We start from the raw sequence: 236,287 nt of genomic DNA, 5'->3' as shown, positions 1-236,287 counted from the left end.
ATTTTGTATGCCAGGGAGGACACAGGAGTATTGACAGCGCTGCTGAAAAAAACAACAAACCAAATCACACAAGTTGATAGAAATAGTTTCACATAAAACAATGTTTTTTTTCCCCATAATTACTTTACCTTACTTCCCAAAGCATTTAATCTTTCCCCTTTTACCCGACTGCATGGCTTCTTTTTTCCTCATTCTGATTACTTTCACCAGTATTAGTCGGCACTTAAAGCCGCCTGTCTAATTACGGCATTGTGCCCAGGGAATCTTCTTTTCAGTAAGTGCTCCAATACTCCCAAGTTTAAGTAGTGTATGTAGGTCAGAGCAGCAGTGAGCCCTGGGGTGGAGTGTGCTGTATCGTTTCAGGGAGTATGAGAACCTTCTGTGATCATCCTGTGATTCCCTAGATCTTCTTGCCTCTTCATCTCTGCTTCTCTGATCATGGTCAATGGAAGTGTGCTCAAACGTGCTGCTGTGTTAAAAACCCTGTTCAGCTACAAGCATTGTGTAAAACAAAATGTAGATCAATTCACTCCTCCAGGACGTACTCCCACTAATATGTGTTTGTTCATATTTTAGGAGCTGTAATGAGCTCGATTTTTTTTGTACAGTATATATATGCTATAAAATGGTATGAAATCTACCAGCACACAATTTTGTACGGGTGTTGTGGGTTTTTACTTCCCCCCCCCCCCTCCCTCTTGTGGGACCAGGTGTGAAGAGTGGTAAATTGAAAGGTCCCAGGCAATCATCCAGGAGCCCTACTCAGCTCAGTCAGCTGGGGAATTCGGTGTGGGCTAGGATGAAGGACCAGCCAGCCTAACTAATATAGCTCAGCCTGCCGAGCCCATACTGTAGCTATAATACCCCCTGCTGCTCCCATACATAGCAAAATGTGATTGACTGTGCTCGCTGCAGAGCCAGCCAGGCTGCTGCCTGCCTGCCCTGAGTTGTATGTGTTTGTCAAAAGCATTTTGTTTGATCATGTTTGGGAGATGCACATAGGTGACTGATGCTGTGTTGAATGGGATTTTGGTGAATAATTAGAAAATTTGGTGATTTGGGTAAAGTTTATACATTGTAATGTGGTAACAAATCAAGTTAGTAGTTGAAAAATGTCCATGGTGTACGAAGTCCAGGCTGAGCAACCATACCTGGTACTTTGATTTAATAAAAGAATGAATGGTAAATGTTCTGCACTTATATAGCACTTTTCTGCCTATTGGTGCCCAAACTGCTTTACAGGGCTTCTCATTCACCCATTCACACTCACCATCACATACAGACACACCGATGGGGGAGCTGCTATGCAGCTGGCCAACACTCACTGGGAGCAACTAAGTTGCGGAGCCAGGGATCTGGTTGGACTGGTTAACAACTAAGAATAAGATGCTGTTTCTTTCTCCCTGACATGAAACTTTTACAAAACGGCCTTTAGAGTATATAACTCTGAAAAGACCAGTTTGGAGTTGGAACTGTCTAATTGGAAAAAAACAATGTCAGCGCCCAAAACGGATTGTGGCATTGTCCAGGTCTATTTTGCTTCTCACCTCATACTACGTTTCTGTGATAAAACCATAAATTCTTCTACTAGTCTACTTGTGACTGAAGCAAAGGGAAAAAAAAAAGCTAAGCCTCTATTCAGGGCCTGCAGCCTTTAAAGGATGCAGTCACTACTGGGCAGGCTGAACCAAATGAGAAACCACCCAGTTTGATTCACCAACTGTTCCCAGATGGATGTGGGCACCTAGGGTTTAGCTAAGTGACCTAACATCGCAAAGCCTCACGCATTTTACAAAAGCCTACGTTTTTAGAAACTTTGCCTTTTTAAACATTTGTTTGAGCAACAAAAACAGCATTTCTCAGCCCCATTTGAAGATACCTCCTAATGGGACCACTTTTTGGGATGCTGTGATGCAAGGAGACTTCAAATACAACCCTTCAAGAATGTGATCCCTGAATGAATGTAAATCATTTTCTGGTGTTCACCAAAGGTAATAGCAGTGTTATCTTAGAGTTATCCCAGAGTTATCTTAACAGTAAAACCAGAAGCCTACTAAAGGTTTTAAATATGGCTCTGCTGGCTCCATACTCAACATGATGATGATGCGCAGGCTAAAGCTAAACTTGGTCACCAAGTTCTATACTTCAAGTGGGCTTTATAACTTGAAACAAGTGAAAGATTTTTTTTTTCTAGGACTTGATGGGTTTAGTAAAAGCTTGACTATCTCGGCTTACAGTTGCTGTAGGAGTGTTTGATCCAATAAATAAGAGCCGTCTAAATAATAACCTGAATTAAAAGAATCCATGACACAGTGGATGTCATATTTGTGAATACTATGTTTTCACTTCCTGACTATGTCTCAACAAGTGAAGATATTCAAAGTCCACAGGTCTGTTTGCCTGGTTACAGTTACTATGCTATCACCGGCCAATCAGCGATGATGGAAAGGGTTTGAAATAAAGGTCACTTCCCAGTTTAATACATTATGAGGTGGTGGTCTCAGTTTGCAGAAGGAAACATCTCAGTAATTGACATAAGACCCTCATCTTACAGGATCAGCATCCCCACTGTGTCCAGCACCCTTCTCGTAGCAACACGGTCACTGAGCTTTCACCTTTGTTGTCAGCAGAGCCTGATTGCTTTCTTGCTGTTGTCTAGACCAGCTAATCTTGGCTCAGCCATCCCCCACCACTCCCCTCCAGGCTGAGAGAAAATTATTTTGATGATTGATTTTGTCAAGCAAAAGTTTGCTACCATTTTGAATTGTAGCAGGACAAGCGGCTGGAAAAATAATGAAATGTATTATCATTTTTATTTTATGTAACAAAAAATTATAACAGAAGCCACTGTTTCATTAATACCGAAAAAGTGAATCCACTGATTTTCAACTTGCATCATATAATTTGGGGAGTTCATGTTAATAAATGATATAAAACTTCTTGCTAAAATACTCAGAGCTCAAAGGTCAAGCTCAATGTGGCCCCATGTCCTTTCCATCATATGAATGCAATGTCACAGAAATTCCTTGAGGGAATTTCTTCAATTTTTCAACAAGCGTCCACCTGGACCGTGGAAATTGGGGGGGATTGCATCAGGAAGGGCATCCGGTGCAAAGACTGTGCCAAATCAACACCCTCAGAGGAAAAGACGAAAGGACAAAAAATAAAAATAAAAAATCCACTTGGACTAAGGACCAATTGATTACATAGTACTAACGTAATAGTGTCAAAAGTCAAGGTTACTGTGACCTCACATTTGTGCCATTTAAATACAGTATTGAAGGAAACTCTTGAGGAAACATTTCAAATTTGGACTTGAGTATGAGCTGCTAAGGCTTTGGTAGTAGTCAGAGGTCAAAAATCCAAGTCACTGTGAACTCATGTCATTCCTGTATCTTAGAAATGTCTGAAAATAATTGTATTGCTTGTGGCGCAAACATCCACTTGGACTTAAGAAAGAACTGATTAAACTGTGAGTCTGCATTCATGTTGCTTGCCCTGATAGTATGAAGGTCTAGGTAACAAGTGTGTCCTTGGTGTCCACAGTAGTACTATTCAGTGCTTTAGGTAATTATTAGATAAACATTTAGATAAACTGACATAGAGCTGGTTTACTTACATCGTATCTGACTGTTGACAGTCAATGTTGCAGTTTTTCCAGATAAAAACATAACTTTGGAGACTACAGATTTATCATAGTTGATAGAAAAAGTGGCTTAATTTGGGAACAAAGCCAACGTTATAACAATTATGTATTTTTCTTTAAATGTCTAAATTAAAAGCATTGTCATTTTATTTTCATCTAAAATGTAATCAGATAAATGTGTCAGTATATCGCATTACAACCTAACTTTATAGAATAAAACTTTCACAAGTTTACAATTTGAACAAACATGCACATTTCGTTAAACAGCTTTCTTTGTTCATATTTTGTATGTCATAACTAAAACAGCTGTGTCTTGTTGCAATAATAAAACTGGGTTGTGTGTTGAAGGATAAGAGGAGGTTGGTTTCATGGGGCCCTGACCTGTATCATCACCCATCATGTGACTGACATTTTCCACACAATGTTTATGCCCAACAGAGGATGTCGTCTGTCATTGGCTCTTCGATTATAACATAATTGTTGTCAATCAAAACTGTTGGATGCCAGATTGACACACTAACTTCTAATCCTTCTTTCTTTCCTTCTTGCTTTTTTATCAGAAACCTGTCCTGTTGGGATGGATCCCAGTCCATTTCAGCAAATGCCTGATATGCACATGCCTGATATTTCGACCCGTCCCTGATATTCAGCAGCACTTCATTAACCCAGGAGATTTTCAGACCTGATACTAACATTCAGCCTCTCTGACTGATTAGACAGAGCCATGGCTGGACACCGTGTCATTCCCAGTTATGTAGTGTCAAAATTAAGATTGACTGATGTGGGGTTTTGAGGTCAGATAAGAGTCTTCACATTTCATTATTTTTAAGCTATCAGCAAGTCTTCAAGGTTCCCAAAGACATGTTTTAGTCTTGTTAGGGCAGAAAATAACTTTACAAACCAGATGGATTTGTGAGATGGTCACACTGTGAGGAACATTTCACTCAACATTTTTCAACTGCTCAAACTGATGACGAGTGATCATTTCATTGTAGGTTCCGGTGTCTATATTGCTATTTTTTTTAAATACAGTCTATTCAGAAAATAACCATAATTGCTCAAAAGTCAGGTAATGACTTTTGCCTCTTTGGTAAAAATAGGCTATTGTACAATTCTGACTAGTTGTTAAAATTTTCTACTGAATATTATAAATGTATGACATCCATTAGATAAAAACTCACCGAGCAGTAGGATTTATCCTCTGGTATAAATGACTGTAGTCTAAATTCCCCTGACAGAACTTGTTGAGATTTAGGTAACAAAAATGTTTAGCTCCTTCTTTAAAATGTTCTTTAGCTTAATAAAACAACAACATTGTTTTTAGATGGTATTTATTGCTCTTATGAAAGTATTTAAAACTTTATTTTGGCTGCACAAATAATGCATAAAGAATTTCAAACGACCGCAGAAAAGGCATTTACATCTGCGTGAAGATACCATGTCTTCTCCGTGTCGAAATGCTTTTTTTGTACAGTCAAAATGCAATTCCTGATCTTCCTTGCCTGGTTTCCAATTTTCATGCATGTTTCTGCTTGCACCACATTTGTAGGAAGCCTCTGACACATTTCAGTACTGTCTTCATTGTGCTGATATTTCAGAGCTTAAGAGGAGCTTTACTGCCGATGAGATGAGTTGTCCTGTCACAATTCAAGGTTTTCCCACCTGCCACAGCTTTCCCTGCAGTCTCGGGCTCTTTCACTTCATCACTCAAATGTCTCCTTCAGTCTCCATCATTCCTCTTACCTACAAATCCACACCAATCCTCTACTTATAATCCACAACTGTGCTTCTATTTACAGAGTTTTCTTGTTTTCCCCTCTCAGCCCAGACATTTCCTTTTCCTCTCCCTTAAAAAATCCTAACAATTCCCCTCCTAACAATTTACTCCTCTGTTGTCCTCTGTGACACAATATCTCACCAACCTCTGTAATTCAGGGTGACTTACAACCCAGCGTATTAGCTGTTCCAGAAAGCCATCTGCAGCCACTTTATTTTCAGGTGAGAGTCCGTGTCTTTGTGAGGGATGTGACGGAAGACTGAGACACACTGTCATCGTCCTTGTTCGACGAAATGCAGACAATGTCCGGAAGTCTGGGGCTAATTAATCAAAGACAAACTCAGACACATGAAGCGGGAGTCTGGAGGTGGAGAGAGGCAGCCAGCGATGAAGTACATGTCTGATGGATACAAATATTAAAGGTGTGAAGGAATATGAATGAGAGCCTAGTTTGTGTGTGGGTCTGTGGGAGTGTCAGCACATAGCTCTGGCCATGCTGTATATCACGGTTAACATTTGTCAGCCGTAAATATCCTATTAATCTCTGAGGCGAGGACACGTGTTGTGTTTATTGCCACAGCCAAGTAATAAATGTTGTTTATGTACATCATCCTGTTTCAGCACTTATAAAGCTTGGTACCAGCAGCAATACAAGCTCATTTTGAGCCACAATAGCATGTTTTAGTATCTGTTAATACACTTTCATGAAAAAAGAATGTACAGTTTTCTAGTAAACAACCTAAAACTGAGAGAAGATCAACAGCTTTCGGCTGGTCCCTTCAGCGGTCACCACAGCCAAACGTGTGGATTTGGCAGTTTTTTATTACTTCTGCCGCAACCCTCCCGTTTTGGGAAGGGAGTCGAACCTGCTGCCTTCTGAATCCCAACCCAATGCCACTGAGTCACCAGGCCCCGACTTTAAACTGACAAAAGTAAAAAATTAATAAAATAAATACATAATAAAATAGATCAAAATGTGACATTCCTTTTGAATTTCTAATTCAACTGAATATTTTCAATAATACAACAAAGACCGTATCAAACAGCAGAGTGACTACTTTCCTCAAAGTTAAACTAAATGGCTGAATACAGCATTTAAAGACATTCATGATCATTTGTGACACAATTGCTCAATTAACTCTAAGATACACAGCCAGCTACCTATTCAGAAAGAATTAGTATTTTGTCCCCATACATTGACATGAAAAAATGTAAAAGAATAATTCAAAGAAAAGTAGGAAACATCTTGAACTAGTAAAGAACAATTATTATCCTACCATTTAGTGTCCATTTTTATCGTATCACCAACAAAGATATGTTTCAAAGTCTTGAGTTCACTCAGTAGTGAGCTGTCAATTGTCATTTTAGACACTTACTAATTGTCACGTTGCATCATCACTTACAGCCATTCGAGTCCCACGATGTTAACTTTCTCTAAAACACGGAGCATTGCCGGGATTGTTACGAGAATGTAGAATGTAGTTTTGCATTGTGGGATACTCTGATTTACACACAACATTCGGACATTACTACATCCCCCTCCCCGGCCGTGCAGTGCCGGTCCCAAGCCCAGTAGAAATTGGTGAGGGTTGCGTCAGGAAGGGCATCCGGCATAAAAACTGTCAAACTGCCGAATCAACCTGCGCACAAATGATCCGAAAGCCAAAAGGACAAAAAAAAAAAAAAATTAAATTAATTTGGACACTACTACAAAATAGTGAACACGTTCTATAGTGAGTAGTTGGATTTCATACACAGCCTTAGGCTTTCTGACCCACCCGCCCACCCATACTTCCTCCCTCCACAGACTTGGTCACTTTTAAATGACAGTATGTCACTGAATGCCACTTTTGAACCTGTCAACAATACTGCTAGGAAGTAGGTTACCTACTAAATTATAGCTATGGGATTGATAATAACTCAAAATATAATAGCAAGATAAAACTTAAATCAGCCAGTCAGAAAGCTGGAGATAAAAATGGTGACAAATCATAAATGAGATCAACTGTACCAGCTCAAACTACAAGAACATATGTTCTCCTTACTATTTGTAGATTTGTTTTTTGTTTTTTTGGGCCTCTACTGGCTCCAGTCGCCTCCGTTTCTTTGGATTCCTGCAGAAATCTCTCAGAGACAAAAAACGTATACAAAAAAAACCAAAACTGCATTTCCAGATATCCTTTCAGGGAAGTAAAGAAGCTTTATTTTTACTTACTTTAGATAAGTGACCTTTTAAATTTAACAGGATAGACATCATTTAATACGACGAGTCAGACTAATACTCTTTGATTAGAATAGGTGAAGTCTGTGCTCACATATTGTGACATTGATCAGATGCCATATCATCTGTTCCTTGAATGTCCTCTAAGGTGGCATTGCTCAAAGTTCATTTGTAGTGGTGCTGCCAACACACATATATGATTTCTTTGGAGTTTGATTATCCCCAAAGTAAGACGGTAATGACTTAAATGATTCATGCTTAAAGAATTTAAATGAACAGCTTTCAACAGTTAAAGGCAGTTCAACATCTGGATTTGGGAAACCTGCTCATGAGTGTCCTTGGTGGCCCAGCAAACGCTGACAACACTGCACAATCATGTTATTGACTGTAAACATGCGGAAACGATCGGCTCGGTAGCACCTATGCTGAATTGCTGCTATAGGAGCTGGAGCATTAAAGTGACAGTTCCTTATACTTCGGGGCCTCTGTGACTTAATGTGCTGGCTCCTGCTTTTTACTGCTGGGGTTAGAACAGCAGCGTGTTGACTGCTACACAGTTCCTGCTGCCTTATGCTGCATGAAGAGGTGGTGATGTCTGCCAAATCATTGGGTAACATTTTAACATGAACACCAGCGTGTATTGTACAGCTATTCTCTCCTGTGGAAAATAGCGACATAAAGCAGCAACATGCAAAAGAAAAATATGACGACTGTCGGCATATCAGTAACAAATATGGCTGGAAATGTTCATCAACATGTTCTTCTACTTTGTCTTTGAATCAAAAGCTGAATGGACGCAACATTTCGCAGATCAGTCTTAATAATTACCTGTGACTGATTGCGTGGAGACAGATATGCGAACTTAATTCCTAATTCCTAATTCCAAACGCTTACACGAGGAAGCCAATATGATGTGTTTCAAACAGTAATACCATTATTTGCAAATCTACAGGACTTAACACGTTCATTATTTTCATCAAGTTGGCAGAAATACGGAAGTCTCAGTTTAATTGGATTAGCCAAGCACCACCCAGCAGTAAGACTGATACATGAAGAGCTGTCCCCCTGTTAGTCAGGGGCACATCGCAGGCTGGTGCCATGGCCCCCACAGCTGCCACACCAAGCTACTGCTACAGCTGTGAAGTACAGAGCATATTAAAAAAATCATGTAAACTACCTCTTTCAACTATAACATTAAAATCACCTTGCTTTTAATTGCATTTTTCATTTACTTCATCTGGAGGACTTGGAGTGTCAATCAAATTAATGTTCAAAACCTGCACATATAATTAGAAAGTAACAAGAGCAGATTACAAATTGTTGATTAAACATACACTATATTGCCAAAAGTATTCCCTCACCTGCCTTTAGACCCATATGAACTTTAGTGACGTCCCATTCTTAATCCATAGAGTTGAATATGACGTCGGCCCACCCTTTGCAGCTTTAACAGCTTCAACTCTTCTGGGAAGGCTTTCCACGAGGTCCTCGTGGTCTTCGCTCTAATTCATCCCGAAGGTGTTCTATCGGGTTAAAGTCAGGACTCTGTGCAGGCCAGTCAATTTCTTCCACACCAAACTCGCTCATCCATGTCTTTATGGACCTTTGTGCACCTGAATTCATTTTTATGGAAGGGTGAGCGAATACTTTTGGCAGTATAGTCTATCTTACACTTTCTAACAGCCGATACCTAACCTACTGACTTCTACCACCTTATTTCTTTTGTGAAGTACTTTTACTATTAAGACATCCATTTTAAAGTCGCACTAAACAGTACCTGCCCACTTGAGATGATTGTTTTATTTGTAATTTTTTTCTTTGGCATGAACCCTGACATGGAAGAATAATTGCGGGCAGCTGTCATGTCTAGGGACAATCCAATTACTGACCCTGCACAAGCTTCAGATATTATCTTTTATTATAAGCAACTACTGCCACTCTGAGTCTAGTCATTTTTACAGCTGCTAGATTTCTCCAATTTACCACACATCTTGCCAAGAATAACATTGCTGGTAGGTAGCAGGTAACCTTTGAGTTATAACTATGGTCGTGATAATGACCGATTCAATTCTTACTAGCTGGACCTTGAGGTTTGTAGATGAATGCTTTAACGTAGATACAGATTCAGCTGATACTCGGATACACTGGTGAGGTTTGTTTTTCCATCTAATGACGGGGATAGAAAGCCTGAATGTTTTGCACTTTTCTCTGCAAAAGAAAAAACACGAGGAATAAAAAGAAACATAGTGTCAGAGCCTAGTGAATGAAACTGATCTTACCTGTTTGGGCCCTCTACTGGCTCCAGTCGCCTCCATTTCACTGGATTCCTGCAGAAATCTGGAATAAGTGTTAGTAAAAACTTATACAGAAAAAAACAAAACTGCATTGGTGCAACTATCAGCACCTTAGCCTTGTAAGACCTTAAGAGTTCTCAGCATGCGTTTTTCCAGTGTAAAAACGAACATGATCTCATCTGATCAGATAATTGGGCCACTGTTTTACATCCCTTGTATCATATTGACACTATACGTACCCTGTGGCATTACTATCGAACGTGGAGCTCAGGAGAAGGAGCGCCACTATTTGACACCATAGGAACAACAGGTACATTTTGGCATCAGTATTAGATGCTTCAGGAGCATCACTATTTGCCACCGGGACAACGACACACACGTAATTCCTTACTATAGGAGCCACATGCAGCTCAATGTATTACAATCATCATTAAGTGCACGATGTCTTACATTGGAGTCGAATCCCAGTCTCTGGTAGAACGGTCCTGGATCTTGTTGTACCATCTACCACCCTGTCCACCTTTCTTTGAGATTTTTTCACTCTATATACTATGGCATTTCTTTGAGCGTCAAATATTGAAGTATCTGGGTTTTTATTGAACTACAATTAAAGCTCAGAGCGTCAATCACTGACATAAATAACTGCAACATTTTTTGATGACAACGGCTTGTAAACACTATTCACAGGCTTTATTTTTTACAGTTTAAAAAACCAAGCTAGATGGAAACTTTATAAATGTCTTTAACATGTATTGCTTTGGTGCAACACTGTCCTTTTAACAAGGAATCTGGGAGAATTTGCTGATAATACCTATGGTGATAAATGACTTCAGCAGCTAAAGCCACATTCCAAACTTTCTAAATGAAAAATTTGGGGAAAAAAAATCAAAACAATGTAATTTGACTCACTAATGAACTTTACATTTCTAAGTTCAATTCAATTCAATTCAATTCAATTCAATTCAACTTTATTTATATAGCGCCAATTCACAACAAAGTCATCTCAGGGCACTTTACAGAATAAAGTCAAGATTATAAAGATATATAAAGAGAACCCAACAATTCCCCCTGGAGCAAGCCATAGGCAACAGTGGAGAGGAAAAACTCCCTAAGTGGAATGATTGGGTAAAGAAATTGATATGAAAGATTTAAAGTTGACTAAATGACGTTTAGCTTTATTGTACTTAACAAAATAACAAATTTAGAAGTTAAATTCACTCAAGTTTTCAACATTCATTACGTAATTTTTATGTTTCTTTTTTTTTCATCGGTTTCCTCAAAAATTCAAATTCAACTTGTCTGAGCTTACAGTAAACATCTGCTCCAATAAAATATATGGCTGTTACCAATCCAAAGGCCTCACTCAGTACATTTAAACTGATTTAAGTAACCAGGTTACAGTCAGCTTTTTCGGGAAAGCTGATTTCCTAAATGTCATGAGTTACATGTCAGAGAATGCCAATTTCTCTGCCATGCATACACGTAACCAGGTTTCTAATCGGCTTTCTCCAACTGCTTATGTGTGTAACAAAAGACTGCAGACAGGAACATGCAACCAAGTGAAAGGCAAAACGAAAGTAGAGATCGTTAATGGGGTGATTCAGATGTGTGTGTCTCACCATTTTTTCCTTTCTCCCTCCTGCACTGTCACTCTGCTATGACACAAACACACACACAGACACAAAAAAGTCAAAAAGCAGCATCGTCTGTCTCTATACAATTAAAGCTGTGCGTCAGTCTTCTAAGATAATTCAGAGGCGGAGGAGAAATCAATTTATTCTTTTGCTGCATTTTTTAACGAGGATTTCCCATTAACAGGCTACCTAAGTGCGTGTAAACATTATTCCCTAATTATCCTAAGAAAACTGAGAACCGTGGTTACTTACGTACACGTAAACTGTGAACTATTTCAATGGCAAGGAAATAGCTCTGAAAATGGCTGATGTTATCCACAGTAGTAGGAAAATTTAGTCTGAAAAATATGTTAAATGTGAATTGTTTACATACCTTTTATTATTTATTCCGTTTGATGCTGTAAGCACTAAAATACGGGTGGTTCTTTTAGTAAGACTGCACTGGTGGCAAAAAAATCTGACCTGAGTAGATTTACCCAGACGTCTCTGCCCAGTGTAAGTGTGTGTATGTAATCTTAATGTAGTCATCTATTAGCCCTTCATCTAAATGATTAACCAAAGCTATGCTGCTCCAATAGCCTATGACGCAATCAATGATTACATTGCCATCACGATCATTTGATTTTTAATACCATGACTTCTATTTTCAGTAAGCAGCCCACCAGGTGTTCTCATAAGAACTCCATCTGCTGAGACTGCAGATCACGATTTACATCCCGTCCATATCCTCTTCAGTTAAAGCTCAGCTGATACTGCAGATGTACTATATTGCTGGTAAAAAAGTCTCGGAGGCATAATCCCTGTCGGTTCCATCTGGCTTTGGCCTCGCTACCCTGTAAAGGCCTGGCCATGATTTTCCCTCCCAGTCCTATGACTGTCATTGCTTTCCTGTTACATTCCTATCTGCTGTGTAATTGGAGAACGTGCCCCACCACCTGAGACTCTCCTTAACCTCCCAAAAAACAAAGAGAAGAGTGAAGACAGGGGGGTGAGATTGTTTCGCCACAAAATCAGCTCATTGAACAGTGAGCCACAGTGCTGGATGGCACTTTCATGTTGCTGCTTGGAATCACCGAACAGTATTTGATACAGTATTTTGAATTAAATAAAAAAATGTTTTACAAAAAATGTAATGCAAACGCAAATTTGTTTGCAAATTATGGCAATATTTAAAAACTGAAGTGAAATACACTCAGTTGACTATATTTTCTTATTTTATTGCTAATTATTCGTCAGTACTACACCAGAAGACCTGAGCCCAACCAGGTCTACTATAGTAGATATATTGTTGTTCATACCTAATACATTCGCTACGATTTTTGTGCTTATATTTAAACCCTCAGCACTTGATAATGGTTGAGAAAAGATTACTCTTGAAAAACAAGACATGACATGTTCCCCAAATAAGCATTTAACTACGACCACAACCTTTCTTAACTAAATTGCTTGTGCTCGCTAACTCTGAAATTTAAATTGGGTCTTGTCGAATCTTTATCCGAAAAAAGTAATGATCAGATCATTTTCAGAAGTAAAAATGATCAAAAGGTCGGGTTAGGTCTTATGATGTCGGTATTTAAAAAAGGAATCTACAAAATTGCTGGTATTCATCTTGCATTCATCATGTACATCAGGTTGGTAGGATTATGCTTCCAAAAGAAATGACAGTAACAGTGTTTTTCTATGGCAGTAGCATATGATAGCAGCCTATTACAGCTGAGCACAAGGATGATTAAAATGTTTTAATCTTTAGCTGTTTAGCTTAGACATTTGCTCACCTTTTAAACTGTATATTATCAAGTAAACCAGCTTTTGTGATGAGTTCTGATGGATGGAATGAGAGAATGTTTGGCTGCAAGTTGTCAAAAGCCAACAAAGGCAAGGATGACCACAGCCTGACACGGTAGGACCAAGGATCAGGGACAAGGAAATACTGCACAGTGGATGTGTTAGCTGGAGCTTGTTTCTAACATACTTTAGTGTGGAATCCCACAGTCGTTTTAGGGTTTTCTCTTGGAACATCTTATTTAGGCTAATTGCTAACATGCATCGGAGTAGGCATCAAATTCGTAGACTTGTATTGTGTTTTTTAAAACGACCTCCATGACCTCCTACAATTTTTACAACTTTTTAAACAAATAAATGTAAACCTATTTGTGTAAAAGTTAGTACCCCCCTTATTTTCAAATGGCAAAAAGAGTAAAATTAAGAATTTCTTGCATCAAAATAATATTTAAGGCACAACTAGCTTTTACAAATGTTTTTTCAATGTGTTATTAATTTATCAGTGGGTGCAAACATATCATGTGAGACTGGATACATGTACTTGTGTATAGTATACTGATAAATCCTAAGTGACCTACTGTAGTTAAAGATGCTAAACTATGATGGGCCCTTTAATGTTTGGGGCAGGGGTTTAGTCAACAGTCAAATGTTTGTTTCCCATTATTCCAGTGAATATGTAGCTGTCATTATGGCTGCTGGGTCTTAGTCACGCTCTGACAGCCTGCAGCAGCAGTCAACATAGCATGTTAAAGAATGATTAATGATATGTGGTGAACTGAAAATGAAATGAATGAGTCTGAGCTGGAGCAAAAGGAGTAATGACTTCCGTTGACTGGCTCAAAGGAAGACAGCAGCGAGTGTCTCCATTAGCTGGGGAGGTAACGAGTCAGTGATGCACTTTGGACATTATTATCAGCTGTAAATCACATTTAAAGCAGAGTGAGCTTCTACCTGAGGGGGCATTAGTTTATTGGCAAGAGAAGCTTTGACATTCAGCAATGACAGTCTGAAAGACTGACACATGCCCAGGTAAGTATTCTGTTAGAAGCCCTGTCATACAGTAACTTATAATGTAACATAAACATATACACAACGACGACCCAGACACTCACAAACCCTCTTTGGAAATGCACCTTCTCACCCTCGGAAACTGAGTGTCCATTTCACCAAACGGGACACATTAAAGCCATTGACTCATTACAGACGCTCATTATCGGCCAGAGTGAGCAGACGTAATCAGTGGTGGGAAACGTGGAGGAGATGAGATAACGAAGGATTGAAGGGCCTGGAGGGAAGCGACGATAAGAGGATGATCTCAGACGTCCAACCAACATGTCGCATGGCAGTGGGGCTGTCGGTGGACTGGACGTCATGAGCAGTGTCCTTTTTGCGAGCTACCATGCGTGTTTGTGTAAGTTGAGGGAGCAGTTTGTTCATGAACCAGATAATTGAGGAAGCACTTTGTTGGAACATGCAGATTAAAGTGTGAATAAAAAGGAAAAGCCAAAAATCAAATTGGTTCTGACGGCCTGCAGGTGGGAAGCATCCCACTGCAGAAGCAGATGTCATCACATGCTATAAACTGGTGGCACCAAATGCCACTTTTTACACCAGATACTAAATTAACAATATGTGATAAAAAAAATATGCCAGCAGCTACAGTTGTGAGACTTCTAAAGGCACCATATTTATGAATTTATTGATTTCTGTATTACTAGTATTCACTAGCTTTAACGTAACCCATTACTCTCATCACTGGTGCAGTGACTTGGTTTTATGAGTTGCTCATGAATCACCATCAGAGTTGAAAACTACACCATGAAGTCAAAAGACTCCATAAAAATTATAGAAAAGCAAGAATATTTCCAAGTCACTAAATGTCACTTAGAGTCTGGTTAAATCCACCTGCATCATGTTTCAAAGAAAAGGGACATGGGGCAGGTGTCAATCTGTACTGAGTTACTTGGTGAGTAGAAGGAGAAAGACAAAGCTAAGGTTTGTAGAGAGAGTGATGAATATGGACGTTTGCAAATTTTCAATCCACGTCCACTTAGTTCTCAAAGGTATTTTAACCAGTTTTAATGAAGTAATTTACCATAATGTTTCTGTTCCGCTTACAAAAACTACTAACTGTACCTCTCTCTCTTTCTCCTGATTTCCATGGCTGTATGACCCAATGAGTCCCAGAGGTCCAGTATGTTTTCTGAGGTTTTTACATTTTAACTACATTTTGGTGTTTCAAAGATATTGTAGAACTCCAGGATAATTACTTACCTCACATATTATTATCACCTTTGTTGCCTTAAAGTAAGTGGAGTGAATGATCTTGTCCTTTCTAGAAGGACAGTACTTCCTTAACATCATGTATCAAAGGATGTGAATCACCAACATTAGCAGCTGTTTCACATTGGACTCAAACTCCAGTCTACTGTGTAAAAGTATTTTGGGACCTTGTCCACCATCCCTCTCTTTTATAGCCACAGTTTTTGTAATATGTTAAAAATGTATTTTGAATGTGAAAGTTACAGTTACACATGATGATGATGATGAAGTGGCTGTAACAACAACAACAACAACAACAACAACAACCGTTGTTTCATACTGGACTCAAATTCCAGTCTACTATGTGAAAGTCTGTGTTTTAGTTAGTCTGCAGTATTTCTGCAGTAAGTCTGTCCCCATGTGAGTCATTCCGTTTCGTGGTAATTACTTCAGTATGTCACACTGTAAATATTCCATGGTAATGAAACCAACAAACTGCAAACGGTGGTAAATATCCTGCTCTTAGATAAATCGTTTATGCCACAGAATATTTTTGATGCATGAAATGCAGCATTAAAGTACAATGTCGGTATGACTGGAGCATTTTTCACGTTAATGTGATGGCACATGTTTTATTCTTTGAAATATACGCCTATTCGGGTAAATGTTGGTACAGTCTATTTGTTACTTTCAGTCCATTAAAAGTGTTCCCAGGTCAGATTCATTGGGGGTAAGCAGCAAAATGTACAATTTGTCAGGACTGTGAGATGTCGTTAAGAATTAAACTTGGCCTAAACTCAGCTTCCAGTGTTTTCTTATTCATATGCTAAAAAAACCGAAGCCAAATGCAGGAATTATTTTCTTATCAGGTAAACTTCACCTCCTGAGTTTTATTCAGTGACAATTACTAATGGTAGTGAATAGCAAAGTAATGAGGCTGGTTTTAAGTCTCGCTCCCAGGATCTGAATTGAACACTTAAGCAATTTGGGCCCAATGTGGTACTGACACTTTCAGATGGATCATGTGACACACAGCCGGCCAAAAAGCATATGTTTTCCCATATAGAATCATAGAAGAAGGTAAAGCTAGTTAGCTAAATTATTATTATTAAGATTCTCCTTTTTTTTCTTTCTCTCTTTAGTGATGAGTTTAGTAGAGGCAACCGTAGACACCCATAGCATTTCTGAACATTTTGAGCCAAATTTTTTTTATGATAAACCAAACATCCTGCACATTCAACGTATGAAGATTATGAAAAAAATGCATTTTGAATCTTAAAACGCTGCAATTATGAGAGCAGCCACAACAGCAATAGAAAGGCCACGCTCTCTTCCTACAGTCCTCTTGCTAAATGTTGGTAATAACCATTAAACTAAACATCATAAACATTAACTAAACAAAGATTCTGATAAAGCAGAATGAATGGGATGCAGGCCTGTTTAAAAGAATGGACAACAAAAATGTAGACGTTTAGAATCTTTGCATCGTGGACCAATGTAGCTGCCGTACATTTTGAGTGTACGTGAGTCCTGAGTGTGGTTGAGTTTGGGCAACACTTAGAGAAACATTGTGGTTTTTATTAAAAGATTAATAAACACATTGTGTTGGAAGTGAGCCAGACCACAACCTGTCTCCAAGCTTACCAACGACTGTCAGTGACTAAACAAAAAAAAAATCTCTTGTTGTCAAGGAACATTTCTCTGACATTTACAATGTATTTGCAACATGCCATTTAACTTAAATGTTAAAATATTATCATAACATTCTCTGAAAATATAACCAAGTTGCAGAAAAATATACCCTTAACTTGACTCTCATCAAGTCTTATAGTTGTCTAATTCTAACCAGACCTGAATCAGAGTTGACTTTCTGCAACGTTCCCTCATTCGAGGAATCAATGATTTTGGAAGCGCTGGCACTGGTTGTAAAAGAAATAAAGATTAAATGAAATCTGGTATAGTATCTGTCCTCAGACAACATCCACGGACCAAAGAAAATGTAGTGACTTGTTAACCCTGAACTCAGCCTCTAAAGAAATTCTTAAAAGGCAGTCACCGGCTTTAGGCTCCTTAAAGAAATGGAGGTGGGAGAAGGAGTTGCCGGGGCAGCCAGCGAAACTTCATTCTCCACAAGTAAAAACCCATTTCTCACTGATAAGTGAACTGCCACAAATATAAAAAACACTACAGCTACAATGAGCAATTCTAAAACAAGACAGCATCTGTGATTGTATCTTGTTCATACAAACTACATGGCAGTGCTGCCATTCTTGAGGCATTTGTGGAACTTTATTGACTTGTGTATGTGAACCGTGTCTATATAAGGTGTGTGTGAGTGTGTGTATGGGGTGTACTGTGTGTATCTGGCCACTGTCGGTGGCAAGGGACTAATTATGTAAATGAGTGCATTCGAGGAGTAAGAGGAATGAGTCGGCTGCCAGCATCTGTCACAGCGTGTCTGTTAGCTCCACAGCTCACACTCAGTCAGCGCAGACACAAATCAACAAAGAAGGACAGAGCGGGGATGAGACAAGAAAATGGCACAGTGAAGGAGAGAGGATGCAAGGAAGCAAAGGAAGTGACTCACCTGTTCAGTGTCTCTGCTTACATACGTATCCGGATGCATATTTCGCAGCCACTTTTAATCAAAAACGGACGATGCAATGGATTCTTTTTCAAATTCAGAGTGGAAATGTGTTTGGCATATCACACCCTGCCGTGCAGATAGGTGAGGACTGCATGGAAAATTTAATCAGCTAAATGAACCTAAAGATATTTTACAGCTACATAAACAGAGTGTCTTTATTAAAATGAGCCTGTTAGATAATTGAAGAAAAATGTGTTCAGAATGCTGTGATACCCCTGACTATTACCCATTATTACTTTCACAGTTATCCTCATTATGTAAATCTTAAACCCCTCAATTATGACATGTGGAAGACTCAGCCAGTCAAGCTGTAATGAAATTGGTGCTTGGAAAACTGTAATTAATCGCCAATAAAAATGTGATGGTTCTCACTGGATAATCATTTCCATTATTCTCTTTCTTCTTTTTTAATACAATATAAGAATAAATTCAAGAAGTGCCTAGAGGTTTGGCTGGAAGCTTGGCTGGTTTAGGACCAGCTAGAAGGCTTTTGTGACCTTGACAAAGTGGCCCGTTATATTAAACTCTATTTGCTGTGGCTGGCAGCAGCAGACTTTGGCTCGGTCCCATTTCAGGTAATCAAGCCTTCAAAGGAGACACCTCCTACAAAGCCGGGTTATAGTGGGTCCTAGACAGTACTGAAGGCGGTGCGAGAGGCGTGGCCTGGAGTGGCACTGGCCACCCCTAAAATCTGATTGGCCACCCCAGGTGCCACCCCCTGCAAAGATGACAATGTGCTTGGTATTTTCCGTCAAACTGACCCAATCTGAAATAAATCATCATTCTAAATAGATACAAATGCTATGGCTATATACATGTTAGGTGGTTTCATATATTTTGTCAGTTTATTATCAGTTGCAATCAGACACATTATCTGGCAGAGTAAGGATTTTTACCTTTCCCCAACTTTTTACTAGTATTTGTTCTAAATGAATGAATGAAATGTAAATGACATTTCGGACACTGAAGAAACACAATTTGACACAATCACCCTAGCAGCCTATTAATATAGAGTTTATTATTTCCTAAAAACATTTTAAAACAAGTTTAAAACCTTTTAAACCATTTTTTCAAGTGCCACCGTATCTTAAGTCTGTGCTAATTTCTAGATCTACACCTGCACACGAGTTATTTGCATATCTGTGAAGCCACCATTAATGCTGAACCACATGAACAGGTTTTGGGGCAACATATGCTGCCGGCCATAAGACAACTTCCTCAAGGATGGTCTTGCTTATGTCAGCAACACAATGTCAAACCATATTCTGCAGGTATTAAAAGAGCATGGCTCAACAGGAAATGACAAATTACGGCAAAGGAAGCTCTGAACTGCTGTGCAGCTTAAATCCTATATGAAACTGTTGACTCCTCAATGTTGTTAAAAAAAGAGTTGACACAAAACAATTGGAAACATGTCCTTGTCCGAGCATTTTTCCAAATGGGTTATTGGCATCAAATTTAAAATGAGCAAATGTTTAAAAACATTTCCTAATTTCAACATTGGATTTTTTACTATTTACAATTTAAAAGAAAATAGTAAATCATAGCATTTTATTTGACTATAAATTTCCTGTAGGTTTTGTATTTGTCCTGCCACCTTAGTCCTGAGAATGATAGTCTGAGGGCCAGAATGCTGTGGAACAAGATTTCATCAAGAACGTCTCTGTACATTGCTGCATTCATCTTTCCTCCGATTCTGACTACTCTCCCAGTTCATGCTGCTGAAAAACTTCCTCACAGCATGATGCTGCCACCACCATGCTTTACTGTAGGGATGTTATTGGCCAGGTGATGAGTGGTGCCTGGTTTCCTCCACACATGAATCTGGTTTTCAGAAGATCAGAGAAGTTGGTTTCTCATGGTCTGAGAGTCCTTCAGGTTGTCACATGCCTTTTACTAAGGAGTGGTTTCCTTCCGGCCACTCTACCATACAGACCTGTTGTGGAAGGTTCTCCTCTCCAAAGAGAAACGCTGGAGCTCTATCAGAGTGACCATGTGCTTCTTGGTCCCCTCCCTGACTAAGGCCCTTGTCTCTTGGACACTCAGTTTGGTCAGCCAGTCTGCTATAGGAAGAGTCCTTGTGGTTCCAATCCTTTTCCATTTACAGATGATGGAGACCTCTGTGCTCATTGGGACCTTCAATGCTGCACAAAATTGTCTGTACCCTTCTCCAGATCTGTGCCTCGATACAATCCTGTTTTGAAGGTCTACAGACAATTCCTTGGACTTCATGGCTTTATTTGTGCTCTGACATGCACTGTTAACTGTGGGACCTTATATAGACAGTGATGATCAGTAGAAACAAAATGCACCAGAGCTCAATTCTGAGTGTCATGGTAAAGGCCATATATCTTATTTACATGTGATTTTTATATATATTCATTGTGGGGTATTGTTTGTATAATCTTGAGAAAAATAATGAATTTGATCCATTTTGGAATAAGGCTGTAACATGACAAAATGGGGAAAAAGTTGTGAAAGTGCAGCGAATACTTACTGGATGCATCGTAGGATGACAGGGCCAGGATTCTCTGGGCTCAAATTGGGGTTAAGATGGTCATTGGTCATTGGATTGACCCCCTTAAAGCCAATAAAAATATTTGGGATGTGTTGTAGAAGACACAGTATCACAGTGGTCAAACTCTCCCATTATCAATACATAATCTGGGTGAAAAATTAATGCAACTCTGGACAGAAATAAATGTTGTGACATTAAATAAGCTTATTGATGCCACTGCAAATGCTTGCTGTAATTAAAGCTAAAGGTGCTCCAATGAATATAAAGATTGTTTGACTTGTTTTGGCAGGGATTCGTATTAAAGTATCACATGCACCAGTGCCCACTACAGTTATGCTATTCTTTAACTTAACAAGCAAAATCATGTGATCGCTCCATAAAGAACTGAACTTTAGGCTACGATTAATGGAAATGAGAGAGAGAAATGAAAAATGAAAGCTGCAGAAGGTGCACTCCAAGGTCTCCAACTTCGGGAAAAATGGGTTTTTTACTTTCTAAGACATAGTAAAGCACAGGTCTTTAATTAGCCACGTTCTCTGTCTATAAATGTCGATACTACAGGATCCAGACTCTGGGTGTGGAATTTGGTGTTGATCAGGGTGTGAGCACCACAGCACTCTCGTCAAAATCTATTCGAATCTAATTTCCCTATAAAAACTTTATCAGAGTCAGAGCACTTGACCTCATACAGGAGCCACACCCTCACCTTCACCCTCACCTTGAAAGTCTAAATTTACTAATCCTGCTGCAAGGATATCCAGTATCTCAGCGTCTACCATTAGTCTTCACATATTTAGAAATGTGACCAGCACAAAAGACACCTAAGCTCTCTAACAGGGACCCTGCAAAGTCCATTCATCTGTAGATTTTAGCCTTGGGGATGAGAAAGTGTCATGCAACAGCAATGGCCTTCAGTGAGATACTCCAGTCAGAATGATTCCTCCCTCCCCCCACACAGTAACAGTATAGATCATCCTGAAGGTGACACAGCCTGAGGATGCAGGACCAAACTGTGGTGTGTGTGAGTGTGTGTGTGTGTGTGTGTGTGTGTGTGTGTGTGTGTGTGTGTGTTGGGGAGGCAGAGGTTAGAAGAAAGTAGAAAAGAACACTGACTTTTAATCTCATGGGTATACCTTTCCTTCTAACACACACACACACACACACACACACACACACACACACACACACACACTAATGCACACGATTTCTTATCCACAGCATGCAGCCAGAGGAAATTACTGATGGACATCACAGTATGCTTAATATACTCGCACCAGCGTGTACACACACCCATACTATAAAAGATAAAAACCCGCCGATATTAGGGAGTCGGGACAGTCTGAATATGCTCACACCTCCAACAGTTTCACCATTTTCTGTGTCACTGATCCTGATTGAAAGCTGTCTTGCCCACAATGACCTGACACCAGCAGAGCAATTCCCATGGCAGCCATTACGAGCTGGTGCTATCCGTCTGCTTGGGGAATGATAAAGTTTTGCTGTCAGCAGTTATTTTTTCCCCCTTTTATGAGACGATCTAGAGGTCCCAGATATTATGGGCCAAAAAAAACTAAATAATTTGTTTCTTTTTTATTCTTTTCTTTTTGGAACTGCTCTGGGTTTACATTTTAAAGTCAAGAGATCATTTTACAACTATGGGAATATGCTTTTTTTTTTTAACTTCTATGCAGTTACCATCTGCCCTCTCTGTGCCCTAAATGATTAGGAACAGAAATGATTAAATTTTTTCTGAAAAAAAATGACAGGATGATGAACAGATGCTTAAAACACAGTACTAGGTCCAAGAAAAACAACCCTGATGATGTGACAGTGATGTCATCAGGGTCGTCTCAGCTTTGCCATGCAGAGAAACTGTCCTAACTAAAAATTGGGGACATGGAGTTTGAGTAATAGCATTTTTTTTTTTTTACCAGGCCAAAGAATCTTAAAACATTGCCTTTGGTTGCATTTTGGCAAATGTAGTACAATGTGTTCCTCATTCTTTACTACTTTTATAGACACTTCATTTGGTGCAATGGTAATAATATTCACTGGAACAAAGTATTTTTTAATGCCGGTAGGATGGCACCTGTTTACAGTGCAATGCTTTTGAGTCATGACGCAAGTGAACTGCACCAATCTGCTTCTTTTTTTTTTTTTTTTTTTTTTTGAAGTGTTGAAGTAGAAATATTCCTGAAATGCAGTAAATACCAAAAGCAAAAGTTGGTCAAAGAAGAAGAAACCAAGTGTTTAAGGCTGATTTTCACTGCGCACACACCACTCATCTCTTGAGTGACATGAGGGTGAGAAGCGTGTGTGTGTGTGTGTGTGTGTGTGTGTGTATATATAATGGTGTATGAGGAGGCTTTGGGGGGGGGGGAATGGGGGGTTGACAATATGAGGGAGTCGGCTGCACTGGAGGAGCAGATGTGAGCGGAGCACTGTAGGGGCCAGTCGCGCCGCGATAATTAGCCGCGGATATATTAACGGGAGTAACCGGATTATGAGGATTTGAGGAGGAGAAGTCACAGGAATCCGGTGTCATACAAGGCGAGGGATTAAGTTACGCGTCTTCACTCCTCCGGTCGCCGTTATGGGGATAGACCGGCGGCGGAGAGCATCGCTGGCTCTCACCTTGAACTTTGTCGCCCTGTTCCTGGCCGTGTCGGCTCTAACCACCAGCTACTGGTGCGAGGGGACGCGGAAGGTGGTGAAGCCGTTCTGCACCGGTCCGGCCACCGCTAAACGTTCCTTCTGCATCGGGTTCAACGGCTCCGGCGTCAATGACACGCGGCTGGTGCAGTATATCTGGGAGACCGGGGATGATAAATACGTTCTGCGGAAGTTCCACACCGGAATCTGGTTTTCCTGCGAGGTGAACATCAACATGTCCGGTAAGTTTGAAAAGAAACGGAAGGTTCAGGGGCTGCTGCTGCCGCCGCTGGGGGCGGAGCGCAGCGGCGCGCGGAGACAGGTGCGGCACGGACATGTACGTAGCACGGCTAGAATATTTAGTTCATGAATTATTAAGAACGTCACATTAAATAATAATAATAATGTGAAGATGAAGACCTGTTTGTCAGTTCTGAAAATGTTTTTTTCTCTTCATCCAAAGGATTGAGTCAAACCTTTATAAAAATGAAGATAAGGATTGAAGTGAAAAAAAGTTTGTTTTGCTTATTTAACCAAAAATCCAAAAATGAGTAGATGTTTAGCAAAGAATTACTTTTCCTTAAAAACGCCTCAACTGATGAATCACGCACACACACACACACACAAAAAGATTGAAGATGTGTTCGACCCTCTTTATGGCTTTTTTCCTTCTCACATCCACAGTGTTTATCACTGTGTGTCAAAGCTGTTCATCTGATTTATGACCAGATCCAGATAAGTCAGCTGAGGGCTCCAAGGTCCCCGAAGTGTGAATATAGGAATGTAACCGTGTGTCTCTGCAGTGTCGCACTGTACAAGCTGCTGTTGTGTCTACAGTAGGATGTTGAGCCAGTGCTCTGCTCCAAAGTGCATCTGAGGCAGGAGAGTTTTACAAGCTAAAGGGGACGTGCAAGAGGTTTTTATTGCACAAACACACAGAGGAAATCTCTTCACAGATTCGATCAAATTGTTTTTTTGTTTGTTTTTTTATATTACACCTTCATTTTGTCTGACAAAGCCAAATAGGCTGCCTGGGAAATCTGGGGAATCTGGAGAAATTATTAAATACAGATGAAGTGCCTGTCTCACTTATCGGCATGTTGCAGGAGTGGCTGCAGCCTACTGTCAGCCACTGTCACTAACATGTCCAATTCATCGTCTTTTACAGGTGAGAAATGCAGAAGTTTTCTCTATGTTGCACCTTCGAATGAAAGAGGTAAGCGAATATGTTTCTATACACGAATGAGAAAAGTGTAGAATTCTTAGGCAGTTGCTTAAAAAACAAAGGAAGGAAAGACAAACCTAAATATTTTTGGCAGGTTTGTTTTCTTGAGGCCCAAAATGATCTGCTGTGTTGTCTGATTGCTTTAACTAAGCTGCTTAGCACTGTAGAGACCATTTTGACTAAAGAGGCCATTTTGGAAAAGGAATTGAATGTCATTTGTCAATGTGATAAAATAATAAGACGTTTTACCTTGTCAGTCTGTAACGGCTCTGTTTGGCTCTGTTTGGCTCTACTGTCATCCTGAAGCATTTACGCTTTTATTAATATTCAAGCCTACACTGAATTTAAATCATTAAAGCAATGGAAATACAGAATATTTACCACAATGCAGTGAATCAATAGCAAGCTTCTTATGTCTCCATTAGGGATAAATGTTTTCTAAGGCAATGGAGCCGGCAAGTTAAATCTAAATCATCTTCAGCAAGTTTTGGCTCTGGATCGAGTGACACAATTGAGCCGATTAACTCATTGCTCACAGTCAGTAAATAAGCAAAGTGGGGTCTCACTCACTGTATGTGGCCAGTTAGCGCAACCTCATCCTCCTGCTTGTCACTGTGTAATCATTTCACCGCATCGTGCTCGTGACAGCTGAATGTTTGCAAAGGAATGATTTAATAAAACAGTTTAGGAAAAGCTAATTTTTCTTCCTTGCCAAGAGTCACATAATTTGAGTCAGTGCATTGAGTAAGATGTCAGAAGTTGAGTAGCTGGGCTTGTAAGGAAGTGGGGAATAGAGAGAGAACAGCAAGCCCGGCTCTGTCCAAAGAAATCAAAGTGTTGTCTTTAGGGACGTCCAACTCTTGGCAAAGAAGAAAATAAGAGTATTTTCCAAACGTCAAACTATGTCTGCAAGATTTATTCTTTAAAGTTGGCTCATCACAACCTGTGCAGCTAACTCAATTTCCCTAAATGCATGGCACCAATTTCCATCGTTTTTTTCTGTCTGCAATTTTATGACTCATGCACAAGATTTACACCCCCATCTTTAGAATGAACACATTGATATTCTGTATTGCCTCGTCTGTAAGTCTGTAAGTCTGTCTCATTTGGTTTTGTCAGCAAAGTGTGTGAAAAGACCAAATCCAACAATGAACGGATCCTGCTAGCAAGTCAGGTTGAGTCAATTTTATTCAGACTGCTCAAAATTCAGTCATTTCTTTCTGTGCAACAGGCCAAATCTTTTGTCTTCAGCCCAGTTAAGATATAGAAAGTTGCTAAAAATATTTGTATATGTGTACATTTAAGTACTGTAGTGTATGTCTAACTCCTCTGTGCCATGAAGCTCAGTTGATTTTCAGACACGATTAAAAGCCGTTTTCTTTCCGCACTCGGAAAACTTGGGCTGAGGGGCTAAGAGCCACAGACAGACTTGGATTTACCGTGTTTTTTTTTTTTAAAACAAATACCATCTTCATTGTTTTAATCCTGCCTACAAACCTTTGTTTGGCCTGGATTTGTTTTTCCAGGAACGATTGTTTTCCATAGAACAGTTGTCACTGAGCGCAAACCCACAGTGTATGAACAAGTCCGAGGTGGGCTGCAAAACATGACACTGGCCCTGAAATAAAAAGAGTTTCAGACATTAAAATTAATGCCTGGATGCCACAGTATCAAGCAGCCCCAATTACTTTGTGTCCATTTGACACCTTCAGTTGCTTTTTGCTGCGGTTGCATTTAATTTTTTCCACTTTTGAAACCACAAATGTCCTCTATGAACATTTTTCCTTTCTTCTCTAATCTCTTGCTATAACTTTAAAGTGTGGAATTCAATTTGGAGCAGGTAAAAAAGACTTTAGCTGAAGGATGTAACTCCTCATCAGTCACTGAGGTATTTTGGGTAGCAGGCATAATGCTTTAATCCACCTTGTGATTAATTAACAACACAATAACCGTCTGCCCTCGGGTGATGTATGCAATTACAGCACCGCTTACATTTACAGGCTTTTAAATCCATTGATATTTCATTCTACCACGCACACTGCCATGAGCTCTGCTTCTCCTGGTGGATCATACATCCTGTCTCTGACTGGGAAGGTTAATGATATGGGTAACAGAGTCGCCTGTTCACCTTTCCCCACTTATTCCCCCCCACTCCCTTATTCTTTCCTTGTCCCTCTCCCTTTGCCCTTGCTTACCCATATTCTTGATTTACTTCCCCACCCCCCATCTCTCCGCTCTCTCACTTGCTGTCCCCACACCCCCTCCATCATCCTTCACTCAGCCGTGTTCACCCCCACTCCCACACAAATATGTTTTTTTTTTTTTATTTGTGGTTAGGACTGCAGCCTCACAGCCCGAAGGCCCCCGGTTCGAATCCCTGGCCGGCTGCAGCCTTTCTGTGTGGAGTTTGCATGTGCTTCCTGTATCTCACCCAAACATATGGGATAGGCTCCAAACCCCCTATGACTCTGAATAGTAAAGTTGTTAAGGTAATGAATGAATGGTTTTTTTGTGTTCTGTCCACAGGAGTGCTGTGGCTGTGCATTGTTGCCGAGTGCCTGTACATCCTCCTGCTGGCCACCGGAGGGATCCTCATGTCCATAGAGGTGTGTCACTTTGGCAATGTCATCGACGGCCTCAAGCTCAACGCCTTCGCTGCCATATTCACTGTGCTCTCAGGTGAGTGGCAGCATCGGGATATCACATGGAGCACAGCTAAGTGAATCCACACAATGTGTTGGGAGTGATGCACTGCACGCTGCACCAAGATGAACTGTAATATTAGCTTGTTTTTCACCTGGAACGTGGATGTCTGCAAGTTACACTTATCTCCACCAAAATTTGAATCTAGTTAACCCAGCTTGTTACCGTCTGTACCTTCTATCCTAAGATGTTCAGTCGTATTAATGTTATTTTACCTCCTGTTGACTCATTGGCAGATCCATACTCACTACTGTTTGTCCCACCTTATACAGTAGCCATGTGTAGTCCTCAACATACATATCCTGTGACATGAACTCTGACAGGGACTAACATCTGGCATCAGGGGCTGCGTCTAAAAACACTTAGAACACTTAGAACAGAGTGTTATACTTGTGTATATATACAGTACTATATACTAATACTACTGATTTGGTTAAAAAGTCTTTCCTCTTCGACAGAGCAATAAAAGATATATGAACATGAATCTTAGTCAAATCAACATTAGGAAATAACAGACAAGGCAACGTGGTGCCTGAAAAATACCATTGCAGCAACACTAAATACAGTATATTTATTAGCACACTGCCACATTGGAGATCTGTGAGGTTTAGACATGATTACATTTAGTGAAAGATTGTGGTTAGTTTAAAGAACGTAAAGCATTGTTTCCAAAGACCTTATGTCTTTTTCTAATGCTAACCATGCGCTGTGAAGTTTGTCTGAAAGCATTTTATTGTATCAATCTATCTGCAGCATCAGTGTATTTTATCAGTTTTTATTCACATAAATTACCATATCATTGTTGTATTATAATACCATGTATTCAATTACAGTTTCTGGCATAATATGTAGGAGGCAGGGTTGCATTGAGGAGGTTAAGGTGGAGAGATCTATGGCATTAAATGGGATGGCCATCAGTGTGACTGTCAGGGAAACTTGATACATGGCAGAATAAAATGAAAATGACTGGATGTTAGTAGCAACATGGCTATGAATGAAGGACATTGCGAAGCATATTGGAAACCGTTGCAAATATCTATTGACACGATAGAGGATTTCAGATGTAACTAAGGCATAAATACAAAGCCCAATGAAATGTTCTCCCCGTGATGTGTGGGTTTCCTCCCACAGTCCAAAGACATGCATGTTCGGTTAAGTGGTGACTCTAAATTGCCTTTAGGTGTAAATGTGAGTGTGAATGGTTGTCTGTCTGTCTTGGCCCGGAGACAGGCTGGTGACCTGTCCAGCGTGGACCCCACCTCTCGCCCTATGATAGCTGGGACAGACTCCAGCCCCTCATGACTAAAAAAGCGGATAAGTGCTTTCAGATAATGGATGGATGGGTGGTTTTCAGAACTGCAGTGACATAATCAGCAATTGTTAGTGCCTCCCCCACACAGGCCTGTCAAATTATCTGTGCCAACATGTCAATCACCACCAAACATTCATACCTATCGAAGAAAACTAATGAAGGAGAAATTCTAAATAAGTGATATTTACGTTGAGGACATGGACTTTCTTGCTAAAACAACTTTAATATCAGTTTGAATTTACAGCAATTGATTCCTTAGTCCTGCTTCCATGCTGGCATTTGGCCAGTCACATATTCAGGCCAGTGGCTGCCTCTCAGCCCCAGAGAAGATTTCCAGCCTGTTTGCAGTCTGCCCCCTCTCCCAGTGGAGGAATTAAAAATGACCTTCCCTCTAATCCACTCTGTGAAAATGATCCCAACCACCACACTCTGGGCAGTCAGCAGTGAAAGATACTCTGCTCAACAGCAGTGATTCTCAGCACTCTACTTACTTTACAGGTCAGATTCCAGGAATGTTTCAAAAGCCATAGGCTGAAGAGCTGTACCCCGTGGGTTCACACTTAGTACCTGCTTTTTGAGATTTTAATATATATACACTCTAAGTATTTTTATTAGAAACACCCAGGTAGTACCAGAAAGGCTGCTTTTTGATTTTGAAATATCTTAATATTACTCTGAATAATAATAACAACAAGGGTTTTGCTGGGGAGTAGCAGGGAATCTGTGCATTTGTAAATGTTAAGCCTTGAACTTAAGCCTGGGCAGAGAAATCATGTGGAGTCAATAACATCTGATCGGGTGCAACAACAAAAGTCAGTTTTTAGGAAATTATTCTCAGTCATTTTTTTCCCCCAAGAGTTAGAAGATGTGGAGATTAATACAACTTTCATGTCTGTGCATTTATTATAAAGATAGCGCCCAGATGGGCGGAAGTAAATTTGGGTTTTAGAGTGGGCAATTGAAATTCAAGGGATTCTGAGTTTGTACGTCAGTATTTGAGTGCAAGCAAGCATGGAGCAAGAGCAGAGTCAAAATGGGCACAAGGGAGGACAGAATCGTGAATGTAATGGCTGATTTAAGTGACCAGAAAAACAAATGGGGGAAAACAGAACAGACACAGACACTGCACATGTGGTGGAGGCTCGGCTTGTCATAGATTGTTCTAAGGATTTGGGCACTGATTTACTTCTATACATATCCGATTAGCTTAGCTTAACTATCTATAATTTTCCTGCCTTAGTAATTTTTGTGTTCATCTCGTTTCAATTAAGCATATTTGAGAAATCCATTTTAAAAGAAATCTCATGCGTTTCGATTATGGGAGATGATACAAAGACAAAATGTGCATATTTTAAATATAGAGGGGGTGAATTAAATTTATTTGTGGTCCAAAGTCATAATGGACCACAGCTTACAAATGATCTGCTTAGTTTAGGTAAGAAGAGTAAAACCAAAACTCAAAGATTGAAATGAGAAAATATTATCTTCTCTAATGCATCCAGCACTGTTTCCATAGATGAATCCTCTGTGTGCAATACTGACTTAATTGACAGAGCTCTGGAGAATCTCTTTTCAAAAAATATAACTTAGGGTATTTAGACCTTGCTCATTCTGAGGCCGCATACTGATCAGTTTGGTGTGAAAGTTCTCAGAGTTCTCCTAGTCTGACGCATGCTTTGATTTCAAAGTACAGAGTCAGCTAAGTCCACTCTGATCTTTTTGGCACGTGGAACAATGAACAGGCTGTGCCCTTACTGCTTAAACATCCTACACACTTAGTATTACACGTTTGATGCCTCATTAGTGCCATGTGGTATCTGTCCCTGTTGCAAATTGGCAATGACAATTCTACTTCATCAACAGAAAAAGCTGAAACTATATGGTTGTATGGAAGACGCTGAGCAGAGACAAGTAAGGAACCAAGTCGATCCAACAAACACCCTGCTGCAGCAGGAAGTACTCAAACATACTGTGCTAGTATGCAGCATGTGTAGTCATCCGCATGTAATTAGTCCCAAACGCGCTATTAGCCATGTTTGGTAAAAACTACAGTAAAACATTTAACAACATCAGTTTTATAAGTTATTGCCTTCTTTATAGAACTTTTCTTAGTTCAGAACCTAATTCAATAGTTTGTTCACCACTTGTACATTACTTAATACTTGGTAACATTTCAGAAGTTTGTGAGTTGGCCACAGTTGGGCGGGTAGCAGCCATCAAACTCTTCTTTCGATGTGTCAGCAACATTTCAGCTGATTGAACGTGTTGAATTGAATCCTTGCCTTTTGTCTTTGCAGTGTGCTCTAGGGCCTCTTGTTGGTCTTACTTGCCGTTAGGTCTTTGATTTTGCCTTTGTGTGTATTAAAAAATTAACAGCCAACACAAAGCAGCATTAGCATTTTTTTTACAGTTGTGTGAACAGAAGTAAAAAAAAAAGTGCATAGAAAAGTCATGGTAAAATTGTGAAAATGATACCAGTGCAAAAGTGTGCATCTCCGTTTGATAAAAAAATAATAATAATCAAAACTTTACTTTAAGTGTCATGAATATTATGTTGATGAAAAACAAATCTTTGTTTTACTATCTTTTGCACCAAACTATATAATGTTTATTTCACTATCTTTGACACTGTCTTGTGAGATGGTATCAAACACCGTTTTATATTTTAACTTCTCCATGTTGCTAAGTTAAATATAATAAATAAAGAAGTTATTCTAGCTGTTGGTACTGTCCAGAGTTGCCATCATGTTTTACAGTGTGCACGTGTGGAACGTGTCCATGTACTGGATGTAAGCGCCTTAAGAAATATTACTTAAGCTCCACTGCTTGATTAGTGCCAGGAAATGTGTCTGTACATTTTACCTCTGCAAATGCAGCCCATATGATCCTGGAGTTGACCCAATCTTGATCAGTCCAGTTTCGGCGTCCTTATCGTTTCAATTTAGATGACAGGAGTTCAACCCAGTTCAACCCAGCTGTCCTGCCACTTGAAGCCTCTCAGACTCAGGCTTCAGTGAGTTATGTGATCGTGGCCTTGCCCCGGCATTTTTCCCGTTCAAACTTTCAGCTGAAAAGATGAACCGAACCTCTCAACCTTGCATGTCTTATGTTTTATTTATATGTGACTCACTGTCTAGAGAAGTGAGCTGTTTGCATAAACGAGGAGGTGACCCCTTCACAGTTCCTACGGAGTCAATTTTTTTTACTTGGTGGAATAAAAAGACATCTATCGCAGCATGTTTGCTTTTTAACAGTCTCACACACTTATTACAAAGGGTTTACTGTGCTATAAAATATTTAAATTGAGGAAGGCATTTAAACGTTGTGTTGTTTTTACTGTGGTGAATAAAGTGGCTGTGGTAATGACGTCCAGGAGAACAATAGAGGAGCCAAAATTAACCCTCATTGCGGCTGTCAGTCATCGGAGGCGTGATGAAAGTTTATGTGGAAGCTGTGTGAGACTCTGAGAGAAAAAGAAGAAAGACAAAGATCACTCTTTGTTGTTGTTTTTGGTGTGGATGATTAATTTTACCAGCTCTGTAAAAACAGAACTTCCCTTGGATTTTAACAAATTGTCCTGCAAGTGCGAAAAAACACAAGTGCTCTTTTTATAGCCAAATAAACTGTGTAACGTCTTTGTGACAATTTGTGTAGAGGGTTGATAACATTGGACATTTTGTGCTGTATTTGCATATTTAACATCTCAGCAATTTTGAGAAAAATGTGTTGAAATCTCCAGCCTGTACACGAATCTGGTTACTCGCGCATATGTAACACAGAATCTTCTGTGTTACATACGTATGTATTTATTATTGTTGTGTTATGAACTGAAGAAACCAGGCCACGCACTCTGATGTCAAATCTGATGACCAGTGAAAATACTGGATTCCCATTTTCAGTTACTAGAAGGTTTAACCAGGCATCTATAACCACCAGTAATACGTTGCAGATAAAGACAACAGCTGAGCCTCAGCTAAAGCACTTGGAGCTGAGGTTATTTGTGTAATGACAACAATAATAGAAAGAAGGATAAATAAGGAAAATACAGAGATGTGAATTTATTGATACGACAAGGAGGCAATGAATTCTGATATGTGAAGTCCAGCTGGAAGGATTGATTTGTGTTGGGAACTTATTAGATGATAAAGCACTGCACAGTGGTTCGTATTGTCCACAAACAAGCTGTAGAACTATGGAAGTGTTTTCCCAAAGGCATCAGTGTTATCTGTGGTCACGGCAATCTTCAGATAAACAGCAGGGAATAGGATGCTTACCTGATACAGTAATCTCCCAGGAATGAGCACGTGACTGCAGCACCCGATGAGATGATGTTAGCCATGTATGTTTGAGAATAATAGGAAGACACCTGATGGATATGATGTGTAATGAGCTTCCTCTGATTGGCTACAAAGTTGCTCTGCTCTACATGAGGGTCTGTTGCTTATTTTGTTGTTAGTAGTTAATGCTACAGAGAAGCAGGTGTAATTTGAAACCATGGTTTTAGGCTTCTTTAATAGAACCATGGCTGGAGCTACATCGTATTTTCTCTTCTTGCAGCATTTTCAAAGAAGCAGCACAGATGGATGATGTGAATTGATAATGTGTTTCCTCTTGCGTTTGTTGTTTATATTGTTGCACTACATTCTCCAGGCAGTTTTCTGAAATCCTTAAAACCTGTAACACGGACTGCAATCAAGATTTTCTTAGACCCATCTGGCACATTGTGACATACAATGACCCTGTTAGATCGCTGTTATGCAACAGTGCATAGGCATCTTTAAGATGCAACAGTATCTACACGCAGGCCTAAGTACAGGGTTTTTTCTCCGACTTATTTAAATATTCAGAAAGGTAAAATTCTCCAGTAAACCTCCAGAGTTGGCTTGTTTCCCGTCTCTCAAATTGGAAACCACAGGACTCAACCACCTATTTTATTCTCATGACTAATAATAGCCATGAAAAAATGAACCAAAAATGAAATGACATCACAATTAAAGACATAATATTTAGTGTTTGTGTATATGTGGCTTTTGCACAATATACACACTCAAATTGGGGAAAAAGGATGAAGGTACATTTTGGTATAAACTATTCCACTGAAGATATGAGTGACAACTTCTTATATTTGTATTCATTCCTTTATTCAGCACTCATGTTTGAGCTTGATGCCCCCTCCTGGCCTTTGAAGGTCACTTGCAGACAGCCTTTCAATGCTCCGGAGGCCACGTTCTCTCTGTACTACAGCTCAACGGTGTTACTGGCTTCGTGTCTATGATGCATTGTGTCCCTGTAAATGCTCTAGGCACTAAAAATAAATGACCTGGGCTGACATCTACTGACTTCACGTGGAAGTATCTGACCTTGTGTGAGCAGAACAAGCTTAATTTCCATACAACACCACGCAATGTGAAACTCCTCTCTCATCCCAACACAAAGCTGCTTCTGATCTGCATAACATTAGGATAATACTGCAATGGAATATCTTTAAGAATAAACATGAGCTGTGACATGGATGAGATGGGAATTTCGGTGTTTGGTGCTGAATGTGGTGCGCTCATGCTGAGCCCAGGGATTTGGGGGAGCTTATGTGGTAATCGGATTGAATATGGCTACACGTGTTGGTTTTTACCCCTGCTGTGTTTTATGGTTCATGACATGCTCCAGGTGAAGAAAAAAAATTGCACAGCTCTTTTTAAAATGGCAAAACACAAGGAAAAAGCTGGAATTAGAGACAGACACAGAAGTGTCCTTGAGAAGAGGACAGTGAGTAGGGCTGATTGGTGGAGTGTGGGATAAAAATGTGCACAGATAGTCTCAGCCTTTTAAATGATCTAATCTTCACAGCCATTTCTCCATCCAGTTCTGAAGACAAGCCTGCCGAGCTGTAGTTTAGTCCCTTATCAAAACTCGAAGTTGTAATCTGCATACAAGGAGCCTGCAGGGTTTGTGGAATCTTTGAGCATCTCCAAAAATACAAAAGTAATATTGTGTGTTTATTCACCTGCTTGTTGTCACAGCATTCAGCGGCCCCTTCTCTCTTGTTATCAGCACCATAGCTATAGGCCAGTGGGCACCTGCTCCAGGCAGCTCAGTACGTCGTTATCAGTTAATATTTCGCAGTGCAGTGTCATCAGGTTTTCTCACAAATAACATTTCCTTGGCTTTGACGCCCATCCATCCAGCCCAACTCAGTCCTCTGAATAAAATCATCATGCAACAACATGTCACCGTTTCACCACATGTTATAGTGATAATACCAGCGCTGGTAGGTAGTAATTGACCTGCTGAACCTTAGCTGAAGACTGATCTCACCATTCAACAGCATATAAACACTCTTTAAATTACTGGCATCTTACATCTTACTTAAGATAATATAAGATATAAAAAAATTCAAGATGTTTGATATGAGGGTCTGTCCTGTTACTGTTAAACATTTTAACAGCCATAGCCAATAATATCGGAGGTATCGTTAAATTGATTTTTTATTTCCGGCTCCTACCAATGTTTGTCCTGTAAAACTAAAGAAATACAGTTTTTGAATAGAAAAATAAAGCATAATTCTATTTTGCATGTTTGTTGTAACCCACAAATAACTTCTGTCATCAAAATGTACATATTTGTGCCGTTTCGACTTATCCTGTGAGTTCAGGGTCGCTACAGCGGATTATTTGTCTGCATCTTGATTTGTCATAGCTTTTATGTCGGATGCCCTCCCTGACGCAACCCTCTCCAATTTCTACCGGGTTAGAACCGGTGCTGCTCGGCCGGGGATGGGAATGAGCTGTTTGGGAGTCAGCGTCTTGCCCAGGGACACTTTGACATATGGTCAGGAATAGCGGGCGCGAACATCCGCCCCCATGGTCGGTAGGCAGCCACTCCCCCTACTGAGCCACTGCTGCGCCATCAGATTTTATTCGTATATGATGCAACAGTTAGATTTTCAGCTCCAGCTGTCACAAAACCACTATAGCCACAACTAACAGATCAGAACATTACAGTACTCTCACCCTCTACTATACATTTGTGCATCGTACACTTACGAGTTCTGTGAGTCTTACAGGAGCAAATCATTCATCTCCATTGTTGTGTCCTGCATGGTTGATTCAGCCCAACTGTGTGGTTATTTTCCTGTGCATAACTCTCCCAGTGATTTGGGAGACTGTGGTGCAGGAAGGTAGAGCGGTTGTTCACCAATCTCACAGTTGTTTGTTCAATCCCCAGCTCCTCTGGTCACATGTCGAAGTGTCCTTGAGCAAGACACTGAACCCCAACTTAGTTGCTCCCAGTGAGTGTTGGCCAGCTGCATAGCAGCTCCCCCATTAGAGTGTTTGAGTGATTGTGAGTGTGAATGGGTGAATAAGAAGCAGTGTAAAGCGCTTTGAGTGCCGATAGGTAGAAAAGTGCTATATAAGTGCAGAACATTTACAATTTATCTGCAGCCTTAGATCCAAACTGTAGCGAACAGAACCTTTATTCTAAAGGATTTCTTTATGTGGTTGGATGGATTTTCTGTGTGTAACAGAAACATGGATGACTGGATGAGTTCTGTGCTTCATGTCACCTGCTTGCATGTATTTTAACTGTCCAAGGACGTCTGGTAATGGAGGAAGAATAGCGACTGTTTACAGTGGAAAGCTATGCTTGTAAACGGGTCATGGCAAACAGCACAGCTTCAAGATGAACCTCTTCCAACTGGATTCTCTCTCCCCTCGTGTTGTCCACTGCCCAAGTACAATAGAAACTTTATTGGTGACTTTGCAGACTTTTCAGCCGGAATAATGCCTACATTTGACAGACTTTTAATACTTGGGGATTTTAACTTGTGTGTGCTGACCTGAAAAGCCAAAGATTTTTAAAATCTCACTGACGATTTTAATCTGTGTCTGATCCCACAAAAAAAAACGTGGGCGCACTCTTGATCTTATGGTTACACGTGGTTTTACAGTTGTTAACCTTGAAGTCTGATGTTAATGCTTCCAACTGTCACAACCTTTGTGTTTTATTTAAAACCAGAAATGCTTAATGTCCCTCAATCGACCTGTGTGGAGAACTCTGTGGAAGTGTGTGCGAACTTAATGAGCTTTTTTTTATTGCGCTCTGCTGTTTTTGATCAGTTTGAGTTTGTCAGTCTTTCGTTTTTGTTAGAAATAATTGGTCATATAAGGCCTGCTGGATCCCAACGATCCCACTCCATGTCGTCTTTGTACAGACGTCTTCCCCACTTTGGCTCCATATGTGCACAATATTATTAATGGCAGCTTAGCAGATGGGACTGTACCTGCAAGTTTTAAGCGTGCATCAAGAGGCCTGGCTTGGACTCTACAATCTCTAAACTACCTTTCCTTTCTAAGGTTTTGGAGAAAGTTGTTTAGTGTTGAAATCAGTTGAAATCGTTCCTAGATGAGCAGAATATTCTTGAGGTTTTTCAGTCTGCGTTAAAAACCCGGCACAGTACTGAATCAGCACCGTTGAGGGGTTTTAATGATGTTCACAGTCCCTCTGTTCGATCTAACAGCTGCCTTCGATACAGTGGAGCGTCAGATGCTCCTGCCTCGCTTGGAGAGCTGGGTGGGTATTCAGGGTGGTGCTTTAGAGTGGCCTCTTACATGTGGGGTTCCTTAAAGGTCCATTCTTGGCCATCTTCTCTTCTCTCTGTATCTACTTCCTCTTGGTTCAATTCTCCAAAAACTTGGCATCTCATTCCACTTTTACGCAGACGAAAGTCAATTCAATACGACTCATACAGTGAAGAAATCGACGTATAAATGCCTCCAAAGTCCAGGTTGACCTGGATTTTTTTTAAATCAGTATTTGAAACCTACAGCAACAATCTGGGCGTTAGACTGGACGGTGATCTCAAACGTGATACACAGATTAGTTCAGTGGTCAAGTCCAGCTTTTTTCATTTGAGAAAACTGGCCAAAGCGAAACCTTTTCTTTCTCAGCATCACTTTGGGATTTTAATCCATGCTTTTATCACAACTCGCTTAGACTACTGGAACCCTTTATGTTGGGTTCAGCCGTACATCACTTGCTTGGCTACAGCTAGTACAAACGTACCGCTTTTAACTGGTACGAAAAAAACACTACTACTACTCTTGGCATCACTTCATGTTTTCATATTGATTTAAAATCCGTTTGATTTGTTTTTAAGTGTCTTCATGGTCTCGCCCCACAGTATCTGACTAACCTCTTCCTGCCACACACTCCATCACGCTCTCTTAGATCAGCAAATCCTTCACTTTTACTTGTCCCTAAGATGAAGAGGAAGCGTCGAGGTGACCGTGCTTTTTCAGTTGCTGGCCCAAAATTGTGGAATGAGTTGCCCTTGCACATCAAGCAGGCCAACTCACTTCCTATTTTTATATCATCCCTTAAAACACTTTACTTCTCCTTGGCATTTAACTCGGTTTGAGATGTTGGCTTTTACTATGTTATACTGTTTGTTTGTATTTGTTTTTGTGCCTTATATCTATGTATCTTTTATGTGTTTCATTCGTCTTCATGTCTGTGTACATCACTTTGGCCAATTGTCTTGTTTTTAAGGTGCTTTGTAAATTAAGTTGCATTGGATTGTAGAGTCACTGCCTCTTTCTAATATTAAAGCTGCTCAGGTGTTGTGTTTCACTTTATGTTCCGATACATATGCTGATGGAATTATGTGCTCATACCCAACAGACCAGCAGCTGTTTTTCACCACTACATAACACAATCTTAAAACAAACTCACGTTCTGAAATTGTTGTATTAGTTAGTCACAGGAAGCAGGTTTTCTGAGGTTTTGTGGGTCTTCATCCTGTGTAAAACTGCCACCAAGTGGCGAGTGAACTGAAGTGCAAAGATGACCGAGTGTCTTCAGGCTGCTTCTTGCAGTGTGATGAGTGCTTCTCTCTCTCCGTCTGGTAGGTCTCCTGGGTATGGTGGCCCACATGATGTTCACCACAGCCTTCCAGCTCACTGTCAGTCTGGGCCCCGAGGACTGGAAACCTCAATCGTGGGACTACAGCTGGTCTTACATGTGAGTCCACATATCCACAAACATGCAGCAACACTGTAGGACAGCTGAATGTCAGAACCTTTTTTTCCAGTAGTGTAAGAAGGACTCAGATGTTCTTCTTAACATACATTATTAGCATGTAATATAATGACACAGATAATATCAATGATACAACGCCAGTAAATTAACTGACACATACACTACATGGTCAGATGTATGTGGATACATTACCACATGTGATTGGTGAACTTAATTCTGCAACCATGAACAGTAATACATTTTCCATACAAGCCTCCACTTGTCAGGGAAGACTTTTATTAGTTTACTGTTGAAGATCATCAATTATTTCTTTAGGGCTGTTTTTCTTGTGATCACTGATCATAACAAGCTATGTTTTCCTGTCACTTTATAATTATTACTTTATTGTGACAAAAATGGTTTTGACAGCTTTTAATGTCGGCTGGGAGAATAGTTATGTCAATGACAATGAAAGAAAAGACAACCTGATTTTAGGAAAGGCCATGATTATGAAATGACTTTAATGACAACTTACTTTAAAAGAACAAATCATCTTTTCTTTTTATTTTAACTTGGGTTGAGCCACCAAGGAGGCTCAAACTGTTTGTGTCTGTTTCCTATAGTCTGGCGTGGACTTCCTTTACAGCCTGCATGGCATCCTCAGTCACCACCATTAACCGTTACACCAAAACCATCCTAGAGTTCAAGCACAAGCGTAGGAACATTGAGAAGAACTTGAAGATCAAGCAGAAGCTGTTGGAGCTGGACTCTCCGGAGCAGGTGTGGGACATGTACATCAGCTCGGTGCCGAGCACTGCCGAGGAGCTGTTGGACCTGTCGTCCAATGGCCGCAAACTCTCCAACACCTCCATCTTCCTTGACCTCAACGACCTGCCCGAACCGCAGGGAGAGGAGTACTGCTAGTGTATCAACATGTAGCATTTTTCACCATCAGCAGGTCATCCCCATGTTCAGTCTGAAACATTGGTGTAGCGGATGTGAACCAAACGAGACCACAGCTGGAAGATGATTCATTCGTCTCTAACAAGTTGAGCACAGTATGGTTTTACTAACAAGCAGCTGCTTATTTAAACACGAAACCGTCTTTGCAAGCTCAAATCCAGCAGCCGACCGTGGCATTTCTGTGTCGAGTTTATGTTCTTCTGTGCTTGTGTCGGTTTCCTCCGTGTAGTGCGGTTTCCTCCCACAGTCTAAACGCATGCATGTTAGGTTAATTGGTGACCCTAAATTGCCCGTGGGTGTGAATGTGAGTGTGAATGTATCTCTGAGATAGACTGGAGACCTGTCCAGGATGGAATCTGCCACACCCAACGACAGCTGGCATAGGATCCAGCACCCAATGACCCTAAACAGGATAAGCAGTTACGGATAATGGATGGATGGGTAACGTGGTAACTCTTTAAAGCATGTTGCCTATTTAAACATTCAGCAGACATTCGGCAACAGTAGCATTAATTTAGAGAGATGTTCCAGGCCACCAGTCAAAGTCCAGTACTCAGTCTCCTTTTTTAGCTCCGTTTGATTCATACTAACGTACGTCTGGTTCATTTCAGTAGTGGTCTCAGTTATTTATTGTAACTACACTAATGTCACAGAATTGATCTGGTGATGATATGTTGATGCTCAAACGCTACATTGAATATCTTTAGGAGCTGATACTGAACCACTGAGCCCAACATATTGACAGTTGTGTAGTTTTCCAAGCATCACAGCTGTAAAGGGTCACTGTGAGCTACAAGCAAAAGATGGGAGCCCCCAACCCAGAGCCGACTCTGTGGAAAGGACAGTGGCCCAATCAGTGATTAGCGACTTTCCTCAGCCAACATTCTTCCAACCACGACTAGCACACTCAAATGACTTACCAGGCCTCCGGGCTTGCTGCCTGTGGGATTTTATTTATTGAGGAAAATGTACACAAATGCTAAAGCAGTGTGTCCTCACAGCTGTAGATACACATTACTGGACATCCCAGTGATAAAGAGCTCACACTGATTCCAATATGGTACAATGATGAGAAGCTTCCTCCCACATGAGAACCAAACAGCATTAGGTAGCTTAAAACATGTCTGGCCAGGTGTTATTCCTTAGAGAATTCAGGTGTGGAGGAAATGTGTAGCTGAAGTGAGAAAAAGGAATCGTAGTAACACCGTGTCGACCTGAGGAACACAGCTTCCCCCCACAGAGGACTTAAAGGTCTTTTAATTGTATAGGATGCTGGTTACGGGGAGGGAAGACACCATTAGGCTGAGCTGAGTGCCTTTACTCCCAGCAGCATGCTCTGTGCACACACTCGTAACGAGGGCGATGCTGACGCTCCAACTAATAACCGCTTTAGAGGAAACACGTAGCTGTCTGTGCAAACTGCCAAAAGTCATCAGCTGGAGAGGAGCAACCCTCTTTTAAATAATAGGACACGTTTCTTATGTATTCACAGAACCAGGATTCAGAGGGAGATTGCTGGTATTTAAAGTACTTTTTAAGTGCATTTGAAAAGGTATATTTGTGTACTTTTTATTTATTTGTTTGAATTCAAAGTGAAAGGTAATGTAGATTTATTCCATTTAAATTCACCCCGGGATGCACTGAAAACTGAAGCATGGACTGTTGTGTCTTTGTGTGTGTGTGTGTGTGTGTGTGTGTGTTTGTGTGCCAGACTTATTTACAGTGGCACCTTTTTGTGTAGTGATGTTCAGTTCGATTTTGTGTGGGTTGCAGCCTAAAATGTTAATATGAATACATTTCTATGACAATATAGTGTTTAAATGAGGACTAAGTGTGGAGGAGAAATAATAAACAAGCAGCTGCTTTTTACTGGTTTCTGCTGGACTTTTTCCCTACTGTTGAATTTATTGTCCACAAGATGGAGATGTTGTCTTTCACTGACTGTTTTTACCCAGGAACTACACGCAGGCAGCAGAAAAAGTCTCACATGTTCTCAGTTTTAATAGCAATTTACCATTTTTAAAATAGAATCACCCATAAAAATGAACAGTATAACCAATAATTAAATTAAGTTACTCACATTACATTACATCGACGTAATCTTACCAACAAAGATGTTGCCGTAGTCCCAACATTACTGAACATGAACAGATTTACACTTGCAAAGCAGTTGCATTAATGCTGTCTGCATGTATGTGCAGCATGAAACCAAACCTCCCTCATCGAGGCTCAAAACGAGAGGAAAAAGAGGGAAATGTGAGAAAAGTCACCACCAAAAAAATCTGTAAGTCCTCTGATTAAAAATAGCTTCTTTTTTTTTTTTTTTAAACGATTTCCAACTAGTGCAAATACATGCAAATTGAAAACAAAAGACCCTGTATGAAGGCTGACAGCTTCATACATCACATCCAGAGAAAACGGCCACTGACCGGTCAAGCCTCTCTCTGATTTTGGTTGTCCTTCAGCAGTCGTATAAGTAGAGTAGAGCGGTGTTTTGCAGTCGGAACTCTAACCTAAGACAGGACACATGAATGTGCCAACAGACCAAGAGGAAGTGATCCACATCAGTTCCCCTACATCCATTTATCCACATTCATTATTCAAGAATACGAAACCACTCAGTCAAATCTGAGCTCATATAAAGATTCTCTCGCTCCCCCCTCTGCTGCTCGCCACATAAAAGATTCATCCCCCCTCTTTTTCTGAGACCAGTGCTTATAGACTGACACTCACTTTATATTCACTAACTGCCCCTTAAATTCTTAACCAGTGAAGCTCGACACCAAACAGGTAAATGAAAAGAACAATGTGGAAATTGAGGAATGTGATGACGTTGTGGGTTTTGTTGGGCCACTACAGCCTAAAAACTAAGGGACTACACTGCAGTTCAGAGACACTAAAAGCTACACTGTGTGTGTTTCACCAGTCTACTTCATACAGCTGTAACTGACAGTGACGGTGTTATGACCATCTGGAGTTGGAATAATTGTCCGACACAAGGAGAAAACCGAAAGAAGCATCTCAGCACATTCCCTAATCGCCTCTTTTCTGGAACATCTGTGATATATAAAGTCGTACTTTAGCACTGAGTGATTGGTAGAGATGAAGATGTTGACACTGGATTTACGCGATCGGGTCTCGGAGATGTTGCTCTGCTGGTCAGAAGTAGAAATTGGCTCTGTTCTGTGGGACTGTGCATCTGTTACAGTCAGATGGTAGATTTGCACAGGCTTCAGTGTCATTTTCTACCAAAAGCCCCAAATTCGACACAATCAAAGGGTCACTGCCATCCAAAGTCTTGTCCTGCCATCTGATAGAAGCGCTGGTTGTGTGGCTTGTAGAAATCCCTCAGTCTCTGCATCACCTCCGGGTCGATGAAGGCGTGCGTCCTCCCTTTGGTCTTCCCCAGGCAGTGAGGTTTACTGCTGCCCTCTGGCTTCTTCAGGCAAGGGAAGCCCTTGGTTTTGTTGAAGTAGAAGTGCTTGTCCGTGACAATCCTCTGAAGGCCCAGGAAGTCCTGGACTTTGCCCACCTCTCCAGCAGGGTCAGAGATGAGCCTCTCCCCGCTGACCAGATGTATCTGATTCCTAGGGAACCAGGCCAGCCAGCGCTCCAGGTGCTGGGCATACAGGCCAATCCACAGAGGGCTCCACAGCGAGTCGATCTGACCTAAAGGCAAATGAGAGATGACACAAGGCTCTTTATTCAGAATCGTCATTGCTGGAGAGGAAGGAAGGAGGGAGCCCTAAAAAAAATCCCACCCAAAGTGGGCTTTGGGCTTTTGGAATACATTTTTGTTTAAATGTCTTAATTAAGGTCCATACATTACACAAGGGCAATAAGTATAAAAGTTATGTGATCATGGTTCAGTTTGTTTATCACTTCTGTTTTTCGCTCAGCTTATTTTGGCAATAATCCTAAATCCTTAAGAATCTGTAAGAATCCTGTTGGTTCTTTTTAAGGGAACCAACATTGGGTAAGTCTACAAAAATATGTCGTCCCTACAGCATCCTGTTGTCCCAGATGTCTCAGATTATTATTAATCCATTGCTTCCGAACTCCGACACTGCCAACTTGGCCTTTGCTAAAACATCTCATCTACCAGCAGAAGGCGTTATGTTTGTACGTTTTAGTTTTTCTTTTGCTTAACATATTAACCGAGCTTAAATTAAATCAAAATAACATTTTATCGGCAGCAAACCGTACAGTATGTCGGAAAATCACATCAACATATGGCTTTTTTTAAAGTTACACTGTCCAACTTTTTTCCAAACATAATTGCGGTAGATGAATATGCTCCAAAACATATCTTAATGTGGAGAAGTGCTGTCAAAAGCTTTGTGACAGAGACTGCTGCTAGAATTCTGAGCTTAACTCCCTCAGTTACTGCTAATTTGATTCCCAAAAGTTAAAACCCTACTTTTTGTTGAAACAAAAAAAAAACAGGATCAATGTTAGATCAGCCAGGAAGGTTGCAGCCTTGCACTCCGACACCAGAATTAAATTGTACCTGTGGTTCGGTTCTTGAAGGCCAGGCTCTCAAACTGAGGGATGTCTGGGGTCTTGGAGATAATCTGTGTGTAGTCAGAAATGGCTCGGGTTACGGGGTCACGGACGACTACAATCAGCTTCACATCCTGAGACATAGAATGGACTCGTGGTGGTGTTTCCACGGTAACAAAGTAACGAGGCGTCTTCTCCATAACAATCTGGCCGTCCAAAGCTTTGGGCATCATGCTTCTGCAAGCACAGGAAAAATATGCTCAGTTATAGTATGAAATTGCTGGTATTTCATTATTTATTTTACAGAGGATTTTAACCACATCATTAAATATAAAACTATGAAATAGAAGTTAAATATATTAGACGTAAAATATTAAAACTGACATAAACTCAAATGCATTATAAACCCCCAAACTCATTTGTGTTAAAATTAGCAACCACAGTGCCTATAACAATGCAGTCACATCCCTTTGGAAGTTTTTGTCGTTGGACTGCTGTTTCCAACTGTCAACCATTTTCTGACGAGCACAGATTCTTCTTCTTATTATTGTATTCACCAAACAAGCCTTTGGTTCTACTTCTAATGAGGAAAATTGAAATAGTTTAAGACATAATGATACATACAGGTTTGGTAAAGAACACGTTCCCTCATACCTGTATAAGACACGTCAACGCACATCGTCCTCTGAGCAGAGACACTGTCTCTACAGTAGATCTCCTGTGATTCTCACAAGCAAGTGACAGCTGCGCTACATAAACGCTGGAGTCTTTTCCTGAATGTGTCTCACTCTGCTCACCTCCACCTCCGCAGCAAAAGCCCAGCAGATGGGACTCATTTAGAGATAAATGACTCCAGAGGCCCCACAGAACTGGCTGGGGATCTGCCAACACACCTGCCACACACCTGACTGACTGAGTGAACTAACACTGCCTCAGCAGCATGGCCATACGGAGCTCCACATTAGCACGTCGGCTTGTTTAAAGGACCAGTGTGTTTGTGTGTTGGAGCATTTATAATATTGCTCACCATTATTTAATGGATGTTAAGTGGTTTTGGATTTTTAGATATTTCCCATTCCATTCACTTACATTATGAAAATTGCTTGAATTCATCAACAACTTTTGTTGGTCTTATATCTTTTTATTTATGCATTTTACCTGCACATTTATAAATAGTTTATGTAACCATTAAACGATGAAGTAAAAATACTTTCCGATTTGGTGGTTACTGTGATGGATTACATCGTTTAGGCAAGCTTCAACGTTTTCTTGTTATTTTTGACACATTTTAGTTTGAACAGCTGAAAAACACATCGATTTGTTTAAAAAAAGGAAAAGGCCTTCGAAAACATGTTACAGGGATTTAACATGTACATGATTAGTAGCAAATAGGCAAAAGCAATTTTCTCAGGATTTAACTCACGCACTTTTAAGTGAGTTTACACTGTCTACTAACGTGCTAAATTAGGCATAAGACTTTATCTTTATGCGACGTACAGAAAGGGTTTGGGTCGGGGAAAAAGAAAATAAAGCAGCCTTCTGGTTGCAGCCTCTTAAATCTTCTGCTAACTTCCACCTGCTCATCATTAATTTAGTGTGATCATTGTGTGGTTCTGAGTGGGTTTTTCAGAGCAACTGCTGTGGCTTTAAACAATGTTGACCAGAGTAATGAGACTGAAAGAAAACTGTAAAATTATGAGCCGGTAAACCAAAACAACAAGCTGAAAGACACAAAAATGCTGAGAGGTGCTGCAGTCTAGTGAGAATTTACTGTGGGTTTGTTACTACAAACACCTTCCACTCTCTCTTTCCTGTACAGTCTCTTGAATTATTGTCAAAATAAAATCATTTATTTATGCAGCTTTAAGTTGATACCACTAGGTTTTATTTTCTGTTCAAAAACTCATAAGCGAGCTCTAAAATGCTCTTGTTTTTATATACTGTCCTATTTTAGGGATGTATCACAGAACGCAGACTCAATAAAACATTATAAATGAGACAGTGAGAGACCAGAGGGGACACAGTGCTGATACAGTGAGGACAGGATGCTCTGACTGTCCTCTAGCATCAGCTTAGGTTTCAGATGTGGCTGCAATACGACCTCATGTCAATAAATTCACCGCCCCAAACTGGCCCCACTTTTATAAATTTGATAAACAAACACACACACACACACACACACACACACACACACACACACACATTTCATTTGATGTGATTGGTGTGAGGCAGCGCTTACCACCACTTAGCCTGAAGACTTCCCTTTTAACTCCAGCACACATAGCAGGAGGAGCCACACAGTCTGCTAGAAAAACATGCTCATGCAGGAAGCTCACACTGACAACACACACACACACACACACATAGAGCAAAACAAACATTATTCACTTATTAGTTGAGCATTTGGTACCATGCTTCCTGCCTCCCAGTGGACCAATCTGTCACATACACACAATATACTCACAAACACACAAAAAAGACACAAAAAAAATTGCAAACTCATTAGGGGCGTGTGTGGTGGATTTTTACCAGACCCTTTAAAGTGCGTGTGTGTGTTTGAGTGTCTGTCACAGAACATTTTCTTGAGTGTTTTAAATTGAGGGGGGGGGGGGGGGGGGGACTGATGAAGGAAGGATGGCAGTGGATACAAACGCGCCTCCATTAGCAATCTGTCTGTGAACAGCCTCAGAGCCCAGAGCCCCCTACCATTACCTAAGCACAAAGTGCTAATTATTGCCTTTAAGAGCCCCATCAAAAGAAAGCATGTATTAGAAATATGCCTCTGCTCTGAGGTTTGAGCAGACGTACGTACTAAATGACAAACAAAATAGCTGTATCTTTTCTAACAAGTAAATATGCCCTTATCCTACTTCTGGCATAGATGACGTTGTGATCCCAAGGCTGAGGCTATAACCTAAATTCAGTTCCAACCCTGAGTAAATGTAGACTGCAGTTTTAATTATGCATTGTGTTCTCAGAATCATAGATAATGCCAGAGGCAGAACCAAAGAGTACTAATGTTTAAATGAGCGAAGTATGTCAATACATTTTCGTCAATGTTTTCTAATGGGATTTTTCTGTCAGTGTAATAAATCTTTTTTTCTATTTTTTGCTCAGATGAATTTGCGAAGATTGTTCTGTCATGATTATGTCACTTGAGATAATGTTTATCCTGGTTTTACGTGGAGAAATTCAAATAAAATAAAGCAACACATTTTCTCTCATTTCTGATGTGACAATGGTTCTGTGTATAAGTGAGTCCTTCCAGGATTCCATGGGCCTGATCATTGCAACCTGAAATGCCTCTTTGTGCCACGGTGATGCACGTTTCTATGTTTTTCTGTTTTAAATTGCAAGGTTGCACAGGGTTTGGGGAAATTGGTCAAATTTAATGCTGCATTTGCAGCATCCCATAAGATATAAGATTCAATTTCAATTCAATTCAATTCAACTTTATTTATATAGCGCCAATTTACAACAAAGTCATCTCAAGGCACTTTACAGAATAAAGTCCAGACTACACAAGTATGTAGAAGCAACCCAACAAATCCCCCTTGAGCAAGCCCTAGGCAATGGTGGAGAGGAAAAACTCCCTTTAATGGGAGAAACCTCCAGCAGAACCAGGCTCAGGGTGGGTGGCCATCTGCCTTGACCGGTTGGGGTGAGTGGAAAGTGGAGAAAGAAAAGAAAAGAGCAACGAAAAGCAACAACAAAAAGCAACAACAAAACAACAAGAAAAGCAACAACAAAACAACAAAAAAGCAACAACAAAACAACAAAAAAGCAACAACAAAGCATCGTACAGGTTGTAGGATATAGAATTAATGGTATACAGTGGTGACAAGTAAATGTATAGAGAAAAGCTAGTTCAGGTTGAGTGAGCAGTTTAACTATAAGCTTTATCAAAAAGGAAGGTTTTAAGCCTAGTCTTAAAAGTAGAGAGGGTGTCTGCTCCCCGAATTTGGATTGGAAGCTGGTTCCACAGGAGAGGAGCTTGATAGCTAAAGGCTCTGCCTCCCATTCTACTTTTGCAAACTCTGGGAACCACAAGTAGGCCTGTATTTTGGGATCGAAGTGGTCTAATCGGGCGATACAGAACTATGAGATCTTTTAAATATGATGGAGCTTGACCATTAAGAGCTTTGTATGTAAGGAGGAGGGTTTTGAACTCTATTCTAGATTTTATGGGAAGCCAATGAAGAGAAGCTAGTGAAGGTGAAATATGATCTCTCTTTCCTAATCCAGTCAGCACTCTTGCTGCATATTAAAGCTAATATGCTTCCAACCTTATGTTAATGTTGGGAGGTTCAGAAAACCTTCCATCTTAGAGTTGTTGACTGGAGGATGAGCCTGATAAAGATTTGTGTGTGTGTGTGTGTGTGTGTGTGTGTAAATTGTATGTTTTCTTTTGCTTTTGTTAGCTTGTTTCATAGACTTTGTGAATCTAGATTTAAATAATAAAACGGGGGGAAAAAAGGAGTAATTGACTTTGATAGCTCTTCTTTTACTCTATGCTTGTAGGTGGGCACAGGAAAAGCAGTGGCTCTACTGGCATCTGATTGGCCAGTGTTTCATCTCTTCCATACAGTGGCCCTGAGAACTCATAGCACTGCAAAGAGACAAAACACAAGCAAGTAATAAAAAATAACATGTGACACATCCAATTGGAGAAACACACTGCAAGGAGCAAAGACGACAGCAATGTCTCCAGGAGCATCTACAAAAAACCTGCCAACCACTTCAATAATGTGCATATACATTTCATCAGATGAATAACGTTAGCAGGAAAATAATTACCAACACGCTAATACTAGGCTAACAGAAGTTAGCAATATTCTGAATAAATCTGAAAACTATTTCCCAACCCACTGAGGGAGAGTAAATTGCACTAGATATTATGGCAACAGGTGTGTCCCAGTTGTGTCCGTCACTTTTTAGTGTCCCCCGAAACCATTGTAGACAACTGTCATAGTGATGTCTCCAGGGTGCACTAAAAACTGACGGACATTTAGATTTTTAGACGTATGTTTAGTTCCTCCCTGAGACATTTCTGTTGCGTTGTAGCTTTTTGCTGCACGTCTCTTAATCTTGCATCTGTGCCGTCAAATTGATGACGTTGTTTTTGTTTTGTTTTTTAATTTGCTTGTGTTTTGTCTGTTTGCATGTTTTTTTTTCTCGGTGTGCAGTGATGTGAGATCTCAGTGCCACTGGACGTTCAGCCTGTTCAGTTCTGTCAGGTATCGTTTTATTACAGACATATGTCGTTAGAATTGGATGTTCTCCTCATCACTGCACTAGTGCCTCCTACTGGTTGGCTTGGGTTCAATGTCGGGGCAGCAGAATAAGAATAAGTGTGTGTGTGTGTGTGTGTGTGTGTGTGTATGGGGGGGAGGGGGGATAAGAAGCCATCACTGGACGGTGAATGTAACCGGCTGGTGACACCATGTGTTGCAGAGGAAATCTCTCTCAAAAAAAATGTCTGAATTAATTGACAGTTTAAAATCCTTCTTTAGCAACTTCCTTACACTGCTCATTTACTACTGAGCGTGAGATCAAACATCCAGCGTGATGAACACACGGATTATCCGGCAGCTTATAATAAGCTTCTGCTTGTCTCTGAGGAACCTTGCTTTTGTCATCAATTTCCCAATATTTCAGCAGGCCTCCCCTGTGAATTAGCACATGCCGGCCAAGGCCACTGGCCATTGATCCTGTGGGGGGCTTAGGGCAACTATATGTAGGTGGGTGTGGATGTTTACAACCGAGAACAGTAGGGATTGTCTGCATCCGGATGAGTGCTGTACGACGGGGTGTATAAAAGCCGAAGGTGTTGATGTAAATGTGAGGGGATGGACTAAGAATGGTAATGCAGCACCAGGCCTCAGCTGGGACCAAGAGTGGCAGGTGGAGACTGGGGGAGCCAGGACCCTCTGGAGCCCCATCAGTAGCATGCTGTGTCATGCGATGCATGTGTATGCGTGTGTGTGTGTGTGTGTGTGTGTGTGTGTGTGTGTGTGCAAATGTGAAGCAATTGAAAGGCTTCTTCCATGTACAGCAGGAAATATGTAGCAAAGGACTGAGGGGATTTAAGGGTGTGTTAAGTCAAAGCTGCGAAATCTTGTCTGTTAATCTTTGATGTTTCATCCAAGGAGAGAACAACAGCCAATCACAGGCCAGAGGATTGACTGTGTTCATCGTACACACCTGAAAGCTTATTTATGAGCTCAATGTGAGATTTGAGTGTGTCCACATGCATAAATGTACGTGTTATCATGTGGATTATTGGGAGGGGCTCATCCATTTCCTGTGTATTGGAGACCATTAAGGGGTCAGTCCATTGTGGCTGTGCCCTGTCCACTTCCAGGAGACATCCATCATAGAGGGGCCCCAGAACCCCCCCCCCCCACCTTCCCTTCTCAGGCCCCAAGGGAAGACCTTAATTAGGGGCAGATCGCCCCACCCGTCTAGGCCTTATGGTGATCTCCTCCAGTACAGTAGCGACAGACCAGACCACACCTGAACCCACTACGAACAAAGCGCAGAGGGTCTTCAAAACCTTAATCGCTTCACACTTCAGCATGGTGTCTCACAAGGCAGAAACCTGCCAAAATATTCAAACATTTGAAAGCAGGTTCCTTCTTACAGATCAATAAATCTGCTTTATCGGAAAATCCGCCTTTCGTGTTTGTTGCCACTGCCCACTAAATCCTGCTGAACATCCAAATGTTTTGGCAGCCATTCTTCTGCAATTTGCATGGTAATTATATTCCATTGTACAATCACAAAAACACAAGTAGCACCATGTGCTGTGTCATAGCAGGACAAAGCAGTCAATGTATGGGTATGAATTTAAAAGCCTCCCTTAACGAGTTCAATGTGAATTGCAAATGAATCAGCGTCATCAGAGCTGCTGATTCTAAAAGCGCAGAGACATTTTAGCCCCCCCCTTCAGAATTCATTCAAAGTCAGGGCAAACTCAATATACCAGATTTGTTTAAATTGAAAACTCATTAAAATGAAATGTAGCTTAAGGAAAGAGTCCTCAAATAAATAGAAAGAGCTGGGCCCTAACAAAAACTCGCGCAACAAACTCAAAACAACAATATCCCACAGAAAACCTGCATGAAACACATCAGCCACGATTCCCTGAATTAACAAATGCTAAACTTTGCAGCACACTGGACATGGATGTTGAAGTTCCTACTCAGTGGATTGTGGAAATACATGGCCAGTCTTTTGTCGCCTCTGTCTAAATGTTTCTAAGTGATATCAATGACATATTTGCAGATCTTTATTTAGATTTTACACGGCACCTCGACTGTTTTGGGAAACAGCTTCGTAGAGTTTTGGAGGTTTTGTCTCCTTTAAATCCACCTACACATGCTTTCTAAAGCATTGCATGGGTATCCATCTGCATTTGTTATTTTATATGTAGCTATGCCTACTGTATATCTGCAGCATGCTGAGAGGTCGTGATAGAGAGCACATTTTTGTGGAGTAGACTTCTGGCATATTTGCTGATTCACATTAGCATTGGTTTACAGTGGTTAAAATAAATGTGACTTCTTGGAAATGACCGGAAACAACGAATACCGACAATGAAAAGCAAAGCTCTGCTGGTAATTCAGAGTCAATAATATATTGATAAAACTCACTGCACCTCAAGAACAGAACACATTCAACCCCTCTGTCTGGACGGTCTCCAGACTGTGACAAATCCTGAAGGAGTCAGGTTTTACACACACACACACACACACACACACGCACAGGCCCAGATCAGCTCTGATGACAGTCGCCCAGGTTGAAGCTAAGGTCAGGAGAGATGTGTGAGGTGGTGCTAACATCAGCTTCACCCTTTAACCTCCTGCTTACCTGATCCTTATCGCTTTAGTCTCTATTTGTTCTCCCCCTTTTTTTTCACCATCCACCTTTCATCCTGCCATCTTTCGCAACAAACTATCACGAGTGAGATGAGAATTTCCACATGAACAATTTTAATGGATTCCTCCAGAGCAACAGGGGAGTGTGTGTAACACGACCCTGGTGTGTCTACGCATGTGTGTGAGTGTGTGTGTGTGTTTGGGGGGTGTATGACAGTGTAGGATAAAGCTTCCTGCTAATTGTAACAGAAGCCGAGCTGACCAACGCTAACTGCTCTACCACTGGAGTCAAACCAAGGTCAGAGTGAGGAGATAGAGCTATCGATCTCAGACAGCAGAGTAAGGAGGAAACTTCCAGCCCATCTCAGGGCTCATCGCAGCCTTCTTCCAGATCCAATCTCCTCTCCAAACACCATTAGCGGATCTCATAGTTCAGGGCTCTAATCTCACTTGTACGGGTGAAGCTAAATGTTATTTTACTCTCCGAGAGAAGAGGAGCAATTCTGAGGAAGATACGTTATATCTTATTCTCTTTATTGGCCATGATTTGGTTTGAGAGAAAGAATGTTTGCTTAGAAGCCCTGCAGCTGGACTTTCATTTGTTAGGGGATTGTTTAAAGTCATCATTTGGCTTTTAACAACCTGGGTCATATTTTCTTACTTTATATATATATAATTAAATCTTGGAAACAAATTCACAGTAAGTCAGTCTGAGCTTTACAGTATGAAGAAGACAAAACTACCGTCTGTAATGTCAGCATGCTGTTGATTAGCGGTTTAGTATTTTAAATGTTATAAATCAGTATTTATGATAAAATGCTGAAATCAATATCGAAATTGTCTATCACTAGTTTTTTCGCAGTGTTGAGGAAGTAACACCTGGAGATCTGATTACGACGTGCATTTGCTTTGTCATTATTTCAGTGAGCTTTTGCAATTTCACATTAGTTTTCATCCAGAGTTTCATTAACGTTTCACCCAGAATCCTATGTACAGTCTTCGCCCGCATATCCCGAAGATTTGGTTGGGGTTAAGGTGGGCAGTCAATATGTGAAAATTATATCTCATGCTTCCTTAACAGGTCATTCGCATTTTGAGCCCGATGAATCCAGCAATTGTCATCTTGAAATTTGCCCGTGTCATCAAAGAAGAATAAATTCATTGATAGAAAAACTGGATATTCAGTAGTCAGCTACCGTTCAGTTAGATTTGAAGAACTTACTGCCAGCCGACACACATTAGTGTAGAATCAACAAGTAGTAAAAGTAAAAGTGCAAAATTATCAGCTCACACAAAAACTTGATTTTCATGACTATATATATATTATCGGATTATTCACTTCAGCACTCATGTTGCAGCTGGTGACGATAAAGCTCGTTTCAACTATCTTAGATGGTGTTTGGATCATCATATGTTTTAAATCTAATCATTAGAATTTGACTTCACACGCTAATAAGTGGTTAGTGAATGTCACACCTGGTAACAAAATTTTGAATGGTTCCACTTTCTTTAGTAATTTGAATCTGTTTCTAAAAATTAAATAAAGCTGTCAGATAAATGAGGTGGAGTGTGACATCTGCCACTAAAAGTCAATTTGTTTGTTACTTTGATCTGGCTTTAAACAGCAGCTTTGGGTTAAACAGCTGACATCTTGTAAGTGTTAAGCAGTGTTCTTATTTTTAGTGCAGTTTTATAAATTGCGTTCAGCATCTGCTGCTACACACTGGTTGGTTTATTGCCTCAATTATGACCGTGGTTATGAGCAAATCGCAACTTTTTTAATCTAGACTTTTGTGTTCCTGCCACAGATCCGTTCGAACGGAGGAGCAAAAGAAACAATCCTGTGATATTTTCTTAAGCATTTTTTGGTCACTTTTTTCAACTTGTAAAAAGAAAACTGAACCGAGGGAGAAACAACAGAATGACAAACTGCTTCACTGATTTAACTCAGTGTTAATGGGGACCAAAACGACTAGCAGTCGTTCTGACTAGCAGAAAGGGACTTTGTGTTCACAGAGTGAATTCATTTGAAACAATTATCTCCACCCCTGATGGGGCCTCGGACCCCTTTGTGTTTACACTTTAGTTACTGTGGAGCCCTCAGTATTTTACTTTGAGTCTTCACATATGAGCAAAAACTGCTGACTAATTGATATTCGGAGGGCTCACTTTCCACCAGTGCTACTCTGCTCTCTACTGTCTAAAATGGAGACGCTCAACACGTGACCAATGAGTGGGTCGCAGTGATCGTGGCCCGGACCAGCCTTATCTACCCGTTCTACTTCTAACTTTTACGCTTTTGCTCTTTAGTTCCTCAGGTCTCTCGTTCCTTTAGCTTCTTCACCGTAACCGCTCGTTGGGGGTCTCCCATCACTGTCAACAGAGATTGTGCAGTTTTCAATGTGGTGGTTTAGTATCTGTTTATGGGGTTGTCTTGTTAACAAGTTGTCTGACTGCTCATGTCACTGAGTTCCACCTCTTAGCAATTACTCTGTTAGACATTATCATAACTAATAGAAATGATTGCCGAAAAGAAAGTTCTGAATACCAAATTAATCTCAGGGCCAAATGAAACACTGACTGAGAAGTGTTGCGACTTCTCGGTAGTTTTCTGTAGAGCCGCTGAAACCCATTCACAGTCTTTGTGTGGGTGTGTGCTGTTTGTTATCAAGTGGCGTGAACACATCATTAACTCCCAGCGTAAAGTGACCCTGAGTCAGAGGTCAGTTGGCTGAACTGACAAGTGATGTCAAGTGGCTCGACACACAGCGAGCCCCATCTGGCCTCGAGGGGAAGACGGGATAATATGGTGTCACACTCGCACCACCTATGACACACACACACACACACACGCACACACACACACAGCAGAAAATCTGTACATGCTGGCAGAGACAGTCTGCGTCGGCTTTTCCAATACTTCCAGATTTTCTTATACCCCAAAGCTGAGACATGATGATGTGCTGTCACATCAACAAGAAACACCAACCAGGAAGCAGAAATTCATCATTTTGCTTGACCTCTGTCAAAGGATAAATTGTTGCTGACATGCCAAACATCCTCTGAGAACTGAGCCAATGCCACTGGTGAGCCACAGTAATAAAGTGTAAGCTGGTTAACAGCAGTCCAGATTTGGATGCATGTTTAATCTGTCATTTTGTCATGTGCTGTGTGCACTAGGTGCATCTACTTATCCTGTGCACATAAAACAAAAGTCCAAAAGAAATATATAAATCTGGAAACCTGCTCAAAATTATTCCCTTTCCTTTATCTTCCCACACTGGAGGAACTTGACTCGTCCGGTTCCCTTGTGTCTCGTTCATGTGCGCGTCTCTTCTGAGTATTTCCAAGTTTCATGGAACAGGCTGAAAACAGAGCCACATGACAACAGTAACATCTGGCTCAGGCTCCAGAGATGATTACTCTGCTGCTCTGTGAGAACTCATCCTGCAAGGCCTTGCTTGCTCTTCCTACTGTACGCACACACACACACACACATAGAGGAAGCACTGCAGGCACACACTCACAGATTGGCATAGCCAGATGGCAGAGTCTATTTGATTGTCACCTAAATCTCAGCGGAATAGCTGTGGATATGTTTGGGTATGCAAACAACACAAATAGGTTCGTTTCTTGGAGCTGGAAGTTGTTAATTGGCTCTTCGACTTCGATTATACCTATACACACACACACACACACACAGACACACAACTCTGAAAGTTCATTTAAACTACGGAGTCAATCATTACGTTTGTGACATGGCCACTGAGTAATTTGCTCAGTTGAATAAAGCAGTAAGTTGAATAAGAAAAGCTGCTTGTAGGAGAAAAGTGAAGTTTCCGGCTATATTTTCTGAGGACGTTCTTTTTTTTTTTTTTTTTTAAAGACAGATAAGAAAACTAAAGAGCAATAGATTTTGAGCCCTCGCTATTAGAGTCAATCGTTTTGCGCAACTGCACTCCCAGCATAATGCGTGCGTACCTGTACCAGTCCAGTCCCCGTGCGTAATGCCGGTCGAAGAAGTGCGGTTCAGACCCGAGGGCGCGGATGTCCGGGTGGAGCCGTAAGAACTCCAGAAGAGCCCTGGTGCCTCCCTTTTTAACCCCGATGATCAGAGCCTGGGGTAACCTCCGAGTGGCTGTCCATTCTTTCCCCGAGTTGTTCGCCTCCAGGCCGGGGTGCCCGCTGAACGCGCCTCCGCCAACAGCCGTGACGCCCTCCAGGGCAACGCTGGTCTCGTTTCTCACGTATGGCCATCCTGACCCGGACGCGAGGAAATCGCGCGTGGGAGTCTTGATTTCCGAGTTTTCTGTCAGTTGCGACTCGCAGCATCCGGTGAGGAGATAGACAAGGGAGAAGCAGAGGATGCTCAGAGAGGACACGAAAGTGAGCCGGTGGAAGAGCCGCCGCAGGTCCGTGTTTGGATAGTAGTGGTGGTGGTGGTGATGATGATGATGAAAAGCTGCCATCCCTTAGAGATCCATGTGAGATACGGGGCCATCATACCGCGAGTTCACCATCAGCTCCAGCGCCGTTAACACGCTGATAACTCTTGGAGAGTCTCTTTCAGTGCGCTCCGCTGCTCTACTCCTCGCGAAGCGCATGAGGAGCCCCCACCCCCCACACCAGCCTATGGCCACACTACAAAATCTGTGGAACTAGTTTTTGCGTGACTTCCAGAGTGCGTGTCCACTTACTCGCTCACCCCGGCAACGTGGGGAGAGGAATAAAACTGTAATATCCAGAGTGATAATTTCCAGGCTGCGGGGATCTCTCTCTCTCTCTCTCACCACTCCACCACGGGATTCCACATCTCTCTCTCTTTCTTCCTGGGATGCCTTTGATTGGGGGTCATAGCCTCAGGCCCGTTTAATTCCAATGTTATTTATTGGTGGGGGCCAGGATGGAACAGATCCAGTGCACAGATGATGTTCAGGCCTATACCTCATGTGCGCCATTATCTAATCATCTAATATGATTGATGGATTTAGAGTCTGTTCCATCCTCTGCTCCTATGTGCCATAGAAAAATGCATAGAGCTGCTTATGCAACAAAAAATGGCACAAACACTTTTCTAACCAGTAAAATGCTCTGATCACTGGACCTGTGCAGGAATGGATTAACCAGGAGGTTAAAAAAAAGTGTTGGTGGTTCCGGTGGACCTGGGTTTATCACAGTCAGCTGACTCCAAGACTTATCACATAATTGGTTTAGCGGTCAGACAGTATTAGACTGTACAGTGTAGCTGCCAAACGATGGCTGTTCCTGAACCCAAAGGACAGTCTGAGTAACCCCACATTCAGCCATCACTCAGAAACGTCTTCCTATTTTCTTTTTACACTTTAAGATACTTGATTCTTTTTTTAGAAACAAAATACATAAACTGGACATAAATATTAAACAAATATTAGTGAAGAGGCCGATCTGCTTAGTCACAGTTTTTGATTCACAAAAAAGAGTTTGCACATCATGGTGGATGGTTAGTGGATGGTTTATCATTTGCATTAGCAGAGGAGAGTGTTGTGTTGCAGTCTCTGGATAGAGAGCTCTGCAATGTTGGCTTTTATTATTGCAGAGTGTGGAGCTAAGGTTCGGATAATAGCTCATAGGAGACTCATTAGTTCCCCCTTCCAAACACACATGCACGGGCATGTGCACACACATTCACTTACACCCACATACAACGCACATACTTTGTGTTCCATTTGGCTTGACCCTGTCATTATCCCACAGCAGATGTGACCCACGCCATAAAACCGCATCGTCCCACAATGAGAAACCATCCACAACCTATTTTCAACAACAGGACAACAACTTTCTGTTTCTGTCCAACGTCATCCACAGTCACCAGGCTTGTCAGATTTATACCTGGAAATGTAACTTGGCAAAGATGTGTTCATGTGACCCCTTCTCATCACAGTTTTCATCTCAAGCAGAATGAAATGGCAGATAATCTAATGTGGCCTGATAAATATAAAGTCTCGTTAACACTCACTGTTGCCATCAGACTCAACAGTGCACCACCTCAGAAAACTAAGACATTTTAAATCTTGTGAATGTCACAAAAGCCAGGGTGGACTCTGGACCCTGGTCGAGTCGGCCCTAAGACACTGATGAGCTGACATCAGATTTAGCAGCGATGACAGTTGCATGGCCTTACATTGTCCAGGCCAAAGCAGTGGCATCAGAACACACCACAAAACCTACAGCCAACGTTTATCTGGCATCTTACGTTCTGCGCCTAGTAACTCTCCATTCCAGCAGGCGGCAGTAATCCGTATTTATCATGCAAAAAGGGAAAACCAGGCTATGAAAATCCCAACTAATCAATGTATTGAATGGGACAGAGTTGGCCTCTCCTGCATCATGTCGATCAGTCGGTCTGGCATCTATTCAGTGCAGACGGTCATGTCCCTGCTCTTAACTTTGTCACTTGTCTGCGTTCATCACTGCCATTTCTCTTCTTGTGCACTGATTGGCTGTTCAGCTTAGTAAACCAAAGCGGTCTGTCTCACCAATGGTGTCGACTAGAGATTGAACATGTCGATTCATCTGATAATCTGCCGACCAGGGTCAGATTAGTGCCAACGGTGTGGAACACAGAGCAAAAACTGGGGCCATAGATGGTCACAGATTGGCAAGAATCTTTTTTCAGACTTTCTTGTTTGTTTGTTTTTGTTTGCTCATAATTATAATCTAAATCTGAATATGACTTAAACGCTGCAACTGTGGCAAAACATTACAAATGACTTTCCAGGAAATAAGGGAAATATTGCTTTTGTGAATGGTGGCGTTATCAACAGCAATCACATTTTTTGATCAAGCCATCTCCTACTAATTACGTTCACTAAGCTACAAATTAAATTGTATTTTTGTAGGAAACACATTTACTGGATGGATTATGTTCAGATGGAAAATATGTATTTTTTTAATAAATGGAGCTACATTTATCTGCAAAAAGGTGGATGCAGTGATGTGTGGTTTGTTATGGTTTTCAAACATTTTCTTCAGTCAGACATTTTTGTTGAAAACATATCGGTCTTCTAATTTTTAGTTAACAGATAATAAATCTGTTATTCTGTGAGATATTTATTGCAATGACTCCATTAATAATCAAGTAAATACAAAGTGATAATGCTAATCCTCACAGTAATAAGTCCAAAATAGGCCACATATGTACTGCAAGGACATAATGGTGCTTAGTTCACATCAAATTGAGACTGTGAATATTCATTAGTCACTTTTAATTGTTCCTCTTTTTAAAAACGTTTGTGACATGTATTTTACCAAGTTTTCTACATTCTCCTGTTTACTAAAAAAAGACATGAAGTTTGAGAAAGTATTTTGCTTTATTTAGAAATAGCTTCAACTGAAAAATGTTATCTCTAGTAACATTTATGTTTAAACGCTATATATACATTGTTGAACCGACCGTAAATGGGAAAATCATTACACGCCCCAATTACTCTAGAACATTTAAATTCACCCTAAAATGTCTTCTTATTGCTCGCAGTGACAAACATTTACGAAGAGGGACACAACCACATTATCCAATGGCATTATAAAGTGATCAGCAGCTCTAAGTTGATGCCTCTTTCGTCTTCTCATTTCCGTTTATTTTATTCTCCAACCTCGCTCCATGGATCACGAAGCAAGGTCATCAGGTGAGGTAGTGTGTCTTTTGTCTGCAGTCTCCCCGCAGATTGTTCTGTGATGAAGTGGTCGTCTATAAAAGCTTGACCCTGGGGTCAGGGCCTCAGCCTGTGGCAGTGATTCATTATCCAATGCAGAGCTAGAGCTAGCTGAATACTATGCACCTAGCTCACAGTGTCTGGCATGACAAGGTTTTCAACCTGTTAATTTTTTAAACACCAGCGCAAATATACTGTGAATGTGACTTCGCTTGCTGGTGAGTCTGATGTTTTGCATAGCCGTGACGTTACGTGTCTGGTCGATTTCATCAGTCTCTGGCAGCTTCTGTGCCTTTATGCAGGACCACCATATTTGTCTTCGGTATGAATTCCTTACAGTTCATCGGCACCCCGCCACCCCCACCTCCTGAGTGACAGTCTAATTAGGGCTAAAATAATGGTGTATGTAATCAAGGCTAAATTAGAGCCATAAGTCACTCAGACGAGCTCCTTCTACCTGCAAGCCAATCACAGTAACAAACTAATAAACCACAGTCCCTGACCAATGACCTTCTAATCCATTTTAAACATAAGGACCTTTAACTTCTCCCAGTGCCACAGGCCATTCGGACCTGTTTTTAATAATGGGCCTAAAGGGTCAGTTCACCCAAATAAGAAAAAAAGCACATTGTCCCACTTATCCATAGTAGTATTGAGCCATAAAGACTGAAAATGTTTTTTGTTTTTTTTGAAACAGCCTTTTTCAATACTATTTGTTTTTTTTACATCAACCTAGTTTAATATGACCAACTTTAAATACTTGTGCTTCCTGTGAAAGTCTAAGAGCAGAATTTGGAAAAAAAACAAAAAAAGATTAATTACATAGCAGTAAAGCAGGACTTATGTGAACACAGCATCAGGCATCAGAGCAATGTCATCAGTAAGATGAGTACAGGACACATGCGGGCGAAAAACAAACCGGAATGATTAAGAGCTAATGAGGACGTCAACAGTAGGAGTGACATAAACTGACGAAGGTCACACTGGTACTTTGGGGAAAATGTAAAACAAAAAAGTCTAAATCTCACAAGAGGAGTGCAAAGTTTGCTCTTTGCATGTCTGAAAAATACTCTCTATTATCTAATGATATCATCCTCATCCTATGAGTTTGTACAAGCAACCTTTTGCTTGGGTACTAAAGTTTCTATACTAATGTAACACATCTGATATATGACTTGCAAATTATTATTTTGTTTTTTAAATTGTAAATAGCTTTTGGAATCCAGCTTTCCCGTTTGCATGACAGTTAAGAAATCAGCTTTCCTGAGAAAGGTGACAGTAACCTGGTTGCTTAAGTCCATTAAAACACATGGTCCCTCTCCTCTTGAGCACGGAGGACACTGAGTCAGTAATTTTCAACATTTGTCATTTCTAAAGACATTTGTCTTGTCACCTCAGTCTATTTTAAAAGAGCTCAAGCTCAGAGAAAGTGCTGGTGTTTCTGGTTTATATACGGCTGCTTCTTAGCATTGTAGAATTTTAACCTGCATTTGGTAAATACAGAAAAAACCTGTGTTCACTGAACAGAGGTGTTAATTATTATTATGTATTATATGTGTGAAGAGGTATCCCCAAACTCCTTTGTTCGTATTGTTATTCTCATGGCACTGCTTTTTTCAGAGTAGTGAACCTCAGTGCATTCTCTTTTTATTTCATACCACATACCAACTTTTTCTTATCATTTTATATTTTAATTCCACTACATTACAAAGGTAGCATTTGTTCCTTTGTCTACTAACTCCTACTAATTGCAGTAGTGTAACAATGCAGTTAACAGTTACCATTTTGATTTGAGACGAGTTACAAAACCACTGTCTAGCTGGAGCCAATAATTGATTATTGCAATAAATGATTATTGCAAGGAGACTTAATGATGGCTTCATTCAAATAACTACAATTATCCAAAATTTTAAATAGGAATTGGAGGAAAATCCTAAAACTGAACACAGATTTGTTTATCAGAGCCTTTTTTTTTTTTATTCCCTCTCCTGATCTGATGATCCCTTAAATGTATCAACTCTTTGGAACAGCCAGACCCCTGTGTTGGACCACTTGACTATGCTATCTAATTATGAATAAAATAGTGTAGTTAAAACTAAAGATCTGCTTCAACTATTAGCCATCAAAAAAATTCCTATGCAGTATATGAGACACAGTACTTTTAGAACATTTTGAATGCTGGGCATTTGCCTAATATTGTTCTGTGGTACTTTTACTTAAGTAAAGGTTTCTTCTTTCATGCTGTGAATTTGCAGAGCAGTGAAACAGAAATAATTTCATGTGACTGTGTGTTGTTTGTGTGTTGAATAGAGAATCGTTTTTTAAACTTTATATTTATTGTAAGATTCCCAAGATTGAACTCCAGTGTTACAAAGAGGATTATGAGTCCAGGTTCTCTGTTGTGACAGCAAACATGCCACTGACCATGTTACAAGTCACGGTACCATCAGAGTGATGTAGAAATGTCACCCATAGGCTGTTCATATACTTATAGTTTAAGTAAGCACTGAATGGGCCACCACAACTATAGTGCTTTGATATCCTGATTGTGTCCCAAGGCTAGAGGCCTGTAGGGTCAATGAGTCCTGCCAGAGCCACACCCTGATCAGAGGCCTGCACCTCCTGCTCCCCCAGCACCTTCTCCACCTGTCATTGATTCACACGCAGGCCAAGAAACCACACAGAGCCCTGATGAAGAGTGTGTGTGTGTGTGCATTTGACCCATCGGGTGAACAGGGATGAGAGGTAGGTGCCAGATCAGATCAGGGCACTCCAAGAAGGGATAAGCTCTACTTATGCAGCTTTAGGGAGGGCCTTTTCTGTGTGTGTGTGTGTGTGTGTGTGTGTGTGTGTGTGTGTGTGTGCATGTGCACGCGTTTTTGGGCAAGTTAATTCCTTTGTGTGAGTGCTCAACCCATGTCGTGTGTGTAAGGTTTAGGTTTTAATGAGCAAGGTGCTTCTTTGACCTCACCATGTCGTAGCTGCAATGAGGTTATTGTGTAGCTGCGAAATACAGGTCACAGTCTACTGATCTACTGAGCTGTTTCAATTAAGTGAGTCTGTAGGTTCAGGACAGCTTTTATTTGTAATCTTTTCAAACCTACAGTGAAATATTAGATTCATTTTTCTGAATGTTAGAAGTAAATGCTGCAAGCAGACATGTCAATCAAATTTAACCATTCTATTAATTATTATACATCAACTAGTCAGCGTTGCCCATCTTTGTCAACTCAGCTACGAACCCAGTCTGATCTAATTTATTATTTATTTTCAGTTGCATCAAGGTGGGCTGCAATAGGCCAGTCAGAGTAAAGTAGAAATTATTCCATGAATCAAATAAGAAAAAATCTGTACTTATTGTACTAATTAATACTCGTTTTAATTTTTGATAGTCAAACACACTCAGATGAAGCCTTTCTAAAGAACTTTACCAGCACCACCATTTTGCTGTCAGTTATTTATATAGATTTGCATAATGACATAGTGGCAATGACCACTATTAATTGAATAACCAGCCGAAGAAAAATCAGTAATAACAGGCAACATATTGGTTTAATTCTGTGGTCACAAAGGTTTGAGATAACTCATAGCTGTCAATCTGTTCCATACGCTGCTAATTGCAAGTTAACGTTAAAGAAAATATGCATATAAATAATGTTACCATTAACATTACCAGCAAACATCTGTGTGCTGGTTTCAAGCCTGGTCCAATTGGAAATCGATTGCAGATAGAAGTCAACATGTGGTCGACATGGTACAGCATTTTATAATTTGTGAAAGGTGTGGCACAGTGGGGGTTTCCAATCAACATCAGAGACACAGCTACTAATAATGCATCTTGGCAGTTTAAAGGATAACTTTGGTTAATTTTCTAAATGATTAATATTACACCATCACCATACGGACATCAATACCAACACTGAATCTTTTCCGTAATATGTTTGGTCACTTTTCAGCCCGCAGCCTGAGTTTGCTTGATAATCTGTTACATAAGACCTCCAGTGTTGTCCAAAAACTATTAGATGACATCAAAACATGTGGTCAATGGTGACTGGGATGAATCCAATCAATTTAGAAAATGACCAAAGTTATCCAAAGCTATCCACAATATGAGGGTAACCTAATCGGTACACTATTGAATGCTACACTGTGGAGACCTGTGGACTGGTTAAAACATCAGGAGTAATGTGACCACTATATCAGATTTGTGGTGATGAGGAAACTGAGCCACAAGGCAGTTGAGGAGTCAACCAACATGTCAATTCTCATCTTTAGGTAGTGATACAAGTGACCGAAGTGACCTTAGCAGGCTCAGACCTTAGAAAGGTCACATAGTTACTACATACTTTATATCTCAGGTTAGAGCCGCTGCTTCTTTGTATCAAGTGGAGCTGCTGGAAGTGGTTAGGGATCTGATCAGGATGCCTCCAAGACGTGTTTCATTGGAAGTCCAATGAGTAGGAGACACCGGGATACACCATGATCATACCAGAATCATATATGGCCTGGTAATACTTTGGGATTCCCCAAGAAATGCTGAAAAACACTGATAGGGAATGTGAGGTCTGGAGTAGCCTTAATCGACTGCTGCAACCTTCATCAAACTCAAAGGACGAGGGGAAAAAATCGATGGATAAATACATGACTAGACCATAAATGGAATCAAGAATAGGTTCCTACAAGTGTGCTCTGTTGAAAGGACACAGAGTTCTTGGACAAAGAAGTTGAGTTAGAGGTTTTCCCAAATGTTTAGAACAGGTAAACACCTATTTGGATTTTGGACCTTGTTTGTTTGAAGCATGCTCAGGCCTTCAGACTGACCTCTTTACCTCAATGGCTCTCAAGTTTTTCAGTACGCCTTACTTAGAAGGTTGTGGTTTGTCATGTCTTTCCCGTAGCTCAAGAACAGTCACGGGGCCTGCTGCGCCGACCCTAATCTCCCCTAATGCACTGCTGCTGGTGCCAACGCTACTATCAGCGTGGCTACATCTCTCCAGTGCAGCAGAGTCTGGCTAATCAGCCAAGCCACACCCTCTAACCCCTTTAAGTTTCCGGATTATCACAGCTGAAGGCAGGCGAGGCTTTTCTCATGGAATGAAGAACAACATTTACAGTTTATTCAAAAGATGGAATGAGCCTGCAGGTGCTGTATCGACAAAGGTGTTTCTACATGGAACCCAATGGAATAATAATGAACTGTAACAGCAAAAAGCCTCTCTCTGGGTCTCGATGCATTTTTGGTATTGACCAGTCTGCAGTCAGCTGAAGCGTGAACACCTCACATTCCGTATTGATTTGGCTTTTACAAGGAGGACCAGCGGCACGGTGTGTTTTTCTGCTTGGTTTTTCTACCATTTAAAAAGTATAATTACATTCAGCCAAGACCAATTGTGTGCACATGCACGAATGTTGAACCAACCCAGACACACACGGCTTAAAGTGCCCAGCATCGCCACTCTTACCACCAGACACTAAATGCTAGAGACAACAGGTTAATGTCCTGGCACTGGGAGGCAGAGAGTGCAGAAGAAGATAAAGCGTGTGAGAGCATTGCACGGAGAGAGAGTGTGAGAGAGCAAGATCAAGTAAAAACAGATTAGGACTACCTGCTGGAAAGCCTGTCCTCATTTCTGCAGGCTGCCAGACACATCTGCTAGCATTGTTTAACATCCCCATTGTAATGCGAGGCGGATTATTGCTCCCATTGGCCTCCGAGAGGAAGGGAGACTTTGTAACGACATGGATGTTATCCCAGATAAATCTGTTATTCAGGGTTTGTACAGGGATATCTCTACAAGGGGATTAAGAACAGAGAGAGTATAGCAATATGGGAGTAATCCAATCCAGTTGCTTCACCTTTTATTAAAGCTGGTGTCATGGAAAGATTGACTTCTCATGAATGCACCTCCATTCAAGTGGGTTTTTCATTCTCTGGCTCATTCTCCATACTTACTGGATATATCAACAGGGCATTATTTTCTCATTCCATGCTTCACAATAAAGGACAGATATGGATTTGCTGGGATAATTATGCTTTCCGCTTGTCTCCAGGTTTTCATTTGAACACACCCAAAAAAAAAAAACTATTAACATTCGTGGACAATTTTGAAACTATGGTACCTTTGTTCGCAGTCATTAGGATCTATTTATTTGCTAAAAGTGACACATTAACTGTCCATCGGACATTGTTTATCCAGCAAGGATGCAAATGCAAAAGATGCTGAATATGTGTAAAATCATCGAAATGTGGCCAGTAGTAGGATTTTTCATTGTTCCCAAAGATTTGGCTCAAATCCGGATTATTTTCTCCAACTACTTCTCATGAAGATTCTTAAATCAGCTTCCTAAGCTCTTTGCTCTGAAGATTTGATGTTCTTACAGCTCCAGGTGTTATTCAGTACCAATAGTGCAGATTCAGTCTCATCAAGGTCCACATTTCAAGCCAAATTTTACACAAGCCCATGTCAATATATTGTCTCTGTCTTTCCACTCCCTGTCTCCCCTTACCCCAATCACTGCTGAATGTGGTCTCAACAGTACCAAGTAGCCAGAGACCAGTGCTACTGTTCATTTAGTTGGGCCCCAGGGATTTCATCTCATTGAGCCCTGATGCAAAGCACATGAGGAGAAACAAAGCACGTGGGGGGAAAACCCAGTAGCATGTCTCTGATGGTGCAGTTTGTCCATAATGTTAAAAACATCATCGCAGTCTTTTCACTGTTAAGACTGTTAGACAGTATGTTCAACGCAAGAAAGACAAGATTCCTAAAAAACAAAAGATCTTACTACTTACCAGTAATGAATGTGACACAATGACATGGTATTTAGAGGCTTCAAAGTTTGTCAGGAGGCCAAGTTGGAGTAGTGGTCTGGAACTTCACATAAGGAGCCCAGGGTTTGAGTCCAGTGTGGCATAAAGTTTATTATTTATTATTGTTCACTGATCCATATGAGAGGGTACAGTAGGTACAAACTAAGCCTTTGGGCATTAAAGTTAGAGGAATTGTTCTCTCTAAATTTGCTGTGCTTGAGTTCTTTTTTTTTTATTTATTGTGTTTTACATCTTAGTTATGCCAGATAGTGGCACAGCCTGCAAACAAACTGAAGACATATTTGCTTCTTGAAGTGAACGTTATCTGTTTGCTACTAGCAAACTTATGAGGATCGCTCAAAGAGCTCCTATGTACTTTCCCTTTTAAGGACCATTTACTGAAAGCTTTATCGGAGATAACTAATGGGGTTGCTCTAAGCTTAGTGAAGGTAATAATGGTTTCCTAAAAAAAAAAGAAAATTCAAAATTTACAACTGAGTCTTTTTGGCAAACACAGCTGGAGCAGTTTATCATTTGACAGACGTTGAAAGTCCGCGGCACTGCACATGTACACAACGATAGTTTTACCTAAATCTAAATCTGCCCTGTAATGCCTAAATCTTTCACTCATTACGTGGCTTTTATGAGTGTTATATTTATATCAGCTTTGCAAAAGACAAAGTTAACCTCGTTTGAGAAGGGTTAACATTAACTATAGAAATAGTGACTGATTTTATTTTAGATTTTCTCTAAAAAGGAAGTGATACAGCTCAATTTAAGCCTCAACTGACTGGAATCTGACTGGACGGTCTTGGTGGGCACATGTAAGCAGTAGCAACATGTCCACAAATAGAAGTTGGACAGTATTACACTTATAACTGTTTTAATGAGACAAAACAAAGTGCTAATTAACTGGATGTTGTTTCTACTGTTACGGTATTTCTCAGTTGGCAAGGTTTGTTTTAACTGAATGTGTTCAAAGACATTCAGTGTGACGAGAACCTTTGGCTAATGGACAGGAGCAAATGGGCTAAATGTAATATTTAGAGAATTTCAAGTGTCTTGAAATTTGATGTGTTTTTGATTTTTGGATATGAGGTTTCAGTTTGTTTTTCTTTTTCTGTATTTTCACAGTAGTTTTCAGTGTTCGACTTTTCTGTGTTTGAACAATGTGGAAAAAGAGAGAAATCTGATGCAGTTCAGTAAAAAGTAATTTTGTTTTTTATATAAATAAACAATATAATATAGAGGTGCCATGTTGTTGAGTGTCTCAATTTGTCTAATCAAGTTGTTCACTGTAGGCAGGTGCAAAGTGCAGCAGGGTTTATTCTCTCTAATAAAACCACCATGGGATGTTGGGATATTGATGGATGTATTTTTAATTTTGTTGTCCTCTGTGTAATGACGAAGTAAAAGATTTGCCTATTAGTTTTACCACAAGTTGTGTTAGATATTGTTGCATGTTCTTAATTTTTCTTCAGTGCAAAAAATTTCATGCAGTGAGCTTCTGCCTGTGGTAACTGTGAATGAAATGAGTGAAACTGTGATGAGCAGAGCAGCCATCGTGGTTATGAAGGTTGGGATAAGTCTTCAGACTTTCTAAAGTGGTAATCCAACTGTTCAGGTTTAAATTTATGACTGCGAACTTAAAAAAGTTCCTATGAAATGCAGCATATATTCTGGAGGGTCTTCTGGTTTAAACGATCCAAGGTCAAATGGGTAATGCTGGAGTTCAAAATTCTAGAACAGGTTAGCCCAACATCTATCAGATCTGACAGGTTATCTTTACACTGCTTCTGATTAGGTTTGAAATTGTGCATCTGTTGCCAGGACAACAAGCTCAATACGGCTTTGGCAGAACCAACAGATCTGGGATCATGTTAAATTGTCAGCAACAGTATCCAGTCAACAAGTCAATTTCCGAATGAAGAATAGGGAGCAGAGTAAATCAATTTTGCAGATAATTCATGGTTTAAATTTAGTTAAGAGGGCCTGGGTTATGTTTTTATTATGGCTTATATCTTGCACTTTAACAAATGTCCTACAATAGTAAAAATGTGATTAATAATTATAAGCCACTGACTGAACAGTTAAATGTACTAAACAGAGCGAATAAAAGACAGTTTTATGAGCACCAGCTCCCTTATTCTGCTTTTTTTTATAGCACTACTACACCTGACACCTGTCCCTTGAACTACTGTATTTCATCTGTTGCTAAATAGCCATAATTCCACACTCTACTACTCCAAATCATACACTGGAAATAATCCCATTTTGTAAAGACTGCAAGAGGTTACGCATGAAGGACAGCTTTAAACATGTTTCCTTGTAGCATCTGAGACTGTTTGTCCCCCCGGGGACGGCAGTCGTAAGAGTGTTTTCCCACTGAGACAGAAGCCCATCTGAAAGAGCTGTGGCATATGCTGGTCCAGTCTTACGGACACACACTGCTCACTTGTAAGTACACAATAAACAGACAAACACAGACACAAAGCCTAATCTGTTATGGGACTATTTGCACTTTGTATCGTGTTCATGAAGAGCAATGGCAGTAGGTTAGTGAGGCCATTGCGATAATGTTAACTGCTTATATGACTGTGTGACGACTACAAATAAAGAAAGTGATTTAAAAACAAAAGATCAAATCACACTAAACTCACCCTGAGCTAGAGTCAAGAGACGTGGAGGAAATCGTATCTTGCCAAGTCTAAGTACCGGGATTGTGAGCCTTAATCAATAGCTTCTTCATCACATTCACTGCTATTCCAAAGTGTATACACTAGTATTGGAGTCAGACTTGAAGCTGCATTGATTGATTGATTGATTGATTGATTGATTGATTGATTGATTGATGGGCACTTGGAGTGAGTGAATTTGTTAATTACAGTTGTGTATTTTTGCAGCAGGCCGCATCCTATTTACTGTAGCATTCATTTAAACTTGTGTTCATAATTACCTGAATATAATTACTACTATGAATTTGTTCAATATTGGATGTTTAGCTGCATCTGAACTTTTTCACTGAGAACAGCTGCAATTGCTGAGACCGTGCACTGAAGAAAGGTGCACAGTGCAAAGTCAACTAATAAAATGTGATCTGTAATCTGTGGCTTCCTCACTACAAGTGGCCCATTTCGCATTAGACATATTTGCCATTGGAGACAAATATAAAAATGTGAATTATAGCAGCCTTAAGGACTTTACTTGGACTCAACCCAAAAGATGTAAAAACTGCTCTGGGAAACATCCGCAGCCTGAAAGTTAAAATGTCCTATGGGAACAAATAACAGTTAAACCTTTATACATAACACACGTGTCTTCTAGCAACATTTTGAGTTGTCATAGCAGGAAGAAAGAACAGTGGGGAAATACGCTGGATAAGCCACATCAGTGAGTCAGCATGCACAATAGCAGGACCTGGGAACTGGCAAACCTGAATCAAATCCACTCATTACTAACTGGCTGCATTCTAAGCACATTGCAGTCACTTCCTTAGGATTTTATAGGAAACTGTAGATAAAACAAAACAATACGTGAACCCGGCCGGGATTGTGTTTCCAAAGGAGCTTCAGTCTGAGACGTGTTTGTAGAGCTGAAATCCCAGTCTGCCAGTATTTGCCTTTTTGTCTGCTAAGTACCAGAGTAAATAACATGAGATTTGAAATAAAACATTATCAGGATATGGAACAGAACATAAAATATCCATAAAATGTCATTTAGATTTTTTTTTCAGGCATATGAACCATCCATGCCATGTCTATATATTTTTTTTTTTAATGATACATTTCTGAATTTAAAAAAACGTGTGAATGCTGTTGATTTCTCACTGTTTTTCTGGTGTTTGTGGCCCATCTAAGCCGCTCAAAGCCTGCCTTCCCATTATGTATATATTCTAATACCCCCACAGAGAAGCAGAGAAGATCACAGCCAGCAGTACCACCATTGATCCCCAAGTCCCTTGAGTCCTACACGGCCTCTTATATATCAGCCATCAGGGCTGATAACAATCCTAAATTCATCAAACGGTACAACCAGGTTTTATATATGTTTATGCTGCCGTAAAACATACTGCAAATATGTTTTTGAACTAAGATTAGAATCTGACTGTTAAGTCATGTTTGACCAGGTTGTAAAAAATATCAATGTTATCAAAGCATTTATTGTCATGTGCACAGTGAGGAAAACACGTTTCCTTTGCTGTCCACAATGATGCCAAATACAAAAAGTATAAACTACATAACAGCTAAAATGTTGCTATCGCTATTAGGTTTATCCCGCTACCGTTCATCTACACCCACCTACTGTGTGGGCTCCACTTACATCCACATAGTCTTTATATCACCATGATGTCTGCCAGTCCGCTCCCAACGAATAATCGGGTCGAATCGTGATCGGACATGGCTCCTCTGAAGTCAAGCTGGGACAGATAGAGCAGGTTCCCCCATGTGGACCATGCGATGCTTGCTGGATGGTGTGTGTGTGTGTGTGTGTGTGGGCCTCAAGTCCGCACAATTAACTGAAGAGAGCATCTTGCTTTCATGCGAGGTTAAAGCAGGTCCAACTCCAACTGGAAGATGAGCGGCTAACAGCTGACAGTGTGAGGACTCCTTGTGAGGCAGCCACATACGAGTCCCCACAAATAGCTGTTGTGAGATAGAACTGCCCTTTGCCACACTCATCACCACCACATGGCACTAAGAACTCTGCCGGTTGCCCACAGGCCGACTGCAACTCCCGACACCAGGAACTAGAAGCGCAGGCAATCCTGCCTAATAGGACCCTTCTGCAGGCCTTTTCTCAGCACGTCAGAGTACCAGCCACCTGAAACAACGAAGAGATATGTAGAACCTTCTGGTGAGGACATTTGGACTGTAGAGTAACACACATCGCATAGTAGCCGGGATTTATTACATTTTATTTTATTTTTGTTTATGTAAATGTCTCTCTGACATCTGTTTTCAAAAGCGTGTCATCTACCCAAAGATATCATTAAAGTAACCTAATCTAGTCGTGTGACACATTTTTTACTAACCCTCTCTCTAACTCACTCACAGCTTTATTTGTGCCTAAACCTGTGCCTAAATTGTTATTCCCAAAATTTTCAGGAGTTTAGAGCAAAAAAAACAAAAAAAAACAAGAAATGAGGCATGTGAAACATTTTCAGCATACTGTTGCTTGCCAAGGCAAGTCAGGTGACTGTGGTGCAGGAAGGTAGAGCGGTTCACCAATCCAGCAGTTGTTGGTTCAATCCCCAGCTCCTCTAGTCACATGTTAGTGTCCATGAGCAAGACACTGAACCCCAACTTAGTTAGTGTTAGCTAAATGCTGCTAGTATAGCCATAATTGTGGTGAAGAGACAGTTAAATAACAGAACTTCCACTGGTAATACATTGCTTCTTTTGATTACTTTGACATTTAACATGAGTTAATTTGTTAGCTAACTAAGTTAGCAGACTGTAACACAAACCTTTCTGTAGTCTTCTTTTCCTTTGAGCTGTTTCCCTTTCAGGAGTCTTCACAGCGAATCATGTGCCTCCATCTAACTCTGTCCTCTGCATCCTCTTCTCTCACACCAACTCACTTCATGTCCTCCCTCACTACATCCATAAATCTCCTCTTTGCTCTTCCTCTAGACCTCCTGCCTGGCAGCTCCAACCTCAGCACCTTCTACCGATATATTCACAGTTTCTCCTCTGAACATGTCCAAACCACCTCAATCTAACCTCTCTGACTTTATGAGCTGTCATAAGTTTATGCCACGCCAGGTTAATGTCAGGACCTCAACAGTCTGGTCACTGGGGAAAGCATCAAATTAGCTTCTGCTATTTACCGTGTGTACACAGCATCCGTTGCTTAGTTGTAACAAGATTTAGTTTTTTGTCCCTGTCAATACACCATCCCTAGTCTGGCTCTCTTCTTGTCACCATCAGGTCCTTCACCCTAGTGATCAGGTCAAAAGTGGTGACTGGTGCCTTTAGTTTTCTTGCTCTGTCACAGCCCCCAACAGGTACGCAACAATGGGAGGACATCAGGGCCAGACTGGATCACACTCAGACGCCAGTGTCAGGTTGTACCTGCCAAAAAATGATTCCTGTAGAGTGAATTATTCCCCTGCCAGATAGCGCCTGCACTGGGCTGACTATAGATTAACCACGGTGTGTGTGTCACCAACTAAGAAATATTTTCCCCCTAGTTTGAACAAAATTCTCTGAGTGTGGAAGGTCTTTAAATATCTTCTAATGTCACAAAGAAACCTGCTATAAAACAGTTTGGGACCATATGTTCACAACAGGAGCCACTTTCTTCAGTCGATTATACAGTTGGACCCCAGTTACTCGTTACAAAGATTACCCAACAGCCCAAATGGCCTCCATTCACAAATACAAAATAACCCATCCTGCCTGCAGCACATCTCCAGACGTCCAATCAAAGAGCAGAAACACAACGGTTACCAGCCGCTCTTTTCATAACCAGTGATCCGAAGCCTGTTAGTGACCATATAAAAGACACACACACACACACACACACACACACACACACATACACACACTGGACCCTTTACATAAAGAAACATGCTGTCAGCGCTGTGCAAGAGAACAAAAGTCTTCTTAACAAACAATTAGGATTCCCGACTCTGTTCTTGTCTATGTCCATGCATACTCTCCCATCCATGTCCCTCTCTGTAGCCCATGAACTGAACCTCCCTTTAGGCCTGTTTACACTCCCTGCTCCTGGAAGGACCACAGAAAAGGGGCATGAAATAGAAATGACAGCAAAGTGTGTAAATTCTGCATGACAGGCAATCTGCCAGTCTATCTCACCTTGTCTTTGGATGAGGTCCTCTGGTGAGGACTTGTTTTACAGATGCAATTTTGTCATAATGTCTCCCTTGGTGACTCTGAGTTTACGTTCCACTCTACAAGGCATGAGCAGGCCTACTGGTATTGATGGAATCTCTCCATGTGAATTCTGTTTTTGGAAACAGTCTGGTTTTAATATGACATTTTTAAACACAAACCAAACATTCATTTCTTTTCACATTTGTGGGAGATGAAAGAAACCTTAATAACTACTGTGTGCGTAGCATGTTTCTATCTGTTCACACGACCATTTTGGTGCAGACTGAAACAAATCGATAAACTATTGGATGGATTGACACAACATTTGCCACTAATAGTGTATTACTATAAGTGTCTATTACATTTTTAATAGGTTTGCTGATCTTGAGCCCAGGATTTTTACACCAGCACTTTTATAGATAGATAGATATTCATAGAAATTCACAAATTCCACCAGTATCCCACATTAACAAATGCTAACATCACAAGCTAAGCTAAGTAGATGAACATGTAATCATTACACCTGGTAACCATCAGCGTGTTGGTATTTTTAAACTAACATTGCATAATGTACAGACTAACATGGCTCTTCTATTTATTATTCATTCTGTTTATTACTATTGAAAATTGAGAAAGTATTATTTGGTGACAACTCAGATTAATACTGATGTAGTCATTTAAAAGTTGGTCCTTCAGTCCAGAACCAATAACTTTGCTGTAGGTTTGCGCTTTTCTTGTTCATGTTAAATATTGTTATCAGTGAGATCCTCAAGCAGGTAATTGGGATATGTAAAGATTCATTATCATTATTTAAAGGATTCATTTTTAAATATATGTTTTTGTCTTAAAATAATGGTTTAATGTTTAAAATGAGCATTAACACCTAAAAAAAAAACTATTGGAAAGGGTTGACAGTGTATCTGTCAGTCAGAGCAGCTGTTATGTGACAGACCGCAGAAACATCTTTCTATGAGGTGAAGAAGATGACGAACGCTGAGATTCTAGGGCAGAGAATTTTCCAGCTACAGTGTTACAGTTTGCTGATCGGCAATCTGCATGAAATCCCTGAGGCAATGACAGGATGAAGAGAATTTCCACATGTTGGTTTATAGTAACTCAGAAGGTGATGAAATATGTTGATAATCACAAAGATCTTCTTTATCCCTCGGTTAATAGACAGGGTATAGATAGACAGATGTGGCTGAACACATATTTACATTTAAATTTGAGTGAGCATGTGTGTGATCAAGTGCGTTTTCTCTTGTATCTCGGCTCATGTAAGGTTAGTCTAGGCTATCCAGGAGCCACTCAGACAGGATCCTCCAGAACTTGATAGCTATGCTGAAGCACACACACACGCTTTTCCTTCATTGTCAGAGAAGGAGTTGAGAGGCACCGCTCGTCGTGGTGATGTTTTTCCTCCCTTTCACACAAAAATCCAATCCCGTCCCTTGAAAAGCTTTTGCCTGGCTTTGTGAGCCTGCTTGGGTCAGGGTATGGCGGCCCGAGAAGGCCAAGAAGGTGAGGAGCTGAGCCGGGGTCAAGGCATCCAACAATGGCAGGCTTTGGAAATCCCTGCTCGCCCAGTGCCCCTTCTGTTTCATTAGCCACCCCTCCTCCCTTTCATCACCCTGTCTAATTTCAGTGAGAAGCTGCGAGAGGGTGTGAGCATGTGTGAGCGGTGGGGGAGCTGAACATATGTTTTTGTTCACAATGATTTGCTTGTGTGTGTCCTGTAACTCCCATCCAGGCGGGATTCCAATGATGCAACTCCTGCTTTTCCTTCTTTAAAACAGCAGTAGCCCTAATGACCCCACTCTGATTGCAGAGTGTCAATATTGTTGCATTTAGATTCCCATAGCTCTGATTTAATATGCACAGAGTGGGATGGATCATCAGAACTCAATACGCTGGAGCTTAGCAAGTTGGCTGGGGAGCAAAAACACTGATATCATGTTGCAGACTGATCCTGTCTGTATTATTCTGCAGTTTCATTGAAGTGTGTGCACGTGGAGTGTATCAAACTGGATTTCTTCCTCGTGGAATCTGCTATTGAAGTCATTCATTTGAAATTTCTATCTTGCTTCAATAAATTCATTGTATAGGAACTAAAGAGATTAACTCTATTAAAGCTTCTTTTGTTTTTTTTATTTTGTTATGGCTTTTTTAATCCATTTCAGCAAAACATTTAAGTTTAGTTCTAAAATCCATGAAATGATGCAGATTTTAACTAATAAATGTCAGTTTAGCAGATATGAGGAGTCAACTACAAGATGTCTTCTGTCGTTTTCAACCTAAGTGTTTGAAAGAAAGTTAATTGAGGCATGAAATATATCCACTCTCAATTTTTCCACTCTACATATTTCTACAGCATGTTTTTGTACCACAGAGAAGTTATTAGCAGGCAGTCTGAGAGAGCAGTGGGACACATGGGCAGGGCCAAATGCCACTCCAGGCCCCCAGATTAATCTGCTCGGCCCCCCTCACTCTGCCAAAAACATGGACATTTTCCACCCGTGTTTGTAATTCATCAACATATTGTCACATTTTACCATATTTGTTCCCTTCAGTCATCATCATGTCAGTCATCAACACTGAACAATGTGAATCAATGAGTCACCAATGATGTGATTCTGACTGAACCAATTCTAATTGCTTAGAGCCACAGTATGCAAGTTAGGCAGCACTAGCATGAAATTGAAATCAATCCACTTTGCTCCTTCCAGACCTCCATCTCTCTGCTCTGCTACACTCTGCTATGCTCAACAATGCTCTGCCTGGGACTTTAGGCATCACTCAGCAACTTTTAGAAGTTAATATCTCTGCATTACTGGCAGCAACTCTGGCATCCTATTGCAAATTTCTGCAGAGACAACCTGACTAACCCATACTTATGTGGTTATGATTAGTCTATATAAACACAGTATTTTAGGTAAGAATGTTTTTCTTAAATATAGAAATGAGTCTGTATTGTGTTATTGCGTTCTCAAATAATTGACTAAAATTACAATATTCCCTTAATGTTAAGTAGTGTTATTATAATGCTTTAGCTACTAAAATTGGATGTTGTAAGAGAAAAGGAAACACATTTGCCAGTATGTGTTTGCAGATATGTTGTGCATTGCACAAATTAGCTTATGATGGCGATTTAAAGTTTCTTTAAAGATATAATGAGCCACCACCCTGACTGTGTCACTGTTGTATTGGCTTGGGCTGTGTCATCATTAACCCTAGTGTGTTATGTACAAGGGACAAAAAGTCAGGTTATAACAAAGTCTTCAGCATACAATTCTGATTATTATCTGTCTCTGGGACAGAAAGGAATGTTTTATGAAAGCCAAGCACAAACTTTGTGTCCCCTTTTTTTGAGAAGAAAAAGCTCCATGAAACTGAGCTTCAGACTGAGCCTTAAATGAAAGATATTATACAAAATTTTCATATTCATAGTAATATATCAAAATTACAGGGCCCATCTCCAACAGATAATACAGTAACACATAACCAAAGCTTGATCATTTATACCGTCAGCTGTAAAACCCAAACCATCAGGCCATTGCCTGACATTGAACACTGAGTTAGCACCCAGTACACTGACTGATAATGGGCAGACATTCAATACAGAAACTCAAACTTTATTAACATCTCCAGTTAGACTCAGTTTGATCAATAAGGGCTTGGAGACACAGACATGCTGACGTTCAAACAAAGAGCTGCTAGCAAGAGTCAAAAACTCCAGAAAGAAACCCTAAACTGAGCACTTATCCAATAAATGCCAACTAAATCTGTTTCCATGTATGTTTCACTCTGGCCTTTGTTGCATTAGTACATAGAGGACTTTGCCTGGCCAGCTGTAATGCTTATTCCCTGGAGTTTGCACCGATTTCAATCTCTCTTTGACATCCTTTGCTAGCATGATTATATATGTGGTCCCTCTTGATTTGGGGGTCATGTGAAACGTTATAATGCTTTTCTGTCCAAAAGCAACAAAATTGAGGGATTAAAAAGAAACAGTCTCTAATCTGTCACTGGCAGTGCCGTCCTCTTCTGGTGCAGACTGTAGTGTGTCTGTGAGAAAGAGTTTCTGAAGTGAAAGGATGTGAGGAGCACTGCACATTGGGATTTAGGCAGAGATTAAGGCAAACTTTCCCTTTAAGATTAAATATGTGTAATCTTTTAACCAAACAAAACTGAGGGATTAGGACTTCTATGACTAAAAAATCCCTTCTCAAGATGACGTGGGATGCTAATATTATACCTTGAAAGAATAGTTTAATCCTGTTGACAGGTTGAGTCCACGTCTGTGTGCAGTGCAGTTTCAAAAGGCTTTTCGCTATGTAATATCTCACAATAATTTAGTGGCAGCAATGCATATTTGTAAATCTACATTTGAGCTTTTAAATCAATATGTTCTACTATTGTCAAACTATTTAATAAAAAGATAAATTGTATTTGGTGCAACTATAATACAATCACTTTGACATAAATACATTAGCATTTTGATTTTAGTATGAACCATTATATTATATTTTATTATATTATATTAAACTGTTTTGTTAAAAGCATCTCATCTCATCCCACAATATAATGTTCCCTTCATTCAGTCACTGCCTTTCTATGTAGCAGTATTCGGTGTAGAGGTGGAATCTCAGAATTCACAAAAGATGCTTATTTTGGACTTAATGTGGAAGACAACCAATGATAACATTGTCACAACCTTCTTTAGCCGTATCAACAGGAATGTTGAAGCCTACTTAAAAATCATGATGCAACAGCTGTTGCGGTTTTTCAGGACATTAACATTAATACATTGTTTTTCATAATTTTATTTGCTTAATGGATAATGATCCACATCCAGCAGTCATAGAGCAACGTTTCAAAGTCTTTTATAAACCAGCACTGCTTTCTTTGCAGTTTTGGTCTCTACCAACCAGTAGGAACTCTGAAATCCAATCCAAGATTGCAACCTCAATTCTACAAATATTAGGAATGATTTTCCCATCTCATCAATCCATATGTTATTAACATATGAGATATTGAAACTCAGATATTTTAACATTTCATGGAAAATATTAGCTCATTTTGAATTTGATGGCAGCAACACATCTCACAAAAGTTGGAACAGGGGCAACAAAAGGCTGGAAAAGTAATTATCACATAGAAATGGTAAACGGTTAATGGTCTGCACGTATATAGCACTTTTCTACCTATTGGCACTCAAACCACTTTACACTGCTTCTTATTTACTCATTCACACACACACTCATACAACGATGGGGGAGTTGTTGGGGTTCAGTGTCTTGCTCAAGGACACTTCGGCATGTGACCGGAGGAGCCGGGGATTGAACCAACAACTGTGAGATTGGTGGACGACCGCTCTACCTTCCTGCGCCACAGTCGCAAAACCAATGCAGGAACAGGTCAGTAACATGACTGGGTATAAAAGGAGCATTTCAGAGAGGCAGAGCCACGTCTCGAATGAGATGACGGGTAAACGTTCACCAATCTGGGTCGAACTGTGTCTTAAGATTGTGGAACTAAAAGAGGAGAGTGACCATCCAGCTTGTTATCAGTGAACAGTTCAAAAGCCTCACACACCTGGAAAGAAACCATCAATGCTGAAAAGTACTTAGAGGTTTAAGAGAAACATATGCTCCCATCCAGACAATGTTTCTTTCAGGGATGTTTACAGACAGTTGTTAAGAATAGGATATCCTACACAGTAATAAACATTATCCAGTTCCAATGTTTTTGAGAGAATAATTAATATAAAATGGGAGATTAACATTTGCAACTCATTGCATTCTGTTTTCATTTACGTTTTACACATCGTCCAATGTAGTATGGGAGTAGTATGGGAAATGGCGTAGTATTATAATTGAAGCAGCTTCCAGCACCTTCACCTGCTGCTGTTTTTTGTTGCATTTAATTTGAATAGCGTATTACAGATAATAGTTTATTATTTTTGATTAAACCAGTGAAAATATGAGTTTTACACCATTAGTATGCTAAATAAACTGTCCTCCTACTACTTGCAGTGTGACTGGTGTCTGTGCTCTGCTCGTCCTTACGGCTGATAGATGCTCACCTACTGTATACTGAAGTTTTTTGTATACTGTTTCTTTAAACATCGATATTTATCTAAAGTAAGACAGCCGATCAGCACATTGGATGTCCCCCATTCACATCTGTTTTCACACCGAGTCGCTGATTTAGTTTTTGTTTGCTGATTTATATTTATGTAGTGGCCCAGGACAAGTCAAAAACCTCATGACTGCTACTAATGGCTGAGGAAGATTTATTTAGCTGCTAAATATTACAGTATGTTGACCAACTAGTGGCTAGTTGTGTCTGCCCACCATTTGGTGCTGAGCAGGTAGATTATTGTACAGTGGTTTTGTTCAAGTTTTTTTTTTTTTACTGAAAACAGCTGCCTGCTCAAATAGTATCATGAAAAGTGGTGCTAGTGAACCGAAACTTAAATGGCCAAAAGATGCTAAAATGCTACAAAGATGCTAAAAAGGGATGTTGAGGGAAACTGCAAAGTCAAGTGTGTGGGTTTGTCACAATGAGTGACACAGCTCGTAGCCATTGAATCCATTGTTGTAAAAAGACCGATAGGTGCGGCTTCAAAACAACATAATGCACTGTTGTCTCTAAGCCCACAGATCAGCTGTGCTGTAGTCACTCTTCCTGTGTTTTAGCTGTGCAGGGTAAGTTGTTAGAACCGGAAACCACAGGACAGAAATCCTAAAAATTATACTTTGACAATAACCAGTGTAATGTTATAAGGGGACAAAAGTTTATTTTAAGTCTGGGTCTAAGTAAACTTGTACATTATTATTACAGTCTGGCTTTTATAGAAAGTGCAAATTTAAATTGTTACTATAATAAATAATAATAAAAAAACAAGAAGTACCATGAATGACCTTCATTTATAGCACTTTTATCGAAAGCTCTTCACAATGTTGCTGCACACTCACCCATTCACAGACTAATGACAGCAGCTGCCATGTAAGGTGCTTGTCTGACCCACCTGAAGCCACTTTAGGTTCAGTGTTTTAGCCAAAGACACTTCAACGTGTAGCCAGGAGCCGGGAAAAAACGCGAGTCGAACCACTGACCCCGTGGTTAGTGGATGGCTGCTTTACCAGCTAAGGTACAGCCTCCCTGACTGACACAAAAGAAGTGGAAAAACAGCAATAGTGATTCCCCCCCTTTTTTTTTTTTTTGGGATGACTAGTGAGGCTTTAGGGGCTAATGCCATTATTTGCCTTTATTTATTGCCTTGGCTCAGCCAGTTTCACAAGTATAATTTAGTTCCCAATACATCACTAAACAAATAGATTAATGTAAAATGTTGAAAGAAAATGTTCTGGGGTTTTCTACATTCTGATGGTGTAGGCATCCTGATAAAAAGCCCTTCATGGTGCTACACAATATGTATTTAATAAAAACACATTATTGGCCACTTGTGTCCTGCTTCATATATCACTACTGAGTAAGCTTACCGGTTTACAGTTACGCCACAGGACAGAATACATGTATCCAGAGCAACACCAGATGGACGAATAGAACCCCACTGTGGAGACATTACCGTAATAATCGCTGGAGCAATGACGTCCGCTATCAACCAATATTTCAAACCAAGAGCCGGCCCCTCCGGTGTTGTATGTGAAAGCTTAGGGAATCATTACCATGGCCTCTGCATAACCTCCATAAGTCAGGTTAGTGTCAATAACTTGGGCTTTAAAAATTGATAAGGGTGATCACCTCGCTCATGGAAAGACCATTTCTGAGCAGCAGACGTCCCTGTGAGGTGATTCTCATATATAAGTCATGCCTCGCATTCAGGATGTATCGCTCGGAATGTTCCTTCAGGGCAATCATCTTTGTCGTGTTTGGGCCTTATCCACGTATTGCCCACCAGAGAGCCCAGACAGATGATGAGAAGGAGCTATTAGGCTTAGATCATTCAAAGATATTACTGCACATCTCGATGCCTCTCCGTTGGATTTACCTTCAAGCAGAATCAAATCTGACAATTTCATGGCTGATATAATACAACATGCTTGTGATCTATCCTGGGAAACGTTTGTTTAACAATTATTCGTATGCAGGCTGACTTGCATGATCTTGCAGTTCATGCAAATGTGTCTGACCAAAATGCCAATTTAGAGAGTCCAGCTGAGTGCGCTAAAGAAATCCTTGCTTTTTGACATGTGGAAATGTCACAGAGCTGCATTTATTCATGTGAACATTAGAGGCGCATTCCTGTCCCGAGGCCCCGGAGACAAAAGATGTTGAACTCCCCAGAGGAGAGTGACCTGGAGGACAGCCTCGCGCATACCAGCTGGACTTGACGCCCTAGACTCTCTTTCGTGAACACACGCTACTGAGACCAGCCTCATTTACATCACAGAAACATCACAAACATGGCTTTTGATATTATGGTTGTGAAGGTTCTAGGTTTGAGGCTGCAAATTGTCCCTGTGGCTGAGTACTCTGGTTTCCTCATACAGTCCTTGGTGACCCCCACCCCCACAACCCTCAAGGATAAGGAGGTAGAGTATATGGATGGATGGATGTGCTAAATATGTTATCTAACACATAAGTATAAACAGGTCATTGATTTGGATGTGTGAGGCCTCTGTTTGTGCTGTGGGTACATGGAGTAATGACGGATTAGCATATACATCATGTTCAGAGTATTGATCCCACCGATGTAATACTCACCCAGTGCAAAGCTTCGCTCCTTTAGCCCTGAACTGATGAGTGCAATAAATCTATGAGTGGCATGTGAATGGATGTGTCATGACTGTGGAAGCATTGTAGCTGTCTGCTCTGAATTTGTTGTGGTGAAATAATTTATTTCAAGAACAAATTCCCAGGCTTCTTTGTCGTTGCTTTATATCTGGCCGCAATGCACATGCAATAATTGAAACATTAGAGTCAACTGGGTCAAAGTTCATCATTTGAATTGTCTATTCAACACACATTTTGCAAATGACAAATTGGAAGAGTAAATTTATATTTCATTAGAGCAAAATACTGGGACAGTTTGCCCCACATAAATTATTCATGGTGAAAGGAGGTTTGGAAAGACTGAGCAGCTCAGCGCCACAAGGCAAAAACTGTCACTCATAACTAGATGTTGCTGCCACCTAGAGGACATACAGAGAAAAGCATGCACAACTGAAATCCCTGAGAGTCTGTTCTAGGCAAAAAATACATACAAAGTACATGTACGTTTAGTGAAATCGATTCACTCGAATGGAAAATGCAAGCCTCTTTTTATTTTTGCTTCTTTATTTTGTCTTACACAACGTGTCCTTGTCTCTTCTGGTGGAAGAAGTAGTAAGATTCTTCACTTAAGTGAAAGAAATATGTCAATGCAAAAGCATTTACTTAATACTTTTTCATCGCTGATAAACTACTTAAAAAGTATTAAATAGTATTCAAATAAATATGTGTTGCTCATCTTTATTTAACCTGTAATTCATTATTTTAACTTACAAACTACTCTAGTGGGCAGCGATTATTAACCAAATTAACAAATATGTTTAATTATTATTTAATTACTTTAAACAAACAACCACATGGGGAACCTGAAGCCATCAAGCCCCTCGCATCAAGCACATATGTTTACATATCTAATATTTTCAAGAATCCATGCTTCATAGCTCTGTTTGCCTTTCTCCTACTGCATCTGCACAGTCAACACTGAGTCCTTCACTCCGGCAGCCACCACAGCAAAGAGGAAGTGAGGGAGGAGGGAGCGGACGTAGAGGGCCACCCTGGGGATGGGGTGGGCCAGCACAACCTCCTTCCTCTTCCTGTTCACCGTTTGCATAATCTCATTGGCCAGGACAGATGGGCGCACGCCATGGGTCAGCTGGCTTTTGATAACTGTAGAGGACAAGATAAATATTGATTTGTGCATTAGTTGTGAAAAAAGGGATATTCCAAATACAACCCCGATTCAAAAAAAGTTGGGATGATGTGCAAAACATCAATAGAAACAGAATGCAATGATTTGCCAATCTCATCAACTTATATTGTATTCACAATAGAACATAAACAACATATCAGATGTGTTCTGTTATCTCACATGCAGCCAGTCTGTTGGGGGGAGGGGTGGGCTCCTCGACAGTCGCTGGGTCAGAGGCGTTGATGAAGGTATGACTGACAGTGCTGACAACTATCCCATACTCCTCGACTTCAGCCCGTAGGCACTCAAAGAAGGCCTGCACTGCATGCTTAGATGCTGCATCTGACTCACACACACACACACACACACACACACACACAGAACAGGTGTATCACTGAAATCCTTCCTACTTGCTGCACCACACTGTATGACCAGAACTAAATGTCTTCTTGTGTGTACTACTTCTAAATAAACAAAGATTGTCTAATTGCAGATTTTATAAGTGGAGGCTGCAGCTCAGTTGGTAAGGCAGTCGTCCATGGTCCCTCCTGGCCAAGTGTTGAAGTGTCCTTGGGCAAGACACTGAACCCCACGTTGCTCGTGGTGGGTCAGGTGGGCACCTCGCACGGCAGCCACTGCCATCAGTGTGTAAGTGTGTGTGTGAATGGCTGAATGAGTAGCAACATTGCAAAGAACTTTGGATAAAAGTGATATATCAGTGACCATTTACTGTACTATGTGAGGCTTTTGGTGACAACTCACATGAACTTCTGAATGGGATGGCAAGTCTCCCCTGAATGCTATTGACCAATACGATGTGTCCTGATCTTCTTGAAATCATTGGTGGAAGAAGACCTGTCACATTGGTGGCACACATTAGCATACAGACAAAAAAAGACAGCAGCACAAATAGTATTGATAGCCTGTGTACTGGTACATTTCACAGGAATGTCCCACCCACCTTTGACCAAAGTGCTGGGGCCAAAGTAGTTCATGTCCATGATGTTTTTGTCCAGTTCCAGGGAGACACTCTGCACTGGGGCCTTCAGTTTCATGCTGCTGTTACAGACGAGCACGTCCACATAGCCGTAACACTCCAGCACCTCACCTACCACATCCTCCATGCTATCCATATTACTGAAATCCAGGATCACCAGCTTTGGGGCAAACGTCTAGGAAGACAACATACTATATTACTTTACTGTACGTGGACGATGCATACAGGTTATCAAGCATCAGATGACTAAAATTTAAGAGAGTAAATGTAGTGGAACAGCTACACAGCTACTTTACTGATGTGTTTGTATCATTTGGATCCTGAGTAAATCCTTTCTGTCTCTGCACAAGTTAATCTTTTTCTCATCAGTCCGTAAAACTTTGTTCTGTACTGACTTTCTCACTGTTCTCACTGTTGATTAGGGGTCTGCATTTTGTGCTATGAAATCCAAATGGCGGATTGTGATCCCTTCACCTCTGCTCTGTGGAGGATGTTAGTGATGTTAACAGTTGTTTTGCTGGTTTTCATCCCTGCTCTCCTGATACTTCTGAACTTTTGTCTCACATTCGCTGTTTAACCTTAAAACCAATTGTTGTTATGTCACATTTCTCTGTCTCTGCTGATAAAGTCTTACTATTGAATGCATGTAAAACATCTACCAGAAACAAAATAAAAAAAAAAAAAAAAGCAGTTTCTTGTCTTGAACTGGGAAAACATCCATCTATGACAGCCATTCTGTTTCAATGGTCACTGACAGCTAAACATAACTAACTGTGTTTTTATGTCTTTGGCAGTTTTAACTATTATCTGATCATTTCATCAACCACATGTTCAATAGGTCGATGTGTGTTTTCCTCGACAGAAATATCTGTTCTGGCTTCATGTAGGATAGGGTGCTGTCAGAGAGGATGTCCTGCTATTGTGTTGCTCAGACTCAGACTCAAAAGTGAGGGTCTGAGAAGTGACGACAGAGCAGAGGATTATCATAAAAACAAGCTTAACTTTAGAGCCAACATGTCTATTGTTAATTCCTTGGTTATATGAAGGATTATTAGAGCTTTGCTGCCTGATAAGAGCTGTCACTGTACTGCTCAATTTTTCAGTGTACTGTATATTAATAGACATGAGATAGTGTTTCTCTGCATGCCAAAATGATGACTCAGCACACACACACAAAAAAAAAATAGTTTGGACAGTTCTGCTCACAGTCTGGCATGTTTATGATGAAACATGCAACACCTTATTTATTTCATTTCCTCACCTCTCTGGGGTCAGCATCATTAGTCAGAGCGTCATACAGAGACTCCAGCTTATCCCAGTTGCTCCCACACAGAACCAGTCTGGCACCACCCTTATGGAAGAGCTGGGCACACTCTGACCAACACAAAGAAAAAAAATATTACCTAGAGTAGCTTTGTGACATTATGGCTATTTAGGGTTATATGTTGTGTATAGTTATATATTTTTTTCACTTTTGTGTGTGCTATTTTTTTATATACACCAAGCAGGGCTATTTTCCATTGTTTCCAATTTGAGCAGGAAACAGTTAGTTTGGCTTTTGTCTTTCTCCAAAATTTACAAAGACAACCTAGAGTAGCAGCACCTCTAAAGCTTAATTAATTACATATTATGGATTATTTAGTAATATATAATTGGACAGAGTCAGACTAGGTGTTGTCTGTTTTTCAACGGTGCCTGCCTCATTCCAGTTACTGTATTTAATGACCATCGAGTGGCATGAATCACCACCTATTGCATGTGCTCCTGAAAGAGCAACTTCGCTGATTTTTTTTTTTAACTATTTCATAGGTTTCTAGTATGAGGAATGCGTATGATAAACCATGGCCTAGCTGAAAAACACTGGGTTTCATCATCTGAAGGAATTCAGGAGGAGCAGGTCAACCAAGGCTACACTGGTGTATGACCAATAAGGTGACATCATCAGAAGTGAAACAATTTTTTTCAGCTGCAACAGAGGCGATGTTTTAATACATGGAAAGAAAATCAATGTTTTATACATGAAAAAACGTGCCCTCCCCAAACTAAAATCATAAGATGCAAGTTGAAACAGAAACTAAACAAAAACCTGAATGGAAGGTTAAATATGAAAAATACAAGTGGGATAAATTACCAGTTCCCAACCCAGACACAGCATCTGTGATCACCACCACTTTGTTTTGCACTAAGGACTTGGACATAAAGTGCATGACTTCAGTGTAGACGTAGTAAACCCCAGCTGCCACGACGATGAGCACGGGCAAGACCAACACAGAAGGCAGGGCCATGATCTGTAGGGGACAATGCAGAGAGTCAGTGTGGAGACCTGCTGACCTGCTGAAGGAGGAGCTCAGATTAGATTGTAGTTCTCCTAAGGTTTGGCTGATCTGGTGTAAACTGATACTGCATTAGAAACTAAAAGTAGCTCAAAGTTTTAAATAAATGCAGAGCAGTACTCAGCTATCAGACAGCTCCAAATCTATTTTCTAAATTGTTTCCTTGATCTATAACTTCTTTTTCCGTGTTTGGTACTGATTCGGTCATGGAAACCAACAAGGGATGACGAGTTTTATCTGGATTGACCGTATCTGTGTATGTTTAAGGAAAAGAGCAAGTGTACCAGATGTGTAAATTCTGTGGATATCGGCAATGTCGGTCATGGGCAGTCATAGCAAAGGAGACAACCTCAGGTTAGGAAACATTACAGTTCTCTGTTCTTGTCTGCACAAGGCAAAATCACATTGGAATAAAACATATGTTCAAACAACGTAAAAAAATTACTGAATTTTGAATGTTAACTGCTGTCTTGTCAAAAGTTAGATTAGTAGTCTGATACCACTGTCACATCTGTAGAGTAGCTATAAAGCCAGCTGAGCTCCCTAAGAAACATGCTACATAGTCTGTTCGATCTGTACAAAAATTAAAAGTGTAAAATTAAAAACGTGTTCAATTTTACTATTCCAAACACCTTCCCTCACAAATATTATAAGCATATTTCCCAAAATGTCAAACGATTACTTTAAAGTGGACAAATTATAACTTGTTAAAGCCAGCAAACTACTTCCAAGATGCCTGTAGGCCGTTATATTAGGTCTCTGGTTTTCCTGTATTTATTTTTCCTTGTGAGTGTGTTAATCGCATTGAAATATGAATTTGTATTTGGTAGCATTGCTAACACACTCACCATGTAAAGTGAGTTTGTGGAGAACAGCTAAATATATTCTGGCCATGTAGCCACCACAAAACACCTTGCACTATGTCACCACCAGGATACTGTCATAGGATACCCCAAGGGCGGTAACTGGGCTGGCTCACATTTATAAGCAATAGATGACCTTACTTGTCCAGCTTTCCTTGGGAAAAAACATTTTTATAACACCTAAACCACATCAGAACTACTATTTATTATAATACCACAAACCCAACTCCTCCCTCAGCTATGTAGACAGGCAGGCACATGATTGGATTTTAGTGGGTTAGTTAGATTGTGAGTGCCCATTTATAAACAGACCGATAGACACACACACACCTGTAATCTATATGATTCTTGGTTCACTTACAGTTTAGACAAGGAGTTAATCCTTCAGTAGGACTGTTTTTTCCCCTGGTTTGGTTAGGTAACAGCAGTCCCTCTCCAACTTCTGTTTCCCTCGTCCATTCATCAAGCCCTGTCTCTCCGTCTATCAGTGTGTGTCTGTCCCACTGCTGTACACTAGAAACTACTGCTTATAATAGCCTGTGCTTAAGTCAGCCATTAATACACATGTGGTGCATAGTATCTGAGGCATGTTCCATTTTTGCCAACATGATGGGATGGACGACAATCTTGGCTACATCTTGTATTGAATGGAAATAACAACAAAAAACTGATGATATATTGGTACATTAATAATAGTAGTAAAGTAGTACTTTCTGTACCTGATGAGTACTTTTACTGATTTGTGTACATTTTACTTGCAGGGCGTTGCATGCAATGGAAAACAGCTACATTACTTAGCTACTTCTGGTTCACTTGAGTACTTCCATTTTTGCTACTTTATACTTCCACCTAGCTATATTTTGGAAATAAATATTGTGTTTCACTATATTCTTATTTAACATTTCACACAATAAATGTTTTTTTTTTATATGGATGAATGATAAATGGTAAACCCAAGCTTATTTAGCTGCTAATACTTGGCGTACTTGACTTAAAATTACGAATACGATAAGAAATTGCAATTTTCTTATAATGGAATATATACTTTTATTGTAGCATTGTAGTAGTATTTCACATTCACATTTGCACTTACATACTTTTTAATAGGTCAGATTTAAAGGCTTTATGTGCAAATTCTTATTCTGACAAGAGTCTGATTTAGTAGTGGAACTTTAACATAAATATGCATTAAGTAATTAATATATTAAAAGCCGACCTACTTTCATAGATGTCGGTGATAGTGTACTGTAACAGCTCAGTACGCGCGCTTTCTCTGTAGGTGGCGACAGTGCGCAGTTATCGCGAGAACACTCGGAATTCCATGAGCTTGTGAGAGCTCTATCCCCTCTTTGCTCCGTTGGGAGAGAAGAAAATAAACCCATTGCTGCTAACCAGGCTACTTATGGAACCAAGCCTTCAGTACTTATTTTGTCATCTGTGACCGTCTCGGAGGTGCTTTCTCTGCATGCAGCGTCTCGACCTGGGATAAAAGCGCAGGACCTGTTTGGTTTTTTTGGCCCGTCTGCTCTTTTAAAGTCTTCTTTCAAACCCTCTCTTGATGTCAGCCAAGAGAGGGTTTCTTTCGCTAGCCTGTCTGCGAGCTAGCTAAGTGCGCTAACCGTAACGTTAGCCTAGCACAGGAGCACTGGATGAACTTCGCATGGATTGACTGCTACGAATGGGATAGAAGCCCGCTGTGTGACTGCAGGCTTTTTTTTTTTTTTAGGGTTGGGTCCTTCACATGGGAGGCTGTTGTTACTTAGTAAACGCTGTCGCCTCAGAGCTGGAAGGCGATAAGTGTGTGCAAATGTTGTTGTTGCGGCGTACGCCATCACGTTATTGATTTGGAAAGGCAATATTAAGCTAACAGGATATTAGCCACCTTTCTTGCCACTCCGCTTTGTGGTTACAGGCCATTAACCGAAGAGCATTCATCACTGAATGAGTGATGAGCAGACTGGCTTGATGGCAGCTAATTATTTATTGGGGATAAGCAATTGGATACAACTAAACGGACAAAAGAAGGGTTTTATTTGAGCGCTCTACCTTAACAATTAAACTCATGTTTGATCGTTTTACTTGAAGATGCATCGGAGTGTTGGAGCCTTTCCAAAGTTGGGATAGAAGAGACGCACCAGCAAACAGCGGGATTACACCTTCACTGCTGATTTAGAAACACCCCCAGGAGATTTTTAAAAAGAGGTGAAATATAATGTCTGCCGCAAAAGAAAATCCTTGCAGGAAATTTCAGGCGAACTTCTTTAACAAAAGTAAATGTCAGAACTGCTTTAAACCCCGGGAGCTGCATCTATTGACCGATCAAGATTTGACCCAGGTAAGCAAATTGTAAACGAGTTTAAAAAAAACAAAACATTCTTAACATTATGACTGTAGTACTTTAAAGTCCATCATATAGCAGCCTTCTGATATAATCCTACTCTAAAAATGTTTTTGTTGCAGAGCTATATAACCAGCTTGTCAATACTATGAGAATGTTAAGATGACAGACTCTTATAGTGCTTTGCCTGCCTTTAAATGTCCCGTTATTTTTATTTTATTTTTTGGGGGGGGGGGGGTAATGTTTGTTGTCGATCTGAGAACCACCTGAGCCAGCTGTATAACGTTAGATGATGCACAGGCAAGACTCTTTTAATTTGAAGTTTAACTTCTAATTGGATAGACACGAAAGCTGATATGCATTAACCAGCAGGATGCCCACTGGAGAGCAGTCATATTATCTACACATGCTACCATCAATGTGTAAGTGGTAGTTATGCAACAACTACAGCTCCAAAGTATGAAAAGCAAGTTTATTTTGACATCTGTATCTTCATTTGTTTCGTATGGCTTTCTTTATCCATGTGGGGGAAAAAAAAAACAGATTGGTGTCAGTAAATTACTGTGGATTACTTAAAACTAACATGTCTTCCCTAGTTTGGTGTCCCTGATTGATCGAGTAACTTATATCGGTTGGGTGTGTGCATTGGTTTGTTTTTATGTTCCGTATCCAAGGCAGACTAGTCAGAAGGGTTTTCAGGTTAGTGGGAACATGAGTGAAGCACAGTAAAGGTGAGTGGAGCACAGAAAAAGCAAAGCCCCATCCAGCATTGGAGAACATATTATAAGCGATTTGTATAAGTAGCTTTTTCTTCCTCTCAGATCATTAGCTAGTCTGGTGTGTTCTGTAATTGATCCCAGACAATGAGGCCCAGATGGGCCCTCGAAGACAGTTTGAGAGCCAAACGGCAACGTCAGCATCCTCTTCTCCTCTGCGACTATGTGGGGGAACAGACTTATTTGAGAATGTATCTTATGCTGAGGTGAGTTTGTTGCAGTTTAACCCTTCAGGTACAAGACTCCTGAGGCACGATAGAATGCTTATGGTTACATCACTTCCTCTAATCTCCCTGTGATCTGGCTCATACACTATCCTGCACCCCATATGAGTGAACCCGGAACCAGAGAGGCTTACTGCCCAGGCCTTTAAGAATGATACACCATCAGTGGCTGTTGTCCCATTCACCCACAAGCTTTTGAGAGGCTCTCCACTCTGTCAGCTATCCAAGCAGTTAGCAGGGATCTCTGTTGCACAAGCGGGTTTAATAAGAGCAGTCCTCAAACTAGTTATGCATTTTACCAGGTCATTACTGGCCTAAGGCTGGGTTATGTAACGCCACATAAACAGAGTCAAATGTCTGAGCCTTGTCTAGCGGGCTCTGTGTGGGGGTTAGGTTTTGTATGTGTTACAAGTGTTAACACACCGATACAGGCCATTGAAAAGAGATAAACTCAATAAACCAAGGACAAGAAAGCCAAGATAAAATAGTGTAATGGTGTTACAAAACCATCAGTAGCTCATTCAGTTAAGTGAGTTTGATGCATGTTATTTAGATCTTGAAAGTAGCTGGAGCTTGAACTTTAAAACAGACCCACATAAGAAAGTTGTGCAAAGGGAACAGAGCTGAATGTCAGAAGGACAGTATCCAATGTAAACAATGTCTTTGTTCAACACTGTTAAGTTGAAAGGTGGGTTGGGGGGTGGGCTGTTGCTTAGGCCCCACTGAATTGTTTTATTTCAGCCAATGGACTTTTTATTCCCTCTCAGAGTTCCAGCTATGTTGTCACGGTTTTCACTCGGCCACATGAATTCTGTTTCTCCGCAGATTCAAGATACTCGTCAGGCTCCGTTATCTTTCACAGTGGGAGAAAAGTGGTCACACCTTTGTTCGGGTAGAATCAGTGGGAGGCAGGAAAGTGATTGAGGATCCAGGCAGGCTAAAAGGTTTACATGTACGTGGGAGAGCTGGAGAAAGGCAGGCAGGCAGGCAGGCAGGGATGTGATGAGACCTAAGGAGTGGGAGCAGGAGTCACAGAGCGGGGAAAGGAAGTGTGGGGTTGGGAAATCAGAGTAGAGGCTCCCAGAGGCTCAACATCCCACTCTGTGATGTTATGAGTAATGGATACAGAAACTTTACAGCACCCATATCTTTAACAAGTTCCAAATGTTCCAAAACAGATACAGACTGCCATTCAGGCCAAGTAGACTAGAAGCCTATATTCATGGCTCTGTGCACTTCATTTCAATTGGCATTTTGGATCACTGTTGTGATAAAAGCATGACGTTCGACTGGATGCCCAGATGTCAGACCCAGCTATGTTTGTTCTTGTCACCCACAAGCCTGGTCAGTGAAAACAGCACCCCACCGAGAATGAAGCTGCTCTTCTTAGCTGCAGTGAGAACTGTAGCCACATCCGTCCTAATGCAGACAAAACTTGGAACGTTTTTTTTTTTTTTTTCCTCCTTGAGTTTTGGCCTTTGCTCCACAATAAACTGGAGTTTTGCACTCTGGAAAGGGAGCTCGTCATAATAGATTGATGTGAAAGCACAGGTCTCACATTTGAAGTTCAGACTGAATAAAAGACTTTTTTTCAAAACTGACACATCACCGATGGCTGAATACTTTTGTGTAACAGCAAAGGATCGCAGCCAACTTTCTGTCATCTGCTTTAATGATAGATCATTTTGTATGACACTACAACCCATGACACAGTATTATGTAGTCATTGATATAATTGTGTTTACTCTGTCAAGTGCCGACTGGATGATAGAGATGATTGAAAGCTTGCCAAGAAAGTGCTTGAAACTATTGATAGATGTTGCTTATGAGCTGTGATCATACTTAATAGTTTTGCAGTTGAGGCAACAGAATGAAACAGTAGATGATTGATCACAGAATTTTTGTTGATGTGCAACCTGATTGTGTCAACACACGGCCCTCGTGCAATAGAAGGGCCTTGCTAAACCTGGTCTGGCCAGAATTCCATTAACTGACGTGTAATATGTCTAAGTTGTGAAAATCACATTATATGCATAAATACAATAGGTTGACACATTGGCAACGCTTTCCCAGCCTAGTTGGCATCAACAACTCTTCTTCTTCTCAGGTCTTCAGAAATCATGTGCGAGCCATGAGATCTGACTTTGACAGTAAAGACAATTGTGCTAGATTCATCCAGACCCATAAGCCTGTAGTTGTGATAGTCAATAATCCATATTGGTGCTGCATGTTTAATCTAATCACAATTGCGATGTCAAGCCTGCACAATTATATAATCGTGAAGAGCTGCAGTTTTATGTGACAACCTCTTCACTGGCAGTGGGCAGATTGCTCGTTATCTATTAAGTGGAGGGGACTTCTTAGCTGTTCAGTGTGTGGGGGAGAGCAGCAACACTGACCAATCACGAGCCAGAAAAAGCATGAATGACCATTCAGGAGCCAAAATTAGGTGTGAATGATCTGTGAGTTGGACAAAATACCCTTAAATAGTCTTGTATAGCTCTTTTCTACCTTTTTGGCACTTTACACTGCTTCTTATTCACACTCACAATCACACACCGATGGGAGAGCTGTTATGAAGCTGGCCAGTGCTCACCAGGAGCAACTAAGTTGCGGTTCAGTTGCTCAAGGACACCAACAGCTGAGAGATTGGTGGACAACTGCTCTACCTTCCTGCGCCACAGTTGCCCCTTATAAACACTTTTTTTTCTCTTTGGGCAAAATTAAACTTGACCATTTATGTTTAATTTTATTTCTTCAAAACTCACACACATCTATTTAGAATTTTTGGATTCACTCTTTAAGAAACTATGTTATTTCTGGACCATATTGAATGTAACAAACTACTAAATACATTCACCTACATATTGGTGGTGCATGGTAGAGGACCTTGTATTATGTATGTGCATTGTGGTAATTGTACAGGTTGTGTTTCAGTAGTTATGACAGAGGAGAACATGGACCAGGATCCTGAAGCATCTAAATGGGCCATTAGTTTATTGACACTGGTTCTTTTTGTGACAATGTGGCATTTTGTTCCTGCAAAGAGGACCTGTATGATGTATCCACATTAGTTTGGATGTGACAAGGGACCACCGGCTTACTGGCAAGAGCAGTGCATCTTGCCTGGTCTCTGAAACAGCTGCTCCATATTTCATAGTATTATCATAGTCTGTCTAGAGTTTGTCTAAGTGCGGTACATCAGAGCATGAGCAACATTATTTATCATCTTTTTTTGGTCAAATTACTGGACTGATTTGATTTGGGGGCGGCAGTGGCTCAGTTGGTATAGTGGCTGCCTACAGACCATGTCACCTCCTATAGCCCATCCCCGGCCATGCAGTGCTGGTCCCGGTAGAAAGTGGGGAGGGTTGCGTCAAGAAGCCATCCGGTGTAAAAAAAACTGTGCCAAACCAACGTGTGGACAAACGATCTGCTGTGATGACCCTGAATTCATGGGATAAGATGAAAGGACAAAAAAACTAGACTGATTTGATTTATCTGCATGGAAACCTTCAGGAAAAAAATAAACTTTTAGCAACTTTAGCACCCCAAAACTTCCCTCATAGGCTTGTCTATACATGCTGGTTTGTGGCAGGCAAGCAGTGGCATGGAGCAGCCACACCAGGACCAGTCAGAAAAGTCTGTCTTGCAGCAAAGCCATTTTAGGCTTGGGGAAGAGTAGGGGGGGAGTGAGTGCTGAAAGCTGCTCTCTAATGGTTAACACTTAGAGCACAGTGATTGTCAGTGTTGATGGAAAGGAAAGAGCAGCAGGTTTGGGCTGTTGCCCGATGATAGCAGGCTCAGTATTGATATATCTCCATTGCTTTTGAACAGCTAAAGTAGTTAGTGGTCAAACAGTTCTAGAAGGTAAATCATGAGCTCGTGTTTGGTGTAGGCCACCAGCCGGTTACTCATTCGACATTTGTCATACGTGTCTCATCTCATGTTCTGTTGGGAAACAGGAAAGAGAAGCATTCAAGCATGTCATCAAACAGAGCTGGCCAGACCCAAAAGATTCACTAACTGGTTGTGTGTGGCTGCAAAATGTACTGTGAGAACCGAGAAAACATCTGGACCCCAAAAGGCCTCTCTCTCATATTTACACGCATCTCTCCTATCCCATCCCCCAGCTCACACTCAGTTCCAGTTTTAATGATTACCTAAATTGCTCCTTTTTTCCTTCCTCTCTCTCTCATTTACAGGCTAAACCTATTTATGGCGGATGGCTTTGCTTGGCCCCTGAGGGAACTGACTTTGACAATCCTATGCACAGATCCCGGGTAAGAGCATGTTTTGGTTAAGAAATTACCAGGAATATATACAATAATGTATATACTTTGACAGTGCATGCATATACTTTTATCCTTCTTTCACTTATTGTACTTGTGTACTAAAAAGTAAATAAAGCTTAAAAAAGCTTTATTTACAGCTGCTTTCTAAAATAATGACGTGAAGAATCTCAGCCTTACTGTGTTTGGTTTATTGAGGAACAACACTTTGTTTGTAAAAGCAACATGTCTGTTTGGGTGTGACTCATAAAACCTCCTTATGTGGTTTTCTGATAGCATGTATTTCTCCTGACAGAAATGGCAACGGAGATTCTTTGTCCTGTACGAACATGGGTGTTTACGCTTTGCCCTGGACGAATCAGTAAGTAGGAGCATCTTTTACACTGATCACTACACTGATGTTCTCTACTCCTCTCATAAAACAGCCGAGTTGCATAAGAGGCCCTTAACAGGCTGGAAGAGTGCTTCATCCACCATTTGCTTCTCGTTTTCTAAACTGGATTAACTTGGCACTTGATTTGATTGCTGAAAGGCTGCTTCTGTGCCTTGATGTATAGAATAGAATAGTATAGTGGAACTTCCACAGTGTTTGTTTCCTAAAGAATGGCCCTGTAACACACACAATGATGATTCTATAGATTTAGCTTTTTTGGTGTAAACAGTTGCCGGGAATCTCATTTGACTGCTGCAGAGGATTGTGTTAAGTTATTAAGCCTAGTATAAATTTCACAAATCTGTCATGGTGATCACCTTTATTTCAGTACTGTAGAGTTCTGAGGTAAGAGAAGCGCATACACAGTTGGATAGTCTTCCTGATCCAATGCTGTCTTAATCCAACATGTTATCTTTACATTAAGGTTTGCTAGGTGCACACATAGAATAAACTGAGGTTTAATATTTAATACTTTTCCAGGACAACAAGCTCAACATGGCTTTGGAAGAACCAACAGATCCTGGATCAAAACATCAACAAAATGATCCAGCTAACTTGTTACTCCATATACCAACATGGCCCTGGGCATTTTGTCTTTTAGATGGTTGATTTTTCTCCAGTCTGTCATCACATGACCTATCTAACCAACATTTAATAAACAAATTAATATTATGATTAAAGCTCTTGATATTTTAAGTGTTGCAATGTCAATAGTAAGAGACCTTTGTATCCCTGACATTTCCATTTACAGCCTCTCTTACAGCGTGCTCCCAATTTTAACCTTGTTCATTGAGTTTTAAAATATTAAAATTTAAATTAAGTCTGAAAAGTGTGACACAGGATGAAAATGGCAGTGTTGTCAGCTCTGCCTGGGAATGTGATAATGATACACCAGATCATCAGTATCTGGTGGAAGGTTGACAAAAACAGGAGTCTACAAAGTCAGCAGTGTTGAAAATGTGCTACATCACCAGAAACTTCCTCGCTAGTTCATTTCAGGCTAAATAGAGCTGATGAGATAAGCACGGTTTGTTGAAATACAATATTAAGGAGTTTACTCCCCCTTAGCAGCAGCATTTCACATTCATTATGCCTAACGTGTTAATTAAACACATTTAGAGATTATGAGATTTTTTTTTTGGATAAGCATGGGGAAGCGAAGTGAAGAGGGACTGAAAACTACAGAGAGGAAAAAGCTGGTGTCCACTGTAAACCCACGTTTGTGGTGGTTGTGTGTCACCAGGGGAATGTGACATGGGTGACCAAACCCATAGCATTTGGCCAGGCTGGAGCTTGGATTGCTTCTGTGTAAACACTCGGGCCACACACTATGAGCCAGCTGCCTAACACTCACAGACACTGTAGGATTTTCAACTTTTAACTTGACAGGGTCTTTATTCTCTTATATGAAAGATCTGCACCAGGTTTACTGCTAGTCAAGAGCAGGCCAGTGAAGGGAAGGGAGCAGAGCCAGCTTTGCAGCAGCGTTGCCGTGTCTTTGTGTAGAAGCCAGGCGTTTGATGTCACATTTGGTGAATCTCTTTGTCTTGCCAGAGATGACAATGGGAGGAAACTTAGTTGCATGAATGCGTGTGCATGTTTCCACTGCATAATGTGTTTCCAGTGACACCCAGGCTAGTGTGCAGTTGTGTTTTCCTCTCATTGTAAGGGTGATTCCAAAACTGTCTGCCTTATTGTCCTTTGCTCTTTTCATCTGCTCCACAAGGCAGGAAAAGTGGGTCAGGGAAATGGCCGCTTTGAGCTGTGAACCCCTGAGGAGAGGAACTCTCCTAAACCTAGGAGTTGATAATAACCTATTAATGGTCTTGATTTTATCAAGCTCATCATTGTGTAACCAGCTCCTCGAGCCACCAGTGGAGGGCAGATATGATTTGTTTGAGCTCAGGGTTGAGGTTTGCTTTCATATGTCCCCTTTATCACATCTTATTTTCTCATTTGATCACTTTATCTCCACTTTTATTGCTTTTCGTCAACCGACTGGTCAAACTAAGCTTCTCATAACATGGAGGCTCACACGAGACAGTACATGTTTCAGTGCAGTATTTAATAATGGCTTGAACAGGACACCACAGCAAGGTTTATGCTTACAGTATTACATTATTGGCGTGAAATTAATTTTTTCCTTGCTTACCAACTTATGGAATTTCATACTTAAGTATAGCTTGATAAGTGTTGACCTCTTTAGCTGTAGACCCACAGTAAACAGGAGATTGAAGGAGATGTTCTCTCTGGCTTGAAACATTTCCCCTTTCCACTCTTTCTTGCAGTTGGCTAGCTTAGCTTGAATAGCTTGATAACTTTCAGTCCACATCCAATTTTGACCTCAATCATAAAGCAGATTAGGATTGTCACCTCAAAAGCATAAAAGCTTGGGTTCAAGCGACACCATAGTAATTAGAATTACACAAAGTTTGGACGTGACGTGACACAAATGGCTTGAAATGAAAACAGCAAAAGCTAAGATATGTTGTTGTATGGTCCCCACATCATCAGAGGCTAGTTTAGGAACAGTTTACATATCATATCTGTTGAGTTAGTATTTGACAATCCTGGTCTCATTTAATGGTGTTAAATTCAATTTGTGTTATTTTATTTACGTTATTCCTGAGAAAATCTGTTAATACTGTGTACTTGACCCCAGAAATCATCTCGAATTTCAAAGCGATTACACGTTCACCCCAACATCATGTCGCCCTTTAAAGTGTTTTTCCATTCTATGCAAAGCACATTTTCACATTGTGTTGGTTGCAGAAATGTAACCGCTTACTTGCTTTGTCTTTTATACTGCTGGATAACGCTAACTGTGTAAACTAGCTACAGTTGAGTGTGTTTGTTGACAGCTCAGCTGTAATAGATTTTCACTGGTCTCAGAACTTACTAACGCCAGTTCTTCCAGAATTTCTCTCTGTGAAGTTATATGGAGGAAGGACATTTTGAACTTAATCTTTATCGTAAGTAATTTTAATAGTTCTCATGTATAAATGTCAGTTTAGTGTTAAGGTTGTATTTCAGTAAAGCTGATCCATTGCCATGTCGTCTTGACTCATGGCTATTGTCAACTTTAACTAATTTGGGCTAGAGATTAGCCAAGTTAAGGAATCAGGTTATGTTCTTGTGTCAACAATATTATTATTATTAGGCTCTTATTGTGTTTTCAGTCAGTCTAGGAGGTGCTTGTGTTTTCGTGCGTGCACATGCTTACATAAGTATGACTGTGAGGATGATGGCGTCACTATGATAAGAAGAGACCAATAAGTACTGAATCAGAAGGCAAAAAACAGCTGAATGGGCTGTTTTTCCCAAACATCTGAATCATTGAAGAACAAGGTCCAGGCACAGATGACACTGTCAGCTATTTTTTGACCAGCAGGCAGCAGGGTGCAATCTGAAACATTGGCTTCTCAATGCCAAACTATTTTAACTGCGAGCAAAGGGAAAGATGCTCTCCAGTCTAAAGCAGAATTCCTACTCCAATGCCCTTATTTGGTGAATTGCAGCGAGCTTGCAGGCCTGGGACCAGAGAGGGAGAAGGAGAGAGAAAGGAAGCTGTATCTCCCCTAAACCCACAGAGGAAACATCAGATATGCCCCACACCCAGACAGATTCCCCATGTGGCCTGCCACAGGCAGCCCGAAGCACAGTAGTTGAACAGTTAGGGGTTTGGTCTACTAAGTATAGACATGACTAATCAAACTGAGATGGAGACCGAATTTACTGGAAAAGTGGAAATAGTGAGACCCCCCTATAAGCTATAAGGTAAAAAGGTCAATGACCATGAGAACATACTGAAAGGAGGGTCAGGAGGTCACCACTCCACTTCACAGCTGCTTCTGTTTCACTACATATTTTTAGAAATTTCAAAACTGTCACTCCTGTTATAGTCAGAATAAACCACTATAATACATTTATGGCCTTGATTTTCTGAAAGTATTTCCATCATAGTTAGAACTAGTGTAAACAGTGTTAGGAGAAGCTAGGCCAACAGCCCCTGTCTGTGAATGGGTTTAACTCTGTCTAAGAACATGCAACATATAAAACAGTGGTCTCCTGTTTACAGCCTGCTGTGGCGGACTTGCCTTTGAAAAACCTATTGGAGGAGTTATCATTTATGGACTGAGTAAATTCTCAAAAGCTGGCTCTTTTTTTTTTTTTTTTCCATGCTGGTTTTACAGTTTTGTTTGGGGAAGTTTACTGTTGGGCCTCGGCTCTAATTTATAAAAAGAGTTTATTATAGACACATCTCTTTTTATAGAATATGAACCATTTTGCTCATCAGTCTCTGTATTGTTACAGTTTGATTCTGTCTTTGTGTTTTATAGCCTCTTGTGTCATGTCAGCCAGAGCAACTGAAATCTTGCAAGTCTGTGAAAAGTCATTGCTTTTAATAATATCCCATAGCAAAACTAAAAATAGTCAGCCTCACGGAAGGCAGACACAATTGGAGGATATGGAATTTGTGTAGAAATCAAACCCACAACAATTCGGTTGTGTTTGCATGGTGGCCTTGGCAAATGCATCTCCTTTGTTTCAGTGCCAGGAGCAGAAGCTGGTTTCTAAGCAACAAGTTGCTTTTCTACTCTCAGCAACAGGATCATCCAGACCGTAGTGATCCGTGCCCCACCTGACAGCATAAATAACACAGGGGACTCCTCTTCCCGCCCTGTGTACTCTTCATCTCTCCTCCATCTCATACTCTTAGATGTCTTAGTTAATAGCAGGATCAAACTAGACTCCGTTAATTATTGCAAATACAATTTTATTATTGCAGGTCCCAGCCTTTCTAATACAAACACAATGCATGCTGTTGAGGTCTTGGAATGGTTTATAGCTAAGTTATGGTTTAATTTACATGCGTAGTGCTAGAGATGGTTTACTCCAAAGAACCTTTTCCAGTGGACTGATTACAGGAGCTTCACCTGTGTCTCAGCCAGAGGAACCCAAGCGTAGCCTAATTTCCTTTTCTTTAGTTCTATCTGCCAGGAAGTTCCCTGATTAATCTAACCCGCAGTTTGGGCATACGCTCAATTTTAACGATGCATTTGTGTGCTCATCATATGACTTCATGCTCTCTGCTTTGATTTCTGAACATTGTCAGACAGTAACATTATTCTTATATGAGAAAGCATCCATTGACTACTGGGGCAGTATCATTTCAGTAGCACATTTGAAATTAAAAGGAATGTCTTTAAGCCACATTTGAATCAACATACTTTTGAGAATTTATACAAGAACAGTAACCATGTTGTCATTGCCATTTTCTCTGCCTTAACCTCAGCAGCCACTGCTTTTTAATCTCAATTGGGATCGTTTCCCTCAAATGGAGGAAATTCTTCCACAGCATCAGTGTTTTTGAAAGGCAACGCAGTGTAATTTCCATATTTGGCAGCCCCTGGGGGATTACAGGCAGATCTTAATAAAGCTAAATATGTATTCAGTGGCCATAAAAGGAGCTGGAAGGAGCCCCAGCACCTGTTTTGTATCTGTAGCAGGCAAAGTCTGATAACAGAGCTACTGGATTCCAAGCGCACACAGCACAGGTTGGAGAGGAACTTTGGGGGATTTCTCGGCTCTTGAAGTGATAATCCAGTCACACAAAACAAGCAGGAAACTTATATCATACTACTAAAATCATGTTTTCCGTTTCATACTTCCTGAAGCCGCGGTATTACTTGTTGTAATTAGCAAGTTACAGAGAGTGTGTAGCTGCTTCACAAAGATGCAGCTCTATGGTCTTTACTGATCACACACACACACAAAGCAGCTCTGATCCAGCATCCCATTTCTGTCATCTCCCCTTTTCACTCACTGTATGCTACAGCTGAAAGGATTTGCCTAGTTACCATGGTGAGCTGATGATAACAGGCGAGTGTGCATAGTGCACAAGGCCGATGTGCCTCCAACAAAGCGAGGCACATAAGGACTGAAGGATTGGAAGAGAACTGCTGTGCGAACCTGCTGAGCCAAGTCTGTGAAATATTGCAGCCCTGAGATGTTTTTCCTTAGCTTGTCTCTGTTTGCATTTTGAAATATTTGATACCAATGATATCAGTGTTTTGTTGTTATAACCCCTCAGCCCCCAATTTAATGTGGAAACACAGCCGCGGATAGACATGTATGGAAACCAGTGACTTAAGCATTCTGCTTGAACTTTTTCCTCATTTGTTCTTTTTCTTTTCCAGTGTTGCATATTCTTTTGTGTACTGTGGTGATACTCTGTTGGTTTAAGCTATTCTTCATCTGTGATGTAATAATTTTAATCCAGGGCTTAATAACATAAGCTGGTGCCCAGGACGTACACTAATCAAGCATTTGTCATGTTTCTTCTGTAGCCAAGCACGCTGCCTCAGGGCACTGTGAACATGAACCTCTGTACAGATGTCATTGACGCTGAACCCAAGACAGGCCAGAAGAACTCACTGTGCATCATCACTCCTGACCAGGAGTACTTTATCAGAGGAGAGAGTAAAGAGATCATCAATGGGTGAGCTTCCCTGCATTGGTTGATGCTTTGAATGCTACAATAAGTTAATAATAACTTTACTTATATAGCACTTCTCTGAACAAAGATTAAAATGTATTTGACATCGAGCAGTTTGGCCACCGCTCCTTTAAAAATCTAAAATGTCTTAAATTCACATTTACTAATTAAAGGCCTTAACAAGCCTTGATTGGTCTTATAATAAGAATGAGTGGGTCAATATATTTTAGTCAGTTAGTTACCTGAGGCGGCTGTAGCTCAGTTGGTAAAGGTAGTTGTCCATGGACCACAGGGTCAGTGGTTTGATCTCTGCTCCCGGTGCTTCAAGTTGAAGTGGGCAAGACACTGAACCCCAAGTTGCTCCCGGTGGGTCAGGCGAGCACTTTGCATGGCAGCCACCGCCGTGTGTGTGTGTGTGTGTGTGTGTGTGTGTGTGTGTGTGTCTGAATGGGAATCAACACTGTAAAGTGCTTTGGATAAAAGCGCCATATAAGTGACCATTTACCAATTCAATTCAACTTTATTTATATAGCGCCAATTCACAACAAAGTCATCTCAGGGCATCACAGGGTACCATTTACCACAAAGCACAAAATATGGGAAGGGAGACCACCAGCTGATATTGTAGCACACGTTTTTGTAACATTCACCCCTGGTTTAGAGCCACGTGTTCTATTAAAAAGAACTACTAATTCACTGCCCATATGCTTTGCAAAACTTAAAACAAACATATCCTTTACAGTTAAGCTAACAGTCAGTAAACACTGCAGGGTCTGGTGTCATGGAGCACAGAGTGAATCTCTGTGAACTGCAAAGAAACCACAGCTTGTATGAAAACCCTGACCTGTCAAATTAAAGATCAGGAAGTAAGTTAGTAGTTAGTTCCTAAGTGAGGCTAAAATGATGTAACATAACTAAATTTTAACCATTCATTTAATTTTTGCTAGTAATTCCACAGCTCTGAACCTGTAATATTTTCTACGCTATATTAAATTTACCTTCTATGCGCTATAAGAATTAACACCAGACATGTTTGAGTAATGCTACTACTGCCTAATTTTTATTTTTGTTTTAAAGACAAAAGTTTCATATATCAGAGGTAATGATGTAGCATCCAGAGTAGGTCTGTATGCTACACTAAGATAAAGAAAGTGAACAGAAACTGTTCAGGTCCAACTTAAAATTTTCCAAAGGCATAATCTTACAAGTTTAATGCATAAGGTTGTAACCTGCTGTATAATGACTGACATATCAACAGGACAAACACTAACCATATTTTGCTTTAGGTCTGATCAGTTGGGAAACACAACTATTGTGCAGTGTATGAACAGATTCCATTACAGTTATTTAGTATCAGCTGGGTCAGTAGTAGTAACAGCAGAGAGGAGCTGCAGAAGAAGGACAGCTGGTTTGACTCTGGACCCTGATGCAATTTGGAAAAAATGCCTGTTTATAAAACTCCATGGTCAAACTAATTCCTTAATGAACCTTTTAATAAAGAAAAGAAAATAAAAACAATGAAAAAAAGACTGTAATGTATATGCATTTCTGAGTATGTCCCTTACATGTGGCTGTGAAGAATCTATACTTGTGGGTCTCACGGATGTCACCAGGAGTGATGGAGCTCTGAAGTTCAATCTGATCTCAGATCTCTCTCAACAGCATCTCTGCATTACAGTCACAGTGTAAATAACTGCTAAAGTCATTGATTTATGTTCAGTAAATCACGTAACATTAGTCGTGTCTGTAATGGAGGTATTGAGAACAAACAATTTAATTTTACACTCTTAATGACAAACCAGCCAACAATTTTACTAAGTAAACTGTGGCTGTACGTTCACTCTCTGTGCTCTTTTTACTGCACATACAATGTCAGTTAAGCTTGTGTTGTGTATTGTTTGTCTCTAAGTTGTAAGAAAACTCAAAGGCTGAAAAACATTTAGGTGGGATGTTCAGAAAACATGCATAGGCTAATTCAGAAGTGGTAAATTAGTACCAAAATAGGTTTCAGTTTAGGTTTCATCAGGTGCTGGGGCAAATCCAGGTGGTGGTCAGGGGGAGATTAGTAAGGTGGTCACCAGATGATGTTGGTTATTCTACTCTTTATGATGACAAAATGATGACAATACAGTTATTGCACCTTGGAATTAAGAGTGGTCTATTAACCCTTCCTTGAATTGTAAGTTTATCCTATTTCTGCTTTGCCTCTTAAACAGCCAGCCCTGTTCTTACTCACTGCCAAAAAAACATGAGTGAAGTGGCCTGTTGATAATTCTCAATAGGTATCAAATAGTACTAACCTTAAAATGAAAAAAAAAAAATTAAAACGCATAGAATTATTTAAGTGTAGGCTGTTAAATTGAAATGATGGGCTTCATTGACTCAATTATATAATCACATTTAATTTGGTGGCTGTGTGGTTGGTTATGTACAGCACAGGTGAAAAAATAATAGGGTATACATTTCCTACACTTCATTGTGACCAGTCAATGTGTTTTTTCGGAACAATAATTTAATAATAATTTCCATTTTTAAAATGCATTTATCATGGATATTTCAAATTTGTTCTAAAATTTCCTTTGAAACGAAGGTCCCAAAGTCTTAAATTAGTTTATTTTTGTAGACAACCTTTTAAGAGGATAAAAAATAATAAAGTACATTTTCGCACAAATGTCTTTTTATTTATTTATTTAAATTTTTTTTCCCCCGCCCCCCAGCTGGAGCGAGCAGCTAGTGGTTTACCCCCGGACCAACAAACAGAACCAGAAAAAGAAACGCAAGGTGGAACCTACAACCTCTCAGGTATCCTCCATCCATCACGTTCAAAGTGTGCTTGCCGCAAAGCACTGTTATGTCTTTATCTGATTCGCATGCTTCTGTTCAGGAGCCAGGTCCAGCCAAGGTAGCAGTGACTGGCTCTGGTATCCCTGAGGCTGAGAAGGCACCAGACTCCAGCTCCATTATATGGCAGGAGGAATTGAATGAGAGAGAGGCCGAGGGGGCTGCAGTCTGGGGCACTGTTGACCTTCCCCCAGGATCTCCAGTGCCCCCTACAGGTAAGGAGGAATAACACCTTTGTAAAGGTTGAACTGGTTATAGATCTTCAGTATTGAGATTCAAATGTCAAGCTCCTGAAGAGAATTAAAACAAGTAACATAGTGAGATAGCAATGAGCTGAGTAATGAGTGCTTACTTTCACATTGATTAGTTTGCTAAATGTTTTCTTGATCAATTTTTAATGCATTAAAATAATCATTAGTTATATAATCCAATATTCCTAAGGTCGCATCTTGATTTAGGATTTTCTACAACCAGCAGCCCCAAAGCCAAAGTCATTTAATTTAGTCTTATGTGAGACAAGAAAAATAGCACATTCCAATGTTGGATGATGGCACACAAATGTGGTTTATTAGAAGTAATGTACTAAAACAGCACACTTTCTAATTATGTCTCATCATATTCTTTGGCATGCTGTGTTTCTCCTGCCATCGTGGGGTCAGCCTCAGACACAGGCTCTGTGAATGGAGATGACGTGGATCGCGGCAGCCTGGTTCTGCATGGCTCCACACCCCAGCCACCCAGCGACTTGCTCTCCCCCACAGGCTCCTGCTCTAGCCTAGGAGGAGTGCCACGCTGCCTCTCCCCAGCCCCCAGTGACCCCTTCCCCTCAGGCAGCTCCCTACTCTCCAATGGGTCCCACATCAGCGGCTCCATCAGCTCCCTGGACTCTGATGCCAGCGGCAGCACAGTAACTAGCAATGACAGTCACCCTGCCACCCAGAGAGGCAGCCACTCCCGCAGCCACCATGACACACCACGATCCAGACGGCTGGAGGCCGAAGCCAGAAAGGGTGAGAAGAGGAGCCGCTTTAGGAGCCCAGACGGGCAGGAGAAGGAGGCCATCCTCAGCCCCGAGAGGAGGTCAGTGTTCATCTGTAACAGTGTTCTTAAAATTTCCCTACAGACTTATTTCATGTGGTTTGTCCTGTCAATATTGGTGTTTTTGGCAAAATATAATTTAATTGATTTTATTTAGAACAGACACTTATCAGAAAAACAGCTGAAAATCACCTGACTCTCCTATTTCTAATTATTATATTTTGAATGTACTGCTGTCATCCAAAAAACAAGTTCAGGTAAAAGTTAGGTCTATTGTGTTTTTTCAGCGAAAATTCAAATTCATGTAATAATAAAATTCTGTTGAGTTGAGAAGATATAACAGATTTTAGCCAGTAAACTTATTATGGTTATTATGGCATATGAAGGTGAATGGGAGACAATTATCACTCTTTTTCACATTTATGGTTGTTTAAATAGTGTTTTGATCATTTACTCCTATTGTTCTTTTACTTTACCCAAATGATCACTCATGTTGCCGACTGAAATTGAGGACTAAGTTTTACTTTACCTGAGCCATCTGCTCCCTCTTTGCTGTAGCCAGGGACACTTGGCTGAGCTTCGCCCTTGTTCCTATCGAGACAAAATGCTGTGCCAGAAAACTTGATATTTAGAACTGCTAATGTCTTGAAGTACTGATATATTTTAAAATATTTATGTGTGTGCAGTTATTATTTTGTACTGCAAAATAGATGCACCTTAAGGTCATTGTCTTTATTTTCCCAAAAATGATCCCATTTCAAATCTTTGACTCCCAGGTGCTATTTTCACTGTCCCCAAGATAACAGGACAGTGTCAATTTCAAGTCTTTGTAAATTATAGGACCTACTCCACATTTACAGTTATAAAGCCAGTGATAAATAGTGTTATCTGTTATCATATTATCAGAAGAAAGAGCAGCTTGTCTGTATGATGTGGCCATTGTTAATTTTCCTTATGTAATCTGGCCGGTTAGAAGTATTTTTTGCCTTTTATTTAACTGCCATGTTTCCGTAAAGCAAAGCATTTTATTTGCATCTTCATCTCTTTGTGTCCAAAAGTAGTTAATTTCTTCAATATTGCATATTTATTGTGTGTTGTGTCATTCCAGCTGATGTTTGGCTCAGCCAAAACGTAGTATTACCTATAAAGTATTACCTCGAGGAAATACTTAAACACATATTACCGTCAGAAACACTCACTGGGAGACGATGTTTGAACGAAGTTGTCATATACACTTTTCCATGTTTTGTACCAAACAAAATATGAAAACAGTCTCCCTTTCACTGATCCAGAGTTCATTTCCTTTTGCTGAGGCTTGAATAAAACAAGATCACACTGACACAGAAGGTCAGGCTGTAGAGGAAGTGAATATTTTTAGCCTTTTAACACCGGACTGTCCTCCCTGGCAGGTAAGCTATTTATTTAGTGTCTGATTTAACTTGCTGAACCAGGTTGAAGGACTTCTTTCCTGGAATTTCGACACTGTGCTTCAGACACTGTGGTCTGTGAAGTACTAGAGCTGCTGGCTTATCCTTTTAAAGGCATTTATGCACAAACGCAGACACACACACAGTTGAGTGACGCACGTTAGCTTTTGATGTGAATTCGTACACTCTCATAACAGCATTTTTTTGTGGAAGGGAGGAGAACAGACTGTATTTGGTCAAACAAAGACATTCTAGTATATGTGATCTGCTTTTACTGCCCCTTGTGTGTGTGTTTCTGAGAAAATCTGTTTCTTACCCTCCCACTTTCAGTTTTATCAGTCACACAAATAACTGTAAGCATAGACCATATAAACACACAACCTCTGGACTTTCCATTCAGCAATCTGCCCCTGTTTTGCTTGCGAATAGGTCAGAGGTCCTACGCACTCATACACACACCAATGATGACAACTTTTCAGACGTGTGTGTGCTTGTGTGTGAGGGGGGAGCTTCCTGCTTCAATTAGTTGCTCTATCCACACCAGGCATTTAAAGGAAAAACAGAATAAGATGAATAACAGGAGTACCTACGCAATACCTCAGACACACCCACGTTCTATTCAATTTTCAATTCACTTTCATTTCAACTTTATTTATATTGCGCCAATTCACAACAAAGTCATCTCAAGGCACTTTACAGGAACAGCAGTTAAGCATATTTATTACTTATGACATGTTGAATATTTTACATCATGCCAACCAAGGAAGATCTACAGTAACTTCATCTTTACGTAAAGTTTGCTTTTTTTTTAGTTATTTTACATCTATATTTCCGTGTAGACTAGGCTGACTAGCTAAGAGCTTCCTGCTGAGATCCAATTGATCATCACACACACACTCATACAACGATGGGGGAGCTGCTATGCCAACACTCACCGGGAGCAACTAAGTTGTGCTTCAGTGTCAAACACAAAACTATTAAGACTGTCCTTGTCCTCCACCGCTCTTCCCCTTTCTTTAATTCCCTTTTAAAAACAATAGCTCCAGCTGAAAAGCTTCTATATAAGAGTAATATAATATTTCCCTCTGCTTCTGGCCCTTTTCCTTCCTTTTAATGCTGATTCTGCTTTCAAACAAAGCTTGTGGGAAAGTGTCAGGGTTGGCAGTGTACTGTGTCACACAGTAAGGAACAAATGGACACAAGTGTTGTCAACAACCCGACCGTTCAGATAGATCCTCCATAAGTTAAACTGCTTATGAAGGATCTATCTGGTTATGGAGGATCACCGGTGGAAACTAGTTGCTCACCGGTGGGTTCAGTGTCTTATTCAAGGAGACTTTGACATGCGACCTCACTGTGGGAATGGTGGACGACCACTCTACCACCTTTGCCAGTCACTTTATTACTAAGTAGCATTGTATTTTGTCCTGTCTAAATCTGATTATAACCTAGATGAAGCTGACAGAGTTCACAGCACTGTGAGATTGAAGTGCACCATCCTTAGGATGTGGAAATTAAAAATGCATGGAATTACTAAAATGTCTATTTTCTTATGGCTTGGTTCTGTCATAATGAGACCAATGAACCATTCGAACTAAAAAAACTTAATGGGCTACAGGAACTACAATGCAAAGACATGGTGATTGAAAATAAAAATTGTGTATAAGGCGGATTTACCTTAACTGTGTATTTTGTGTGCATCTGTGTTTCCAGTCGCTCCGGTGTTATTGAGAAACTGGAGGCCTTGGAGCTGGAGAATCCAGAAAAAATGGAGGTGGAAGAGTCGGGGAAGGGTGGAGCCAGACAGGGCCGAAGTGAGCACAGACGCTTCCACAGAGAGGTAATGTGTGTTTGAGTTTGTGTGTGTCTTTGCCTGTTCAAGCCAACAGTGCCAACATTGTGTTTAGCCATTTACAATGAAGGTGGTGAGTCTTGTAAACAGAGTTTTAAACATCACGTGGCAGAAAAGATGTGAACTCGCCATCAAACCAGCCTGTAAGGGTTTTTGCATTTTTAGCCCCCATTCTTTCTCATTCACCCTCGCCCCCTTTCCTCCAGCTCTCCATCTCTGTCCTGTCTTTGTTTTGGTTGTAGGTCAGAGGTCAGCAGCTTGTGCTGTATTCATTTCCAGTTTCCATTCGGTGGTGGGATTCCCCTGGTGATTGTGCTTCCCTTTCCCACCCTGGCCCTCTGTGCTCAGATAGAATAATCCGAAATCTGACTTTCAGAACACAAAGTCCCAAAACACTCATCCGCACACTCATAGTCAGACACTGTTAAACATATGGTTTGGTCCTGGCCCCAGATCGTTGTTGGTCATGCACAGATAAAAATAATGCATACATGTACAAATGAAGTCTTTGTGCTGCACACACACATAAGATATATTCTTCTTCTTCTTCTTCTTCTTCTTCTTTTTTTCTGTTGTTTTAAACAGTACACACATATAGACTAGAACCTGGTGAGTTTAGCCTCATGCTATCAGTAATTATATTTCCTCCATTCTCTGACTAAATCTACGTATACACAGGATTAACATTAATGCAAAAAGCCTTTGGTGTGTTTGTGTTGTTTAGGAGCAGAGGCATGACGTGGATCAGGGTCTGGATTTCCCCTCCACCCTGCCCCCTCTGAGGAGAGCCAAGTCCCTGGACAGAAGGACCACTGACTCAGTCATGACAGTGAGTGTTTACTCTCCTCTCGCTTTGTGTAACATCCCAAGTGAGATTCAGGGGTCATCTGGAACCTATCTTTTGTGAGAGTCAGAGGTTATGATTCCTATAAACACAAGTCATCTAAATGGTCTTATAAAGCAAATGATTCCTCTTTGTGACCAAACTGTAATGGTCTCAGCTATTATGATATGTATTTTATTTATAAAAGGCAGGACTCGTGAAACTTGCTTTAGGCAAGTTACACTTGCAACACAACATAGTTAATAAAGTAAACAAATCTCTCTTTACCAGAATTGGCCATTGTTATTTACCCAAGGTGGGTGTGTGTGTGTGTATGTGGGTGTGTGTGTACACACTTTAAGCCCCACTAAAAGTTCTAGAATTGTCCTTCTTTGTGAGAACCAGATCTAATCCATTATTTAGAAGTGACAACTGGATTTAATTTCAGGTTTAAGATTAGCATTAGGGTAAGAGTTAGGATCAGGCAAGTAGTGGTTATTGTAAGTAACCAGGAGTTGAATATACACTCCCCTCCAAAAGTGTTAGCGTTATTGTAAACAATAAGACCAATTCATTTGTTTTGCTGTACACTGAAGAGTACTGGGTATATGCTTAAAAAATTACAAAATATACATTCCAAAAAAACATCGCTTTAAGAAATGTGTGTTGACGCATCGAAAACAGTTGGGATAGAAATTAACGGTACGCAAAATTAAATTCCTTGGACAATAGAGCAATGACATCAAAGTGTGCAGATTTAGTTGCTGAGCGTTAACTAGAAGACGATAATATAAATATTTCTGAAATCACCGGTTATGAATTCTTTAAGACACCACTGAGATTTGAGAATAATAAAATAAACTTGTACAGCAGCTTCTTCTTCTCTGAGTCTGAGCGAGGGCAGAGCTCAGTCAAGTGTCCCTGTCTGCGCCAGAGAGGGAGCAGACAGTTCAGGTAAAGTCAAAGTTACTCCATAACTCGACAGGACAAAGTTAGTGCTCATTTGGGTACAGGCATAAAAACACGAATCAGAATCGTTTATTAATGGCCTCACAACAAGTCATTGGAATTTGCTTACTGTCAAAGCTCACATTGACTGTGTCAGAGAAACAAACAAGGTAACAATTTCATACAAACAATCCAGACTGTAGTCACAGACTATATCTAAACATATATCTGAACATAGTTGGTTATATATCTAAACATAGTTAGGGGTAGGTTGCTTTCAGTTCATGACCCGGTTTATTGTGCTATTATTAGTGAGTTGATTGCCCAAGAATTTGAATGAGTCCGTAATGGTTATTGGTTCAGTGGAAATGTAGATTGGATGTTTGTCAGTAGGGTTGCGGGAGAAATCAATGATAAGTTCCTGTCTTTTTGATGTGTTGAGCTGTAGGCTGTTGTTATGGCACCAAGTGACTACTTGGGCAACCTGCTCACTGTAGGGAAGTTTGTTATTGTCAGTGATAATTATTGTAGTGTCATCCACATACTTGAGAACGGAGACTGAGGTGTGAGTGGATGTGAGGTTGTTTGTGTATAGTGAGAAGAGCCAGGGAGTAAGAAACCATCCCTGGAGGGCACCTGTGCTCTGGGTCAGCAGAGATGATGAGAGGCTCCCCATCCTGACTCTATGTTGTCTTTCTGATCCAGATCCAGTAGCAGAGAGTGTCAATGTCCTTGTCCATAAGTTTATTGAAACGTTTTACAGGGTTGATAACTGGAATTTCAGTGGAACTGAAATCAATAAACAGCATCCGGGCCTAGGTTTTGGAGAATTCCAGATGTTTTAGGATGTTGTTATGCACCAGATTGATAGCGTCTTCCACAGACCTACTGTTCCGGTATGTGAACTGGTGACTGTCCATTGGGGGGGGAGTTTTTTCAGGTAAAGGAGAATGATACGCTCAAAACATTTAATGCCTACAGGTGTAAAAGCGATTGGTCTGTAATTATTACGGCAGGAAACTGTTTTTGGAGTTCTTGAAGGGTTTAGGTACTATGCACTGGCTTAGAGAGCTGTTGAAAATGTAGGTAAAAATTGGAGCTAGCTGAGTTGCAGATAGTATGAGTACAGCTGGGCTGTGCCTGTCAGGTACAGCTGCTTTCCTCTTTTTGTTCTTGTTAAGAGACCCTCACCACCTCCTCCTGGATTTAAAATTGAGTTGTTGGAGGGGGGGGTGAAGAAGCTACAGGTAGCTGTTCAAACCTAGCAAAGAAATTATGAGGACTGTCCCAGAGGGTATTATCAGTGTCAGCTAAGGATGACGAGCTTTTTTTGTAATTAGTCATGATATTTATTTTTCTCAAATAAAGCTTTCCTGAATGCTGACCTTAGTTCGTATGTGGCCATGATATATGGTTCCATGTTGCCACTGATAAAAGCAGAACTCTTTTCTTGCGTAGAAGTTGTTTCTCTTGTAGTTGTATTTCTTTGTTGAACCATGGCTTGTTATTGCAGTGTGTTTTCTCTGTGATGGGGAGGCACGTTTCCATACAGACGTTGACGTCATGGTGTCCGTCAGCTCTTCCAAACTACCCGCAGCTGCACTCAATACATCCCAATCTGTGCTTAGTCAGCACTTTTCAGTTTGGGACTTTACAGTGGTGGATTTAAGTTTCTGTCTGTATTTTGGGATGAGCAACAGCCTGGCATGGTCCCACCCACCCAGCCGGGTTCTCAGGAAAGACCAGTAAGCATTGCAGATTGTGATGTAACAGTGGTCTCGGATGTTAGCGCTTCTGCCTGGGCAGGTAACTTGCTGGATGTAGTTGCGGAGGCCCACAGACAAGTTGGCGTGGGTAAAATCACCAAGCACAATCAGGATGACTAAGGCAAACTCTCTGGGGAGATGGTCGGTTCTGCATTAAATGCAGATGTATTCAAGAAAAGGAAAGAGGGCACTATTGTGGGCGACTGTGGCGCAGGAAGGTAGAGCGGTTGTCCACCAATCTCGCACTTGGTGGTTCAATCCCTGGCTCCTCTGTGCAGCACACATTTTGAAGTGTCCTTGAGCAAGACACTGAACCCCAACCCGGTGAGTGTTGGCCAGCTGCTTAGCAGCTCCCCCATCGGTGTGTGAGTGTGTGTGTGATTGTGAGTGTGAATGGGTGAATAAGAAGCAGTGTAAAGCACTTTGAGTGCCAATAGGTGGAAAAGTGCTATATAAGTGCAGAACATTTACCATTTACTATTGAGCTTTGTGGTGTTGTACCATCGCTGGTTGGTCAGGATACATATAAAGCCACCTTTAGTTTTCTGGGATAGTTTGGCTGACTTGTGGGCACGGTGTAAGGTGAAGCCGGGTGGAGTTCCAGTGTGATCCAGCCAGGTCTCGGTTAGGCAAATGGCAGAACAGGCCTTGTAGTCCTTGTTGTTTTGGATTAACGGGAAGAGTTCATCTATTTTGTTCTTTATCCATCCTAATTTAGTCAGGAGCAAAGCTGGAAGCGGTGGCCAATACAGGAGTGTCCTGAACCTGGTGAGCAAACCGGTACCTTGTTGTTTCCAGGCCGTTGTTTGAAATTTCTACCTGACCACGTTAGCTGTTGACCAACTTCCGAATGCGGTGGTGGTTGCTTGTAGTTAAGGCAGCTGTTGAAACCAGGAAGACAACACGTTAGCCGTCCTCGTCCATGCCAGTTTGCCTGTTGTTTATTACATTACCAAAATACTGGTATGTAAGCTAGTATGTTTTGAGACTTGTTTTGTTTGAGTAAACATTACAATAATCACCCGTACGCAGTTTGAACATTGCAAGTAAATATGGAAGCTGTTGGTCAATAAAAAAAGAGTAGTGAGGGGCATCTGCTCGTCAATACCCTTAGTTTGATTTGAATGAAATGTTGAATCTGTACATTTCCCTTTGTCTTTGAGCCTTTGTTTGAGTAAACATATCCCATATCAAGTTATTCTACCGGACTTTGAACATAAAATAAAATAATGAAGAATCGTACAGGATTTAATTTTGTCTGTCTTAATGAGAAAATGAACTGAAATCAAGAAACCTCTCGGTGGACATCTTCAGCTTGTACAGCGCTCAGCTAGCTGTTTCTCTTCTCTACTTCAACCACATCAACTTGTGGCCACTAAGTCCATGTGGCAACTGTCGTAACGTGTAGTCAGTTCAAAAGTAAAGTAGCTGTTCAAACAGTCACTTCATCTCTGCTGATGTATGACCGTGCATACTGTAGTCCACACCCAACACAAAGTGAGTTAGAGAAAACTCAGTTTCCCATAAGTAGAAATGAATAAAACGACACGGGGAAAGCCCATGGTGCCAATGCACAAATATCCTCCACTGACCCATTGAAAAGAGCTTTGGACGAGGACACGGCCCTTGTAGAGTGTGCATGCATGTCCTGTGGGGGCTCCCGCCCTGTTGACACATAAACCTGTGTGATGGCTTCACACAACCAGTGGGACTGTTTGGTCAGAGGCTTCCATTGTGAATATTGTCTGTAATGCACAAACAGCTGCTGTGTCTGTCTGAAGGTTGCAGTGCAGGCATCATAATAAGACACAGGACACAGACGATAAAACTCTTCCACCATCTCATTTGTGTGGGGAGGAAGGAAAAACCCTTCTAATGTAACAACTCTCGATTTGAAGGAGGATTTTATTGTTTTAGGCATGAATGTAGGAATCTGGCTCTAAATGGCCCTCTCCCATTCTTTCAAATAATGAGCCACGAGGGAGAGACTGAGAGACCGAGAACACAAATCACTCACTCTTTCAGCTGAGGCCAGGGCTAAGAGAAGTGCCATTTTCAGTGAGAGGAATTTGAGAGATCTGAGATACCTGCACGTAGGGAGGATCCCTGAGCCCACTAGAACCAGTGGCAATTACCAGTGAAGCATCATTGAATGCATCACAGGTTGCTGCCCTTTCACTCCTTTTAGAAAGCTTTTAATCAGAGGATGTGCAAATACAGATCTCTCTTTATGACAAAAACTTTATGATTATGCTTTATAAAAGGATGAAATAGCTGCAATGTAGGTTTTAACACAGAGGAGCATAAAGGAGGGTTCTGGGCCGTAGGTTGTAAGAGAAGGCATCCACTCTGAGAGGTGTATCGTCCTGCCTGCTCGTGGAGAACAGTGAACCTGTGCATTTTAGTGATAGGCGACTAGATCAACCTTTGCTGTCCTGAACCTGTCCCAGAACAGTTGAGCAAGTGAGTGCTTATGCTTCCACTTTAATCAGGTCTGCAGCCCTGTTCTGTTTCCCTAGGATGTAGACTGCTCTGATGGAGCGCAGGTCTTTGTGGGTCCACAGCAAGGGGCCCCTGGCTGTTTTGAACAGGCGGGCTGAGTGAACTCCGCTCTGATGATTGATGTAAGCGACAGCTGTTTTGTTGTCAGTTCTCACCATCACGTCTTTGTCTCTCAACAGTGGTGCAAAAAGTTTCAAAGCTTTGAACACTGTGGAGAGCTCCAGACAGTTTATGTGGAGAGATGGTGGCTGTTGGCCATTTTCCTCCCATGACCTGAGACTGACACATCCCGCTCCATCCGAACAAAGAGGTGTCAGTGAACACAGATATGTGTGATGTCACTCTGCTGAGGCGAATCCCTGTTGACAAAACGGGGGGGATTTCCAATACGGCAGATCTGACTGTACAGAGGGAGGGACAGTCACTCAGCATTTTTTGTGGCTTATTAGATTGAGGCGAAGACGGACAAACCATCTCTGGATCTTTCTCATCTGTAGAAGGCCCAGAAGATCAACCACCTGGCTCGCTGACATCATGCCCAGCCGCAGCATCACAGACAGAACTGTCACTCTTTCCTCATGGTAGAGTGCTTTGCCATCTTGCTGGGTGAATCCAGGTGGGCTCCCTGATAAGTGATTGACTGGGAGGGCATCGGGCAGCTCTGTTTCCAGTTTATGGCAAAACCCAGCAGCCACAGGTTTTTCACAAGGTGTTTCTCTCTCTGAAGGAGGCCATTAGAATGGGCCAGTGAATAACCGATAGGCAAGCGGTTGTACTGATACTGAGCCCCTTAGGAGGAGAAGCACAGGAATTTCCTGTCCTTGTGAATGATGGGCACATGGAAATATGCATCTTTTAGGTTGATGGATGGGAGCCAATCACCAGGACACACGCACTCCATCTCTTCAGGATGATTAGTTGGAGAGAGACAGGTCGAGAATGGGTCTCTTTCCGTCTGTCTTCATGGGAACTAGAAAGTAACCAGAATGAAAAGCCTGTATGGCTCTTTTCTCCCAGAACATCACAGGAGGGGTGGCAAACTGAAGGGTGTAATGTTTGTATTCATTTGTCCATTCACTTGTTCATGGAAAATAGATTGCGCCAGTCTGAGTAATGCTCTGAGAGCGGGCGAGCACACATCTGCAGAGCCTCTGTGGACGTGAAGAGCCTTCTCTGCCGCTGCGTGAGCCGAATGTCAGCTCTGAGATGCCCATGGGAGGGCAAGAACGAAAGGGCTGAGGTGATGTGGCATGGATGTCAGGAAAAAAGTCGTCATCTGAGTCTTGCCACGGTGAGAAACTACCACTAACACGCACGGGTTAGAGGTGGAAAGGACACAGAGAGGAGGGTTGAGTGGATGGAGATTTGTGTTTACAAGGGACAAAAAATCTGGGAGGAGAGAGTGACACCAGGTGTGTGATTTCACCTGAGTCATTGTGTGTGGGAAATGTCTGCTTTAACACAAACAGCTGCAAGACTGAGGAGAGTGGAGCAAACTGATGGTCAGGAAACTGCTCTTTACTAAGAGGTGGGCGTCTGAAAAAAGCCGTTGTGTATGGTATTGTCTTTGGACAAACACCCACTTCCCTCATCCCGCCTGTTTGTGGGGGGCACTGTGGGCTGGTTCAAGCACATGCCAGCTAGCAGTTCCCTCTTAGCGGCAGAACATTGAGAGAGAGGCTGCACTTCCGCCGCTGGAGGAGGTTGAGGGGGCTGGGGAGGGGGCAGCAGGGGCCGAAGGGCGTCTCGACCCCAGCGGGGTGCAGAGACCTGGGTGATGCGTGGCTCTATGAGGTGAGTGTCTTCACTCTGTCTGCCTCCTCAGATGCTCACTGGAGGTAAGTGACAGTTTCCTAATTGGCTTGGGAAACTGCAACATGTGGAGACGAGGGTGTAGGCCTGTGTCTGCCGAAGAATGTTCCAGTTTCCCGGTGAAAAGGAGCCATGCTCCATCTCTCCTTGGACTCTGGTGAAGGTGTCATAACGTGCAACTGGCGCCCTCAGTTTTCCTGGTTGCTGCCTCTCCTCTGATTTAAAAAAAGGGCAGAGGGTGGGAAAGCGCGGCCAGAGTGGGAGACGTCTGGTCTCCTGCTCACTACGGTGAATGTGTCCAACCATCCCATCAGGAACAGGGACAGGCAGCTCTACAGGCAGGGGGATGGACTTCTGGTCAGTACATCCCCTGACTATCTCTGGGGGGTCCCGGAGAAGAGCCCCACAGGTCGACAGGAGGTCAGCAAGCGGTGGAAGACGGGCGGAGTGCCTCTTTCTTGCCTTTACATTCCATGTTTTCCAGTGTGGTCTCTCTCACCCTCTGAGCAGGGAGGGTCCAGAATGTCCAGCGCTTCCTCTAAGGTGAAGTGCAACGTTTTACCCAGCTAGCATCATCGTCGTCATGATAGTCTTCCTAACCTTTGCGTGGCAAACGCGTCTGCTGGCTGCTGCTTCTCCTCCAGGTGCATATATGCACAGTAGGGGCATGTGGACCGGGCAGTGAGAGCTAGCCCAGTGTGCTCAGGGCCAAGGCCTGACTTGCAGCAGGCGTGAAGGTCATCTTCTGAGATGTAGCCGGTTTTGCAGGATAGACAGGTCTAGCACCCACCACTAGAAAGTGGAGATGTATCTTCATGTGTCTTCATCTTCTTCCTCACAGGGCGAATTCTTCACACAGTGAAGTAAAAAGGGGAACAGAACTCAGGTCACACTGGAATAATATACTGTATTTTAATAATGTCATTAAAATGTTGAGATGGAGGCTTGATCAATATTATATGAATTGACCTTGAGGAAGAGTAGCTCCCAACAAGTGTATATCACATACATTGACTTTTTAACTTACCGCAAATTAATGATTTATAAGAGGAAATGATCAAAACATGATATGAAAACAATCAAAAAAGTGATCATTTCAGCTGTGCCCATAGTTCCTCATCCACCATCATGCGTTTGCTAAAACAAGTCTGCTGGCTAATTGCTAGCTGCTACGAACACATTAGTTTACATAGAGCTGGAAGGCAAAAGTTACAAAAAGCTGTATGTGCAACATTTAATGCCACAGGTTCTGGTGGACGCTGAGACAGTCACAGCAGAGAGTCTTTATCAGTAATAGACAAAGGGAGGACAGGGATCAGTGATGGGGACTGATTTCATCTTCATTCTTCTTAAACTTTACCAAGTTTTAATTTGATTAAGGAAATATCATTGAGTTTGCTGTTGCAGATATAAATTAATGAATTGCCATTGAGTTGTAAGTTTATTACGCTCAAACTAAGTCAGTCTAATCCAACAGTTCTGCAGTAAATCCTCCTGCATAAAAGGTGATAATATTTAATTTGTGTTCAGACCCATAAGCTATAGATTGTTAGGTGCAGCCCTAATATTAAACAACACAGAAGATAGCACCTTTTCTGTCAGATCGCCAAAAACTTATCTCATGTGACTGGCAGGTGTTTCCTGTTTTCCAGGTGTTTCATTTAGACTGTAGAACAATAAATAGTTCCAAATGACAACCCTTAGTTTTAGCCTTGGGCAACCTGTGAAGTCTGGAATGTGGAAAAAATTCAAAGGCATTGCACAAACACTTTTGAAATGTTTTTTAAAAAAAAAAGAAATTGGAGGCAACATAAACAGCTGATGGCAGATGCATTGTTAGAGCTGTGAAGAAAAAAAATCAAGTTTTATGGACTGAGGAGACCAAGTTTCATCCATCTTTTAATGTTAAATACAAACGTTTTCAGTGTACAGTAAAGACCTGGGGGTGGGGCTGTAATAATAATGATAATAATAATACATTTTCTCAACATTCAACGTCACTTTACATAAAGCATCAAGCAGATTATCGGTATGCTGAGGTTGGAGCTGCCAGGCAGGAGGTCTAGAGGAAGACCAAAGAGGAGATTTATGGATGTAGTGAGGGAGGACATGAAGTTAGTTGGTGTAAGAGAAGAGGATGCAGAGGACAGTGTTAGATGGAGGCACATGATTCACTGTGGCAACACCTGAAAGGGAACAGCCGAAAGGAAAAGAAGAAGCAAGCAGATTGTCGATAGTGGCATAATAAAAAAAATACAGTATAAAAAAATAAACATTGTAAAAGAATGTTTTGATTATTCATTTTTGGTGAAATAGGCAAGATGGAAAAGGTGAGTTTTAAGACGGGATTTGAACATGGGGAGAGAGTCTATGGATCGAAGGTCTGACGGGCAGGAAGTCAGTGAAGGTGTGTGTGCATGTGTGTGCGTGCATGTACATTAAACATGTTGGTGGGGCAACTTGAGGTGCAGAAAACTAGCTTACTGATACACAGACATGATTGTATCAGTGGCGTAGACACTTGCTGTGGCTGAAGAGTTGCATCTCTAGATGAATCTAAATCATTAGATGCTAAAAGCTTAAATGTTTTCACTGGCTAATTTTATTTTAAATATTTTAATGTGCTGCATATGTTTTGATTTATTGGTTAATAATGTATATAAAATGTCAGTTCTAAACATTTGAGATTAAAATTGTGTTAATCGACTGATGGCTTTAGTTCTTTGGCCACAGCATGCTCTACACCTCAGGCTGCTTGTTTTATGCTACAAGCTGGTGCACTTGTAGTGAAGACTGTTTCATATTATGATTGTGATAAAGAGGGATTCTTGGAGCTGAGGAAGGGAAGTTTCCGTCCAATTGTTTTGGTTTTAACTAAAACTCAGGTTTTGCAATTCTTTTTGAAAGCCAGTGTGTCCCCCAGACAAAGCTTCTACTGTTCCTGTTAAGCTGCAGGATACAGGGTCAGAATTAGTGCAAGGTCTTCAGCAAAGTGCAGAGAGCTTTCTGGGTTGTTGGGGCTGCAAGGCTGGATTCAGTTGGGTAACAGAGTTAGCAGAATTAAACATTGAGAAACTACAGCATGCCACTGGGTTTACACTTTTTCCAGGCTATGATACCCACACAGTACAGCAGTATGAGATTATTCAAAGAAGCAAAATGCTTGAATGCTTTCAGTTGTGTTTTTGTTTTAAATTATTCAAATGTGTTGCTCTGGCCTTGCCATGTATTTGAGTGAAAACCTTTCTCATACGTGCATCCTGGTATTTATTGTAGTTAAGTGTGTCAGATCAGATGTAAAATTGCCTTTTTCCTAATGTGTCTTTGGTCTTGGTCAGCGGTGTTAGGTATACGTGTTGTAGGCCAAAGCTCCACGCTGCAGAGGGTAGTGTAGCCGCCTCTTCACCATCTCTTCTCCAGGTTAAGCTCGTGTGTGTGTATGTGTGTATATGTATATGTATATATATGTGTTTGTACTGCCAAGAAGAAGTTTGGAAGCACCTACACACTTTTGTATTTCTATTACTTTTTGTTGGTGGTGTTTTGATAAATAGATGGATTACAAATCAAACACAAAAATTAAACTCTTTTATCAAAACAATCTTGTGTTCTTCTAGCAATAACTGCCTGACAAACCAATGCCATTCTACTGATTAGTTTTTGCAGATATTTAGGTGTGATTTCCTCCTAAGCTTCCTGCAAAAAATAGCAAGGGTCTGCTGCACTGGCTGCTTTTTAGCAGCATTCCAGACTTCACAGGTTGCCCGAGGCTAAAACTAAGGCCTGTCATTTTTAACTATTTATTGTTCTACAGTCTAACTCACCGAAACACCTGGATAACAGGAAACACTGCCAGTCACATGAGATAAATTTTGGGTCATCTGACAGAAAAGGTGCCATCTTCTCTGTGGTTTAATATATGCACATATTAATTATTTTTTTTGTTGATTAATCTATTGATTATTTTCCCATTAAGCTCTTTTATTTTTCAATTAATATAATAACATAATAATTTATCAACAATAAAACTTTAAATTAATCAATCATTTATAGATCGATATAATAATTCAAAGTATGCACTGCATTGCATTATTCCTCCCCCCAAAAATGACAGTTAAAAAGATAATAGAAATACTAACATGTGTAAGTGTTGCCAAACATTCTCGGAAGTGTATATGTGTGTGTGCAACTTACTACTGCTTCCTGAGGTCACGCTTCACACGTGTGAGCAAGTTTTTTTCCCCCACTGTGTGGAATCACAGCAACAGTACTATACGAACAGCAGCAAGTATGGCAGAAGTTGGCCCTGACCAGTGGTCCACAGTTAAACAATCGTGCACCTTGACTTTTAAATTGTCTGCTCCATTGGTAGGGACAACTTCTACCCTCAGTTAACGGAGTGAGCATGGATTTTTGCCAACAATATGATTTTGCATTTGAATGCGACACTTTGCCAATGTCAGTTTGGACAGATTTGGCTATTTTAAAGTGATGTTAAAGTTTGCTTTATTTTGTTAAATGGAATATTATAAAAGTTATCCTACTCCAACATTTCAATTGTTTGTGTTTGACAACTGCATTTTGCATGATAACCATTGTGACACACTAATAAAGTCAATATTGTTTCTTTTATCATTTTTTTTTTTTTTTTTCCCTCCTAGCCGGATTTACTTAACTTCAAGAAAGGCTGGATGGTTAAATTGGACGAGCAAGGCCAGGTATTTAACTGATAATCTACAATATGTTTATGGTATATGCTGGTGAGAACCCCACATAAAAGACATTTTGGTCTACAGTCAAACAAAAAATTAAAATAATCAGAAAATGTCAATATCAGCAACATTGACCATATGAGCAGTTTCCCACTAAAAATTAGAACATTTACAGGACTGTTCAAAAAGAGAATGAGGGGCCTCTATACTGTCCACCTGAAGCACTCTTAAAAGTCAGTAGGTTTCTATGACCTTTAGCGAAGCATGGTCAGACTTTAATATAACGTCTTTAATGGGCATTAAAGATTTAAAATGCACATGTAGTATAACACGTAGATTTTTTGTTACCAGCTGTAGATGTGAGTCGCTGCTTTACAGAACCGTGTCTTGCACCCAACCTTACTCTTGTTATTCTTCAATGTTGCAGTGGAAGAAGTACTGGTTTGTTTTAACAGATCACAGCTTGAGATACTACAAGGATTCAATCGCAGAGGAGGTGAATATATTGGTTTCATTTTAGTGTTGTTGCACATTTTTCCCCTGAGCTGTCATTTGTGGTACAGTGTTTGATGTTTCTTTGTTACCTCAGGCTTCTGACTTGGATGGTGAGATTGATCTTACTACCTGCTGCAATGTAACTGAATACCAGGCTCAACGCAACTATGGCTTCCAAATACATGTAAGAGGCTTTGCCTTCTCATTTATTCAGGAATTCATATTAGCAGATGAAACAGCTCTGTCTGGATCTGCAAAGCCATGACCTTTCAAGTAGTTGTGACACAGAAGCCATGTAATACATACTTACACTGTGAAATGTTAAGTTTTGGCTGCTTTTGTATAGCTCCAAATTGGGTATTTATGGCGTTTTAGTGACCACCTTCATAGTGTAATATAGTAAAATGCACAAAGTACAGCCTCAATGTAGTCAGTAAATAAGAATTGGTGTAAATAAATAAAGGTGTGCATATCTCATATCTGTTTATGTAGCTTTATCTTGTGATATATTTTGTAATACTAAATGTTCTGGGAGATTTGCGAAGACATATGTTTATGAAAGCCTTTCTTGATTTTTTTTCATTAAATTAGCCATTTGTAATAAGATGGCGTTAAACCAGACAATGTATCATCAAAACAAATATCACATTAAAAAAAACATTTCCATAAAGCTGTTCTGCAATGGCCTAATGCATCCAAAAAAAGATTAGAAGGGATAGCTGCCACAGCTACTAACCCTGAGGCTAAACATAAAATATTTTAATAAGTTAATTTATTGCAGAGCTGTTGTTTTAAATGCAGGTCATTTATCTCCTTTTTACTTTTAAATATTCAGACACAGGAGGGAGTGCACACACTTTCTGCCATGACAGCAGGCATACGCAGGAACTGGATCCAGGCAGTGATGAAGAATGTCAGACCCTCCACTGCCCCCGATGTGGCCAGGTCAGCACATTGTCTTTGTGCAGTATTGCACACATTTTGCCAAGATCATACTTCATTTGTAGGTGTAAACTGGAAATGTGACATTTTGGCTGTGCAACGACTCTCTTTATCATCTCAATGTAAAGTTGTCTGATAAATTGGTTAAGTAGCAACAAATCTCTTGCTTTGCATACTGAAGAAGAGATATGAACAAACTAGTAAAACTAGTTTGTTGTGTTTATGTAAAAACAGTCAATGACTAGTGATGGTCTCCTAAAATATTAAAATGATTTTAACTGTAGTTGTTTATATAAGTGAATATCGTGCCTCAGAGGTGCAATTATGTTGCACCACATCCAGTGAACTCTTGGGTTTAGGATTTTGTTTTTTGAGTTTTGGAAATGGACAGTCCTAGAACTAGAAGCTAAAACTTACTTTCATGCACTTGATCTGTCTTCCAGCTCAACTGAGGATCATGGCTCCTTCTCTCCTTTTGAAGGTCTTGTTAGACCTGATGTCACACAAGACTCAGTCTCTTCTGAAGCCTCATCTGTGGAGAGAGAATTAGCTCCAGGAGTCATAAAGAGCCGGGCACGTGAACGAAGACGAGAAGGCCGCTCTAAGACCTTTGACTGGGCAGAGTTTAGACCTATTGCCCAGGCTCTGGCTCAGCAGCGGGCACAGGAGGCCGAGAGCCTCCACGTAGGCTTGGGAGAGCTGGAGCGGAGCCGGAGAAGGGAGGAGAGGCGGAAGAGGTATGAGTCTGTGACTAGCTCATCGGCGGAACAGATGTCTCTAACCGAAGGAGGGAAGACAGACTGTGAGAGTGAAGAGGGCGTTAGACACACAGATTCGTTAGGTCCTACATCTTTGGAAAGGCAGCAGAGGGTTGAGGAGGTGATTGAACAACACTGGCGGCAGGTGGAGAAGACACCCGTACGGGAGGAGAGGAGGGTGCCTCTGCCCACAACAACTCAGTCTAGAGAGACGGCCGAGCTGGAGCAGTTGTTGGAAAATTACAAACAAGGGGTACGTTTAATCATGAAATGTGGTGGAAAATGTTGAAAAAGTCTTATTATATAGATTGTTTTAAATGAATTGAATGAAGAAACACCAAGATCTAGACATTTAGTAATTTGGCAGAGGCTTTTATCCAAAGTGAGGTACAAGGCAAGCAAAAATCTTAGTTAAGGAGAAAATAATAAAGTGAAGTTTCCTGTTTAATATGATGCAAGTGCAAAATAGTACAGGTACGAAAATTTTTATCTGTGCTTGCTTTTTAAATAGAAGTGCATAGGAAGTTAAGGTTCAAAGCTCTGACTCTTGGCTACAGAGTGATCGGCTCTGAGTAGAGAAATATTTCCAACCAAGAAAGAAGATATCCAGTTGACATGATTCAACTTCTCAGATGACAGAACTTTCACATGCATTGAAAGTTGCAAAAGAGTTTTAGAGTGAGGGACTGTAGACCTGGATGAAGGAGTTTAGGTAGGCAGGGGCTGTTGAGTGGACCACACTGTAGGCAAGAGTCAGAACATTGAACCTGATGCGGGCAGCTACAGGAACCTACTGCAAACATCTGAAGTGTGGTGACATTTGTCCTTTTTGGCTGATCTAAAGTGACAGCCTGCATTTTGGATCCTGTCAGCAATTATTGCAGTAGAGGGACAAGATATGGTCACTGCCTTCACAATGACTTAGGTTACATATTCAAAAAGGTAGTGTCTGATCATTCTGGTATTGTAGAGGGCAAATCTGAGAATCTAGAGAAAGAAGCGATGTGGTCATTAATGATGACCCCCAGATATTTGGCTGACTTAGTGGAGATAGTCATTGAAGACCTTATGTTAATGCTGATGTATTGAAGGTCTGGTAAGACTAAAACATAAGAACAAAAGTTATGTTTCCCATTTCTTTTACCTTAAAATGTTTATGTAAGGAAGATTGAAAGTTCTCTTAATTTGCAAGAGTACCCGGCCTTTTAAATGTTTTATTATTATAACTAGTATAAAAGTTCAACCCTGGTTTTCTGCAGATAGAGGACCTCAAGGCACAACTTGAGAGCTGTCAGCAGCAGCTCCTTGATTCCAACAAGCACAAACAGGAGCTGGAGCTCCAGCTGAGAACAGCTCTGGAGAGAGAGCAGGACATCAGGGCAGGTTACATCTCACCTGTGAGTTTTCAGTTTCCTTGTATTCAGTGTGCAGCTTCATTGTATTACGCTACTCTGCTATCATGGAAATTCCTGTCATTGATTTTGTGCATATATTGTTCGATTCTACAGTATTTTCCCTTTCATTGTATAACATCTTTTGCATGATGTATTTTTATTATGTTGTAAACATCAAACAAAACTGACGTTGAAGCAACAAAGTGACTACAGATATGTGCCTTTGCATGAGTTCATTGCATGTGAAAAAACATTGAGATCTTATTACTAAATTGGCTTCTACTAGTTAATCTCTTTTCTCTGTGTCATAGTACTATATCTGAACTCATGCCATTAGTTACTTTAGTACATTGTGGATCAAAGAACCAGTTATTAAACCAGTTTAATAGTTGTAGATGTGACTTTCCAAGCATAATTTTACTCTAAATGAAAAGAGCAAAAACTATGAATTCATTGATTTTCACTACAAAAAGTTGTTAAAAGTTTCTACGTGTGAAAAGGCTACAAGAATGTAAAAATAAGAAAAAAGCCAAACTTATTTTTAAATTACAAACATTTTATTTTGGTTGTTTTCCTTCTATTTCCTCTGTGTATATTATCACTTATAATTGACATTTAAATAATGAATTAAATTAGAAGGCATGATTACCGTGCTCTGTAATTTACATACAGTTACAAAATATAAAAATGAAAATATCCTATAGAAGTACAGGTGAAGTAAGACAAAGGTAAAATTAAGTAAATTTTGAAAGAGAAGTATAGTATCCATGTTAAGATTAAAAAACAAATAGCTTTTTATTTACGTTCACATTTCCTTTAGGTTTTTATTTAGAGTGATATTATCCTTTATAGCCATTGGCTGAATAGTAATTATTAAAATTTTGGTAAGACTTTAGATTACACTTTAGGAAAGTACAGCAAATGTACTGTGTACTTATTAGTAACAACAGTGTACCTCCGCAGTACCTATGGATACATAAGTGCCTTGAGATGACTTTGTTGTGAATTGGCGCTATATAAATACAGTTGAATTTAATTATATTTAATATTTGTTGTTACCTGTTATTTTAAAAGTTGTTGTAACAGCCTAACTACTGTGTAACTACAGATGAGAAGAGGGTAACTGTACAACAACAGGTAATAGAGTTTAGATATATAATTTTTTTGACAAAATAAATAGCCGTTATGCTTTTATTGTTATTGCTTCAAATAGAAAACCAATTCAAATCAGTGGAACTTTACTATTCTAAACAAATTATTGATAAATAATTAAATGTTACATAATAGGTGTATTATAGGTGTAAAGTGGACCCTCTTTATCTGTACTTACGCAGTAGTTACACAGTAATTACAAGAAATGGGTTGTAATATATAGTGGAGCCACATACTCTCTTCTTATTTGAAAGTACACAGCAGTTACATCATAAATATTCGCACCTATCATGTAATATTTATTATATATTAGAATAAGTACCCCTTAATTACAAATATTTAGCTATTTTTCTTATTCTCATCTTGTTACCCCGTTATTCCCGTAAAGTTAGTTTATCGTTAATAAGTAACATCAAATATGTATCCATAGGTACAGTGGAGGTCCACCCTTGTTACTAATAAGTACACAGTAAGTTTACTGTAACATGTACGAATAATAACCTCTTGGCTTCTTGTCTATTTATTTGCATGGGCAGTAGATTCAGATTTTCCATTAACTGCTGTACAGACCATCCATTTGTTATTCTTTTAACAAATATTCCATGGAAGAATTTAGCTGCCTAATGGCACATGTATGATGTCGAATTAATTTCTGTCCTTGTGTGCTGATGTATGGATGGATTTGCCAGAGTAAGGCTGAAATGAAAAAGTTTAGATTATATAGTTTGGTTGAGTTTTTAAATTAGATAATGCTGTGATTATAAAGATGTAACGTATGGGATTTTTGTTTCTATGTGATTTAAAAATACAACCTTTCAGTGATTTGCAGTCAGTTATGGAGACATTCGAGAAGTATTTTTAAACATAAGACTTAAGCTGGGTAACAAGATTCCTTATCTCCACTCAGAAAAGAATTGCTTTGGTGCAAGACATGAGCTTGGACCAGAGAACTTCAGAAATGTGTTGTAGGACCCTGGTATGCCTTCCATCCTTGAGTAAACCATCCAGCTCAAACTAATATTGCATTACTTGCCACATGACGTAACCTTTAACCATTTCAATTGCATGCTCCATTGCGATTAACTAACCTTGACTATTAAATCTGTTTTCTTTTCTTTTGTTTTACACCAGTAAATTTAAGAAATTTGTTTAATTTGTTTTTGAATCACTGTTCATGTTATTAATTTGGGGTTATCATGTGGAAAGGATTTTTTGTAATGTCACTGTTTCATAGAAATTAGAGGGAAATGATTTCTAGATAACGCTGAGAATTATTAGCAAGCTTTGTGTCTCCCCTGCTGTGTGTTAACAAACTGTCTGGTCCCCTTTTCCAAGCTGGAGCACCCTTTGGTTCTGGAGGCTGATGTGACGCCTCAGACGAAGAGGCCAGAAGTGGTTAGTTCTCAAGCACAGACTTTAACAAAGAAGTACCAGGAGACAAAAGAACTCCTGAAGCTGCAAGAGCTGAAAAAACGCAATATGCAGGCACAGCTTGGCCTTTCACTTTCTCACTTCCCCATCAAGGAACCTTACTTTTCTGAACCCCAAAAACAATCTCCTCTGGAAATCCCTCCCCTTGAACCTGTTCAAAAAACAGTTAGCTTTTTGCTCCAAGACAGCACAGAAGCAATTCAAGAACTGGAAGACTTGATGACTGGTAAATCTCTTTCTCTAGTTGAGTTGGGAAAAGTGCTGAAGTCCCATAGTTGTAATCAAGAGACAACAGAGAAGTATCAACTTGAAAAGCTCTTTGAGACCTGGAAGTATCAGCAGGAAATAGAAAATGAAATTATAAAAAAGAGCTTAGCCAGAGCTGGGGACAGTATCCGTGAATATGAAGCACGTCTCCTAACCATGGAGGATTTAATGGGGAAGGTTCAGAAGCAAAAAAGTCTTTATAGCCCCCTCTCAAAAATTGAAAATCATTCAGAGACTAATGAGATGACAATTGGAATGCTTTCTCAAAGGGTTGAACTTTTGACAAATGAAAATAGGGCATTGAAACAGCGATGCCAAGAGATAATGAACCAGCTGACAGAGGCGGACAGAGAAATAGACAGACTGAAAGCTGAGTTGATTAGCCAGCAGGGTGGCAAACAACATCACATGGTCATGGAAGAGCTGAAAAGATTAAAGGGCATATTGGCCGAAAAAGAAGCTAACACCATAGACAGGGAATATTATGAGAGGGAGCTGAATGACAAATCCATGAGGCTCCATGAAGCTCTGGTTACATTGGAAGAGCTTGGTAACACCCTTAAAGATACTGAGAAGAAGCTGCAGTTGAAAGAGGCCACACTGAAAGGTTTGGGCTTCCAGACAGATTATGAGGACGAGGGCTTAAATCTTGAGACAGGGCAATTCAAAGACCTACTGGAAGCCTCCCAAGAAAAGCTATTTGAAACAGAAGCACAGCTTCAGTCAGCAGAGCAGTGCTTTATGGAAGTGGAAGCTAGGAACAGTGAACTAACCACACTAAACCAGCAATCTGAGAAGGTCACTAGAGAGAAGGTAGGAGAAGCAGAAAATGAAGTGGGACAGCTACAACAGAAGTTACAAATGAAGACAAGTACAGCTGAAAGGACAGTTGGCAAGTGTGTTAAGGCAGGAGATGAGCAGGTTGAAGAAAAGGAACTTATAATGCAAGTAGCAGAAGAAATTGAGAGCAAGTCTGAAGCGATTGATATAGTTGTAGAGATGTTAGCAAAGGTAGATGCTAATGTTGAGAGAATGCTCAGTAATTTGAAAGGCACTTTATTTCCATCAGAAAAAGCAGAGTCACTTCATGCGGGTCAGAAAGACATACGGTTAGTAGTAGAGGCAGAGTTCTGTAGCCAGCTGCTGGACACCATTGAAACACAACCAGAGAAAACCAGATACAGTTGTTGCAGAGGCGTGGCACAGCGGATGATGGCGGAAAAGCGCTTAATGCTTTCAATGAGTGGAATTTATCCACCAGAAGGAATGAAGAGTGAGATGCTGACGGAGTCAAATTTCACCTCCATGTACAGCTGGCTTGATGATGACACAAATGCTCTGATTCTTAAAAAGCTAACAGAGACTTTACAGGAAAAGTCAAATGGATTCAAAAACATTGCATCTTGTGTAACGCTGGACAAGGATGATGAACTTTTGTCTCTTGTTCTAGCCAGTTTTAATTTTGGACAAAAACAAAGGCACTCATCAGAATATTTGCACGAAGCCCTCAAAGAAGCATGCACGTGTTATTTGAACATTAGGCTGCAAGCCCAGCATGAGAAAGAGTTAAAGCAAAAGCAGACAGACTCTCAGGTTAGTGCCTCTGAATGTGCAAATTGTCCTAGACTAAGAGAAGAGGTCAGTGATCTCCAGTCTAAACTAGCAGATCTTCAGCGTTTATCCGAGGCATCTTTGATAACGTCTACAGGCCCACAAACTATGATCCACATCGAAGGAGAGCCTATTGACTCATTGGACAAAACCATTGAGCTTCATGATATGATGGCACAACATAGAAAGGAACTACGGGAGGTCAAAGATGGCTATGAACAGGAAGTCGAAAAGTTAAGGCAGGAGATGGCCAAAGCCAGCGAGATGCTCCATCTCCGCTCTGAAGAAAATGTGAAGGAGATTGATTCATTGACAAATTGCATGGAGAGCCTTAAGAAGAAGCATGAATTGGAACGGACGAATCTTCTTGAGTGGTTTGACTGTGAAATGGAAGAGCTGAGAAACATTGTGAATGCAGCAAACCCAGACAGAACCTCAACAGATGAAGACTGTGCCTCGCATCCCACAGCCCAAACGTCAGCCCTGAAGGAGCGCATTCAAGAGCTGGTGACAAAAGTCTCAGTCATGGCCGAAGAGATGAGGCGGCGTGAAGGGCAGGATGACATTACGGCTCTGCGGCTGAAATATGAGAAAGACCTGGAAAATTTGAAGGTGGAAGCGCTCCTTGTCGTCCTCCATCTGTGATGCCTTGTGTACCTTTTGTGGCATTTCCAGATCTCCCTCCCTTCCTTCCCCAACCACTTTTCCTCTTCCTAGCTTTGCTCACTGTTACCCTCGCTCTTTGTTCTGTAAACCATGTTTCTTCTGTGTTGCATGAAACTAACCACCTTTTAGGTTTTAGGATCATTGACGTAGTAGTTGTTTATTGAGGAAACCATTTTGTTGAGGATTTATCCCACGTAAAATGTCGAGCCATCGATACATTAGGCCTAAATCAGCCATTAAATTTTTTTTACAGAAGATTATGTGACATAAACATTTCATTAGCTCATTCTGCGATAAAATGAGTTCCTCATGGTACATCAGTGTGCTGAATTGTAATTCAGCTATGCTGCATTGTTAAGTGTTAAGGATAAAGAGGTGACCCTTTTCAGATTTAACCCTTTTTATTTATCATAATCAATTGTTTATTTATCATTATTTATTTATCATAATCAATATAGCAAATATATATACATCTATATTAGATACATTTTGGTAATGATAATCATTTGATTCGTAAGGGTCTAAACTCTTTTCCTTTGGCTGTCTTTACTAACGGTTACATTTTAAGCCTTACTTCTTCTGAATAACAGTTCAGTTATGTCTCTAAATATTTTTTTTTAACCTGAGGTTTAGTAATTTCCCTGGTTTATCTATAGCTTTCAACTGCATGTCACATATGTCTAACACAGTTAATTTAGTATCCGATTAGCCTTGCATGGATTTTATATACTCTTAAGCCAAACACTGCATTTGCTGGTGAAGTAAGTAAGATGCAGTTGTGGATTCTCTGAAAAAGCAATCTTAAATTATTACTACTATTCATAATGTCAAAGAAGCTTTTAAAGCGTAAGCAGTCGTAGTTCTTGTCGTAATAAAGGATTAGTTCAAAACAGTTGACCCAGTGCAGTGGGGACTAGATGAATTGTGTTTGCATTGCTGCATAGTTATGGCATTTAATATAAACCGAAAAGTTATTTTTCATAACCAGTATCAGTCCCAATAGCAGATGTTATTGTAGATGTTGAAGTCCAAAATTTCCTGATTTCATAACAACTTTTCACGATAGATTTTGATGCATGTTGCAATGTTTTCATGACGTTTTAAATCGTAGGGTCATGCAGTCACACACACAGTGGATCGGTTAAATTAATTGTTGCGATCTCAACATTTCAAATTCCTGGCGAAATGCAATATGGACCAGTAAGACTAGAAAGACAGCCTTTCCTACTTGTGATGAAACGCAGTTCCCAATAAAAACAGTTTACAGCAATAGAGGGGAAAGCCCAGCTAATTTTGAATGTTACAGCTTAAAATCTTTAGTTTTATTTGTACCACAACGTCAGTACTACTGTTTAATATAAGATTTGCCCATGGTTATTTTTAAAACGTATGTGCCTGGCTGGACACAATTGAGGAGTATACTTCTCTTATTTGAGAGAAGTCACCCTGACACTGTGGTCAGCTGGAACCTTTATTTTAGTAGTGCAATTTATTAGCATTTAAAGTTGATAAGGCTTGTCAACAAATTCCAGGAAAAGATCAAAATCAACAGAGTCTGTCTCTATACTTTCTGACCTTCTTAATCTGTCTGTGGCCTCAAGCCTACTGGTTCATATTTGATATGTGAGTAACAGTAGTTTCTTTAATCAGATGGACACTAGTTTTTGACCAATGTTACTCAAACAGCAGTGAATATCTCATTTGTTGGCAACTATTTTCAGCATTGTATTCAGTCACATTTGGTACACATGTGAGTTTAAAGTAGCAAGATGGTGTATGTAGGATTGAGGCCAAATAAGCTGTAGTGTCTACTCATTGTAATGAATGAAGCCATTTTTTGGCATATTTAGGGTCTAAACTGTCATGGGAGCTTTATCATTGCTTATCAACAATGCAGTAACAATGGAGCTTTATGGCTGAGAGGCACAAGATACAGTAGATTAGGCTTTGTATATATACTGTACACATATCATGTCAGTAGGAGGCATTCATTGTTATTTTGTCATGAAAAGATGGAATATTCTCATTCATGTAGGGGTTTGATGCATCATAGGTCATGAGGCTGTGATTAAAATAGAAATGTTGTCCAGGTTTGAATATATCCTAGTATAAATAAATATCTGATTTTATAAACTACGCATTGGGAGAGTTATACTGAACATTTCCGTAGAGTCTCAGTAGAGCAGTAAATATAACACTTGGCTTAAACTACAAATTTATCAAAGTCCTAAAAGTCAGCACACATTTTAGGCAGTGTGATTGCTGACATCAAGCAGTAGAGGCTAATTGTCAGTTTTCAGTTTGGTCTGATGAACCAGAGTGTTATTTTTGACTTGCTGTGAAAAAGCCAGTTTTTACGCCGCGTCTTGGAGGTTGAGAGTTTCAGCTTATGTCTTAGCTGACTGAATGCTCTGCTGTGTCTGAGTAGTAAGTATGTGCCCCAGGGTGACCCAGGATATATTTACACACAAGAGTCATTCCCTGACATGCTACCAAATAAAGCTGCTGCCTGGTCTGATGTTGGAGCAGGAAGTTTACATTTGCTCTGTGGGGGGAGACTTCTCACCTTCTCACAGTAGGCTCCTGGGTCTAAACTGTCATGGGAGCTTTATCCTTGTAAAAACACACTGGACTTCCATTTCCCCTCTTGGGCTGAAGGCGAGAGATGAAACACAGGTCAGAGCACAGCCATCAACTGAGTCCTCAGATGAGTGGCATTGAATGGAGATTGGAAACGGGGCTGGGTTTTGGGTAGGGCTAGTGGAAAGGCCACTGAAGTCCCTACTCGTGGAAACTTAATTACACTTTATTTACAGCAGCAGTGTAATTGCTCTGTCTCAAAGATGTTGATAAAAGTGTTCTGTGAGATTAGTGTGGAAGAAAGAGTTTAAGAGCATCATCATTGGGGCTTGTGCTATGGGTAGGAAATGGCAACACCGACCTTCTTACACCCTCCTCTACCATTGTCTATGCATTCCCTTCATGTATTGTGTATCCTGTCATTCCTTTAACCTTTTTGTACTCACAGGCTCAACTTGCTCATGGCTAACAAGCTGTAGCTTGCAAGTTATTTGCTGGGGAAAAAAAAGGATGATCTACACTGTATTACAGTGGCTTCAAAATTAATTCACAACCCTTCAATTAGCATCATTTATTTTGTGTACGTTGAATTTTAATGGATAGGTCAGCAGTTTCTGCCCAATAATCTGAAATCTCTCCTTTAAAGAAAAAAGTATTCTGATTCCTAATTCATTAGTCTGTGGAAGCCCCTTAGGCACCTATAACAGCTTATTGCCTTCATGGGTAAGTTGCAGTTTATACTATTCTTCCTGGCTCATCCGTTCAAACCTAAATAGAATCAGACTGTATGGGAAGTGTATAAACTGCCATTTCAGGTCTTTTTACACATGTTTAAATCTGGAACATCCTGATGATGTTCTTCATAAAAACTTCTCTGTATTTGGCAACATTTGTCTCTTGTGACCAGTCTCTTTGTCATTGCTGCTGTGGAGCCAGCTCGTAGCATGATGCTGCCACACCCCCGTGGATGTCCAGCGTAATGCAAAATGCAAAGTTTTCAAAAAATGAAGGGTTCTTTATACATTTTGAGGCCACTTCTTTAGAATTCTTATTGTTAGAAAAAATTCTAATAGCCGCTTTGGTCAGGAGAATCCTTTTAGTCTCTGGGAAATTTTGTTGTTTACTCACTATTTCTTTGCCACAGGCCACTTGTGAGAGGGGCTTTGCTGCAATGGAGGAGTCCCATCAGAAGGTGATAGATGAGCTGCAGAGGAAGCACCAGAGAGAACTGGAGAACCTGCAGGAGGAGAAAGAGAGGCTACTGGCGGAGGAGACAGCAGCCACCATTGCTGGTAACAAAGAGAATATCATCATCAGAGAATAAATTCTTGAGAATCTATTACTTAATAAATCGATTAATTAAACTATTTTTTATCAGCCATTGAAGCAATGAAAAACGCCCACCGGACGGAGTTGGAGAAAGAGCTGGAGAAGACTCGCAAAGCCAACAGCAACACAGAGAACGCAGACATAGAGGAGATCCGCAGACAGCATGAGTATGTTATGTTGAATGCCACAGCTCTCTGGCTGTCTGCAGTAAATGTGAGCAGCACCAGTACAGAACAGGACTAGGACTTTGAGTCAGTCGAGTCTCAATTCTCATTAGTCAAACTGATAAAATGATAAGATGTCAGATTATGCAGCCTTCACTCACAGCTTGCTGGAACGTGTTTAATGCTCACCTGCCTGTCCTCACAGTGCTGTCAAGCTTCAGGTGGGAACTTGTGAAAGTGCAGGTGTTAACAGTAAATCAGGCTGAATTCAATTAAGCTGGAATCTGTTTTTTTTTTAAGTATCCTCTCTTCAGCGTTTTCTGACTAGAAGTAAACTTTTTTTTTTTTTTTTTGATTTGCCACTCTGCACCAACTTCTTTACTGATCTCAAATCTGTCTCGCTCTGAAAAACCAAGGATAAAAAAATCCTTCCCGACAGCTTGTAAGCTCAAAGCACAGTGGTGGAGGCCTTAACAAAGAATATAATACCTTGTGACACACATAAGACATGCATTTTTATTTCCATCACAGGACAACAGATGGCAAATGTTAGGGAAGTAAATATCAGCTGGTTAACTGCACCAGAGATATCTGGCTGCCGTTGCACCCTTTTACCCCTGACCCCACACTGATAGCGTTATATCTTCCATCAGCATGGATTTGTGTTGTGTTTCAGGGAGGAGCTGTGCTCGTTCCAGCGGGAGATCGAGGTGTTGTCAGAGCAGTATTCCCAGAAGTGCCTGGAAAACGCCCACCTGGCCCAGGCGTTGGAAGCCGAGAGACAGGCTCTCAGGCAATGTCAAAGAGAGAACCAAGAGCTCAACGCACACAACCAGGTGCAAACGCACACCCTGTGACAACCATGTTATGTCACTCACTGTTAACTTACCTGTGTACAAATATTGACTCAGCATGTAAGTGTACCTGCCCTAGTAAGCTTCGTCTTTGTGGCATGTTTAGGAGCTGAACAACCGTCTGGCAGCAGAGATCACAAAGATGCGTTCAATGACGTCTGAGGATGGAGTAGGAGACACAAACACAACAATCCAGGGAAAAGAACTCTATGAGCTAGAGGTAAGGTTCAACTGAAAAATCCCTTCAAAGCAAGTCTGTACTAGTGAGGTTTTAAAAATCAGCAGATTCTTCCCAGGCCCCTAAAAACAATTGAAGGCAAGAACGTAAAGGCATGTTTCCCCTAGTTTTCAGCATTCATGGTTCTATATTCTGTCAATTTTTTTTCTTATTTTCTAGGTGATGCTTAGGGTGAAGGAGTCTGAGGTCCAGTATCTGAAGCAGGAAATCAACTCCTTAAAAGATGAACTCCAAGCTGCTCAAAGAGTGAGCCTTTTTTTTTTTGTTCCCACTTCCACTCGAGCCTATTTTTAGAAAGGGGCATCCACAAATTCCTAGCTGAATGCATATGAATACTCTTTATCTAAACTGCTAAACAATGTTTTCTTAGGACAAGAAATATGCAACAGATAAATATAAGGACATCTACACAGAGCTGAGCATTGTCAAGGCTAAAGCAGAGCGGGATCTGGGCCGTCTTCGAGACCAACTGCAGCTGGCCCACGAGGCTCTAGGGGATCCGTCACTGGAGGAGATGGAACGAGGGGGATACGGTACAAACAATTATACAACAGCCCTCATTCTTTACTTAATACAAGAAAATGTTTTATACTGCTCTTATCACTTCATATTTTTGTGTTGATTATTAGTGAATTTGGTGAACTGGATAAATGTACTTAGTGTTAATTGGCTCATAAATCAAACTAATGTTATTTTTTTTTTTTTATTTTAACTTTCTCACATTTTGCTCCCAGATATCATGAAGTCGAAAAGTAACCCTGACATCCTTAAGATGGCAGCTGCTGCAGCTAAACGCACTGAGCGCACAATAAGGTCAAAGGTGGGTTTTTTTTTTTCCAAGGATCAGATCAGTTCTCCATCCAAATGTGGCGTTAATTTAGGATTTTCATCACCCATTGCATTATTTTTGCTTAAACAGCAACAGATTCTGGACTTGTGACAGAGCAATCCTAACATTAGATGTCTCCCAACAAAGGCTAGGAAATACCGTTAAGTAACTTGCTGCCATCTACAGGTCACCTGCAGTGTTGCATGCAGCATTGCATGCCCACTGTTTACCTCGTCCTCTTGCTGGCCTTCATTTTACTTCCATTTTGTGTCTCCTATCCTCCTATCTAAACTGCAGACTTGGGATTGTGATGCAAACACCATATTAGTCTAACGCACAATTACCGGTTTTCCCCCTTCTGTCCTCAGTCTGTGAGTCGTGACATGCCCTGGGACAGTTAAAGCTGCTGAGGACGTGTAGGCCTCCTTCCCCTTCTCCTTTAGGTAAACCATAACGGACGCACCCATGGGTGGTTTAAGTACATTATCTTGTCCTCCACCTCTAAGGCACTCAATAGATCAGAGTCGCTACTCCACAGTAAAGTATCCCACTTTACAGACACATGGCGGTGAAGCACAAATGACAGCTTGGGGAGAATGAGAATGTCTGGCACGTCACTGGGTTTTAAACTAACATTAATTAGTTAATGAATATTTGGCTGGTTTGCTTAAAGACTTGGTGCAAACAATGGACTCCCATTCGTCATCAAAGGGCCAAGATTATTAGATAAGTCAAATATTTACCTGAGTATATTAAGAACTGTACAGGACAAGCTAATACTTTCCTTTATCCTCAGACACTTAAAACTTACAAATAAATCTTAACCAATTACAATTTAAATGACCTCTGCTTAATTAGTACCTTTTGGATCATTTTCCTTTATAGTAATTTTATTACTACTAACATAGAAAATATATTAGGAGAGAGCTGGGTGGAGCAGAGATGACCAATTCTGAATCTCATGCTAGCTTTGCATTTTATAGTGTTAATGTAATGATCAGGAAAGTGGAGTATTTGGGTATGTCCACGATGACTTTAAGCTAATTGGTGAGTATGTTAGCATGTGGCTTCCCAAGGCTTCTAGCAGCAGATTTTCTGACTGCTCACTGAAGGTGCTGTCTGCTAAGCTAATGCTAAGCTAAAGCTGCTCATTTACAATACATAGAAGTGAACTTGCTGAAAGGGAGATAAACATAGCAGGCTCATACATTTTGCTATGTGAACAGTAATGTTTACTTACGGATGTCCGTACTCTACTGCATGTGAACTGGGATGTGACTGATTACAACAGTGATTAAAACATGAACTGAACAAAATAAATTAAATCGGCAAAATCGACTCTTTCTTAGCCTATATTGATTACTTATGTGAAGGTAGAGCGGTTGTCCACCAATCTTGCAGTTGTTGGTTCAATCCCCAGCTCCTCCTGTCACATGTCAAAGTGTCCTTGAGCAAGACACTGAACCCCAGCTTAGGTTGCTCCAGGTGAGCGTTGGCCAGCTGCATAGCGGCTCCCCAATCGGTGTTTGCGTGTGTGTATGAGTGTGAATAAGAAGCAGTGTAAAGCGCTTTGAGTGCCAATAGGTAGAAAAGTGCTATATAAGTCAAGAACATTTACCATTTACGTGTTAGACCAATGTCCTCCCTGGACACACCCAGCTCAACCCAGCTTCTCAACTCATGAACATCAGCTGCATGGGGAAAAAAATTAAATAAGTCAAAACAAAAAATAAGAATACTCTGCATTATATATTATAACTCTGCATTGGCCACTAAAAGACAAATTTCAGTGTAAAATTATCTTTCCTGTTATCAACTGACCAGATATAAGGAAATATTACTTCTGATACATTGAGGTCTATCTTTGACTTACCTAATTTAACTTTCTTCACTCTTCTTTACTTCCTTTGGTGAGTTTTGGGGGTCCATTCTATACAGGCTGGTGCATGTTAATGCATGAGGTTAAGAGTGGTGTGTGGGTTATCCTGATTCCTTTTTAGAGGTTTGGTCACAGATTTGGTCTGGGTGACAACAGAGTTACACTGACAAGAAAAACACTGCCTGCTCAGGAACAGTGCATCTGTCCAGAAGGATACAGTGAATTACTGCCATTAGTCAAACGTGTTTTTTTTTTTTTTTCTCTCTCTCTTTCCAGAGTCTAAAGGAAGGGCTGACAGCGGAGCAGAGGCTCCACCTATTTGAAAATAAAGACACAAAGGAGTTCTGACAGTTATGCATCACGCCTCCATACCTTGATGCATGTTTAGAAGCCCACTATATTTTAGCTCTGTAATTACTTATTTAGCAACACCAGACACTGGCCACAAACACAGATCGTATATTATTAAAAAAAAAAAAAACATGGTATGAAGTTTGAATTTCATGTCTAGAGTTTGCATTCCATGCACTTCAGTTAACTGTGACATTTTTGTATTTTTTTTTTTTGTTTTTTTTTTTTCTGCCTTGTCTTACTGTAAATACTGTTTTTAATTTAGCACCTGTCATGCATACACTAAAACTATGACTGTGTAAGCTACTGTTTTAACCCTCTAGACTGTTGCTAGCCAAAAGCATAAATGTGATGTTAAACGGCTGCAGCACAACTACATATTGATGAGTAATACTTGTATAACAAAACCATAGGAATTAATCTGGTGTTCAGGTCTGCGCGTTGATGCTCCATCACTCCGTTATTATTCTTGCACAGATGGAAGTGTTGTTTAGTGAACAAACTATGGGACAAAAGTGCTCATCTGCATGAAATGTTCCTACTATGTTGCTTCACCACCTGACTGTAAATTAACATCATAGATGTTCTGGTAATCCTTGGATAGGTCCATGGAAAGACGACAACTGAATGCATATGGATAGGAGTCACTGACTCTCACTGACATGTATGAACATTTATATACATACACACACACACACACACACACACACACACACACACACACACACACACACACACACATATATATATATATATATATATATATATATATATATATATATATATATATATATATATATATATATATATATATATTCCTCACTGCAACCATTGGTCCAGCTGTATAGGAGTTGTTGGAGTTGGTTTATGTTTGTAGTCTTGTTCAGTGGCAGTCTATGTATTTATTTAAATTGCTGGGATCTTTCTTCTTTCACATTCCCATTCCTCTGTACTCTATTACTGTAAATATAAAGCAAATATACACCAACTGACTACAGGTTTATTAGCAATAAATATTTTTGCACCCTTTCCAGCCTGTGACCATTTAGTCTTTATTGTGCTTGCTGCTCTGTTACATAGAAAATTGACTTAATCTTTGACAAAAAGTCATTCTTGATTTTGGGTCCACTTATAGTTCTGTTCCACGCTCAGGTTTCATGTATTAAATCTGTCCTAACTTTCTGTTTGGTGTAATTTTTGTGCTGCTAGGTGGGAAATTACCTGGCATATGCAGAGGGAGGCAGTAGGGGCTCTATCTTATGCCAAATTCATCAAAGGTGTCCCTCTCAACATTAATTAAAGCTCTGGGCAAAGCCTTTTTCTTACTATAATTGATGCCTCAGGTCTCCTAAACATTTTGATTAAACAAATGCTGCTGGTATGAAAGTAGTGGAAAGTATTTCCATAGTAATCCTGCAGTAATATTATGTACATTTTTAATTGGTTTTCCTTTCTATAAAGTAAAACCAAAATTGGATTTTTATATTTACTTAATTAACTTCCTGCAAACATCTATTTGCAAATGTGTTTTTTCTTCACTCGCGTTTAAGCAATTTGAGCATTTCACCTAGAGAAACTCAATCCCTACGTATTGTGTAATGTTCTGCAGAGCTGCTATAAATTCCACAAGACTCATTCAGAATACAGATGCTTGATAGTCCTCAACTGACCAGATATCAAAATGGATATTTTGAATATATCTGGTAGCAGGAAAAGATCAGGTGCAATTAATAACTAATAATAATAAAGACTAAGGTGGAACAATGTAGCAAACAGAATTTTCCAAATAAGAGACTAGATGAAAATGAATTCCCACCTACCACATATCTCTCACGTTGTATTTAAAACGTTGTTTTTGTTCTCTGTTTGTCAAAAAAGGATCACAAAAGTACTGTTAAAGAGTTTCTACTAAAAAATATATATTTCTCCTCTTTACCATCTTCCTCATTGGAAAAGCCAAGTTGAGAAAGTAAACCCAATTTAAGGTCCACTTACAAGCTTTTTTCAGAGGCTCCCACTATGTCACATAGTCATCATCAAAATATTGACTTTGCTCACACTATTTGTTCACTTGCATGTGCAGTAGTTGTTTCATCTATAGCACTTAACCTCAAGCGGGTCCAGGTGCTAAAGATTAGTATTTTGGACCTTTCAGATGTAAAACTTGCTGGCTTTTCACTGGGACTTTTTATGCTTGTGCCTGCAGTGTTAAAGGTGTCATGTTATATGCCAAACTATTTCCACACTTTGCATATGAGTATCAGAATCCATTTTTATCAGCCAAGTACATTCATGCTTACAAAGGAATCTGACTCTGGTTTCTAGTAGCTCTCAGCATATTCAGACACAGTAACAATACGAAAGAATCACATAGACACAAAGAACAAAGTTTTGTTCCTCCTTGTTTTTGTTACTGTTTATGGGTTTTTTATGATTCAGTTATTTATATCAGTTATTATTTCGTAGTTCTCAGAATCTATATTCTTAATTTTAGTCTAATAATTTTAATGGGACTTTTTTAAATGCATTGTGTTCTGAATGTTAAGCTAAAAGGTTAATGCGCTTTACTTGTCATTATACATACAAGGTGTACAACGAAACTGCATCAGATGGTCAGATGGAGGGTTAGTCCTGATCCGCTGCGTCCGTGCGCGCGGCCACTATGGGCTAACCTGACCTGGTCCCCCCTGATGACATCATCCGGGTTTCCGCCTGCAAACAAAATGTGCATAAAGGGTGGTCGACAAATGATGGCACTAAGGTGCATTAAAGGAAATGCTGGATCCACTATTTTTAGAATTTGGTCCATGTTAGAAGTCCAAAAGAAAAACTAAGGATGTCTCCTCTATTCGGTCCTTTGTTGGTTTAAAAAAAAAAGATAGAAAAAAAAAACACATTAAAAGTCTGTTTTTAGAAGTCACAAGAGAAAATGACACCAAATGTTTTCTTGGATATACAGGACCAAATGACATCAATCTTTCTTGTAGCATCAGTAATTTGGATTGAAACGGGTCCTACCGCTTTGCTCCCACAATGCTTTTCTGTTCCACAGCTGAGTGACAACTGCTCAGCTAACTTGTCAAGCCACCCAGAGCTAGCACAGCGCTAACTGCCAAACCAACTGCTAGAATAAAAGGGGCTAAATTGCCATGTACCGTGTAAACCTTTGTTTGACAATCTACATGCAACAAGTGCATAATGGACTCGACTGAAAAATAGATTGCCCCTCGGTGAATGACGCGTTTTATGTATCTTTTCATTGTACTTTCTGTCTTTTCTAATTGAAAAGGGAAAACGACAAACGCATCGCTAATTGTTTTATTGTGAAGGGCGTAAGCGGAAGTATGAGATTATACTCTAACCTGACACCGTTGCTGTCAGAGTAGTGTGTTCCTGGAAAAGTGTGGATCTGTGTTTAATGTGGGGCTTTCTCTGTCTGTGGTGTTATCAGGTTTCATTGGAGTAGATGGGGGTTTGAAAGACATGCCGGGTGGGAGAAAATCTTAACGGGACATTTGAAAACTCTACGATCGCTCCTGTCTGGGTAAGTTTTAATGAGCAGCACAGCACAGCGCATTACCTCCGCTCTGTCTTTGTTTCAGCCAGCCGGGCCTTGCCCTGCGATGTGTGCCGTTCTCCTAAAGAGAAACAACATGTAGCCAAACTCGATGAAAAGTAAGCCACAGTTTAATGATGCATTCGGTATCGTCGATTATTTGCGTTCGCTGGAAAACGGCGTGCACTTGTTTGAACCATTTAAGGTCCACTCTTAAATTCGGAGATAATGGAATGGGACAAAAAACTTCGTCGGACGCCAGATTTTATTGGCATTATTTAGCTCGGCTGTTATATCTGCAACAAAGTTGTTAACAGTCGTAGTGGGCAGCAACGAACAGTGTGTAGCGCTTAGCTGAAAAGCTTAACATTTTACATAAATAATGAGCTTCGACGGAGTATTAAAAAACTGCCGAATTAAAAAGCGGTCGTTAGTAAACATTTGAAGTTGTAATGTTTTGTTCAGTGTTGTAGGACTTAGTAGCATTAACGAGAGTAACTTAAAGACGCCTGATATTTGATGGAGTTCGTTGTACAGCAACGTTACCGCAGCTAAGCCGGGCCTAGCTACCTGCAGTTAGCTGTTGCTAGGCTAAGCTAACTGTCGTTACCAATCCTGACCTGTCAACGCTGGTGATTTAAGAAAAATAAATAAAAAAGAAAAACTCAGCCCGTCCCTTGCAAAGACACTATGCACCGAACCTAACAATTATTTTTTTAAACTTTAATAAATAATTGGGAAAGTACCCCAAACCTAATTTGTCAGTTAACCTCTGCTAAGCTCTGCAGCTTAATGAAATTCAAGCATACGTCGGTTTGCTAGCTAAGGTCAGTGTTATGACTTTAGTTATTAGAGCTTGTTTGATTTTCTGCTTTAAAACGAACTGTTAATGTGCATAAAAATGATGAACTTTGTGGTGGCAAAAGTTTGTTAAACTATGACCTCAAGGTCCTGGAAAGACCATTTGTACACATCTGGTTCCATGTTAACTGGAGGAAAAACATTTCAGAGAAATTGTTTTTGCCTTTCAGTTATTCTTGTCTTATTTTTGTCTTCTCTCCTTATCTTAGTTGTTATGGAGCCACCTGGGAGCTTAGATGAGCTACAGCCTCAAGACCTCTCCACCCCCAGCATTCCCACTCTGATCGACCTGACCAGGAAGGGTGAGGAATGTGTCCTCAGCGCCACATCCCTCGATGCCTTGCAGATGGTCAAGGGCCCCGGTTGGTACCCGAACTCCGGGACCAGCAACCCAGGTTTACCTTTCTCAGAGACCGGCTCCGCGGACATCACGCACCAATCAGGGGATCAAATTCAGCCAGACAATGCCTTCTCCCACACTACAGTCACCCTTTCCTATGTGAGCAGGTCTCACGTCTTCTCCACTGAACATTCACCTGTGTACAGTATGCCTCCTGTGGGCATGTTCTCACTCCACCCTCCCTGTGACTCGGAGAAAGGGCTTGGAGAGACTGGCTATGCATTGAACCAGCATTATTTAGATCAAGCCGAGGGGCCTGTGGACCTTGCCGGCCAGACAAAACTTTTGCAGTCATTGTCTCAGGCAGAGGAGCGACCAGAAAACAATGGGGAAATATGTCTAACACCCGAGCCTCTGGAGTTTAATAGTGGAGTCATTTCCAGTGATGGGGACGTGGTTAAGCGTGTACAAGAGGGTGCAGTAAACTGTAAAGCTCTGGAGAATGGTCAAGATTCCAGCTCGAGTTCCGGAGTATTTCCTGAATCTTCACCGGAAATTCGCACCTCTGTCACAGGAGAGTATGAGGAGACGGGGGGCTCTGAGGTGCTATTTCACCTCTCCAAGAAAAAGGAACGAGTGGTTGCCCCTGACGGCATGGGGGCTAGAGACCTGTGTACATTGAGCAGGGAGTATATCAGTCCTCTAGAGGACCCAGTTTCCCCCTCTGCTACCTCACTGGAAGATGTAGAGGACGTGTTCGATTTGCCTCAGGCCTCCAGCTCCCCCAGTGCCAACAACTCATTTGTAGAAACAGCTGCGGATGTTTTGTGGGACGGCTTAAGTACAGAGGGGGGCATTCAGCCGTGCCCTGGCAACAGTGATTCTATCACAAGGATGGATTCAAGTAAAGACAATAAGCATCCACACCATAGACAGAAGGCAGCGATTGAGCCTTCGATTGACTCGACGAATGACGTTTCGGAAGACAAATCCAAGGTTGTGATTCCCCACGTAAACGGGAATGCAAAGGCACTACAGAGAACTTTAAAAGAAAAGAGGCTGCCAATGCGTTCTGGCAGAGGGACGCGATTAGAGGCTATAGTTATGAACATAAATTCAAGCAGGTATAAAGTGTCCGGATGTATACGCACCAGTAAGAAAGCCAGTGCTTCCCAGACGAGAGCTGGTGATTGCAACTTAGCCAGCCCTAAGAGGAACGACAGCCTGCTGATGGGAAGAAGGACAGGCAGAGTGAAAGCATCTCCCTCAGTGAAGACGGTCAAACAAAATGCCGTAACTGAAATGAAAGGGGGTAAAACTAATAACACAAAGACTGACAGCTGCAAAGACTCTACCTCTAATTGTGAAATCCTCAGTAATTTAAAAAAATCACTTAACACACCTCTAAAAATCCCCCAGGTTGCTGTGCACAAGAGGGCCAAGAAAGAGCCAGAGGACGTGTTAGATCCTGTGCACCCGCCACAGACCAGACTCGCAAAGTCAAAGACAAAAACCTCATCTCAGCCAAGCTCTCCGTTTCCTGTGCACAAGAACTCATCGAAGGAGCCAGAGCTTCCGTCTTGCCCTGATCCTTCAGTAGAAATGCATATGGCAAGGTTTCCCCCGCCACCATCAAAGTCTCCAAAGAAAAGTCAAGGTAAAGTTGGGGCTACAGGTATCAAATCATCTCCCACTGGCAAGACGAAGGCAGCTCGCGCTCTCAAGAGGAGACAAAAGAAACACAAACGCAGCCAGTCTTCCTCCATGTTTTCCCCCAAGGAGCCAGAGATCAAGTTGAAGTACATCAACTATAAGGAGGAGAAAAGGGACATGAGGTTGGACAATTTCTCTCCATTTATCCACGTGGAGCATCAGCAGTCATCGCTCTCGCACTGTACTGTAATAAACTACCCCGAGGAGGCAAGGACGCAACACAAGAAGGGCCCACACCCTCAGGCTCACCCCAGTAGCTTTATTTCTGCAGTTGTACCCAGCACTTCCTGTCTCCAGCCGGGTCAAGCCTCCACCCACAGCCAGCACCAGCATGCTCTCGTTTGCTGCCTGTGTGGGCAGTCAGCCAATGCCATGGATCTGGGTGACCTCTACGGTCCCTACTACCCTGAGGGGTACCAGCCAAGCACCAAAACACCAGCCAGTACATTGAATGTCAAGAAGGACCAGGACGACTATAGTGATTCTGACTCCTCATCCTGCAGTGTTAGAAGCAAAGGGAGAAAACGTGCCATTCCGCCCACACTGCAGCCCCTCAGAAAAGGAGCTCAGCTCAAGCAGAAGGGCCTTCTGGAGAGTCACCGGTGGAACAGTGACAGACCCAGCAGCCCTGCAGTCAAGCGGGCTCGGTCAGAAGGTGGCTCCACAAATGTGGAGGACTGGTACAGCCCCCCTGTGCTGCCCCTGGAGCCATGTGAGTACTGGCTGCATGAAGACTGTGGCATCTGGTCCGCAGGCGTGTTTCTCGTGAAGGGCAAAGTCTATGGACTGGAGGAGGCTGTGAAGGTGGCCCAGGAGACGGTAATGGTGTAATGTGAACACACTGTTACACAATCCCACACAGACACATGATAGGTTATAATGGAACACAGAAACAAAACATTAAGGGTCTGTTTACCTACTTGCTTCCTTTGTTCCCAGGATGCTAATAAATTTAGGAGTTTACCAATCAGGGCATGACTAAGCACAAGTAATTTACAATTATGTTAGTAAGAAATGAAATGGTCCAGATGTGAACCAGCGAGACACTAATCTGTGTAATATGACAAATCTACTGAGTTTAACTTGTGCATTTCAATGAGAACATTGAGGCCTTACTGCTGGTCTAATTTCTACAAATACAGTCAGATTTATCCCCTTGTTATTTAAGAATTATTTTCTTTTTTTCCTTCACCGTAGCAAACAGTAGCTTAAAGTGTTAAAGCATAGTCATTTTCCTCAATTGCTTTTAGCCACAACTTAGTCTTTGTTAGTAAAGGAAATGAATACACCCCAGTCGTCCTAGTGTGGTTGTGCAGTTACTTCAGAAAGTATTCAGCCCCCTTCTCTTTTGGCACAGTGTGTTGTGCATCCTCAGTTCCTGTTGTGTGCATAGACAATAAGGTGGGGAACTCCCTCCAACAACTCTAGGGATGTTCTTATACCACTTTTCCCTCAAGTACTTTCCTTTGAGTATTTGCCAATATCGAGTACTAAACTGTTGTCGTTCTGGCATGTTTGCTGGAAAATTCTCATCCAGCCACTTTATAGTTAAGCTGATGAGGGACACTGGGAGACACTGCTGGTCCAAGTAGTAGTAGTAGGGACAAACCTGAAAACCAAGACCATGACAGTTGATATTTATGGCAGACAAACCTCGCCATCCAGGATCTATCCTTCGGGTGAGATGGATTTAGTTCTAGTTACTGCAAATCTCCCTCAGTTGTCACTAGTGTCATTTGTGATTGTTAAACATGTTTAAATTAATTTGAAAATTATGAGAATGACTGTTAGCGACTGGATCTCAAGACTGTAGCCGAACAGAAATTGCAGTGAGCTCACCTCAAAACCACAGACGTTTTTCCACTTCCACCAACCGCTCAACCGATGAGAATGTTCCTCAAGTCCAGAAGGGCTTTCTGGTTAAACTTGAGAGGCTAAGCTGAAGTCAAGAATTAAACCACTTAGAATATCTGTAGATGGCATTTCACTCATCAGAGGGGTCCTAAAACCTTCTAAAGCTTTGTGCTACTGTATACAAGCATCAGCTATAACACATGGTGGAAGTTTATTATTAGTTTTCATTATCCAAACTGTGCTTAACTAGAAGAAAATCCATCCACGGAGAGAAGCAATGTGGTTGAGGGAAGGCCAGTTAAAGGACCATGAAAACCCAAGAAAACTATCTATTCATCTTTTTGGATCTTAAGATCTGGCATGTTGGACAAGATCCCTGCAGCCACATTGATGAAGGAAATAATGTGTGAATCATACTGAAAACAGTTTTAGTGTTTTAATGGCTTCCTGACATCAGAACTTAGACGTTTTTGCAGCTTCTGCAGAGAAAATGTAATCTGTGGTTTCTTTGACACACCTCCCTAATTTGATTTCTACGCTGGGAGCTAAACATTCTGCTTCATCTTAGATGGCTTATAAATATAATATTACCAAATGTAAAAATGCAAAACATGTATATATCTGTTGTGTTTCTAGATGTGTTCAATGTGCCATGATCCAGGTGCTACACTGGGCTGCTTCTTCAAAAACTGCCCCAACAAGTACCACTACAGGTGTGCTTTGGAGTCAGGTAAGTCCTCCTCTCCTTCACCCCCCACTCAGCACACAGTAAGCCCAGCCCCTTTTTTGTACATGTTAATCTGCATGGTATTTACAAAGTTAAATTTGAAATTCTTCAAAAACTGAGCACAACCGGAGACATGCATGCAAACAATACCAGTTAGGGTGTGTGTGTGTGTGTGTGTGTGTGTGTACTTCAGTCTGGAAATAGCTCTTTTGTGGAGTGCTGTTGGCTGCTATAACTTCCGCTTAGCCTGTACTTGCACGTGTGGGCAGCTGAACCTTTTGGATGAATCAGTGCAGCATGTTCAGCTCTTGTTCTGTTCTTGTACCTGCAGACTGTGTCCTCATTGAAGAAAATTTCTCCATGAAATGTAAAAAGCACAAGGTGAGCAAAAAGTAACTTCACATTTCATCCCTTTATTATGAAAATGTTGCTGGTCCTACAGAAGACTGGATTATTAACTCGTTGTTGAACGTTTGATTCCTCATCCTTCCTCAGAACAAGACATTCAAAGCCCCCACAGTAAACAGGGGCGACGACAGGTGACAAAGTCGGCAGAAACCTCATGAGGTTAGTAAATACTTGATCTACTTTCGTTCTCCCGCTTTGATTTCTAAGCACATTTTAAAGCTGGGATTTAGCTTGAAAGTCTGTATATGTTTCCAAGTGAGGCTGACTGGTAATAATTCTAACATACAACAAACTGGTGATCAGGGGATTGTTTGGAGTGAAATCGTATTTAGGGGACTATTCAGGTTCGGTGATACAGGACAGAAAGACATTTAGTAAAGACAGGAAGAGACTGAACAGACAGGTCTGTCATTTGTGAACCAGCACATGTATTATTGAAAATATTAAATCACTAGCTATTGTTATGCTTTGTAATCTTCAGATGATCATGAATAGCATAAACATACATCTGTGTAAAATGTCCATCTTATCTCTGATCACTCTTCAGTTGTTTATTTAAAGTTTATAATTATGTCTCTTGGTTGTTTTTAATGATCTCGTTATTCGATCATTTTTCTTTTTGTGATCACTGGGCGTTGATCATTAGTTATTGTCCCTTTAATTACCTTTCATTAGATTGTGGTCATTTCATGTCACTTTGACAAGTTTCCTTTAGCAGTTTGTGCTTATTTTGACCATTTTTCAGATGTTTGGGGTCTTTCAACTTTCAACTTTTTGTCCTTATATGTTGTCACGTGTCTCTTGTCATCTTTGTCTTTCTGTGTTCATGTTGTGTCTCTTAACTGAACTCTGGCCTATGTGCCCCCTGATCTGTTAGACTCCCAGGTCCTGTATCATAGAAGTTTGTGTGCTGGTTCTAGCACCTGCTACAGATGGTTATTACAGATACAAATCTATACAATTGTCACCTTGAATTAATTATTGAATTCTTTCTTTGTCTTCCAGACAGTCACCTCCGACATCCTGCAGGGGCTCACCTTCCCCCCTCCTCTGGTAACTACGGCAACAGTGGACCAGGGTTCTCCTGACTGACAGCTAGCACCCACAAACCTTAACTTCGCCCTCTGCCCCTCAGCTGCACTGTTAAACCTCCCTCAGTCCAGTCTGATGGTACTCAGTAACATGCTGAATTTCACATTTGTATGATTATTTATATGGATTTTTTTTTTCCTGGATTAAATATGAATAACAATCAAAGATATTTAATTTTTTATATTTGTATTTGATTATATTTGGTTTATTTATTCCTCGCGTTTTCCTGTTGTCTTCTATAGTGTCAAGGTTTGATTGTGTGTTTTTAAGTTATTGGTAAAGCAGCTTAAGGTTGGAATATCAAACCAGTCAAGTAGATGCTGGTTTTCTGTAGAGATGGGAGAGAAAAAGAGCTAGACAGTCAGGAAATGCCCCTAAAACAGAACACGATACCCCAATGGGCACAGTCAACACAACAGGGTTCCATATTAAACACATCTGTTATTTTTCATCTTTTCAGTCACATGTGGCATTATGTTTAATTTTATACATACCAGTGTAAAAGAAAGTCTCATATATTTGGAATAGAAAAACTGACCCAGTTGTTATTTAGGGGATGGATGTTTGAATGTATTCTCCCTTTGTGAGGGTTTTTTTATTTATTTTTTTTAGCAGGAAGCACTTTGGAATGGCACTGAACATGTGTGGTCCTCTGCTCCGGGTGCAGTATTATGCAGTATTACCTTTTCCAGCTGACTGTCCACCCTTTACCCTGTTAGCCTCCGGCTCTCTCGTGTGGTTCACAGGCCATGATATGAACTTTAAGAGACATATTTAAAGATCAGGATTTGAGACCATGTGATTTTTTTTTGATTTTTTTATTTGGCTTAATGCACTTTGAAGTCCCACCTCAGAAGGAGAGAATTCAAAAGTGCATTCATCTGTGGTCTTAACAGCATTTTAATATAATTGGTTTTGAGGCCTGTTTGAGGATAATTAAATAGGTTAAGGTTTTTCATCAGCTGTTAACGTATAAGAAGGATGTACATTTGCAAAACACTCATTTCCGTGTGGATATTAATTTCAGAAGCAATGGCCAGGCGAGTAGTAAGATCTCTGATCCTGATCTGCTGCGATTTATATTTTTGTTTAATTGGGCCTAAATGGTGCATTTTCACCAGTAAAGCCTTATCTAACACACAAGAGGTATATACAGTTTTTTTTTATTCTTATTAGCTTGTGTTGCAAAGACAAATCAGTGGATGTACATCACCTCCCTTTGGACGTGCAGAGGACTGAAGGCAGCTTTTCTGCTGCAGCTTTTGTTTGGGTAATACTGGATCATGATAGGCCAACTCCTAATGGACCCCCCCCCCCCCAACAACACAGGTACAAATAGACTCCCTTGGGACTTTTAACCATGTTCTGAGATTAATGCCCAATGTATTAGAGGCCATGTCTAGAGCCCGTTTGTGCTTGAGCAAAGCCAAGATCCATGTTGGTGTGATGTCTGTATACTTCTACTCCATAGCACCAGTAGGGGCAGCATTACACTTCCTGGGAAAAGTGTGTATCTGTTAATGGGCATCCACACAGAGGCAGCTGAAGGCTTAGTCTGTTTAGTGTCTGACCAGCAGCAGCAGGACCCCCCCCCCCCACACACACACACACACACACACACACACACACACACACACACACACACACACACACACACACACACACACACACACACACACCTCTCCTTATCCTTAAACATCATGTCATTCATTTGTGCCATCTTTGTGTGTTTGTGTATCTTATGTTGCAGCGAAGATTAGCACGTGTCAGCAAACCTGAAATTTTCACTGCAGCATTTGCATTTTTCAATTACAAACAGTTGTTTGCATTGTACCAAATACAGCGTTTGGAATATGTTTTATTCTTACAAAAAAAATTTGGGTTTTTTAAAAATATTTTCTGTGTCTTGATCTCAGGGCTGAATCGCAGATATTCTAATGATTTTAATATTATTTTCTGAATTTCTTTGTTGTGTTAAACCCACATTGACTGGAGCAATGACACATGTAGCAGGATGTGGTTATCGTGTCCTGGCACACATTACCCATCACATTCCAGCACCTCTTTTCATGTGCCTGTTATTGCAGTGGTGTGTTTAGGTTTTACGTGAAACCATAACTGCCAACTCGTGTAACTTTTTTTTTTTTTTTTTTCAACATTATTTTATGGCAACCTTTTGTACCATCAAGCTCAACTCTTGGAGCATCAAAGGTCATGTAATTGTCAAAAATAAATATTTTCTTCAACATTTTCCTTCAAATTTGCTTTCTTTGTGGAAGACTTTCAAATTTGTATTTTCTTATTCCGTAGCCCATGTAAAGTGTGTGTGTGTGTGTGTGTGTGTCTTTACAATGGCTTTAGTTTTTAACTTTCATGTCTTTTTAATTTTTGTTAGTCTTGTTTTCAGTCAAATGTACGGTCTAAAGTTCATGGGGGGGCCTGGTGGCTCAGTGGTAAAGCATTGGGTTGGGATGCAGAAGACCGCGGGTTTGAATCCCACCCCAGCCACCAAGGTGTCCCTTTGACGCCGGTCCCAAGCTCGGATAAAAATGGGAGGGTTGCGACAGGAAGGGACAAGCCGTAGTACGGTCTAAAGTTCTGATGCTGCTACAGATTCATTAAAGTGTCATTAAGCTCTTACAATGGTACAAGTCTGCACATGTCCCTGTATTTATAACCTGTACCTCATGCTTTTTTTGTAATTCACCACATTCTGGGAAATGCTTATTTAAAAAAAAAAAAAATCAAGAAAATAGACAACAAAAATCTAATGTCCAACAAATTCTCATTTTATTGATTAAATTTCAGCTTACAGGAAGACAGTTGTATTGCAAAGACAGAACCGGATACAAGTTCTAGTGCTGTGTCATCTACTCACTAAAATCCCACAAAAAATCATGATGCTTTGAAGTATGTCACTGGACAGAAAGACATCAAAACTCCATTACAACACGTTACGTTATGGACGAATTAAAAAAGCAGCAGTGACTGACTCGGACATTGCTGCAAGAGCATGTAGGCTTTTATTTCTACTTTTGCAGTTAAGGTGTCCTCAGCTGTTGTGCAGAAATCCACTGTACCATCCATTCTAATATTTCATCTAATGTTTTGTTTTTGTTTTTTCTGTGTCACAAAGCATAGTTGGATAAAATAATGCCAAGGTTGTACAGAAAATCAACTCGCTTATCAAGTATCAGTGTCTTTTTTTAAAAATTTTTTATCCTTTATTTTTTTTCCTGCCCCGTTTTTAAATCTCTAAATCAAGTCAGTCTAGGCAGCAGTAAATGGAATCACCCAGATTTTACTGAGGGAGTCAGATTTTATATAATTCGCTTTTGCACCAATTCTGTCACATTCCCATGATTCACTCTCAATATTAAGATTCCTTTAGATCAGTGCTAAATAAACACTAAGTTCACAAATAGGCCTTTAGAATATTTAGAGTTTGTTTGATAATGACCAAAATTTTACTTTTACACTAATCTGGATGCAATGGGTTAAAACATATGCGTAATACTACGAATGTGAAGCATTAAGTGGGAATCTCAGGACACATTAAAATATACTACTGTTCCAATGCACATGCAAAGATCTTTTGGATCTCCATTTTGAAAGACGGCGTTTTTAGATCACTGTTCTTTTTTAGTGGATCAGTTTCATGTTGTTCCACTCAAAAGTGGTGGCAGTAAAACTAACAAAACTCTCCATCCTGTCTTCCTCAATGAAAACTTTAATATACCTTCTGAGCAATGTGAAAGAAAGTTTAGTAACATTTTCCATAATTAAAACAGTCACGGAAAAGTGATATGTGCTGGCCAGGAGGGCTGTCATCATTTGAAACTGGAACTAATTTTAAAAGACTGACAATTTTAATATTTAATATGTAATTCAGTTTGTTCATAACATGGAATATAATTGAGTCAAATCATGAGATATGATGTTAAATAATATCATGGCCATTTACTAACGTTCATTCAGAAGGCAAATGCCTCTGTTAACATTAGCACAACTAATTTGAAGCAGAATCATGATACTCATTAAGGCAGCAGAGAACAGGCAGAATATCAATTTCTTTATAGTTTTATCTTTGTAAAAAGTGACCGTGACCACCAGCCTCCCCTTGGCACTGCCACTGTCACATTCACAAATGTTCTCACTTGACTTAAATGAGACTCCGTGGCTTGTGAGGATGGATGACACATCTGGGTGCTGAGGAGAACTCGAGCGGGATTTTGGGTCGAATAGTTAATGTGGAGAAAGAATGACATGATGAGGTCATGTACAGGCCATTGTGTGTCGGTCCTTCGTATGAAAGGCCTCCCCAGTGTGGTGCCGGAGCAGTACATGCTGCAGAAGCATCGCTGCTAGCAGCTGGCTGATGGAAATCAACCAGCCAAGGAAAAACAGCACAGCTATAGTGATCAGTATCAGGACTGTCCTTTGTTTGAGTCCGAATGCCGATGAAGTCAGAGATTGTCACAAGATGTAGTAATTTACATTCTCACTGGCTGATCTGGGAGCAGCCTCGAAGAACGTGATCAAATGGTCAATTTAAGGTCTGAACCCTGATCTGCAGTCAGGAAGATCCTAGCTGAGGCTACTTTAGGATAAAGAAACATGTCACTACATCTACAAAGTACTGCAGCTTGTGACAACACAGGAGACAACGCAGATCACAATAGAGCTTTAGCACATACAAGTTCATGCACATTTATGTCTGGAAAGCAACACATACAAAGCCCATTTCTGTGTATGATCCAATGTTTTGTCTTGAAATAATGTAGGTAATATTCATGATGTCAAAAAATGGATAAAGAGCTTTTTTGCTGTTAATTGTCACTTGGAGAAAAAAAAACAAACGGCCAAACCACTCTGTTGCACTAAAGGTGGCAATAAAAAAGTTTCTGTAACTCCTAAATTCGAACCTCTCATTCTAGATCCTCATGCTTTGCTTTTTTTCTCTTCCTGAAGGTTGTAAGATGAGAACACGATACTAATAGCAATACAAATACAACACTGAATAGAAACTAATTGTTTTGACTCTTTAGCCCTAAGAGATTAGAACAGCAATATTCACTCTGGGACGTAATGCAAGAAATTGTGCTACGGCAAAAAAATCCACATCACAACATTTTTCTTTTTATCCTTTTCCCCCCCCTTATTTGTTTTTGTAAAGCTGGTTCAAAATTTAATAAAGAGAAGTTTGAGCTACTTGTCATGCAGTTTATAAAAGGAGACGCATTTTTTTTACTTCATATTGAATTGAAAATGTTAAGTGATGCTTTTTTTTTCTTTTCAGACAATATTTTTCTCTTATTAGTTTTAAAGGAAACAGAAGCAGTACAACAAATTTGTTTGCCAAGAATAAACCCATACAGAAAATGTAAACATTACAAAAAAAAGACTTTTCAAACAACAACAAAAAAAAAAATCAAAACAGAAACTAAACAAACAACATTTTACTGACAAGGTTTAGAAGAAAACTGAAGCTTTTACAAACAAATTGTGTGAGAGAGTAAAAAACAGTCTTTCAACAGTGAAGTGGATATGTTTGCTATGTAGAACACAGACATCATAAACCTTCTCTCAGCCTCGTCTGACACTCATCGACGTGTTAGTTTACGGCCAAAGTGGGAAAATATTCAGTCTAAAAACCACTGGTCCAAACTCATTTCCACTGACATCAATATGTACATCAGCCAACCAAACATTGTACACAAAAAAGGGGATTTGGCCAAAACACCAAAAGTGAGCGTGAAGTGAAAATAAAGTAAACTTTACAAAAACAATAGAAAAAATAGTGTTTTTTTTTTAGATTCGAATAAATAACCAAATTCTCAAAGTAAATAAATCTAGTTGTTTTGGATTCATACATACTCAATGCACAGCAACACACACACTCACACTTTCACATTTTAGATACACATGAAACATTTAAAACCCCCATTTACTACTGTTTTTTCTTTTTTATCCTATTAGGTGAGCTCTTTTTTTTTTTTCTTTTTTTTTGTCTTCTCCAAAAATACAAATCCGGTTTCCCTCGGCTTCTTTGAAAATCATGTCTTGAAGAGATCACACAGCATTCTGCCACTTTCTGTCTCCACTTGGTGTTTTTTGCTGGAAGTATTGCTTTAAGAAATACATTTTGGTCTTCTTTTCTGATGGATTTACTGACAGAATCTCTAATGGAGGCAATTTCTCACGGTTTTTAATTCTTGCTTTTGCAAACCGACGATTGCACGCGTTATTGAATTCAAAGTGTAAATGAGGCTTTTCTTGGAGTCTTGAGAAAAATTGAACCTACCTCACGAGGAAGTTTGCGTACGACTACTAATTTCTGTTGTCTTCCGTGTGTGCTCTTCCTTTCCCAAGATGTTAAAAACAGGATGCTTGTTAGTACTCGCTGCTTCTTTTCCACGCATGCACATCTGTGTTGTTGAATGAGAGGTATAAAAGTGTGTACTGATGAGTCTGTGACAACGTTTATGCTCTGACAAGCTCAGACGCAAATTTCTATGGGTGTAGTCACCAGCATGCGGCCCCCCGGCGAACTGTTTTCTCGTGGCATTCGATCATAACTGTTGGTGGATGACACCGAGCTGTTGGTGGAGACGGACACAAAATGGTGGCCACCGCCCGGTTCCATCGTCGCGCCTTTGGCCCTGCTACCGCTCCCCCTCTCCGCTGTCACCGGAGACATGGGAGAAAGCGGCGAAAGTGGGGACAGGGGAGATAAAGTCTGCTGCTTCATCCTCTCCACTAGGAGCTCCTCGTCTTCTTCTCCAGATGAAGACGAGGAGATAATGCCATCCACCTCCCCTTGCACACCTCCTCCTCCTCCTCCACCACTGACCCTCTCTCCACCACCTGCGCTTCCTGTGTTGCCGTTGCCATTGTTGTTGTTGTTCTCTATGTCCAGCATCCAGGAGTGGCTGAAGTACCCAAACACCTCTTTGACAGAGCAGCGACGGTCCTGCTCCACAGAGAGCAGTCGGCGGAACATGCGGAGGGCCTGCTCGGTGAAGCGCCTCCACTGGGACGGAACTGTGTTTGTCCTCCTCCTCTGCCAGCGGATGAACTCCTGGTAGAAGGAGTCGGAAGGCAGCGCCTTCTCCCAGGGGAAATTGCCAGTCAGCATGCAGAAGAGCAGCACGCCAAAGGCCCACACGTCAGTGCTGTAGTCCACGCAGAAACCCTCGTGGCGGGACACGTCGCAGAGCTCAGGGGCCGTGTAGGGGATGGTGCCACTCACCTGGATGGGAAATCCCAACCGATTATCAACAAAGTCCCAGCGAGATACCAGATATTTAGTCACAAAAACACTACTGCTACTTACTCTTTTCACGGGTGAGCCTGCCCGGCGGGTCATGCCGAAGTCAGACAGCTTGACCTTGTGGCACTCTTGGTCAAAAATGAGGATATTTTCGGGCTTAATGTCCCTGTGGACCAGCTTCTTACAGTGCAAGTAGTCCAGAGCGATGGCTACTTGGTGCACACAGCGCTTTGCCACAGCTTCTGGAAGACCAACCTGAGAGACGAGGACGGAGGACAGGTCAAAAGTATAACCTAACTGTCTTTTAACCTCTTAAGAACTTATTATTAACATGGGCTATGCAAAAGCTGCGACGCACTGAAGCAGTAATTAGAATGAAGAGTGAGGGGGAGGGGGAGTACCTGTGGAGGAATGATATCGAATAGGTCCCCTGCCAGAGCGTACTCCTGTGCAAACACGTAGTACTCGTCAGTTTCAAAGGCAATGCCGAACATGTTGATGATAAAGGGGCAGGGAGACAGATATAGAGAGATGCTGTACTCCCGCAAGAACGATTTCAGCTTGGTCGTCTTCTTCTTCAGGAACTTCAGCGCCATTTTTGTACCTTTTGGAGAAAAACATAAGAAATATACAGTTTGTGTTGATTTGTGGCACTTTTCCTTTGGCACCAGTTTGTTGCTGCTGTTTGAATGGTGGCTGTGCACATGTCCTCTCCTCACCTCTGATCTTGTGGATGACCAGGTCCACTTTGCCATAGGTGCCCTTGCCCAGCTCCCTGATCACCTCGTAGTACTTGTTGACCTCCAGCCTCTCCAGGTTCTGGGCTGCGATCAGCTGCAGCTCGTCCAGGATGTCCATGTTGGCTCGGGACACCAGCGGAGAGGAACTCATGCTGGGGGCTCTTTGGGGGACCAGGAGGAAAGAAAACTAACTGGGATGGATGCTCAGGCAGGACAAGAGCAGCAAAAGCTAATGCCAGGTGTCACTGTACAGAAACAAGAGATGACACACAGAGCTCAGTGGTGTATCACAAGAAGTTCACCTGTAATTTACCAGCAGGTGGTGCCATTATAAAAACAAAATGACACGGCTACAATTTCGTGGTCACTGTTTACTTAAACTTTCTATCATATAACATTCTAACATTTGCTTACGTCTGATTTGCAGACTGTAAAAGTCTTGATCAAGAACTTAGTTTTCAGTCCTGATTGTGTAATTCAGGATTTGCCCCATTGGTAAAGTTTGACTTAACTGAAACAACACAGTGAACAGACAATTTGTCCTAATTGCTAAGTTGTGTTTAATGAAACTGGAATCCGCTTGATCTTCATCATCACCTTCTTAGCGAAGCAGGAATCTTCTCTTACAAATGTCAATTGGTTCAATTGGTTTTTCAAAACTGTTAACATACATGTCATTTGTTGACCCAAAACCTTATTAAATTAACTGTCAGACAAAAGGAAAACAATCCCTAATGTAAACATGTGTAACACCCTAAACACAATTCTTCAACCAGTGATCAATCCTCATCCATGTACAAATATAACAGATGATAATTATTTGCAGCCTCTATCCAGAAACCGTCTCCTTCCTCCTTCCACCTATAAGAGTGGGTTTGGAGACGGTACCTAAATCTCAAACCAAAGCTTTGTTTCAAAAACCAAAGAACCAGCTCTCAGTCAGGAAAACTGGTTTGAGAGCAGGACCAACTCTTGCTGCAAGACCAACATACAGCCAACAAAGTGACGTGACTCTACGGTGGCTTTCCTATCAGTGAGAGGCAAACTGGTTCTTACAAGGTTTGCAAGTTAAGCCAGCTTCTAATAGGCTCTAAGCACCAGCCCCCCGAAAACTCACATCTAGTTTGTGCTATTGTAAAAAGGGGTATGTGAAAAAAAGTCAAAGGGTTGTGGAGCAACAACAAGAGAAAGTTGAGCTTGGAATGTCTCAAAAGGAATAAAATGAATGTTTCCCTAGTCAAAAGCCAGAGCTGATCGGATGTGAAGCTGCATGTGGGTCATTTAGGTGTTGGACTGGTAACTTTTTTCCTTAATAAACACCATTATCATTAAAACCTTAATTTAGTTTGAAGATGTGAAACAGGTTAGTTTAAGATACAAACTAAAGAGAACCAATGATTTTTCACAGCTCTTCACCTTTTTCTTCTAGTCATGTTTTTTTTTCTTTGCACGTGTCCCTCGACATGAAAACAGGTTGATGAAAGATAAAACAGTGGCTGCAGGTACCACTTGCATTATTGTGGAATGTAATAGACATGACGCTGAGCTCCCAGTCTGCTGCTCTGATCTGCAGTGTGATAGTCACTGAAAATGCTAATTATCTGCAGCGAAGGCTTAAGTAATTCTAAATGCTACTCGCTGAGGGCGATGCCAGAGCTGAGCTGCCTCACACACACACACACACACACACAAGCAAACTTCTTTCTAGCAAATCCATTCTCTGCTGCAGTGTGATTATTCTTAGTGATTGCTTTCTTTTTTTTTTCTTTTTTCCCTTCCTGAGCAGCAAAACCTGCCAAGTCCTGACCCTCACTCTATAGATCCAGGCCCATGTGGAAGAAGTGTAGGAGCTCGAACACACACACACACACACACACAAACATACAAGTTACATAACCTGAAATGCTGGAGAGCAGCTCTTCTCCATCCTTCAACAGACGCTTGAGAATCTGCCTTCCTGCCGGTGATCACAGGAAAAGCAGCGAGACTTGGACGGCTGTCATATTTACACCATCTCCTTTATCGCCGACGTGCATCTACACAAATCACTGTTACCTGATATTCTTCACAGATTCTCCCAAAGGTTCCCTCACTTTTCCCAAGTCCAGTTAAAGATAACCGTCAATCATAGTTAAGACACCATCTACGCTACAAAATCTTAAAAACTAGTGTAAGTACCTTGTCATCCCCTCCACAGGCCTCTGGGTTCCTCTGTGGGACTCTCATGTTTTGTGTGTGACGCAGACAGGCAGAGCAGTTGACAGCAGCAGGTGAGAAAGGATGAGCCAGTTTGGGTGATAAATGGCAGTGGAGAGAGGACGAACTGTAGCTTTGTCTCTGCGTGGCAACATGCATTAAAGTACACACACACACACACACACACACACACACACACAGGAGTATGGTTCATAACATAATCATGTTAAGATGTCATGATCCTTCTTATAAATTATTACAAACACTGCTGTCTATGGCATTTAAAGCTAAACTAGCGGTTTTTAATCTGACACCTATTAAATGAGTATTGGGGGGTTTTGGTAGATAGGCTGAGATTTGTGTTAACTAATCCTTATTGTCTGGCTGCAACACGAGATTCTTTTCATTACCGATCACTCTGCTGTCCATCACGGGTTCACAAAGCCCTGAGTAAAGTCTTCAGACTGCTTAAAGCTACAGTATGCAACTTCTGCTCCTGCTTAACCTGAGGTTTGAAATGTATCAACTCTGCTGCACCAACGCACTGACAGATTTGGAGTCTTTTTTGGTTTGTGGCTATACAAGCATTCAGAAAGTTTTCCGACCCCCCTTCACCTCTTCCAACTTTGTTTGTCGCAGACTGATACTGCAATTGTTTAAATTCTATTTTTCACTCATTAATCTGCAATCGTAACCTCATAATGACCAGGAATTAAAATATAAAAATGTGTGTAGATTTATAAGGAAATAAAATCTGAAACCTGAACTATCACATACGTATTCAGAGCTTTTGCAACAGCACTTGAATTTTTTTCTCTTGATTGCTGCTGCAATGTTTCTACACCTTATTTGGAGATTAACTGCGGTAACTTTAACTGATTAAACATGATTTGGAAAGGTTCTTTTCAGCCGCAGGGTCTGGGAGACTGGTCAGTGTTGAGGAAACGCTGAATGGGCTGAAGTATAGAGATGCTCTCAATGAAAACCTGTTCCACAGCTCTCGGGAACTCAGACTGCAGTGAAGACAAGACTGGCTTAGGGACAACTCTGTCAATGTCCTAGACTGGCCAAGCCAGATCCCTGACTTGAACCCTCTTGAACATCTCTGGAGAGACCTGAAAATGGTTGTCCACCTAAAGTCCTCATCTAACCTGACTGAGCTTGAAAGCACTGAGCAAAGGGTCTGAATACTTATGTACATGAGATATTTCAGTTTTTCCACTGTCCACTGCCACTGTCTCTAAGCTGAACAACATCTCTGGTCTCACCACCGTCTTGAACATCTTTCCTTTCATTCTCGCTGAGACTCTTTTATCACACAACACACCTGACACTTTTCTCCACCCGTTCCAACCTGCCTGCACTCGCCTCTTCACCTCTTTTCCTTCATTCCTCTGTTTTCCAGAGCAGACCTCCATCTCTCTAGATTTTCCTCCACCTGCTCTCTGCTCTCACTAGAAATCACAATGTCATCTGCAAACATCATAGTCCACGTAGATTTGTGTCTAACTTCATCTGTCAGTCTGTCCATCACCAGAGCGAACAAGAAGGGGCTCAGAGCTGATCCTTGATGCAGACCCACCTCCACCTTGAACTCCTCTGTCACACCTACAGCACCTCACCACTGTCTTACAGCTCTCATACATGTCCTGCACCACTCTAACATACTTCTCTGCCGCTCCAGACGTCCTCATACAATACCACAGCTCCTCTCTCTGCACCCTGTCATACACTTTCTCTAAATCTACAAAGAGACAATGCAGCTCCCTCTGACCTTCTCTGTACTTCTCCATCAGCATCCTCAAAGCAAATACTGCATCTGTTGGACTCTTTCTAGGCATGAAACCATATTGCTGCTCACAAATGTTCACCTCTGCCCTTAGCTGAGCTTCCACTACTCTTTCCCACAACTTCATTGTTTGGCTCATCAGCTTTATTCCTCTGTAGTTGCCACAGCTCTGCTCATCTCCCTTGTTCTTAAAAATTGGTACCAGTACACTTCTCCTCCAGTCCTCAGCATCCTCTCACTCTCCAAGATCTTGTTAAACAAACTAGTCAGAAACTCTACTGCCACCTCTCCTAGACACTTCCATACCTCCACAGGTTTGTCATCAGGACCAACTGCCTTTCCACTCTTCATCCTCTTCAACGCCCTCCTCACTTCACTCTTACTAATCTTTGCTACTTCCTGCTCCACACCAGTCACCTCTTCTACTCTTCATCCTCTTCAATCTCAATGTCTACATAAGATGTCATCCACCTGAGTGTTTCTACCTCCACTCTTATATGTCACCTTATGTTCCTGCCTCTTCAGGAAGAAAGTGTTCACTACAGCCATTTCCATCCTCTTTGCAAAGTCTACCACCATCTGTCCTTCTGCGTTCTGTTAGATCTTAGTGCTGCATTTGATACCATTGATCACAACATTTTATTACAGAGACTGGAAAATGAAATTGGAATTACAGGAACTGCACTAGGTTGGTTTAAATCTTATCTATCTGATAGATTTCAATTTGTTCATGTTAATGATGAACCCTCCATGCACACAAAGGTTAGCTATGGAGTTCCACAAGGCTCTGTGTTAGGACCAATACTTTTTACTTTATATATGTCTCCTTTAGGCAACATAATTAGAAAACACTCCATAAATTTCCACTGCTATGCTGATGATACCCAGCTATATTTATCTATGGAACCAGATGAAAATAATCAGTTAATCAAGCTTCAAGCCTACAAGACATAAAGGCCTGGATGTCCTATAATTTTTTACTTCTAAACTCACACAAAACTGAAGTCATAGTATTTGGGCCCAAAAATCTCAGAGACATGATGTCCAACCATATTGTTACTCTAGGTGGCATAAGTCTGGCCTTCAGTACTACTGCAAGGAACCTTGGAGTTATTTATGACCAGGATTTTTCCTATACCTCACATATAAAACAAATCCCTAGAACATCCTTCTTCCACCTACGGAATATTGCCAAAATTAGGATCATCCAGTCTCAAAGTGATGACAACCCCACAATTGTCACTACTGTATGACATTAACTCTGTGTGTTTTCTCCCGTAGTTGTCTTTCTCCTTCTCTGTCCCCCTCTCTCTGTCCCTTTCTGCAGGTGTCCCCGGCTTTGAAGCTGTGTGTTTTCCAGCGTGCAGCTACTGGTCCTACTAACCTGCCTGATGTTTTCTTGTTGCTTTTGTTGCTCTTTTTCTTTTCTCTCTCCACTTTCCACTCACCCCAAGCGGTCGAGGCAGATGGCCGCCCACCCTGAACCTGGTTCTGCTTGAGGTTTCTTAAATTAAAGGGATTTTTTATTCTCCACTGTTACCTAGAGCTTGCTCCAGGGGGAATTGTTGATTTTTCTCTATACATCTTTATAGTCTTGACTTTATTCTGTAAAGTGCCTTGAGATGACTTTTTGTGAATTGGCGCTATATAAATAAAGTTGAATTGAATTGAATTGAATAGTCCAATTTTCACCGATACCCTGTAGGTCAACAGCACCGCTGGCAATCGTTGTTAACCCGGGCCCCAGTTGATCCGGTATGGAAGTCACGATTCGCATGTTTAATTTGGCCTGTGTTTTACGTCAGATGCTCTTCCTGACACAACCCTCTGCATTTATCCAGACTTGGGACTGGCACAAGAAGACACTGGCTTGTGTCCCCTTGCGGTTGCATTCCCACAGGAAATTCACTAATATTGACTAATACTAGCTGAATGTTATTGCCAAAAACATTCATTATTTTTCCTGTACAACACCTCCAACCATCCATTATCTGTAATCTCTTATCCAGTTCAGGGTCATGGTCTGGAGCCTATCCCAGCTGTCATTGGGTGAGAGGTAAGGGCCACCCTGGACAGGTCTCCAGTCTTTCTCAGGGCCACCACAGAGATACATACACAGACAGACAACCATTCACACCTACGGGAAATCTAGAGTCACCAATGAACCTAACATCCATGTCTTTGGACTGTGGGAGGAAACCCACACAAGCACAGTGAGAACATGTAAACTCCATCGAAGACCACAGCCACTTGGGGATTTGAACCAGGAACTACTAACTATGAGGTGGCAGTGCTAATCTCTCCACCACCGTGCTAGACACATACAACACCTTCTATCCTATACTCCACAGCATAGGACAGAAGGATAAGCTATCATCACATAGAGAAATCTCAAATCCACTAATCCACATGTTGCACCTTTAAGGAGAATCAGATCAAATGGGTGGGTGCAAACGTCTCTGGATGGGTTAAAAGCAGAGAAAGAATTTCATTGCACGTGTAATGTGTATATGTGCCCAATGACGACAATAAAGATTCTTATATACTTACAGGAAACTGCTGTGATGCTACCAACACTGGCTCTGCAGTGGTTTTCATCTAATATGTCAAATGCTTGAAATGAAATTCCACTTTTTGTGCATTGAGGTAACTGTTGTTCAGACTGAGCCCATGTGACGCAGTATGCACACACACATACACAGAGTGGCATTGCAGACCTCCTCTCCACACGGGGAGCCGACATTTGTCCCGACCGATGACTCATCCAGCTATGAGTGTAATGCTGCTTCTAAAATAAATACATATGCAGCTCTCTTTGTGATAAACACAAACATACACACGGTAACGTCCATCGGAGCTACTGACACACAGCACAGAAGAGTGTGTTGGATAAGTCAGGTCTGCTGGGAGTGTATGTCTTTAGGGATTTACACACACACATTTCTGAGAGCTGAAAATGCGACAGTTAATGATACAAAATGTTGCGATTGCATTTTACAGAGCTAAGCTGAAATGCTGAATCCCATCTTCATTTCAAAGGCCCAGTTCAGTCGAGAATAGATCTCAGTAAAACATCAAGTCTAGTTATGAGAGCTATAGTTAGTTGGTGCCGTTTTACCATCATATTAACATTCATTTACTGTCAGTCAAATAAACTCCAATATTCAAGAAAAGTACTCTGCAGATTCCATTGATTGCTGTGATTAAGCTGCACGGGCATCTGATCAGATCATTCTGACCAATCAAAATTCCAGTCTTGGTGATGGGGAATGGGGCTCTTTGGCTTTCTGTTTCAGAACGTGAGAAAAACACACACACATCCTGGCAGCAGAAATATTACATTACATTTCGTTCTGTATCGTTTTCACATGGGAAATGTCAAAGAGGCTCAAGGCTAAGATGCTGTTTCACAGCATCGCGTTACTGTAGTTAAATACAGAAGATGTGTAACTCCTTGCAGGCAGCTAATTCTCTGTTCGCTGGTGTACTGTCGTCCTGCGTGTGCCTTCAAAGCACCAAATGAAGTCAGGCTATGTGCTTTACTCCGTTAAATAAAATGCTTGAGCAACGTGCTAATCTAGGAATAACGTAGTTAACATCATCGATTCGAGGTGGAATTCGATTCAGCTTACTTGATTTCACCAGAGTAACTCACTCAGCATCAGTGCTGATCCCCACAGACTTCTCGATTCGGGGCCAGTTAGTTATATACAGTATATTTGGAGAGTGACTCAGTTTTCATCATTCGGGCTCCTCACACCATTTGTCACAAAATAGTTAAGATATGCTTCAAATGTGGACTGTCAGCTTTAATTTAAGAGTTTGCCTGGAAAGGTTGTATGAACTGTTCAGGCATTACAACATATTTGATCCAGATACCCAGCTCAATAGTTTTTGGACAAACTAAAACAATGTAATTGCCACTCGTAATATTTGGATACAAAGCTTTTGCACACAATGACTAACTGAAATCTGAAGCCATAGGTTTCTTCCATGAGGATGCTTTACCAGGCCTTTAATGCAGCTGTCTTCAGTCCCTGCTTATTTTGGAGGTGTTCTGCCTTCAGCAAGTGTGATGCATTCTCACTGGGATACACGTGAGGCGACCGACCAAGGCAGAAAGTTCCACTTTTGTATGTGAAATAATGCACTGGTGAGCTAAAGGACACTGGACATCCTGGAAGAACATGGAATACAACTGTGGTGGATTCCAGAAGAATTTTTTTAACCCGTCTGTAACATTCGGCCACATCAAGAAGACCCTTCAGCAGGACAGCAACACCAGAGTTATACCGTTAGGATTTAGAATGAAACTGCAGTAAAGCCTCACAGTACAAGACAGTAAAATATATATGTATCACTGTAAATATTGTACTTGAAGTGTGTAAATACACAGAAAACATTGTCGGTACAAGCAATCTTCCTGTTCACACTCCTGCTATCTGAGTCATGCACCCGGTCCCCAGTTTGAACTGCAAATGATGTGACACCTTCAGACTCCAAAAGACTTTTGGCCATTCATATCTAATAAAGAAATGTATAAAGTCCACCATTTAATCATGTGTGTCAAGATATTTCCCAAAGACTCTATTGCTCATTTGACAACTAGCAGCAGAAGCAGGGTCCTGTTTGCTGTGTGCCCGTGTGCTAAGTAAGGGACGGGCTGCCAAGTAATGTCACTGCACCCATTGTTTAAAGCTGCATCCATTATGTTACACTAAAATCTGATGTTGCTGCTTGAGTTTAAAACTCTCGAGGACTATGTGATAATGTCGCTCTTTTCCATTTTCACTTATATTAAGTGTTTCGGTTACTGTTTGCAATGAAACTGTTGGGTTAGTGTAATTAATGTGTTGCATTTTTATACGGTTTGTTTTATTTTGTTTTGTTCGGATCAGGGTCTCTCAGAAGGAATTTTCACGGCATTTTAGCTCAAGGCTCATTGCAATGTAGCCCACAACTTTACAGTTTTGATCTCGTAAACACAGCTCGCAGTGCAAACTGTAGATCTCTTGCCCCAACACAAAATACTTGCAGATGGACTAAGTGGAGACTGGAATGAGAATGAAACTGAGCATAAAAGTGGGAGTGTTGCACTTTGCATTCAGCAACTATAGGGAAATCTTTTGCCCCTAATATATGAGGATGAAATTGTAGTTCTTCTGTTCTTAGTAATATAGTGTAGCTGTCAGAAACTCTTAATATCTATAGAATATGACTTGCAAAAAAACCCCAAACGTAAATAGCATAACTCAGCTTCTCGTGATTACGTGTGTAGAATATGATGTGAACACATTAGCCAAATCTGCTATTTTGTGGTTCACACAGCAGACTTCTCAAATTGAACATGGCAGCTATTTGTGGATGGCAGGAAAGGGTGGAGGTTTACACCAAGCTTTGCATAACAATCTCAAGTTTTTTCAAAAGGACTGCACCTGGACACTCCCACGGGCTTTAAAATACCATGTTCTGGAAACAGCCACAAAATACACAATGTTCCTTTCAGCTGGCCACAAATCTGTACCCCCCCTCCTCCGCCTGCCTCCTCTCGCCACACTGACACTCTGTGCCACCAGGTTTAACACTCAGTGGAAACAGAGCAGCGACCAGGGCCCGCAGCTGACTAAATCCCAGACTGCTTATGCAACCAGCAGGGCAGAGCTGACCAGCCAAGCACGTTCAACGAGCCAAGGCGATGATCACAGCCACGTCGGCCCCCCGCTGAAACGGCCCCACTGCCCTCAAACGATTAGAGCAACATGCCATCTTCAACCTATTTTTTGCACGTTGCAGACTTTTTGATTTGCACGATGCATAAATTGCAAACACTCTCGTTCCTGTTTCCCATGCGGGAAAACGGCAGCAGTGAAAACATTTAGACAGTAAATGTTCTTCCCACAAAGGATTAGTCCTCCGATTGCTGAGCACACGTGCACAGACACACAAAGAATCAAAAAAGTGTGTGTCCCTGCACCAAGAGCCACCAGCACCTACTGACACTCCAATACATATTAGTGGATTTTACTGCACTCTGGCTTTTCAAGGGGGCCCTGCTGTACCAATGAAGACCTTACAGGAAGAGAGGTTGACATTTTTAAAAAAGAGCTTCTTTGCTTTTTCATTAGAGAGATAAGACTGATGTTTGTGTGTGTATAAGAACCTAGACCTAAGGGAAAGTTAGCTCCAGCTGCATAAGGGACAGAACGAATGCAGATTTGGGGGATAAAGTAAAAATCACGTGTGTGATCATCAGACCAGTGATACGTTAGTTGAGTAATCAGTATATTATTTATAAATCCATTGATCCTATAATGACACAATGTTAGCGTGTTTGCATCCTTCAGCCAAATTACAAAAGCAGGGGAAGCTGTAAATAAGTCACTACAGTGAATTGCTGAAGGTTTACTGACATGTACTGCATAACACTGAAACACTGCTTAGCTCTTTTCTTATATTATTGTGTTTTTAAAAAAATCATGACACTAACATAGACCATAGCATCACTGCTGGACTCTCTGAAGGTTACACCCCCGTAAAACAATACAGTGCATCCACAAAGTTTTCCCAGCGCTTAACCTTTTCCACATTCTGTTATGTTACAGCTTATTCCAAAATGGATCAAATTCATTAGTATCCTCAAAATTAAATTCCTCAAAACAATACACCACAATGTGAAGGAAGTTTGTTTAAAAGTTTTGCAAATTTATTAAAAATATGAAACAAAAAAAATCACATGTACATAAGTATTCGCAACCTTTGTGATGACACTCAAAATTGAGCCCTGGTGCATCCTGTTACTACTGATCCTCCTTGAGATGTTTCTACAACTTGACTGGAGACCTGTGGGAAATTCAGGTCCGACAGTTAACAGTGCATGCCAGAGAACAAATGAAGCCATGAAGTCCAAGGAATTGTCTGTAGACCTCCAAGACAAGATTGTATCGAGGCACAGATCTGTAGAAGTACAGAAATATTTCTGCAGCATTGAAGGTCCCAATGAGCACAGTGGCCTCCATCATCCAAAAATGGAAGAGGTTTGGAAGCACCAGGACTCTTCCTCGAGCCGACCAGCTGACCAAAGTAAGCAATCGGAAGAGAAGGGCCTTAGTCAGGGAGGTGACCAAGAACCTGATGGTCACTCTGAAAGAGCTCCAGCGTTTCTCTGTGGAGAGAGGAGAACTTTTGAGAAGAACAACCTTCTCTGCAGTACTCCACCAATCAGGCCTGTATTGTCATCAGTACAAGGCATGTGACAGCCCACCGGAAGGACTCTATGAAACATTGATGAAACTCTTTGGCCTGAAACTCAGTGTCATGTCTGAAGGAAACCAGGCACCAGGAAACACCTGGCCAATTCCATCCCTACAGTAAAGCATGTTAGTGGCAGCTTCATGCTGTGGGGATGTTTTTCAGCAGCAGGAACTGGAAGACTAATCAGGATTGAAAGAAAGATGAATGGAGCAATGTACAGAGACCTTCTTGACCAGTACACAGCCAAGGCAACATAGGGACTGGCTATGGGACAACTCTGTGAATGTCTTTGAGTGGCCCAGCCAGAGCCGCAGACTTGAACCCAATTAAACATCTCTGGAGAGATCTGAAAATGCCTGTGCACCAACGCCCCCCATCCAACCTGATGGAGCTTGAGAGGCACTGCAAAGAAGAATTGGAGAACCTGCACAAAAATAGTTGTGTCAAGCTTGAGCATCATACTCACAAAGACTTGAGGCTGCAACTGGTGCTAAAGGTGCTTCAACAAAGTATTAAGCAAGGGCTGTGAATACTTGTTTTTAAAATATAAATTTGCAAAGATTTCAAACAAACTTCTTTTACGTTGTCATTATGTGGTATTGTTTCTGGAATTCTGAGGAAAATAATGAATTTGATCCATTTTGGACTAAGCTGTAACATAACAAAATGTTTGGAATAGTTTCTGGATGCACTATATTAGTGTATTCACTGTTAGTCAGGACACCTCTCACCTTCCTACAAAGCTGTACTTTAATGTCACGAGGACAGTAAAAGTTAGTGCAAATGCTGGTGAAGACTTGTTCAACAATGGACCATCAGTGTGACCTAGATTGTGATCTGTGACTCATCATGCTGAAGTGTATCGTGTTTGTGTTTGTGCGTGTGTGTGTGTGAACCTAACCCTCTTTGATCAGCTTGGATTTAAAACTCAAGTGTTTGCAACCGTTCAGTACAACTTCCGAATACATGATGCCACTAATGATTCCTGCAAAGTCAAACTCGTGGCTACAACTTTGTCTGCATCACAAATAATTGATGCTAAATATTTGTTATAACCCCAAATCCTTATAAGGCACAGACAATGCGGTGGCTGCATCTACCAGCGGCACAGAGACCACCAGGTGGACGCAGCCAGTCAGAATGTAAACACTATGGTCTCATGGACATCTGAGGCTACGTCATGTTGGATCCCACCTGCAGTGTGTCCTCAGACTGCATCCACTCTGAGGAAAATGATTTCCACTCTATGTAACAGAGCTCAGACAAGCTGAAGGACGCGGAGTAATGCACACAAACGCGAACACACACAAATACACACACATTACCTGCTGTAGACACTCTGACAGCTCCCCAGCCATGTGCATGAATTGGGTAAGGGGGGTGATAAAAATCACTACACAGAAATATAAAAAACTGTGTTAAATAGTAACAATAATGTTTGCTGGGGATATGGGAAACAAGCGCGCGCGCACACGCACACACACACACTGAAAGCAATGCAATGATGCTTCACTGTGTGTGTGTGCCGCTGCACATAACGGGGCCCAATCCATCTTACACTAACTCCTAGAAAACGCACCGTAAATAACCGCAGTTGTTACAGTGACTGCTGCTGATTTACTGACTCACACCGAGGTGCTGAGGCTGCAGGGGAGGGAGGACGCTGCTGCTCACCCTTCAGTTTGTTCCCATATGGAGGCTGTGGAGTCCGCCCTGTGAGCCCAGGCTGCTGGTAAACGCACGGGATGGTATGAGCGCATACTAAGGCGGGCTGAGCCGAGAGAAACGCCTGAGCTCCTGTGAGAAGCCTCCGAGCAGCAGCCGTGTGTCCGGGGAGGTGGCGCCGAGCATCCTGCAGCCTCCTCTGACTCTGATTCCTATTGTCTCCGCATCGCTCTGTCCTCCAGGATGGGAGGAGAGGGGAAGAGAAACAGGAGAGGAGAGAAAAAGCCCTCCCCCTCCTCACAGCTCTGGCCAATCGCAGCACGGATCCGCCGGGAGCAGCCGCTGCTCGCTGTCTCCGTACAGACTATGATGCCTTCATTGGCTGTCGGATAACTCATACAGTATTTGGTTGGGAAAAGTACAACAAAACAAACAAACAAACAAAACTAAAACTAAAAATATGTAGTCTGTGATTTGTTTTTTTTTTCTTTTGTCAATAAACCTATAGAGCATCATTGCTGATCAAAAATAATAACTTACCAGTGAATGGTGCTGCAGCAGGACATGACATGTCACAAAAACTGTTTTTAAAGAGAACGCTTTAATAATTTTAGAGCATCAGCAGTTACAGTAAGTTGACATGAATAACACTTGTCTTTTTTTTAATGGTGTGTGTTGACAATAACAACAATTTAGAAAATCTCCTGCCTTTTGTGAATAATCCTGCTACAAAAGAGAGACACCTTTGCACAATGCAGCTCTGTAAATGTGAAAGAAAAAAATCACCACGGAACTTTTGTGTCACAGGAAAAATGTTGTTGTTGTTGTTGTCGTCACTTCTCAACTTGTACTACTACTAATAATCATTTCATATCCTAGAGTTTACAAACCACACTTGAATGCGTAAAGTCCAATTCAGAGGGGGCAGCAATGCCGTGCAGCAGAAGCCACTTTTAATATAAAAGTGGTGTTGGTGAAGAAAACAAACAAACAAACAAAATCATCTAGTGGTCATGTGTTGTGTTTCATGACTGTGGCCCCGTATCACATTGTATCTAACAAAACACTGGTAAAATTTTCAGCTCTGTGGCCCATAACACCACAGTGAGTTAGCAGTGATCTTTGTTTATTTGAACTGTGACGACATATTTTAATCATAAAACAATCTATTGATTTTAAAATACCAGCTTGTAATTTTTGCAGAATTTCCACTAAACATCTTTACATTAAAAGGCTTCAGCATTTATCATAAATGTCCTACCACTGGTTCGTTTTGTATATTGCGTGTCTCAGTGAGGACTGATCCTCCATAGAAAGCTCACTCTGGTTACCAAGAGGTTGCATCACAGGATGGAAACAGGGAGGTGCTGTCCCCAGAGGCAGTTTCTGATCTCTCCACCAACACCCATCACATGGTTACTAAGTGTCCTGTTTTGCAAAAATTACTGCAGCAACTACAGACTTTGATTCTGGTTGTGGCTCCTATGGACGACCATAGTATTTTATGTGACACAAGAAAAGAATTTAAAAAAAAATTAATAAATCTGCTGCATTTATTCGTTAAGTAGAAAATCTAAGCGGTTGACTTGTGCGTTTTTGTGGTTCAGGTTTGAATTGGACTGTGAGCAGCCTTGTCTTTGAAAAGTAATATTTATATCAGCAAGAGCTTTGAGTGTGATCAGAGATGAGTGGAGGAGCTTTGTAAGCTTTACCTACAATAGATGTTCTGTTGCCTGTACTGTCAAAGCCCAGTCTGTTCACAGTGACGGTGTAATTTCCAGGAGGGATGAGAGTCTGTGAGGGACCTCTGCAATCTACTATGCCTCTACTTCATTTAAGTTAACCCTCAGCTAAAATCATTTCATCTGTCAGGGAGCTTAAGATGGCAGAATCAGGCAAAAATAAAGATTTTTTAGGAATAAAAACATTGACATAAAAAATAAAACATACATAAAATATATGTAGCAAAAGGAGGCAAAATCATTCCCAGTTGTACAGCTGACAGAAAAAGTTTTTTATTTTGAAGGAATGCTGGAGTAATGGTGAGGTAAAGGGACAAAAACATTAACGGTAACACCAGACAGTACAGTACGTCCACTGAGCACTTTAAAAATAGTAGACTAAAATAAACACTTTGTTAACGCTAAAATTATTCTCCACAGACATAAAAAAGTGATGTGCAAAATCTGTCATTAGATAGTAAAATAGGCAAAAGTATAAGAACGTACATCAGTGCAGGGTTAACTGGCCTGTCGTTGTGTTGAATTATAGTACAAATATTTCCCCATAATTAAAGGCCTTAAATGAATAGAAACAGTTCCAGATGTTTGGTGTGGAGATGCTGCGCCAGGTTCTGTATGCGACATACGCGAACACTCTGAGCATCTCCTGCGCTGTACACTCTGTATATGTGGTAACGCTCTCTCTCTTTCAGTGCAAAATCCAGCTCGTTGGCAGAGAGGCGGATAAATGCCTTCTCTTTCTTTAGAGTGGACTTCACTTCTACATACACCACCGATGGCTCCCGTCCCGGTTCAAAGGTGAGTTTGAAGTCATAGGGCTGGCCGCTCTCTCCAGCCTCATTGCACCACATGACATGTGAGGGGCGTCTGGGGTCACCGCTGTCTCTCCAGTGGCACAGGAAGGAGTTGACCAGCTGCTCCCCCCATTCACCGATTGCTGCCACGTCCATCAAGTCATCGGATAACATCACCTGCAAATTAGCAGCACCATTTAGAAAACTTTGCTGAAGCTGAACGACTAGGAAGTGAAGACGTGCCGTGATTTTACTCACGGTAATAGGTCTCTGGCAGGTGAGCTCCACATCCTCCAATGTGGCCTGTGGAGGCTGGACTTTGTTCCAGAGAGGGAAGTCCAGGTTCAGAGGAGGACGCTGAGTTTCTGCAGTGGCTGCAGTCCCCTGAAATGTGCTGGAGACCATTACTGCCTCAGGGACAACACTGACAGAGAAAAAGAAGAGATTAGTTTAGATGGAGAGGGAAACAGGAAGTAGGAATGGGATTGTGTTTCAAGCAAAAATCAATATTAGTTTCCAACATGAATATTACAGATATTTTGTTACATCAAGAATAGGCCTACAGGCTGTTTGGAGGAGGCTGGTCATTGTCTGTCTTGGCAGACTGTGCAGATGGAGGACTCTGTGTTGGTCTGGGAGGTGTGAGGCATTCTTCTCCACTCTCAGCTCTGCCAGACTCAGTGGTCTCACTCTGCTGACTGAGCTCTGTCAGTGAAAGACAAGACAAAATGGCTAAATTAAGCATCGGCAGGATGTACTGTACATATAGATTTGATGACTGACAGGACCTGATCTGAATTTCTTATCATTAGTTCCTTTGCCATATTTCTGATCTATGCCAGGTGAAGACATTAATGGCAAATAATCAGGCGCCATTATGTGATATATATAAATTAGCCATTGTGCTACCCCCCTTCTGAAAAACAGTCATCGGCAAACTTGACTATGTGGTTCGAGCTGTGCATTGCTACACAATCGTGCATCAGCAGAGTGAACATCAGAGGGCCCCAGTGCTCAGTGTGGAGGTGCTGGAGATGCTGTTCCCCATCTGGACTGACTGAGGTCTCCCAGTCAGGAAGTCCAGAATCCAATTGCAGAGGGAGGTGTTCAGGCCCAGAATGCTCAACTTCTCAATCAGGTGCTGAGGGATGATTGTGTTGAATGCTGAGCTGAAGTCAATGAACAGCATTCGTACATATGAGTCCTTATTGTCCAGGTGGGTGAGGGCCAAATGGAGGGTTGTGGAGGTGGAACGCAAACAGCATGGGGTCCATGAGCAGAGAAGTTGAACATGTGAGCGCTTCGCCTCTCTGACGGCAATGGACAGTTTGTCCCTTGCTATTCTTACGGCTGTCTTGTCCCCTGTTCTGAAAGCAGAGTCTCTTCGTTTCAGCAGCCGATGCACATTAGCATTTGTCCACAGCTTCCTGTTGGAGCGCGTAGTGATGGGGTCTTGGAGATGGTCACGTCATCAACGCACTTGCTGATATAGCTGCTTATTGTTGACATGTATTCCCCCACGTTGATGGAATCGCCGTTGGTTGCGGCCTCCCTAAACATGTCCCAGTCAGTGCACTCAAAACAGTCTTGAAGAGCAGAAGTACCTCCTGCTGGCCAGGTTTTCACCTGTTTCAGAACCGGTTTAGAGCGTCTGGCGAGTGGTCTGCATGCTGGAATTAGCACAACAGAGATGTGGTCGGAGTAGCCGAGATGGGGGCGGGGCGATATAAAGTGATATACAAGTAAGAAACAAACACAACAGGGGCAACTTGGGGATTCAATGTCTGGCCCAAGGACACTTGAGGATCAAACCACCGAAACTCAGACTGTCCATAGACTCAACTCAGCAAACTGCCTGTCAGACATAAAACCTTGGATGGCAGGTAAATAAAGATAGAACTGAAGTATGATGTTTGGGAGGACATATACAGATATTACTTAGAATCTTTAAAAAGCTTTACCTCTGCCATTTCAAACCCTTGTTCATTCCCGTGTTGACGGACATTTTCTCAAACTTTTAAACGATTGTTTTGTAGGCTGCCTTAGGAACAATGAGATCATTTTTAGGGTTTGTTACTTTGAGCAAACCTCCTCTTATCTGACTGCTCCAGCTTCCACTTCAATATACTACCATACTATAACACTACTGCCCTGAATAGTTACTGTACATTTCCAGGATTCTTCCTTAAACCCTAAACCAGTAGAAATACTGATAACAGTATGACACCGTTCTTGTATATAATGTAACCTGGAGGTTGTGGGGTGGGGTCCATGTTGGCACTTGCAGCAGGGTTAGCTCCTGGCTGGCCTGGATGGCTGAGTATCCTCTGAAGGATGGGCTGGTCTGAAGGCCAGCTGCTCCTTAGTGGCTGGTTTCCCTCGTAGCTCCCAGGACCACTGTGGGTGACTTGGTTGCTTCCTTTGAAGGTGACTTCTTTCTCTTGTTCTCTATCTTTGGGTGGAGCAGGAGGAGGCCACATCTTCATAACAGCTTCTACTACACTCCCACCAGCTTGGCCTGTCGGTAAAATTTGCAAAATGCCAAATATAATTTGCCATTGAGAAGAAATTACAAAGCTGAAATAGCAATTTCCTTTAGTGTAAACAAATGCATAGAGTACATGTTCTACTGGCTCCTGTATTGAGTATTGATGCCCTTGGAGGCCAGCAAGCAAGCGTCTGTTCTCCATCCTCCTGTGCAGGGCGTGATGGCTCCTCTGGGGAGGTGCTGAAGGTCCGTGAAGACACTAAAATAAAACATTTTCAAAAATGTTAAAAGAGTTAGAAGAAAAACAACAATCAGATAAAAGCCTGTTTCAGTGCTGGTATGCCATTGTCATCGTGTGTGTGTGTGTGTGTGTGTGTGTGTGTGTGTTGCGGGATCTGCTCTTCTTGCTCTTTGAGCCCTGGCAACAGCTGCTCTTTTATGTTGCCACACACAACATTTAACATACCCAAATTAGCATATGTGGAACACACCCGTTATCTTTCTGTGTGTGTGTGTGTGTGTGTGTGTGTGTGTGTAAAGAGTGTGTTGGTGCAGGGCTGAGAAAAATTTGAATTTTATGAAATAATAATGGAAGTGTCACAGGAAGAATTGCATAAACTGCAGATTGAAGAAACGCTGCACTGTGACGTTCGAATTCATCTCATGCTCCAGTTCTATGCTGATGTTCTGCATCAAACTGTGATTGGTTCACATTAATACTGAGCTGCAGATCCGTAGTTTCCTAACACTCTGTACACTTTAACGATGCCTTAGTTGCTCTTGCTCTTCATACGTCTGTGGGTATCAGTCCCAAACTCAGAGTGGTCCCTACAGTACATTAATAACTAAAATGTCCATTAATACTAAATACGTGATACCAATAATAAAAAATTACATTGCTTAATTGTTAAAAAGGCTGAACACTTTCCTCCAATTTCTTTTTGGTTGGTGACAATTTTACTCAGACAAACATGTAATTTTGTCCACCGTGTTTTTTGTCGTCCAACAAAAATACATGTCTTACTTCAAGTGTGCATTTTGCTGATATAGCCTTTTACTGCAGTAACAGTCAGAGGTCGATTTAGCAGAACATAGTGTCTTTTCTTTTCATGTTGAAATATGGAGCCTGCTCTACCTACAATACACCGAATTTTATTGCTTGTAGTGACGAACATACAGATGTGTAAAATCTGCAGAATGTTTCTTTCAGTGAGTTAATTTTGTGAACTTCACATTTGTGTCCTATTTACCTCTTTCAAAGCTCTCTGGTCTGGGGGGTTCGGGGACCTCCCACTGTTCCTCCTCACTGGGCAGTTCCTTGATGTCCTCTTTGTGCAGGAATCTCTTCAAAGCTCCTGGGTTCTGCAGACACATAAAGGTAATGAAGCTGAGGCTTAATCTTGATGAATGATATTACATTAGTTTTTAACATTCTTAACCATAAAAGTTACAAAGATTGAATGAGTCCAATTGGGATCCTATACCAACAACATAGAAGACAGGGGATGAATTGACGTTGTACAGTAACTCGGCACTTCTCGTCCCTAAAGTAGGACACTCTCTGGAAATGAAGTCCTTTCTGTCTGAAGGTGAGGGGCATATCCAGGCGTTCCATCTAATGGAGCCCAGTCCACCTGTACAGTGGTTCTTTACGAACTTCTATCATTAGGAGGCCTCACACCAAACATAACAATGAAATGTAATATGTAAACTGTGAAATCATCTGTGAGCTATACCAACGTTTTATTGCCACCCACAAATTATGAGTTACACTAAAGTAACATGCACTTTGCATTATTAGATTCCCCCACATATAAGGAAAGAACTGCACTTACAATTTACCAACACAGAATATTCTACAGTTTGCCCCAACTTATGTTAATTTAAACAGTTCAGTCATGAAAACTAATCTGCAGAATTGAGGCCTCTAATCTTGATGCAGGGCGTTTTTTTTTTTATGAAAGCTTTCCTTAATGTTTTTTGAAGAATGACTGAAGTTCTTTGTTCACTGAATGAATTGTAAGATTAAGTTTTTTTGTGGTGAACACACACATCTCTCCTCTTTGCCACATACAATTACATTACAGTCAGGATTAGAATAGAGGACTGATCCATTCACAATTTACACAAGTAGTAGATATTGGGTTTGTCCTTTCAGATTCGCTTGTCAGCAGTGGCAGACTCGTTAAAATGTTGATGACCTAATTAACATAGTCTGCCAGTTATTGCTGAATCAATTCCCTTAAATAATATAAACGTTAAAGTCATAAGCGGATATAATAAATTGGATGGCAGATCTGAACGCAATTTCCCCTAAGCCTCTCATATCTGCATCTGTCTGACTGAAGTGTATTAAATGGGTTTTTCATTTCAGAATTACACCATTAAAACTTAACCATTAACTAAACATTAATCAAACAGTCCAAAGCATAATTTTTCTTTTCTTCTGCAAATCTGTACAGGAAATCATTCAGATTCAATATGATATTCAACATATTGAGTATGGAGGTGTCAAAGTTGTGGACTTGATGTGAACTTTCTTAACCTCTGACTTTACATAGCCTGTAGTCCAGGAATGACTGGAATAAAGGCCGAGAGGAAGCTAGTACCCTTTTTAAAGGATATGGATCAGTGATCAATTATAGAGGGCTTACATCAAGTGAGGTTATTAGGCCACTCAGGAACGGCATCAGCTCTTTCCTGTGGCTGCTCTCTGTGCAGAAGAGTTTCGCCAGCTCCCTGAAATACACACAAACAGCATTACAAGATAATGTACAAGACAAACACAGGAATGAGCTTCAAATGCATTTTATCCCACAAATTCCTTTGTTCATGCTTTAAATTGTTTGAATACATTGATCCGACGTTTGCTCTTCTGATGCTTCATCCGACAACTTAGCTCAGCCCCATTTACAAACCCCACTATTGTAGCACATGCGGACTGGGGCCAGGCCATACCCTGCTGAAAGAATATTAATCGCTGACCTCCCAAAAAAGACATTGCCTTGATGGCAGCATATATCTCTCTAAAGTCCCAATATATGTCACATAGATAGATGGTACCTGCACAAGTACTGTACCAAAGACATCCATGCCGATGCAACATACCATCACAGATGCTGGCTTCTGCACCTTGTGCTAATAGGAGTCTGGATGTTTTTTTCATCTCGGAGAGCCCAGTGTTCGAGGACAAGTTAAAATGTGGACTGTGACCACATGTTACCACTGTCTTTTGATTCATCTGACATGAACTTGGGCCCAGAGAACCCTGGTATTTCTGCATTAATGTACCGTATGGCTTTCTCCTTGCATAATAGCATTTCAGGTTGTATTGCTAGATGCAGCAGCAGACTGTGTAAAGTGCCAACCGTTTTCCAGAGTACTCCCAATCCCATGTGGCAGTATTCTTTGTGATAACATGACAATTTCTCATGCTAATGCTGCCTAAAGGCCATGACACATCAAGCTGATGTTAACTAGTGGTGACAAAAAAAAAACCCACCAGATGCATCAGCTCACATCCCCTTTTTTCTGGGCAGACAAGAGGCACATGAACACACTGCATATGGCCAAATCGGACGTATATTCTGCACACAGTGACCATTTAAATAGCTTTGTATTTTGATCAGATGAAGAGATGTTCAAGTGAATTAAAGAGTTTAAATTACACTGGATTGCAGATAAGGACTGAACTTTTCCTGACACAACCCGAAAAACTATAATTAGATACAGATTCCAAAGATCTTTACAGTTTTTGGACTGTAGCAAATCATAACATCCAACCCTGCTCTGCCATGGTGTTATTAATTATTAGCTTTATTAGAGTCATTCTTGCTCTGAATGACCCTTATTGATTCTAATTTATTAACTCTACTGCTAGAAATAGGGCAGATTAGGCCTTAAGACCGTTGTTGAAAAAATATAGTTCAAATTTGCCAGAGAATATTAATTAATTTTTTTTTATTAATTACAAAATTGACTTTTGAATTAAAAACAGATGTTTGATCCTAACGACAAAAACTGTCCCATTGAAAACCATTAAAACTGCCAGTTTCGAGTCCACATTTATCTTATCATAAACTAATGCATTTCTTTATGTTAAGATTTCATTTTGAGCTACTAGCTTTCTATTTTTAATCCTTATTTGTGTACCAGATGGTGCTACGTTTTCCTATTCAAAGCATGCAGTAAATTTTCACTTTTTATGGATTTCTGCAAGAGTGCCTTGCTAATAAAATGATACGTGTGTCACTATTGAAGTTGGATTGATGGTATGTGTCCAACTTCATAAGCTATTTTTCTTAGAAGGCTTCACTTTGCGCGTTAATTAAAAAACTGTGGAGTTAGGTAAACATAATGTCTTTTAATGGGTTTAAAACCCAGAAGAATATAATTAATATTTGATATGTATATTTCAGGCTGTAGTGGTTTTAAAAGAGTGACTCATTTGAAAATAATTATTAATATATATTTTTACAGCAGTTTTTTGGAAGGTGATTTTTTTTTTTGTCATCGATGACAAATTTTTTTTGTCATCAATGACAAATTAACTGCAAAAATAAAAAAAAAACAATTCATCAAAATTAACGTTGCTGCCAATCACTGACCCATCTCAGGCCTAAAAATAATAATATTAATAATAATAATAACCAAATTTTTCTGGACATTATTTTAGTTTTTTAAATAAACACTGGAGTTATGTAAATATAATGGGCTTTATTGAATTTAAATTAAAAAGACCTTAGAGTTAAAAAAGTCTTTATGCTGAGCACTCTGTGTTGTGTTACCAATTTCACTTCCACTTCCACTTTGCAGGTAAAGACATTCAAGTATCCTTTTCTAATTAATCACAGTTTGAAATAACCTCCAGCATTACAAAAAGAAGAAAGACGACTGTGGGTAATGTACTCAATCATCTCATGATTTCAGGAAGGTTAAAAAAAAAGAAAGACCACAGATTTGTTTTACTGGATCAGCATTTTTAAACAATTAGGAATCACTTTCTCAACAGAAGTACGTGTTGGATCTTTTTCCATCACACAAACCTGCAGATGTCCAGCTTGGCTGAGAGGTGGTCTTTCTGGATGTACAGCTCCTTGTTGTCCTTCAGCAGACAGATGACATCTTGTATCTCTACTATAGGTTCCTCGCTGTCAGCAAAATCCAGCTGGTAGCGAATATACAGCTTACCCACCTGCAACCAACATACATAAGTGCTTTTATATACTTAATGCTAATTATTGCTGCTTCTTCTAACACCACGTGTGTGTTAAACAGTAATCAAAAACCTTATATAAACCTCGTGATCTCATACAAATCCACCCCTAAACTACATCTTTTCCTTTCTTGCAGACGGCATAGTGACAGGCATCTAAGTAAATCTGCTGCTATTCAAAACATATACAATAAATTGGACATTTAAAATCTATAGTTCATCTGTTTTACTTATTTATTCCTAGAGTTGTAATTTTAACACATGAATATTCCAGTGCCATTTTTGAAAAAAAAAAAAAGTCTAGCTTGGTTTAGTCTCGCAATATTGCAAAATTCTTTGTGGAATAACCAGGTTTGGTATATTTTTTGGTTTTGTAATATGGCACTAAATCAACATCTTTAGAATAAAACATGTTGATCTAAACACTGTTTCAAATTTTGAAAAATGTCAAAAACTTTTCCTTTAAGAACTAAACCTGGTTTTGAAATCACTAAATAAATATATTTATATTTCCTGCGTTTCTTTTACATGTATTGTGTTCAATTTCTGGTCTGTGGGTCTTTAATTTAAGGAATTTAATTTAATTTTGAAAACCCATTTCATAACTACATTAAAATGTTTTTACTATTTACGTACTTCTACTAAATAAAAAATGCAATGACGTGATGATTAAATAAATTAATACAAATGCTTACACAACCTTAAAGACAATGAAAAATAAGACAATATTGGCCTTTGAAAGTGTGGCTAAATTCTGGACAGTTAGAGGAGTTGGTGTTGTCGCGGCCTTTTTTTGGAAACACTTATATACTCGTAAATAGTATATAAAGTGTATCTATAAGGTCACACACAAAGATGTCCATTATACTATACAACAGTTAAGAGTTAGTGACTTAAATTTGCATTCTCTGTAGTTAATTCATGCGGTGGATGGTACCTACAGTAAATTATAGTTCCTGAAATTAAAAGGAGAAAAACAATAAAAGTTTGAGGTGAATGGGTTTATAATCAGAGACTCTCCTGATCCCTATGTGACCCCATGGGTTTATAAAAATGTCCAAATGGGGAACTACCACCAGCTTCCAAACAATCGCTCTAAACCAACCAAGTGTGCTCTTCTCACCTGTGCAAAGTGAAGACGCTTGATTTTTTCTCCTATGTTATTGGTAATCAGGTCTGAGTAGACGTCAGCCAGCTCATCGTGGTAGTAGAGAAACCTCTGGATGTAGGGTATTATTGAGCGCACCATAGCCTGCATGGGCGTACAGGGCCTCAGGTCCTCAGTCAGTGGCTCAGTCTTGACACAATGGGACAGCTGGCGGATTCCACAAATCTCCTCGAGAAACACTAATCTGTCCTTCTCGTTGAAGGCAGGGACAGTGTTAGCTCGCTCTCCTGGGACTGTATAACCTGGCAGGTAATAAATACACAACCACAGTCAGAATTTCCATTTTTGCCAGCATTACAATATATCTGTTTTGTACAGGAAAACTTGTTGCAGCATACCATGACTCCCAGTGTTGCTACTGGGAGCAGCTTTCTTCTCTGCTGGTGGCAGGTTGAGCAGACACACCTGCTTGTGATGTTTAAAGATCTTTTCCAGCTCTTTGTTATCAGCAATCATGGGTTTACTTCCCAGACTCACCCAGCTGTTATCCTTGGTGGGGAAGACCCTCTTATCAGACACCATTCCTGAATCCAATGCAATGAGGAAAGACAGAATGATATCACTGCTCCTTTGGGCATATTATTACATTCAGTGGACAAATGCCTCACTGCTCTACAGCTGGTTTATTTCAAAACGCCAGTCAAGTGTTTCAGGACCCCAAATAAATTAGATACGTTTCAGCTAAATTAACAATAGCAAGATGAAACCTATATTTTTTATAAAAAAAACAACAACAAACACCTAAAGAAATTGTAATACAGAAATGCTACAATTTGTAATATAAATTCTGAAGAGAGACAGTTGTCTGTTTTTTTATTGTAGGTTTAACATGTTTCTTTTTTGCCACACTGGAAGAGGCTAGTCATCCATTAGAATACACTAGAAGCACATTTTGCTGCTCGACAGACATTTGAGGACTATGTGAAAAGCTCACTCTCCCTTTTTCACCAGGCCTTGTATTCTCCAGCATTAACAATGTATTGTAAAGGTTAATTGCAATATATTTGTTAAGTTAATCTGATTTGTTGCATTTTGATAAGGTGTTGCTTTTATAGTCTTTCTTGGATCAGGGTCTCTCTGAAGGAATTTTCTTTGATTGGTGTTTCTATTGTCAAAGCAGAGTGGAGACAGGTTTGCATCATTAGGCTCTTTTAGCAGTGTGAGTCTGGGTGCTACCAAGTTGAGGGAGGATGGGTAGTGTGAAACTGAAGGAGATTAAATACACTATATTTAATAGAATGTAGAGACATGTTGGCACAACCATAGGCACTTTGTGGTGTTTGCAGTAGATGAGACATCTAATCTTTATATTTAGTTTTTTGAGGTAACCTGGGTACTTTCATGTGACTAACCCACCCCATTCTTACCTGGACAGGTGTTAGTTCTATTTAGGTGAGAACGAGAAAAATACCAAGTGGTTGAGTAGAGGAGGTTGCAGTTTGTAGTGGGGCTGTAGTATTTATTTATTTATTAAAAAAATTTATAATAAAAATACACACACAGTACAGTTTCTTTAGTTTTTGTCTGGTAAGTTTAAACACATACTTCAGCTTGCAGTGCAAGAGACTTTTATATGTGAGAAACTGCACACACCTGGATGATAGAGATGGTCTGATCTGCTGGTGACACAGCTTCAAACAATGTCACCAGTACAATTACCAGATGTACCTGCTTTTACTCTCCAGTATACTGTAATTCCACACTGCAGTAACAACGTCTCCTCAGCTGCTTTCAAATCATGTGCAATACTGGAAACTGGTTATTGTTTGCAGCGAAAAGTTTGCAGAAAATAGTCAGGACATGAAGAAGTTGGACAAAGACACATCTTGAGGTGTTACTGAAGCATGTGTATGCTTTATGCTTTTATCCAAAGTGCTCGACACTGTTACTTCTCATTCACCCATTCACACATCAGTGGTGGAGGCTGCCATGCAAAGTGCTCACCTGAAACACCGGGAGCAACTTGGGGTTCAGTGTCTTGCCCAAGGACACTATGAGGAGCCACTGGGAATCGAACCACTGACCCTGTTTGTGGACAACCTCCCTACAGCTACCCCAAACTTTTGCCTTGTACAGGAAGGGGCCAGAGTCATCTCCACCTGCTGTAACTGAGTTCCTTTGGTGTGAGCAAGGCTCTCCTCTGAATGTTCTACGACACTGTGGAGGCCTCTGCAGTTTTCTACGCTATTGTGTGCTGGGCAGTTGGCAGCACGGACAGAGACAGAGACAGGATGTTGGCCAAACTGGCAGGCATCATGAATAACACCACCCACCCCCTACAATGCACAGGCTCTGTGCAGCTCCTTCAGCACAAGACTGTTACACCCCCAGTGTATAAAGAAGCACTATCGCAGGTCGTTCCTCCACACAGCTATCAGACTGTACAACACATCCATAAAGTGAAGCTTTTTTGTTTGTGTGTTATGTGAATGCTTATTTTGGGAGAAACTTTTGAGTCAGTTATGTAACTTTTTGTACTCTTGTGCAATATTCGTTTAGGTGAGGAGGAGTGTTTGTCTTTTTGCTGCTGGAACACTGGAATTTCCACATCGTGGGATTAATAAAGTCTTATCTTATCTTTACAAACCTTTCAATGTGGAACAGTAAGCAGGGTTGAGTCTGGACTGAGGGATGTTTTCCTGGTCACCAGATACTGGAATCTTACACTTTTTTGCTGTTTAAGAGAAAAAAATAATTGACAGAAGGAGGATGTAACCAGAGAGAAAATATTGGTTGTTGAGCAAAAAAGTAAATAAGATGCAGAAAAATGTGTGAATTATTGAACGCAAGAATTTCTATGGAATAAAAGTCTCAATGTTCTTACCAAGTGTTGCATAGAGCACTGACACATCCTGCAGCACTTCAGCAGTTGGTACAGGTGACGATGAACAGATCAGTTCCAACAAACCAACATACTGCTTCATATTAGGGCTGCGCTCCACATTAAGCAGCTATAAGAAAGCAGTAATTTCATGTAAGTAACCATCCACCAGTCAGTATCATTACTCAGCAACAGCAGACCTATTGAGCTTCTGATTCCACATGATGCTGAAGCAGTGTGGATGCCATATTCTGTCTTTTAATCCAACGCAAAGGTTAAAATGTAAGTAAAAGATTCAAAAGTCTGTACATAGATGCGTTTACATGCACTTAAGTAACCCGGGTACTGGAAATACACCTATACATGCAGCAGCACAGTAACCTGATCTCTTCTCCACCTCTGGCTTATTTTGGAAGCCTGGCGCACAGGTTTTTACTGTTTAGTGATAGAAAACAGTGCTTTCTGACTTTACTCATTGTTTCCTAATCATCTCTTCCTCATTCGTTCAGCTGCATATTCCTGTCTTCAGCCATTTCTTATGCAGATGTGCTGTTAGGAAGTTGATTAGAAACATGGTTACACGTATACATGCCAAAGAAATCAGCGTTCTCCCTCAGAAATTTACTTGGGGAAATTAAGTTTTCTTAATCCCCTACCCCGATTTCAGAAACTAGCTTCCCTGTTTACACGACAGTAAAGAAATCAGTTTTCCCATAAAAGCCGACTGTAAATCTTTTTGTCAGGCATCAAAAGCCATCAAAGAAGTGTAAAGTGCTAACTTATGTTTAGGTTTAACGATTCATTTCTTTGGAAATGGGAAGGTTAACAGTAACTAAGAGAAATACGGTTCAGTAGAAACTCAACGAAGAGTCTGAGAATCCAGAAGTAACATTTAACACGTCGGGAAAATAATTTAAATCTTATAGAGAAACCACAACAGAGCTGCTTACTCTGGTGAAGAAGTCTCGCATGCCTTCCAGTTGGCTGTAGAAGCGAGCCAGGAGATTGGGCTCCTGGATGGGGCTATCCGGTGCGTAAAGAAGCTGTTTGTATCGCTGGAACATCTTTGTTGGGTCACTCCAGCACACATCCTTCAGGTGGTAGAAGCGTCCTGAACACCAGTCATTACACCTGCAAAAACAATGTTTTCACTTGTGGTCTCCAGAGTTGAAATTTTCACCTTAACCTGAAAGACTATGCTGACGCTGCTGCTGGCCTACCTGGTGTTTTCTATGAATACAGCAGGAGTATGCTGAAACAGCTCCTTCAGGCTTTTCTGGGGACAGTGCGTGTGCAGATAGTTGTAGACATTGTAAATGTGCTGAACCGTAGAAGTGAAATTGGCCCCCTCCAACTCGTCCGTTACTCTAGGCTCCGGGTTATCTGCCTCTGGTTTGACACACCACTCCTTCAGGTAGCCAATGAGAGTATCCACTGTTATGGTTTGTCTCATTCCTAAAGTAAGTGGGAGACATTGGCAGATGCTTTTATGGAAATAAATAGAAATCTTGCGGACAACCAGCAGTTAGGGCAGAGATTTCCATTATAGTAAACTCTTACCTAGAGCACTGCTGAATTCACTAGGGTCTAAATCCACATAATTGACATGAGTCCCCAGCAGGCTGGTGGTGTCCGGTAAGCTCAGGTAGACCGAGTTTGGACAGAGGTACTTTCTCTCTTTCTCTCCTCCTTCCAATGTGCGATAGGCTGGAACCCATTCTAGATGGCATAAGAAGTGAAAGAAGGAGGACTTGGTGCTTTTGGCAGGTCGTCCATCACTGTCAACCACCTGCGCAGTGAGGTACTGAGAGTAGTGGTGTCTGGAAGAATGAGAGAGGTTGTGGTTTCAAATCCTGTCTATAGTGACAAGTGAGATGATACATTTACTAAACGACCATGTGACGTCAGAGACCTAGTCGTGATCAAACCTTTTCAGCTGCAGCTCAGTGATTTTAATGCCACTTGTGACAAGTCAACAAAGTGGCAGAACCGGTGACCTACATTCCCCTGCAGAACACGCAGCACTCAGCAGCACTGCACATCGTTAATGATGAATGAGTTAAATGCACCGTAAAATTTGGATCTAAGAAAAACCCACTTGTCAAATTGACTACATGACAGTTACTCTCAACACATGGCCACAGATAACAATAAAATTGATATTAAAACTAAATATCTGAAAAGCTTTACTCTTTGCTTCACACCCACCAAACTGTGCACAGCACTTCAGGTAATCACTGTTACAAAATGACAATAAATAAATGACAATAAATAATAGATATGTACTAATCAGGGAAAGAATTTTGAAATTTTGTGATTGGTCAGATGGATGAGTCTTGCTTAAAAAGACATTATGTTTGCACTCTGCACTGCTGCCAGTGATGGTCAGTGAGACTGTGTGAGACTGTGTGTCTGCTTTTCTACCTTACTGGTACCCAAAGCATTTTACACTGCTTCTCATTCACCCATTTCCACTCACAACCACGCACACAGTCACACACCACTGGGGGAGCTGCTATACGGCTGAGCTTCACCCAGTGGTAGCACCTAAACTGGAGTTCAGTGTCTTGCTCGCCCAGTGAGCCCCATAAACTACGTTGCTGAAAATTCTGAATACAAATAAAAAGCAAAGGTTATGAAAACATTGGTGTGATCATTTATTTATTCCAACTAGGATATAAGGAAGAAGCTGGTAGGGGGGGGTTCAAACAGGACCTGACTCGACCTTTACAGTATCTGCTATACTGCTCTTGTACTAGCAGTTTGCACTGTTCACCAGTATGAAAGTCTGTCCTCTGTCATCCCTTTTCACTCGATGGCAGAATAACATTTAAGTGTGGAACAATCTCCCCGTTCTTACCCAAGTAATCACTTAATTGGTTACAGCTGTAGCAATTGACACCTGACCTGGACTGACCCCAAATCCATTAGCCTAGCTGTTCTTTCTAGCCAATGAGTTTCCAAAACATAACATACACGCAGTGAATGCATCTGCATATATATTGGAACAGTATTCACTGGACAGCAAATGACACAGGAGGAGAAATATCTAATGGTGTGTGTTACCCAGTGTCCCAGTTGTTTGCCAGGAGCTCCAGCAAGGCTATTCTCTGCTGCAAGAGGAGGGGCCCAGGCAGCTGGGCAGTTGCCAGAACATGGAACTCTTCACAGGGGTAGTCATCGAGCACAAATCCCTCCCCTGAGTTTTGGTGCCATGTGGCACTTTCAGTTGACCAGGGGCTGGAAGCCTGAGGGAGAAATAGGAGGAAGTGACAGCATGGGAACAGAGATTAAACACATAATCACATATTGTCAGCCTGGAGGATACGAAGTGTTCAAATTCATCTGAAGATGTTTCAGACTCGTCAGACATATGTACACGTCATCTTTCATTGCTGCTAAGTCATAACCAGAATTGATTTTTGATTCAACAGAATATTTTTTAAATTACATCAAATGTAAATGGACGTGAATGACGGTGCCATTAACCTTCCACATCTGCCAACAGATAGTTTGATCCACAATCCTCCAGATGTCTCACGTATGAGCTTGACTACAATCCAATGGACCTTAAACTTATTATTTGCAGTGGAAGTCACATGGATATCAAAAAGCTTGTATATGGTCTTAAAGTCTTTACCTTTGCTTTTCTGTAATTTTCTTAGCTTTTCCTGGTCTGTGTTCAGCATAATACCAAAAAGAAGGCTGAGAACTTCACTCCTTTTAAATAGGCTGAATTACTGATTAAATGATTATAGACATTTAAAGCTATTTAAAGGAAAATGTTTGAAATATCACTACGGTCCAATTATTTATAATGTTTTCTAACAAATGTCTATAAGCCATTTCCATTTGTTGAATTGTTAAAAATAAATTACAGTCCTTATATTGTCCAGACTGATGTGAGTCCCTATAATTCGACTAGAGAGGTCACACATGTGGTCGATTGATTGCTGTAGAGGGAAACAATTCCTAATAATAATTCTGAGCATGTGGGGGCAGTGTTTGTTAAATATACAGCAACTTTTGGAATTTAAATAAAATGTTGAGCAAAATAAAAGGCTCCCAGTGGAGCAACGTGTCTGTCTGATGTGTTTGTAATAGTTTTAGGACATCAACAACAACAGACGTCTATGGACAAACTAGCAAATCTATGCTGCAGGCTTATGCTGTTCTGCAACACGTGACAATTAAAAGATGGGAAAATTGGACATTTAAACAAAACAAATCGGATTTGTTGTGAAGACCCTGTGACGTGATCAAAAGCTCCAAAAGAGCTATTAAATGGACGTTGTTAAGAAACTATTTTAATTAGTTTCTTAACAAAGTTTTAATTATTAATTATTTTATTTTAAACACTCATAAATTCCTATGTCAACATTTATCAACAAATAGTCTTATCTCTAAAGTATGTATTATGTGATACTGCACTTTAATTCACTCCTATGTTACTTGCTCTAGAGCAGCCTATTCACACACTACTAACACCAAACCGAAAAGTCAAATAAATGATTCAACTGGAATCTCCACCAACTTCATTGAAAGATTTGATGAAGTGACTAATGTGATAAAAGTCACTTCTATCAAAGTCTCTTTGTTGCTGTGGCCAGAGCTAAAAGAGGCATCATGGATGTTTGAGCTGCACAACCTTAGCGTGTGTCTGTGACATGTTCCATCAGTCACCTGCTCATTCTGTTCTTCTTCAAAACAAAAATTGATCTCTTTAGTCCTGGTGTGACTCATAATCATTAGTATCTTCATCCATCAATCACTACCTTATTCACAGTGATGAGTCACAGTTGGTTTCTATTCCAGGCAGCAGGATTCTGGCATGCCTCTGGTATCCATGCAACCAGTAAATATTTTGTCCTCAGAAAAAACGTTCTAAGTCTGTAGGTCCAAAAATGATCCACTCCAGAAATCATTGTATGACAAACACTTAACATTACTGAGCCCAGGTTTCAATTAAACTCATAACAAAGGAACTATACAGAACAAGGTAAGATAACATGTAGACACAGTTACCACAAAAACAAATTAAATAAAAAAAACACACAGCAAAAGTTGAAATCTCCCGTCGGCTCATAAAGCCTTTTTTTCATCTGTGTTTACATTTTGTGATAATACAACTGCTTGTTTGCAGCATGCTTGTGATTCCTAAATAGCTGAGGTGACAGTTCAGGGATGTCCAACTCACCAGTTCTTTAGCACTGAGTGTTTGTCTCTCTTTGCGGATGATGAGACCGTCTCTGACTCCTAGTCTGCTGAACAACTCTCTCCATCCTGCTACGTCGTCATCTGTCTCCACATAACAGGGACTCAGCAGGATCCAATCATAGCCTAGTAGAGGGAAAGTATACGAGCAGCAAGGTGAGTGCTTACAGTAGGAGAATCAATACAGAAATGCTGTATGAAGACTGTGAATTTGGGAGAAATGAAGAACATAAACAGGAAAAGGAGATCAAACATTTATACGAGGTTACGCACTAGTGTAATCAATTAAGTCTCACAGGCAATCTGTGAATGGTTGTCTAATACAAATCAAATCAAAGTCCCAATCCAGGTTAAAGAGACGTGTTCTGGCTCATATGTTCTTTTATTTTTTTAAGTAATGGAAGTTTTTGGCACAGAAAAAACAATTAAATAACACTGGTATGAGACCGATATTCTTGTGAGTTCAGACAGTTCATTGTTGGTTTTAGTGTCTGTATGGGTATTGTTTAAAATATGAATAATTTAGAAACCGATTAAATCTATCCTTTAAAAAACCAACATCCTAATTAAGTGAATAACCAGAACATTATTAGATTAGCCACCATATATATCATGACCTGTCAATATTAAAAATGAAGGAAACTACATAGTTTTACAGAAGCTTATTAACACACTAAATATGATGAAGGCATCAATATTTAAGTGAAACATAAATATTAAAATTAGAATGAATACTATTCCAGCACAGTAGCATGTATCCTCAGTAATTTAAACACACACACAGTACAGTAAGGAACAAGCTGAACACTGAATAGCAAGAGAGGTTTAAGATTCATTTGCATCACAGCTGTGGAAAAACTGCAGGTTTCTCTGTACCAGGCAGATTCTTTGGCAGGTTGATGTTGCCGTACTCCTCAGAAAAGTGCACCCTGTCGACTCCTGGGCACAGCAGACCCCTGCTGGTGAGGACGGGTACTGCAATGTCTGCATACTCGTAGCTGGAGGAGGAATGCTGCTTGATGAAAATCAAGTAACTCACCACCACTGCCTCGGGCTTTGACTGAAGAAAGAATTAGTGGGAAAGATGAGGTCACAGAAAACAGAAAGAGAAAGGATCCATTTAAGCTAAGTATGATGGGCACAAATCTTACAAAGCATAAAAGTAATTTAGCTTTTACATCCACAAACTCAGCTGATGCAGTAAAAACAATACATTACCTTCCACTTATTGTTCTGTATTGAGGGGTAGATGTGCTGCTCCAGCAGCTCCTGAGGCTCCAGTTCATGAACTCCGAGTTTCCTCAGCAGCTCACGAACCTGCTGACTTTCCAGTGGCTCCACACAGCTCAGCAAAGAGGGGTGAACTACACTTACATCCTTGTACAGTGCAGCCAGAGGACCTGTCAAGACACAGTGAATTTCGAAGAAAACAGAATTAGAACTATGGCCACAAAAGGATTGTGCAGTTAGACACTTTTCTAGCCTGGGTGTTTTATGTTATTTTCTCTTGACAAGTTTACCATGTAAATGAGTGTGTTATTTTGATAAAATAAAATGCTGTTTTCTGAGCTTGGCATCTAAAAGAACATTTCCCCAATATTTCAGTAGAACACTGTTTAACTCAGCTGTCTCTCTGAAGATATAGCCCACTTTGCTGTCCACTTGACTAGACCTTCAAGTAGATCATGAGGTTTGAGGAGCACACTGACTTCACTTTTAAGAGGGCTGGCTCCACTTACACTCACTGACTTGAAAACTAATCTAAGTCAAGACTTCATTTTCACATAATTGTCTGTTCACTTTTATTTAATTCTTTTTTCTTTTCCTGATTTTAGTGTCATATCAACGGGTGAAAAGTTCCTCCTCATTTGTGCCCTAATAGAATCAAAGTTGGTGGGCTCCTATGAGAAGTTTCTAGCTGCGGTGCCTCAAACCATGCCCACTACCTCTGGTTAGGTCCCTAATACTCACACCACAAACAAAAATGGGCCAATGGGCTAATTAGTGGACCAGTGGACTAATTAGTGGACCAAACTAATGGACCAAGACTATGCCATCGCTACTGGATTCAAAGCCAAGAACTACCAGAAGAAAGCAATACTTCTGGATGCTCGTGAAGGGAGAAAAGGGAGCAATGGTACAAACATTTGTCTTCTGCATGTTTTTCATGACCTGCCAAAAGGGTGTTTGTGTATATGATACAGGAAAAACTTGTGGCAATGTTCAAAGGGTGAACTTTATTAATTAACTTTATTATTTGGGATTAGCGTTAAATGTTCTGCACTTATATAGTGCTTTTCTACCTATTGGCACTCAAAGCACTTTACACTGCTTCTCATTTACCCATTCACACCCAACTTAGTTGGCCAACAGTCAGCAGGAGCAACTAAGTTGGGGTTCAGTCTCTTGCTCAAGGTCACTTCGACATGTGACCAGAGGAGCTGGGGATTGAACCAACAACTGTAAGATTAGTGAACAACCGCTCTACCTTCCTGCGCCACAGTCGCGTTACTGTTGTAGCCACAGTTGTAACCAATTTACGATAGTTAGGTTAGATTTTTTAAAGTGTTGTTGTATGATATACTGAGTATATTACCTATAGTAGATGTTGGTAGGCACGCCTAACAACTCAATATAAATTAAAATGCAGGCTTATTTTAAATATTTACCTTCCAGATAAGCTAATATTAGTTGCTGTCCGAAATCCCTGCAAAAGACAAACTTTTGTTTAATATTTTTTTCTTTTCTTGTGATGTTTTTTTTTTGGTTTCTTTTTTTTTATCAAATATTCAACATCAACATTGAGAGCAATGGCTGAAGCTTTCATTAAGTTATCATAAATGGTAAATTGTCTGCACTTATATAGCGCATTTCTATGTATTGGTACATAAGTTCCTTGTTTGGAACAACATCAAACCTGGTTACGCATATATATACACGGCATTGACTTCAGCGTTTTCCAAAAGAAATCTACCAGGAGAAACCAGGTTTCCCTAACCTCCTATCCGTAATTCAGCTTATTGCTTACATGACGGTTAGGAAATTAGTTTTTCTGAGAAAGCCGATTGTAACCTAGTTACACGCACTCAATGACTCACCACAGACTTCTGAAACAAAAGGAAAGAAACATACTAGTTAGTTTGTCTAATCTGATCAATTGACCTTGTGCTTTGTATTCAATTGAGGCACTAAGTGAGCGATTCCGTCCGTCTATTATCTAGAACTGCTTATCCTGTTCAGGGTCGAAGGGGGCTGGAGCCTATCGCAGAAGCAGAGTACACCCTGGATAGGTCACCAGTATATCTCAGGACCAACAAACAGATACATACACGAACAGAAAACCATTCACACTTTCCGGCAATTTAGATTCCCCACTTAACCCAACATGCATGTTTTTGGACACCGCAGTACCCAGAGGAAATCTTTACAAGAAAGGCCATACACAGAAAGGCTGCAGCCAGCTGGGGATTCAGACTCAGGAAGGTAAAACAGAGTTAACAACAAGTCCTACCTAAGAACTGTGAGTCCCTTATAAAGACATCCAACCACATAGACAACATAATTAAGCCTGCAAACTGCAGTGGCAGGAAACTGACATCAGTGTGAAAATCAATTATTAATGCTTGACATTCTAAACCTCTGCTTTAGGTGCTGGTTTTAAATGTGATGACGCACAACTGGGGTGGTGCTCCTCCATGTTTGTGTGAGCATGCTTTGATGTGAGTGGCTGCAAGGCTGCTTATTCTTAGAGAATGGTCTTTTTTTTTTTTTCATACACCTACTTCCCCACCTTCGACGTCTGTGAATGTGCTGGCTCCTAAAAGAGTAGACACAGCTGTTGACATAGGGTTAAGAGTCCTGACGCACACTGTTTCTACAGCTATTCTGTTTGCCTTAGCGTGTTCATCAAATGATACCATACAATTCAAAGCGCTATTTTTATTTATCCTCTGAGGTACTGTCATCATTTACAGCTTTTGCAAATATTTCACAGCTGAGCTTTACCAGCACAGATGGAGAGTGTTGCATGTGCTCTTCTCACCAGCAGGAAAAGTGATGCATATTTATCTGTTTGTATTTTTCTACATCAGATTCACCTTTTTGGTAAACTAGGAACTTGTGAAACTACACTGCCCTATATTCTTCCTGGTTTTATTTTTCTATCTGCTGTTTGTTGTTACTGGCATAGTGTAATCAGGAGGCATATGCACATTTATAAACCAAGGTGCTAGGGAACAATTATCTGCACAAAAAAGGCTCCAACAGTGCCAACTGGTTTCCAGTTCTTGTGAAATACTTCACACTCTTGAATACTTTGACTTATTTTTAGTAAACTCACTTGATTATGAAATATTAGCTGTTTAGTTTTAGTAAAATAAGTGATGTACCACATTCTGAAAGCTCAGTTATACTTTATCATAATTTTCCTTTAAATGTCTACTCACACTCTTGCCTTCCCTCAAAATAAGTTATACAGCATAAATGTTGTCATACAGACAAAGGGAGAGTTGGGAATGAGGCAGCAGTATGCAGGTATACTGATATCATCTGAGGTGCAGCATTTGCTTGTGATGCAGCATTACTACTAAGGATAATCATATAATGTGACATTTTTTAAGTTGAATGGAAAATATGGATATTATATAATTACCAGAGCAAGCTTGAGCTTTCTTCTTCTTGGTCTTTGTTTCCTCCATTGGAAAGAAGACGCCCTCACCACTCAGTGCTACTACACGTCCATCTGCCAGTGGGATTATGGGGAGGTTCTTGAGAGTCTGCAGGATGGAGTCTGTCTCTCCATAGCCATGCTCCAGAGCTCGGAAGTTGCAAACCAGCAAACGGGCCAGCTGGCGCAGACCACCATCTAGAAAACACGCGCAGTGAAGTAACAAAAAAATGACAGTGCTTTTTGGAGCAGACCAGAGTGGACTGATTTTCAGTCTCATGCTAGTGCTCGCTTAAGTTGCATGATGTAAATTAAAGGTTTATCTTCTAGCACCAAATGTCCCACCATAAAGCTTTACACATATAGTACCAAGCCATGCTGATGACGTCTACACTAAAGCAGTTTATACTGCTGCATTTCTTAGCTAAGGTTTCAGTATTCTTGTGCTCTCACATCACAAATAATCACATTAGGTAATGATGTTTTATAATAAGATCTTACATTGTTAGAACACTATGTTTCTCTCTCTAACATGACAATCATCCAAAGCATCATACAAGATGAATTTTAAATGTATGTTCTTAGAAATACGAAGCCTTTTACTACACAAGATCCAGTGTGTGTTCGAAGTGGTGCGAACCGATGGTCCATTGAACTTTTTCTTATTTTCTCTTCAGACACACTCCAGTGCACACACCTGAATGAATGCCTTCTACTCTCGTCAGCTCCTTTGACATGGCTGTGGTTACCGTGGTAACATCTGATCCTCGCAGGTATCGGACTCCCAGGTGAGTGAGCAGGGAGGCAGGTGGGGCAGGGCTCAAGCCCGGGTAGAGATAGAAGAGAGACAGATGCCTTTCGAGCTCCGCTTCACCAATCACATCCCGGATTACAGCATCCTGACAGATAGCCACTTGGGATGGCAGCTTGTATACAACCTTACCATCTGACAGAAAACGCATGGACAGAAACATTTACATACTTTCAGTAGAAACAGTATAAAAATGTTTTTAAGCTGTTTTGTGGGTGTTTTTAAGGGTTTAATGTTGTTGTCTTTTACTTAACCGGGTTTAATTCATTTAAATTTGAGATTTTAAAAGCAAGAGAGCCGTCAATTAAAACCCCTAAGACACATAAAATAAGGAACAATTTCAAGAGGTTCTCCTTTAGTTATTTCAAGCTGCTGGTAATTTGAGATTTAAATGTAGCTTTTTGTAAACAACATAAGTTTAGTACAGACATGCATTGTTGCCCTCTTGGATTGAGCAATTTCAATCTTGCAGCAACCACAGCTGTGAATACCTGAGCTGAGTGTAGGCAAGAAGGCTTTGCCCTTGAGCAACTGAATAATCTGCCCGGCAACAGGCTTGAAGAAGTCCAGAACTTCATCAGGGAGGGGAATAAACTGCAGGAACTCACAGAGGCCCTTCAGCCCCTTGAACTCTGGGTGATCCTGTTAAAAACAAGTAAAAACAGCCACAATTGCTGAGTCATCATTTATTATTACTGTGTATTAATGTTTGAATCAAATTGCAGGATGTCTAACTTCTCTTTTCCACGAACTCTTATTTAGTGGATAAAGAGCTTTATTTACCTAAGCTGCAAAAACATCTTCAGGAAGTGTCAAGTAATTAGTAGAAGTTAGAGAATATGAGCAGATTAATGGACATACCATGACTATGTTTTACTAATGTAATTGTTTAGGAGGATATTTTGTTGAATTGACTGTTATGACATATTGTAGTAGTTGTAAATTCCCCCCTCCACAATTTCTTTTTCCTTTTAGTTCACACATTAAAGTTTGTTGATATACTCTACTCGATAAAGTGTATCGATCTACTTCGAAGTCCATAAAATCCTTTGAATAACTTTGTACCCATGTATGCTGCTCTTTAATCCTGTTACATTAAACTTCATTCGCAAATGCTCTTTTTTTTAATGCAAGAATCATAAAAAAACGAATTCAATTTTTGATAATGCCCTGTAGTTAAGCTATTGTCTTACAATAAAGACATCCATGGCTTGGAGGAAAAGTTGCGGTATCTCAGATCGAAGCCACTGGTTCCAGGGGCTGTCTCTGTCAACATCTTCCCGAGAGGAAGGGATGTCAAAGTCACCTGAAGAGGAAATTACCATTACTTCTCGAGAGTTTGCTATAGACAGATTTTTAGATCTGCTCCAAGGTCTGAATCTCAAATCTGACCTTGAATGATAAAACGGAAGCCAAAACTGCGAAGGGGCAGGTAGGCGAAAACAGGCTGTTTCTGAGGCTGACAAATGATGTCACTTTCTGTGTTGTTAGTGCTGAGCTGGAAAGCCAGGGCGAGCTCAGTTGACTCAACTTCCTCTTTGATCTGAAGGGGAAACAGATCAACAGATGCATCAGTTTACAATTACACGGATTTCACTGGCAATGGTGTTTTAAACAGGAAACACAATGTCTCCACATATTTTCTCTCCGTCAACTTTGCTGCTTCTCTTACACAATCTAAGTGCAGGTAACGAAGAACTGTAGAAAATAAAAGAAGAAAGAGATCTGAAGAAGACATACAGTATTGTTCAAAATCATAGCAGTACAAAGTGACTAACCAGAATAATCCATTCACCAATTGCTCAATTGCACAGCCTTACGAGCGTCCATATCACAAATGCTGGGTCTTGTTTTTTTTCTGAGAATCTACTACACCTACTGCTATATATGCTAAAAATATACAAAAAACCTGGATTTTTCTGGTTTGTCACATTGTACTGCCACTGACACTGAAATGTCAAAATCTTGGTGGTGTGTAAGTAACTGTGTTTGAATCTTTTTTTGCCATAATCCTACTTACATTTACATTTACAATTAGTCATTTAGCAGAGACTTTTATTCAAAGCGACTTACAAGTGAGGTACAAGGCAAATCTGAGTCAAGGAGAAAACATCAAAGCAAAGTCCCATCAGAAAAGTAATGCAAGTGTGAAAAAAAAAGCAGAAAGGAAGTGTTTTTTGTTTCTTTTGGAAGATGCGGAAGAGTTCTGTTTTCAGCAGAGTCTGCTGAGCGGGCAGAGTTTGGTAGCTCGTTCCACCATCGTGGGTTTATTGTGCTGAAAATTGGGAAAAAGTGGTGTAAAAAGTGGTTCCTACTTGATGTTGGAACCAACACTCTGCCTATTGAGTGAGTTTCATAAACTCTGGCAAGAGAAAAAGGGGGAGCAAAACATTTATGGTATACAGAAGCACGTCAAAGAAATGCAAGGCTGGAATGATCAAGAACAAGAGTTTAAGAGCTTGTGCATTATTCTACCTTCTTGGGCCGCAGTGTAGTTTTGACCACCAGCCAGCGCTCAATCCCCTCTGTGTGCTCCACCTCTAACACATTGTGACTCAGGTCTTTTCGAGTCATCGTTACAAGACGATTCTCACTCTGCAGGACAACAGAAGCAGCAGATGTGGAAGAACAAAGAATTCATATTGACTTACAATCTGCAAATGAGCAAGTGCTTATTTATTTGCACACAAAAGACATGACTTGAAACAGGAGCTACCTGATTGAAGATGGTTATTGAGCGCAGGCGGTGCAGAAAGAGCAGTAGGGATGGGTGCACATCATGAAACAGGTTCCTGGTGTGATGGCTCTCAGAGCGCAAAGGGAGGCAGATCTTTGTGGTCCAGCTGATAGGAGAAAAAAATGCAGTTGAGTAGTTTTGAAACTTAGTTGCTGTGCGCTATAGGCCAATGTAAGTAGCAAACTATAAGTTGTAATAAATCAAAAACAGTAGATAGACAAAGCAAGTCTTGTTAAAAAACTTTTAGAAACTAATATCCCTGGACCACTGCTGTGTCTACTCTAACTTCAATATTATTAATAGGACCTGTGCTATACTATTTCTGACATGTCAAAATGTGAAAATGCAATTTCTCTTTCATCCAACCTTGACTGTTTCAACTGATTCAGCTGCGCATCCAGAGGCCTCTCATCTTCAGTCCAGTGGGGGAGGATATATCCCATGGAGCCACATGTTTTGTCAAAGCGCAAGTGGAAACCGTTGGAGTGAATCTCTGGGCAGTCTGTGACTTTAAACACAGACTTGAAGCCAATTCCCTTTTGTCCTATGTGAAGCACAGCAACCACATTAATGTTTCTGACATATTTTTAAAAGAATCTTCTAACACTAATAACACATCATCTGCAGTATATATTTACCTATGTATCCATATTTGTGTTTGCCCTTGGTACTGCAGCCCACATCGCAGATTGCCTTGATGTTCTTCTCCTGGAAGCCGGTCTCATTGTTGAGAACGGTGATGCAGTCTTTCTCTACCACGAAGGCCAGTGCAGGAACAACATCAGTCTCCAATGGATAACTGTTGTCATCTGCATTCTGAAATATGGGAAACAAAAAGGTTAGAAATATTTACATTTCACTTTAACATATGAACTAAGAAGTGGTAAATGGTAAATGGTCTGCACTTATATAGCGCTTTTCTACCTATTGGCACTCAAAGCGCTTTACACTGCTTCTTATTCACCCATTCACACTCACAATCACACACACATTCATACACTGGTGGGGGAGCTGCTCTGCAGCTGGCCAACACTCACCAGGAGCAACTAAGTTGGGGTTCAGTGTCTTGCTCAAGGACACTTCGACATGTGACCGGAGGAGCCGGGGATTGAACCAACAACTGTGAGATTGGTGGACAACCGCTCTACCTTCCTGCGCCACAGTCGCCAAGTCACAGTAAATCAATGTCTGAATTTCAATTTATAAAATGGTATCTAACCTGATAACAGTCGAAAAGTAGCAGATGTCAACAACAGCAAAGATGTTTTATTTATTAGTAGGTAGCATAATTTCGATTTAGCTGAGCCCTTGGCCATGGATAAAGGGAAACGTGCACGTGCAAATGTGCATGCATTTTATAGAAACTACCTGGATGAGTTCCAGAACAAAGTGTGTGTCTTTGCTGTAGAGTTCCGTGGAGAGGCGTTCCAAGCTGCGGCCAAGCCTGTCCTGGTGAACCTGCATCAGCTTCTGGCCTTCAGCCGTCAATTCTACACCGATACCAAACTCACTTTTCCTGTTAGAGAATAGGATGCCACAAATAAAAATGTCAGTTTTCAGTTTCTGTGGAGGGGCCAAGTTTGGCAAAACAAAATCATGAAATAGGAACAAACCTGATGTCCTCAATTATGGCTCTTTGGAGATCTAATCTGGTCTCTGATTGGCTGCTGGTAGCTTCCTTTTCATTTTCAGACAGTTCCTCATCGTTCCCTTTGTCAGATTCTCCGCTGACAAATGATCTTTCTCCGTCAGGCAGTGAGGCCAACTCATACAGCTCCTCCTCATCTTCCTCCTCTACATCTTGCTCGCCGTTGACTGGAAGAAAACATTTTGCTATTACAAACAAAACTATACTATGTTATTCAGCAGAGCATGAAATGATGGTGTATTACTAATTATCACCTTGATTGAGCTGGGAGGATGTAAAGCTGTTGTCCATGATGTTGTCCTCAAGGTACTCATCTTCACTCATAGTCAGAGCTGATAGACTGCTGCTCTTAGAATCTATTAAATTAGACTGGAGTGTAAAAAAAAAAAGGAAAAAAAATTTGTCAGCACCACAATAGAAACAAGGCAGAGGAACATGACTGTGACCAACGGAATCTGCTTTCAGAATAAAGCTTTATCTAATCCATCCAGTTCCCTTTAGAACCTATTTAGGTTCAGTGTTCAAAGTTTAAAGTTTATGAAAAACGACATGACAATTCAGCTAAAATTTGCAAAGTGTGAGCCCAGAAACTGTTTATGTTCACGACCTGTGGCCACAGCTTGAAAATGCAGTGACACCTTTTCTGAACATGAGCTTATTTAAATTGGACTCAGGTAAAGTGGAAAACTGTCCCATGGTCTGATGAGACTAAACACAATATTTTTGGAAAGTATGGACACATTCAATTCAATTCAATTCAACTTTATTTATATAGCGCCAACTCACAACAAAGTCATCTCAAGGCACTTTACAGAATAAAGTCCAGACTACACAAGTATGTAGAAGCAACCCAACAAATCCCCCTTGAGCAAGCCCTAGGCAACAGTGGAGAGGAAAAACTCCCTTTAATGGGAGAAACCTCCAGCAGAACCAGGCTCAGGGTGGGTGGCCATCTGCCTTGACCGGTTGGGGTGAGTGGCTTGGTCTGACTTGTTTATCAGTGCTGTACCATATGCTTTCATCCAGACAATGTCTTTCAGTGAAAGCTCTGCTGAATTCAGCAACACAATGTCAAAAAGCATTATTTGCATTTTACACAACATTTCAACTTTTTTAGAAATGGGGTTTGTATGGGTATCAGTAAAACCTCATGGCTTTTGAAAGTTGCTGAAAGTAAGTACTGCATGGTTATGGCAGTGTACATTTGACACTAGATAACCCTGAGATTAGTTATCAGTTCTACTTAGATAAAATCTTATATTTATTTTTCTTATTTTGTACTCTTAAAACTCAACTTTCTAAATGTGTTCATGTACATTTTCTGTATTTATTCCACTGATGCTCAAAATGTAAACAAAAAATGATTCTGCTATAGATCAGATCAATGTTTTCCCAAGAAAGAATCAGGTCAGCTGTGTGTTTAAAATAGCATATAGAAGCTTCATATAATTAACATAAGAATGCCTTTTAAAAATGATAGTTGTGCAATTGCGTGTCCAATTTGTGAGTGTAGTTATAAATTACATGTATTCTGACCTTGGTTTGTTCCACAGGCACAGGCATGTGGTTTTGGCTCTGCGGAGGGTTCAGCTTTTTTTGGTAGTCTCTGACCCACTCTGTGATTCCTAGGAGGATGCCCAGCCGGTGCAGACAGTTCACATGCCTCGGGTCAGACTGGGCCACAGTGATTAGGACGTGTTTCGACTTGGCCTGGCCCAGGACACGGGAGAAAGGCTCCAAAAAGACCTGCAAGTAAGAATTTACACACTAGTCCTTAATCTTAAACAGATAAATTATACGGATTACGTTTTGGTTGAGCCCTTATGGATCTATGTACTGTAAAAACATCCACCTATGTTTTTGGCTCTTACCATTTGTAATGTACTGTATAATTCAATAAAACTTCTCTCTAGTACATGGGCAATCCAGTGTGACTGACCTGCTGCAGAAGAGCCTGGCAGATTTTGGTGGGGATTCTTGTCATACATTCCAAGAGGAATTTTGCCACTCGGATGTAACAGGTCATATCCTCCTCAGCCTGGGACAAATCTAACCAGGCACAAATTTGAGTTTGGTTTAGTTTGGTAATGAAGACAGTCTGAAGCGCACTGAAAAGGTAAAGAATAAAAAGCTAAGTTAATTCTTCCAGCCCAGTTGCATCACTACCTTCTGTAGCCACAGCTGCAGCCAGGGAGCTCTGCATGTGATTAGCCAAGAGTGCCATGGGAGCATTGACAATGCCATCAGCAACCACCATGGAGACTAGGTGACCAGCTGTGCCGAGGGAGTCGAGGACCATAGCGGCACTGGAGAAATGCTTGTCTCCTGTGTGCGTGGTGATCCTGAGCAGCAAGCCTGGCATCACCTCCAATGCTGCTAGGCCTGTATCAGCTGGGTTACGAGTAAGTAAATAGAGTTTATTAATCACATATTAGATGGACGTTAATTACTAGGTTATGTTAAGTACAAGCCCCATTTCCAGATAAGTTGGGAGTCCTTCTAAAATGCAATAAAATCTAAACTCTTCTTATTTGAACCTTTACCTGATCAATGATACTGACTAACTTGCATTTTGTAAAAATAAGCAAATTCTGAGTTTGATGCCTGCACCGTCCCAAACTTCAAAAAGAATATTTCCCTATGCGATTCCCTATTCACCATTTACAGGACATAGTCTTATGAAAATTTTCAGTGATAGAAACCACTGCTGAATTTTCATGATCTTTAAACACTCAGGCTGAACTGCCTGAGAAAATGTTGTGCTACCATTATGAATATAACCACTTGGGCTCTGGATTATTCGAGAATACTGGTGTCTCTTAACACAGTCTGCTGCTCGACCACGAATGCAACCTGATCTCTGTTATGAAAGGACAAATTCATATGTCAGTTCTGTCAAGAATTACTCAAGAGTTCATGTCAGAGGGACAGAATAACAGTACAAACTTCTTCTGTGGTCAGGAGTGTACATAATTGAGCTTATTGTTTAATAAAAATGGATGGGTTCTCGTAGCCTAAGATGAAAAAGACCTCGTCTTGCTGCCAAGGCAATGTATTGTCCTGGATATTTCAGTAGAACAATGTAAAGCCTCATTCTGCATGTGACTTTTCCAGACAGAGTGCATTTGCTTGGCCTGCCTCCTCCTTCAAATGTATGCAAGATCATGGAGAACTTAATCAGACAACAACAACAGACTATTGAGCAGCTCTAGTCTTTCAATCAGTAAGAATGGCAGCAGATATCAAACTCTAAATTTGCTTGTTATTACAAAATACATATATGTTGTCCAATGAAAAGATTAAAATTATTTTCTTTTCCTTTTGCCAGATAAAACAATATTCGAGGGGATTAATAATTTTTGTTTTAAAAAAAACTCCCAACCTTTCTGAAAATAGGGTTTTTCTCATATCTCACAGCTCTACCCTTGTATTTATTAATGAAACAATTACATTTGCTAGAAACTAAAATGTTGTCACTGGCCCCCACCTGCGTTTCTTTCAATGAAATCTTTAAGGGAGCCATGAAGGGGTTTGAAGACCAGGTCCCACTGACACCACTCATTTAAATCTTCCAGCAGAGGACAGGACAGCAAGCTGGCCAAAGCCTGGGCCTTGGACATCTCACCTAACCGTCCCACTGCCTCACACCCAACGTCAGCACTGTTCATGGTAGGAATATTGGAGACAGACAAAAAAAGATATGTAAGATGAACTGGAAAAGGACAAAGTTAGATTTAGCTTTTGCTCAACAAAAAGTCTGGGATATAAAGTGAGAGTACAAAACTAACAATGTATAAACTACATTTTCTTTAAACTTTAAATCTTAAAACTTTATAAAGGTGCATTACAGAGCTGTTTTAGTAATATCTGTTAATACATTGCTAACCTTATTTTGCCATATTTGGCAAACAGGGCTGACTCATAGAAGACCTGGGTCAGTCCTTCTCCAAACAGCCCTTTCTGCCTTTGGACCAGGCCAGCCAGCATATGCAGAGTTCCGTAGCCCAGCTCACGACTGTCCCGGATCCGGTAGTGGGACCTCAGTGCTGATTCAATATGTGACAGCTAAGAAAAGGAGGGTGAACAAAGATTCTTTACAACATCTATTCTGTGTATTTACGCAGCAAACCTGGGTCTATAAATCACTCACTTCATCTGGATCAGTGCTGGCTATATTGCCACACTGTTTGATGAACTCAAACACATCTTGTCTGGTGGGTCTGAAACCATTGCTTGCAAGGTCCATGCCACTGCCACCCAGAATCAAGATAGAGCCCAGTGCATCATGCAGAAGCTGCACATAATCAGAAAAAAAAAACAGGATAAAAACTGTTACTGCACAGTCTTCACACAGTCTTTGCAGGGACATGATACCCTCACATTTACAAAACACACTCATACACAGAGTGATAAGAATTACCGGAAAAAGTATTTGTACCTGATTGTGTTTTACCAGGAATTCCAGGAAGTTGCCATGCCCTAGTGAGAAGAAGTCTTTGACTTGGAAGTGTTTAGTCAACTTCTTTTCCAAGGAGGCAAAGTGGGCCAGAGTCATGGCTGAGTTCACAGAGGACAAGCTATCTTTTACATACTGCTTCACTTTGGCTAAGAGAGACAAAACACAAAACTCAGTCAATCATAGGTTAAGATCAGGGTAGCTAATACAAGAGACTAGAAAAAACTATACAGTACAGCCTCCATCAATACCTTCACTGGGTAGTGATGTAGTGGTTTTGTCCTCTATCTTAGTTTGTTCACTCCCTTTGGATGCCGTGTCTTTGGGCACCAGATCCTGTGGGACAGCCAGGGAGCCACCACAGATAGCCAGCTGAAACAGCGCTGTAGTCAGACGGTTACCTGACACCTGCAGGAGGAAGTTCTGGACGTGCTGCATTGGAAATTGGAACAAAACTCTCCGTCAGAAATGTGGAAGTCTTAAGTGAGCATAATGAAAAATGCTGGCTCTGTATCAGCTTACTTGGCGCATAACGTATGTCCAAATTTACTCTGATATTTATACTCTGACAATATTCAGTATAAGAAATCCTCTTTAACACTGTCTGTTTTGCACTGTACGCTTTTTTCAAATGGGAGTTGGCCAACTCGTCGTACCCTCCGGCCTTTGAAGCTACCAAATCCCTCTGGTGGCCTTGGTAGATGCATGTGTTTACCTAACATAGGTGGTGAATCCAAGTCTAATTCTAACATTATATTAAAAGTATAACAAATAACACTTGTTTTATCAAATTTATTTCCAAAACTATGACTCTTTTGTTCCATGGCCGACAATAAGATGCTTACTCTAAAGCCAGAAGACATGACCACAGAAAAAAACTGGTACTACTCCAGATATGTACTCGGTTATATAGACCAAAGTGTGGTAATATAAAACTATACTCTTTTGTTATTACAGTCTTCTGCATGTGAAGGTTACATCTCGTTCATGTCTGTTTTGAGCACACAAATTGGAAATCAGAAAATGAGCTATTTGTTATTAAAAGTATATGTCTTAGAATATGATGAGATGATGATGTAGAAAAGTAAATGACAGAAGTTGCTTATGAAAAAATGCAGAGCTGAATGTTTCATGACTGGATAAGGAAAAATGCCTGCATAATCTCAGATAGCAGATTAGCAGGACACGATCTCGGGAGTAAAAGATAATGCCAGAATGTGTAAAAGTCAAGATAGGTTTAGCCTAAGATTATTTCTGGCCAGTTCACATCAGTTAAAAGTATCTTTTGGGGGGATTTCATTAAGTTCAGAATTGGAGAACAGCTCCGTTACGCCTTGTTGTACCCTTCATGGCTCAGGGAGGGAGGATTAGAAGAATTAAACCCTGCAGTCTAAAGCAGCAAATTAAAGACATGATCAGTGTGACATAACTCATGCATTCCCAAATAGGTGGAAACAAAATACCCACACTACCACTTAACAGAAGGCCAAGATACTCACCTTGGTCATCTTGGGGCTGAACACGCCCTCTGAATTGGTGAACACCTGCAGCACTACCTCAGCTGCCGTCATGGAGGCGTACTTTTTCCTGAGATCCAAGTTGCATGTGGAGGAGAAGGAACTTGCTCCCTGCAGCTGCTCCAACACACTTCTCTTGATCTTTCTCAGCCGCTCTTGGGTCTCCTCCTCCAGCTCTTTCTGGATGACCTCTCTGGCTCTCTCCAAAATAGCGTGCTCACAACGACTCACCTTCAGTACAGTCTGCAGTGAAAAGAGGGATGGTAAACAGGCTCATAATTAACAAACGCATTGATTTTTCATCTCACCGCTCTCGCTGTATGTTAACCTTACATTCTTTTTTACCAGAACACATCCTCCAATCAATCAAATGTGCCAGTTCTAGCGGTACACATTAGTTATAATACTAAGACTAGAAAGACTATCTTCCCTAAAATATGTTCAGAACATATACATATGGTCAGGTCCATCAGTATTTAGCATGTGTGGTTTGCATGGATTTTCTCCAACAGAATGAGTGAAATAAAAATGCCCTGAAAAAGGTTCACATGCCCTCCGCTTAAGATCATTCATCAAACATGATGGATTGCGCTAGATTTTGCCCCTTACCGATATGGGCAATGCGATACTGTGTATCCTAATGCCCAGCTCATAAGGAGATTCGCAGTTGTAGTTATCAGCCAGATACTTCATAAACTCTGCCATGTCGACTTTTGGCTTGTTCTGCTTCTTCCGAAAATTACGAAGTTGCTAAAGAAAGAAAACAGAATACAGCACAAACACAACATATTCAATGAAACCAAGAAATACGATTGTTGTGAAAACATATACTGCATTCTGATTTTTCAATTTGATGCCAGCAATAGTTCCAAAAACAGATGGGTGAGAGGGATGTGTACAACTGAGTTGGAAATAAAATAAAATAAAATCAAAAAATATTTCCAATATTTATCTACAATGTAGTTTGTACGTCTTATCAACTACATCCATGTGTCATCCTCTATGTGAGTCATACCCTTAAGATGTCCACTGTTTCAATTTGGGGAATATCATCATCCTTCGTGTTACTGTCAATCTTGAACATGCGGTGGATAAGAGGGAGTTTGCAGAGGGGTCCCAGGTTTAACTCGTCATAGTGCTTCTTGTTCTTCAGCCCAGCCAGCGACTGACCCAGTTCATACAGAGTACAGATGCACGACACTGCTTCAGCAGACTAACAAAGGAGAAAGGCTTTATTAGTGGCCAACCACTCAGATAAAATCAACTTACTAGCAAATGCAAATGTTTCAACCTCTATGAATATGTTGATCTCCTTCATGATGTACTGCAGGTCCTTTAAAGCTGGAAACTTCCAGGGTTTTATCCGTCCAGCTTCCAATGAGGGAATCTGCAATAGCCTGCACACCCTGGATATCACCTGGACAGGATTGTAGAAAGCATGAGGAAATTGAAAAACATGTCATTAGATTGTTGTATAGAAGGTCTTCTCTTGGACACTCTTGGTTAATTTATATCTAAGCCTTTTATAAAATGCATGGCCTTTTTTTTCATTTTTTTTTTTTTTTTTACATTTGTCTGCTATTTGAAATGTGTTTGTTTCAGAAGTAGCTGATTTTCTGTTATTTCTCTTTGAGTCTGCTGATTTAGTCTGTTCTGATTGTGGCGAGAACTGCAGCTAGAAGAGCTTTTGCTCTTCTAGGGAAGTAGACATTTGGCCTGTTAGTTTCAGCTTAGTAATCAGAGAACATTTACATGCTTAACCTGAAAAAGACACGCAAGTTAGTTTGGTTTCAGTTAGGCACTGTTATTTTAGGTTGCGTGACTATTTTATCGATCTATGAACAGTGCTCTAAGCTCAGTGGAGCAGGTCCAATGCCCCATCTGCTTTGGCTGAATAACAGAGCCTGCTTAAATCTTTTTTCTTAGCGCATTACCAAAGCGAAAACTGAACACTACCAGGACAAGGTTGGCATCACCACTGACACAAGGATACTGTTCTTGACTTTCTAATCATTCCTCTATTGCCCTCCATCTTCCCCATCCACCTCTCTCCCTGGCAATGACCTTTCAAGCTTCTTCAAAAACCAGGTGGTAGCTGTCAGCTCCCACTTCTCTCCTCCAGATGGAGACATCCTGCTAGCTTCTTCGTACATTGCACTACTAGTCCTTTGACACTCCCCCTTTACAAACCATCCTACCACCTGATCTTTAGATCCTATCCCCTGCACCCTCCTGCAAGCAAGTGCACCTCTACTAATCCCAGCCATTACACAAATCTTTAATTAATTAATTTCTCACAACAGTCACCTTCCCCACCTTGTTTAAACAGGTTTAATTACTTCACTGCTTAGGAAGCCTACTCCTGACTCTTCCCTTGTGGAGAATTATAGACCTGTTTCTCTTGTTCCATTTCTGGCCAAGATCATTAAACGATAATAAGATCTCATATTCTCATGTGTCCTTTCTCAGAACAACTACCTTGATGTCCAGTCATTCTAGAGAAACGGCACTCCTGACGGTTGTGGAATCCCTGCGGGCTGCAAATTTTTTCCATCTACATATACCCCATCCCTGGGTTTTATTTTCCTGTCATTGCTATGCCGATATGCCGTCTCATTACACATTTCTGCTTGCTGAGGGTCATCATTGATAGTCAACTTTACCCCATCTTCTCTGTCTCTCAGGCATGCAGGTTTACCCTCCAAAACATCAGTAACACCAGACCCTATCTTTCAAAATGTGCAACCAAACTCAATGTGGAGGCACTGGTTATACATACATTACATTACATTTCCCAAAATGCTGATTTTATTTAATTTGATGTTGATAACTTTAATATTAAAACTCTATCCTCACCTTCTCTTTGGTGACAAGCTCTCCCTCTGCAGCAATTTCTCGTATCACATCCTCCATCAGACTGTTGACAGTATCTTGGTCCATAGCCCTGTTTCTCCTCTTGCCTGTGAGCTCATCCTCCTCTATGGCCTCTACTGCTCGCATATTATCTCCATGTACCTCTCTGAGCTGGGAGTAATACACTTCCTTAAAGATGGGGACAGTGCCCTCTTTCTGGTTTGCATTTCTCACTTTGCTCTTCTGCTTTTTAGTCAAGTTCACTTCTGACCCCAGTGCTGGAAAATCTGAGTCACAAACTAAGTTGGATGTAATGGCTGGTAGCTGCTCCTTTATTTCAGGCTCTGTTGTAGTTTGTGCTGCTGTGGAAGGGTATGACGACACTGTTTCAGAAGTCTGGGCAAGTGATTTTCTTTGTTTTATTATTATGAAAATAATTTTATGTTAGGTTACCTGCTGTTGTCTGTGGAACAGAAGTGTTAGGATGTGCGGCTGGTTCCGAATGACTTGGCAGCTTCTTAGCTTCCCAGCTGTCATACAGAGACATGTACTCTGTGAGAGGAAACGTTTCACCAAAGTGATAAGCGTAGCAGGTTTGCAGCTGGTCCATGGATGGAGCACTCAGCTGGTACTTATTCATCACCTGCAACACAGCAATAAACATATACTGTCAGAGGCACAAAATTGTATTTTTTGTGTGATTCGTTGTAAATATGGACACTTAAATTTGCAACAATTAAGTTGCAATATAACTACAATAAGCCTAATATGGCCTTTTTAACATTACCCTCAATAGGGCCCAGTATGCTTGTGATAAATAAACTGTTTACTGTACCACAGCTTTCAAGAAACAGAAATAAGGTTTAAGAAGCGATTACTTTGCCGCTTCATCCAAGTATGTAAAAAATGCAAGATGAGGAGCAGAGCATGCATGCTACTGCATGCACAGTGGCTGTAGCTTGGGCAAAGGAGAGGGGGTAAATAGAGGGCTTACATAACATTTAAACACTGACAGCCCGAACACAGACATTGACAGGATACTAAATATGAGGTAATGAATGAAAGCTATTATTGCTAAATCAATAAGGTGATCTAAGAAATCAGTCCCCCCTGGCTACTTTAAACTAAACTTACTATCAGAAATATACTATTAGCTGTATTGATAATGGTTGTTATAGTCATCATCATATACATAATGATATGCTAAGTCCGGTCTCTTTTATCTCATTTTGGGAGGGTCCAGCTGAAGGAAACGTTAAAGTTAAAACTGATTGCTTAGTGCCCTTTTTGTCATTTAACACATTTCAATCAATTTAAGTGTCAGCAAGGTAAAAGTTATAGGGGACGGGGGGGGGGGGATCTTATTCCTCTTAATTTTGTACTACAACTTTGCATTGCAAACATGTTAGCACCATTCTCAGCACCATTGTGGACTACTAATTCCTAATCAAGTCTACAAGCTTCGTCCACTGTCCTGTAATAGTGCAATTGTTTATATCAGGTTTTGCTTCTAGTTAATAAAAACACACAAAGGGCTGTATGTATTTATTCAAAACACTGACCTCTATAACCTTCTTGTACAGCTGCGACTGGGCCAATTGCTGAGCTGGCTTGGACGCAGCAACTGGGTTGACAGGAAGACTCTGGGTAGAGAATAAGGAGGAAGTAGAAAACAAAGGAGAACCTAGAATTCCTGTCTGACAGGGAGGCACACTATGGGAGTTGATATCCACCTGTGAATGAGTAACAGTTAGGGCAGTGCTCCTAACTCCAACAGGTGATTCAGTCCTCAGTGGAGTTGCAGGCCTGCTGTCTGCTTTTGCTTCCATGGAAGTTCCAGCTTCAGGTTGTTTTTGAGGCTGGTATAAGGTGTGAAACACTACACCCCCTTTCACAACTAGATCTCCCTTTAGACATTTTATCAAACTGGAAATTGTTTTGAAACCCAAAGAGTCTAGGGCCAAGTTGTTGTGGTATATCTGGTTATAGATTTCAGTCACCATCTTCAGGCGAATCCCTTCTGGATGTTGCTTCATCATTAAGACAAGATTATTCAAAACCTTATCACTTTCTTTTGTAGCTTTTGCTGATGTGGATTCTTCAGCACCTAGTCCTGATTGATGTTCACATCGGTGGACCCTGTGAAACACTAGGTCCCCCTCCACAACTAGATCTCTATCCAGAGAGTCTACCAGGCTAGCTATGGAGTCAAAGCCCAACAAAGACAAAGTTAGATTCTTGTGATATATCTGGCTATAAACCACTGCCAGCTTTTTAAGTGGGATCCCAGCGCTGTGATTCTTTACCATGGACACTATATCCTGTAGAACCTTTTCTGTGTTCATGCTATGCTCTGTTGCTTTTGGTAAAGACTCAGATGCTGCTCCAGCCTGCCTTAGACTATGGTGGGTTTTGTGAAACACTAGGTCCCCCTCCACAACTAGATCTCTATCCAGAGAGTCTACCAGGCTAGCTATGGAGTCAAAGCCCAACAAAGACAAAGTTAGATTCTTGTTATATATCTGGCTATAAACCACTGCCAGCTTTTTAAGTGGGATCCCAGCGCTGTGATTCTTTACCATGTACACTATATCCTCTAGAACCTTTTCTGTGTTCATACTATGCCCTGTTGCTTTTGTTAATGACTCAGATGCTGCTCCAGGCTGCCTTACACTATGGTGGGATTTGTGAAACACCAGTTCCCCCACCACAACTAGATCTCTGTCCAGAGAGTCTACCAGGCTAGCTATGGAGTCAAAGCCCAACAAAGACAAAGTTAGATTCTGGTGGTATGTCTGGCTATACAACACAGCCAGCTTTTTAAGGGGGATCCCGGCTGGATTTTCCTTTACCATAGACACTATATTTTCCAGGATCATTTTTCTATTTATACTCTTCACTGTAGCTTCTCTTTTTGCCCCAGCAGCTGCTCCAGCAGGCCTTGCACTATGTAGGGTTTTGGGAAACACCAGTTGCCCCTCCAAAATCAGATCATTAGGCATAGAAGCTATTAGATTAGCCATGGAGTCAAAGCCCAGAGAGTATAAAGTCAGGTTCTGGTGGTACGTCTGGGTATAGAATGCATCCAGCTTTTTCAGGGGGATCCCAGCTGGGTGCTTCTTCACCATTTCCACTATATTTTCCAGTACTTTCTCCATCTTCAGTAGAGCTGTCAGGGAAGGAGAAAACATTATTAATGAATAAACACTGCTAAGGATTTTACCAGTAGTCTCTCATCAATAACCTGTATACAGTAAAATACATGTGGTTTAAGTAAAATGCTGTTAAAATATCTAACAGAGGGGGCAACCCCTTTACGAAAGTAACCAGTAACACATTACATAATAACATTATGTTGTATACTATTATGTATTATTGCTTTTATAATTATTAATTTATCGTATGAAGTACTATGTCGCTATGTTCAGACTGCGTAGATTTTCTTTCAACTAAAGGTGGCAAATTAGTGTATTCTGGACAAACAGAATTTTGTAAAACGTCTCATCGATTTTCTAGTCCAAGTTTGACAATACATCTATCGTCATCTCTGATGATAGTCGACTTCATAGAAACACTAACACTGAGATACAACAGGCAGGTGCAAAACAGTAGGGTAAAGGTTGGAGGAAGTACAGTATCAGTACAGTATCAACAATCAAATTCAATTCAACAATAATGTAATTCAAAGGAAGAAGAGTTATTATAGTTATCCAACTGAGAGGCAGCTACTTCACTATAATAAAACATAAATGACGCTGTTTAAGCATCGGGTGGGAGTCTGTGTGGGAGCACAGGAATGGAGTACGCTGTTGAGCAGGTCAGGATAAGCTGGATACATGTCTTAGATATGTATAGCTGATATAATTTTTTTTTTTTTTTGGTAACTGAGGCCTAGTAATGTTACCTCATAATAAACCAAATATTAATTTATAGAGACACTTTGTGCTAAAGTATGCTAAAGTAACCAAAATGTTACTGCTTTAGAACATATTTTTGTAGCCTAATTTATCCAACTTGATGAACAGTAATATGCAATATATTACTTTTATCAAGTACCTTCCACAACACAATAACTAGCCTTTGTCAAAATTCCTATTAGTATGAGCAAATACTCAAACTGCAAAATTACACCAAAAGTGTATAATGATCAAATCCTTCCTCTTTACCAGATTTCTTTATAAATCCTTTAAACCAAGTTGACAAAACAACACTGCTACAGTGACCACAAGAACCAAGCCAAGTGGATTCATAATGTCCAGAGACACACCCAATGTAATAATGTTCTGACATGGCTTGTTAGACAGCACCACAGATCTTTGTGATGGGGTTGTTTTTTTATGAGAGATTGGGTTTACACTTGTTCAGAGTATACACCTGTTATCCCACTTATAGTACTATTCTAGCTTCTCAAAAATAAAATCCATACTTTTAAAGAATTTCCTTCTGAAATCATGTCATTTACATTACAGAAATGATCATAGCTGTTCATCAAAACAAGCTTGGAGTACACATAACATTCCCAACATAAGTAAGACAACATGAAGAAAACAGACTGCTGTGAAAAGGAAATAAGCAGAAAGCAGATCTTGGGTTTATCTTACCTATTCCTGAAAATGAAATGATCTGTGGTTAATCTCCATTAGAAGTTGAGCTGTTATAAATGAAGCAGCGACCTTCCTGTTTAGGCTTTTAAACTGCCCTCACTCACCCCTCCTCTCCTGCTAATGCCATTCTAAGTTAAACCAGAGAGAAACGAAACTGAAAGTTAACAGCTAAACTCCATTCAAGTCTATTAATGACTGCAACCCACAGCCACACTCTCATATTCCTGAAAACATGTCCATCTCTTCACATGTGCAAAGCAAGCAACATCACAAAACAACTGGGTGCCAATGACCAGCCTTCTGTTTGTTGAGGCAACATGCAAACATTTAAAATGAAATGTTGCCTCAACAAACAGAATATAATCCACGGATGACCGAATATTCACAGGTTAATGTGTAATAAGTAAAAAAAACCTGTTTTATTAATCTTTTATGACAAAACAGGAGGAGCATGGCGTGTGATGGAAAGAAACGGAGGCTTTAAGTTTCACATTCCTGACAAAGCAGCAGCTGATTCGCCTCAACTACTGCGTAATGAACCATGTGACCTTCCAGCCAATCAGTGCAGCTGTTACAAAAAACACTGTAACGTTACGTAATACAATGAAACAAAGATAACTGTATTTTGAATTCATACTTAAGTGTTTGATATTAAAATATCGTGCAGTGAACTTTGACAAATACAACGTACAAACAAGTTGTTAAATTTTAACAAACCTACTGCAACAAATCCACACTTCCGCTAAAAAAAATAATGGAACGGGATGTAAATTAACGTTATCTGCCTGGAAAATGCCACTACAATAAACTCCTGACGCTGCTTGATAGCAAGGATAATAACATTATTAGTTTCAAATTTAGCAATAGCTATAACAAAAAGTCACATTAGTGTCTTCGCCTTCATCCAACAACGTCAGCCAATGCTGAGGGAAAATTCAACCATTACAATAAACTGCAACTAATGGGGCCGTATATTCTGCTCACTGCTACGGCGCTAGCTGATGTTAGCTAACAGTAGCAACAGCATTATGGTTAGCCACGTTAGCTGGCCGATAACGAGCCTTGAAATGACCAGTGTCGGAGAACTTGGATTTCGGAATTTTAACACTGTTGTAATTACACGCCATATCCTACAAAAGAAGTAAATCTCATTAACCCAGTTAGATGTTTATATTCGTGTCGCTGCTAGCCGGCTAAACCCATACCATGCTAGCTCATGCTGCATTCTCGATCCACGGCAACAATAGTAAATATGAAGTATCCACACTATCCAATATAGGCACATGTACAAAAATCCTTGTGTCAAATAACGTATTTTAGGCCAGAAATATTTGTTAAATCCCAGCTTTTTGTTGATATATCTTCAATTGGCAAACATTTTTTGTTATGTGTCCTGTTCTTTGAGAGAATGTTTAGCACCAAAAGCTGTCGCTTAACATACCCGTGGACGTTACACTATATATATGTATTTCAGTCTGTTGTCTGTCTGTTTTATGTTTATGTTTTGTGTGAAACACCAGATCAGCACAACATACAACATGACTTTTCAAGTGTCAGATCCTAACTGATCGATGTTTTTCCCAGGTAACGTGAATGCAGCGCAGTGCTCATAAACGGTAGTCAACGTCTGCCTGAGAATTCACAGGACAGAATCCAGTGTCGTAAAATACACTAAACAATGTGATAACCAGAAGTTATAAAGCATTACAAAGTAAATCAATAAAAGTGCCATAAAAAATTCCAAACTGAGCTCTGTCACCACATACGTGACCTAAAGATGACCTTTTTCTTGCTTCATATGTAGGTTTAATGAACAGGGGTATTACAGATGATCTGACTGAAACTTAAATAAAAGCTTAACAGGAATAAAAAAACATTGTACATATAAGTGTGTGTGTGTGTGTGTGTGTGTATGTGTGTGTGCCTGTGCGCGCGTTTGCACTTTAATACTTTAGTGGTGCAGAAACTCTCCCTCCTCTTCATTTATTTTATTGACACATGGCTGCGGTCGCTAAATAATAAGTAACTGAAGAACACGTTGCAAAATGCTGTCACCTGACTGAAACCATCGGGAAAAAAGAAAACCTACGAAACTGAAACTAAATGACTGAAAGAAAATCAAAACTAATTTTAAAAAATCTGGAAAAATGTTGCCATATAACTTAGTTTTCACTGGATAAACATTTATAATTGGTTAACTGGTGACTACTACTTTTACTACTTCTACTTTCTTTCTACTTGCAGGAGGTCAATTCAGATAATGCACTGAAGTACAATATGCCAACAGTTTTACTTTTCTTGTCTTTTTTGCTTGGAATTTTTTTTTTTTTTATTGCCATCAAGCACACACGTACAAATGACTTATTATCGCCCATTACAATAACTAATAATCAACTAATTTGGACATGAACTAAGATGGTAAATATTATAAACATGTTTTTGAGCATGTATGAGCTAACATTATAGAGAAATTGCATAAAAAGTTCCCATTTGCATAAATTCCCCATTTTCTGATTCCCCTCTCGTTCCATCCATCCATGCAGCAACAATGACACCTGCTGGAGATTTGTGGACACTGACTGAGATGGAGATTACACAGTCCTGGTGTGGCAGATCTAGAAATCTAATTACTCTCAAAAGATTTCATAATAATACACGATCAACTGATAGATATTAAAATTATCTTTTTATTATCCGATGTAACCGGCACAACCGACCGAGGGTTGCTGAGATGAACAGCCATGTTCATGACTCAGCAGAGTCAGACAAGGATCAGCAGTGTCATTGGTTACTCTCTCTTCCTTCTGCTTTAAGGCACTACACTGCATGATGTGGAAACAAAATGTCAAATGATTTTGTATATATATATTATACACACACACACACACACACACAAGGCTACAGAGACAAACTCCTGGCCATGCTAACAAACTGACCTTTGACCTGTCTCCCACAGGAAGGAGAGTGGACCTTTTGTTAGGCCATGTCTTGGACAGCTTACATGAACTTCGTCTAGATGAGCCAAGACTCCTGTAATGATCAAAGACACATTGTAACTCAGAAGGAGTTGCATTGTGTCTTTGTGGATTTACAGACAGCAGTACAGGGGGAATGTCTGTCAGTGTCCAACCTGGATTGGCTTGTTTGTCTGTGCCAAGAATTTCCCCTGTTTTTCACAAAATATTAAAAACACACCAGTCAGACACGTTGCTTTTTTGTATACCCGTGGGCATCACTTTAGAAAACGATACCAATAATGCAACAGGAAACATGCAGGAACTTTCTTCATCTCAAAACTGCGTTTAGAAATTTTGTTTTGTCAGATGTTAAGCACATGGAAAATGACAGAGGAACTGGAAATGCTTTTAAATTGAAAATGTCCCTACATCACTGATATTTGAACAATGTGCATTATTTACTCAAATTAAAATGTCTAGATTCCCAGAACAGATAATGTTTAAATACATTTCTTTTACAGCAAATTTGAAGTAGATAAAATGTGTGATTGATTTGAAATTAAAATTTTTAACACGGCTTTGTTGTTCTGGTACTTTGTCATTAACTGTCAGATGTACTGGCATGTGTAAGTCTCCTTGGACACACAAAATACCAGTCACTGCTCTCCGTCCTCAGTTCTCTCATAGTCCCAGTGAAAACATAAGGCACTTTAACATTGATGGTCACTCTTTAAGACATTTTCAAACAGGACCCTCCCAGCCTGCACCACTGATTTTCTCAAGAGATGCTATAGTGAGAGTTAATGGTTATATCTTCTCCAATATATCCTGTTAACTCCTAATGATCGACAGAGATCAGCTGAACCTTGATGGAGAACAAATAAACTAAAATGGAAGCATTGCTACCCCTTAAAAATGTCAATGCTTGGTCACGTTACAACCACAAATGTAAAAGTACTGGGAATTTATGTGATAGACCAACACAAAGTGGTACATAATTGTGAAGTCCAAGGAAAAGGATAAATGGTTTTCAAAAGGTTTTACAAATAAATATCTGAAAAGTGTGGTGTGCATCTGTATTCAGCCCTTTCTTCTTGCCAATCTTCCATAAAGGCTCAGTTTGAGGAGTGCGTGACTAAAAGTTGTCCTGCTGACCTGAGCTGTGGCTCTCTGCACATGTTCTAAAGTTCTCTAACAAACCTCTTCACAGAACAGGTGTATTTATACTGAAATTACACACAGGTGGACTGTGTTTACTGATGACGTTTGAAGGCAATTGATCAATTTCCTTTAACTTCACAATTATGTACAACTTTGCGTTGGTCTATCACAATAAATCCCAATTAAAAACATTTACGTACGTGGTTGTAAATTTCAAGGGGAATGAATACTTTTGCAAGGTACTGTACATCTGGTAGATAAAAGACATCATCCATCACTTTTATTCTGGGTCATGTTGGATGTGTAGGATCAGATATAGGCTGCAAGTCACACAAAGAGCCAGGTACCATCATCTCTACATGCATCCAACCAAAAGTCCTTATCACCTTTAAAAAAATGTTACAAATGTGCTGCCATATTTTAAGCATGTGCTTCAGTCTGGCCAAATTTTGTCCAGGACACCTCAACTGTGTTTGACCCTGTACGACCTTAGAGACGCTTGGACCACAATGGCAGAGGAGAAGCAAGATTTACACAACAGGAAAACCTGTGTTATTAGAATGACAATATCTAGCCATGAAGGGACTGTTATATGCCATAATGCTGATTAATATTCCCCAAATTATCATTTGAGCTACAGCTAACAAAATAATTGTAAATGTCTACGATCTGAAATGTGTTTGAACATAAAGGACCTTTACCTTTGGTGACTGACAACTCAAAATACTGCCCAACATTGTCGCAGTTTTTTCAAAGTGCAGATCAAACAAAATGTGAAAATGTGTTTATGTAATGGAAAGTGAAAACTGTAGCTTCACTGATCAAAACAGAACTAATGAGAATTACTTCAATGTAGGTGTATGTGTCCACAAAATAGTCAAATAGCATTTTACATGCATGTCTGTCCAGATTCTTATTCTAATTAGTTCATCTGTGGACATTTAAAGTGCACAGAAAATATCTGATTATAATGATGTGGCTACACAAAGTGTTTCTATGTCAACTTTCTCACAGTAATGGGCCCTTTGCCCTAAAAAAGCAAAGGGGTTTACTTTCAATGCACAGAATGTGCAGGCGTCTTCACCTTGTGATGTGGTTCATGTCGGTGAGGCAGCACAAAATAGTGAGTTTGTATTACAGTTAATTAAGACAGCTTAGTGCTGAGCAATATGGCAAAAAAGTCTTCATTTTGTTTAGCGGTTTTAGGTTTTTGCCACTTTATTTGACACTTTCAACGTAAACACTGAGAAATTATAACTTTGTAAAAGTAGAATTCATGGCAGAGCTGCTGTAGTGGATTTCATTAAAATGCACAAGTGGTTATAATGTCATAATGTCTGATCCGTGTATGTCCTCGTCTTCGTGGGTCTCTGTTGTTTGGACCTATAACTTTTCCTTCTTTTTTTGTACAAACTACTAGTATTGGTATTGGTGATACCAGCCTGAGTTTTACTTGGTATTGAGATAAGTGTTGTCATACTTTACCAGCTGATCCATTGCTCCAGCTTGTTCACTAAGCCAACACATGTGAACGTGTCTCAAAAGAAATTGAGACAGATCTGATATTACTGTCGTCACTCAAGAGAGCTGCTGGATTTTTTTAATTTACGCCCTTTTCACATCATCTAAAAATGTAAACCTATTTAATCTAATACCTATCTCTAGTGTGGTGATAAAAAAATATAAAACTACAAAATGTTAATCTATAATTGATGTCAGGCACCAAGCAGCAGAGCAGAGATAACAGGATTTTAGTTTTAAAACTTTGAATATATTTTACAGCAAAAACTAAAAATATAGAAATAAATAATAAATAAACTAAATTAATTGAAAGAAAGAATATAGATAATAATTAGGCCTCTAAAAGTGAACATAACTATACTCAAACTACCAGCTACTAAATAAGCCATGAACTGAACAAACTGACTTAACACAATGAGACACAGGGGAATAACATGCATAGTGGTTTGGTCATTTCAGAACGAACTGAGCCTAAATCCCACCATCACACTATAGGGCAAAGTTGAGGGGTAATTTGTTAAAATGTAACTGACTGATAAGGCTGTTGGGGTCACAACTGACCAGCTTAATGTGCTGAATGTAGTTTCTTGCACCAGCAGCCCTTCAACCACACGTAAGTATTGTTTTTTTTTCTGTGCATGTGCTGCAAGCTGGTAGACTGAGGTGAGCATGAATAACATAGGCATGTGGTTCAAAGATGTCTAATGCAATGTTTGCGTGCCCCCCCCACAAATGTGCATGCTGAACTCTGTCCTTGGCATAAATATACAAAACACATAGCCAAGGCAAATGTATCGGTCAACGTTCAGCAAACACCTCTTTTTATTATTGGTATTTTAGACTTTTCTCTGTATGAAGTTTTGAGTTTTACAAGAAAAGTGACCCTTTGTGAACAGACCACCACTCATCAAGTAGGCTCAGCCAGACACTGCTTTTCTGGTACAAATAATACACACGTACTAGTTTAATCCCCTCAGACAGTATGACTTTAAGATCCTAATGTGCAGAATAACTAGTGGTTGCAGCTGTCATACAAATGCAGTGGAGTAAAAACACCATATTTTGCAGCTGACAGCATATTTTGAGACGTTTCATTTGTTCAGAGACTTTCCAAAACACTGAAGGCAGAGAGATACAAAGACAGTTAAGACACATGTATTTAACATTTTCACTATTGCTTCCAGCTGCTGTAAAACAGAAGAAAATGTGAAAACACTTAACACCAATACGGACTGGAATTCTGCTTCTCTGCAAAAACAAATTCGACATCTTCTAAACTGCTGACTATTAAACACAACAAAAATGGTCACAAGTTTAAAATAAAACTGGACTTCATTGATTCAACAAACGTTTAACCCTTTGCAAAATTTGTTATTTTATGGTAAACAGAGAAGTTTAAATGACAACCATTCAGCATATGACACCATGATGTGGACAATCAGACAGAAACTGAAAACACATATATACTATGGATTTCAGGGAACTTTTCTGCAGTTGTAGAATTATTTAGGAACTTTCAATGCTCCAAATGTTTTGGAAGTGACGATCCCCAGGACTCTTTTCTACTGAGTCATGCGGTTGCAGCCATGCATATTTGCAGAATGACGTGGATAAAATAAACAATCTCTTCCATGCAAAAGACATCATCTGGATGGCAACATGTGTTGCTCCAAAACCTGTGTGTATATAGTTCAGCGTTAGACCCTAATCAGACCTTTTAAATTACACTAAACAATCCTGTGTGGTTTTAATGCAGCGCTGCCTGAGAGCCTGAAGATTACAACGACAGATTCTCTGAATGTTTTAATTATGTTTTGACCCATAGATGATGAAATCCTTAACATGTCTTTAACATCCATTTTCTTCTTACTGGGCCTAACCTCATCGTAACTTTTGAATAACTCAGCATCTTTGTTTATACCCGATCATGATACTGACCTGCTGGAATTTAACCTCGTTAAGTTGTGATATGTTCATGATGTCCTTATCCGAACTTTTTTGAGACATGCTGGCATCTAGGCTCTAAGCCCTAAATGTTTTGTCAAAAAACTCTGTCATACTTCTCAAAAAGCTCATTCAGTTTTATTGCTGTGGATGACATGACCCCTAGTTTCTGTTTTTTTTTCCTTTTATTTTGGAGTCCCTCTGTTTCACTTCTTGTTTCATGGTTTATTTCAGCAACTTTACTACACCTCAGTAGTCCTGATTATTTTCACCTGTTACCTCTGTCTATTTACACTTAGTCCTCCTCACAGTTCGTTGCTTGATTGTCTCTCTGTGTTTCAGCCAACTTGTTCTTCTTTGGTATTTTTTGATTTTGTCAACGCGCCTGCCTGTCTGCTTAATGTTGTCTGCCTGTCTGAATAATCACTAGCAGCCTACAGTTTCCCTTAGTTATATCAGTCCCTCCTGCTACTCATCATTCCCCCCTGTCCTACTCACCTGAACTCTCTGCCATCTTACCTCTTCACCTGGTTATCCATCTTTGTCTGGCTCCCAGTCCACCTTACCAAGACCACCCAGATAGGATCCGCGACTCCTTCTTTTCTCTCATCTTACTCATATACACAAGTGAGTCTCCTCCTAGTTCTCTGATTATAGTTCATCATAATTTACATCGTACTGGCCTGTTTCTGTTTCTAGTGCTCCTGATTCCTCCTCCCGACCGCTCTGACATCACTTGCCTTGAAGTCACACTCACCTCCCAGCTGGCATCCCGTCTCACAATGACTTTTATTTTCTCTGCAATCTGTTCATTAAAGCATCTTTTACACATTTATCCTCATGTTCTGGAGTCTTGGGTCCACAAATTGACTCACAGTGCTATTATTTTATTTCAAATGACCGTAGAAGCTAACAGATAAATGGATATTGCATGTGAACATTGTCAGGACAAACTCATCTCTGAGTCCCTTCACCAGTCAACCTTAACAGTGGATGGTTGTTTTATGACAGTGTAGTGCTCCTAACATGGCCCCAGTGCCCCGTCTGCAAGCGGCACTGCATTGGAAAATAAGCTTAACTGCTCAGTTCCATTAGCCCGTGGCCAGCACAGAGTCTTTAGCTCAGTAACATACCTGCTGTCTTCTCATGTTGAAATATGCCTTCACCATTATCGTCACTTTATACATCCTAGATTAACAGTTTCATAGACTGGGGTCTATTATGTCTGTTCTGTTCTACAGACATCTAACTGATGTCCTGCTCTGACCCAGGTGTTGGGTAGTTTATCCTAATCATAACTATATAGAAGATATATAACAGAATAAACTGTGTTGGGTGGGGCCTGTACTTTCTGTGAGGCCTGATAGAATGCTGGTCTTATTCAGGTTGAGCACGATTTTAATATGTGGTAAGAGATTTAGTTTTTAAAGTCTCACGGGCGACTGTGGAGCAGGAAGGTAGAGCGGTTGTCCACCAATCTCACAGTTGTTGGTTCAATCTCCACCACATCCAATCACATGTTGAAGTGTCCTTGAGCAAGACACTGAACCCCAACTTAGTTGCTCATGGTGAGTGAGTGTATGAGTGAATGTGATTGTGAGTGTGAATGAGAAGCAGTGTAAAGTGCTTTGAGAGCCAATAGGTAGAAAAGTGCTATATAAGTGCAGAACATTTACCATTCATGAGTTAGTTTTTAATTCAAATTTAATGAGCATGTTTTTTTTTATAATATCCTGCTGTTTCTGGGTGTCGTGTGGCCACACAAAATTTCATGGGGTGCTCACTGGGAGATGGTATTAGACTGTGCTTGGGTAGTGTTTGAATTTAGCGGGGTCAATGTGAGAACGTTGAGGGTGTTGTTTTTACTTTCAACGAATTGGATTTGTATTGTAACGGTTTTTTGCTTTGCAGTGATTGGCTGGGTTTTTGTATCATTGGTTCCTGCTTTGTTCAGTTTGTCCACCCAGGAGACAAAGCAGACTAAGACTATGTATTGTGAGGGTGGACTAACTATTATCAGTACTTCTTTTTATTTTTATTTTTTTGGTTAACTGTTTTGTTTTGTCACTTCCTTATCACAAAGCCCCTAAAAGCTCTAATATTTATAATGGCTAAAATTGTGTTTGATGGTTCATAATAGTGTGACATGACTGATTTATCACTAGTGGTTTTTATGGTCCTCAGCCAAAATAAAGTAAATGTTAAACCAATTGGGATAGTGATTAGGGTCTTGCTGTTTTCAGATAACGTACGTACTATTTATTGTAATAAACACTGGTATTTTAAATTTATGTTCTTGTGTTTGGGGGAGGACCATACCTCTGATGCTACATGTGTATATCATCCTACGTTTACAAGGTTATAATTTCTCAGTGTTTAAGTTAGGCCTGTCAGAAAGGTGATGATTCTGTTTATCATAGAGGCCATAGTGGGTGGTGGAGTCATACTGGAGCACATTATGTTAATAGATGGTTGTAATGGCTTTAATGTGGTTCAATTTGTGCCAATTTTGAACAAATCTAAAAATGTGCACAGAGTGCGTTCACAAAAATGGGACTGATGACACATAATGCCTCCAGCCACGGTTGTCAACTGTGCAGGGGCATAATAAAATAACTAAATCTGATACAGCCTCCCAGTATGAGGGATTGTTACAGTAATAAACACAGGAAACACAAGTCAGCATAAGGACAGGAGAAACATCCCATTAAATATGAGCACTGGTCTTTTCCTAACATTTATCCTGATGTTGCTTGTAAAAACACACTATACACTACAATACAAATTGAAGATAACAGCATATTTTTAAACCTTGTAATCAGTAATAAAGAACTAAATCTTAAGAGTCAGAATATTTGCACGGATTTACTGTATTTCTGAGCTAATGTTCTGTAGGTAACAATATTTTCTTTCTTCCACCTGTTGGAAAACAGAAGCATAAATGAGAATGAGAACAGAGTAGACAAAACCTTATCCAAGAGACTAAGTTGGATAGTGACAGTCTAATGTCCAGTCACTCCCCTTCTATTGATTATTCATTGACTTGTGTTGCAAAGTTCAGAAAGAAATGGGAGATGCTATCTGTCCTTTGACCTTGTATTAAAAGTACCTCCAGTTCTTAGGTCCTGAGTTTAATAATGTAATGATAAACAGCTCTATTGATTCTCTCACATGAAGTGTTTTACTTGACCACAAAATAGAACGTATTGCACGTTAACACTAATTACCTGTGTTGTCACTCAGTACTATTTAAGTTTAAGACATAAACACCACTGCTCTCACTCTCTTATAATATATGGATATGAAGGACAAGTTTATAAAGCTGTTAGATCATTTTGTGACTGGAAGAAACTGGACCTTCTTAAATGCAGGAAATTAAAAGCCAGTGAGTGAAATAGAAAAGTGAGGAGCCCTAAAATGCCCTTCAGACCCTCCATGTGTGATGAATGACTGCTGAATGGAGCTGCTTATCAAAAGTTTTAAAATATGTTTTCTTACAACCATTTCATAGATTTATCATCCTTACAATCCGTGCAGACCTTCCTCTGTATGAAATTGATGTAATTTGACATGAAATGGTGGATAGTAAATTGTTGTAGAAGGTCTTAAAAACTGTTTGGATGAAAACAACGTTCAGTCAACAACTCCATGGAAATAAATTTCTTGATGGATGGACATTTGAATATACTGACAAGTGTGGACAAACAATAGTGTATTGCTTTGTAAACAATTTCGGTTTGAGTGATTAAAAATATGATATGATGTGATATGATATATATATGAGTTTGAAGATCAAGAGGAGCTTGATGGCACTAATAGATCTTTCGCGTGAGCTCTGTCTTGCTGCAACTCTTCTGCAGAACCTTGCAAACTCTGAGAAAACTTTCTCAATCAGCTTCTCAACAAAGAGGAACAGGAGAAGAATCACGGGGCGAGCTGCAGGCTGCAAGAGAAGCTCTAAGGATTCAACTCCCTCAACTTCAGACCTCCTCTCTTTAAAAAGCTGAACATATTATATTTGTGTGGTCTGACAATAGTCAGCATACAGTTTCCTGTAGGCTGCCAGAAACAGCAGGATTGCAAAAGCTGGAAAACTTTATTGAGGTACCACAAAAACCTGTATTGGCTAAAAGTGGATTTTGATATAACTCAAAAAGGTTTAGACATTATTGTGGTGGGCACTACAATCTAAACTCCTCAAATCTATCTTTCATACCAACTCAGATGGTCCGAATATTTAGCAAGTGAACCAATGATCTAAGACAAAGCATATGTATTACTGTAATTCAGTACTTAGATTTAATAAATGCAATGTCTGCACAGTGGTCATTAAACACAACAACTAAATATTAAGAGTAATTCTATACCACAACCAAACTGCATCTTTTTCACTTTTCTCCATTAATCATGCCGTGGGGCACAGGTTAATCCAAATCCCACACAAATTCATATTTAACATCCCTCATTTTGTCTTTGTAAAAACGATCAAAGTACTCCACTTCTGCTGCTGTCAGTTGGTTTTTCCAGTCTCCGGCAACTCCTGAAACAGACCACACAAGAAGGAACCAAATCATTGTACACTTGCGGGTAAAACAGTTACGCTGCAAACTAGATTTTTGCTCATTAGAACACTTTACATGACGGCACGAGTATGTCTACAGGTTTTACTGTATGGATTGCGTTCACCAATTAGGTATAATTTTACCAATGGAAGCTCACCTTTTCTGAGAAATTCGGACTTTGTCTGGTCCATGAATTCTTGAGGAACTACAGAATAGTTGGACATGTTGTTCTTCTTCATGTTCTTGAACAAACATCTGTCTGCGATTTTCTCTATCACCTCAGCCGACAGAGGTTTCTCCAAGAACTGAGCGATCCTCCCCACAGAGCCTTTCAGGTCCTGCACCACAAAGAAAAGCACAGCTCAGCTCATACTCTTCTCACAGTTTGGCTGAAAGCTCTTGTGAGGGCGAAACGGTTCAGAAAGTGGTGCAGCTGGCAGTTTGAGTAAATCTCACCATGGCCATTTCTTCATAGCAGATGTACATTATTCGTTTATTATTGTCAGCATCCAGCCAGCCCTTCACATGGTCAAACCATGAGCCGAACATGACTAAAGGGAAAACAAAACATCCAGCGTTTTACTATCAAGAATATACCTATTCACCTATAATTACAAGCACTAGTGACTTTCCGACCCTTAATACTATATACAGAGCAAAGGTGTAACAATGAAAACAACCTTTTCCGTTAAGGAACTTCTCCAGAAACTCGCTCTGTGGACCAGGTTGCACCAGGAAGGAGGTGATCCCATAATAGTGAAATGACGACGTAAACACATCTTTGGGGTTCCGCATGATGTAGATGACCTGCAGTGTTGATATAGCATCGATTGGTCAGTTAGTGCACAATCTCCAAACATACGGTGCAGTTGTAACTGCAGCGATGCAGGCCAAGGTTTGGGCACAGCTTTCTATTTCTATCATTCCTGATGTGTCTATTATTCACTGTGAAGACAAAGTGAACTTTAAAAAGGGTTTTGGTTTTACACGTGGCGTGTTGAGACAGACAGGTCAGCCAGGAAAGCAACGGGCAAATTTACCTTTGGCTTTACTTCAAAGAAGGATGCGGGCATCATGCGATAGTGGAAGTGAGTAGAAAACAAGCGTGGAGACGGCCTCTGTTCTAAATTAAGGACGCAGGCCCGATGCTCCTCCAGCCAGGGAACACGGTCCCAGTTCGGAAGAGTCTCAACAGAAGCTGGATCTCCTCCACTCATGATCAGAGGGACAATCTCCTGCATCCAAGTTGTACCTAAACAAGGGCATAGTTTCACTGCAGCGCACACAAACAAACTAGGGCTTTGACGTGAGCCAAAAGATGACACTGTCAGTAAAAACAAAAAAATGGAACACTGCCCACGCAGCTGTAGTGCCTGGTCCGAAAAAAACGGATGTAACATTTTTAGGATTACGCAACTTCACCATTTCTCAACTTGCTTTCTATGGCTTTAGTTTAGTTTAATTTCTCTGCTTCTAGCTGAAAGACGCCTCCAAATGACACCGCCCAGAGGAGTTTTTCATCGTTAGGAGATTAGATTGTCATCTGGAGGAGCTTTGGAAAAGCAGGTTGACTGTGATTACAACCTCCATAGTGTGAGCAACAAGATGATATAATCTGAACTGAAGGTTCCTCCACGTGATGTCATCTTGAGGCATTTTTCAGCTAGAAGTAGAGAGATATGTTAATATAGGGGCGTTTATTAGAATTCTTTTACATGTTCTACCCAAACTACAACCAAAAGAAGTAAGTACAATATGAGTGAAGGTGCACTTGAATTTTATTTAATTCTATTACCATTTGTTAGTTGCCACCCTAAACACTAAGCAGCACTGATCCACAGAAAAGAGTCATGTAATATTCATGAAATTTCAGTGGGTGCTTATACTTTAACTACTGTACCTTATTGTTTGTTTATATGTACTTTTACTTAAGTAGAGTTTTTGAGTACTTCATCCACCGCTAATGTGCTGGGAAATATAAGACAGAGAAAACCACTTCTTTAAACTGTTGAGATCTTTTCCTTTCGGCTGTTCCCTTTCAGGTGTCGCCACAGCTAATCATGTGTCTCCATGTAACTCTGTCCTCTGCATCCTCTTCTCTCACACCAACTAACTTCATGTCCTCTCTCACTACATCCATAAATCTCCTCTTTGCTCTTCCTCTAGACCTCCTGCCTGGCAGCTCCAACCTCAGTATCCTTCTACCTATATATTCACAGTTTCTCCTCTGAACATGTCAAACCACCTCATTCTGGCCTCTCTGACTTTATCTCCAACACATCTAACATGAGCTGTCCCTCTGATGTCCTCATTCCTGATCCTGTCCATCCTCGTAACTCCCAAAGAGAGCTTCAACAGATTAAGCTCTGCTTATGGAGATTCCTGTCTGACCTCATCTGTCAGTCTGTCCATCACCAGAGCAAACAAGAAGGCGCTCAGAGCTGATCCTTGATGCAGACCCACCTCCACCTTGAACTCCTCTGTCACACCTACAGCAGCTCACCACTGTCTTACAGCTCTCATACATGTCCTGCACCACTCTAACATACTTCTCTGCCACTCCAGACGTCCTCATACAATACCACAGCTCCTCTCTCTGCACCCTGTCATACGCTTTCTCTAAATCTACGAAGACACAATGCAACTCCCTCTGACCTTCTCTGTACTTCTCCATCAGCATCCTCAAAGCAAATACTGCATCTGTTGTACTCTTTCTAGACATGAAACCATATTGCTGCTCACAAATGTTCACCTCTGCCCTTAGCCGAGCTTCCACTACTCTTTCTTACAACTTCATTGTGTGACTCATCAGCTTTATTTCTCTGTAGTTGCCACAGCTCTGCTCATCTCCCTTGTTCTTAAAAATCAGCACCAGTACACTTCTCCTCCAGTCCTCAGCATCCTCTCACTCTCCAAGATCTTGTTAAAGAAACTAGTCAGAAATTCTACTGCCACCTCTCCTAGACACTTCCATACCTCCACAGGTTTGTCATCAGGACCAACTGCCTTTCCACTCTTCATCCTCTTCAACGTCCTCCTCACTTCACTCTTACTAATCTTTGCTACTTCCTGCTCCACACCAGTCACCTCTTCTACTCTTCGTTCCCTTTCATTTTCCTCGTTCATCAACTCTTCAACGTTCTCCTTCCATCTTCCCATCACACTCCTGGCACCTGTCAATACATTTCCATCCTTATCTTTAATCACACTAACCTGCTGCACATCCTTTCCATCTCTATCTCTTTGTTTGACCACCCTGTACAAATCCACCTCTGTCTCTTTAGTGTCCAACCTAACATACAAGTCCTCATATGCTCTTTGTTTGGCCTTTACCACCTCTATCTTCACCTTACGCTGTATCTCCCTGTACTCCTGTCTACTCTCTTCAGTCCTCTCAGTGTCCCACTTCTTCTTAGCTAACCTCTTTCTCTGTATACACTCCTGAACTTCCTCATTCCACCACCAAGTCTCCTTTGTCCACTTTCCTCTTTCCCGATGACACGCTTGAGTACCCTCCTACGTGTCTCCATGATCACATTAGCTGTAGTAGTCCAGTCATCTGGAAACTTCCTGACCACCCAGAGCCTGTTTCAACTCCTCCCTGAAAACTACACAACCTTCTTAATAAATAAATAAATAAATACTACATTTCGTAGCACCTTTTTTCCTGAAAACATTAAAACCAACAAGAAACACAAAGTACTATGAGTAAAAAAAAGAAAGCAGGGCAGCCTGCATGTAAGCAGCCTATGGACGAGATAAGACCTGTCCTGATCTTTTAATTAATTATAATTAAGTAAGCATTTTTTTTTTTCAACTTGTCCCAGCGCAACAAGAAAAACTTGTCCACAGGGCAACAAAACAAAAGCTCCAGAAGAATGTAGCCACGTCAGGCTGCTCCACTTTTCTTTCGAGCCTGTTGTACTGCAGTAGCGGACAGGACACGCACTGGCGCGCACGTCTCATTTGTCGCTAACTCCTTACCTGACTTGGGGTATGTTGCAATGACGATATCATCTGGACGGAAAGTAAAGTCCTCGAAGTACTTCAGGCTCTGTGGAGGGTGCAGATGCGACGGCACGTAAACCCCCTTGTAAAGTGTGTATAACTCAGCCTCAGTCATGACTCGAAGTGAATTACGAGCTCAATGTTCCAGCGGCGCCGCTCACACACACACACACACACACACACACACACACAAAACCCAGACTTAGTTCAGCCTCGGTTCTCTCGCGTCCTGGCGTCTCTTCCGGTCTCTCTTTCTTTCTCTCTTTCTTTCTCTCCTTTTCTCTCTATCACTCTTCCTCTTTTCCTGCAGGCGCAGAAAGGAATGAACGACGCGCTCTTTACTTTATCATTAAAAGTCTATTAGTTTTTTCTTTTCTTTCAGTCTAAACGTTTTGTTGTGCTTGTGCTGTTTTCTTGTTGCCGCTGATTGATGAGGTGACAGAAAGTTGCTTTGGGAGTTTGTTCAGTGTTTTGGAAAAAGTGAGAGGCTGAGTGCATAGTTGTGCAGATCTGGGCTGAGGTTTTGCTTCCTGGCTGTTAAGTTTTACGAACTGGGCTCAGCAGAGGTGGCTGGTAACCCAGTAAATTGAAGTACTGTACAATTTTGCAGTACTTTTTTTTATTTTATGCTACTTTTATTTTTACTCCACTAAATCTTCAAGCTACGTTCACAAAACACGTGGCTGGCCTTGCAAAATCAGTCAATTTTAGACTTTAAACTTTATATTTGATCAAAAGCAAACACTGCTGTCAAATCACAAAAAACAAACAAACTAACAGCCAGTGGATAAACACTACACAGCAGACACACACACACACACAGTCATATCAGAGTCAGTATTAGAAGTGTACATACTGTAATACTGCTTTGCCAAATTGTTTAGGGAAGCCACTGAGAATGCAAAAGATTTGGGTTGTTTTTAAAAAACTAGTTCACTCTTTTCAGTTTGTGTTTTGAGAAATGCAGCCACACTCTAAATCTTTAGGGAAAAGCCGTATTTCAACTGGTAATTACAGTTTTTACCAACTGCTTACACACAAAATCTTTTCATGTCACACGATTTTTGAAACCTCTCACTCAAAGTGCAAAACTACAAGCCAAATCTCCAAAACCATGAGCTATTTCTCAGCCTTTGACTCAGTTTTCAATTGCATAAAACACTTTTTTTCAAAACACTACACACAATTCTCTACCTAAAACGCAAAGATCTATCAGGGAGTGACTTTCTTTCCTTTTCCGAACACAACCAATGAAAATGCTACACTTATTCGCCAGGTCACACAGACACACTCCTCACATGTGCAAACACTAATTGCTTAACTGATCACTAACCAATAAATAGGTCAAAGCTCAGATTATCTGTTTTGAACAATGGATACTAACAATGAACAGAGAGCGGAGAGGAGTAGGAGGAAGAGGCAGGGGCCAATGAGGACAAATACCAAGAAGAGGAGGAGGTCAATTCCTGGACCGGGACCGCACACACAATTGACTGTATTCTACTGTAAAGAATATACTTTTGGTGTACATGTTTATAGTTTTGTTGTATCCTAATGTATCCTTATATAAATATTTGATCAATGTTCACTGTAGAACATTGTATTGAAATGTACATATAAGCATATGAAAGACCAAAGAGCTTTAGATTTAGAACAGTAGTGTTTACATGGTATATCCAGAAATGTATTATTATGAAAGAAGTGTTTGCCATTCGATGCAAAAGCTTCATTCTGACATGTGTTTATGGCATTTGGAATGCAGTGTTGCATTTTGAAGGAGATGTGAGGCATGTTGCATTTTGTGTGTGCAGTTTTGAGAATTGTGGGTAGAGTTTTGAAATGAGGAGACTTAGTTTTGGCAAAAACTGTAAAAGCCGGATCATGTCCCCACTGATGTTTGAAGAAACATTTACAGCTTGGATTTGACAGATTCCATGCTCTAATCTAGCACCAATGATCTAATTATGCAAACTCTGTAAACCTCATCAAGAAATCAAGGCCAAAGGTTGGTCACACTGACGTCCAGCGTGTGTCTGGTGCTAGTTCCACTATCTGGCGTTGTCGCCTCCGAGTCCTATACTTTCAGTGTTAACAACAATCGTTCAGACTCTCAAACTTTATGTGTTTCTCAGTGTCACACTAAAAGTCAAATATGTTCCACCTGTAACGTGCACGCTAATGAAATGTCATCGTCTGTGGTAAATTTACACAGAAATAACAAGAAAAAGTTTGATGGTGGCCTGAAATGTGTTTCACCATAAGTTTTCATCCAGCAAGTGTTCGATGGCAAAGATCATCTGATGTTTCTCTCTGCAGAAACGATCTATTGTTGACACAGTTTATTTGTTCTCTTATTCTGTCAAATACTTAAATACAAGGGCCTCTGTATTGCTTTACAGAGGTTTTCGTCGTGATCTTTGTCTCAGTAATTTGTTTCCTGTTCACAGACTTTTATTTTGTAGCACCTTAGCCCCAGTTCCTGTTAGTCTTTTTGGTTTCTTTACGCTTCTCGTTAGTCCTGATTAGTTTTACCTTTTCCCCTGTTTATTTAAACACAGTTCTCCCCACACTTCCCTGCCCGTTGTCATCTGTTCTGTTCACTATCACTCAACTGGTCCATTCCTGCCTGAATGGATGTTCTTATTTCTTGTTTGGTCAGTCTGTGACTGGGTGACTGCAGTGAATTCCTGTTTGTCTGCTTACTTTAATCCCTCCTTGCCATCACCTCTTTTGGGTCGTAAATATAATACACACTTCTTCACAGTCTTAAACGTTATTTGTGTTGAATTATCTGAGGTGTGGTTTAAACGTTTGTGGAACTTTATAATATTGTGTCCACTTTTATATCAGTAAGGCTGAACAAAAAAAAAAAAAAGAAATGCGTTTCAGCTACAAAGATGAAAACCCATCTTTGAAATGTTGCTGTTTTACCTGACTCAGCTCTGAGCTTCAGAAGTTGCAACAAGAAGTAAGAAGCAAGAATTAAGAACAGTTTCCTCAGTTTTTCATCTCTTAATTGCAACACAAAACTTCAACGCCTCTGAGCTGTGAAATGGAGGCAAGATGTATCTATACACATATATACAAGATCTCTCTTGTAGTGAATGTCGAGGTTTCTTTATTAATTACACTCGAGGTGTCTGTTACCAGTAATTGGCGAATTTTGCCACAACACAGAGTGAGTACATTTGGGTCAGTTCTCACAACTTTAAAGACCTGTTATACTGAACAAGAGATTAATGGGCAGCCATATGACCTTAAGGGTTTAATTGTTGAAATAACATCAATAAAACCAGAGGTCCTGTTCAGGTTTTGTGTAAATATTGAGAAAGTCCTGACAGCTCCCTCATATTCATATGAATATGATCTAAAAAGGCACCATGTTCAAACAATAGGCCTACAAAACAATAGTGCAATATTATATAAAAACAGAATTCAAAAGCTGCAATGTGGGTTTAACTCAAAGTCAGTCCCAGTAAAAGCAAATACTTTTTAACATAAATGGAAATGGTGCTAATGACAGTGAATACTTTGTCCTTATATTTGGTAACAATGGGCCTTATAGAGGCAGAATATGCAAATGAGACAAAATAAAACAATAATGTAGCACTAAAATCTTATCTGAAGTCTCTGATAGCTTTCATTTCAAATTGTACCCGTCTGGACTTCCCTTTGGCAGCTATGGTATCATTAAATAATACCTGGCAAGAAACCTCACAAAAGCCAATCCTGAGGGCTTGGCAATGTCAATATGACAAAGATAAAATAATAATCCCCACAGCGGGGAAATTCACTCATTAAGCAGCTCACAGGAATGGTATAAAGTGCAACAAGCTTTCTAAGTATTCACAAAACTAGAGGAAGAGGAATATAAAATGAACTGTATATGCAAAAGCCTTTATAAACACACAGCCAAGAAAATTTACAGCAATCAAGATTGAGCAGAAATATTCAGCTGAAATGCTGAGCTGTACAGCCTCACGGCGGTGGGAACGAAGGGCCTGCAGTAACGCTCCTTCCTGCACTGAGGGTGTATCAGTCTGCCGCTGAAGGAGCTGCACAGATACTCCACTGTCTGATGCAGTGGGTGAGAGGTATTGTCCATAATGAATGTCAGCTAACATCCTCCTTTCACCCACCTCCTCCACAGAGTCCAGCGGGCAGACCAGAGCTGGTCCTCCTGACCAGCTTGTTCAGTCTCTTCCTGTCAGCTCTGCCTGCACGCCAGCAATGACGTGTTGACATTGGCCCTGCCACCAAAGAAAGCGTGTCCTTACAAACACAGAAGTGTGTGTGTGTGCGTGCTCACGTGTGCCTGCACGACTTTTATTTCCTTGTGTGGACAAGTTTTACATTGTAAAGTGATTTAGTCACCGAGGGAGTGATTTTACAGAAGGGCTCTTAAAACCCTCTGAACCCAGAAACCAGTAATTACATTACAGTAAATCCTCTGTTTGGTGTATGTATTATGTAAGAGATAAAGAAAATGGAGCAAACATTGTCCGACAGTATATCACAGAAATATATCAACCAACGAGTAACTATTTTTACAATTTCCCTCAGTATTTTCCGCATTACAGCAGCGGAAATTGTGACCCGTTGTTTCTGGTGTAGGGAGATTAGCTGAGAAAACATCAAGCCGATTTTCAAGACTACACCTATTAGTCATGTGTCCTCTGGACATTGAGTCCCTTATACAAACCTCGACCAACAACAGGGACTTGATAGTATTTTTGTTTTAACACCAGAACAATAATTACACCATCTACCTCATTCCTGGTTACTTTGGCCTCTCAAACATAATCGCTTTTTTTTTAACGATACTAACGGCACCTCCAAAACTCTGGAACTGCAACGGGAACTAAAATGGCACCCAGTTCTGCCTGTCTTTTTGAAGGTCATCTAGATTAACAATTCACATGCCATCCACAAATATATCAATTCTTCCCCTTTATTGTTTCTTATAAGCATTAATTTCATGTGTTTTAATATGGAAAGAATTAATCTCTATTGAAATTCACCCCATTTCACTTGAGAAAGGTTTACCTGTAAGAACATGTGATAATATAAATGACTATGCAAAAAAGAAGTTCAGAAAACAGGGTGGATTCAAAATCAAGAAACTCAAAACCTTTTCCTAATCAAATTCACACCTTGTTTGCTGCACTACATTCAGTCCAAAAACAAAAATTATCAAGGACATTATTCTAAAACACTGGCACATTTTACAAAGTGACTTAGGTCTAACATACAATTTTAAGGAACCACCCTTGATGACCTTCAAAAGGGGAAAAATAAAAGGGATAGAGACCATTCTGCTAGGGAACCAAAAACTCTTCAAGGCAGCTTTAAATGGTGTTAAACTTTGAATGTTGTGGTGACCCTGAAAGCTGCAGTCCTGCCCCAGATTAATTTAAAGAAACCAAAGGAAATTTTTTTTTCTTTCCTCATAGATGTAGTGTTAAAGATGATAATTATTATAATGTTTATGATTAGGACTGTTGTAACAGCAGACAGCTTTGGCTAAGAAGGAATTAAGTTGCAGAGTTCGAAATGTTTTGGTTGTGTCATATGAGGTTTCAGGAATGAGACAATAAAGTTTTCAGCTCCTGGGTCTTTGTCCTGCACAATGATCAACACCTTCTCTGTGTAAACCCCCCTCTTATAAACTGCCTTGTAGCTATTTTTAAAAGGATTTTTGGAAAATCAAGTCAAAAATCAAGGTCATTAACTTCTGCCCATGGTCTTTCTAATAGACGCTCAGTGATGTCTTCATAGTCTCCAGGGGCCTCTTTCAGCTTTGCCTTTGTAAGTCCTGCTCAAAAGTCTCTGTATGGTTTGCTGGACATACAGTTTCTGTCTGTGCTTTTATATCCTGCACAGGTGCCTCCTCATGCTCTGAGGCAGACAATACATGAGTGTCCAGGCATGATGTCTGCAAGCTTTGCTGTTACTGCTGGTGCAATGTCAATTAGAGCCAGAGTAACTTTGTAACTGTGGCTTCCAACCTCAGTGTTCAACCACCAGTTTGCCAGTCCCAGGCAACCCAGTACTTTCCTTTCAACAGTAGTGCTGGCACCTGGCCTGCTCCTATGTGTATGTCTGATGCAACCATAGATCATGTGCAAACAGTAAGCGCTTGTGTGAATGCTGGAATTTTGGCACTGAAGATGTCTTCGAATCCCTTATACATACCAGTCCCTGTCAGAAATAAAGATTCAACACAATCCACGAGTGATCGCAGTGAGTTCTTGTTTATCTCAGTTAAATCCTGTGTGAATTTGTCTCTTACTTGTGCCAAGATGCGAAGAAGTGAAGCAAGTATAAAGTGTTTGCTGAAGAAGTTTTTTTTAACTGATTCCCCACTGTTCTCCAACGCTCCGTGTGCATCTTTTTAGTTTTTGAGCTTGGACCTGCAGAATCTCCATCTTTCAAATTTCTAATCTCTTCCTTGAATAACTGGGCAATGTCAGCAGAAATTACCCTAATTTCCAGAGATGATTCAAATTGCACCTGGTCAAACTCAGTCTCTGTTCTGTGATGTTTCTTAACTCTCTGCTGATTATTTCCTGATGTCTTTGTGAGAAGGCTCTTACTGAACTTACTGGTTCCACGTGTCTGACTGGTGACTCACCTGCCTGCTCAAACTCACCTGTGTACATGTCCTGAATAACAATGTCCTGGTTTTTCCCTGTTCTGGTGGTCGTGTGTACACTGTTTTCACCTTTGGTGCAAATGCTTTAGGCATTTTGACTGCATGTCCAACCATAGCAGTAACTCTGCAGGGAGGAGTGATTGGATTTATCAAACCCTAACGGCTGGAGAGGGCAGAGTTTAGATTTTTTCTCTTGTACAATGAATTCCATGAGTTTGACTGTCCTAACACACTGTTCTTCAATGTCCATGACTTCTGCAAATGTCTGGAGGAGTGTGTTGCCCAAGTTGAACACAACTTGCGATTCTGAAACAGCATCAGTGTTCTTATGTTGTGTCAACAAGGCTAGTGAGACAGTTGATATTACTTCCAGCAGGAGGTCTGCTAGCATGTGTCTTGTTTTTTCATTTCAGCTTTATTTAAATAGCGCCAATTAACAACAAAGTCATCTCAAGGCACTTTACAGAATAAAGTCAAGACTATGTATAGAGAGAACCCAACAATTCCCCTTGGAGCAAGCTCTAGGCAACAGTGGAGAGGAAACCTCCAGCAGAACCAGGCT

At 40.5% G+C, this 236,287-nt stretch overlaps 8 protein-coding genes across 22 annotated transcripts; 3 read left to right on the top strand and 5 right to left on the bottom strand.

The window, feature by feature from the left end:
• Positions 1 to 23,143: 23,143 nt before the first annotated feature.
• Positions 23,144 to 41,514, top strand: gsg1l2b (gsg1-like 2b). 2 transcript variants are annotated; one of them, XM_067488798.1, is made up of 5 exons: positions 23,145 to 23,675; positions 24,602 to 24,649; positions 27,185 to 27,337; positions 38,579 to 38,690; positions 39,311 to 41,513. In XM_067488798.1, the coding sequence occupies exons 1-5, from the start codon at positions 23,375 to 23,377 to the stop codon at positions 39,609 to 39,611; spliced, it is 915 nt and encodes a 304-aa protein (XP_067344899.1). In that variant the 5' UTR covers positions 23,145 to 23,374; the 3' UTR covers positions 39,612 to 41,513. The 2 variants fall into 2 exon arrangements, with proteins under 2 accessions (XP_067344900.1, XP_067344899.1); XM_067488799.1 differs by lacking the exon at positions 24,602 to 24,649 and having other exon boundaries at positions 23,144 to 23,675; positions 39,311 to 41,514.
• Positions 41,515 to 41,674: 160 nt separating this feature from the next.
• hs3st3l (heparan sulfate (glucosamine) 3-O-sulfotransferase 3-like) lies at positions 41,675 to 56,964 on the bottom strand. The gene is made up of 3 exons (XM_067488797.1): positions 56,015 to 56,964; positions 44,161 to 44,390; positions 41,675 to 43,319 (listed from the first exon to the last, which is right to left on the bottom strand). Exons 1-3 carry the CDS (start codon positions 56,500 to 56,502, stop codon positions 42,931 to 42,933), a joined length of 1,107 nt encoding a protein of 368 aa, XP_067344898.1. The 5' UTR covers positions 56,503 to 56,964; the 3' UTR covers positions 41,675 to 42,930.
• A 25,698-nt stretch (positions 56,965 to 82,662) lies between these two features.
• dhrs7cb (dehydrogenase/reductase (SDR family) member 7Cb) lies at positions 82,663 to 88,877 on the bottom strand. 2 transcript variants are annotated; one of them, XM_067487498.1, is made up of 7 exons: positions 88,716 to 88,877; positions 86,431 to 86,587; positions 85,561 to 85,673; positions 84,264 to 84,474; positions 84,065 to 84,157; positions 83,483 to 83,644; positions 82,663 to 83,280 (listed from the first exon to the last, which is right to left on the bottom strand). In XM_067487498.1, the coding sequence occupies exons 1-7, from the start codon at positions 88,875 to 88,877 to the stop codon at positions 83,072 to 83,074; spliced, it is 1,107 nt and encodes a 368-aa protein (XP_067343599.1). In that variant the 3' UTR covers positions 82,663 to 83,071. The 2 variants fall into 2 exon arrangements, with proteins under 2 accessions (XP_067343599.1, XP_067343600.1); XM_067487499.1 differs by lacking the exon at positions 88,716 to 88,877 and adding an exon at positions 87,857 to 88,025.
• A 265-nt stretch (positions 88,878 to 89,142) lies between these two features.
• mprip (myosin phosphatase Rho interacting protein) lies at positions 89,143 to 139,747 on the top strand. 5 transcript variants are annotated; one of them, XM_067487494.1, is made up of 25 exons: positions 89,143 to 89,830; positions 95,039 to 95,116; positions 95,421 to 95,486; positions 101,909 to 102,060; positions 104,775 to 104,859; positions 104,942 to 105,113; positions 105,558 to 105,978; positions 109,077 to 109,203; positions 109,940 to 110,044; positions 121,728 to 121,784; positions 122,206 to 122,274; positions 122,368 to 122,457; positions 123,109 to 123,218; positions 123,659 to 124,226; positions 125,233 to 125,370; positions 127,855 to 130,440; positions 134,219 to 134,366; positions 134,453 to 134,570; positions 135,244 to 135,403; positions 135,528 to 135,641; positions 135,819 to 135,905; positions 136,030 to 136,192; positions 136,394 to 136,479; positions 136,857 to 136,931; positions 138,644 to 139,747. In XM_067487494.1, exons 1-24 carry the CDS (start codon positions 89,708 to 89,710, stop codon positions 136,887 to 136,889), a joined length of 5,856 nt encoding a protein of 1,951 aa, XP_067343595.1. In that variant the 5' UTR covers positions 89,143 to 89,707; the 3' UTR covers positions 136,890 to 136,931; positions 138,644 to 139,747. The 5 variants fall into 5 exon arrangements, with proteins under 5 accessions (XP_067343595.1, XP_067343596.1, XP_067343597.1 ...); XM_067487495.1 differs by lacking the exon at positions 136,857 to 136,931 and adding an exon at positions 136,579 to 136,648; XM_067487496.1 differs by lacking the exon at positions 136,857 to 136,931 and having other exon boundaries at positions 127,855 to 127,914.
• Positions 139,748 to 141,346: 1,599 nt separating this feature from the next.
• On the top strand, positions 141,347 to 151,517 carry si:dkey-94l16.4 (transcription factor 20). Of its 3 annotated transcripts, none has more exons than XM_067488348.1 (6): positions 141,347 to 141,454; positions 143,345 to 146,007; positions 147,679 to 147,772; positions 148,101 to 148,150; positions 148,265 to 148,336; positions 149,183 to 151,517. In XM_067488348.1, exons 1-5 carry the CDS (start codon positions 141,409 to 141,411, stop codon positions 148,310 to 148,312), a joined length of 2,901 nt encoding a protein of 966 aa, XP_067344449.1. In that variant the 5' UTR covers positions 141,347 to 141,408; the 3' UTR covers positions 148,313 to 148,336; positions 149,183 to 151,517. The 3 variants fall into 3 exon arrangements, with proteins under 3 accessions (XP_067344449.1, XP_067344451.1, XP_067344450.1); XM_067488350.1 differs by lacking the exon at positions 141,347 to 141,454 and adding an exon at positions 142,061 to 142,262; XM_067488349.1 differs by lacking the exon at positions 141,347 to 141,454 and adding an exon at positions 142,269 to 142,393.
• Positions 151,518 to 152,037: 520 nt separating this feature from the next.
• Positions 152,038 to 170,466, bottom strand: bsk146 (brain specific kinase 146). 4 transcript variants are annotated; one of them, XM_067488354.1, is made up of 6 exons: positions 170,193 to 170,466; positions 159,461 to 159,619; positions 157,262 to 157,527; positions 156,944 to 157,146; positions 156,606 to 156,797; positions 152,038 to 156,521 (listed from the first exon to the last, which is right to left on the bottom strand). In XM_067488354.1, exons 3-6 carry the CDS (start codon positions 157,431 to 157,433, stop codon positions 155,769 to 155,771), a joined length of 1,320 nt encoding a protein of 439 aa, XP_067344455.1. In that variant the 5' UTR covers positions 157,434 to 157,527; positions 159,461 to 159,619; positions 170,193 to 170,466; the 3' UTR covers positions 152,038 to 155,768. The 4 variants fall into 4 exon arrangements, with proteins under 4 accessions (XP_067344455.1, XP_067344454.1, XP_067344452.1 ...); XM_067488353.1 differs by lacking the exon at positions 159,461 to 159,619 and having other exon boundaries at positions 170,148 to 170,466; XM_067488351.1 differs by lacking the exon at positions 159,461 to 159,619 and having other exon boundaries at positions 170,193 to 170,465.
• A 1,707-nt stretch (positions 170,467 to 172,173) lies between these two features.
• On the bottom strand, positions 172,174 to 213,345 carry wu:fj29h11 (uncharacterized). 2 transcript variants are annotated; one of them, XM_067488347.1, is made up of 48 exons: positions 212,915 to 213,345; positions 210,047 to 211,482; positions 209,876 to 209,956; positions 208,767 to 208,956; positions 208,317 to 208,675; positions 206,752 to 206,877; positions 206,476 to 206,673; positions 206,070 to 206,210; positions 205,443 to 205,703; positions 204,195 to 204,375; positions 203,926 to 204,092; positions 203,638 to 203,781; positions 203,374 to 203,552; positions 202,975 to 203,147; positions 201,654 to 201,878; positions 201,427 to 201,536; positions 201,024 to 201,233; positions 199,742 to 199,856; positions 199,453 to 199,654; positions 199,208 to 199,355; positions 198,478 to 198,655; positions 198,206 to 198,383; positions 197,819 to 197,945; positions 197,578 to 197,697; positions 196,495 to 196,645; positions 196,296 to 196,408; positions 195,594 to 195,744; positions 194,989 to 195,237; positions 194,277 to 194,489; positions 190,844 to 191,025; positions 190,502 to 190,685; positions 189,609 to 189,751; positions 187,478 to 187,659; positions 185,972 to 186,231; positions 185,632 to 185,866; positions 185,362 to 185,542; positions 184,415 to 184,541; positions 184,178 to 184,264; positions 181,929 to 182,114; positions 181,546 to 181,832; positions 180,253 to 180,401; positions 177,862 to 177,946; positions 176,458 to 176,569; positions 175,341 to 175,466; positions 174,968 to 175,237; positions 173,283 to 173,424; positions 172,978 to 173,143; positions 172,174 to 172,896 (listed from the first exon to the last, which is right to left on the bottom strand). In XM_067488347.1, exons 2-48 carry the CDS (start codon positions 211,469 to 211,471, stop codon positions 172,483 to 172,485), a joined length of 9,633 nt encoding a protein of 3,210 aa, XP_067344448.1. In that variant the 5' UTR covers positions 211,472 to 211,482; positions 212,915 to 213,345; the 3' UTR covers positions 172,174 to 172,482. The 2 variants fall into 2 exon arrangements, with proteins under 2 accessions (XP_067344448.1, XP_067344447.1); XM_067488346.1 differs by having other exon boundaries at positions 209,876 to 211,482.
• An 11,232-nt stretch (positions 213,346 to 224,577) lies between these two features.
• Positions 224,578 to 233,330, bottom strand: LOC137105930 (sulfotransferase 2B1-like). 3 transcript variants are annotated; one of them, XM_067488752.1, is made up of 6 exons: positions 233,210 to 233,330; positions 226,103 to 226,314; positions 225,743 to 225,869; positions 225,519 to 225,613; positions 225,220 to 225,400; positions 224,578 to 225,040 (listed from the first exon to the last, which is right to left on the bottom strand). In XM_067488752.1, exons 1-6 carry the CDS (start codon positions 233,313 to 233,315, stop codon positions 224,925 to 224,927), a joined length of 837 nt encoding a protein of 278 aa, XP_067344853.1. In that variant the 5' UTR covers positions 233,316 to 233,330; the 3' UTR covers positions 224,578 to 224,924. The 3 variants fall into 3 exon arrangements, with proteins under 3 accessions (XP_067344853.1, XP_067344851.1, XP_067344852.1); XM_067488750.1 differs by lacking the exon at positions 233,210 to 233,330 and adding an exon at positions 229,047 to 229,427; XM_067488751.1 differs by lacking the exon at positions 233,210 to 233,330 and adding an exon at positions 228,484 to 228,607.
• Between the last annotated feature and the right edge of the window lie 2,957 nt (positions 233,331 to 236,287).

This window comes from Channa argus, chromosome 20 (genome assembly GCF_033026475.1).
Source record: "Channa argus isolate prfri chromosome 20, Channa argus male v1.0, whole genome shotgun sequence".
Lineage (NCBI taxonomy): Eukaryota > Metazoa > Chordata > Actinopteri > Anabantiformes > Channidae > Channa > Channa argus.
The sequence above is the reverse complement of the archived record's forward strand: the minus strand, read 5'-3'. Positions and strand labels throughout refer to the sequence as shown.

Bases quoted from the DNA above. Each gene is read 5' to 3' on its own strand.
- gsg1l2b (XM_067488798.1), top strand. From the start codon at position 23,375: ATGGGGATAGACCGGCGGCGGAGAGCATCGCTGGCTCTCACCTTGAAC. The intron at 24,650-27,184 runs GTAAGCGAATAT...TTCTGTCCACAG, and splicing joins TGCACCTTCGAATGAAAGAG to GAGTGCTGTGGCTGTGCATT. The intron at 38,691-39,310 runs GTGAGTCCACAT...TGTTTCCTATAG, and splicing joins GACTACAGCTGGTCTTACAT to TCTGGCGTGGACTTCCTTTA.
- hs3st3l (XM_067488797.1), bottom strand. From the start codon at position 56,502: ATGGCAGCTTTTCATCATCATCATCACCACCACCACCACTACTATCCA. The intron at 44,391-56,014 runs GTACGCACGCAT...CTGTGCTTGCAG, and splicing joins CGGGGACTGGACTGGTACAG to AAGCATGATGCCCAAAGCTT. The intron at 43,320-44,160 runs GTACAATTTAAT...ATTTGCCTTTAG, and splicing joins CTTCAAGAACCGAACCACAG to GTCAGATCGACTCGCTGTGG.
- dhrs7cb (XM_067487498.1), bottom strand. From the start codon at position 88,877: ATGGGTTTATTTTCTTCTCTCCCAACGGAGCAAAGAGGGGATAGAGCT. The intron at 84,158-84,263 runs GTGGGTGGGACA...CCAATGTGACAG, and splicing joins CCCCAGCACTTTGGTCAAAG to GTCTTCTTCCACCAATGATT. The intron at 83,645-84,064 runs GTGAGTTGTCAC...TGTGTGAGTCAG, and splicing joins CATCCCATTCAGAAGTTCAT to ATGCAGCATCTAAGCATGCA.
- mprip (XM_067487493.1), top strand. From the start codon at position 89,708: ATGTCTGCCGCAAAAGAAAATCCTTGCAGGAAATTTCAGGCGAACTTC. The intron at 95,487-101,908 runs GTAAGTAGGAGC...TTTCTTCTGTAG, and splicing joins GCTTTGCCCTGGACGAATCA to CCAAGCACGCTGCCTCAGGG. The intron at 121,785-122,205 runs GTATTTAACTGA...TCAATGTTGCAG, and splicing joins AATTGGACGAGCAAGGCCAG to TGGAAGAAGTACTGGTTTGT.
- si:dkey-94l16.4 (XM_067488348.1), top strand. From the start codon at position 141,409: ATGACATCATCCGGGTTTCCGCCTGCAAACAAAATGTGCATAAAGG. The intron at 141,455-143,344 runs GTGGTCGACAAA...TCCTTATCTTAG, and splicing joins AAACAAAATGTGCATAAAGG to TTGTTATGGAGCCACCTGGG. The intron at 148,151-148,264 runs GTGAGCAAAAAG...ATCCTTCCTCAG, and splicing joins TGAAATGTAAAAAGCACAAG to AACAAGACATTCAAAGCCCC.
- bsk146 (XM_067488353.1), bottom strand. From the start codon at position 157,433: ATGAGTTCCTCTCCGCTGGTGTCCCGAGCCAACATGGACATCCTGGAC. The intron at 157,147-157,261 runs GTGAGGAGAGGA...TTTCTCCAAAAG, and splicing joins GGTCATCCACAAGATCAGAG to GTACAAAAATGGCGCTGAAG. The intron at 156,798-156,943 runs GTACTCCCCCTC...CTCGTCTCTCAG, and splicing joins TCGATATCATTCCTCCACAG to GTTGGTCTTCCAGAAGCTGT.
- wu:fj29h11 (XM_067488346.1), bottom strand. From the start codon at position 211,471: ATGGAGAAAGTACTGGAAAATATAGTGGAAATGGTGAAGAAGCACCCA. The intron at 176,570-177,861 runs GTAAGCCCTCTA...ATGTGTCTGCAG, and splicing joins GCCTAATAACCTCACTTGAT to AACCCAGGAGCTTTGAAGAG. The intron at 175,238-175,340 runs GTACTCTATGCA...TTTTACCGACAG, and splicing joins TACAGGAGCCAGTAGAACAT to GCCAAGCTGGTGGGAGTGTA.
- LOC137105930 (XM_067488750.1), bottom strand. From the start codon at position 229,185: ATGACTGAGGCTGAGTTATACACACTTTACAAGGGGGTTTACGTGCCG. The intron at 225,614-225,742 runs GTTGTTTTCATT...TTTTCCCTTTAG, and splicing joins GAAGTTCCTTAACGGAAAAG to TCATGTTCGGCTCATGGTTT. The intron at 225,041-225,219 runs GTGAGCTTCCAT...GGTCTGTTTCAG, and splicing joins GTCCGAATTTCTCAGAAAAG to GAGTTGCCGGAGACTGGAAA.